Consider the following 282,256-nt stretch of genomic DNA (forward strand, 5'->3'; position numbering starts at 1 on the left):
AATGGTGCAATATAATGTGTTTCTCTCTAATTAAATGTGGAAGGCAATGCATTGGAGGGTCTTTTTGGGGGAGTGTAGGGGGACATCCTTATTAAAAAGACCTGACTAATGTATCCGCTCCCTGCTTTTATTTATACACTACCTACTAAGACCAACATTACATATAATATTATTTGATGGTATTATGAAACTCGAGCAAGAACTTGAACATCATTCGTTGGAAGGAATAAATTAATGTTTAGGGTTTTTTTCTTTGTTTGTTTTGGGAATTTTGTATATGTTTTTTTTATGTTTCGGGCACACCCGAACATGCCGGGTACCCCATTTATTTACAGATGTTTACACATTCAGCATGCATTAAGCTAATTGCTTCATCAATTAACCAGGTCTCATTGAATAAATAAAAAAATGTAATATATACAGATAATAAAAAAACATTTTGGAAACGTGTATTATATAAAAGTAATGATAATTGTATATAGCCAGTTAATTTAAACATGTTCATTTTACAATAATATTTGTAATTCGAAAGCATCCGTGCAAGTTGCAAGGATGTCTTCGTAGCATTCATTCATTTCAACTTATTTTCGTGCTTATATCCAATTAAGGTTCAAGCACGCTGTCCTGGGCACACACCTCAATTATCTGGTATGTCTGTCTAGGACAGTGGGTTAGTTGTTAGTTGGTTAGTTGTTAGTGAGAGAGAAGAGGGTGTAGTGGCCTTACACCTATCCATTGAGCCCTTAAGAACTTGCTCTGGGTTGGAGCCGGTACCGGGATTCGAACCCTGTACCTACCAGCCTGTAGTCCGATGGCTTAACCACTACGCCACCGAGGCCGGTTGTCTTCGTAGCACAAATATCTTAGGACCTTTTCTCTTCTGTGTGGCTGTTCCGTTTATTACTACGCTACTTAATAGTACGAACATTACATATAATATTATTTACTAGTATCATTCAATTTGAACACCATTCGTTGGAATGAATGGATGAACATTTAACGACACACAGTAAAACAAAAATACACATTGGATATTGGGTGTCAACGTCATTTGTTTTACCTTTGTTTGACACCCATTTGCCAATGTGTATGATTTTAATAAGTTGTATTTTTGTGCTGGGGTGTCATCAAACATTCATTCATTCATTCATTCATCCACCCATCCATCCATCCATTCATTATTCATTCATTCATTCATTCATTCATCCATCCATCCATCCATCCATCCATTCATTATTTATTCATTCATTCATTCATTCATTCATTCATTCATCCATCCATCCATCCATCCATCCATCCATTCATTCATTTATTTATTCATTCCATGGAGGCGGATTATCGGTTTCGTGGTCCCTAAACACTTCCATACCATCGTCTTTTAAAACGGCTTCTGTGATTAGAGACTTCATCGTTAGCCTTTTCGTTGTAGCATATAATTATTTTAATACATTTTGTAACTACCTCCTCGTCCAACGTTTGTACGTCTACGGCACTGTTCTTGGTGGACAAGTCGACTCCTTTGTTGGTATATATTCAGTGATGAGGTCTTTATTTGCTTATCCAATTATATTAGTTTGTTACATGTCATATAATTGTGTTGCCAACAACGGACATGGTTATAATTGTGTACTGACGTAATTACTTAGAAAAGATGGTGGTTGCTCTATTTTCATAAAATGATTTCGCTAGATAGTTGGTTCTGTAATTTAGGAGAGAATTATTAAATAAATTATTGTCCATTATTATAGATTAGCAAAAGCCCCGGGGGCTTTATTTGCGTGTTAATAAGGAAAAAACTATTTTGTCGCAGATGGCGGAAATGGGACATTCTATGTTATCTGTTTGACAGTCTAATGGAGGCTTCAAACAGGCAGGAAGTCAATGTCGGAAGCCAGACATGCGCACAGCGACGCCTCGGGGTAAAAAGATGGCGCGACATTGTTCAATGTGGGATGCTAATATCAAACGTCTGATCGGCATTTTTCTTTCTCATTTATTATTTCTGGAGAGATTTATTATTATCAATTCAACAATGGTGTTGTATTAAACAAAATGGTTGAAAATTTGATAATAAATGTTTCGAACAATTGATTTTATAAACATACATTAAACATATATTGTTTTGATAACAGAAGAAAAAGATTGATTTCAAACTTTCCCTACAACATGTGTTGTTTAAAATCTGTTGAGATCCACACTACAAGTTATCTTCCTTTCTGGTTAAGCATCTAAAAAGTTTGTTTTGTTTAACGTCACCACTATAGCACATTAATTTATTAATCATCGGCTATTGGATATTAAACATTTGGTAATTTTTTACTTGTAGTCTTAAAAGAAACCAGATACCTGTTTTCCATTAGCAGCAAGGAGTCTTTTATATTTACTTTTCTGCAGATAGGACGACACATATACCAGTCGTGGTGCACTGACTGGAACGAGAAATAGCCCAATAGGCCCACCGACGGGGATCAATCCTAGACCGACCGCGCATCAGGCGAGCGCTTCACTACTGAACTACGCCCCGCCCCCCCCCCCCCCCCCCCCCCCCTCCATATAAACACTACTTGTCAGAACTACCAACTGTGTGACATCCAGTGTGTTCTAGTAGTGTCGTTAAACAAAACAAACCTTTTTCAACTATCCTCCTATACCATTAACACGAATTTTCTACAGATGTCTTAACTTAAAGACTGACGTCTTTTTTAATTTAAAATGTGTCATGCTTAGCTAGATGTTGCAGCTAGTAGGGCGATGAGAATAGAATGTTCTACGAAAGGTAATCAATTTAAGATCCATGATGAATTGGTGTTTTCCGGCTTCTTCCAGCCATTTAGATGCCACTAACATTTGCCTCCAATAAGGCGGGTGTTTGTAAGCACATTTCGTGGTAAGTGTTGAGAGAGGCTGTGTTATGTACATCTTCCCAGTGGGGAGGACATGTGCTTTTGGTGAAGTGCGACTCGAGGAATGCTGATCACGGAATCCTGGAAGAAAGGGGGATTAGCGCAAAGTGGTAAATTAGGACGGGTCTGTCTAAAAACGCATCATCCGTCTTTGCAGGTGCCGTCATCATCATGCCAATTCAGCAAGACTTGAATGGATGTATGGTCTACCTGTCGGCGGATCCAGGCTGGTGAGAGAGCAGATGCTTATGGTCATCCTCATTCAGTTACACCGCCCCCCCCCCTCCACCCCCCCAAAAAAACAACAACAACAAAACACTAACAACAAAACAAAAAACCCCAAAAAAAAAACCAAATACGAGAAAGATCAATGAAATATAAATGCATATAAACAGAGACATTTATACAGACAGAAAAAAAACCCACATAATCAAATACATGGACCGAACCAACAAGCTACAGGTGTCGGTACAAAACAATACAATGTTTATTGCAACCTTTGTATGTTAAGGGGACATTTTTCAAATTATTTGTTTTTACTATATGGCGATTTCTACATAATTTTATTCTCATACTTTTAGTTGGAGTGATACTAATAAAAGCACGCCACTAAATGTCCTTCTAATATGAAAACCAATCTCGAGAATCGCACCAATAAATGGCCTAATGCATGAGACAAAATTCCTCTGACGTTTATAAATGTTTTAGAACGTTGGCTTTTGAGTACATCCGAACGTTATTAATGTATCAGTAACCTTTTGGTACCTTCTATATATTTAAATTTGTCATATTTAAAAATACATCGTATACTACAGTCTGCCAGAACTAATTTAAATTTCACACACATTAGTATATTAAATATTTCTCCTCTAACATTTAATTTTTTCTCTTGTATTTAAAATATGTTTTCTGTTTTTATATTCAATTTGTTTCCTAAAATTAAACTTTTTCTTCTGTACTTTAAATTTTCCATTTATATTTGCGTCCTACGTTTTACAGCTGGCTTCCTATTCTTTAAACCTTCCTCTTCAACTTTTGGTAACTGGACTTCGGTCATGTCCTAATGAGAGAACCAATTTGCATAATACGCCAGACCTTCCATTTACATTGCAACAGATCAAACTCTCATTTACTGATAAAATTCTACTGATCTCATAATCCCTTTGTGCATGTACCCGACGTCGGGGATACTCCCTTTACGACTTACGTCCACCCATTTGAATAACTGACAGCCGGCGCCGACCCCCTGCCACGATTCAAACGCGCTGGTGCGTCCTATTCGTATGATTTTATAAAGATTAAATTCAGGTTTCCCGACTGGAAAATTGCCGGCTTGAAAAGACAGGCGTCACAAACGCCTCCTGAATTAGTAATTGGTTTCGAGTATACATAATTGGGATTTCAAAGAATTCGAGGGCCGTCGCGAGAATATTGGTCTTCTTTAAATTTGCAGATAAAAAGTCTCGATAACGAAAGAGTCTATTAATTTCTCCCGGAAACCTAATTTCAAGGTTGTAACTCACAAAAACGTGTCGTCCAATCGCCGTCAAGCTCACGTCACCGCCGCGTATCAAACTACCAGACAGGAGATCGCAATCTTTCCGTCACACGGATATGGAATGACGTCACATGTCGAACCCTGAGAACGGCTTGTTTTTGGCGTTTGTCGAGGATGGAGAATAGTTCCATTTTACAAACAAATTCAGTTACAAGTGCTATTTGTGCAATACTTGATGATATAATTTATTAACTTCGTCTTCTACTGAACTGAAAAGTGACAAAATATTTGGCCGGTCAGAGAGATAGAAGTCGTGAATAGAACAAATTCATTATGTATAATGTCATAAAGATTTGTACAGCCTACCAGAAATGATTATAATATATGGACATTTTTTAAGCTTTATCTTTCCTAGAAATTTTAGGTATTATTAGTACTGAAATAATTTTTTCTCCCCAGTGACATGTTTCGGTATGTGCGAAAGAGCCCCTTCAGCAACGTTACCAAATATAGGCCAATTTGTCTCTCTTTTTTTCTTCTTTTTTTTAATTTGACATCCAATGGCTAATGATTAATTAATCAATGTGCTCCAGTGATGTCGTTAAACAAAACAAACTTTTTCTCTCTTTTTTTGCGGTTCATTGTTGTGATTTTTAAAAATAATGTTTTATCCATAAACTTTGCTAATTCATTACAAAAGTGAATTGTTTAAAAAAATGTCTTGTGATACCCATGCTTATAATCATTTCTGCAATAGCCTTTTCTGGGTCACCCCTTCCCGCTGCTTTATAACTTTTTAAGTAACTCGTAAACGTAACTAGTGATGAAGAGTCCTTCACACAGTGTTAAATTATAACAACTATCTTCTATCGTCTGCTGTACAAAGGATACGACACTGACATTCAGACAGACCGGCACACATGTCTTTGATTCTGAGGCGTCCTAGCTGCAATTTCTCGTGGATAATTTTACCGCTTCGCCGGAATCGATCGGGCTTGAGACCTTCATAATGTATCGGTTTGGGTTGACCCTGCGTGCCCCGGGGAATAGAAGGGCAGGGGGCTGCCATGTCGGGGAATCAATGACTCGGAAATATTGACGGAGTGAGCCATTGGCGAGGGCGCCCAGCGGAAAATGACACAAGCCAGTGGTCCACCTGGGGCCATCGCGGGCAGATTAGACTGGTGGCCACAGTATTAGTTCCGCTGTATCGTGATCATCAAGAATACATAAATAAAACATGAGCACTGCCTCTGGTCAGGGAGATACGTATCATAGACGCAGACGACCTCACCGAGATTCTGCGTTTCAAGATCATTTCCATTTTAAATCATATCATTTCTATTTGTTTTCTTTCCCTGTTTTTCCCTCTTTTTTTTCTTTTTTTTGGTTGTAATTTTTTTTTTTTTTTTTTTTTTTGACATGGAAGATTATCTGTCTTTTTTCCGTATGAAATACAAATAAAAATACATTGTGCATCTTTATTACATATTTCTCGTTCCAACCAGTGCTCCACAACTGGAATTCTACGTCGCGGGACTTGTTGATGTGTACTAATTAGGATCTATCTACGTCCCGGCACTCGTTAATTGCCCTTTTACCTGGTTGTCGGTGTGTGCAGTCAAAAGGTAACAACGAACTAATTCTGTACCACAGTGCAGTTATTAGCACTAAGAATTCGTGTCATTGGTTATGTTGTAGGTATTACAAATAAATAAAATAAAATAAATTTTAAAATGATACACAATAATATAGACTCCAACCTAAGTTTTAACGGCTCTGGTGTAAATATGTCTGTCTGTGTCTGTCTCTCTGTATCTATGTCTGTCTCAGACATTGTCTATTTGTTAATTTTTAATTGTTAATACAACAAACTATCCAATTCAAAAGTAGCATAACATTTGTATTCAAACTTCAGTAATACATTAATTGTTTCTATAATTCAGTTCCACGATTCATTTTGAGAGACCGAATTCTGGCATAGATAGTGCGGTATTTTCGTTTTCGTGCCGGAGCTCGCCAGTGACCATCTAACTGCTGTAGTTTAACTTCCACTGTAGACTGCTCACGTTTCAATGGACCTACCACCTCAAATATGTTCGGATGACTTCTGGGCGATTTGATTTATTGTATAGTGCCATCCTTTCAAATGGTTATTTGTCCGGTGGCTGTCATTGCCAAAGTGGTCCCACATTTCTGGACCCATATTCACACAATATCGTAAGCCTAGTTTTACACGTAAACGTAAATCTACGACTGAAGAGCTATTCACGAAACAACGAAAACGTAAGTTACGTGTAAAGTTGGACGTAAATATAAGAGTGCCTCAGGTTCCAACTACCGCTGCACGTAAGTTGTGTACATATAATAAATCAAGCACGATCGCCGTTATTTACTATTATTTACGGAAACTAGCAGTATTTCCAATAAATTAAGCAGTTTGCGATGGCGAACGCCCACGGATTGAACATATTTTTGTTCGTGATCGAACGGATGTTTCGACACGGCCAATTTCTCCTGAGTTATCTTTTCCTTTTTAAGAAATGTCCTCAAGTTCGTACCAAAACGCGGATCCCTACCAATACCAAAATGCCATGGTTCACTGTTCGCTATGTTATTGTTAGCAGACGACAAACAAAATTGCGTTTTGCGCATTTGTTATTTACCCGGTAGCCATCGTTTCTAATGTGTTTTTATTAATTACTCCAGTGAGAATGTTAAATCGTAGATTTACGTCCAACTAAGTTACGTTTACATTTACGACCATCTTTGAGAATAAGGTGCTTCTTGCACGTAAACGTAAATCTACGGCACACGTAAGTGCTAGTCGTAGACGTAAATTTACACTTTTTGTGAATATGGGTCCAGGAGTCCATGGCCCTTCTATCCAGGTGTTAGTGACGTAGTCCATCAGCAATGTTACCTATTCATTCTGGGGACTGTCAGCAATTGTGTCAGCCCAAACGTCCTCAACTTTGTCCAGCGGAACCATCGGAAGGGCTGAAGCACACCTTACAACCTTTTGTACATCATCGTGTTCAATATATTATGATGCTAGTCGTACTTTTTGCGCGTACAACGCCAAATACACTGAGTTTAATGGGGGGGGGGGGGGGGGGACAAAAAAAACAGTCTCACAATCGTGTGGTGGGGAATACAGTGCGTACAGCGTTGTCAGCAGATATAAAATACTACCCAGGCTCCATATTCATAAACATACTTAAGTCAATGTATGATACTTATCTATGTACTTTAAGTATGTATTTAGGTATCATACATTGACTTAAGTACGTTTATGAATACGGAGCCAGGACAGTAATTCTTTAACAGTAGAGACCAATACGAGCAAAATAAAACAAAACTGAGGAGAAAAAGAAGAAATAACAATAAAAAAGAAAAGAAAACACACACAAGCGCCTGCTCAATTGCTACCCTGAACAGTAATGCTAGACTATAAACGCTTCTCGTTTCGTTGGTAAAGAAAACACTGCTCACACTGCAAAGCAGAACATGTAAAACAATTAGTTCCTTCTACTTCCCGGGACATTCATAATTCGGCAAACCGGTACTACACAAAATAGGATTTTCTACGTCCCGGGCCGACACCATAAAAGATCCCTTGCTGCTAATCGAAAAGAGTAGCCTATGAAGTGGCGACAGCGAGTTTCCTATCTCAATATATATGTGGTCCTTAACCATATGTCCGACGCCATATAACCGTAAATAAATTATGTTGAGTGTGTCGTTAAAAACCTATTTCCTTCCTTCCTTTATTACATGTTACAAAAGGGAAGGGGCTAAACACCTTGTTCTTTACAGAATCAAAAGGACAACACGACAGCATTCAAAATTATATTTTTATACACGTCAGAATATAATAGATATATTCGATGGTGTAGTGGTTAAGCAATCGACTTTAAAACTGGTAGGTACTGAGTTCGCTCCCTGGTAACGGCTGTTAGCAATAGGGAATTTCAACGACTCAAAAGTGTAAGGCCACTACACTGACTTGTCTCTCATTAAAACCTATCTTAGACTTACAGTCCAGATATATGAAGTTTGTGTCCAGGGTAGCGTACTTGAAATTAATTTAATATAAACACGAAAATCAAATTAATAAAAATGAAATGCACAGATATATTCTTAAATGTGCCTTTATGAACGTTTTCACTTTTTTAATTTGCTTCATTGTTATTACAGAACTCTAAACGATTCTATGTACAAAAGCAAATAATATATTAAGAAATTAAGTTGCAAACGTGTCCTTTGGTTCTGTGGTGCTATATCTTCAAAGATATGTTTTATTCATTAAAAATATTTTAATTTAGAGCAGCAGCATCATGATTACAACAAAAAAACCCACCTCAGACCATTTTGCTTTGTTAATCCAAAACGCAATAGTTTGCTACTAATTTATGTTTGTATCTAGACCCATCTTTATCCGTTCTACGTTCTGACATAAGCACTTGCTTATCGAGACTATTTTGACGATAGACCGGGCGATCTTGCGAGTGGTAATTGATTAGTGTGGTACCAGTTTATGCAAATAAAGCGCGTGATTAATGGCGTCCGATGACTGGAGACAGATAACCATACACTGGCTATTACTCCAGTAATCTCCGAGTAAGTCCGATCTGTAACCCCGTAACCACGCGTAACAGGACAAATGGATCCTTGTGATGATTTAATGTTTACATACAACATATATGTAATTAGATAACAGTGGCCATTAGCAAAACCACGTGTGCAAATTACGGATGTTGCCATTATGGATTTCCGTACCGTATGATGTTTAGCGGCTTTACACATTTAACGTAATTTTAAAGTAATTTGGAGTAATTTTGTAAGTTTTTAAAATGTTATGGTTTGAAGAATTCGGTTTAAAATAGAGATATTTTATTTGCGAAATAGATCATGTAATTTAGTATATTCTATGTTTAAATAATACTCCTAAATTTATCGTAAATATGTGTCTGTGTATTTCAGTAATAGTAATAATCATGGTAATATTAATATTCATAACATTCAGAAAAACAAACGAAATGTCGTGATAAAGAATTGTTTTTATTTATTAGTCATTTGGCAAAGTAAAATAATTTTTAAAATTAATCTTGACATTATTATTGAAACTGCGGATTAAATAAAAATATTTTTAGTGGCATTTGTTTTATAAAGTTCATGGTCAAGTAATTACCGGCCTCGGTGGCGTCGTGGCAGGCCGTCGGTCTACAGGCTGGTAGGTACTGGGTTCGGATCCCAGTCGAGGCATGGGATTTTTAAACCAGATACCGACTCCAAACCCTGAGTGAGTGCTCCGCAAGGCTCAGTGGGTAGGTGTAAACCACTTGCACCGACCAGTGATCCATAACTGGTTCAACAAAGGCCATGGTTTGTGCTATCCTGCCTGTGTGAAGCGCAAATAAAAGATCCCTTGCTGCTAATCGGAAGAGTAGCCCATGTAGTGGCGACAGCGGGTTTCCTCTCAAAATCTGCGTGGTCCTTAACCATATGTCTGACGCCATATAACCGTAAACAAAATGTGTTGAGTGCGTCGTTAAATAAAACATTTCTTTCTTTGGTCAAGTAATTGTTTTGCAAAAGTTCTCAATTCACCGAATAAATCTATCATGGTGTGTTATCGATCTTGATTGTTGTTCTTGTCCCTTGTTTGTTTGTTTGTTGGTGTGTGTGGGGGGGGGGGGGGGGGGGGGGGGGGGGGTAAAAAATAGGAAATATATATAATATAATAAATATACTATTTTCATGGTGTGTTTTTTCTTTCTTTCTTTCTTTCTTTCTTTCTTTTTCTATTCAATACGATTTTTATGTCAATTCGTTGACATAAAAAATGTATTCGAGAGAAAAACATAAAATGGCCTCTATATCATCATTAACTGTACAACCAAATCATATGCGTGGTGATGCTGTTGATTATGGTAATATTGATAAGATAGTAAATCGGTCTTACAATAAATCAATCAAGTAAATTCATGACAAAACAAAATCATTTGGATGAAAGACGTATTAAGAAGACAATACTAGAAAGAGAAAGCTATGTAGCGTAGGGGGGGGGGGGGTAGGTGGGTCTGCAGTTTTACGTTAAATATCCATCTCTCATACCCTTCTCGCTATTGGCTTTCAGGGTGTATACTACCAAATCAAATCCCATAGACGACAATAGTAACATATGCGGCTAAAACTCCTACCTGCAACGTATCAACCGACATAAACGCCACGGATATAAATACTACCACCCCTTACACTTAAAGTGAATCAGAAAAAAATGGGGGTCAAGCTGCTCGTTTCTGAGATAACGGGTAGCGTCTATGACTACCCTAGTTTTGCACAAAATTTGAGTACTTTTTTTTACAGGTACTCCATACATGTTTCAAGCACAAGGCTACTTGACACATTGGTACTAGATGAAATAAAATTGCACATTTATTTTACCCAGATGAAACTATTATTTTTTACAACCAACACACTCACATTTATAACCAATCACAGGACTTGTGGTGTTCACTTCTCTATCAAAAGTTCGGTGCACCTCGAACTTTGACCCAGCCCGAAGTTATTTGGTATAGTACTACCTATACCGATAACATACATTTTTCCAAAAGTGTCCAGCTATGTGTCTTTATGACAACCAGGATCTGGTGTATTCTGACATAAACTGACAACCTCACTGAAAGTGTTGTTTCTACAGTGCAACCTAATATAATGTACACCTCAAAAAGCATATATATTGCATATAGTTTTGTACAAATGCAATATGTCATATTAAACAACAAAATGTTTTAAAATAAAACTCCTGATGATATTTACTTTCAGTTGGGTGTGTGTACTCGGGTATATATGTAGAGACAACAAAGATAGTCAGAGTACCTCTACCCCTTTAAAGAATGCCATTAAAACACATGCACTTGATTGACCCCTAGATTATGAAGACCTTAACAGGCACATCAAAGAAATATCAGTATTAAAAAAATACACTGTCTGAGGAAGGAAACACAAACATGACTGTACCTGTATGAAGTAATGACTTAATGTCCTGAACATTAGTGTTGGGAGGAAATCCTGTATGCTGGGTGTGGGTGTCTTCAAGTTACCAGGTGTGGGAATTTCAAATCCATCGGCCATGCTGATTTCATAATGAACCATCAAAACCATTGGCAGCCACCAATATTCCTGACTATATTTTATTTATAGCCTACTGTAGTTGGAGGTTTTAATAGTTGTGATATCTGGAATAATCATGCAGCTTTAACACATTTATTTTTGATTAATAGCCTACTGAAAAAAAACTATTTTTAAATGACAAAATTACCCGAACATCTATTTTCTTGCATTATTTTCTAATCCGGATGAATACAATATGTACATTAGATGTATTCCTACAATCTGTAATCCAGCATTTTATTTAGCTAGTAACATTAGGTAATACAGCTTTAACAATAAAATAAATTATCAACTTAATCCAAGGCAGATAATCAAATCTGAAAAAATTGGTTCTGAATCTAGTATAAACTCAAAATGCTTTTCATGAGAGCTGACTAAGTGATTATTAAGAAACAAAAATGATCTGGAGATCTAAGTATATGTTTAACAACCTTATTGTTATGTACAAATAAGAACAGAAGGCACAATAGTGACAACAAATTTAATTATGTTTTTGGTAAAGTTTTTCTTCAAATTTACTTTAAATTTGCATAAAACTACAAAATTTGTCTAAAATATAACTTAGCACCCTATAAATATGTCAAAATGACAATAAAAATCAACTTCTTTACAAATTTGAGTTTTTAGAATTTCATACATAAAAAATTAACAATGTTAATGGAAACTAAAGACTTAACCCACTATTGGCACATGCTATTTTTAATATAAAAATAAATTGCTATTAAAATCTTAGTTCAGGTTGCCTATATATAATACCGTATTTAAGAGCAGTTGTATATGGCAAGTCAAATACCATGTAAAAAGAAATTATTGAAATCTTTACAGTATGAATTATAGGCCAAAACCAACTTTTCTTCAGTGCTAACTTTGATTCAAACTCCATTCAGAGCCATGTACAGAGATTATTGTCAAGGTCAAGGTCATTGTGAACTTGCATGATCGAGTGATGGCTAATTAATCAACCAGTATAGTTTAATTAAATAAATGACAAAATCATAATATTTTTATTATGCACGAATATGTGCTATAGGGTGTATACTACCAAATCAAATCCCATAGACGACAATAGTAACATATGCGGCTAAAACTCCTACCTGCAACGTATCAACCGACATAAACGCCACGGATATAAATACTACCACCCCTTACACTTAAAGTGAATCAGAAAAAAAATGGGGGGTCAAGCTGCTCGTTTCTGAGATAACGGGTAGCGTCTATGACTACCCTAGTTTTGCACAAAATTTGAGTACTTTTTTTTACAGGTACTCCATACATGTTTCAAGCACAAGGCTACTTGACACATTGGTACTAGATGAAATAAAATTGCACATTTATTTTACCCAGATGAAACTATTATTTTTTACAACCAACACACTCACATTTATAACCAATCACAGGACTTGTGGTGTTCACTTCTCTATCAAAAGTTCGGTGCACCTCGAACTTTGACCCAGCCCGAAGTTATTTGGTATAGTACTACCTTCAACTTTGACTTACAATACGCTTTTGCTAGATTTGGACGATGTCATATAGGTTAATAAACAGTCATTTTATTTATGCCGTGGGGGTGTGAGGGAGCATGCCTGAATCTTAATTAAATAGGGCCATGTAAATACAGTACCTTCCACTTGAATAATACAAATACATGTATATGCATTGTGTATGATCTCGTGTGTGTATGGCCATTATTTTAGGGCTGCCAGTAATCACTGATCATTACTAGCTCCTGCCATGGACACACAGACCTTCAAGTAGCTGAAGCGTGTGACTAGGATACGATGCTCGATCCTAAATTGCTTATAACTACGAAACTATATTATCTCTCGAAGTTATGGTCGTAAAAGTCGATAGCGTTAAAGTGGCCCAGTGGCTTCACTAATCCGAGGGATGTTCCACGTGTCTAATAATTGCTTTTTGCTATGCATTTTGTTTTCCCACAAGTGTCTTTTAACGGTGAGCAGGGAATATTTTACCTTAATCCTAATTGACGGACACGGGCACGGTGATCTATTAGATGTACAAAGACACGCCACCTGGATTTGCTTAGTGACGTAACCGTACAAGCACATTTACGTGCCTCGCGGGAAACTTAATGCTCAAGAGCCGCGCGTGCCAAACGGGTCAGCGAAAATTGGCGCCAGACGCTTTACCACCGAGGAATGGCTGTCACATGGGAAGTCTACAGGGGGAATTTCCTGCTCCGAGTATTTTGATAAATCGTAGTATTGGCATTGTAGGCATTGTCCTCGTTCTCTGGAACTATTGTGAATGATCTTCTCTAAAAGAAGCTGTCTACTTCCATTCTCTAACAGAACTCCGCCGACGTGTTGACATGACGTGATGACACGATGTGCCGTCGTCCATAACATACCAGCGACCTGTATTGGATACGGTAGTACGAAGGTGACTACGTCGGTTATGTCTCATGATGGAAAATACTGTACTCGTGCTTGACTTAGACTATGAACTAGGATTTGTTTTGTATTGCAGTCGATGGCACAAAGGTCGTTGATACTGGATGCGTATCCCAGAGAGAGAGAGAGAGAGAGAGAGAGACAGAGAGAGACAGAGAGGGAGGAGAGAGACAGAGAGAATGAGATGCATGTATGGGAATGAAGAGAGGAGAGATTAAGGGACGGGTGACTGACAGACAGACATTTAGACCGATGAATAAGATTGACAGAGAAAGTGTTAACAGTTGAGTTTATTATTTAATAATACATTTAATAAATGTATTTATTGTGTGGCATACAAGGCATATTATGTAGAACAACATTGCATCGTAAGTCAAATTATATACATGTAATAATTAACAAACAAACAGAGAGAAGGGATGGGAGGGAGAATAAGAATGATGGAGAGGAGAGAAGAGGGATCGAAAGAATGGAGAAGAAACGAGGAGGATTGAAAATAAAGAAGAAACAATAGCTAAAGGATTTGATTTGTAACACAGTCGGTGGCCCTTAAATACTTATCCGTGTAATAAAGTTACTTCCAAAACCTTAAAAAGTACAGGGGATCTGAAAAGCACTTGCAATGTTGCTTCCTAGGCAGGCGATGTTTTTTTTTTAATATGACTTGTTTATTGTGTCTCTTAAGTTGTTTATGTAATGTATTTGGGGGTTTTACAAATTCTACATAAAAATATTGATTGAGTGTTAATAACTACTAGTCTTATAAGTGTGCAGTGTATTTAAAAGACTGAAAACACCATCTGAACAAGACAGATAATTTGCGTTGTTATTCGAGGTTTTAATGAAATCTTTGTTTTCTTTCATTATCAGTGTCTTCGTTTGTAGCCCGTGTGTATATCTGTTTCCTAGCACTAGATTATGACGGTTTCGGTTCACTCAGCGACAACAATCGCCTGGTATATATGGGGTCAGAGACGCACCACGAACCCCGCCTATACGTGACCCGTGGTTCAGACTTGATGAAATATTGTGTTGTGGAGCACAGAGTTGGTGTGACTGATAGTGTCGAGTCTGTAGATGTCAGTTGCATTGTACCACAGAAGAAAGCTCGAGGTGCTTCGTGAAATATTTACGTAGTAAAATAAGCTGAAACTCTGATTGGTAGTAATATCTGACATAGATAATTTGTGCACATACTGTTATTAGTTACCAATAGATAAATACACTTTTAGATATTGTACAATATATACAAGACGTTGAAACCAGTGCAAGGTATCCCCAAAAATGGAACTACGATTTTCAGCAAAAATGAGGTTTGGTTATAAAAACATTCCTCAAATCTCTGAAATGGTAAGTGACCCCTTCATTTCCTTGCAATGAATGAATGAATGAATGTTTGTTTAACGACACCCCAGCACAAAAATACATATCGGCTATTGGGTGTCACAAATGTTAAGTCATTTCCTTGCAGGTAAATTAAATGTGAGGTGCCAAGCTGTTTATTGGTGTACTGCCTGGATGTGCTGATACGCTGCTTATATCCATTTTTAGTGACCGTTAACATTATCTCAACAATAGGAATTGATTTGGTACAGTACTGGAACCTAGATGTAGAACTAGCGGCGGCGAAATTAAACTAAATCTACCATGGCATTAGTTACTGATGTGTAAAAAAAACCCCACAATTCTAAATAAAATAAAATTTATTTTGTTTAACGACACTACTAGAGCACATTGATCTATTAATTACCGGATATTGGATGTCAAACATTTGGTAATTTTTGACATATAGTCTTAGAGAGGAAACACGCTACATTTTCCCATTTGTAGCAAGGAATCTTTTATATGCACCATCTCACAGACAAGATAGCGCATACCAGACCTTTGGTATACTAGTCGTGGTGCACTGGCTAGAATAAAAATTCGTAGTAAATAATTTACGTAAATTACAGTTTGTCTCTTGTCTGGGAGGGGTCGAGATGTAGCTCAGTGGTGAAGCACTCGCCTGAGGTGTGGTGGGTCGCAGGATCGATCGCCGTTGGTCTCCATTAGGATCTTAGGACTCGTATATGAAAGACACTGGCATGTACTTTTATGTTTATCGGAAAGTGAATGAATGGATGGATGAATGAATGAATGTTTAACGACACCCCAGCACGAAAAATACATCGGCTATTGGGTGTCAAACTATGGTAATGCAAACAAATAAAGTGATGAGCAACATCAATATAAAAATTCAAGATTTAAACAAAAACACAGTGCAAAAATACAAATATCACAGACATATATTGACATTTACTCAAAATTTCAATTTTGTGCTGTATTGGCCATTCTCAAAGAGAATGTTACACCCCTGCACCACGGTGAGGTTACAGCATCGGAAAGTGAATACTAATACTATTATAAACGGTCCAGTGGTGTTGTTTTTTTCGGTAGGAGTAGGCGGTGTAAGCCATTTTCATAAAACATCGTAAGTTTACGTCCATAAGTGTACCAGGCAGGAGGCAGGGGGCAGTAGCCCCGTCTCCCACCCCCCACCCCCATTCCCATGGCTGGAGCAAATTCTTAAATTTGGGCAAAGAAGACGGAGATAGTCGGGCCGAATTAGCTTGTCTGAAACCTATTCATTCATGAATTCTACCCACAACATTAGTTGTAATCCATGTAAAAATGCGTAGTGATTCGTTTGCAATCCTATATAGCTGCTTGGCAGTAACGCTAATTGGAATAAATGTTGTTATCGAGATTTGGGCATTTTCGTTTAATTCGGGCAAAAATCACTTTGCAAAATTACAAAATTGAGAGCCCGTTCGCCTATGTTTAAGTCTACGACTAGCAGTTATACCGTGTTTGGCATCTATTTTATGAAGGAAAAAAAAACATCATTGCGGAAGATGGAGCATTTTAAGTATACAAGAAAGGGAAATATGTGTACTTTAAACTATATTTGTTATACTGTTAATAGTAATAAGAATTGTGTTTTAGTCGTAGATTTACATTTACGTGCAAAATTAGTTTAGGAGGACCTCCACTCTCCTAGAAGAACCGTAACAGGATGTGTCATCCCTCTTGTACCACCTGTACGAGGCCTGTCACTCCCAAGACTAGCTTGGAAAACTCAAACTTGCACAGGATAGCTATAGAGCTCGATGGAACAGTGGTACTAAAAATGTGCTGAGGTGTCGTTAAATGGGAAGTGCATATAAACGACCCTCTGCAAACCTTTTAGCAGTCCTGTCCTGGACGGAGAAGCCGGCCGAGGCTGGCACCTGTGCCCAGGACAGGCGTGCGCTACAACAGCTTGTTCTGATGTGTACATTAAACACTCTGACCTGACCTGACCTGACCTGACCTTATAGCAGGTGGAGCCTATGTGATGGTAGCGAGTTTCCTCGATAATTCTTAAAATTAAGTGTCGAAATATGTTAAACACTAACTTTAAAATAGGAATAGAAAATAGTATTTGCAAAAATAAATGATGTCACATATTTCTACCAATCAGAGCAGTAGTAGCTTTGATATTAAAATGATGCACATAAAACTACGACACGGAAATAAATGATTTGGTACAGTGGAAGCTTAAGTGGAACTCATAGAGCCAGATTCATAACCAATGGGCTTATTTTTCAATAATAATCTTTATAAAGTGTAAAAATTCGTCCTATTACGGTAAAGTTGCGATGTAAACTTTGACTGGCGTGGGAGAGGGGTTAGTACAAATTATTAATAATACTTTAATGGCGGAGAGCGCTAAAATATAATGTCCACAAATATTTGTACTTTCGCCATTTTAAATAAATGATAAAATTAGAAAATATTTTAAATTCCACAGATTTTTTAAAATCAGGATGTATTTTTCCTTCAGACTCTTAAGTGTTACTTCAACTGGAAACTTTATCTGTATTCGTATAGAATATATTACTTATCTTTCAAAACTCTTCTTAATCATATAACTCATCTGCCATGGGAAGCTTTGACATATCTGATGATATCTAAAATACTCGCACAATTAACTCGGAGCGCGCTAGTCTAGCGGTTATTGAGGTTTGATCGTTTCCCACAAAGGACATTATGTGTGGGTTTATCTCCTTCAAAAACCCCAGATCATCATGAGAAATTGCACTATCTTAGAGCGGGGTCTAAAATGACATCTCGGCTCGCCGGAATTACAGAGCAGACGTAGCGGGATACGTTATATATTATGGTTGAGGATTTGAAAGGTGCAGAGTTTAAACGCTATAATGGCTAGTGTGTGTCGTGTGCACAATGCGTGGACAATCAACAAACATTCGATATGAAAGATCCGCGATAACACGTGTGCTCACCGTAATAAAACGTTTCGCTGTCTGTTGTTGGGGTTTTTTGGGGGTTTTATTTTTTGTTTGTTTATTGTTGTTGGTTTTTTTGTTGGGGGGGGGGGGGGGGGGGTGTATTTATTTAATACTCGTGTGTGTGTGTGTGTGTGGGTGTGGGTGTGTGTGTTTGTGTGTGTGTGTGTATGTGTGTGACAAAGAGAGACACGAAGACACATATATAGAAACACGGAGAGAGACAGACAGACAGAGAGAGAGAGAGGGAGAGAGAGAGAGTTTTGTTTAACGACACCACTAGAGCACATTGATTTACAAATCATTGGCTATTGGAATTCAAACATTTGGTAATTATGACATATAGTCTAAAACAAGAAACATGCTACATTTTTTCATTAGTAGCAAGAGATATTTTATATGCACCTTTATGACAGCACATACCATGGCCTTTCATTATTTTTTTTTAGTTATGGTGCACTGGTTGGGACGGTATAAAATGCACTGAAGACAGAGAATGTGAAATAATCTTACAGTGAAAAAAAGCTATGATCATGAGTATCTGTGGCATTCCAAATATTACATAATTTACTTATAATAAACAAAAACATAATATTTTTGAAATCGTATAACTGGTCTGTCAGTTTCTGTCCGTCTGTCAGTCTGAATGTTTGTTTGTTTTGTTTAACGATACCATTATGATTAGAGCGCATTGATTTATTAATAATCGGTTAATGGACGTCACACATTTGATCATTCTGACTCTTGGTCCTATATTTAAAAAAAAAACCTACCACATTTTTCATTAGCAGTAAGGGATCTCTAATATACAGACTATGTAATATATTCCCACCGACAGGACAGTATATACCACGGATTTTTATATACATGTACCAGTCTTGTGGAACTGCTTGGAACAGACAAAATCCAATCAGAATATGGGTCCACCGAGGGGTTTCTATCCTACAAGCCAAGTACCCCAGGTAAGCGTTCTACTGATTGAGCGATATAGACACCACTTGTCTGTCCGCCTTTGTGTTTGCCCCTGTCTGCCAAAAGCGGACAGTAGATCTGTAGTATAAACTGTTTTATTAATACTTCCATCCTCACCGGAATGTCATGTCATGTCATAGGGTTTTACGTGCACATTCAGAACAAGCTGTTGTAGCTCACGCCTGTCGTGGGCGCAAGAGCCGGCCTTGGCCGGCTCCTCCGTCCATGACAGGAACGGTGGGGGGAGGGGAGAGGAGGGACCGCCTGCACTGGTAGGTGCAAGGGAACACCAGCAGCCCGATCAAATCGGTAGCAGGCGGGTGGGGGTGGTGGTAGTGCTATGGAATTTGAATGGAGCAGTTAAATGCCAAAGAGAAAAGGGTGCGCAATTTTGATTGAGGGAATTTGGCGCAATTTTGAACGGTCGGTCGAAAGGTAAAATGGCCGAGCTAATATAGGTTTTGATATTAGTGAATCGAGAGTAGCTCGTTAATTTTAGACCTTTACGATGCTGTGGTGTCTCCCTAGGTTGCCCATAGGGCCCTTATAAGGGCCTGACCGCTTCTGGTCGAGGCATCACCAAGTACCAAGTTATTACCAGCAGCAAGTATTGGGGGCTTGGGTGGGGGAGGCCGATATTCTTTTGTTCAGCTTGCCCCGGGTGCATTGCAATTGTGTACTCGGAACGGTATTCTTTTGTCCGGTTCCTTATTAGAGTACGTGCTGGGCCATTAAATGGTGGCGGGTGCATTGTTATCATTAGTCAATGCACCGTGTGTACTGATGCAGTGAGCGTGTAGTCTGTGTGTGAATCCTAATTTTGTGTTACGGTTGTACCTATTGTCTTAAGTCCCTATTCTAGTGAGTTCAACGGTCATTCATGACCACCCATCCCCCTCCGTCCTTGTATAGCATTGAATACAATGACGGAGGTGGAGTTAAACTAGCTTAGCTATCTAATTTGAAGGGTTAAACCCTTATAGTGTAGGTATTGGTGTAAAAGCCTAGTGCTTGTCATACTTAACTTTATTACCAATGCAATAAAACGAAACTAACGGTGGCAAGTAGCAATTGTATACATATATGCACCAATCTAGGTACTTAGTTTGAAGAATTTTGATTCCCGCGCCCTAAATATAGGATTTTAGTAGGCTTACTTGGTTTGTCTTCAGGCTATCTGGATAGTTGGGTATCGGTTTTCCTGCATGTCTTTGCTTCTGGAACCCTAGTTGACTTACCTTAGTTAGCTAGGATGGAATGCATCAGTAATAAGAAATAAAAAAAAACATGGTGCGGGTGCAAAGACAAATTCGTGCAGTTTATTTACAGTTAGGTGTAGTGGAGTTCTTGATCCGTGATTGGCTGGATTGGACCAATGAGAGTGCTGCAAAAATAGGCGATAATTAGTGGTGTCCTATCTTGGTTGATTATCTAACGATGTTGATTGGCTGGTTAATTAGCCAATTGGGTTACTGCGACTTCGATCCTGTCTTAGTGAGAAAGAAAGGAAAAATAAAATAATAATAATAATAATAATAATAAAAAAATAAAAAATAAAAAAAATAAAATAATAATAATAAAAAACGAAGAAAACGAAAAAAACACACAAAAAAACAACAACAACAACAACAACAAAAACACACACACACACACAACTAATGTGTCGTTAGCGGGTGGTGTATGTCAGTTGTCAATCACGAGCTTCAGAACATGAACATATTTACAGTAGAATAATATATTTATCATGGTTAGGTCTGGATGGCATTGGCATATCTAGTGGTTATTAATCACTCGCTACCGTCTCGCCGTTAATCCCCAGGTTGGAGTGCCTGGTCGAGTGCTTAAGGTCGCTCTTCCATCCAAGGGATGTACAGGCGGGTAGTTTTGAATAATTGTTAATTCACCGGAACAGAACAGAATACTTTAATACTGGAACACAATAGTGTGAGGGCCAGGACGTAGCCCAGTAGTAAAGCGCACACTTGATGCGCGGTCGGTCTAGGATCAATCCCCGTCGGTGGGCCCATTGGTCTGTTTTTCGTTCCAGCCAGTGCTCCACAACTGATGTATCAAAGGTTGTGGTATGTAGTTATTCTATCTGTCGGATGCTGCATATAAAAATCCCTTGCTGCTCATTGGCGAAAACGGATTTTGTGTCTCATTATATGTGTGGTCCTTAACCCTATGTCCGATGTCATATAATATAACTGTAACTGAAATGTGTTGAGAGCGTCATCAAACAGAAAGAATGAATGAATGTTTAACGACACCACTGAACAAAAACAAACCTCGGCTATTGGGTGTCAGAGGTAAGTACATGAATAGGATTGCTTCATTAAATAGGCTTTCCAAAGTGGCCAGACTAAGCCCACAGCTAAAAGCTGACGGGGGATGACAGGGATAGCCACAAGAGACAAGCACCTGTCGCGGTTGGTGAGACAAGGACTGGGATGTGGACGTGGACAGCGAACGAAGTTGAAAGATAGGCCCACAGCTAAAAGCTGATCGGTTGGAGAGACAAGGACTGGGATGTGGAGATGGACAGCGAACGAAGTTGAAAGATAGGAGTTGCCAGATCTGGAAGAAATGAGATGGAATTAAAAGAAGTAAAAGGAAAGGGGGCAGTGGCAGTTAAAAACTGTTTTAATAAAGTACACGAATAGCATTGCGTCATTAAATAAGACTGTCACGGTACATGCTCTTAAATTTGTTTCGCCTGTGGCGATTTTAATTGTGTTAGAGGGCCGTGTGCAGTTTATTGCCCGTAGCCCAGATGGGCAACTTGTTACGTAAGACTTCTGCGCGACCGTCCTCGATCGGACATTCCAATATGCACTTAGTCCAGCTGCGGAGGCCATGTGGCGAGTAGTTACGTAATACCTCTGCGAGTGCGGGTTTTACAACCGTGATTTTGGCGACGATGGCGTCAGTAAGTCTGACGATCAGAGAGAAATATACCGACGCTAGTAGATGATGATGGGGGAGGTACCGCCTTGTACCCCCAGGCCAATTCTGAATTTATAATAAATAGCTAGAATTTAGAGATATCTACGAGAACGAATTAGGAAGCTTCCTGGGAACGTAGTCCGTTAGGACTTGGTAAATATCATTTCTGCTCTGTGTATAACCTTGATGTGACTGATGTGACTTTAATTATTTTAATACTGTATTATACCAATATTCTTTAGACAGTGTCTTCGGTCATCTGACGAAGTAAATCGTAGACTTATTGTTCTAACATTATATGAGTATTTGGTAATATAAAGCTTAGCCAGTCATCCTAGCCGACCTAGGTACACTGTAGGTTATTGTCTTTATTGTGATAAGTATTAATTCTGTGTTACAAGGTTACTGAACGAGTAGTAAGGGTTAATTAAAAATTAACCAGTTAGGAATGGTGTTGTAATTCCTTTATTAATTAACTTCTCCTGTAAGCGTTTCTCAATTATCACACGTGTGGGTGTGGTGTAACGGTGAAGTGATTCGCATATAGTGTAACTAGACACCCAGAGATTAACTAATTAAGTGATCAGTTCTGGGTTGTTATTATTGCTGTTATTAATTTACTACTACGGCTGTACATTTGTCAGCGTAGATTAATACAGATTCCAAAGTGTATTGTGTTTTTGTTGTGTTTCTAGAGAACTAACGTGCTATATTAATATATACTTTATATAAGATCGTATCTCTGATCATACCTAGAGACGAGCCATACTAGGGTTTAACAGCCTGTTACAGAGAGATCTAATAGATATACAGTTAGGAGAGATATTTTGATAATCGTGTTTTATTCAGTTAGAGGAATTATAGAATCCCCGTGACAAAGACTTTACTTACAACAGTGTAACGTGGTACAAATAACAGAGAACTCTGTGAACTGAAAAGTGACATTGTATTACTACTGTACTAGCATCTTCAGACTGTTATAATTATAAATAACGCTGCCTTGTGTGATTCAATACAGCCAAAAAGTGTTTAAAAATAACAAGTAAAAAACCCACTTAATAAACGGAAAACAATTGTAAATTGGAGTTCTTTTATGATGCAACTTTAAAATCGGTGAAATGACCACACCATGTGGTTTTGTGTGTGTGGGGGGGGGGGGGGGGATTTTAAAATATAACCATAACCACAGTCATTTTATGTCCATTGTCCTTTGTTCTACAAAAGATCACCGCCCTAAAAACTATTAAAAGAAATCTGAATCAATTAAATATTTCTGTGCCTGATTCTGTTTCCAGATTTGGCGTCGTATGACGAAACAATACCTATTGCCTGATACGACCGACTCGTCAATACAAAAGGTGTACGGTGGTAGCATGGACACCCGAGACTCGTAACATCAGACGCATCGATTTCATTTTACTTCTCGCTGTGTGTTTGTAGCTGGGCTGTAATTCCTCCCAACAAAGTCGCGGATTAGCACAAATCCAACAAGTACCACGGTCGCTTGAAATGACCTTAGAATAAAAACCAATAAAGCTTTTCGTGTGTAACCTTAAAACGAAAAATAACTGTCATCTGGGATGCCTATCTATACAAGATAAAGCATTAATCAAATCTGCCTGGCGACACAAAAGTTACTATTTTTGTCAAGGAAGAGTTGAATAACATCTAGAGTATTTGGGTTGAATGGTTGCAGGAATGAGCAGCAATAAACTCGGAATGTATAGCTTGCAAATATTTATTGCGAAAAAGAGAGAGAGAGAGAGAGAGAGAGAGAGAGAGAGAGAGAGAGAGAGAGAGAGAGAGAGAGAGAGAGAATGACAACATGTGGATAGAGAGAGAGAGATAGAGACAGAGGGAGAGAGAAAGAGAGAATGACAACATGTGAATAGAGAGAGAGGGGGGGAGAAGAGGAGTGAAAGAAGACAGAAGAAACGAGGAGGGTTGGAAGTAAAGAAAAAACTGTAACACGGAGTGATAAGATTTTTTAAAATTATTGATTTCAATGTTAATACTAATAAGGTAGATTTTTTTTAATGACATACTTAGAATATACATGATTAAAAATGGGTCTTTCGAGAAGTTATACTTCGTTCAGGGCATTTATGAAATGTTTTGTATGGAATGCTTACAAAGGGCATTTAAGAAGTCTTCTGCCCGACCTATATAGAATATTTGACCTTGAAATCCCCAAACGTCATCAGTGGTTGCTATTTCGTCATCGTTAAGGATCATATGTTTTTCCACGTAACTCGATTTTCAGTTTGGAAATAGAGATGGAAGTCTGAGGGTGCAAGGTCAGCTGAATAAGGCGAGGAAGCAACTTGATGTCACCTTTAGTTCCTGCAGAAACACAATCTTGCCCTGTGTGGGCTCCCATGTTGTCAAGCAGGAGTATGATGAATATCTGCAGCATGTCTCAAACGTTTCAGCTCATCTGCACATTAAGGCCAGTCTACCATGGTGTCATTCTGAAGATAACCGGTCACCACAATTAATTCAGAATCTTAGAAGATTGAATCGCTACCCTATCCCGTAGAAGAAATCCTTGTCAGTTGTTTCAAGGGCGAACTAGTTTGCTTCCATTGCATTTTTTGTTGTTGTTGTTGGTGGTGGTGATGGTGGTAGTAGCGGTGTTGTTTGGGGGGGGGGGGGGGGGGGCTGTTGAGGCGGTGGATGTGTATCAAAATGATAAACTAAGTTTTATCTTGTTTAACGATTTATCTTATAAATTGTTCTGGGTTTTCCTAACATTGCATCTAAACAGAAATTGAATTACTGTTGATTTTTATATCAACAATGGAAATTCCAGTACCGTCGTGTAGACAGTGTTTCATACTTAAAACGGTAAAATCAGCTGAATGCACTGTGTCCTCGTTTCACGCTGAACTTCCTTTTATTTGTAATGTGCTCAACAGTAATGTGCTTGGGATTTTACATCATTTGATGCCGTTTTGGACGTCCCGACAGTCATCTTCAATACTTTTTCTACCGCTTTTAAACTCTGCAACCAGTTGTTTACCATAGCTATGAGGATCCATCCTGTTACATATGCATTGATTAATGGTACTATCAGTTCATCACATATATTATTGTTTGAGGGTTTTTTTTTTACATGAACCATTATTAGGCTATGAACTGTTTGAATGCTCATCGTCGTTCATTATGCTAATGAATGGATGTTCATCCCTCCCTCTTTGGACTCCGTTGATCAAACCCCAAATCCAATCCAGGAATGTTTTTGTTTGTATTGGTACATGACCTCTAAAGAGCACCTTTGTACATAGCAAATGACGTAGGCTCGCGGATCCCTCTCTTAATACTGTCTTAACTTCGTTCCACAATTGATATTCTAGGACATTCAGGATTTAATCAGTAATAACACTAAAAAAAACTATTTGCAAAAGTGTGAATGTATTTTAAATGTAACATACCATGACTTATCGCATACCAGTCGTGGAACACTGATATAATCAGATAGTAGCTTCGTGTTTCTATTGAAGATGATCGATTATGTGACTTATTGCACGTGACATAGATGTTCTACCAAGTGTTAAGAAAGTCATGCTTCTACACTATGTATTATATTATAGCTTGGCTGTTTCGGGTGACGTTCTTTTGTAAACAGGAAGGAAGGAAATGTTTTATTTAACGACGCACTCAACACATTTTATTTACGGCTATATGGCGTCAGTCTTATGGTTAAGGACCACACATATATTAAGAGAGGAAACCCGATGTCGCCACTTCATAGCCTACTCTATTCGATTAGCAGCAAGGGGTCTTTTATATGCACCATCCCACAGACAGGACAGTACATGCCACGGCCTTTGTTAAACCAGTTGTGGACCACTGGCTGGAACGATAAAGCAAACTAGGAGAGTTGACATACTATGTGTTTAAATATATTTGACGGTAGATTCATCGAACTAACTACATATGCAATCTACAATCTAAACTATGGCCTATAAATATAAATGCTATAGCAGTGAAGAAAGTGGCACATGTTATGAGATATTATAGATATAACAGGATATTTGTTACAACTACCCCTAGTTCCGCACAAATTCACAAGTGCTAAGTTTTACAGATACCCCTTATATTATTCACACAGACGTTTACTTGGCACAGCTCTGCTGGGTAAAATAAATATTATATGCATTATCTGCCCAGACAAAACAATATTTTACGACAACAGACTACGTCACATTTTAGCAGTAGCGGCTGGACTGACAGTATTAATTGCTATATTAAATGTCCGGGTCACTTCCAACTTTAACCCAACAGACGTTGTAGTTTGGTACAGACTAGCTGTGTCTTGGTTTGGGTGTAAAAACTAAACACATTCTTAAGCTCCACTAGATTCTTACAATCGATTATTTGGTAGTAGCAACATCAGCAACAAGCAACAAAGCTCTTGGCATTCTTTTGTAAAAGGTCCGGTTCGGTCGGTGTCTGTAAGAACACGAATAAACACGGTGATTGGAGGCGACATGCGGCCATTGCAATGTCAAACACGCAGTCCGATTGGCTTTGTGACCAGACACGGAGCATTCCGATGGTAAAGACGTCACTTGTAATATAATTCGTAGTGTGCGATTTTAATACCTACAGACATCTTAATATTTACAGAGAATCCGGCTTGAGGTTTTTGGCGCCACATTTATAGACACTGTTTCGCATCTGTTAGTATATAATTAAAAAGAAAACTTCTAGTTTGATTGTTCTATTTAATATATATATATATATATATATTGGTCTACATATATTATCTGCTACATTTTGCTCACTTCATTAACTATCGTTCAAAGATAAAATTATTTTTGTTTAATATAATATAAATTGCATCAATAATAAATGTAAAACAGTTTGATTAATATGACATAATTGTTTTTGTTAGTTAGGAATATTTCGTTACAATAATGATTCTGAGGTTTTGAAACACATAAATTATTCAATAGATGTCTACTGGATTCGGGAACATTTTCCCTAGTAAAATGTTTTGTAGACAGTAAAATTTATTAGAACTTTTTAAATTGCAAATTTAAACTATTTTAATGATTATTTTGCATGGTATACTATTATAACCTAATATTTTTTAAAACATATTTTTATTTATATGATTTGAAACCTATCGGCGTGAGGGAGTTATTTTAATCAGATATCCTGAAACGCGATTCTCTGACATGTGAATTTTCAAAATGAGCCATTTTCAAAAAGTAATTTAAAGGGCTAGTTTTGGTGGATTTTTATAAAAGAATAATTATTATTAGATAAGATGAAAGATGATTTTCTTATATCTGAATCACAAAATCCACTATTTTCTAGTGCATTATCAAAACAGGGTTTGTTGTTGTTGTCGCTCGGTGAGCGGTCGGTCTGGGATCGATCCCCGTCGGTTGGCACATTGGGCTATTTCTCGTTATAGCCAGTGCACCACAACTAGTATATCAAAGGTCGTGGTATGTACTACCCTGTCTGTGGGACGGTGCATATAAAAGATCCCTTGCTGCTAATCGAAAAGAGTAGCCCATGAAGTGGCGACAGCGGGTTTCCTCTCTCATTATCTGTGTGGTCCTTAACCATATGTTTGACGCCATATAACCCTAAATAAAATGTGTTGAGTGCGTCATTAAATAAAACATTTCCTTCTTTTTGTTGTTGTTGTTGTTTAGCTGTACAATTCATAGCAAAGCCAGCACTTGGGTGTGTCAGATCTTGGACCGTTTTTTAAGAATCCGCTATCATTACAGCTAAATGAATTTACTGCGACAAAAGTGTTTCAATCTGAAGTAAACAGTGGCAGTATGATGTCATGAATTCAGTTTCCAAATTTAGTAACAATTTAAATGTTTTTTTCTGAAACAACATGCATGTGCATTGAACATGCACAAACATAATATAGATGACAATTTTGCTAAGACCACCAAAGAATAGATTTCGTTTTTAAAAATTCGAGTGCTGTTTTTGTCGATAAAGAATTGAATTGGAAAATTCTTCATTGTCTGTCGACTCTGTATCCCAAGATCTTTGTTTTTCATCAAGCCAGGAAGGATTTTATGGATCCAGGTGGCGATATGTGTGGTTAATAAGTGTTATGCAATTTTAGAGGTGTTTAGTCTAGCCTTTTATGGCAGTAAGTGTGTTACAAATGGCTGATTAAAGAGTGTTACATATTCTTTAAGTTTCAAAGTACATTGGCAAAAAATATAGCAACAAAACACACAAAACAAACAACAACAATAGTTTGTTTCTCAGTGTGAAATATTATTTCAAAACTAAAATGTCTTAGATGTGACACCCTGGCCGTGATTGAATTGCAAGAATGTCCAAGGTGAATAATAACGTCATAAAATCACCTAGTTTCAGCTTGGTTCCATTTGAAAATACATTATTATATATTAGGCTTGTTTGTGGATTATACATTTGTGGTAATTCGACGATTTCTAATATTAATGATTCGTGTTTAGGCAGAAAACATGTCGTTTGGGGTGCGAATCGAGAAAGTCACGCAATGGTGCTTCTGGGAACACATAATTATCCATATTTCAAATATCGATCGTCTTGTAATTGGTACTTCCGTCCCTTGGAGATAGCGCACCACGCACGCAACTTGCACATAACTTGTAATTTGGATGGCAGACCGCTTTGCTACTGCATTCTAAATACATGAATTTACACAGTGATTCCCAAATGTCTAATCAAGTGTATTATTTCTATTTATTTATTTCGTTTCGATCACGCATTTGTCAAATAGAAGGTAATATTAAACTATTTAAATATAAATGCTTAAATCAATCATCTCTTATTTTAAATAAAAAGTGTGTAGCAAATTATCAATACGCGTATTGTTCCATTAGTTCCAGCATTAGGAATCTGATTAGAAAATGCATTACTGAAGTAAATATATTTCACGCTGAAAGGCGAGTTTCAATCCGACTAGTATGACTATTTATTTATTTATTTATTTATTTATTATTTATTTAAATCAGAATACTGTTAACGTGTATAATTATATTCAAGTTAAGTGAGTAAGTCTGGAACAGATACGTTTGAGGGTAGATTAATTCAAAATATAATTTTATAACACAAAACAAACAAAAAACATTATGTCTGGAAGTATTTATTTGTTTGCAAATAATGCCATAACAGTCACGTTGTACGCTTCATTTCAAATTATTTAATTTTACCTTTAAAAAATATCTCTTAATACATATACGGAATGAAATAAATTTATTTAAGTATTTAAAATTCAGTCAACTACATTACACCACGACCATGCATACCAAATATATATCTAGAATATCTAATATATATATATATATATATATATATATATATATATATATATATATATTAATTTCACAGGTTTAGCTCGTATCAAATATGTCTTAACATTACTATAGTATTATACATACAAGAAATGAAATGAAGGATATTTAAGTATCGCTGAAAACTCAGACAGACAGCCAGCTACATTATACCACGACGAGGCATACCAAATATCCATCTAGACTATCAAATGATGATCACGCAATAAGGTTACATGTGTTTAACGTCGGCTAACGTCGACACAATAATCGCGCGCTCACCACATGATGCGCTCCACCACCCAGGTAGCTGGAACAGTCAAGAGACGTATCCCACTGAGAGCCAGTCGAGTTTGCCGCGTGCCAGCTCACCCGTGTTAACCTATCGTCGTGTCCGACACGGCGGCGTTCAGTCGCGTCACTCATGTATTGCTTAATATTGAAGAAGCAAAGTAAACAGCTATTCTTTAAAATTGGGTCCAAAATAAATACTTTTTGTGTCGGATTCAGCACGCTGGCGCTATCATGTCGTAGTATAAAATTGCAGCGACGTGGCTCCAGGCAAAACCTTATTGTACACGTTAGCGCACCAACAGTGATGGTTGTTCTTTAACCAGGAGCGAACCTAGCTTAAAATAACTAGGGGAGGGGAGTGGGGTGTGTGAAAAAAGATCATGACACCATAATATTGGGTTTTCTCAAGATGGATAAAACTGAAAATGGCATCTAACTTTCATGTTTTTCTGGGAGTGTTTGCAAAGGGACGGTGAGGGGGGGGGGGGGGGGGGTCGGGATCGAACCTACCCCTGATCCAAGAGAATTTCATTTTCTTTTTAATACATATTTTTCGAGCGAGCCTGACACGAGCACTTCTAGAAACCTCTATCGCCACAGTCTAGACCCCTGCTGCACATTGTCCTTCACACGCGCATTAGAAGGCTAAATTACCCCAGTTCTCGTCCTGGAAGCATGTTTCTGTTATGTTAGTGAGGATAAGAAACTCGACGTGTACTGCTAAGCGTGCTCGTTCTGCCTCAGTGAGGGAAATGTTTGGTGTGAAGGTGTATGGTCACTACATCGACTCTCCCTCGCTAACCATCAAAATTAAATTAAATTAAATTAAATTAAAAGTAAAAAGTCAAGTAAAAAAAAAGGAAAAAAAGAAGCAATATTTGTAGCTGGGATATTGTCAAAAATTCTTGAATATTAGGTCCGCATCTTGATTTGAGTACATCTACACCATTTGTAAAACTGGATATAGACAATTTTAAATGCTTTTATTTTCAACATGTCATGTCAAAATGTTGCATGAATATCTAGTCAAACTATTTTTTTTAGAAGTTAAGCCACTTTTGTAACTAATTAATTAAATTGTTTCTTTTGATTAAAACCATTTCGATATTTCTATCCGTAAACGGCAAAATCCATATGATGTACTCTGGTATCTGGTAAAATTTTATACATGTATTTGCAGTTTGATACACATATGTATTAGTATAATTATTTGTAAATAGTATTGGTAATAATATTTTCATTAAATAATAATAATAATAATAATAATAATAATGGATACAAATTAAAACACATTTCAATAAATACGAAGGGTGTCCCAAAGGTTTCCGTCCTGACTATGAAACGCAGCTCGCACCAAATCTTTTATTCTATAATTTGTCTACATAGTCTCCCTTGAGTTCAGGATATTTTGTCAAGCGTTTCTCCAGGATTGTTAACCCGTCTAAAAAAAAAACAGGCTTTGTCTTGCACCCCTAAAAACTACACTACAGCACTTATGACCTCTTCATCCGTCTCAAAATTACAACCCCTGAGCTCAGATTTAAGCCTAGGAAACAAGTAAAAGTCTGAGAGAGCGAGATCTGGAGAATAAGCAGGGTGGGGAAGAATTTGGAAGCCACAGTCAGTGGCAGCGCCAACGCAACTAGCGAGGAATCAGCTGCAGCATTGTCCTGAAGCAGCCACACACCTCTTCGCAGCCCTCCGCGACGTTTTTTCTTAATTTCTCCTCGTAGTTAGCGAAGCTCATTTGTATAATATACACCAGTGATTTTTTAACCTTTCTGTAGGTAGTCAATCATTATATCACCGTCGCTATCCTAGAATACGGAAGCCATGACTTTGCCACTGGAAGCAGTTGTCTTGAACTCCTTGAGAACGGGTAATTCAGGATGTTTCCATGGCATGTTTTGACTTTTTGTTTCGGAGTCAAAATGAGGAACCCAGGTTTCATCATGAGTCACAATATGCGCAAGAAATGTTTCTGGGTCAGTGCGGTATTCCTCTAGAAGTTGACGAGATATGTGCATCCTGGCCCGTTTCTGGTCTGCTGTTAACAATCTTGGCACCCACCGTGCAGACACTTTATTCATGTGTAGATGTTCATGCAGAATTCGTTCCACCTATGTTTTACTAATGTTATGGATACAGGCTGTGACGGTACATGCTCTTAATTTCTTTTCGCCTGTGGCGATATTAATTGTTTTAGAGGGCCGTGTGCAGTTCCAAATGCACTTATCACAGGTGGGCACCTTGTTACGTAATACCTTCGCGCGACCGTGCATTCCAATATGCACTTAGTCTAGGTGTGGAGGCCAGGTGGCCGCTAGTTTACGTAATACCTCCGCGAGTGCGGTTTTTACAACCGTGATTTGGCGACTAGGCGTCATTAAGTCTGACGATCAGAGAAAGATATGCCGTCTTGGTCGCTGTGGAAATTCACTTGATACGTGAGGTACCGCCTTGTACCCCCAGGCGATATTCGGCTTTTTAAAATAAATAGCTAGGGTTTTAGAGATATCGGGGAGAAACATATTGGAAGGCGTCCAGGGGGAACGTTAGTCCGTCCGGACTGGTAATTATATATTTTCTGCTCTGTGTATAACCTTGATGTGATTGATGCGAATTTAAATATTTTAATACTGTATTATACAAATATTATTTAGACGGTGCTGCCGGTCATCTGACGCAGTAATCTGTAGGCTCACTGTCCTAAATAATTATAAAAAGCTGAACCAGTCATCCTAGAGGACCTAGGTAAACTGTAGGTTATTGTCTTTATTGTGATAGGTACCAGTATTAATTCTGTGTTACAAGGTTATTGAATGAGTAGTTAAGGGTTAATTAAAAATTAACCAGTTAGGAATAGAGTTGTAATTCCTTTATTAATTAAGTTCTCCTGGAAGCGTTTCTCAATTATCACACATTACTGAATGAGTAGTAAGAGTTAATTAAAAATTAACCAGTTAGGAATAGAGTTGTAATTCCTTTATTAATTAAGTTCTCCTGGAAGCGTTTCTCAATTATCACACGTGTGGGTGTTGTGTCACTGTGAAGTGATTAGCAGATTGTGTAAACTAGACACCTAGAGATTAACTAATTAAGTGCTCAGTTCTGGGTTGTTATTATTTGTTGTTGTTAATTAACTACTGCGGCAGTACATTTGTCAGCGTAGGTTAATACAGATTCCAAAGTGTATTGTGTTTTTGTTGTGTTTTCTAGTGAACTAAACGTGCTATAATAATATATACTTTATATAAGATCTTATCTCTGATCATACCTAGACGAGCCAGCGGGTATAACTGCCTGTTACAGAGAGATCTAATAGATATACAGTTAGGAGAGATATTTGGACAATCGTGTTTCATTCAGTTACGGGTATTATAGGATCCCCGTGACAGAGGCTAACTGTCTGATGTTGGTTCGCCTGTCCTGCATGATTGTGTCTAGGACACCGTTAACATTTTTGTCCCGTTTGAAATCAGCATACCACTGCTTTATGGTAATGTATGAAGGAGCATCACCCCTAATGTTTCGGACATATCCTCGTGAATTTGCTTAGCGTCATTTTCTTTAAATGCAAATACTTAATTACTGCACTACAGTCAGTTTTATCTATTTTCATTGAAATTCAGAGAGGTACCTAAAAACAAAGTATTGCTCTGATAAGTTGTACACAATGGAATCATTTAACATCGACCATTCATCACTTCAGATATGGTTGTACTTCATTTAAAATTTTGGAATCATTGTGACACCTCTTTCATAGTCAGGCCGGAAACTTTTGGGACACCCTTCGTATATAGCTGACTTAAAAAACCGTTATTAATATGGTAGGAAAAAAAACAATAACTTTCAGATTTTTTCTGAAAGGTTGTTTCAAAATGGGTAAAACAATACTTTACTGGTTCATTAAATACAGCGTTGCCCCCATTCCTCTGATTTGGGATCGATTCAGAGTTCTGCGTCTGCCATTGATATTATTATGAAAATTAAACAACTGTACGACAAAGTTGACTTATTCTGAAACACAAGACTCAAAATTAATTTTGGTGAGTAGGAAGCGATATTTTACTCAAATTTTAAACTGGAAGCAAAAGTTAGAAAGTGAGAAGCATTTCTTGAATCTTTCTAAAAATTAGACTCCTAATTAGATTTGTAGCGTTACTGTTTTTTAACAGCAATGCGAAAGACTTGAGACAAACGTGGATAATGTTTATGATTTATATTACTGCTCTTGAAATGTGGAATTCTCAACATATCTGGAATACTGTCAAAAATAAGATGGAAAGCAAATGAAGCTTGTAAAAGCATATTTGGCATTTTGAGCTGCATTTGATTCCTTCTCTGCTATCCTGTCTGTGGGATGCTGCATATAAAATATGCGTGAATTTCAATTCAACATTAATCCTCATGTGGAAACAGCAGCAGCAGCATCAGCAGGAAAAATGTAGCGGGTTTTCTCTGATGACTAAGAGTCATAATTACCAAATGTTTGACATCCAATAGCCGATGAATCAATGTGTTTTAGTGTTGTCGTTAAATAAAACTAAGTTTAACATTTGATTCCTTCTGGCTGTTAATTTCTAGCTTTGCAAGTATTTACTAGTATTTACTTCAGAGGGTTATTCCTAACATCATTCTTAGCTGTGAGCCTGCAACGCAAAACTATCACGAGGTTTGTTCCACAATTTATCACATGTATGGGAATGGGAGGCAATGTAATTGTATGCCTGTTTACATCCTTTCCAATTTACATTGTTTAAATAAAGTTTAAGTTCGTGTTTGTATCCTCGAAATGTTTAAGCGTGCTGTCCTTGACACACAACATACAACATAAGTTGATGTGTTACTGGTACAGAAATCCCACTGTCGCCATACAGGCAACTTTAAAGGATTAGATACCAGTAAGCAGCAAGGGCATTTTAATAGGTAGGCTTTCCCACAGACAGTACAGTACAAACCACGGAAAGTTTGTACCAGTTTTGATATCTACATCTTTGTATCATCCACATCATCCATACCTCCCGTCCCTGTACTGGCCACTAGCTCAGAGCTCGGACCTGGGATGTGCGTGCCTGAACCTTTTGGATATGGGCACGTTAATAACAGTTCCTGCTTCCCACATATATTTATATACTGTTGTTTTAACGTGGGGAAGACGCCGTAGCTACAAAAAGCAAAACTCTGTTCAAAGTTAGCCATAGTTTATGGTCGAGTGCTGCACCTCAAATGAGCGTCTTGCAACAAAGGGCAGTTTTTCACAAAAAGGCGCGAGCGATTTTGCGACGGGTGAATAGACAAATTACACGCACGAGCAAATCATCCGCAAAATGACATCCAGGGGCGCCACCTACCCGTGAAGAAGAACAATAACTCGCACGTCAAGAGCGCGCAGACATAATAATTTTCGCATCACTCGATGAAAGGAAAATAGCTGTAAAATTGTGTCTCAATTTTCATACCGAGAAGACGGAACATTTTCGTCTTCAGAGGGTTGTCACCCGAGCGGTTATTACCGGAACGTCAACGGGCAGACTTGGTAAATTAATAAGCGTCAGGCTATATAAATGGCGGAAAACCCTCTAATTTGACATCGATTCAAGGCTTGTATCACAGTTGGGCGAATTCACAAACTACCGAAACCCAAAACCAAATTAGCTTGTAGCGATACGCGAAGTAGATAGGTGTTCTTTTTTATTATATACTTTTTTACTGCTAGATAAACATTTTGAAAGTGGACACCCATTGGGTTTATTTGATGTGATCCACCCAGTGTATTTAGCTGGCGCCTGGACAATGCTGCATAGCAATATCATGTTGCCTTGACGACAGTTTCTGTCTTAAAGGAGAAATATATTTGTTTAGCGACACCAGTCTCGATAGCTCTTATGTTTGAATTATCAGGGTTTTAAAAGATGAGTGCTGCCTTCCTATTTCGACAGTTTGTATCCCAGCATTGGCATTTTGTATTTTAGCAGTAGCAACATCCACAACAATAACAAAAGCCACAATATAATAGCAGTAAATAAATATATAATAACAGCAGCAGCACTAGCAGCAACAGAAGCAGCAGCAATATTATAGTCTAGCTGGTTTGTGAGAGAGTCCAGTGAGATCAAACCCTGGAAAAAAAACATTTGGACATCTGAGTTTCCATCCAGACTGCTACAACTGATACATCAATGAATACGTCAAAGGCCGTGATGTTCGTGAGGAAAATGCACATAAAGGGATCCTTGATGGTTCTGTTTAGTCCATCTGATGGAATTGTTATCTTTTTGTGACAAATATGTTTTACTACTGCTTCTGCTGATGCTGCTGTTTCCACATGGGGATTAAGGTTGAAATGAACTTCAATCAGATTTAAATTGGCTGCGATGAAGGCTGGTAGATACTACGTTCTTCCAATACCATCTTTAACCCATACTAGAGTGCATAGCCTGGCTCGTACATACATAACGACCGATAATTTATAAGGTATATATAAAACATAGTGGTTTGTACTGTCTATAAAACCCCATATGCTGCTAATATATAATAAGAATCATCATACTTTGCGTGTAAATTCATCCCACATTAATCCATTGGCATCTGTTCTTGGAAGTCAGTACCTGCAACAAGTCGATGTGCCCTTGACATTGTACTTGAACCTACATTGTATATAAACGACTGAGCTACTTTCATAGTCACTCTCGTTTTAAATACATTATGGTCTCCAAGACAGTTCTAAGTAAAGTTCTATAACGCAGGGTTTTATTTATATTGCACAACCATTATTTATTAATAAAACAAACAAATGATAACTGTTTTCAAAACACATCTCAGTTTAAAATTATTCAAAGTGTTTATTTTAGCAGTTTTAATATATCATTATCCCCCCAAGAGAGATCTGCTTTATTTAAAGTCCTGTAACACAATTTGCAGCATTGCACAAGAGACTGTTCAGAGGATCTAAATAACGTTATCCCGACCGGTCACACGGAACAAGTGAAGAGCAAGCGTGGAACAAAATCCCATCCATAAATCGTCTGCGGTAAATTCACTTTGACTGATTTGTTAGAGCAGATATAACCACAGAGCTACGACCGTTACACACGGAGAGAACATTGTTGTTTAGGATAATAAAATAAATTGTCTATGCTTGGCGGGTTTTGACTTCCGAATGATGGCCGTGTCCAAATTAATATGAGAAGAGGCAATCAGTGTAATCTAATATCGAAAAGAAGCACTTAAATTTATGTCCAAGCTTCGATGGGTCCAGATTAATTTTGATAGTTGAGGGATTTTTCGTTTCGGTTTTGGCTATTTTACGAAACTGTCATAGTTGGCAGTTGAAGAAGTGACGTCTGGGGCAGAATGGGTCGTCGCAGTTTGGTAGACAGTATTACACGAACAGTCAAACTTGATATAATATAAAATTATGGAGCTTGAGAAATGGATTCAGGATTGTTCAGAAGGGGAAGGCCTGTTTCAAACACGACTCTAGGATACAATAACTAAATAGTGTTAGAACCACAATATTGTTTGAATGGAATGTTTAGTTTTCTAGGATCTGAGCAATATAGCATTTGCATTTTATGCATTCTGAGAACACTGTTCACCAAAATTGGACTAAATGTTTCAAGTGATGAAATACGTTAGTAAAAATCTAACTTTTATATGGGATACTGGGTCTCTCTAGATTGGTGTTTTAACTTATTATTTTTAATCTTAAGGGAAATTATTGGCATCAATTTCTTTTTACAAATTTATACATTTTAATTTATACTTTTGTGAAAGAAAGAAATATAAAATAGCGTTTGAGAAACCCCAGTAAATTGTTAAATAAACGGCTAATAAGAAATTGCAACATTTGTCTAGAAATGTAGGTAGCTTTTATTGACGGAGGGATATTATTTTCCTTTGATATAGAATATTATTGCGGGAGGGTCTAGGCCTATCCTGTGCGTAAACTTGTATGTGTTTATTTTATTACTACCTAGTAAAACTGACCAATTTACTTTTTATTTATCTCAATTTGTAAAACAAACAAATTAATTATAATCAGATATTGTTTCAGAAGGGCACTACAAACAGTATATGTGTATAAGGAAATGTAAGTTTCTATATACATTATAATATAACAACGTACACTTTTCTATTGTTAATTCTTTTCAGACATATATAGCCAGGGTGACGTTATTCTAGGTTTGTTACTAAATTTTAACGCCTTATGTCAAAAATGACAATTGCGGGATCAAACAGACAATAACACCCGCAAATCTAAACACTCCATATGGTTATATCCCAATTAAATAACATATATCTCCAATATTGGAATTGCTATTATGAGCATACAATATGTTTTATTATTGATTATGTATTTTATTTCTTTACTTTTAATTTACTTTAATTATTTTATTTTGAATGAATTCCGAATCTTTGGATCTCCACAATTCTGCTATTTCTCTGTGTGCAACCGCGTGTATTTGTGGTGAAAAATTACACTATATAATCATTATTAATGCATTCGTGTCCTAATAAACTGTAAACTATTTTGTTTGCAGTGTTTTGGTATATCATATATAAGAAAGAAATTAATTTAGCAAATTGTAATTCAAACCAGATTCATTATTCGTTTATGTATTGACTGGAAGTCTACTCTTCTTGATTAAAACATTACTACTTAAAGAGGCTCAGCGTGTCCGTGCTTATATATTCTGCTTTCCATTTCCCCGCCCCTTAACCTCTGTGATGACTACTGGTAGCCTGCTATTTGAAACATCACAATGTACATGCATTTACCATTTACAAATATACAAGAAAAGTAGCCATATGAAACAGTTCATCAACTAGCGTGAAGTCTATAACATATTTCAAAGACTGGAACTGTAATCGATCCCAAAAATGACGAACGCTTTCCATTTCACAGAGCATTTTATTCGCAACCCTGATAGTAACTGACGTTTGTTTCCTGCCGGTGAGGCATCTGTCAAGTGTATTTCTGTGTCTATTTCTCACCCGAAAGCCAGGCGCTCCGTCTGAATAATGCGCATTATGCCTGAACAAGACAATTATCTATGATGCAGCAAAAGAGCTTCCTTTCTTGTCGGATGTTGGGCTAATGCCAGTCTCTTTACCCAGTTCAAGGCTGCTGCTATCGGTGTGGTCATATCGGCTAATATACCTGTGATATAATTAAAACCTAACACCTGACAGCATCAGGTGTTTCGCCTAGTAGCACAGGAGATGAGGTTGTTCTGCCGTCAAAATGTATTTGATAAATTCAGTTGCTGGCAGATAATAAAGACCACGCAAGACTTCTGTGATGGCTAGATTTTTATTTGTAGGTAGATCTTTTTTAGACACGAGTTGACGTACATGTATAACTATTATGGTAAATATAAGATTGGATATATATTAAGTGTCATTGGTAGTTAGGCGTTTCTTTAGGAAGCTGCCGTTTGCTCTACTGTATACAAAAACATAACAATAAGAAGAAGAAGAAGAAGAAGAAGAAAGAACAAGAAGAAAAAAAAAATACAACAACAAGAAAAAGAAGAACAAACAACAATAAGAGGGAGATGATGTATGACAAGAAGAAAAAGAAGAAAAGCAGAACAAAGAAGAACACAAAAAGACGTATACATTGCTTTGTAATTGCACGTATTTACATAAAATCACATTGGGCATAAATATACGAGTAACAGGGGGTGTATACCGGGGGTATCCTGGGAAATTATTTAGATGGGTTGTGTCTTTCTTCAATACCAAATTTCGGGAGGTTACATCATATGGATTTATTGGAGATACTCCCATTCCAATATAAAGTCTTAACTCCTTCAGCGGACATAAAGCTGCTGCCACAGGATATATATTTTTTCACAAACCCGTTAGAGAGGACTCTACGCTTGTATGTGAAATTGGGTCAGGACGTAGCCCAGTGGTAAAGTTCACGCCTGATGTGCGGTCGGTCTAGGATCGATCCCATTGGGCTATTTCTTCGTTCCAGCCAGTACACCACGACTGATATATCAAATGCCGTGGTATGTGCTACTATGTCTGTGGGATGGTGCATATAAAGGATTCCTTGCTACTAATGAAAAAAATGTAGCGGGTTTCCTCTCTATGACTGTGTCAAAATGTCCATATATTTGACATACAATAGCCGATGATTTAGTGGTGTCGTTAAACAAAACAAAACTTTAAGTTTTTAACTATGTGAGATTGGTGTAACTACAAGATGATATTCCACATATGTTGGTGATCGATTTAAAGATATCTGACTGTCTACTCCATGGTGATGGCCTAATAGTTCCGGTGGGGTTTTCTTCTTATTTGTGTGCGTGTGAGGGGAGGGGGGAGGGGTCTATGTTTGTTGTTGGGGTTTTGGAGGGTTTATTGTTGTGTCGAATACAGCATTCGCGTTTGTTAAATAACATTTATCTTAGAACTCGTTGTTTAAACATGTAGGCTTACTAGCTCGCTTTTGTTCGTCAAATATAGTTTGAAACAACTCACTAAGATAAATGGTATTTAACGGCCGTTCATGTTGTATTCCCTATGTACGGTATACAAATACGGTAAGTTTCTATTGTTGAGGACATTTGCTACCAAAAATAGCACACACATGATTATCTCTGTAATTATTAGGCTCCACGTCTGTGGTCGATTCCTTTGAAGGACAATATGGCGCGGGTTTGTTGTCTTTTTATCTCGGTCGCACTCGTCTTGCCATTGTTCAAAAGCACCAGCAAATTTGTTTAATAGTCTTTTGCATTGTCTTACGTGCCACTGTGTCCATTTAATTAGCACGTGTCTGTACAGCCGGAGCGCCGCTGTATCTAGTCATGAAGCGTTGGTAAGAAGACAGTATTCCGGCGTCATCATATCTCGCCGAGTCTCGCGCGATGACGTTTGAGGGTAAGAGGCTATCGCTTACGTCCCTCTGTTCCAACTGGTCGTTCAAACAATAGCATTTATAGGAAGCGATTGCTCTTTTACGTGAATGTTTTCAGATAAACTGCTTATAAAATCCGATAAAATGTCGCAGTTACAAAAAATTATGCGATTTTGTCTCACGTAATTCAAATATTTGCCAGTAGTTTTTTGTCTGCAGCCCGCCGATGAGACGAGACTGGGTTGTACGGCTGCTTTATAATTGCTCCTATAATAGTGTGAACTGTTTTAATCACACGTACATTTAAGATGCTGTCTTCATAAACAATGCAAGGTACATGGTTTAATGCCATCAAACAAGAGAACAACATGTAACTCCTGGCAAACTGATAAACTGGATTTAACAGGCGGTATGATATATAGCGACATAATATTAATGCAGAGAAAACGACTGGCTTCTTATTTCGTTTATGATACAGAAAAAAACTTGGTATTTCTAGATCTGGTGCTATAAAACCATCAGCCTGTTTTAAGTCCATGTTTAAATGTATGTGAATATCAGAGTCAATCTTAAATCCTGAAATTAATGGAGGCGATACCCGACGAGACTAGAAAGTTAAAGGGAATTATTCTGCTTGTCTGTATGTATGTATGTATGTATGTATGTATGTATGTTATGTATATTACTTTCCTCTCTAAGAGTCTAACACACAAGCACGCACTATCAGTCCTTAAGACAAAAACCTGATAAAAACATTCCCACATCAAATATGTTGCATGCAAAATTATATTTTCTCCTCAACTGCCATATACTGAAAATACACGAGGATACCTTCCTTTTGATTTCAGATATACATGCTTAAATATCCATCTTTATTTTGTAAGTTAAAAAAGCCGGATGCGACGTTTATGACAAGTTTTGATGGCACTCTATCATCGCGGCCCGTGAGTAGTCATTGTGCCACCAGTGACAACACACAGCCATAATTGATAGTGACAGCTGCCATTATCAATCTCATTTACTCACGACCACATCACGCACGCAACTTTTTCGTGTGTATCGATGTCTGCCTGAACCTTTTTTATTTATGTTTTAGCCAGCGTGTGTCCCAGTTCGATGGGTCGCAAAATCACCTCGTTCATCCCTACATCAGTAGACGTGATCGGTTGATTGTTCTTGTGGTCAGTGTTTCACGTATTGGGCACTCGCAGTCCTCGAAATTCACATGATCCTACGACGGCTATTTAATACAAGATAGTGAAAAAGGATGATGATAGAAATGCCATTACAGCTACATTTTTAAACAGCGTTTTTGCACTGCTGATTGCCGTCGCATGTTTCATAAATGACGGTTTGATTTAAATATTAATAATAAAACAATATTAAAAATACCCCCAGAACATTATCTTTTACCTAGCTTCTGAGGGGCGGGACGTAGCCCATGGTAATGCGTTCGACTGATGTGCGGTCGGTCTAGGATCGATCCCCGTCGGTGGCCCCATTGGGCTATTTCTCGTTCGAACCAGTGCACCACGACTGGTGTATCAAAGGCTGTAGTATGTGCTAGCCTGTCTGTGGGATGGTGCATATAAAAGATCCCTTGCTATTAATGAAAACAAAAAGGTAGCGGGTTTCCTCTTTAAGACTATATCAAAATTAGCAAATGTTTGACATCCAATAGCCGATGATAAATAAATAAATAAATAAATGTGCTCTAGTTGAGTCGTTAAACAAAACAAACCTTTTAACTAGCTTCTGGAGCTAGCTGTCCATCATATGGTTAGTCATATACCGAGCAGAATGAGAAAAGCAAATTCGCCCTAAGCAGGTTGCTTATTAAGATGAATTTAATTATTTCATAATAAGTTGGTGCTTTTATCCAGTTTGGGTTCAAGCTCGCTGTCATGGCACATATAGCAGCTATCTGAACGTTTTTGTTCACGACAGGTCCCTACTGAACCTTACGACCGATAGCTTAACCACTATACTACCGAGGCTGGTCGTAGTTTAATTGATACCACCACGTTTTGTATGTATGTTTCCGATAGATGTACCGGCCTCGGTGGCGTCGTGGTTAGGCCATCGGTCTACAGGCTGGTAGGTACTGGGTTCGAATCCCAGTCGAGGCATGGGATTTTTAATCCAGATATCGACTCCAAACCCTGAGTGAGTGTTCCGCAAGGCTCAATGAGTAGGTGTAAACCACATGCACCGACCAGTGATCCATAACTGGTTCAACAAAGGCCATGGTTTGTGCTATCCTGCCTGTGGGAAGCGCAAATAAAAGATCCCTTGCTGCTAATCGGCAAGAGTAGCCCATGTAGTGGCGACAGCGGGTTTCCTCTCAAAATCTGTGTGGTCCTTAACCATGTGTCTGACGCCATATAACCGTAAATAAAATGTGTTGAGTGCGTCGTTAAATAAAACATTTCTTTCTTTCTTTCCGATAGATGTGTCAAACATATGGTTAAGGACCACACAGATAATGAGGGAGAAAACCCGCTGTCGCCATTTCATGGGCTACTCTTTTCGATTAGTAGCAAGGGATCTTTTATATGCACCATCCCACAGACAGGGTAGTACATACCACGGCCTTTTATATACCAGTCGTGGTGCACTGGCTGGAACGAGAAATAGCCCAATGGGCCCACCGACGGGGATCGATCCCAGACAGACCGCACAGCGAGCGAGCGCTGTACCATTGGGCTACGTCCCGCCACTCAACAGCCTTTGATTGATATAGGGGGCGGGATTTAGCTCAGTCAGTTGAGTGCTCGTCTGAGGTGTTTGCGTCGCAGGATTGAACCACTTCGATGGATCCATTCAACTGATTGGGGTTTTTTTTCACTCGTTCCAACCAGCGCACAACAACTGGTCCAAGGCCGTGGTATGTGCTTTTTTGTCTGTGGGAAAGTGCATATAAAAGATCCCTTGCTACTAATGCAGCTCTAGTTGGAACTTTCGCAAGGAGTGAGATTTTGTCTGGTCGGAGTCCGACATCGTGAATCCGAATAAACCGGCGCGGGAAATAAGCGCGCTGACAATTGGTCACGGTTCGAGATTCTGACCAATAAACAACATGGAAAAAAGAAAGAAATGTTTTATTTAACGACGCACTCAACACATTTTATTTACGGTTATATGGCGTCAGACATATGGTTAAGGACCACACAGATTTTGAGAGGAAACCCGCTGTCGCCACTACATGGGCTACTCTTCCGATTGGCAGCAAGGGATCTTTTATTTGCGCTTCCCACAGGCAGGATAGCACAAACCATGGCCTTTGTTGAACCAGTTATGGATCAATGGTCGGTGCAAGTGGTTTACACCTACCCATTGAGCCTTGCGGAGCACTCACTCAGGGTTTGGAGTCGGTATCTGGATTAAAAATCCCATGCCTCGACTGGGATCCGAACCCAGTACCTACCAGCCTGTAGACCGATGGCCTACCACGACGCCACCGAGGCCGGTGTAAACAACGTGGACACCTATTATATGATTTTATTGCCTTACGATGCTTAATCGAGCCGGCCGCCAGTCGCAGGCTTGTTTGTCGGTCGTCGAGATCGAATGAACAACAATATATATATATATATATATATATATATATATATATATATATATATATATATATATATATATTTTTTTTTTTTTTTTTTTTTTTTTTTTCTGTAATGTTTAAAATGTGTGAGAAAATCATGTACCGGCATGAGAGCGTGACACGACGTTCAAATGCGCGAGTCTCGCGCCGAATGCGTGAGACTTGACAGCACTCCTAATGGAAAAAATAGCGGGTTTCCTGTGATGACTACGTGCCAGCATTACTAAATGTGCTCTAGTAATGTCGTTAAACCAAAAAAAACCTTTAAACTTTGATTGATATAAAGCAATCGAGAAAACACTACCTCGAGCGAGCGTTTTAAATGAAGTGTCTTGTGTTTACCGTCATTGTAGAATGTCCCACTAATAAATCCCTTTTATACGACCCCAAAGAAATCGAAATTAAACGTATTTTCTTGTTCAGAATATCAGTGTCTGTGTACCCAGTGTTTCTAGTTGCTCTAATGTTTGTTGTAACTCAGGAGTCGTTTTACTTCCCTGTATATATTTGTTTCGTACTGGAGCATAAAATCCAGTTTGTGCTACAACAAACATTAGACGACCAGAAATACACCGGATACACAATATGTAAGCTTAGTCGTTCAAAAAGTATCTGTTTGCCAAAAAAGTAAAAAATACACCAAACTCAGGATAGTCTCTTCAACAAATTCATAAATAGTTAAAAGTTTTTGTTTAAGCCCATTAATGATCATCGGCTATTGGATGTCAAACATTTGGTAATTATGACACGTAGTCATCAGAGAAAAAACAGCTACATTTTTCCTAATGCAGAAAGGGCTCTGTTATATGCACTTTTCCACAGGCAGGAAAGCACATACCACGGCCGTAGACCAGTTGTGGTGCACTGGTTGGGACGAGAAAAGCCCAATCAATTGAATGGATCCATCAAGGTGGTTCGATCCTGCGACGCAAGCACCTCTAGCGGGCACTCAACCGACAGCTGAATCCCGCTCTTCATAGAGTACTGTCGTGATGTGTATGTATTATGGAGAAGGCCTAATAAGTTGAAAAACGTGGTCCTAATCCATATGTTTTTCAAAAGCGATCAGCTACTTTGTGGGATGCCGCTTCTGACATTCGTTGGTAAGGAATGGAAAGGCATATTTGTTTAACGACACATGGTTACTTCAACACTTAGTCAAGAGAAAAGAAATCCGCTGCCGTTAACAACAGCAAAGGATATTTTATATGCGTTTTCCTCACATGTCATGGTCTTTGACGTATATGTCACGGGATACTGGTCCATCGATCCTACCACCCATCGCACCTCAGGCGAGCGCTTTACCACAAAGCTACATTCCATCCCTTACATTCGCTGGACTAGCACCGGGGATGCAGTAATTCACGGTAATACGAAAATAAACTTTCTGCAATATATTAACTTAATTGGCGGCAGGGATGATATTGTTGGCGATGGTACAGTACTTGTTTTTACACCAAGGATTGACAAATGAATGGGCGTAAGGGATAACGGGCGTGCAAAGCGAGACAGCGGGTTTCTTATGTGTTTATTCGCCCAGCAGTACTCAACACACGCCACGATAACACATACCGACGACACACACGGACTGCTACAGTTAAATATTTACTCCCTACTGACAGATCTCGCTTTTAAAGCGCTCTCTTGAAAGACCCACTCTGGAACCGGCACTCCTCTGATAAAGCAATATTTCACCCGAGAAGCACATGCGGAGACATTCTTGGCGTACAAATATTTTTCTAAATATATGATCTTGATGAAAAATCGTGAAGTGCAGATTGTGCATCTGTCCGTAATATTTGGCGGGAAAACTTATCGCATGCTCACGTGGTTTTGTGAATTGCTTCCCATCTACTCGAATAACGAGTCGGAGACCGATACAGCCTGTTATCGAGATAAAGTGAGTTTCTCCTTTATATTTGACTAATTAAAACGACTTTAAAATACGGCCTCTCTGCAGGTCCTGACAGGAAGTGATAAATGTAATGGCTGTAGTAGCAGGTCCAAAATGTCGTCAGGGGTGGTCCAAATTGCCTCCACTAAATGGTGGTGGAATGAAGAGGAAAGACATTTTCGGCTAATAACTCCAATTGTGGAGATTCAGGGGACAGTTTCTTTCAGTATTTTCGGTAATGGTTAAGAATGCACTATTTTAAGCTCAATAAAAACAACAATAAAAACTTATTTAAAAATCCTTACATATCCACACAAAAATGCTACAAAATTGGGTTTAATTCCGATTAAGAGTGAGAGAGAAGATCTGAAATCGCAAAATGGCAGTTCTTATTATTGATTACTGGATGAGAGAACATATTCCATGCTTGTTTTGATTAGCACTAAGACATTTTTATATGATTTTATATCCAAAAACACGATAGCACATGCTACGGCCTTTGGTATATATAGCAATTGTGCAGCACTGCCCGTTCATCTGGAATCTAACACAGTCTCTAATTTAACATTCAAAACAGAATGATATCTTGCTGTTCTAAAGGTGCAAGTTCTTCTGAGGGTCCTACCCCTTTGATATTTAAATCTCAGTTACTGATTCAAAGGGTACTAGATCTCTCTAGATCCGTGCCTGTTCTAGAAGCAGAAACAGCTATGCTGAAGCCTATATAGGACCATCTAGATATATCTTCACCTTCGCCCATCACGATTTACAACTATAAGCTTCTCCCATCTTCTTCTTTCCTACCCCTGTGATATTTAGATCTTTTGGTGGATTAAGAGGAGATAGGAATCCTTTAGATCAACAAGACAAGATATTAGATCAACAGCTGGTCTGGAAGCAGAAAGAGTTTTTTTAAAATCTGCATAGCTGCATCAGGCTTATTGGGATGTTCCTTCCCCTCCATATATCACGGGTTTTAACGCACCTTCCCCCTTCCCCCTCCCACCCCCCGCCTTGATCCTCTCCTGTGGTGAGAGTAGAAAGACTTATGATTCTAGCGTTCTCGTAAAGCAACATCAGGTTTGTGAGGATATTCCTGCCCCTCCATCCATCACGGGCCTATCACTTCTATCTCCCAAACCGAGTTGGAAGGCGCATGCTCGGGCTGCCTGTCATTCTACAAGTCTCGCGATCTCTCGTTAGGCGCTGACAGCAGGTTGTGGATTAAGCAGATTAAATGTCAGGTAGAACAGGTGAAACTGGCCGAGGAATGGCCAAGTTTTCTTTTGCCGAAATGACACGCGCGATTATCATTATGATAGTGTCAGTAAATTTTTATCACGATAATAATTCGAAGACATTTTAACCAAGTGTTCGCGTTCCTCAGTTCGCGTTCTTTAATATTATATATGATGATGAATTGATTCAAGATTGCCTCTTTTGTTATTTGCGTGTTTGTTTGTTTTAGCTCTTTTTAATTAATTATTTATTGATTTTTTAAAAATGTTTTTAATTTTTTTTTTTTTTTTGTTATTTAATTAATTATCCTTTTTTTTTTTTTTTTTTTTTTGGGGGGGGGGGGGGTGGTGGTTTACTTGTTAATCTTTATTTCTATGGGAAGAGGCCTATAAAAAAAACAGTAGTAGCTGCAACAGCAACAGCAGCAGTACTCCTTCTCCTCCTCCTCCCCTCCTCCTCTTACTACTACTACTACTACTACTACTACTACTACTACTACTACTACTACTACTACTACGTCTCCTATTCTTCCTACTACTATCAGCAGTAGTTGTGGTTGCAGCAGCAACCGTGATAAAACAACCGCGGCATGTTAGTTCTAATTGGCTTTACGGTGTTAAAAAATTACTTTTATCACTAGGTTTTGGAGATGTTTGGTATAATCAGCATGTCAATAGTACTGAGATATTTTTAAAAAGTGTACAAATACGTTTAACTGATATCTTTATTCAATCTATCTATGGTAGAAAACTTTCCTAAATATAATGTATATAAGAATTTAATAGATACGTTTTGCTTGCAGTACTACCTTAGAATATCATTGCCAAATTGTTGCACTACTTTTATAACAAAATTTCGTGTTTCTTCTCACCAGTTGTTTGTTGAACAAGGTAGATATTATAGTATTGAAAGGTCGCAACGGAAATGTCAGATATGTAATCAGACTGATATAGAGGATGAATATCACTTTATTTTGAAATGTCCATTGTACATGCAATTACGTTCAATATATATTAAGAAATACTACTGGCGCAAAGCATCTGTGTTTAAAATTATGCAATTATTGTCTGTTCAAAACAGAAAAGAATGATGTAATATTGGTAAATATCTTAAAAATACATTATGTTTACGTTTTCAGCACATGTAATTGTCCATTCTCCAATTATGCATCACTTGTCAAATGTTATTGATTTGTATATAAAATGTAATGCCTATGAGCTGGAATAAACTATACTATACTTTAAAGAAAGACAAATATAATTGTTGAAGAATTCAGTTTAAAATGTTAATGAACAACTATTAGTCATGTTGAACTAATCAACCTGGTGGTTTACCGTCGACATAGTGATAATCATCAATCACGTATTGCCGTATGTCAGAACACACACTTTAATGACTGCATGTATGTATATTAATTATATTTCTTCATGCGTTGGCATCTCTTGAATTTAAGGAAGCGGGATTATGTCTGTGGGAAAAAGCATATATAAAAGATCCCTCACTGCGAATGGAAAAATAACAACCCATAGCGTGTTTTTATTATGCGTCAGAATTATTAAATGTTTCACACCTGATAGGCGATAATTACTTAATTAATCAATGTGCTCTAGTGGTGTCGTTAATTAAAACAAACCTTTTAAGGAAGCGACAGGTAGCTTACTGCATGATCTTATCTGTGGGAACGTGTATATAAAAGATCCCTTACTACCAATGTAGCTGATTTCTTCTGAAGTCTAACTAAATAAATAAATAAAATAAAATAAGTAATATAATTCATAACTAAATTTTGAATTCCAACATTAGCACTCAATATCTTTGATTCAATAATAACAATAATAATAATAATAATAATAATAATAATAATAATAATAATAATAATAATGATGATGATAATAATAATGATAACCATCATCATCATTATCTTCTTCACAATCATAATCATAATAATCAAAAACAACAACAACAACAACAATAATAATAATAATAATAATAATAATAATAATAATAATAATAATAATAATACATAATACATAATACATAATTTAATAATAATTAATTCCTTTCTTTTTAATTGGGACAAGGTAACATATTGGTATAAAACATCTTGTTTTATATACACAATAGTGTTAACATTATTATTCTAATTATACATACTGTATTATTTAACTATAGGGGCATTCTTTGTCAAATCAATCACGTTTAGGAGGCACCTATGAAATTTGGTACACTTATAGTAATCAATGAGAAAACCTCTGAATCAAACCTTTAGGCATTAATCATCTAGTTAGAAGTCGTTCAACTTTAACCCCGTTAAGGGTACCACCCATTTTCAAAAGGCTGTAGCTTTTTTATTAACAGAGGTAGAGAAATGTTTTTAGTGAGATTTTTAAAGATCTTGAACAGACAAATAAATTCATTCATTTGTACTTATTTTTGTGCTACTATCCCATTAAAGTTCAAGCACGCTGTCATTTGCACACACGTTAGCTATCTAGGTTGTTTGTAGCTCTAGGCCAATGGGTTAGTGGTTAGTTGTTTGTGATTACTGAAAGAGAAGTCTGTGTTGTGGTCTTAAACCTACCCATTGCATCGTTACCACCTGCTTTGTGTGGGAGCCGGTACAGGGACGTGAACCTAATACCTACTAGCCTTAAGTACACGACTAGCATCTTGTGCTGTCTTTATATGAACAAGGCCAGATGTAGCTCAACGATAGAACACTTGCCTGAGGTGTGATGGGACGCAAAATCGATCAACTCAGGTTTTTTACCCTTCCAATCAAGTGCCCCATGACTGAAATTCAAAAGGCTGCGGTATGTACTATCCTGTTTATGGGAAAGAACATATAAAAGATCACATGCTGCTTTACCGGCAAGAGTAGCACATACGGTGACCCATAAAAGGTGTTCAGTATTGCACACATGTAAAATTTCTTCAACAGAAAATGATGTTTGTTCTTTAAAATATTATAAATGTATAATGGAACATCCATTTTTATATGGCTGGTAATCAACTGTTTGCCAGTAGTCTATATATATATATATATATATATATATATATATAGTGCGAGTGCGAATAATTTTTACATGCTCATATACCACTAGAGTTTCGAGCATGTCCTTCCCGGGGCCTGTCTCTGAATAGCATTAAGGGTCAGTAGATATTTTTCGGGGAAAAACAGCAAACAAAATGGCAAATATTATTACGAACCAACGTGTAACGAAGAGAGAAAGAGAGAGAGAGAGAGAGAGAGAGAGAGAGAGAGAGAGAGAGAGAGAGAGAGAGAGAGAGAGAGAGAGAGAGAGAGATTTTTTATGTCAACGAGTGATGTGTGAAAACCATATTTTCACGAATTGCGAAGCAATGAGTGAAAATATGGTTTTCGCACATCACGACGTATATATATATATATATATATATTTTTTTATATATATATATATATATATATATATATATATATATATATATATATATATATATATATATATATGTATGTATGTATGTATGTATGTATGTATGTATGTATGTATATATATATATATATATATATATATATATATATATATATATATATATATATACACACACACATACAACCGTACCCGGTGTATTCGGCGCACTTGGTATTTTACTTATGTATGCTTAGGAAGTTGTCATGTTGTCGGTGTTTTTAACGAATTAAAGTTCAGTTCCTTTTTCAATGGTTAATCAAGTATCAACATATTTATTGTTAAGGATGCAATTAAAAATTATTAGCATTATCAATAATTATATCATAATTTCAAAATAAATCATTCTCCTGCTTTCGTGTATATAAACGCGAAGTAGGTCTGCCTTATTGATATTAAGAATGTTAAAACCAGTCTAAAAATACCTTTCCCTGCATTTTTAAAATTATAGTAAACGGTATATTTTTATTTAAACTGAAAAGGAAAACACAGACAAATGCAAACAAAACGAAAGTGTCATACCTTAATTGACTATCATTCCAGTTCACAATTGTCACATTGTTACAACAACAACAACAAAATAATAATAATAATAAAAGCGAAATAAGATCCACGTGTGTGCACAATCTACCGGAGAAAACAAATTCACGTAGGCATCTTAGCCATACATGACAATGAACATGTAGCCTATTATCGTTCAATTCCATAGTAATATTTTTAACAAGACAAAACAAAAATGTACTAAAATAATCCTGGGACAATAGTGTAGTGTTTCTGGGCTACAAAGTGAGGTCATGGGCGGTTCATAAATAGCGGGGTCACCGATCCACATTTAATACGCCGAATCACCGGACATGTAAATTGTTTTGGATACAAGGGGGGTGTCTACATTTATGGACAATTTTAAAATGTTTATTTTCTACAGACATAAAATAATGTGTGGTGTATCTCAGATTATGCACTGCAACATTGGTGAGAGACACATTTTATTAAGCGTTTCACAGTGTTCACATAGAAAATGGTCTTTCAATGCTTAGGTGCGCCGATATACCGGGCAGCACTGTGTGTGTGTATATATATATATATATATATATATATATATATATATATATATCATTAATTAAGGGCCAGTAGATATTTTTCGGGGGAAAATAGCAAACAAAATGCCAAAAATTATTACGAACCAACGTGTAACGAATAGATCTACTAGCCGCATTTCGGTAGTTTTCATCATTTAAAACTGAGCACGAAAACCTCATCCTGTGCTAGATTTTGCGTATAGGCCTATCACGGTTCAAATATTTTTAAAACAATCTCAAGAAGTCTGTGACCACATTTTGCTAAAATAATATTGTACTGCGGTCGACAACAGTCATTCTTCGCACCCTCGTGTTCTGGCTTCGTACACAATAAAAATAGCAAAGAATTTCCAAAACGTTTACGGGGCCGTTAATTAATTTCGTTGAGTAGGCCCTATGCTTACCATATCTTGTTTGTGTACATTAGCATAGCCTGTATATATTACACTGTGCGCATGTCTATCGTATCTATAAACTATATCTGAGTGAGTTTATGTTTTTGGTAAATAAATAATTATTGCAAGCTCAGTCGAGTAGTGGCTATTCGCAAAAACAGTACTATCGGATTTATCTCCCTTCCTTAAAATAGTGTTCTCTCATCTGGCAAAATTCATTACTATTAATAGTCAGTTTTCTATTAATCTCGTGCCACGTTCTTAGTAATAAAAGTATAATTTATTAAGGCCATAAACACTAGCAGGCGTCACATCAGTTTTACAATACGTGAGCTCTTCAGCTTTAGAAACACGAACATTAAAAGATAAAACGCGCCAATTTTTGACGTCTGCGTCGAATGTCGTCTGCTACCATATGCACCTGGACCGCGTCGCGATTGCAGACGAAACAGACGACAATGGAACAGGATACACAAAATCTGTTGTACAAAATTGGTTTTGCTCGTGAATGATTTCTCTGGCCCCGGGCCGCTGCGTAGAGTCCGGTATTAAGGTATATCTAATGTGGACAATTATACCTGGTGACATCCTGCCCCGAGGGGAAGCAAACTTTATTGTGACAGAACTTCGCTTATTAAAACCATACGCCAATCCTGGGAAGCCCGAGGCTATCATATAAACGCGAATTTGTCAACGAATATTTATGATTTAGCTCGTTACACCTGAAAACAACCTCATTTGTCACACCGTGTTGACAGGTAGGCTATACTATAAGGGCGGAGAAAAAAAACACCTAGTGAAACAGAAAGGGGCGGGAAATATGGAATAGTGCTGTCCAGAAGTTGACTTTAGTGTTCAGGCTACAGATTTTCGAAGATATCTTAGACCTACGATATCGTAAAATCGTCGTAAGCTATGACGTCACTACGAAACTCGCCATAGCCTAAGACGGTTTTACGACGATATATTAGAGCTAAGATAGCATCGAAAGTATAGGCCTAATAGGTGTATATGTCCAATATAGGAGTACGTTTAGTTCTAAATAGGTTTATATGTCCAATATAGGAGTACGTTTAGTTCTAAATAGTAGCCTATACATATTATGTAAGGCTAATATAGCAGAACAACTTTTAAATGAGGGGACAGGCCTAGCCGTAAGTATTTAATATAAATTTAAAAATGCATTTATTAAAAAATAAAAATAAAATAATGTCCAGCCTATCCTATTTATTATCTATTTTTTTACCCTTTAACTCAATTTTTTTTGTTTTTTTTTGTTGGTTTTTATTAAAAAAAAATTTGGGGGGGGGGGGTTGAGGGGTAGGCTTTTTTGTTCTATGTGTTACTTGTTCTTTCTTTCTTTCTTTCTTTATATATATATTTATTTATTTATTTGAGTTATTTTTTTGTTTATTTATTTTGGTTGATGGATATATCCCTACACTAAAAAAACTCCACCGATCTTGTGCAATGTTTCTTTTTCTTTTTTCTTTCTTTCTTTCTTTCTTCTTTTTTTTTTTTTTTTTTTTTTTTTGGTGGGTGTGAGGTGGGTTTTTTTGTGTTTGTTGTTTTTTTGTTTTTTTGTTTGTTTTTTGTTTTGTTGGGTGTTTTTTGGGTTATTTTTAGACTTTTAAGGGGAGGCTTTTCTTTGTTTAATTTAGTGTTATTAAAATTAGATGTGTTTGTATTTCTCATTACTAAATCATATTAATGGTGTTATAATACCATCTAGAGACCGCTCTCACTAACCACTAACCAGTGCAGGATTTAGCTCAGTCGGTTGAATGCTCGCTTGAGGTGCTTGCGTCCCCGTATCGAACCACCTCTGATTGGGTTTTTTCTCGTTCCAACCAGTGCACCACAACTGGTCAAATGCCGTGGTATGTGCTTTCTTCTCTGTGGAAAACTGCATATAAAAGATCCCTGGCTACATTAGGAAAAATCTACTGGGTTTCCTCTGATGACTACGAGTCAGCATTACCAAATATTTGACATCCAATAGCCGAAGATTAATTAATCAATGTGCTCTAGTGGTGTCGTTAAACAAAACAAACTTTAACTAACCATTAACAACTAGCTTTTACTCCAGACGAATAGCCCAGGACAGCGTGTTTAATCCTTAATGGATGTAAGTACGAAAATCAAACTTATAATGAAAATGATATTGAAGAATGGCGTATCACAGAGCGAAGTATAATCATGATAATGTCGTTTATTCTAAAGTAGTAGTAGTAGTAGCAGCAGCAGCAGTAGTAGTAGCAGCAGCAGCAGCAGTAGTAGTAGCAGCAGCAGCAGCAGAAGCAGTAGTAGTAGCAGCAGCAGCAGTAGTAGAAGCAGCAGCAGCAGCAGAAGCAGCGGCAGCGGCAGCGACAGGGGCAGTGGCAGCGACAGGGGCAGTGGCAGTGGCAGCGGTAGTAGTAGCAGTAGCAGTAGTAGGAGGAGGAGAAGCAGCAGCAGCATCAGCAACAATAACAACAACAGCAGCAGCAGAAACAACAACAACCACAACAGCAGCAGCAATAGTAGCAGTACCGGTAATCGTTAACTACATGTAAAAAAATTTGTTTAGAAAAGAAAGCCCCAAAACAACAAAAGCGAACACACGACAGCAGATTTCCTAATGCCGCGATTACTCCGAGTCCTTGACGTGTCCAGTGTTAATGTAAATAACTGACAGGTACAGCTAGTACACCGTCAAGAGCAAATGGGGGAACCAACGCCCATGTTTATTTTTATACGTTTTATTTTATACTTTTAAAAAGAAAACTGAATCATAAATAAAGAAAAGTTTCGAATAAACTAAAAAAAAAAATGAAAAAAAAAAAAATAAAAAAAAAATACTAATAATAATAAAACAAAACATTTGTACAAATGTTGAATTGATTTTTTGATATGCTTTCCAATATTAATAGTAGTATTAGCAGAAGCAGCAGCAAAACCAGCAGCAAAACTAGCGGCAGCAGTAGTAGTAGTAGGGGCGGTACGTAGCCCAGTGGTAAAGCGTTCGCTTGATGCGCGGTCGGTCTGGGATCAATCCCCGTCGGTGGAGCCATTGAGCTATTTCTCGTTCCAGCCAGTACTCCACAACTAAGAAAGGCCGTGGTATGTACTATCATGTCTGGGGGATGGTGCATATAAAAGATCCCTTGCTGCTAATCGAAAAAGAGTACCGTAGCCCATGAAGTGGCGACAGCAGGTTTCCTATCTATATATCTGTGTGGTCCTTAACCATGTCTGACCCCATATAACCTTAAATAAAATGTGTTGAGTGCGTCGTTAAATAAAACATTTCCTTCCTTCCTTCTAGTAGCAGTAGTAGTGCATAAGCCCTAAACGCATGCACAAAATTTACTCGTGTGAATTTGCAATAAAAATAAAATTGCTCTTGCGCTCACATATTAATAAAAGGTGCGTATTTTATTAATTATACACAAAAGACTTCTATTTTTTATTCTTTATTTGTGTAAAACCATAACATTGAAGGTTGCTATACCAAAGTAAAATAAACCAAATGAAGTTTGTGCTGTACTTGGACAACCCAAGAAAAGAATGTATATAGGCAAAATATAGGTATTCAAGATGGTCGATTATCGTTAGAATGGTTTCATAATTTCTGAATACAGAGGGATTTGTTTTAGTCTGTTGTAAGATGTCTGTTGTTCTTCAACCAAAGAAAAACACGGGTTCCTTGCTACTTAACTGAGTGGACATCGATAAGTGTACATGCCAGTGTACATGCCAGTGAAGTGATGGCTTTCCCCAAGGATGATAAACTAAAGTAAATCATAAATTAATTTTAAAACAAATGTCATTTTCCTCTTTGTACAGAAGACATTGATGGAAGCCATATACTCGTCAATGGATCACAAAATTCCCATGAAGATTATTTGCATAGGAAAAGGTTATACTCTCTGAAAGTTTTGAAGTGTGTATGTCTGTGTGTGTGCGTGAGTGAGTGAGTGAGTGAGTGAGTGAGTGAGTGAGTGAGTGAGTGAGTGAGTGAGTGAGAGAGACAGACAGACAGACAGACAGACAGAGACAGACAGAGAGACAGACAAATGCATTTGAAGCAAATTTGCACGAGTAAAACATACTTTTGTACGACCTCATGACTAAGTGCAATTTACTTATGTGAATAAATTCGTACTTGAAAGGACGTGATATGTACTGCCCAGTCTATGGGAAAGTTCATATGAAAGATTCCTGACTGCCGTTTGTAAACAGTAGCCTACCTGGCGGTAGTAGGGTTCATTTCTCTTTTTCTTGACGAAAATAACCATGTTAGACATAAACTTGCCGTAGTTTAAAATGTGTGACGTTACATAAGTATTCCTTTTCCTTCCGCATTCGCGTCCAAAGAAAGTACTTTCTTGCAAGTAATACGGGGTTTTGAATTCTATGGGTTCATGCATGGTATGTTAAAAAAAACCCAAAAAAAACAAAGACATATACAAGTAATGAAATATTTTGCCATAATTTTCGTTATTTAATACACAAAACATAATTCTGAAACCTTTAGGGCCTTGCATTGTTAAAATAGTTTGCTACTTTAATTTTGTGTTGTATTTTGTTGATCCATGCATATTGTATGCATATTATCTGAAGGGTCCATGGAAATAACCTATGATGTTACATTATATATATATATATATATATATATATATATATATATATATATATATATATATACTCTTCAAAAGAAGAAACGCAAAACCACATTGTCGTAACATTTGGAGAATTGATTTAATTATTGAATGGTGAGTCCGATAATTACCAAATGTTGCAGGATTGTTCACAATTCACTCTAGTCCATTGTGAGTAAGTGATAGGACACACCGCCAAGGTCAAGGTCATCTGGAGTCAATACCGGGTGTGGCCTCCGCGTGTGTTGACAACTGCCTAGCACCGCCTGCCCATTGAAGCAACCAGAGTACGGATGACGTCCCGGGGGAATGGTGGCCCACTCGGCCTGCAAGGCTGCTGCCAGCTCGGGCAGGGTCTGGGGCTGTGGTTGTCGCTGTCGGAGGCGTCGGTCCAACTCGTCCCATAGATGCTCAATTGGGTTCAAATCCGGTGATATCGATGGCCAAGGAAGGACATTAATGTTGTTGTTCTGTAGGAAAGCCGTTGTGAGACGTGCTGTGTGAGGCCTGGCGTTGTCATGTTGGAACACTGCGTTGGCGTTGGCCATAACTGGAACGATGTGTGGCCGGAGGATCTGGTCAATGTAGCCCTGTGCATTCAGGTTGCCCTGCACGTGGACCAGGTCAGTTTTGCCAGTGTGTGAGATGGCTGCCCACACCATGACACTACCCCCGCCGAATCTGTCCACTTCCTGCACGCAGTTTGCCGCATAACGTTCACCACGACGCCTATACACGCGACAACTTCCATCATGACGTCGGAGCAGAAATCGGGACTCGTCACTGAACCACACCTGTCTCCATCGCAGTTGAGGCCATTGTCGATGAATCTGGCACCACTGCAGTCGGAGTCGACGGTGTTGTGGTGTTAAGATGACACCTCGAACTGGACGTCTGGCACGAATTCCTACCTCACGTAGGCGGTTCCGTACGGTCTGGTCGGATATCCTGCGCAAACCTGGTATTGCTGCGGATGTGGAGGTGGCAGTAGTCAATCGTTCCCGAAGGTGGCGTACCCGGATGTAGCGGTCCTGCCCGGGGGTAGTGACCCGTGGTCGACCGGATCTAGGGAGGTCACGTGTTGATCCATGTTGCTGGTAACGGTCCCACAGTCTGGAGATGGTGCTTGGGGACACATGGAATGCCCTGGCAACGGCCGTTCTGGATTCGCCTGCGTCTAGTCGGCCGATGGCATTGTTTCTCTGCGGTTCACTGAGACGTGGCATGTCCAGGATTGTCAACTGTCGGCCAGATACAGAGGCCAGGCAAGCGAACACCCTGCACTTTTATACTGTCGGTGTTCATGTTGCACGTGCAGACAACGCACGTGCAGTGGTGACATGGTTTGCACGTGGCTGCGTTTTTGCGAATATTCACATTTTGGAACTTTATTGTACAGTAGCTGCGTTTTATCGAATGTAACCGTGGGAATGTGTTTGGGACATGCAATGACCTTATATTTACAAAGCATGAACCGGTAGGAAACATAAAATCGGAGTTATAACCCATTTGTACCCTTTTGCGTTTCTTTTTTTGAAGAGTATATATATAAACGTTTACAACTCTGCAATCGTGGAATATTTTTGCCTACGAAAGCATAATTTACCAAATACTCTTAATGGCCTACCATAATTATAGGTTTTAAGTTAGTGTCTCATTGTTACCTTGACATACACGACCGTTATACTACTGGCCATCTGTTTGGACATCATAGGTTATTCTCGTATACCCTTCATCTGGATTTTAAGAAACATCTGTGCTTGGATACGGTATTCTATGGATATTTTAAACAATATGCACACACCCAATTTGATAATTTCTAAAACAGAATATAACCTAACATACTCCAGTATTTTAAAACACACATAAAAAGCTCATATGCAGTATAAACATCAACATAAAAACAATTTAAACATATTTGTTGTGGTCTTATCATAGCCTGTGTTTATTTTTTGTTTACGTGTATATCTCAGTCATCTATTAATCTTCCTTATCTCCCTCCGTTCTCATCGTGCCACACACCCAGCTGTACACAGATGTAGAACAAGTTCAGTGTCATTGCGAGAAAACCGCCATCCATCAAACAGACTCGCCCCTACAGACGGATGTACAGTAGAGAAAACAGTCCATACTCTTTACAAACGCCAGAGGGAATCTATCACTGGAACATGGATGCCAGGTGCAACATACGTCCTAGTCATACTGTGTATATTAAAGCATACATCTGAATGATGAACAGGGCGATGATGGTTATCATTGTCATTGTGGTGACATCATTATCATCATCATAATCATCATTAGCCAGAGTACTCTCACTGGAAGAGAGCTAGATGGACATTTGGACGGTCCGTCAGTGGTTCCATTGGAAAGAATTGGTCATATGATCTATTGCTTCTATTGTTATTATGTCACCGACATCATGTTGGATTGTTTATTCTCAAAATCATACCTCTCCATAATAACAAAACAGATTTTCAACGTACAATTCTTAAAAATACCTCTCCGACAAGAGCCCGTGTCCATCTCGTGCGTGTGTATGTATGTGTTCCTGGAGATAAAGTAAAGTTTGTTTTGTTTAATGACATCACTAGAGCACATTGATTTATTAATAATTAGCTATTGGATGTAAAACATTTAAGAGATGTAACCCACTACATTTTTCCATTAATAGCAAGGGATCTTTTATATGCACCATCTCACACAGGACAGCACAAACCATGAACTTTGAACCAGTCGTGGTGCACTGAAATAGCCCAATGGGCTCACTAATGCGGATCGATCCTAGACTGACTGCACATCAGGCAAATGCTTTACCACTGGGCTACATCCTGACCTGGAAGGAGATAAGGGCAGAGTTGACTTGGGGAAAAAACCTATGAAGCAAGTGACAACAACATTTAATGTTGCATACAGTAGTACACTGACAAAAAAAACAAAAAAACTACACAACTCGTTTAATGATATAATAGTAATTTATTATGGTTAATGGCTTTCAAAGAGTAAATTAATCATGATCTCTCAACAAGATGACCTCGACATGCATACAGCCCACATGGTAGCTGGATCGCGAGGCTCACTCCCAGATCACACCCACTCACAGGCATTTATCTACAGCAAGGTCAGTTCTCAAAAACACACTAATCAACATGTAAACCAAATACAACAACAATCCACCAAGTCGTCTCATGGAATGCTTTCTAACAACAGCAAAAAACCCAGAAAAGTCACCAATAATGTATCTTACCAAAAAGCTGCTTAAATGTCTTAAACTAGAATATAATAAAATGTATGATTGTTAAAGTCTAGTATTTCATTCACAGGAACAGTAACAGTATATACAGAAGAAAAAGGAATGCATTGAAAATAAATTGGTAAAGATCACTTTGAAATGTTCTCTTTAAAATGGTAGTTTAGACCACCTTTCTTTTTTACCCAAATAGAGTATCAAATACTAGCCTTGGCTTGCGAACAGAACACTAAAATGAATAACCTTTTTTCTTCTTTTTTTTGATGTAAATATAGTGGCTAAGCACCGGTTCCAATCTAAGAGTTTTAATGATGAAGGTGTAAAGCCAACACACAGACTCATTACATTGACTTTTCTCTCTCATTAAACACAGCCCTGGACACATAGTTAAACTGTGTGTTCAGGACAGCATGTTTGAGCTATACATGGTTGTGTTGGTCCAAATGATATGATGTGACCTAAACAAAATGACCTTTAGAACTCCATGAACATCAGTTTTGTACTACTTTCATCAATATATCATTTCAGCTGTTTTCTTTATTGTCAAAAATTATGAAAATAATTGTTTACGTCATAAGTTAATGTTAGATCAGTAATTTGTTTACTAACATGGCATGCAATTTGTTTAAATTTAATTATTTGTCTTAATATATAAGAATGTGGGAGCTAACAAAGCTATACAGTTCATAGTGTGTAAAGTGGTTTATACCTCCATGGACATCAGTAATGATCACAATCAATTATTAAATAACTATCTTGTATAGATGACTTTGTTTCACAACCATTTCCCTTCAATAAAGAATTAAATGTGAAAAAAAGAATTGTGTCAAAATCTTTCATTCTCCCATGGAGCAATGGGAATTTAAGTAATGTCAAATATCTCCATGCTCATAATTCTGTTTAAGATGCAAGTATAACCATAACGCAGATATTACTCAGAAACATTTGTTCAGAGAAAAGTTCCCTCGACAAAATAATAGATGCATGAATAATTCAAAAAGTATAAAACCGCTCTACCACACGCAATGACATGATAACTGCCTGACTTATTATTTATTAAACTAGGCTGACAGGCTTCTTAACTGTGTCAAATAAAGGTATAAACATTTTACTTCCGCAATTAGGAATCACATGACAGTTGCAGTGGTGATATAATGGGTATTCTGAAAGGTAATATATTGTGAAGTATACATTAGTAAAACCAGGCGTTAGTTCCTTTATAACCCTTCTGTACACAAATGTATCTCTTACCTCTAAATAAATAATACCTGTTTATACATAAAGGCTATATCTGTCAGCATTTTTGTTAACTGTTTCACTGTTCGACTGTAGTCAACATGCCACATAAAACAGCATTAGTAAGTTGCAAGCCAAGTTAAGAATACTTTATAAATAATAAAACATTAAATTATTACAAACCAAATAATTTGTGTGAAATAATGGCTAACAGCAAGAAAACACACAATTTATAAATATATTTCAACAAATATTTATAAACTATTGCTAATTAGTTTTATAACATTAATGCACCAAGAACAGCAAACATTATTGTTACCAACAAATTGATGACTATTTTTTAAAATTCACCATCACTCTCCATTATTAAAGATTAAATGATTATAACAGTGTTGAGTATCTGCTACATTATTAATATATGGCTGGTACATTTTACATGTTTGGTAGTGCTCTCACTGTTATCACACTGAAAGTTTCAAATGATAAAGAGAAACAAATATTACATAAAACAGGACTTTTTTTTAATACACTGACAACATTTTGGCGCACAAACTGATCAACCAATTTTGCACAAATTAAACCTATAGTATAAACAAATAAAACTATATCTATATTCTGGTTATATATATATATATATATATATTACTGGATGTTGTTACATATAAACAATTTCTGGTAATAAATACTATTAACAACATCAAAGAGTAACAAATTTCATTGAAAACTGCTAAATTTATCAAAGAACGGTTTTGTAACAACAAACTAACAGTGATTTCAAATTAGTATCGAAAACATATTATTAATAATAATAACAATACACGTTAGTTTCTGATGGAATGTTAGAAAAGTGAAAAAATAAAGCAGAGTGTGATCAATAAACACATCACATTTCGGACTTCAGTAAAAATTGCTTAAATTCCATGGTAAGTAATATATATCCCAAGATCATGAATTATTATTGGGGAAGCAGACACAAAATAATAAAATTTAAGAAATGAAACTGGTCACGTAGATTGCATTTTGAAACATGTTTAAAATATAGATCGGGTTTTATACAAACGGCAGATCACACACATTTATCCTACTATAACTTCTTTGAAATAATACAATAATAATGAATTATATTTAAAAAATAAAAATATGCACACAAACTTATAAATACCTATTCACAATCTCTTTAGGTGTAAATATAAGAATTAATAATAATAAGCATAATGTATACCAGACAAAATAACTAAACATAATACTAGTATACAGCATAACTAGAAAATTTCAACCCATTTCATTAACTCGGTAAATGTACAGAGAAGAGCAGGTAGTAATTTGAAAGGAATGTGTGGTAATTATATATTATCATAACTGTATAAAGTCAAATACTAAGATAATGTTAATAACAGAACAAATCAAACAAAACAAATTAGAAAAACATACTAACACCAGCAACACAACATAATACCAAAATAGCACACAACATATTTAATAGCAAAAACGTTTTCACGATATAATTAGTGATAAATAGCAAATATTTACGAACAGAAAAAACCTTCCAAAACAAAACAACAGCAAACACTTGTGCATTATTGCTATATTTGATTAATATTTTATGATACCATTCCCACTTATAAACAAGAATTTGTGTATGGACTATATTTGTTACATAAACATTTCTTCCTTTTTTTCTTTATATTAACATACAATTTGCATGTAAAAAGTGAAAACAAACACAAATGTATTTTGTGTTGGTTTAACTTTCCAAAATTAAAAGGCAGGAAAAGTTGCTTTTAGTCTTACGATTATACCGGCAGTTTCAGTGGAGAAGTGTGTTACCCAAACATAAAATGGAAAACCATGCAAAAAGTCATTTTTAACTCATTAGTTTTTGTTGTTAGTCTATTATGATCACAACCATGAAATAGTTTGCCTCTATGTACATGTTTTAACACGACTAATACATCCTCACACATGTACTCATAATAACATATCTGTTTTCATCTTGGTTGGCTTTTAATATGTTATATAAATAACAACATTTAACACACTTGAAATGAAACTCACAGATTGCATATGGTACTTTACAAGTTTTATTTGAAACATTCAAAAACAACCTTATTTACATCTACTAGCGAAGATCAAATGATCTAGCTATGTTACTCTGCATCTTACACTATTAAGAACTATAATGAAATAATAATAATACACAGACTCTTTAGCGGCATCTGGTAATGTATTAGGAAAGATATTAAAACTATGACAATGATGTATTAGACCTTGTCGTTTAAGGGGAGCTATCACTCTCACTCACCATCACTCACCTGAGACTAGTTCAAGAAGAGCAATCATTAGCTTACCGAAGCATGTTAATTTATATGGTATCAATATGGCAATATCTTAAATGACTTCCCATGATTTAAGTTAGGTGAAAAAGTAATCACTCCCCTCAATTTTCTTCATGGTGAGGTGTGCTGTATTAGCGGTATACACAAGCAACAGTAACTATCGAACATAGCTTTTAGATTTTAGGTCTTACTTAGATAAATTGATAGCAAAATATTGAGAATATCAACTAAAAGATATCGCCATTTTACCAAGGTATTATATATAATCTTTTGTTTGGTGGGACTGTGGTCCTGTGATATTTTGTGATGTCTATCAGTTGGTATACTAACTATAACAGTTTTCACCTGATGTAACACAATTTTAATCATACTAATTACACCATCATTATGAAATGAACAATACACAATGATTTTGTAGTAATATTTCTCACAGTATAAATACTGGGAGAAAAACTATTAGACATTTAAACTTTTTTTATATTTCTAATGATAACTATGCAATAAAAGGGCTTTATTGTGGTCCTAATTATCCATACACAGTATAAATGTTGGGAAAGAAATGTATTATACATTTTTAAAAACATTTTTATTGATAAGCTTGTAATAAAATAGCTTTTTTATTGTCCTAATTATTCATACACTGTCTGATGGTCTTTTGTTTGGAAATAATTCAAGATGACAAGCTAATTTTTATCTCTAGTAAATTTGTAAATTAAAACAAAAAAAGCTTACCTAAATAATATAATTCAATGAAATATGTCACTTTGCTAATTAAAATGATAATATCAAACAAAGATACTAAATTAACACATGTAACTAACATGTTATAAATTAACACATGAAAAACAGAAGAAGAAAAAAAGAAGAGATAACATTACATGACAGTTATAAAGACATATATAACAGTAAAGATTCTCAGTACACGTACATCTAACATATTACTGATCTACTGTGGACTAAAACAGGTATATATACCAGGTCCAATGCTTTTCAAGTGGACTCTGGATTACTCTTTCATGTTAACTAGAGTCAACACCGTGAACATTATAAGTACGTACTCTGGTACAAATTCTCATCATGGAACTGATGGACGGATTTTCATCAAACTTGATATGTAAAAAGTTTCATTTATCAATTTCTCACAACATGTATTTGGTGACATTTAACAAAAAACCCAAAACATTATAATAATATCTCTTTGTGAATGATGATTTAATTAATAATACTAAACAGGCCAGGTAGTTGGCACAAAGTTTAACTCCGAAAGTAAAAATAGTGAACATGAAACACTATAAATAACAAATAGTTGCTATCTTTTTACACAAACTATTCATAGTTGCTACAACATGAAACAACTAAGAAAACAAAAACATTTAAAAAAAAAAGAAATAAAAAAAAGATAATCTCTTGAAAAACTTAACCAAAGTCCAATTTACAGAAAACTAGCCACAAATCAGAGATTTCGTATTACAATTTACGGATAATTTTATTGAATAGGAGTTAAAAGGTAGAGTTTAAAACAGAGGCATGCAGAGAGTTCGTATTACAATTTATGGATAATTTTATTGAATAGGAGTCAAAAGGTAGTTTAAAACAGAGGCATGCAGTGTCAATTGAATTTCTTGTGGGATAATTTTATTGAATAGGAGTCAAAAGGTACAGTTTAAAACAGAGGCATGCAGTGTAAACTGAATTTCTTGTGGGATAATTTTATTGAATAGGAGTCAAAAGGTAGTTTAAAACAGAGGCATGCAGTGTAAACTGAATTTCTTGTGGTAAGATGAAGATAATTTACTTATAATTAATACCGTGGTCTAAATAAACTTTTATTCAAACCAGCTAACATTTTAATTTAGCCAATGCCAACACTTCAAAATTTCAATAAGATTGTATAATGCTTTCATTTGTTATGACATTTATTGCCTGGTTTTAAACAAATGTGCTTGAAACACAGTGCAGAATTAAACCTCTTCTAAACCATTAACATGTTTAGTGGAAGTTGATTGGCCAATACAAATCACCATGGCTCCCTTTTATCCCTCTGTAAATTAAATCATCATATAGATGGGATTTATTGATCTAATATTCAAAACTAATCTAGTTTTATTTAATAAATAAAAAAAATTAATAAAAAATGTTTGTGTTTTTTGGGGGAGGGATGGGGCAGTTGACAAGGTTCCAGATGGAACATCCACACGTATACTACTACTGAATTAATCTGGGACTTATTGTTTGTAAGAAATGGAGCTAAATGCAAGAACCTAACATGAAGCCAAACACATCTGATTCAGTCCTTTATTTTGTCCTGTCTGTGGAAAAATTCTAATCAGGCCATCTTGCTAACAACCAGGGGCCGAATTCACAAAGGTCTCTTAGGCTCTGCTAGACAACAAAGCATCCTCTTTGCAAGTCTTTTAGCATTGCACTGTGAGATCGCAAAGTTGCGAGAGTTTAGTGAATTAGGCCCCAGAATTCTAAACATATGAATATCAGCTTTCTCAATCAAAACGTATTCAATTGTGAATATAGACCTGGACCCAGTTTTACTAATCGATCTTAGCACTAAGATAGCCTAAAGTACATAACTACCTTATGCACTTAAGGTGATTTTAGCACTAAGATCGCTTAATAAAACAGGCCCCTGTACTTGAAGTAAAATAACATTTCTTTAAACACAATTTATATTTATGTGTACTTATTAAGTAAAAACAGAGCTCTAATCTATAAGCATATGCAGATCATTCCACACGTGTTTTGAAACTGTTACAACTTCAGCTTTATATCTCTAACCTAAGAATTTTACCACCAACTTCTGTACATATTATTACTTCCAATCTAAGTCTTTAACAATAGACAGTAACACTCATATCCAGCAGGACTAGAAAACCAGTTTTACTGAATGTCGTCAGTGGTTACAACTGATCCTTGTCCACCAGATAATATCCTATCTTTAAAACAAAAAATATCACACGGTGATGCAGTAGCTGGCCGAGTCTCAGAAAGATGTTGTCTCTTGGTGATGTAGTAGTTATCAGTCAACAGATTGATGACAGTAATACCCTGTGGTGACTGTGCAGTGAATGGCCGAGTAGACTGGCGCTGTGGGCGACTAGCTGGAATGTTTGTACCGGTCCTGATATTCATGGTGCCACTTGTTGAAGTCTATGTTAAACACTAACAAACAGCCTGTGGCCAGTCCTGCAATTAGGAACCTTGAAGAAGAAAAAAAAGGAAATGGAGAAATATACACTTGCAAAAAGAACTATTATGTTAAGTGTTATTACAGTAATACTGTTAGATGTTTTAAAGTAATAAACTGGCCTCAGTAGCGCTGTGGTTAAGCCATCAGACTACATGCTGGTAGGTACAGGGTTCGCAGCCCGGTACTGGTTCCAACCCAGAGCGAGTTCTTAAGGGCTCAGTGGGTCGGTGTAAGGCCACTACACCCTCTTCTTTCTTACTAACCACTAACCAACTAACAACTAACCCACTGTCCTGGACAGACAGCCCAGATAGTTGAGGTGTGTGCCCAGGACACTGTGCTTGAACCTTAATTGGATATAAGCACAAAAATAAGTTGAAATGAAATAAAAGTAATAAGCAAGTCAAAGTTACCACAGTTTCAAAACACTTTTAACATTGACACAGAAATGTCTCATGTTTTAGCACTATTTTTATATTCTGTTCTGCACCTTCATTAGAGATTTATTTGTGAGAAGACATTAGCTAAAATATAAAATCATTTCTTTTCATTTCAACTTATTTTCATGCTTATATTCAATTATGTCCTGGGCACACACCTCAGCTATCTGGGCTGTCTGTCTAGTGGGTTAGTTGTTAGTGGTTAGTGAGAGAGAAGAGGGTATAGTGGTCTTACACCTATCCACTGAGTCGTTAAAACTCGCTCTGGGTGGGAGCCATTACCGGTCTGTGAACCCAGTACCTACCACCATCAATAAGAATGATTTATCTACTGATAGACGTGCAAAACAGCTTATTATTACCCATATGTTTAAAAATATCTTGGTACATATCAAAGTGTTACATCTCACTAGAACGCCAAGTGAGACGTAACACCTCAACGTCATATGATTGGCACACTACGACCTTATCGAAATGTTAATATAAATATAAATTGATATCGATTGATGGCTAATAAGATATTAAACTCACTACCATTTCGTATCATGTTTATGTTCCTTGTGAAATAATTTTCAGTGTAGCTCGTTAAAGCTCATGACAACTGAAAACGATTCCACTCAGGACATAAACATGATATGAAATGGAAGTTTGTTTAATATCCTATAATTATGTTTAAAGCCCGTTGTACAACATACAGACAGATCTGGACTTACTTGTGATCGTGAGTGAGAGCCAGGGTTCGGATGCTGCTGTCACAGGTTGGGTATGTGTACAGGAGAGTGAAGTCATGAGTTCGCCACACCTCCACAATGCCTGGGTCTCCACCCAACATCAAGTACTGTCCGTCTCGACTCATTATCATAGCCTGAAATTAATGAAATGTAGAGCAACTAAAGCATACATATATACATTTACTGAACAAGTTTTACTTAATTCTGGCTTCTTAGCATTGCGTAGTTCGCTTTCACGCTATGAGGTAATTTAACGTCCAAACAAAATAAGCTACGACACCTCAGGCTTAATTAATATAGATGCATTTTCAAATCATGTTACCGAGATATTCAAATGTGTCTTTCAATGCACTGATTCATCCTAATTTATTTCAGCTGGCTGTTGGAATAACTCACCAGGCCCAAAGTTTGCTAGAGGCCAGGGCCCTGTTTTACTAAGGAAAAGAATTCAGCTATGTTAAAAACAAAACAAACAAAAAACTCACGAAAAGCTAACAGGACTTTTCAAATTTGCAGCCATTTAAGATTTTTCTAACTGCATCTTTTAAGCAACTAAAACTAAGTATTAAATAACTGCCACAAATATTAGCATAGGACCACAAATACATTGGATATAAATATATATATATGTCTGTATATATATATATCCAATGTATTTGTGGTCCTATGCTAATATTTGTGGCAGTTATTTTTAATTTTCATTTGTAATATGTACATTTTTAGTATGTATGAAATTATTGAGAGGTAAAATCTGGTTTGGGCTACTATAAATATTAGGACGACAACAAACACCTATTTATACAGACACTGATATTTTAAACAAAACAATTTATGTAATATGCAATTTTCGACATCAAAGGGCTCTGTTCGTCAGACACATCTTAAAATGGAAGCAAACTCAGGATTGTCTCTTTAAAACATGAATGTTGCTGTTATTGAGAAGAACAAGTCAAACTATCTCCTCACCTGAATGTTGTCTTTGTGGTCCATGAACCGGAGCAGTTTGCCGTTGACGCTGAAATTGCACACACGAGTCTGGTCATAGAGGACTATTATGAACGCCTCCCGACAGATGAGGATGGTACACGGGGTGCAGCACGAGTCGGGGGGCTCCAGGGATCGCAGGAGATCTCCACCCAGGGTGTGCACAAGACACGGACCGTCTGGAGATAATATCATAGACATTAATGTAGAAAAGGAGAGAAATAATGTGATGCATTCATAAGAGAAAGTCATTATTCCAAAGTGAACAAGCATTCTGAGAGTACTGCAAAAGCAATACATGTCCCTTTTCTCGTGTGAAAAATCGCCATGAAAGTCAAATTTGATCTGTAACAGTACATGATAAAGCTAAATACAAAATTCTATCTCAGTATCTTCAGGCATTACAACAACAACAAAAAAGTCCAGAAAACAAAGTCACATCTCCTAAGTTCAAAGGCCATAACTGTGAATTTTTTTTAAACTGCCATGAAAGTATGTAACAGAACATGATAAAGTTCCACACAAAATTTCAGCTCAATATCTCAAGGCATTGTGAAAGAAACATCTGAAAAACAGACAGACAGACAGAGATGAAACCTATAGTCTCCTCTTAAAATGAATGAAGTAAAAAAGATAGTTTGTTTTTGTTTAACGACACCACTAGACAACATTGATTTATTAATCATCAGCTATTGGATGTCAAACATTTGGTAATTTTTTACTTAGAGAAGAAACCAGCTACATTTTTCCATTAGTAGCAAAGGATCTTTTATATGCACTATCCCACAGACAAGATAGCACATACCACAGCCTTTAATATACCCGTCGTGGTGCACTGGCTGGAATAAAAAATAGCCCAATGGGCTGAATGAATGAATGCAATTAATATTTAAATACATTTATTAAGCCCTCACCAAGTTATTATTAGCAGAATATAAATACTGACAAAGCTTCATGGACAAGGCTTGTTACCTTTAGATCCACTAAGAACAAGTCCTAGTTCTGCAAGGACAGCAACACAGGTGACCTCCGTCTGATGACCAGTCAGGTTGGACTTAGGGGTGGGGTTGTCTACACCTACAAGAACATCAGAACAAATACTAAACAAATCTCATAACTCGTGAAAAGTATTATCACAATAACACAAAAAAAAGAAGAAGGATTTCCTAAAGAAAATACTGATGAAATCTAGATGCATTTTCATTGTGTTTCAACAGTAGAATCTCAAAGGCTTAAATGTGTAAGAGTTGATTCTGAACAAATTTGGTTTTATTGGTTTATAAATATATTTGAGTTTGTATTAATTTAAAACAAAATGTTTATTATTTTCTTATCAGCAACATCTAATCATAAGCCAGTACTAAGCCACAAATACATTCAGGATTTCATTAAGACATGGTTTAAACTAAACACAAGATGACCATATGATACATGATACACCCATCAAAAGTAGGTCATGGTGACCTAGTTATGGTACGCAGCTGCAGAGCCATCCCAAGTTATACTTTATACACCGTTTGGTGATCCTATATGAACTGATTAGAAAGAAATGGCCCTGACAAGGATTTCCTTTAATGTGCAGTAATGTGTGAAACGTAAATAAAATGTGTTGAGTGCATCGTTAAATAAAACATTTCCTTTCCTTTCCTTTAATGCGTGAAAAGTAGGTCGTGTTGACCTAATTATGGTATATGGCACACCACCATCCCAAGTTATTCTTGCATGCAAGGTTCGATAATCCTATATAAACTGATAAGAAAGATATCCTCAAGAACAAAACGTTTACGGATGGATGGAGATACAACATCAAACCATCATACTACCCATCAAAGAAGGGCTTATAATAAGTCAAAGAATAAGGTATGCCTTGATGCTATAAATTCATTGTAATTTGCTCCACTTAAAACCTGAATAACAAATAAAACCAGCTTACTTCCATTGTCGCCAATGACTGCCTGCATTTTAGAGTTGAACATCCACACCATGACCGTGCAGTCCTTGGCTCCAGTCACAACGTAACAGTCTTGGTTAACATTGGATTCAGACCGCGCTATGCATGTGACAACATCAAAATGGCCAAATACCACCTGAAGAATCTTTGCTATACAATAAAAAATAAATAAAATCATCAAACAATACAATAAAAACAAGATTAATTTCTTTTTCAATATCACATACTCATTTATCAGGACTGTCAAAATAGCCTGCAACCAGTGAATTTCACTGGCTTAATTGCAACTTTTCGTCCAGCTAATTTTTACAGTCCAATATTCTGACAACATTACAGATTAATTACATTGTTTGGTAAGGTATATAACACAGCCACCTACTTTGAATAAACCACCTTCAACATAGAAAAATAACAAACACGCTGATTTAAACTTACTATACTATTAACTCTATTAATGAATCAGATTTAATTTATATATTTAAGAGATCACCTTGGGTTGTTTTTGGTTTTGGGGGATGTTTTTTTAAAGGTGGCACCATCTATGAAAGTGAAAACTGAATGTACCTTTTACCAATACTGGGCATAAGACCCTGCTGACTACAATTAGTAATTGGCCTACACATATTATGTGCTAGTATTATATATACTAGAAATTACTATTAATACAGGAATAATGTTTTCCTTCCATTCAGCACATCCATGATAATTGTATATTATATTACACACCAGAATCAGCAAGAAACAAGCGAAAGCTTTTGTCCCAGAATCCACAGGCAAAGATGAACTTGTTGTCTGTTGTTACAACAAAGCTGGAATGTGAAACCGTGAGCCGCTGGTCGAAGTTATCTCCCAGAGATCGGCGCTGCAGGCCAGTGTTCATCACTGAAAACAGGGGAGAAGAATATCAGTTGGTAGTCATAGGTAACAGTATAATTACAGTACAGCAGATAGTATCTTCAAGTCGTTAACTGATGTTAATTATTAATAACACAAATTCAAAAAGAAGCAAACACAAAATTCAATTACATTTTAAAATGATTCATTGGTGTTTTACAATGTTTACAAACCCATCAAGTTTAGTATAGAAATCATAAGAATAATGATGAATCATGCCTTTTCAATGACATTAACCCCTCTTAGTGGGAGGAGTGTGGTGGCGTGTTGTTAATTCTAGTGCACTATAATTGGCTTTATTAAACAAAACTCGTATGGGATTAACAAAAGATTTTTTGGTTGCGTAAGTAAAAACATCAATGTATCTTACAAAAGCAAACAAATTTTTTGTTTTGTCTACAGGGCTCAATGCATATGTTATTTTACTTGCTGCTGGCTAGTAAATGACAAATATTCACTAGCCAAATCTTTTTGTTCCCTCGCCAGAGTTTTACCCAATATATTATTTTGTAAAATAAATGTATGGCAATGCCCTCAGTATTCGACCACTTGAAAAACAGAAATAGATCAAAGATTTGTTTATTCATTATACTCTGGTTAGAGCCTGATTTGAGTGTCGCAATGAACAGTATACAATAATTGACCAGACGACCCAGTATTCAATCACTTCCTAATTAACCAAGATAAAACACAACTCTGAAGTTATGAACATTTATTTACATTTATAATCTGCTACATGTATATAGTGCTTTCGGAAGAAAGATTGTTTACCCTAGGCCTACTGTGATTGTTTAAAATACTTTGAAAAAATCTATGTACTGCTTAGTTGAAAGGAGTATAAAAATACACTGGTTGAATACTGATGCCGTTGCTCCAATATTTGTTGTTATACACAATAGGAAGTCTAAGGAATACTAAGGAATATGTTCAACTTTTTTTTTTTTTGCTTACTAGGCCCAATATTTGGACTCGCCAGTTGGCTACTACTTTTTAATAAACAGTCATCTGTTAACAAAAGTTACTCACAAATGTGAGTGTTTTACTTGCCATGTCTACTCAATCCAAGACAGGAATATAGTCGTATGAAATAAGGTTTTGTTTACACAGTGTTCAAGCTCATTTATGCCAAGAAGTATGTGTGGTCTTGATTAATTTTTAATTGTCTATAACAAATAAATGTAAAAATAGCAAAATATGGCACTTGTAACTATGATATAGTACCTTTAATATAAAGGAACGACCTGTTGATAAAATCAGAAAAGAAACTCACCTAGCAACTGATCCATGGCTAGTGGCAACTGAGGTTGGTTTTGTGGGTCTTGTTTTTCAGATGAAAAACTTGTACTGCCACTCTGTGCTGTAAAATCAAAATGGGTTGTTAAATATCAGATCCTTTTAGCATAAACACTGAAATGAGTAAGAATCACCAATGACATATATGAAGCATAAAATAGACTTAAAAGGTGAATCTTTTAGTGATATTAACTAGATCTACACAAAACTTTGCAAAGGATTTTGCTGGATTAATTACAAATAACATTACAATGGAATGAAATTATCAAAACCATTCAGCTTTTAACAGACAATAATAGAAGAAAAAAATATATATATACTGTAAGTCATGAAATGTTAGTGTGCATAAAATGTTAGCAAATTTAGCGGGGTCATAAAGAGACATACAACACTGTTCAAAAAAAACTTTTGTGATTGTTTTGTCTGTGATTAACTGAACTCGCAACAATGGTTACATGCTATTGATTAAACCAAAAGGATAGCAAACAAGAATAGTTAGTTAGCATGCACATAATTACTGCAATTGTCTCCTAAATTTAGGTTTTTGTGTGCTGCTTAACATAAAGATTCGTCAAAAAACATTATTTCAGCTGATCCTACAACTTAACCTTCTGAGTACTGCAGGCGAGATATCTCGCCCGACGTCACGTCAGTCAATATACTATACACTGTATACAGTGCATTCCCCAATTCACACGCCGGAAACGGAAATATAATTAAAGAAAAAAGATTTTTTTTCAAAATGGTGGCTTTTGTTTTGATTTTTTCAATTGAAAATACCTTGAAATTTTGAGTTCAAAAAGTGGTTTTCGGCAAGTATTTTCGCTTGACAACAATGGCGGCACGTCGCGGTCATTTTCAGGGATTGATAGCCGATTGTCACAGCTAATTTGATAATAAATTTGATTGTTTTACCAACAACGAAAATTACCAAATATTGCAATATGAATCGTAGTTCGGGTTTTAAAAAATATTCTGGTCAGAAAACCACTGTTATCGGGAATAATGGACATAAATACTGGACAGCTGGCCACAAATGCCCGTAAGTAAACGCAACTTTTTCGATTTTTTGCCCAATTTTAATCACCATTAGCCGATCTAAAATAATAAAAATTACAAAAAAAAGACACGAAAATAATACTTACCGATTCATATATGAACTTTATTTCATGTATTTATAAAACATTTAAGTGAATATATGTGAGTAAAAATTATAAACTTGTACCCACTCAACGTGGTTTTTGTTAAAAATTAATCCAGTAGTCTAAAGGTTAAGCTTGTTCTTTTTTAATTTTCTGATATGACGACCTCACTAAAATTCTGTGTCGATAATATGCCACTTACTTACATTTCACTAAATTTTAAGATCCCTGATATTTTATGGTTTACAGTGTGTATATAAATCACCAAGTTATTTGTCCCAAATTTTCACACAAAACATATTACATCTTGAAAACCATTCAAACATATCAAACGTGATGCATGTACTGACGCTGGTAGTTGTTGTTCCAGCGGTTGATGGCGAAGTTGTGATTGCAGGTGATGGTGATGACGGCGGGTAGCGTGGACGCAGGGTGAGTGTTGGCGCTCACGTGAGTCACAGGTGAGTTGGACAGAAACTTCATTATCATGCACACATCGTCTTGCACTTGCGAGAACATCATTGGACTCTGAAATTACACAGACACATTAACTTAACAACAGAATGAACCGTTAAAATTATACTAATATTTTAACTTCATGTACAATATATACCATATAACAAAGGAGAGGTATATTTGCTTTGCAACACTTCATAACATTTTTAAAGAACTATGGCTCTACAGTATCTATCTCATATGATTATGTTTATACTTAGTCTAGCTGGATGAGAGAAACCCCACTGCCGCCACATCAAATAGCAGCAAGGGATATTTTATAAGTAGCAGCAAGGGATCTTTCACATCCAAGGCTGTTGATGTACCAGGTGTGAGTACTGGTTGAACAGGACCCCCCCCCCCCCCCCCCCCCCCAATGGCTTCACCAAAGGCGATCAATCCTACGACCCATTATACCTCTGGTGTGCACTCTACCAATGAGCTACATCCCAACAGAACAGCTATGATACATTTTTGTTATTTATATAATAATACACTGCAAAAGTAATGGTTTTATTAATTATTATTACTGTAGTCATTATACACACACAGGCAACATTTTGTTTTCAAAATCTTGATTACATCGGTAGCAATATTTCTAGTCAATTGAAAATGAAAGGTTTTAAAATTGTGTAGCGATCTCTGAAACTTGTGTAGCGAATTGCAAATCGATACTGAACAAAATGTTCCCCGACACATTAAGCATACAGCCATTTAATTCATCAAGCCACAGCAAAATGTTTGTATTAATTTCTTAATAAAGGCAATAATAACAACAAAAGTCCACTATCACAATACTAGTAACTTTCTATGTCTATTGAATTCTGGCACTAGTTACAGATTTAAAACAGAACTAAATACAAATAAACAGATATACTGTTACTATATAATACCACACTTCAAGCTGTGTACTAGAGTACTTAGATCAGCCCAGTGCACAACTAACATTTTCTCATTGCTGATGTTACAAAATGCTATTTGTACTGTATTAATTTTGTTCATAACCTCATAAATGTAACAGAAATAACAATTCTTAGACAAATATATCAGTCAGTGTAAATATTTTTAAAACAAAAAGAGCTTAAAAAGTAAAATGGTCATGATAAACCATTTGAAATGAGTTGGGACCTGAATGATCCAATGTTAATGTGCCACATCATTTATATAGTGTCAATATGTGTGTGCAGTGCTTCTGTATTTTATCATCACATGAACCCCAAATCATTACAATTAAAGTTCTCCATTTTCACTTTTTGAAACTTTTAATCTCAGACAAGTTGGTACTAAATAGATTTAATTTAATCAAAATATTGGTAACAAAACCTGTATTCTTAGATTAACATTATTTTACAATCTATGTGTTAACACTAAGGTACTAATACTCACCACTAAACCATGAGCACTAATCTACTAATTAATCTAATAGAGGTTCCATTATTTTTTCTTTCTTTTCTAAAGTTAATATGTCATGGAGTGAATGGATAAAAAGTTCTGGTATATTTTGATTAAAAGCATGTATACATGTAGTACAGTAAAATATATTTTCAAAGCTTATCCATTATATATTATCTAAACATGGTAAAATATATTAAACATGGCAAAATATATTAAGCATGGAACATAAACGGGATAGAAAATAATAGTAATAAATAATCTTACAGTATGAATTTATTTTTAAATATATATATATACCTACATCAATAATAGTAATTATAATTGTATTTACTTGCTTAGTATAAATTTAATGAAACAAATACAGAGCTATAGCTGTAAAAAATGAAAGAAATCGTTGTTAATTGTTTTTCCCACCAACCAAACTAAAATCTAAGGACAGAATTAACCACCACCAACGTAGGTATTAACTGCAGTGACTCCAGGTGTCTAAGCAGTTCAGTTTATCTACACACACAATTAAAAACAAAAAAGTAAACTTCTGATAGAGTGAGTTGCAACACTGAAACCCAACACAACAGAAAAGAAACCTTTCCCAACAGAAAATGTATTTTTTCAACCAATAAAATAAAATAAGTCTGAGAGACTACATATTAAAACCACAGAATATTTCTTTAAACTAATGTTAAAACTAATATATTTTATTATTATTATTATTATTCCACAATTTGCTTTTAATTCACAAATCTGCATACAAAAACAAAAATATTTAAAAACATTTTCAATATTTTTCAATATACAGTAGTCTCACATAAAAATAAATGAAACAGTTTAAGAAAAGAAATGCAATCCTTTGGGAAACCTTTTTAAGTATACTTCTATTCTTACGATCCTGAATCTTTTCTGTTAGCTGCAAGAAAATCAGTAAAGCAATGCATGTTAATTGTCTGGTGTTGGGCTGTACTCACCACTGATTTCAAATCTAGTTTCTAAATAAATTAAACACAACATAGACTTAATACCATCAACTTTTTTCACTTACAAAAATTTAATTTTATAATATATGTACCAAAACATTTTGTTTTGTAAAATTGTTTTCTGTATATATGTTTTCTGTCCACAAAATAGTTCTAAATTACAATTGTTTAATATATTATATTATTATATACATTTAATGTTTATTATATATAGCAGGAGGCAAGTAAAATGTACAGTTACAATTAACTTAGTTTAAAATTATTTTAATATATACAATATGATATGAATATCGGTAGGTATTTTGAATTAAAAGTTGAACAATTTTGATGAATACCATTATAGTTACTGCAGTAATGCTTATATTAGTATAAAATTATACATAAAAGTAGAGAATGAGCTGTTATAAATTAAGTGTATACTCATACTACTCACTACAGTCAAAAAGAGTACTCAGTGCTAAGTAAATATTTATTTAGTAAATATAAAAGTTAAAATGTCACTTTCACATTTCTGTTGAATTCAAAGTACTTCAATAAAAATGGTAACTGCAATATATGTTGCACCATTCCAATCAACAACAAAAAATGTGACGATTGCTTCTATAGCCACCAACTGGCTGGTATTAAAAAGATGAGATTTGTTTAATTGTTGTCTATGGTCAGAACCTTTTTTTAACATTCGTTCATTTATTATTTTTATTATAATCTACAAAATGTTACAATATAACTGAAAGGTACAATGATTTTCATTGTAAAACTTAACCACAAAATAATTTATGAGATTATTCTTCTACAAGGACTAAGTAATGTGTACTCTGTACATCAGTAGTTAGATACACATATGGATATCTAATATAATGGCTGATGGAATTGCTTCAAAATGCAGACAAATTTGTATTTCTAAAAACTGTTAAAACTGAATGGGGAATAACTACAATAACCAAATTGCTATGAGGAACTATGAATTATCTGTCCCTTATGAATTAATATGGTACACCTAAATCAAAGGCTCTGGTAATTCACAACATTTCATAGCTCATTAGTCATTCTCTAAATAGTGAAATAAAATAACTAATAAACTAAACTGCAAATAAAGTAGTAAGCTACAATATTCAAAAATATTAAGAGAAATTTAACTATAAAAAGTGTCTATGGAACCAGGGGATAGAACCCAAGCTTATGAAACTTTAAATGCAGGGTTAAATAATAGTTGATTTTTGTTTCCAAGTATTTCACGCAGAGAGTAAAAAAAAAAAAAATTAAAAGGACAGTGTTGCTCTTCAAAACTTTTTTAGATATTTAGTCAAGTTAACAAATCAGCATACTACTTCTAACAACAAACTTGTGAACACACACAGACATCAACAAAAAGCATGAGGTTACATGTTTAGGAGGCTTTACAATGACACTGTGAAGTTACAGGATTTAGTCCAAGCAATAACATAATCAAAATTGCTCAACAAAATAGCTCACTTAACAACATAAGATACACCATACATTATTAAAGATTCTAATTCAACACATTTTTAACAATTAATCCAACCTAGATTTGCTCAAATTTGGAGCAGAAAAAAAGTTTTCAAACTGTGAATTTTCGGAAGTCGAGATCTATCCAAACATAAAAAAACTAGGGTAGTGTTTTGTAACATTGGCATCACGAAGACAGTTTTACAAGCAGACATATTGCTTATCGAGTTGGTTTAAAGCTAATTGAGCATACAGCATTCTTAGTTAAGAGTACTGTAATGGTTCTTCTTACTAAAAATCAAACAATGTTTAAAAACAGCTGAAATTAACAAAAGGAATCCTAACTTGTGTTTTGTCATTTGCCAATAAATATCATTGGTTTAACAGTTCCGAGGTTTTCATTTTGCTTACTGCTAATAGGTCACCAATATAACTATATCTTCAACAATAGTAGTGCAATCCCATAAGTGATGCAATCTCTAACCACTAGAATGCCAAGCAAGCCATTCTGATTTTCTGATCTTCTATGCCAATCTAGTGCCTACTACAATTCACACCATGACAAATCGTTTAGGATCATCTCAGTTTACAAAACATTTTGGTGCCTCAAAAATCTAAAAAGCTGGATTTAACATATATTCAGACATACCTATTTAGTTCCAAAACATATGTGTATGCAAACAATTCAGAGTAACATATTTAATAACAGACAAAAGTCAACCTTCCAACTAATGCAGTGTAATTTCCTTAATAATGTATAAAACCAAAAATAAATTTCCTGCAAAACCTACATTGTAAATGCATAAAACAGGCTTTCATATGGCACTCAGAATTAATTAGCGTTTAATTTTAACTCTCAGAAATGGTCTTGATTTGATAAGACATGCTTTTGAATGCATTATGTTGTAGCTAAAAGAAATCTATCAAATGAAGACTACAGGATGCTCCACCAATAGTGCACATGGAGATGATATTTAGCAATTTGTCATGGAATGAGCTGAACAGCTGGCTGTAACTAACTTCAGTACAACCCTAACTTACAAGGTGCATCACAGAGCTGCGGGGTGGGTGTGGTTCGGTCAACAGTTGTGTCGGTGTTTGACCAAAACTGCATATCTGGCTCTTAATGGCCTGTAAAATCAAAGAAAACATCTTACATACTAGATTTAAAAGAATCGACAAAAACAATTTAATTTAAATAATCTTGTTAAAACAACAATACTAATCAATTATTGTTTTCAAAATCTGCTTTTCTGATAAATTATTTTAATTTTAGTATTAAATCTTCATGACACGGAAATGGCACTTGTTTATCAATTAAATGCTACCTTCATCAAATCATAATAGTAAAAGATAATTTTTTTTTTTTTTTTTTTAAGTTTTCAAAACAAAAACAACTGTTTGTAATATACAACTCCTTCCTCTGGTATTATAAAATTACATGTCAACATCTAGTTAAAACTAACAACAAAAACAGATACCAAAGAAAAATCAAAAGGTGGCAATTATTTTCAAACCTTAACCAATCTTATTATATACGAGTGAAAGGCATATACAACATAGAATATTGCATATTTAAATCAACATTCGTCGTAGCACATCCCATGTTTATTGTGTAGTCACACACATTAAAATGAACACAATATACCTCTGCCATGACTGGGTCTGACATTGCCTCCAGGTTGACGCTGCCCTCGTAAGTCAGATAGTAAAACACATTAGTCGCTCGCACTGCTTCGGGACCTATACAAAACAATGAAAACACATTTAACATTGTCATTTATCACATTTACTATCACAATAATGTGAACTTACTGATTAACAGCTTTAGCATGGATTAATAAAAAGTGCAGAAAGCTATTTTAATATTTTAAAGATGTTTTTTTCCCCTGGACCCCGATTAACTGACAATTGGATGTTGTACCCGACACAAAATCCAGTTTCATGAAATTAAAAAAATGAAAAATTCATAAACTATTATATAATAAAATCTGCAATATGATATGAACTAACATACATGTGTAATGAACATGCTCTGTTATTTAACAGGGACTGATATTAATGGTGAAATCATACAAGCAACTGGTAAATTAAGTGTGGCATTTTGTTCAAATTAAGACTGAGAAAAAAATGTAACCATCTAAATGTAGTATTTTTAGCTATTTCTTTTACTATATGAAAAAATATATGAGGCTTAAAACTACCTCTCTGTTTGTATCCAAAAATCAGGTCAATCCAGTGGTGTAGCTGACATGACACAAACTCTGACTCCAAAGCCTGGACAAAAGGAATGATAATCATCACAATGGAAATTCGGTTAAAAATAACAATATCTCAAATTAATCAGAAATATTTTAGCTGCAAACAAGAGATAATTTATAGAAAAATGTATAGGAAAATACAACCTGAATCTCTGTATGATTAATTTAAAATAATAAAATTGAAAAAAAAAAACCCCACCAACCCCCACCCCAAAACATATCAATTCATTCATTATGAAAAGTTTTTTTTTCAATTTTATTATAACCAAGGGGTTGCTTATTGAAGTTTTCCAATATAGCAGATGACAGGACACCACAAACTAGCCTTTGACAACTGAATCCTGGAGCACTGGTTGGAATGGGAAATAATTCCCTTGTCCCACCGAAGACCAATCCTATGACCCATCACGCTCCAACGACTGTCCTACTCTGACACTACATCCTACTCCACTATCAAACAAGCATTCATTTCAGAAGTACAAAATCTCAGTGTAGTTACATAATACATGTACTAGGCTCACCATTCTGAGTATTCTAACAAAATCTTCCGGTGACTTGGCCCATGGTGGCAACTGGACATCATCCACAACGTAACCATCTTCCTGCTTGCCAAACGTGTAGCTGTTGCTGTTAGACAACATCTCAGGTAGTGTGTAAAATTCAGGGATCAACTCCTGAAAAATAAAGTTTAATGTTTCGTAATTTTAAATAATGAATCAGCATTGGTCTCCCATCTTCACAGCAACTTAACTATATTTTTACTCATCAACAAGCATTCTGAGAGTATTGCTAAGGCAATACATGTCCTCTATCTGGTCCAACAAATTTTTGTATCTCCTAAGTTCAAGGGCCATAATTCTTTCAAAAATGGATAAATTGCCAAGTAAGTCAAATATGATCTTTAACAGTGCATTAATAATACTACATCTGCATAAAAGTTTTGTTTCTTAAGAATTAATTACTTTGCTTCAAATTAATATTTAAGTCTGCCTTTCAAATTGGAAAATTAGACAAGTGTACTGCCAGGAACAAATTCACAATAAGCAGATGTATGGAAAGAGGAACCAACCTTGACATCAGATGTGTCTCGCTGACAGTTCTTCCATGATTGCCCAATCGATGAGAATATCCGGTTGGGATGATCAAACTTTCCTTCTTGCATATTCAGAAACATTGTTGTAAATGGCTCCTGAAATAACAACAACAGTATAGTTATGTTATGGGCAGTTAATTTTAGAGATTGTGCTATTTCAAAGGCTGTTCCACAATTACATTGATGGGTAGTGAGGGAGCTTTTTTTTTCATGCATGCTCAACATTTTTATTAATTGTTTTGGGGATTTTTTCTTTTATCTGCTTTAATTTTGAACTATTTGTTATTCAACCAGTGGAGGGCAATATAAAATATTACCTCCTACCTAATCTGTATGCTTGGTTATGTAAAAACAATAGTGGTGAAATACCTTCAATGCTTGTGTATATTGGGATGTATCCTAGTAGCAATTGCAACTTAAGAGTGAGTGCTTAGCTCAATGAGAAGGAACATGGCTCCTACACCAATCTATCTTTCAAAGTGCTAAAATCATTATGGATATGAAAAGAATAATAAAACAAATATGAATTACAATTTGTTTCATATTCTCTTACCACTCGTATAAGCCAGTTGAGTGTGAAGGCTGCGGTTGAGTAATGAGTTCCGTAGTGGAAAGGAGGAATCTGTTCATGTTCCCAGGTGTTGTACCGCTCTTCAAAATAGGATTTTCTCGTTTCGTTCAGTGCTCCAATCGGCTGCAAAGAGTTCAAATTTAAAAAACATAAAAACAAAATGTTTCACACAAAAACATTCTTAAGCTTTATTTTACTGAGACATAAAAATATGCATAACAATTATCATGATTACTGGAATTTTTTATGAAGGAAACTGACCTTTGATCACTCACTATTGAATCACTTTTGATAAACAATAAAAGGATTGAAAATGAAGATAAAAAAGTCATAATAATTTTTTAAATGATTGAATACAGAAAGATCCAGGCAATAATATTTTTGTAAGATGACTGGGCCGACTGACCTTGGAGAGATCTCTGTAGTTTGTGGCCATGCTGAGGTCAAGCTCCTCAGAGTCGTAGTTGACAAGCACCCACGGAAACACTGGGTACTGGTTCAGGTCATTGTACGTTCGTCCTGCAATATATGTTTTGTTTGTTACTTATGAACTCATTAATTTATTATCTTTACTCATCTGTAAATTTAAGTAAGAATCTATAATTAATAAAAAATATCAGAAAATGAAACTATCAAAAATATAAAAATGAAAAAAAAAAACTTTTGGACAAACTGATGGATAAACCCAATACCTTAAGAATATGTCTATAACAGTAGAGACAGACAAGTGTAATACCATGGATTGACACAATTAAGTGGTTGAGAGACAGAGAGAGAGAAGCAAGAGAGACAGAGAGAGAGAAGCAAGAGAGACAGAGAGAGAAGCAAGAGAGACAGAGAGAGAGAAGCAAGAGAGACAGCGAGAGAAGCAAGAGAGGCACAGAGAGAGAAGCAAGAGAGAGACAAGGAAGAGAGATTGTGTTACATACATTTATATCTATACATTGATAAGTATTTTGTTGAAACTTCCAACCTACCAGCTATGGTGTTCAGATACATTATGTAGTCAAAGTTGGATATGTCTCTCCTCTGCCACTTCTGTGTCATGTTAGACAACTTGTACAGCTGTTTTCCAGAAGCTTGTGACATCCGTCTATTCAATAAAACAAAATCATAATTAAGTAAACAATGATTAATGTTACAAATGTTTTACAAATAAGCAGTTTTACACATTTGTACTGGTGCTTTTGTCATAAATTTAGTTGAAAATTAGAAGGGACGGATCACATTTGCTATAATTATGTAATATATTATCTTGTTATCGTACACCACACATATTAATTTAAGTTGGATATGTGTATCTGGAGACAGTTTTTATATTTTTTATTATACTTTCTCTATTACAAACAGCAAATAATGAGGGGCACAAACAAGGCACTGTTAGTTTATTTAGGCAACAGCAGAAACAGCAGAACTGACCTAGCCTGTTGCATTCCATATTTAATTCCAACTCCAACTCGCGGTAAAGAATTTATCACTTTCTTTACGGCTGCATGGTCAGGAAAGGCAAACATCACAGCAGCTATTCAAAATAAAGCAAGCTAATCATTTAGTTCTTAACATGACATCTAGTTATACTAAAAGAAACTACTTTACAACTTCTGAGAAACAACACTAAATATAGGACTAAATATAAGTTGACGACATCATTACCAAAAAGAAAAGGTAATACCTACACTAGTCTCATCTTAAAGAATTTTTGGCACTTGGGAGACAACAGAGAGATAAAAAAAAGAACGTCTGAACCATAAGACGCGAAGGAAAAAGAAGTTACAGTCACGTGACCGGAACAGGAAGGGGTGCACAGCAGAAGAATTCAGGCCATCCCATTTGGCTGTTGGGATGTTTGGACCAGTCTACTAATCGTAGGGAATATGCACTAGTTTTGAGGGCAGGTGATGTTAAAAAGAAATTATAATATTTTAATTTAGCCAAATGTTTCCTATTTTACTTGATTTTCAAAAAACTAGTACATTATATCAAGTATATTATACAGTTTCTAAAATGTTAATATGTTATAAAACAATCACTTACTTCTATTGGACATGAAAATTTCTATGGCAACATTTTGTAGTAAGTATCTACGGGAGAAGATGGCCCGTATCTCACTGAAGTTCCACTTGCCATGAAGGTATTCCACATAAGCCAACACCTGCAGTGAAAAAAAGAGAGAAGAGTATTTCAAGGCATGATAAAATTTAGTGACCTATTTTATTATGATGAAATTATGTGTGTGTTTTTCAAGTCTCATTAAACATATCTATTCACATATAAAGACAAGGACAGGATAGCATAAAACACAGCCTTAATATTTAAGTTGTGTCTGTTCAATGTGGTGGAGGCCCCTAAATATAATTTTATGGGTAATGCATCAGCAGGACAATTTGTTAATACAAAGAATGGCAAATAATTGTATGTTAAGGATGCAGGGGCACTCTCCGCTTCTTGTCCTTTATCTCCGTCATGTCATCGTTTGTACAGCACATCATAATGCGATAATAATACCTTTTGGCAAATTTTCTTGTTTTCTGGTTCATCTTCATCCATCTCGAAGTACAGCTCTGACTTGGTGATGGACATAATTCCATTGACTGCGACTCCCGGAGCTATCAGCTTACAGGGAGTGGACAAGGCAACTGGACCTACGTACAAGGAAGGAATCATTGTTAACATCTCAGATGAGTTTCAGTTGTGTACCCATTTTGGTGAGTGGATTTGAAGATCTGTGACATCGTCAACTTTTGGAAAAGTAACAAATTGTTTTTAACAACCTAATAACTTATATTAGGAAATAAAATAGCTTGGATATTTCAAACAAGAAAATGTATTGAAGGTAACGATAGTAATTAAAATGGAAATGTTAGAAACATCTTGACAGCCCTCTACAGTAAATTTTTCATCTAGGATCTAGACAATGCCTACTTCCATTTTTTTTTTATATAGACAGTATAAAATGTTTTAGTCGCCAAATGAAAAAAAAGAAGGTCACATGTATATAATGTAGACGGCCGCTTAATGAAAAAATGGCAAATTCAGGACAGTCTCTTTAATACAGCTGACAGGTAGGCCACCTTTAATGTATGTTAAATTAATTTACACTGTCACCCACCTGAGAACTCCTGATCAAACTCTTTCTCCTCCATGAGGAGTTCATCATCAGTGTAGTCGGTGATTTCCTTCTGTGATCTCTTGATGGACGCCAGGTGAGCATGGACGGCATCGCGGGCCTGGTTAATGGCATCTTCTGTAGCTCCTTTAAAATAAAGTAACATGGAAGATAATTCAACTGGTAAGTCTAATCAAGGACTATGCATATTTAGAGCGCCAGGTCGAAGCAGTATGGTACTTCATAATTGCCAGTATTGTTAGTAAAGATTCTGGCATATGCTGCAAAGAAGTCCCGTTGTAATTTCAATCACTTTAATTTATAAAAACTTCCAAAGGCTGGAAATCTTTTGCTTCTGTTCTAATTGCAGGTATTACTGATCCAACCTTTTACTAACACATCTTTCCAGACTCCTGGGCCTCTGCTTATAAAACATTAAGTCTAGATTCAAATGTTTAAGGTTGTCACATGCATGCAATTTGTATGGTGTTGCCATGACATTAGTCTCAAGACTTTGTAGAGTTGAGGTGTGGGAGTTAGATCAGTCAGTTGAGTGCTCGATTGAGGTGCTTGTGTCGCAGGATCAAACCACCTCAGTGGATCCATTCAGCTGATTGGGTTTTTTTGTTCTCGTTCCAACCAATGCACCACAACTGGACAAAGACCATGATATGTACTTTCCTGTCTGTGGGAAAGTGCATATATTAGAAAAAATGTAGCAGGTTTTCTCTAATGACTATGAGTCAAAATTACCAAATGTTTGACTCCAAATGTTTGTCAATGTGCTCCAGTGGTGTCGTTAAACAAAAGAAACTTTACTTTATGGTCAACTTTATAGAGTCTAGACAGGGTCCGATATTGTATGCTACTAGATATACAGTATCCAGAGTTTAATTAAAGTAAACTAACACAACTGTGGGTTAAACAGTCAGGTCTTACCGTGTTCTAGTGCTGCTTTCAGAGTGGCCTCTGGATGAGCCGAACCCAGCGCATTTCTCACCATCCTTCGTCTTCTCCTCGAATCATCCTCCCACACATCCAGTTTCCAGAATTCACGTCTCCTGTACAATAAAATAACACAAAATAATTTTTGTACGTTTCTGTACAATTACTAAAAAAAACGAGGATTGAAATTATAATGTTTTCAAGTACTCCACTTTCCATTCTTGTATCCATCCTGGCATTAGTTTTAAAAATAATGTCTAACATTTACAAAGAAACCAACACTAGGACTGAACACATTCTAGGAATGAAAGTAGCAAAAATATAAAACAATGTCAAACACTGTGGTGATGACTTGTTATGGTTTCACTCCTGTACATAATATATATGATTTTCACAAAAATTAACAATAATGTTGCATATGATCAGTGTATAACAGTATATCAACTGCATCAATTACTGGACTCGTATGTCTATATGTAAGGAATATATTTACATTTGATTGACATCGCCCCAAGCTCCATGGCGATTGGTCAAGATGTTGATAATTTTGTCTCTTAGCTTAACAGCCAGTGAATGGTCACGACGTTTGGCAGATGTTATCAGATGATCACAAATCTTTTCTTCTTCCTTTTGGTCCACATGGGTCTGAGCACATATAGACTAGAACAAAAATAAAAAATTACTAAGTGGAATTTACGAAATAACAAAATACATTGTTATATGGAAGTCTCATCATTTTCACTGTGTTGGACCCAGTGAAAGTATATATCAATTACATTTTTTTGAAGTTTACAGTAACGCCTTCAAGTTTAAAATACAGAACTTACTCAAATATTTTATTTGTTAACTGACAAGAAAGAAATGGCGTAACTACTTGGTGACAGTTAAGCACTGTTTATCTGGAGGCTGTTACGGGTCAAACAAATAATAATTATATTAATTCTACAAAAATACATAAAATCAGAATGTTCCAATGTACTATTGTATGTATCAAAGCCATCACTTATAAAAAGCACAAAAAAACCAACCTCAAATTCTGCATGTTTCTGAACATCTTCAGCCCTCATCCTATTGAGAATAAACTCTGCTTCGTTGGCCACTCTCACAATGTGATCCCGAGTCGCATGAGCCAGTAATCTACACCGAGAATAAATAAACAATGTAGCTTTAACTGCATCTGTAGCATCACACTGTTAAGTTCTAGAGATGAAAACAGAATAAGAGTACTTTGAAATACATAAACTTGAAAAGTACATCGCACTCAAAAGATCTGAGAACAATATCTAGTAAACCAAGCTTTATTTGACAGATTTAAAAAGTGAAAAGAAACAAGATTAATTCATTAATACTAGATATATTATTTAGAAAACAAAACCAATGTTTGAATGAAACACTAGCAAAATTGTTTATATATGATAACCATATTTATTACTTTGTTTTTTTAATTTAAGTATTATTTAACAACAACTCTATCAGTTAATGGGATCTTTTATATGGACTTACCCAGTCAGACAGCACATACCATAATCTTAGATGGCCAGTCATGAGGCACTGGTTTTACAACATATGCCTGTCATGTCAGACTATTTTATTTGTCTATGCACTTTCCCAAAAGACAAAACATTACCTAGCATAACATTTGATGTACCAGTTCTAGTACTAGTTGAAAATAGAACAAGCCCAACATATCATCAAGCTGGTGGCAGGGATTGATCCTGTGACCTGTAAAAGTGTATACTAGTGTAAATACAATGTGTTCTCACCGGCCCTCGTTGACGAGTTCAATGAACGCGAGTCCAGCATGTTTCTGTAGGGAGTTCTGCCACTCCTGTGAACACAGCAACATGACCAGCTCCACCACTGACGTGCTTTGTTTCAGGGTAACAAGGCCTAAAAGAAAAACATATAGCGAGAATAACTTACTTTGTTTCAGGGTAACAAGGCCTACAAGAAAAACATATTGAGAGAATAACTTACTTTGTTTCAGTTTAACAAGGCCTAAAACAAAACAAAAGCATTAACACAGAATGACTCTCTTTTTTGAGTTTAACAAGTCATCAAACAAAATAAAAACATATAGAGAATAACTCACTAATCAGCTTTATTCTATAACATTATACCTGTTTTTTGCTTATGACACATACATCCCTTTAATGGAAACCTGAAAACTGATTTAGCATTATTTTAATCTAGTGGTAGTGTGTCATTATCTTCCTGAAGTAATAAACAAAATTTAGTTGGGTATAATTAAGAGTTAATATTTTAATTTCAAATGTTTTATGCTTAACTGTCAATACATCAACACACTTTTTGCTCTTTTTTGGAGGAGAGTATTCTGTGTCCCCCACAATGATTACATTTATGTTAAGAAATTAATTTAGGTAACTGTATCACATACTGAATGACCAACTAACTGTTAATGTGTTTGAAATCAAGAACGTCAATATTAATATTTTTAATATGATTTACCACCAGTTAAAAACTGCTGTTTACAAAATGCAAAAATTGGTTATTTAGAATTAGTTACCCAGTTCCTATGGAACTAAAATTAAGATTATTACCAATTTAATACAACTTACCACCTATTAACAGTTCTTGTCCGTGTGAACCAATCAAGGTTTTGGACAAGAATGGTGCAAAATCCACAAAGACCTCTCTCAGCAATGGTGACACCGACCCTAAGGCTCTCTCCAACCGCTCAGTCAGTGATCCCCCATCTCCTCCAGGGAGGGGCATCAGGTTCAGGGGACTGGGGATCTTGTGGTTCAGCTCCAGGTCTTGAGTTGTGGAGACATGGTCTCCGTGGGGACCAGGATTGGCGACACTGATGGACGAGATGGGCAGACTGCTGCTGCCGATGTCTATATGCTCTCCGTTACTCATGGGGTCTGCACGCTGCTCGGGAACAACACCCACCTTGCCTTCCGCTACTGGGGAGTTCAGGTCCACTTCCTGGAGTTTGGACTCTTCCAGCTTAACCTGATCTGTGGAAACCTCTCCTGCTGTGGTATCTTCCTTGATGTTGACGTCAACTTTGTTTTCACTGGAATCGGCAGAAGATTTCGTACTGTCCTCTGTCTTTGCTTCCTGTGAGGCAGATTCTTTGTTTTCCTCTTCTTCCTTCTCCTTCAACTTCACTTCTTCCTCAGTGCTGACATCCTGGTCTTCTTTGATGTGATTGGTTGCCTCCGAGGCTTGCTCGTCTGGTTTACTTTCATCTGACGTTTCAACACTGTCATTCGCAGTTTCCTCACTTACTTCTCCAGACTTCTCACTGCTCTCGTCAGCCTGCGATTCCTCTTGGGAACCAGATTCTGGTTGAAACAATATTTATTACCATCATTATTAAACAGTTAGGATCAGGCATAGTTTTTATCAAGACAGTTTCACTATGTGTTACAACTAAAATATACATTTTATCAACATGGTCAATTCAGTGAGAGGTATTTAAAAAAAAAAAACATGTCAAAAAACATTAGAATGTAGAGGAATGTTGTTTATAATATTAATGAAAATACAGAAAAAGAAATAGTTAGTGACCTACTATGTCTTAATTGAAAATAAATAAATCAGTAGTGAAGACAGAAGTAAGAAGCAGAAGAAAAGAAACAGAAGCAAGAACCAGAAGAAAAGAAAAAAAAGTAGAAACTGTTTTTGTCTATGAAACAACCGCTTTAACAACAGTAAGCTTAACATATCTTCTGCAATATTAGACTAAACAGTCTATTTCTCACTGCTGCTTCTCGTCATACTAATTATAATGATCTATAATCCCATTACTAAATAACGTTACCTTCTTTAGCTTGCCCTACTGAGGGACTGTGAACCTCGGCCTCCACTTCCACCTCATCAGCAACCGCTTCATCACTGCTGCTGTCAACTGCAGCATCATTGCCGTTCCCTACAGCTGCAGCACTCCTTACATTCTTAACAGGTTCCTCACTTAGTTCTGTTGACGATTCATCTGTTGCAAAATTAATTGCACAAATCAATGATAACATTTAATATAAAGTCTCACAACATGCCAAAGTTATAAATTATTTTTGGCTTATTAATAAAGTTATTAGTTAAATCTTCTGAAGCTATTATATAAATATTTTTCTAAGAAAGTTGTAAATCTATAGTTGTTATTTTCACATATTATCATCCAAAATTAAACCAATAAGTCCAGGGCTAGCTCTGGGTGATCAGAAAATTTCGCCAAATCAACATTTTAAACTTTAAAAATGGCAAAACCCCAGTTATTTTCTAATAAAATAACATTTATTACATGAAATTTATTCGCCAAATTAAAATAAAATTTGCCACTTGTTTTTAAAATTCGCAATTGCCGAACTTGGTGAGTGCCAGAGCTAGCCCTGCAATACTGTTACGTGTTCATATTCCTAATCTGATTTAGCCCTTTTTCAAAACTGGTTCTTTTTGTCTATTATAATAATCTCCTAGAGTTATCTTTCTATTCATCTCACACAGACCGGTCAAGCCATTGCTTCAGACCAGACGAATGGTTAGGAACATTTTATTAATAGAGAGAATAAATAGATACAATCCATCTAGATGCATATGCTAATCAAAGGAAAGAGATGCTGAATTTAATGACACACTTGACACTGTTCGATCAGTAGCTATTAGATAACTAAGACTGTTTCATACAGCTGAACAATGATCTTGACTTATCATTCTTAACTCAAAGCTGAATGGATCTTTATGACAATCAAAGGGAATTTGCCAAAAATATTTAATTGTAAGTCATCAAATGGATACATTTTCCAGTAAAAAAAAGAAGAGAAAAAAAAGAAAGAAACGATTCTACTTATTAGTGTTGTGTGAATATAAATTAACTGTACATTTTCATTTGAGGTATTTTGTTGAACTGTCGTCAGATGTAAAACTAACATTAAGACTAATCATGGTCATTATCACTATCTCTTCTTCTTAAACAATATAATGTATACACTAATAAATCTTTAAATATTTCATTTGATAAACTTGTGAAGGCAGAAATCCCAACCAGGCGACATTTTGTAGCACATGGGTGACATGCATTCATTCTAACATTACTGTCAGTGGAGCTAAGGGATGTGAAATATTGCTCTTTAGGGTGCAGAAACAGGGCTTAAGCTGTTGATGACAAATATCAACTGATATTCTGTTCAGCCAGTCTTTTACCAGCCTTGGTGATGTAGTGGTTAAACCACTGGACTCGTAGGTACTGGATTTGCATGCCAGTACTTGCTCCCACCCAGACCGAGATTAACAATTTATTGGTAGGTGTAACACCACTTCACCAACTTCTCTCTCACTAACCACTAACCCACTGTCCTGGACAGCCAGCCCAGATAGCAGAGGTGTGTGCCCAGGACAGCGTGCCTGAATCTTAATTGGATATAAGCATGGAAACAACTACAGTGAAACCTCTCAAAACCGGACCCTCAGTAAACCAGAATTCTCTCAAAACCGGACCCTTAGTAAACCAGAATTCCCTCAAAACCGAACCACCAGTAAACCAGAATTCCCTCAAAACCGGACATTTTTCATGGTCCCTTTTAAAAAATATCTGTGCAGAAGAGAACCTCTCTAAACCAGATACCTCTTAAAACCAGACTTTTTACTTGGTCTCGAGGGTGTCCGGTTTAGAGGAGTTTCACTGTATATGTATAATAACAATTAATAATTGGTCAGGTACCGAATAAGCAGGTTTACTCAGCCTATACAATGTTTCATTTTTAAGAATAGTATTTCACTATAAATTTTTAAAGAAAATATTCATGAAATCACTAAGATTTATTTATCAACGGTGATTGGATGTCAAACATTTGGTCATTTTGACATATAGTCTTAGAGAGGAAACACCCTACATTTTTCCATTAGTAGCAAGGGATACCACTAACAGATACAGCTTAAACCCTGATATATTAAGTATGATAATCAACAAATATACAAACAATACACTTTACATGTCATATTAACTAAACGAGTATGTAATGTGCTGAATAATGTAGATACACATATCATCAGCCTAACTCATACCTAACTAATTTTTAGAGCTTTTGAGAGAAAAAAAAAACAAAAACAAAAAAATGATTTTAATATTAAAAATTATTTGAACAAGAATAAATTAAACAAACTTTGTTCTTGACAATTTTGTTCAAATAACCTTTAAAGAATTCATTTCTGTTTGTATAATAATCAGGGTGTTTTTTGTTGTGGGGTTTTTTTTGGGGGGTGGGGGGTCTCAAAGACTCTAAAAATTAGTTAGGCAATTATGCGAAGAGGCTGGCAATATTTAATTCAATTAAAATATTTAATAAAAATTCTCAATAAAATGTACCTTTAGAATAAACAACTTAGACTTTGGTGCTAATAACCACATTTTGCAGCAAGGTTTTAGACTTTGGTGCTAATAACCACATTTTGCAGCAAGGTTTTACTAACTATTTTATACTAATAATTCATTATCTAAAAAACATCTTTTCATTTTGAATATTATAATTAATAATTAGAAAAAAACAAAAACTTTACAACAGAGTATCTAAAACATATTCTATGAAATTCACATCTATTTCAAAAATATTATGCAATATGCAAAGACAATCAAAAGTTATAAACAATTTTTATATTCATCTTGGCTGTAATGGAACATGCTTGAAATAAATCATTTTAAATTTATTGACATGTACAAAATGTTATTCAGACTTAATTGCAATTTTAAGAATATATTCGGTGGTAAAAATGGTAACACACTGCCTAATTAAAAATACCATTTGGGTTGTTAAGAAACAATTCATAGGCAGTACTTTCTACGGAGTGTTTGAATTAAGCTGGTAAATCAAACAGTCACTATTATATCTTTTGTAGATTTCCAGTAAATATGTTCATAAAATAATTATATTGAAAATAAAAAAGTAATAAGATCATTATTTACTTGTTAAACAGAAAGTAATTAAGTTGGTAACAGTTTAATATATAATTTAACATTTACAGTTTCATAATAATTTCATATACTTAACATAAATAACACATACAATGTATATATATAATACATACATTGAGAAACACAGTTTCAGATTTGTATTTCAGACGAGACAACAAACAAGCACACTGTGACACACAACATGTTAAGACGCATAACAAAGCTAGTGAACAAATGACTAGGATTCCCAAACTCAGGATAATTAAAAATTAATTTAATGTCTTTCTTCAAAGAGTACCTGTACCATAGTATAGTAATCAGAGATCACAAGCATGAAAACGTTTTTTTCAAAACTCAACTTATTCCAACTGGTCAATTGCTCTTAATTCAAACACATCTGCTACAAAATATTAGGTTTGACTAATAAAACTGTGGTCAAAATGGACGTTTCCCTCTATATGTTTTTAATAAAATACTTAAATATTTCTTTTAAACTGGATAAAGTAAGATCTTTAAAATATAGAGCGTTTGTCTTTGGATGGGAATCTTAAAAGTAAATTAGATAATGAGAGATCCATTATTTGTAGGGGTTTTTAAAAATTATTTTTTGTTTTATATAATAATCCTCTATTTGTACAATAACCAAACAGGACATATTAATGTTAATAAAGTATGAACTTTATAAACCCAAACCTTTTGGATTTCGAAATTTTAAAAATCCTAAAAATTTACAAATAATTTGTTTTAATCTTTTAAATTCCTCTCCTCTGTGGGAATCCTGAAGTGAGTAACACGTAACACAGAGTCCTTCTATTAAACATGAAACAACTGAGTGTGTGCATCAGGAAAACAAATGGTAAATGTTCCACATGCTAAGAGTCTTCCTACAACAAAAACGGCTACACATTCAAATACAAATTATAACATATGAGTTAACAACATTCATCTGTGCATCACAAGGACTGGACAATAGCGAGAGGCAAGCCTGGTGGATGAGTGAACCTTCAGGTGGAAACGAAAGGTCATGGGGACCAAGTGGATCAGACAGGTTGCCACAAGCCATGTGCACCAAAATACTGTCCTCAGAGTCAGTATGGACGACCGGGATCTCACCAGCATTTGCCTCTTTCTTAGTTTTGTGTTCCTCGTCATCACTTTTGTGCTCTCTGTCATCACTTTTGTGCTCTCTGTCATCAGTTTTGTGCTCCACATCATCAGTTTTGCGCTCCTCCTCATCAGTTTTGTGAACCTTGTCATCAATTTTGTGATCTTTGTCATCAGTTTGGTGCTCCTTGTCATCAGTTGTATGCTTGTCTTCATTTTTGTTATCAGTGACTTCATTTTTGTGCTCTTTGTCATCATTTTTGTTCTCATTCTTGAACTCTTTGTCTTTATTGTTATCTTTGTTGTTTTTATTATCACTGTTATCCCCTGTGTCATCAGTTTTGTTCTCCTTGTCGTCACTTTTGACGTTGTCATTCTTTATTTTTTATCAACAGTTTTCTGCACCATGTCATCGTTTTTCTTTTCTTTATCATCAGTTTTGCTCTCTTTGTTATCAGTTTTGCCCTCTTTGTTATCAGTTTTGCTCTCTCTGTCATCAGTTTTGCTCCCTTTGTCATCAGTTTTGCTCTCTTTGTTATCTTTTCCATTAATTTTTACAAAATTGCTGTGTTCAGTCTTTGACGATTTTCGGATGGAGTTCACAGGAATTTCACTGGTTTTGATTTTGGTTGTTTTGGACACATCTTGAAGAAATGGGATTTGGGGAGGCTGAAGCTTTTGCCAAAATTGGGATCCTGAGGTTTTGCATTAAAAGTGGGAAAGAAAAACTGTTATTTTTTTTAAATAACACAATTATAAATCTAGAATTGGTCAGTACATAAAATAAAAAAATATTCTTAACTTACATTAGTAACTTAGTTTGGGGAAATATAAGATGAAAACAATGTTTTTTAAAGAATAAAAATGTAACAATGCTTATTCACAAGTAAAATCTAGTTAACAAGTGAGACAAAGGACTCCTTTTATGTACAACCAATACCGTATATATGCAAAAATGTTTGCGCATAAAATATACCACGAAAATCGCGAACATGTTGACAGCACCATGAATTTAATTACGTGCAAACTTATTTCCGATTTGGTATAATTTTCATGGATACAAAGGACAAGCAGTCAAAGGTATCTGTTAAATTTATACCGAGTTTCGTATGCACTTTGTCTTTACCGTCAAATTATCCACAAGGTCACATGGTTCTGTAAACCTGCATGGTAACATGTATTTGATCGAAGTGACACACATTTAGATGTAAGTCTTTGTTACGTAATCTCAGTTTTGTTTGTTTTCTTTGAAACCTTGAATGGAAGTTTGTGGGTACCATCAATAATTATAAGTTATTTCTTCTGATATTTGTGTTTTTCAATTTTCTGTATCACATGTGTGTGTTCCATCGAAAACATGTCTTATCAGACATACATACAACACTGACGTCTCACTGACAGCATGGTAACATGTCCAAGTGTGTGCGTGAAATCGTCATTGAAAAGAGTTTGGCAAATGAAATATGGGTAATTTTGATTTTATTATCAGGGGACAGTCACGAAAATGTAAAATGGAAGCCCAATCGCAAATTATTTTAGCTGCGAAAGTATTTGCGTATACGGTAAATTATTCAGTGCCTCATAATTTGACTTTTACTGGTACAAAGCCAGATGTTAACCATCAAGCTAATGCTGTCAAATAAGTCAACAAGCTTACTACAATAGCTTGTGTAATTCAAATTTTTTAACATCTGAACATCCAAATGGCCAGAAAAAAAAGGAAGTTGATTTTTATTGAAATGGCAGATTTTAGTTTTTAGTGAGAAAATAGCTGGTATTTTTATTTAAAAACACAATTACCCTGTGAAATGTTTATAAAGGCAAAATGTCTCAGTAATTTTGAAGCATTGCTAGATGACTCTGACAACTAATTTGATCATTAAAAAAGTATTATAAACATATATAATGGTCAGTAAAACATAGTGAATGAGAATGGTTAAAACTGGACTTTTGACCACAAGTGCACAAAAGTAAGACCACTTAATTTGTGCGTGACTGTGATTTTTAACAACAATAACTGATTTAAAATACCTTCATAGTTGTTCACTATTGGAAAAAGAAAAAAAAACATGATAATAATACTTACATTTATATATGAAAATAATTGTATCAATTTACACACTGTAACTCAAAATATTTCACTAAAAGTAATAAACATCTCTTTTGTCAGAAGTAAGTCAAAAGTCTAAAGGCCAGCCAATAAAACATGACAGCAAAACTTAGTGCACTTAGTCACAAGCGTCTTCTTTTACCATAGCACATTTGTGTATGATATTTGCTGAGTTTTGCTTACAGTTTCTAACAAATAGAACTTAAACACAAAAGTTTCACTTGGACCTAAATATAACGGTGGACGTAACTGCCAAAATAGGAAAAATAAAAACTGAAATCTTGTTTTCTGTGACACTGAGACACAGTGAAACACACACTCACCAGATTGGTCCTGGTCTGACGGCGAGTTGATGACGGACCGGGTGGGCGTGGCAGCAGGACTCGGAGGCTCGAGAATGTCACGGTACTTGGAAACCATCAACACAGAGGCAAAGTAAACAATGGCCAAAGCTAGGAACTGAGCTTGTTTCGTTTCCTCCTTCAAGATAAAAAAAAATAATAATAATCAAAGATATAAATTAGTAGATTACCTACCACTACATTTTTAGAAAAAACAAATTATCAAAATCCTTTTGAAATATGTATATTATCTAATACACCAAAGAAAGAAGAAAATACATTACAAATTTTGTAAAACATCTACAACCAACAATGCAAATCCTTTTTTGTTTTCAAATCAGTTGTCAAACAATTAATTAATATGTAGTATCTGTGGTGCAAGTCTGGTCTATATCAATCCACTTTTCTTGTGGACAAACAGTAGTCTAGTGACATTGACCTCTAATACACAAAAATGTTTTCAAATATATGTACTATCTGTAATATCCATTAGTTTTGAGATTCTCAGAATAATGCACATTCCAAATCAATAAGTTATGACTTGTTTTGGTATAAAAGCTAGTAAGAATAAAATAAAATTAAAAAAAACATGAATTATTAGTCTTTGTAGATCAATGAACAGACAGCATTTTGCAATTACCGTATTTGACCGGAAATTAGCCCATGTCTTTGAATAAGCCCCCCTCCGTTTTGATAGCATTTAAGAAATTAGGCCCTCATTCGTAAATAAGCCCACCCCCAACTTCGTCACCTTATAAATAACATGAAACTGCAAGTTTGCTCAAAGCTCATTTAAAAGGTCATACCTCCTGCAGATAATTAAACACAAATGTAACACAATATTTTACCACCAGTGAGATTTAGCAGTCTAACAGTAACAGTGTATAACATTGTTTCCAATTGCATGCCTGCAGTATTTCTTTGAAGTACACAAGCCCAAGTCTGAACCAAAACCAATGTCTATTTTTACCACCACACTGGGTCCGCAGTTAATGCTAATTAGGCAAATACCTTATTCTGATTGGCTAAGAACAATGACCTAGATTGACAATTCTTTGTAGTGTAAGCTGGCTGCCTGTGTCACAAACGTGTGTATACGCTATTGAGTTTGTTAATTGCTGTTGTTTTAAGTCTTCTCAGCATTAAATTTTGGATGTAAATAAACAGAACTGGTAAGTAATTGTAACATGGAAGGTGTGTTTCTGATAATTAGATACTAGTAAAAAAACAACAATTTAATTAATAAACAATTATTATTTATTAATAACAAATGGAACACTAATTAATAGGTGCTACTGAACGTTTTTTGTTTTTTTCCTAGTTCATTTAATTATTATTATTTATTTTATTTTATTATTATTTTATTTTTTTCTCAACAAAACTGGCCCCTTGTCTGGGAATAAGCCCACCCCATGCTAAGCTCACAATGAGTTGTCTTGGCCCCCTGGGCTTATTTCCGGTCAAATAGGTAACAGAATGAAAGCTTTGTGAAAGTACAGTAGGTAGACTATATAAAACTGTAGTTAAGCTGTTTAAACATTCAGGTTATAGCAAAAACAATGCCTACCACATCTCGATAAACAACCGCTCTCAGACGATTCACATCCATTTCCTGCAACAGTTTCTCCGGATCTTTGATGGGTGACACTTGGCCAGAAAGATTTTCAACAATGTTCTAAAATGAAAAATTAATTAACTATAACCATTTGTTTTAGGTTTTTTCCTTTTTCAATACTGTAATGTACAGAGGACAATATTTCAAAATCTTAGGTAACCGGAAGTCAGTTCACGTGAGTTTTACTTAGGTAACTGATGGTTTGGTTATGTGAATATAGTTCTCATAACCAATGAGTTAGGCCTAACTAATCCTAAAACATTTCAACTACAGTTCTGTGCTACACTGATAGTTCAAATATATTTAAAAATATAAACCGATTTTTACTTTCATTACTGATATATGGTACTTTTAATGTTAGAATGTAATTGTTCACCACGTAACCGATTGGCAGTTCTCGTGATTTTAAAGTTGCGTAACCAAGACGCAAACAGAACAACAGTTCTCATGAAATATTGTGCCCTGAATGTATTTAATTTATAATCCTGTCCAAAAACGTAATTTTTAATGTTCTGGTAAGCCTGATAAATTGAAATAATAGGTTACTGAAAACAAATACAAAATGTGATGTTCTGTTTGCCAAGTTTAGTGGCTAGAGAAATGCACTAGGGTGAGTGGCCAGGTTAACGTATGGAAACAAATGTATAAATGTCCTACCTTAGCTGATGGGTGTGATCCACCTATTAGAGATTGAATGGGGTCTACACCATTGATGCTGCTTCCTGATGTTCCTGGAGTCAACTCTGTCGGAGTGCGTGGAGCATATCTGTGTCTGCATTCCAAGCAGTTCCGCACAGCTGATGTACAAACTATAAAAAACCCAATGGTTGGTTGGTTGGATAAATGGTCGTATGGTTATATGGTTCTTTGGATGGGTGGATGGGTGGATGGGTGGATGGATGGTGGATGGATGGATTTTGGGTGGATGGACGGATGGATGGGTGATGGATTTTGATGGTGGATGGACGGATGGATAGATTGATGGGTGATGGATAGATTGATGGATGGAGTGGATCGATGGTGTGGATGGGAGATGGAGTGGAGAGAGGAGGAGTGGAGGGTGGAGTGGAGTGGAGTGGAGTGGAGTGGAGTGGAGTGGAGTGGAGTTGGTGAGTGGGTGTGGTTGGTGCTTGTATGGATGGATGGAATGGATGGAATGGATGGATGGATGTTCACAGACATCTTAGCACATTTTAGAAAATTTTGAGTAACAGCAACACTCTGGTTTAGAGAATGAAATGAAACCCACTGCCATTACATAGGCTACTTTACCAATTATCAGTATAGGATCATGTATATGCAATTTCTTACAATTAGAATAGCTGGTACTAAATTAATAATGGAGCACTGGTTAGAATAAGGAAAAAACAGACAGCACAAAATTACTGGTTATGTTAACTATTTTCTCATTTACTGGTGGTAAAACAGAATATGTTAATAACTGCTGGTTAACAAAACAGATCTAAAACCTATTATGCCCATTGTTTAAAAAAAACCTTATATGTTTATACCAAGTCTCAGACATTGTCGGAGAATTCCTCCTGCTGGCATGTTCTTCTCGGTCTCCAACTCGGCAAAATTAGTCGAGCTGGCAAATACGAGGATGTCCGTCATGAACATGATGCGCTGCAGGATAGAAACAGCCTGCTCGATACTCAGGCCTTGGTTCGGCTCCAGAATCTCAATTTCACCCTATAAACAAAGTGAGAGCATGAAACAACAATCTCCATGACTTGAGTTTTTAAGCAAGAACAGCTTACTCATCATTAATCAAGATCTACAGTAACATAATTATTATGAGTTAACGATGTATGCCCATACATGGGGGAAAGGGTAATGATCAAATGCACAAACGGTGTCTATGGTTTGTGTATACTTTATGGATTGCCCTTATTTGTCAACTCGTATACTAGATGATATATAAATAATAAGAGGATTTACTGTAGTTTTGGCTTCACTGTAAGTAAGCAATTGGAGAAAACTTGGGAGTGTTTTCTCTTTTATAGATACATCACCTGTCCTCAAGGGTTTATACCCTCTCAGGCCTCCCCGCTTCCAGTTCTCCGTGAGATTCGCTCAGGGAAAAGAAGGAAGTTACAGTCATGTGACCGGAACAGGAAGGGGTGCGCAGTAGAAGAATCTTAGGCCACTGGCTACTGGGATGTTCGAACCAGACTACTAGTTTGAATACAGGTGATGTTGAAAAGAAATAAAACTGTATTCTTGCTTGAAAACTCAAGCATAGAAATGGTTGTTGATGTAGATACAGAAACCATATTAAAATGGAGAAAAACAGAAAGAGTAGTGAAAGTGACAACAGCAATGTCAGCAAATGTGTGTAATTCTCATTAAACTTCTTGTTTTACACTAAAAAGTACACTGTATACAATTAAGAGCTCGGTGTGTGTGTGTATATGTATATGTCAATGAACAACCTCCTTCCCATACTCTCTTCCTACTTAATGCCGAAAACCCCCTCCCCATCTTCTCACGTTGTACATACTTTATGAATGGCCCTTAATGGTTACTGACGACTACATACGTTTGGCGACGTTGCGGCAGCGAGGAGCGGCAGGAGACCCCCACACGACATGATGAGGTTGTCAGCCAGCTGAGAGATCATGTGAGTGACATTCACCACATACACGTGGTTCTCAGCAGCATTCACAAAGTCTATCACATTCTTCGTGCTGTGACTAAAAAACAACAAACACAGTGAAAACTAACTCCTAATAGAGACACTCCCACAAACATCAGCAATTGGGGATTGATATTTGAACAAATGAAAAACAATCTTTAAAAATATTGGAAAATATTCACCAAGCTGTTATATAATTGTTCATGAACGTTTTTAAAATTTATAATGGTAGTTACCGTATATCTTCGCCTATAAATCGAAAAATTTTCACAGAAAAATTAGTTTATAACTTGGGGGGTCGACTTATAAAAGGGTTAAAAAAGTTCACCAAAAAATATTATTGTTTTGGGGATTATTTTACAAGTTTTATTGTTGAAGTATGCCATGTATTTATACTCAAATATGTTAATTTGACACATTTATTTTTTATAACCTATTTTTTTTGGCATTAGAACGGTTTTGGTTATGCGAAAAGGCATAAGATCTCTCATATGCCAAGACAACAGTCCACTTAGTTAAATTAACAGTCATCACTAATAGTAAAAATGTAAACAATACTAACTACCTGTTGCCTGAGTTTATTTTGAAATCTGGTCACTGGCATTAATGGTTGTTCAAACAATGTTTTGGCGGTGATTAACTTCATGAATATTACTGAGCTTTCCCTTAAAATAGACTGATCTCTGCAGTTCACTATCTAGAGCAATAGGGACACACATCATTTGGTACAAAAACCAGTGTACTTTCCAGAGTTATCCTCCTTACATGTATTAATATGGCAGCAAAACGTGATACTTTCAGTTTTATCGTAGTGATCTGTTGTCAGTGTTTATAAATAAAGTTGTGCACAAAACCATCTGTACAGTACCATACAGTAACAGTCAAACAGCTTTCACTCTCTACTAAGGGAATATTTCGTTTTGATGTTATGTAATAATGATAGTTTGATTGGAATAGTCTGATTATATTGCGATGTAAAAAACGTGAAAACCGAAGTTTGTAAAATAATTTTTCTTTTCTTCAAATATTGTATATTATTGTTCTCATGTGCTGAAAATAAGAAATATTTCAATATTTATAAGTTGTTTTTCATGGGTCGACTTATAAACGGGTCAATAAAAAAAATACGTTTTCAGGGCTTGAAATTAGGGACTCGACTTATAGCCGAGATCGACTTACAGGCGAAGATATACGGTAATCAGTTTTAAAGAAAACTAGACATTCAGTAAACAAAATACCCACAGGCTTCAAAACTTTTAGAATCATAGGTACCACAAGTGTTATTAAACTTTTGTATATTAGTCTTCCTAGAATAAAGACAAGTCAATTTTACAGTGTTGATTTTTTAATCATTTATTTATCAATAGTTAATAGCTATTCATTTTTGCAACCTCTTAAACCTAACAATTACTTTAACAATAGACAGACAAGTTCATCAGGAATCAAAAAATACTTTTGTTCATCTGTAACTAAAAAGGTTCATCATAAATGCAGTGACTAAGTTACCTTTTCCACACTTGTATATCAGTTTCCACAGCAAACAACAGATCTGACAACAACCTCTGATGTAGATACGACCAGCGGAACTCTGGGATTCTGAACGGTGGAGCCCTAGGACCAGGGCTGAATATTGTACGACCTTTTCGGTTTTCTTCGCCTGGCTTGCCGCCACCCGATGCAGATTTAGTGGAGTTCAACGGATGACTTTTGTCAGCGTGTGACCCACCGACTGTCCCAGCATTGGCTGACGGAGTAGGCGGTGCTTCTTGAGCCTTTTTCTCCTGGTCCGTACTAGATGCTTCTTCGGAGTTGTGTGTCTTTTGAGCAGGTTGTTCATGTTCCGCACCATCGTCATTTGACATGGCGGATTCTACACTGTCTACTACCTCATCCAGAATGTCTCGCAACACATCCACGACCTCTCCTGGATACTGCTCTCGTAACTTGTCCATTACAGAACTCACATTTCCGTTATCACATACTTGCTTCTCTGCATCAGTCTTATCCCCATTTTCTACGTGATCTGGCTTTTCGGCATCACCTTCACCACCTCCTTTATCTTCTTTGTCTATTGTTTTCTTCAAATCAGAACTCTTGGTTTCCGAATCCTCTGAGTGAGTGCTGTTAGTTGTGTTGGTTTCAGCCTTGGTTATTTCTGATATCTGTACGGTTGACTTTGGCACTGATTTTTTATCGATCTGTGAGTCGGATATACCAGAAATGGTGCTGATGGGTAGTTGTCGTCTTTCGTGGGGGTCGGTAACATCATCAGCCCGCTGTTGTTCGTACTGTTTGTACATCCTCGACATATGCAGCTTGAAGTCTTCGTAGGCAACCTGAATCGAAGAATACAAAAGCTGATTACAGTCATAACAAAATACAATATGTAGATAAACTGTTGTTTAAAAATATAACTTATCTACATGTATTGCTAAAATAAAGAAATGCATTACAACATTTTAATTATTGTTACTTTGGCACTTGGTTTAAATGAGAAAAACCAACAAAAACACATTGCTGTCATATTGCCTATTTTTAGCAAATAGCAGCTATGAATCATTTACATGACATTTCCAACAGAGAGCACACTACATATCAAGATCTTTGAATTACCTGATGTGGGGAACTTGTTGGAACAGAAAAAAAAGCCTGATCTCTAAAAGGTACAAATACAATTTGGAAGGCAAAATTCAAGCACTTTTTAAGCACTTTTCGTTGTAAAATTAGTTTTCAATGGCTTTTGTATTCACTGATTCAAATTAGTAACACTTGGTCTCATATATTTTTGTCAGTTTCTTCATAGCGATCCAATAATTTTTGCTATTTGTGATAAAATTACACAGACTAGTAAAAACTGTTAATAATACCAGCTGACAAATTTTATCTGAGAAAAATATGCAATTCAAGCACTTATAACCAAATTCAATAATCTTTCATGGGTTTTGACAAATTCAAGGGCTTTTCATTACTCTTATTCTTAAATTCAAGCACTTTTCAAGTTTGTATGAAACCCTGTCCACTGACAGCAACCAATCCTATAGTCCATCAGACTTTAAGCAAGTACTCTATCATTGACCTACTCACCTGCCTATCCTAAAATAGGATCCAATAATAAATAAGGAAGAAAAGTTTGTTTTGTTGATTTATTAATCACAAGCTATTGGATGTCAAACATTTAGTAATTTTGACATATAGTCGTACAGAGGAAACCCACTGCATTTCTTCACTAGTAGTAAGGGATCTTTTATATGCATCATCCCACAGACAGGACAGAACATACCACGGCTTTTAATATGCCAACCATGGTGCACTGGATGGAACGAGAAATAGCCCAATGACCCCACCGATAGCAATTGATCCTAGACCAACTATGCATTTTGTGGGTGCTTTACCACTGAACTACATCCCACCCCTATAGTCTTAGAGAGGAAACCTGCTAAATGTTTCAATTAGTAGCAAAAGATCTTTTATAAACACCATCCCAGAGACAGGATAGCACATAACACAGCCTTTGATATGTACCAGTCGTGGTGCACTGGCTGGAAGGAGCAATAGCCCAATGGGTCCATCGATGGGGATTTATCCCAAACTAACTGTGCATCAGGGGAATGCTTTACCACTACTAAACTACGTTCCTCCACTAAATATGTACCACTGTACCTTGGAATGCAGAATGGCCAGTGTGTTGATCCAGACCCACCAGCCCATGCTAAAACGTTATCAAATAGTCAAACTGTAACACTGTACCTTGGAATGTAGAATGGCCAGTGTGTCGATCCAGACCCGCCAGCCGCCGTACTCAAACTTGATGGCGTGGTGCAGCAACATGCGGAACAACGCCATCACCATCTCGGTGATCTTCTCTTCCTCCCCGTTCTTCGGGTAGATGTAGGCGAGAGAAAACAGCCAGTCCTGCCACACGGACATCTGGAGCACAGTTCTGAAATTCCATGTTATACCGATTAAATATTGTAATTAAAAATATATTGATGGTATAAACATCCAAATATTTGATAAACAGCTCTGAAAAAAACAAAATGTACATAGAGTAAATATAGTAAAACAGCCAGTCCTCACACACACAAAACACACACACACACAAACACACACACACACAAACACACACATATATATACACAGTTAAAGGTTTGTTATGTTTAACATCACTAGAGAACACTGATTTATTAATCATCGGCTATTGGATGTCAAACATTTAGTAGTTTGACATATAGTCTTAGAGAGGAAACCTGCTACATATTTCCATTAGCAAAGAATCTTTTATATGCACCATCCCACAGACAGGATAGTACATACCATGGTCTTTGTGATATACCAGTCATGGTGCACTGGCTGCAATGAGAAATAGCCCAAAGAGTCCACCAAAAGGGATCGATCCTAGACCGATTGTACATCAGGCAAGCGCTTTACCACCTGACTACATACATACATACATACATACATATATATATACAATTCTGAAATACTATCTACACTAATTAAATAACAAAAGAGTACTGTTTTGTAGTGTTACACATGACAGATGGCCAAAGATTAATGAACAGACATACTCAAGAACACAGAGATTGCCACTGATATATCATTCTCACACAGACAGACAAAATTATACCGATGGAAAAAGTCATAAGGATGTGAATGGAATTGTAGACCAAATTTAATTTACTACTAGACAAGACAAGACAAGACAAGACAAGACATTTATTCAGTTATTGAGGCCACATGACCAACATAACTACTTTTAAAAACAAATTAATTGTGCGCTACGTGTGTACAAATTACAATACATGTATAATCAATTTAAACTAGCAGATTTCTTTTTAAAAACAAGGCTATTCCTTTAATACACTTTATATTTTGGGTAGAAATCAATAGATTAAATTTTTCTCTTGAAGGATTTACTATAAAGTATTCTGATATGAAATATTTCCTGCTCAAAGCATAATATGGACATACTAAAAGAAAATGATATTCATCTTCCACTTGATTAAGATTACACTTTAAACAGATAGTTTCATTTCTTTCTATTACTGGATTATATCTGCTTTTCTGTACTTTTAATTTATGTGACAAACACCTAAATTTAGAAACAATTCTCAAGAGATCTTTGTATTGTGACAAATATAATATATACTTTTCTGTTTCTAAAAGAGATTTATAAGAAGAATATGTCTTTAAAAAATGAGAAGAGTTAATTTTATCATGCCAGTGTTGAAAATGAATGTCTTTACATCTCTGTACAAAACTAGACATAAAATAACTTGATTTTTTCCACATTCTTGAGCAATCCAAACATAAGAAAACCCTGTTTGAAACAACAATGTTCTTACGTGTGATACCCAATTAATTTTACCAGTTTCATCATGACATTTCAACATCATAACAAGCTTTGGGATATCTGGATGAATCCATATATAACAATTTACACCAATATTTTATACAACGGCTAACGTATTTCACACACAAATGATCTCTACCTATTTCCCCAAGTACAGCATTTGATGATACTCTTTTTGAAACTCCTAAAAACCTTTAAAAAAAAATTACTTTGTACTTTAGATTCTCGGTAAGTAAAGCCCCATATTTCAGAGCCATATAATAAAATAGGAGCTATTTTAGTATCAAATATATTCTGGACAATACTATATGATATTGTAGGGTATTTCTTGAATAAAGTAAAAATAGGAAAACAGGCTTTTCTCACTTGAATAGATAAAGTCTCGCAAGCCTTAGACCATTTCAAACGAGAAGAGAATATTATACCAAGATACTTATAATATGACACAGTTGTTAATTGACTGCCCTTATAAAACCATTTTTCATTACGTCTGAAGTACCCACCATTTCTAAATACAGTTATATTAGATTTATCAACATTAACTTCTAATCCCCATTTTACACAAATCTTATTTAATACATCAAGCTTTTTTTGCAAACCTATTACTGTATCATCAATAAGTACACCGTCATCAGCAAAGAGAAGCATTAGTATATCATTAATTTAATATTTTCATTCACAAAAGTTCCGTTAAGATTACTATTATTCATCTAATTTATAAATTCATTAATAAAAATTATAAACAAAACTGGGCTTAACATACACCCTTGACGGACACCACTAGATGTTGTAATTTACTACTAGGCTAGGTGTAGTAATGTCTGTATTTCATATAAAGTTATAATGTGGGAATGAATGTCAGTAGTGTCAAACTGACTGCCACTAACATGGTTAACTTATGACGCTATCAACTGACTCTTTTTTTTTTCCATCAGAAGATAATGAATAAAAGTATTTACTCAAACTATATATAAAATAATATGCTTCTATGAAGTCGATTTAAATATATATTCCAGTTAACTAGACTAACTCAAGTACCTTCTGTTGTCCTTGTTATTATTGCAAAGAATGGTGAGATCCGACAGGAATATTCTCTTCACATCCTTAACTTCCTGAGTCTGCTTTGACTGACGTATCATTGTTGCCACAACTTTCAGGACAGCTTTAAAACAATTTTTAATACAATACTTCCACAAGCACTAACAAATATTGAATTTTAAAAAAAAAATCATGTAGATCAAATGGGAAGCTTGGTAAAAAAAATAAAAATGTAATCAATCCGTCAGTGTCACTCTACATAATAGAAGTTGGTTTTGACAAAAATAAAGTTTTCCCATCACTCTTTTCCTCACATTACGACCAAGATCCAGGAAAAATTCAAATATTCACTACTCATGAGGTTGACATCAAGAGCTCCATCTTTATCCAACAAACATCTTAAAGTTTGTATTGGCCTTTATATTTATTAGGCAGAACATTAATATAAAAAAAAACATAAAAATGTTTTAATTGGTTGTCACAAGGTAATATTTTTAACATGCCACCAATCTCAGTTAAAATTAAAACCCACTATGTATATTTATACCATAGGTAGAACATTGGTATCACCCACAAAATAGTTGTTATGTTATATTCTCACCTGAATTTTCAATTTTGTAATGTGATTCCGGCTCCGCTCGTTTTTTCCTCAAAATATCCATTGAAAGCCTTTCCGTTAACAGCTTTAACAAAATAAGCAATAAAATAAAACAATTTATCAAAATTATCAATTAAATGAATTTACTCTCTAGAATTTTGTGTAATTAATTCAATAATTTTCTGTAATTTTATTTTTTTCCATTTCGAATCCAGATTCTATACTTAAGACTATTATTAGGAAATTTTAGACTTTGGGCTCAAGGCTCACAATTCATATATAATTATATATAATAAAATTAAATAGATTCATACAATTTCAAATCTGTGGTGTTATGATTTTATGGTTCAGATTTTTAAGTTTGGTTTTAAACTACATGTAATCTGGAGACTAGACTCATCAATTATGTCCCATCTTAAGTGGCATACCTCAAAGAGAACATTGTATGTGGCCATTGTAATATGGTTTGTATTTAACATCAGCCTTTCTCCAAGCAGTGTGAAAAGGTTATGCGGTGCCACTGCATCTTGTTTTCGTCTGGAAAAAGAACAAAAGATCAATTTTTTATAGTATGTGATAGGATTTGATTTGCAACATGTTAACTTGGAAATCTAAAACCATGCTTATGACTAAGTTTTAAAAAAAAAAAGGTGGTCTGGATAACAATATTAATCTTCATTTTAGGATTTTTCTCGTGTATTATCTGAAGAGACTAACAACCAAAAGGGCACACTCCATGCACAGTAGACATGTGTTTAAAGTTTCACTGACATCTGCTAACAACACTTATAAATATACTACTCAAAAGAATTTAAGGGTCAAAAATTTATAACCAAATAAGTTTCGGAGTGTATTAGATTGATGATGTAAACTACACCAAATTTTTTATTTATTGTTCCATATTTACAAAAAACCACAAATAAACGTCACTGTATACAAGAAAGTCACATGACATGCTGTCAAAGTTGAAGGTTGTCAAACATGGATTTTACACATTAGAACATTCGTTTAATAGTGTGTGAATCCACCCCTGGCGCGAATACACTCGACACATCGTTGCCTCATGCTGTTGATCAGACGTCTGAAGAACTCTTGGGGAATGGCCTGCCACTCTGCCATAAGAAGTTGACCCAGATCATGAAGGTTGGCCGGAGGGGCATGGTTATCCCGAACTCTCCTGCCTAATTTATCCCAGGTGTTCTCTATTGGGGCCAAGTCAGGCGAATATGCTGGCCAATCCATCCTGGCGATACCTTGTTGTCTGAGAAAGTCCGTTACCACCCTGGTGCGGTGGGGTCTGGCATTGTCATCCTGCAGAACTGCCCCGCCGCCAATCTGCTGAAGGCCATGGAGAACCAACGGCCGGATAATCTCATTCAGATAGCGGATTCCATTCAGATTGCCATCCACCACATAGAGGGGGGTCCTGTGGTGGATAGAGATGCCGCCCCACACCATGACGCTGCCACCACCGAACCGGTGACGTTGTCTAACGTTAATGTCAGCGAAGCGCTCCCCAGGACGTCTGTAGACACGAACCCGACTGTCGTTGAACTGGAGACTAAACCTGGACTCATCAGTGAACATCACTCGACCCCACTGAACACGTTGCCACCGCAGATGAAGCGTGCACCAGTGACGTCTGGCTGTTCTGTGACGGGGTAGGAGTGGTGGTCGAACAGCCTGGTGACGGCAGCGTAGATTATTGGCTCTCAGACGATTGCGTATGGTTTGATCAGACACTTGAGTTCCAGTCGCAGTCCGCAGATTGTCACGTAATCGGCGTGCAGTGGTTGTGCGTCGACATAGAGCCATATTGGTGATGTAGCGGTCCTCTCTATTTGTAGTGCTTCGGGGTCTTCCCGAACATGGACGATTTCGAACAGAATTCGTTGCTTGGTACCGTTGCCACAGTCGGCCAACGACACTCTGACTGACACCAAGTCTCAGAGCAACATTTCTTTGCGTATTGCCATCCTGAAGCCAAGCAATAGCCCTTCCTCGATCTTCGATAGTCAGTTGAAGTCGTACCATTGTCGCATTTGGAGTGTGCACCATACACGAACGCAAGCTCCAATTATACAGAAATTCAGCATTGGGAACATGGAATACACGTGCAAAGCGTGCAAATGATGCGCTTTGTGAAAAAGCAAGTTATGGGCACTTAGCAGACCTTTCGCTTTCGCCCTAATTTACGTGCAAATGTAAGCATGTTTTCGCCATTAGAACTAGTCGACACTGTCAATGACAGTGGATTTTAATTCATTTATGGGTTGCTTAGACCCACTTTCGTCAAAATGGAACAATACTATGTGTGACATTATGGTCTAGCTAATATAATTGACATTCAGAAAATAATGTCGAAAATATCGTCTGACCCTTAAATTCTTTGAGTAGTATAGAATCAAAACCAAATAATCAGATACCCTAGTTATAAATGCACTATCCTTTGTAAATTTAATTTTTCATTAACAAAGCTGTGCTATATCTGTCCATGGCAATGGGACAACACATATAAAAAGTCAATTGCTGGTAATTATTAAGGACAGTCTATTTACCATAACATATTTCCTCTAAGAGTGATACATAAAGGCAAATTAGTTGCCAAATTGCAGTAGTCATGAACAATGGCATGAAGACAGAAACAAAAGAAAAGTTTTATAACTTACTTGTGCGTGCTTCTCATAAGAAAGTAGCCCATCAGCTTCAAAGTATGCAATCTCAGATCCTCATTTGCCGACGCCAACAACTTGAAGACAGTTCTGAAAATATTTGTAACATGTAAAATTAATGGTGCTACTATTATGATGGAAATCCACCAAGTCAAGTCAAATCACGTCATGAATAAATGTTAATGACTGCCCAGGCTACACAAATAGCATAAAAGAAAAGTGCATCACATAGTCTACTAAATTCCTCAAAGTTAACATTTTTTAGAGCATTAATATTTTTCATTACTCTTGAAGAAGCAGGAGAAAAAAAATGGTGTAATTGATAAGCCAAAGAGGTAAAGTCTGATAGATGCTGGTACAAATAAGAGTGCAAACTCCAACACAGATTCGATCGCCTTCAGTGGGCCCATTGGGCTATTTCTCATTCCAACCAGTGCACCACGACTGATATATCAGTCTATATATATATGTCTGTGGGATGGTGCATATAAAAGATCCCTTGCTGCTAACCAAAAAGAGTAGCCAATGAAGTGACGACAGTGGGTTTTCTCTCTCAATATCTGTGTGGTCCTTAACTATATGTCCCACACTATATAACCGTAAATAAAATGTGTTGAGTGCATCATTAAATAAACCATTTCATTCCTTCTTCCAACCCAGATTGATAGAATGAGTTTTAATAGGTCAATCGTGAGATTTACGGTCACTATGTAACACTAAATGCTAATAACTATCCTCTAACCCATCCTGCATCAACAGTCTATTTTGTTCAAGCATGTGTCTAAAATACATGTTGTAACCTTTAATAGGATATAAGAAGAAAAGTTAAAAATGAAGGGACTAAATGTGTTGAATGATACACTGCTGATACCTGATGCCTTGCTTCTTGTCAAACGAAGGTACCATGGAGGCCGGGTGTTCTGCCATCAGGTGGACCAGCAGCTCCAGCACGTCAATCGTGTTATCATCCTGCAAAACACATTTACAATTAAAGTCATTTTGTTCACAATAAAACATGCAACATGGATTTCGCATATCGAAGTCATATGATTCAGGATCTATCAAAACTTGGTTTAAACAGTAATTTTATATTATCACAAGGCAGATATCTGACAGAAGAAAACAAATACATAAGTGAAAGATACATCAGTTGGAGACAGTCTGAAATGTTATTTTTGAAAGGACTGAAATACTGTGTACTCCACAATTGATATTTATATATATATATATATCTATAGCAAGATTTGTTTTTAATTTGGTAATAATATCTCAAAATAAACTTTGGCAAGATGTCCCTTATATGTTTCTGATCAACTGTTTGTATACAAAAGTTTGTTTTGTTAACAACACCAAGAAAGCATGTTGATTAATTAATCATTGGTTATTGGATGTCAAATATTTGGTAATTCTGACATGCAGTCATCTAATGTAGCAAGTGATCTTTTACATGCACCTTCCCACATACAGGAAAGCACATACTATGGCCTTTGACCAGCTGTGATGCACTGGGTGGAACGAGAATGTTTGTGTACAATGTCAATGATACAACATGCACTAACATTAAGTGCAGTGTGCAGTATCAATGATATAACATGCACCAACAGTAAGTTAAAGGTTACCTCATGCAGTGTGCAGTATCAATGACATAACGTGCACCGACAGTAAGTTAAAGGTTACCTCATGCAGTGTGCAGTATCAATGACATAACGTGCACCGACAGTAAGTTAAAGGTTACCTCATGCAGTGTGCAGTATCAATGATATAACGTGCACCGACAGTAAGTTAAAGGTTACCTCATGCAGTGTGCAGTATCAATGATATAACGTGCACCGACAGTAAGTTAAAGGTTACCTCATGCAGTGTGCAGTATCAATGATACAACGTGCACCGACATTAAGTTAAAGGTTACCTCATGCAGTGTGCAGTATCAATGATAGAACGTGCAGACAGTAAGTTAAAGGTTATCTCATGCAGTGTGCAATACCAATGATATAACGAGCACCAACAGTAAGTTAAAGGTTACCTCATGAAGTGTGGTGAGATAGTTGAGCATGCTCTGTAGCTCGTCATCCAGGATTCCCTGCCCTTTGATGATGAGCTCCTTCACATACAACAACATGAACGACCTCAGTTTGACAATCTCATCGCGAGTGGGACGTGGACCATCTGAAAGATAAAAAGAAACAGAATCATAAACATATCCAATAAAAGTGTACAATGCACTTTTTTTAATCTAAACATCTGTCAGAAAAAAACATAAAAAAACATAAGAAGTTATAATAATAAATTATGCACACAGATGTACACATGTACAGGCTGTTAGAGAAAAGCAGGGTGCTATATCTATTGAATGCAGTGCCTAGACAAATTCACCAAGCATGAAAAAGTAGGAGGCAGTAATCATCTAAAATTACTGCCAAACGCACACTCTGCATGTGTCGATTTGTCAAGACTTTCTGAAACAATTTACTTCTTATCCGTTTTAACATTCTCTTTTCTTTAAACATTTAAACAAATATTTTAAACTATTATGAATAAAGGGTGAAAATGTAAGTTAATATGAACATTTCAACTGACTATTTCCTCTGTTTCTGTTGACCGTACCTTTGCCCTTTGGGGTGATCCCACTTCTATTCTGAGGGTCGACCACCCAGTAGTAGAATTTCAGAGAGTGCATCGTCTGTAAGACAGCGCTGACGCGCCGAATGTTGTTGTAGATCTGAGCATCATTGATGAACTCAGTGGCCAGGTAGCAGTACAGTTTCGTCTGGACCTGCAACAAAGTAGTAATATATTAAAAAAATTATTTTACAAAAATATTTTTTAAAATATGAATCTCATTAAAACCAAAACAGTTATTGTAAAATGGCTCAGTAAATGTTAAATTAATGAGTAACAAAATACAAAATTCTTAATACAAATAATAATTCAGCGGACATAAATACTTCAAAATGATGTGTAAAATCTTTTAGACATCAGATAGCTTAGAAAATATGTAAAGCTGTGATCAGTGATGGCCAAATTCTTAGATCAATAAAAATATGCATCTGAATGCTGTGTTACAGTGGCCACTCTGTAACTAGCTGTATTTATTATTTATTCTGTGCTAATTTAAAATATATATATATATATATATTTCAGGGAGAGCAAAAATTAACGTCAAGCTTGATTAATCAGTGATTCTACCACTGTAAACAATGTTAAAAAATAAGAAAAGAATTCACAAACAGCTAATGCCTATAGAATGAGTTATACGAGGTTTACCTCGACGGACGTGTGAACCCACAGCCCTGGGTTGAAGAGTATGTAGTCAAACAGGTGCTTGAGAAGAGCTCCACCCGTAGGCAGCTGAACCAGGTACTTAGTCAGCTTGAGAAATGCTTCCAGAACCGATGGGGTGATGTGGTCTTTGTTGGACTGTCAGAAAAAAAAAACGATGACACATTTGACAGTCACAACTATCAGAAGGTAGCATGGCCACCTAGTAAACTATATGTTATCAAGGTTGACACACAGACCACAAAGTCATAATAAGATTACAATTCACAAGAATGCTATTCTAAGTATTAGTAAGTAAGCAGTTGCCCCCAAAATGGCCTCCTGTCAAATATTATTGAATACAATGTATTTCTTTTAGAAATAAAAAGACTAATGGCCAGAGGTATTCTGAAACTTTGTAAACTGTTAAATAATGAACAAAGCTATGAATTCTTAACAGAAAATGTTATCTGGGAAATGTGCCTCAGTACAGTACGATTTTGTCAAATGATGACATCTATCATTTGTTTTATTGTGGTTGTTGAAAATAACCATTTTGTCAGGCACACAAAATCTTCAAACCATTTGGGATTAAAGAAGTTTATTTTGTTTAACGACACCACTGGAGCACATTGATTAATTAATCATTGGCTATTGGATGTCAAACATTTGGTAATTGTGACATGTAGATAACAGAGAAAACCTGCTACATTTTTCATAATGTAGCAAGGAATCTTTTATATGTGCTATCCCACAGACAGGATAGCACATACCACGGTATTTGATATACCAGTTGTGGTGCACTGGCTAGAACGAGAAATAGCTTGGTATTAAACTACAGATGACAACACAATTCAGCGGCTTGACACAGACCAGTGATAAAGTGCTCGCTTGATGTGCAGTCAGTTTGGGGTCGATCTCCTCTTAGAACATCAGTGTCTATATCCAATATTGGGGCGGGACATAGCCCAGTGGTAAAGTGCTCGCTTGATGTGCAGTCAGTTTGGGATCGATCTCTGCTTAGAACATCAGTGTCTATATCCAATATTGGGGCGGGACGTAGCCCAGTGGTAAAGTGCTCGCTTGATGTGCAGTCAGTTTGGGGTCGATCGCCTCTTAGAACATCAGTGTCTATATCCAATATTGGGGCAGGACGTAGCCCAGTGGTAAAGTGCTCGCTTGATGTGCAGTCAGTTTGGGATCGATCTCCACTTAGAACATCAGTGTCTATATCCAATATTGGGGCGGGACGTAGCCCAGTGATAAAGTGCTCGCTTGATGTGCAGTCGGTTTGGGATCGATCTCCGCTTAGAACATCAGTGTCTATATCCAATATTGGGGCGGGACGTAGCCCAGTGATAAAGTGCTCGCTTGATGTGCAGTCAGTTTGGGATCAATCTCCACTTAGAACATCAGTGTCTATATCCAATATTGGGGCGGGACGTAGCCCAGTGATAAAGTGCTCGCTTGATGTGCAGTCGGTTTGGGATTGATCTCCGCTTAGAACATCAGTGTCTATATCCAATATTGGGGCGGGACGTAGCCCAGTGATAAAGTGCTCGCTTGATGTGCAGTCGGTTTGGGATCGATCTCCACTTAGAACATCAGTGTCTATATCCAATATTGGGGCGGGACGTAGCCCAGTGATAAAGTGCTCGCTTGATGTGCAGTCGGTTTGGGATCCATCTCCACTTAGAACATCAGTGTCTATATCCAATATTGGGGCGGGACGTAGCCCAGTGATAAAGTGCTCGCTTGATGTGCAGTCGGTTTGGGATCGATCTCCACTTAGAACATCAGTGTCTATATCCAATATTGGGGCGGGACGTAGCCCAGTGATAAAGTGCTCGCTTGATGTGCAGTCGGTTTGGGATCCATCTCCACTTAGAACATCAGTGTCTATATCCAATATTGGGGCGGGACGTAGCCCAGTGATAAAGTGCTCGCTTGATGTGCAGTCGGTTTGGGATCCATCTCCACTTAGAACATCAGTGTCTATATCCAATATTGGGGCGGGACGTAGCCCAGTGATAAAGTGCTCGCTTGATGTGCAGTCGGTTTGGGATCGATCTCCACTTAGAACATCAGTGTCTATATCCAATATTGGGGCGGGACGTAGCCCAGTGATAAAGTGCTCGCTTGATGTGCAGTCGGTTTGGGATCGATCTCCACTTAGAACATCAGTGTCTATATCCAATATTGGGGCGGGACGTAGCCCAGTGATAAAGTGCTCGCTTGATGTGCAGTCGGTTTGGGATCGATCTCCACTTAGAACATCAGTGTCTATATCCAATATTGGGGCGGGACGTAGCCCAGTGATAAAGTGCTCGCTTGATGTGCAGTCGGTTTGGGATCGATCTCACTTAGAACATCAGTGTCTATATCCAATATTGGGGCGGGACGTAGCCCAGTGATAAAGTGCTCGCTTGATGTGCAGTCGGTTTGGGATCGATCTCCGCTTAGAACATCAGTGTCTATATCCAATATTGGGGCGGGACGTAGCCCAGTGATAAAGTGCTCGCTTGATGTGCAGTCGGTTTGGGATCGATCTCCACTTAGAACATCAGTGTCTATATCCAATATTGGGGCGGGACGTAGCCCAGTGATAAAGTGCTCGCTTGATGTGCAGTCGGTTTGGGATCCATCTCCACTTAGAACATCAGTGTCTATATCCAATATTGGGGCGGGACGTAGCCCAGTGATAAAGTGCTCGCTTGATGTGCAGTCGGTTTGGGATCCATCTCCACTTAGAACATCAGTGTCTATATCCAATATTGGGGCGGGACGTAGCCCAGTGATAAAGTGCTCGCTTGATGTGCAGTCGGTTTGGGATCGATCTCCGCTTAGAACATCAGTGTCTATATCCAATATTGGGGCGGGACGTAGCCCAGTGATAAAGTGCTCGCTTGATGTGCAGTCGGTTTGGGATCGATCTCCACTTAGAACATCAGTGTCTATATCCAATATTGGGGTGGGACGTAGCCCAGTGATAAAGTGCTCGCTTGATGTGCAGTCGGTTTGGGATCCATCTCCACTTAGAACATCAGTGTCTATATCCAATATTGGGGCGGGACGTAGCCCAGTGATAAAGTGCTCGCTTGATGTGCAGTCGGTTTGGGATCGATCTCCACTTAGAACATCAGTGTCTATATCCAATATTGGGGTCGATCTCCACTTAGAACATCAGTGTCTATATCCAATATTGGGGCGGGAATTAGCCCAGTGGTAAAGTGCTCGCTTGATGTGCAGTCGGTTTGGGATCAATCTCCGCTCAGAACATCAGTGTCTATATCCAATATTGGGGTGGATCTCCACTTAGAACATCAGTGTCTATATCCAATATTGGGGTCGATCTTCACTTAGAACATCAGTGTCTATATCCAATATTGGGGCGGGACGTAGCCCAGTGATAAAGTGCTCGCTTGATGTGCAGTCGGTTTGGGATCCATCTCCACTTAGAACATCAGTGTCTATATCCAATATTGGGGCGGGACGTAGCCCAGTGATAAAGTGCTCGCTTGATGTGCAGTCGGTTTGGGATCGATCTCTGCTTAGAACATCAGTGTCTATATCCAATATTGGGGCGGGACGTAGCCCAGTGATAAAGTGCTCGCTTGATGTGCAGTCGGTTTGGGATCGATCTCCACTTAGAACATCAGTGTCTATATCCAATATTGGGGCGGGACGTAGCCCAGTGATAAAGTGCTCGCTTGATGTGCAGTCGGTTTGGGATCCATCTCCACTTAGAACATCAGTGTCTATATCCAATATTGGGGCGGGACGTAGCCCAGTGATAAAGTGCTCGCTTGATGTGCAGTCGGTTTGGGATCGATCTCCACTTAGAACATCAGTGTCTATATCCAATATTGGGGTCGATCTCCACTTAGAACATCAGTGTCTATATCCAATATTGGGGCGGGAATTAGCCCAGTGGTAAAGTGCTCGCTTGATGTGCAGTCGGTTTGGGATCAATCTCCGCTTAGAACATCAGTGTCTATATCCAATATTGGGGTGGATCTCCACTTAGAACATCAGTGTCTATATCCAATATTGGGGTCGATCTCCACTTAGAACATCAGTGTCTATATCCAATATTGGGGCGGGATGTAGCCCAGTGATAAAGTGCTCGCTTGATGTGCAGTCGGTTTGGGATCAATCTCCGCTTAGAACATCAGTGTCTATATCCAATATTGGGGTCAATCTCCACTTAGAACATCAGTGTCTATATCCAATATTGGGGCAGGACGTAGCCCAGTGGTAAAGTGCTCGCTTGATGTGCAGTCGGTTTGGGATCAATCTCCGCTTAGAACATCAGTGTCTATATCCAATATTGGGGTTGATCTCCACTTAGAACATCAGTGTCTATATCCAATATTGGGGTCGATCTCCACTTAGAACATCAGTGTCTATATCCAATATTGGGGTCGATCTCCACTTAGAACATCAGTGTCTATATCCAATATTGGGGTCGATCTCTCCTTAGAACATCAGTGTCTCTATCCAATATTGGGGTCGATCTCCACTTAGAACATCAGTGTCTATATCCAATATTGGGGCGGGACGTAGCCCAGTGGTAAAGCACTCGCCTGATGCACGGTCAGTCTAGGATCGATCTCTGTCGGTGGGCCTATTGGGCTATTTCTCATTCCAGCCAAGGCACCATGACTGGCATATCAAAGACTGTGGTATGTGCTATCCTCCTCTATGGGATGGTGCATATAAAAGGTCTTTTGCTACTAATGAAAAAACAGCAAGTGTCCTCTCTAAGACTATGTCAAAACTACCAAATGTTTGACATCCAATAGCTGATGATTAATTAATCAATGTGTTGTTAAACAAAACAAACTTTTAACTTTACAAAATGCAATTCAAATGAGCTAGCATTACCTTTTCCAAGAGGTAACTAATGACAAGAAAACCCTTGTTCTGCAGTAACTGTTGTTGTATGGTCACAGAACTTTCTATCAGATCACACAAAAGTCCCATCAGTGACGAACTGGATAAAATAAGAAACAAAAATGTTGAAGTCACAGACAAAGAAATAAAAATGAAAATAAAAATGAATGTTACAATTACAATATAATATTTCAAAGAATCACAAAAACCATTCACATTAAATAATACCATTTTATACCTTAGCAGCCTTCATTTTCGGGATTTAGATTTTTTGTGATTTTTTGGTGATGATTTTTTTTTTTTTTTTGTCAATTTGACTTGACTTAAAAATAAAAGGAAAACTGTTTTGAAAACAACAAAAATGTTACATTATGATATACAATTTGTAAAAAAATTGGCTAATCTGACAGCAACATTTGATAGGTTGTGTAAGCCGAACATTTTACTGATTACTGACCAAGTCGTATAATCCACAGCACTCTCTTCATTTGGCCCTTTCTGCACTGGTAAATCAAGCTGACCAAACAACGGGAATAAAATCTACAACACACAAATTAAATATATTAATTTTAAAGATAATTAAAAGATATATTATATATAGCTAAAAAATAAATCTAAATAAAACAAAATTACATAAACATTTTGGCAATGTATTTGAGAGAAGAGCTGTAAAGAAAAGCTGAAATTGTGTAGGTCCTCTATTGAGAGAAGAAAGTCTTTATTTTATAGATCTGAAATATTTCATAAAAGTTTTATCTGAATAATAAATATCATACCAACTACTAAAGGAACATTCCTGTTTAGCAGACATTACAATAAGTTTTTTTTGTTTTTTTTTTGTTTTTTTTAATTTTATTTGTCCCCAGAATATAAAAGGGCAGTGTCAGGGTCGGGGTGCCCTGAGCTCACTGTCTCACAATATTTTTTAAATTTCATATGATATACACAGTTTTATATACATACATATAAATGGCAAAATATATACACACGAATAGATAAAATCCATGTATATTGTTGTTGTTGATATTTTGTTTGTTTGGTTTTTTTATTAAAAAGATTTTAAATTATTATTTTATGGGTCCAAGAAGGAAAAAAAGAAGAAAAAGGAGATGTTATGTACGGAATTAGTATTGATACAAGAAAGTATTATAAAAAGATGTGTGAAGGAGTATAAAGTGGGAAGAAGGTATTTTAGAAATAAATATATCTCAATATTTTATAGATTTAACAAATTTTTATGTTTGAAATAAATTATACCACTGCTCCCATACTGTCTTGAAATCTTCATAATTACCATTTTTATATAAGATACATTTTTCAGTTTCCAACTTTTCTTTAATTATAGTTTTTAAGGCAGAGAAGTTTAATTTTTGTTTTTGTATTTACATGGAATAAATATATTTTATGTTAATAATTAACCAATTTATTGCATATGTATTTGTTTTTTTAAGCAGACCCAAAATGGCAATATGTTTATCTATAATTATGCACTCTTCTATAGTATTGAATATCCAGTTTGTAATATCTTTCCAAAATTCTTTAACATAGCAACACTCATGAAATAAATGTTCAATTGTCTCTGGCATACGATTACAAAAAGTACATTTATTTGAATTAATATAATGTATTGTATATAGAAATGTGTTAGTAGCGAGAAAACTGTGTAGAATTTTATATTAAAACCAACGTAAAGTTGTATCTCTAATGCATTTAAATGGTATATTGTAAAATATATTCCATTCTGCTGGTGAATAACAAAAACCTTTATTTTTATATTTTAATTGAGACTTTGGAATGGTTTTTGTGTAGCATAACAATTTATATATTTCTCTACATCCCGTAATAAGTTTTTGGTATAACAGTTTTTCTAAGAATTAAAATTACATATTCTTGCTTACAATATCAATGCTTTCATGTATCTGCATGTGATTCTAGTATTCTTAATGTTTGTAAAATCGCAAATGGTATTTTACCCCATAATATATGTTGTAAAAATATATGATATAATTATTTTTATGTAAAATGCAGGATGAGCTACTACATGCATTAGGACAACCAGAATCATACTGGATATAGAAGTTTGTTTTGTTTAACGACACCACTAGAGCACATTGATTTAGTAATCATCGGCTATTGCATGTTAAACATATGGTCATTTGGACGCAGTCATAGAGAGGTAACCCGTTACATTTTTCCATTAGTAGCAAGGGATCTTTTATACGCACCATCCCACAGACAGGATAACACATACCAGGGCCTTTCATATACCAGTCGTGGTGCACTGGCTGGAACGTGAAATAGCCTAATCGATCGATCCTAGACTGACCGTGCATCAGGCGTGTGCTTTACCACTGGGCTACGTCCCGTCCCAATATTGGATGTAGAGACACTTGATATTCTAAGCAAGTAAATATAATTACAGTGAAACCTGTCTAAACCGGAACATGCTAGGGGACCTAACATTTATCCAATTTAGACAGGACCCGGTGTTTAGAGGGACATGTTACAGAATTTAGAAAATTCAGTACCATAAAACTTGGGCGGTTTTGACAAGATTCCAGTTTGTTCAGGATCCAACTTAGACCATTTTACTGTACTGTGTAATTGTGATGATCCTAAGATGAGGCTTACCTGGATACCACCGAGTGAATGCAGAACACTATGAATGGAATGTGTAATCACTGCCTTGACATCCTGCAAATAAACACCAAAATATCATCTCACAAATCTACATAATATACAAAACAACAAAAGATACAAATATTATGAAGCAAAAAGACAAAAAAAAAGAAAAAGTCACAAAATAAAACAAAACAAAACAATGAATGAAAGATAGAACAAAAGGCAGAATTATTGTAGTACACATTATACTGAAATATTTTTAATGTTAATTCTATGTGAACAACCCTACTTTAAAAAAAAAAAAATATATATATACAGTCAAACCCACTTATTTGCATACCCTCGGTGCTGCTCGATTTTGTGCAATTAACCGGGTTAGTCGATTAACCGATAGAGTACCGACTTTCACTTTGTAACAGCCATCCAACTACAAAGTGGCATGGGAGACAGTCTAGCATAATGCGGTACTTCATACCGGAACTATTACAGTTAACACATGTCACATGCAGTTGGATATATATAAATGTAAAAATATATATCTATTGATATACATATAATTAGCATGACGTTTTTGTTTTAATCCAGAAATCATTTTAAAAAAACAAAAAACCAACAACGTCCGTTTTCTAAAAACACAAACTTTGTGCATTAAAAAAAAAAAACTGACCATCCACTAGTGTAAACAAAGTGTATTAGCCATTTAGTTAATGAGATAAACTTGAAACAACAGAACCATCAAAAAGTTCACGTTTCATCGGTGCACGTGTTTACAAAATGACGTCAGTTTCCGGAATTACCGGGCTGTTGATTGACCGAATGCGCCGTACCATAGAATTACGTGAACTTGTATGAATTTACTGGTATGGTGTTCTTTCCATCCCAAAAGATATGGCAAGCTTTGGTATTATTTGTGATCCCCAAATAATGACTTTGCTATTGTTAAGTAATTAAAGTTAACCTCGGCTAGTGAGTCGTTATCAGTTCCAGCAGCCTGCATTGCATGCATGACCAGTCTAACACAATTGACTGACCTTCATCGTGCGGTCCGACTGATTGGTGTCTAACAATTAATATACCAGAAACTTAGGGACGATCCATAAATAACGGTCTTTGTTATGTTTGTTTTTTGACGACGACCCCCACCAGTCTTTTTTTTTCCGCTACATTTTCCGGGAAGCAAGTGATAAATCGTTTCTTTTGCGTTTAACCGATATATAGCGTACACTGCATCTAATGAATAAGTGAAAAACAACCCTTTCTCGGTCACATTTATTAAAAACATAACCGCCTAGGACGATTGATCTGTAATCTTTTAATTACTAACAAGGCTTCTCAACATAACGTAATTGATACAGAACAATGATTGCCCTGAACACGTCAATCGAATAGGGCCTCAATAGTTGAGTGCGCATGCGTACAAGCGCACAGGCGGTACTTCTAAAAATAATAGTCAGAGAGTTACCTGTTATTGAGATGGCCTCTGATTAACAGCAATATATTGCAAACAAAACATTAGGTCTTAGGTTTATTCAACTTAATTATGTCATTCTTAAATCTTGTAGTCAGGTATTGTGATTCACCAGTAGTAACATGCACACCATCTCATTTGCATGCCACACGTCGACTCTGTAAACAGCGATTACAGTCGGCTTGCCACACAGTGAGCTCAAACAAAACAGATTAATCGGTGATTTATTTGAGTTTTTTTGCCAAAGTTTGATAGACTTTCTCAGTTATTTGTGACATTAATTTAGCAAAAAAAAAAAAAAAATCGTTATTTATATGTGCAAATAACCGATATATAGCCTGTAGTCTGTGCAATTAACCGGATGTTTTGTAGTGTTATAAGGGCAAATGGTTCAGTGTTGGGTGAAAATAGTCGATTAACCGAATTATGCTATAAACCGATGTGCAAATAAGTGGAGTTGACTGTATATATATAAAAATAATATGAAACAAGCATTCTGAAAGACCAAAAGACCCATCCAATTTTAATATCTCCTAAATTCAAGGGCCATCACTCTGTAAAAAATAGGTGTAATGCCAAGAAAGTTACATTTGATTTGTAACTGTATATGATAAAGCTATATACAGGATTTTATCTCAATATTTTCAAGTACTGCCAGAAAAAAGTTCCTGAAAACAAATTTTGGTATCTCATAAGTTTAAGGGCCATAACTCTATAACAAATGGGTAAATCGCCATTAAACGTAAATCTGATCTGTAACAGTAAATTATACAGCTATACGCAAAGTTTTAGATCACTATCTCTAGGCATTGTGAAAAACATATACGGAATGGACGGAATGGACAGACAAGACAGACAGACAGACAGACAGGGTACAGATGAAAACCTAGTCCCCTCCGGATGAACTGGTAGGGAACAAATACTACATAATTATTTAAAGGCAGTTTATCATGCTTTGTCATTATTTCATGTTTTCCATTTTACTTTGCTGATATCTTGTAGCTGGTTCAGGTGGGTGGTTATTCACAATCAGTTCAGTGTACATATTGAATAGAATGAAAGTGTTTGGTGACCTCAATATAGTCGACACACAATCATCTTGAAGCAACCCATGCTGTGTAGTAATAAAGAAAATAACTTATGACACATGAAAAGATAAAAAAGATCCTCGGGGATTCACATATCCCCACAGACTGTCTGCTATTGGTGTTAATCAACACAACACATCCCAGGGCAGGAATACGATTTCATGTGTCAGTGTCAGTTTCCAAATTCAGTTATAAGCAGTAGAGTACACACTAAATTATTTGCACTTAACTAATAAGTACACACTAAATTATTTGCACTTAACTAAATAAAAAAAAGGAATGCTTTAAAAACATCCTCAGCACACTGTTTAGACAAGATGCTGTTAAGTACAGCATTTCCTTATCTGTGTTATCAAAAAAGTTAGTTTTGTTTAATGACACCACTAGACCAAATTGATTGATTAATCATTGGCTATTGGATGTCAAACATTTGGTAATTTTGACATGTCATCAGATGAAACCCGCAACATTTGTTTTAATGCAGCAAGGGATCTTTTATCTGCACTTTCCCACAGACAGGATAGCACACACCACAACCTTTAATATACCAGTTGTGGAGCACAGGCTGGAAAGAGAAATAGCCTAATGGACCCACCGACAGGGATCGCTGTGTTATCAGGGCATGTGGGAATGTAGAAAATGCTTAAACAGGGGTTCTAGAATATTTTTAAAATTCACTTGCCATAGGGCCAGTGGATTTGAAAATTCACTGGCCATGGTGAAAAATTCACTTGCCCAATTTTAACTGTTGATAAAACAAACAAAAACCCAGTAAATTAAAATAATTAACTTTTTAATGTCCATTTTTCATACCGAGATCATGTTTAATCAATTTGTCAATTTACACAACAGATAGGCTCATTGGGCATGCATTATGGTTTGTTTAGAAAAATATGCAAATAATTTTCATCAGTTTAGAATAAAGTTACCGTACCTATTAAAATTTAAAAATAATTGTTTCCACTAAAACCACCAAGATATTACAAAAAAAAAAGAAGTAAAGTTTGTTTTATTTAACGACGCCGCTAGAGCACATTGATTTTTTATCTTATCATCGGCTATTGGACGTCAAAGATATGGTCATTCTAACACTGTTTTCAGAGGAAACCCGCTGTTGCCACATAGGCTACTCTTTTTACGACAGGCAGCAAGGGATCTTTTATTTGCACTTCCCACAGGCAGGATAGCACAAACCATGGCCTTTGTTGAACCAGTTATGGATCACTGGTCGGTGCAAGTGGTTTACACCTACCCATTGAGCCTTGCGGAGCACTCACTCAGGGTTTGGAGTCGGTATCTGGATTAAATATTACAACAATTAACAGCATTATTTATTTACTTATGAATGGGAACTTACCCCCACCCACCCCTCAAAAAACAAAAAGAGAAAAGAAACAATTAAGAACCTTTATTAGCATAAAGTGTACATGTATTGCAGTTTAAGGCTTACCACACACACACCCCCCACCCCATTCCTCTCCAACACACACACACCATATTAGAAATTTTGCAATTTGGGTTCTTTGTTAAATTTATCTATTTCATGATACTGTGTTTATAATCTTTAAAAAAAAACTTTTTTGCAATTTATGTCATATTTTATAAATTAAATTAATAATTTACACATTTAAAGTATTTGTAAATAGTGACGTGCAACCTTTAAAACTAATAAAAAGACTGGTTACCGTTTTGCATATTATTAGTATTAGAGTAACAAATCTTTGGATTTCAGTGTAAAAAACAAAATGGCGGCAAAACAATGAACTTTTGTTTTTCCAATGTTTACACTTTATAACTTTAATAAAGTTATATCAGTAGGTATATTGATGTCATGGATGAGTCAGAGATTGCTGGTGGCCAACTATTTGTTAGTGAAATATTGCATGTGATAGCAAATCGAAAGAAGTGACTTATAGATGTTTCTTTTGTTTTTGTATGATCGTAGGATGTAGGGTTGTAGAATTATTTATTTTTTATTTTTTTAACCACTTGCCATCGGGATTGCACAAAGTAACTTTTACTGGCCCGAATCCAAAAAACACTGGCCTCGGGCATCGGGCCACCGTATTCTAGAAGGCCTGCTTAAACATTAAACATTTAGGTTTTCAATTTTAATTTGAAGTATTATGAACAACAAATATACAAAATAGACTTACCTGTGTCATCAGGGCATGGGGGGAATGTAGAAAATAGGACGTGTTTCCTTTTGGTGACGACTCGAGACACAGCTGGCTGTCACAGGCGATCGGGTTGTACATAAACACGATGGAGTTGGTCAACTTGCCATCGTACAGCACCTGCTAGGAAACAACTACATTATATAAGACACAGGTTTGAAATACAACTGGTCACATTTCTAAGTATAATATAAAAATTAACATCGTTATAGAATTTGCAGTTTTTAAAAATCTATGTTCAGCTAGAATAGTTCATTAATATAATGGATTTCTGTATCATGTCTGAAATCTAAATCAAACATGCATGTACTATGACCAGATTCCATACTTTTTTCTCTTTTATTTCTACATTTTAATTTTTGTCAAAAAGTAAGCAGTTTAGTCAACTAAACTGTAGCATTATACTTAAACCTGATGAAAATATGATATCATGTACATATACATATAGGAAATACAAAATATTAACTTGCTTTAGTTACGTTTTTGTTAGTTTTACAAGCACAACACAAAACATGCAAGATTATGTTGTAAGTACATTAATTTAGCTTTGTAGCAAACTAGCTTACTAAACATGTTTTAAAAATTGTATTGTCTATCCACAATGTTTATTATTGTTGTCACATGTACATGATCAATATTTTTTGTCAGATACATTGTAGCCAATACAAAACATTAATATAAAAAATATCTGCGAATATATACATGTATAGAATTGTTTTGATGATGGAAATAATTGACAGTTAATTTACAGATAGACCACAAAGTTGCCAGTCTGTGTCTTTTGGGCATTCGCTGTTATTTTTCTATCTAACAAGGAAAATATATTGATTTTTTCCTAATCAAGGCACCAACGCCAAATCCTAACACAGTGTGTGTTCTTTGGAACACAATGGTCAACATAAATTGAATGTATTTATGCATCCACTGAAGATTTGGTCAGTGTAACACTTCTAGAATTGCTTTGGAAAAATCAGTGGCTATTATAATGAAGAATTTGGAGAAAAAAAAAGGACAGTCCAATTGTTGTATTTGTATTGTTTAATTATCAGCTACTAGGCATCAATTGTAATATTCGTTCCAGTATATATATATATATATATATATATATATATATATATATATACACATATATATATACATACATACATACATACATACATATATATATATACATATACATATATATATATATATATAAGGAGTAAATAACTGTTACAGCACCCCTGCCAGGCGCGGATGCAGGATTTCTGAAAGGTAGGGTGTGTGTGTGTGTGTGTGATGACTGATCTCTCCCTTTACACAGAACAGTTAATATAATCACATTTCCTCTTAAAGGTTATGGTCGGTTTTCAAAAAGGGGGGGTCCAGACCCCCACCCCCCCCCCCTACCCCCTCCATCCACTACTGCCTGCACATTGTTCGGTCAGAACATATTAGGTGGCATATAAAATATCAACTGTGACACTATATAAAAAAAAAAAAATTAATCTGCCATAATGGATTCTCCTTTCAAGTAGTAGTAAAAAATCTTTGATAATGTTGGGGGGAGGGTGGGTGGTGGGACATTGCCCAGTTGTAACGTGCTTGCTTGATGCACAGTCGGTCTGGGATTGATAGTTCATATAAAAGATCCCTTGCTACTAATGTAAAAATGTAGCAGGTTTCCTCTCTAAGACTATATGTCAAAATTTACCAAATGTTTGACATCCAATAGCTGGTGATTAGTAAATTAATGTGCTAGTAGTGTTGTTAAACAATAAACAAACTTTAAACATAACTCAATAATGTTGATCCCTATTAAAAGAACATCACCTATCATGCGCTTTGATATAAAAAAAACTTGTTGGAACTGGACAGAACGCAAAGGTCAGAGTATAAAAAAATTAGTCCATAGACAACACAGATTATCTATTACAATAAATACCAAGCAGTCGTTTAGAGACAAGAACAAAAATACTAGTCTTTGAAACACTAGTAATAAAACAAAAAGATAAAACAATGATTGTTACGACCAATAATAGAATTATCAAACAATAACTAGGGGTAGGGACCACATTCTTTTATTTTCTAGAACTCTCAGATATTAAATATGTTATAGCTATTGTTGATTAATGCACTAAGACGTTTGACTGACATTATAAATAAAATATGAGGTTAAAAACAATCACCAGTGTAAGTACTACCAGTAAAATATTTTGTATTAAATAATGTAAACACTGTTATGAACAGTAAGCAAGGAATGGAAGTGCGTAAATAAAGCATGAGCATGGGTAAACAAATCCAGTGAGAAGAAAGAGATGTGAAAATATAGATATGATATCAAAGATTATTATTACCATGCAACATTCTGTAGAAAAAGTGAAAGTTTGCAAAGAAAATACATAGAGCTAAGATTACAATAAAGTAATTAACATGACTGACAAAAATAGCATAGTTAAAGTTGCTACATGTACAATTACAATCAACTGACAATAGTTTGATGTAACAAGCTGACACATTAGATAAAGCATTCTATGCATATCCCACATGTTCATGTAAAATAAACTGAAATCTATAGAACTGCATTAAACACTGGGACCGACCTCGGTGGCCATCGGTCTACAGGCTGGTAGGTACTGGGTTCGGATCCCAGTCGAGGCATGGGATTTTTAATCCAGATACCGACTCCAAACCCTGAGTGAGTGCTCCGCAAGGCTCAATGGGTAGGTGTAAACCACTTGCACCGACCAGTGATCCATAACTGGTTCAACAAAGGCCATGGTTTGTGCTATCCTGCCTGTGGGAAGCACAAATAAAAGATCCCTTGCTGCCAATCGGAAGAGTAGCCCATGTAATGGCGACAGCGGGTTTCCTCTCAAAATCTGTGTGGTCCTTAACCATATGTCTGACGCCATATAACCGTAAATAAAATGTGTTGAGTGCGTCATTAAATAAAACATTTCTTTCTTTCTTTTTCTTTCTAAACACTGGGTTAAACCAAAAGATGTACTAGAAAGAAGCATAGTTTATACGAGATTATCAAACCAAATGAAGAACTACATATACGACTAGTGGACATTGTTCTGCTGTTTAAAAATTTTCATTGTAGACAAGTTTAAAAAAGCAAACATTACATATTTGTACGCTCTCTTTCGATATTAATTTTGATTTTAAAATACGTAAAACCTGTTAGATATTATACATCAAATAAAGAAAAAGATCAACTGACCACCTGTTAAGATTTAAGAATAAAATGTTTCAAACACTTCTTAGAAACATGATTGCTCTTCTACATAATTATGTTTTAATATATTTTATGGTTGTATATATTGTACATACATGTATGGGTTTGTTAGTTGTTTTTTTAAATAATTAATATGATTATTATTATTATTATTGTTATAATTAGTAAGAAGGCCTCAGGGGAGAACTAACTGAGCTACCTTCTATAAATAAAGATTTTATTATTATTATTATTATTATTATTATTACTGTTAGTCAACTCATGACCTTTCAGTTAAATAAGTATATGAACAAATAAATATGTTGGATGCTTGAGTTATTTTAACAAAGGTTTTGCAATATACATGCAATGAAACAATTATTTTTCTCAATTAATGCATTCAATTGTTGTTTAAGAGTATACAGTACAGTATGTATGTATATAAATAAATAATGACACAAAATTATCACACTTTATTTTTATTGTAATTAAGCACAATGAAATAATTTAATCAACTTTCACTTCTTAACTGATGCACAGATGTATACAAGGATAAACGGACATAAAGAGTCAGTGACTTTTTATTCAATTATTTACTCAAAGTCTTGGAAATATTTCATGTTTGATCCAACAATGCAGAAGATATGCTAAAAATATCTGCATTAACTGTTATATTTTGTATAATTACTTTAATAGCAAAGGAAATGCGTTAACCAGGGTTTCTGCCAGAGGGTAAAACAGGTATGATGCCATACCCAAAAATGTTTGCAATTGTTTTGTTTTTTAAGTTAACCCTTTGACAAAATTAATTACTCTTATCATTACTGTATGATTTTCTTAATAAAACCCTAAACGTAACCTATTTTCTTTCCGGGGGAGGCCCCCAATGCCCCCTGTTAACTGTGGTTGTATTCAATTCCATAGCATCATACCCAAACATTTCTTTCTGGCAGAAACACTGACTTCTGTATGTTAAATAACTGAAATATGCCTTCATTTTTTATATAAAGATATTCAGATTGCTATATGGAGTTAACTGTCCAAAACAAAAATTCCAGCTCATTTCCAAAGCATTCTGCAAATGTAAGATCAAAGCAACTACATCAGCTAAACTACAAGCTATTACGACTACAATCACAGTTACTACAACTTCAAGCACTAGTGACTACAACTACTAGTACTACAAGCATTACTACAGCTACACCAACTGTGTTACCCAACAGACACTACAACTACAGACATGAGCCAAGAAACAGCCTTCAGCCGTGTGCTTCGTACCCGTTTGTTGGCATCCGACATTGAGGTGACGTTTTCGTTCTCAAACCTGAACTGGCTCTGTGGGATAAAACATGCAATAATAAAAGCTAACAGGCCACAACGAGCTGCAGCTCAGACAGTGCTCAACTTACATAGAGACAAACTTTGCTTTATTGATATATCATTATAATTAAGGAGTTCTCACCCTGTCATTGACAAAATTAACCAACTGCCAATTTTTATACAAAGTGGCTACATTATTTAGTATTTGGCTAATAAAACTTTGTTTAAAGTAGCCATTTTCTAATCATTCATAAGGAAATACTCTACATTATCTGAAAATTGGCTAAAACTAAAAATATCCCAGCTAGTGTAAATCCTGATTTAGGACTGAAAACTCAGAAACACGATTGATCATCACTATCAAGAGGTCATCTAATGGAGAAGTTAATCTGCCATTGATGACCTTTGGAAGGACTGGCCCCGTGCTTATAAACCTTAAAGTCCAGACTTTAACGTCATGGCAACGCCATTCAAATAGCATTACATCTAGACTTTAATGTTTATAAGCACAGACCCAGATCAATGTTTTAAGAGATTTGACAAATAGGAAATCTCTATGTATGGTGTGAACAAAAATATCATCAAAATATTTTAATATTGTTATTTTTGATAGAACTTTTGAGGAGCTAAGAACCCAACATCACTGTTCTTGTACTGTATGAACTCAAATTAAACGATGTTTTTCAAATACATCATAGGTCGCACAAAAGGAAAAACATTTGTGAATTAAACACACATATACTAAGAGATTTGTCTTTTATTATTTAGTTTGTTTGCATCAGTTTTCATAAGTTTTAATTTCAAAGTGTCTTTTATTAATTTTAATATTAGGTTTATATTTTTGTTACATATTATCTTGTCACATTATTTGAATTTTCATTTCCTAAAACTGGATTACCGTGACCAATTTCAAGTCTGGTATAAAGTCACCACTGATCTTAGTATCAAGTATTATCTTCAAAACGCACATAATGTGCAGCCAAATTATTGTAAAATTAATAAATGTGAACTTTTTTCATTTCCTTAGAAACTGTATCTTGGTCTCAAACTGAATAATGTGCAGGCAAAAGTCAAACATCATTGACAACAATAGAACATAACATGCAGGAACTCAAAGTAAGTAGCATTTAATCACTTTACTTATGAATAGATATATATATACAATGGTTAGAAATCATGAAAGAGGACAGAAAGAAAATTACAGTAAGATTTCTGTTACCAAGTATGTTAAACTGATTCACATAAATAAAGCAAAACTAAACAAATCACACATACTTTTTAGGTTCAATCTTTTTCTATTCAAATATTATGTAATAACTCATGGGTTGACTTAAAGGGGTGAAAAAAACCCATACACATTTATGCCCAAAATATTAATCATGAATTATGTCCCATTGTTATATTCCAACATATTACTTTTACCATAATTTCATTTTTTCATTAGTACCTTATGCTATGGTACTAATTAATACATTATCAACTTAAAATGTTTTACAATGCTACCACCAGCATGAACAAAAACAAATAATCAGGATTTACCTAATTAATACTGGCTTTTATTTTCAATAATGAGTTTCTGATATGGCAAAATATAAGTTCACTAAAGTTCACTTGAAAGGTATAAAATGGTTTCCTCTTTTTTGTTTCTTTTACAAAAAAAAATAAAAAAAAATAAAAATACATTACTGATATGGAGCGCTTAACAACCTGACCAATAATATTCTAGTGCTCCCAAAATAATGGACGTAGTGTTGGTAAAGAAGAGGTGTTTTCTTAAGACTGAAATGTTCATTTGGTTATAGTAGAAAGAAGTAAATATACATGCACACTCACACACACATAAATATACACATCACATCTTATCTACAATAATACCTGTTAATAAAGGACATCTAAAAATCTACTTAAGTGATAAGATACTAAACAAACTACCATTTTCCAAAAGAAATTACAGTCGTTTGTCACAACTTTCATCAAGTGACAACTGAACATTATTTGATAAACCTGATCAGAAATCGAAGCAAGTTTAATTTTTATTTTTTTATTTTTTTATTATCGAATGTAAACAACATATGGCTGTATGAAATTATTACAAGAAAGAACAAAGTGTACCAGTGAGGTACATAATACGCCCGCCAGGATTTATTGAAAAAACATCAATATTAACGAATATGTTACAGGTATATTCAATTCTAATTATGTGAATATAGACAAATTATTTTATTAATTTGTATCACAGTGACCTAGCAATTGTATGTGACATACAACCATCCACAAGTTGTCCCTACATGTGAGGTTTGATGGTCCTGTATGCATCTGTATGCAAGATATGATCCGGACAAGGATTTACTGTTATGTGCAGTAGACTGTGAAAAGTAGGTCACAGTGACCTAGTAATAGTACGCGACACACCACCATCCCAGGTTGTTCCTATATGTGAGGTTTGATGCTCCTGTATGCATCAGTATGCAAGATGTGGTTCGAACAAGAAAAGTTAAAAGACGGATGTACGGACGGAAGGACATACATACGTATGGACGGACAACGACATATTATAATACGACCCATCGTAGATGGGCGTATAAAAATGGATAATGTTCATATTCATATTTGGACATCAAGAACAGCTATGATGAGAGTTATCACTGTTTTGAACCAAGATTGTTTTAACTGCATGAGTAATACAAGATTTCACAGAATTAAATTTCTCTCCCATCATAAACTAATTCAGTAAATAAAGAAAATTAAAAAATAATAAACATTAATTTTTTTAATTAAAAACATTTTTTTTTTTTTTAAAGTATGCATTTAAATGAATATCACAGATAAACAAGGAACTTATAGTTTGTGAGAAATGGAACTAAATGCAAAAGTTGATGCCTTTGGCACCACCAACAGAAAAGTACCGTATTTGATCGGAAATTAACCCATGTCTTTGAATAAGCCCCCCTCCGTTTTGATAGCATTTAAGAAATTAGGCCCTCATTCGTAAATAAGCCCACCCCCAAATTCGTCACCTTATAAATAACATGAAACTGCAAGTTTGCTCAAAGTTCATTTAAAAGATCATACTTCCTGCAGATAATTAAACATAAATGTAACACAATATTTCACCACCAGTGAGATTTAGCAGTCTAACAGTGACAGTGTGTAACATTGTTTTCAATTTCATGCCTGCAGTATTTCTTTGAAGTATCCAAGCTAAGTCTGAACCAAAACCAATGTCTATTTTACCACAACACTGGATCTGCAGTTAATGCTAATTAGGCAAACACCTTATTCTGATTGGCTAAGAACAATGACCTAGATTGACAACTCTTTGTAGTGTAAAAGCTGGCTGCCTGTGTCACAAACATGTGTATACCCTATTGAGTTTGTTGTTAATTGCTGTTGTTTTAAGTCTTCTCAGCATTAAATTTTGGATGTAAATAAACAGCACTGGTAAGTAATTGTAACATAGGTGTGTTTCTGATAATTAGATACTAGTAAAAAAAAAACTATTTAATTAATAAACAATTATTATTTATTACTAACAAATGGAACACTAATTAAAAGATGTGCTACTGAACGTTTTTTGTTTTCTTCCTAGTTCATTTAATATTTTTTTTTTTTTTTTTTTAAATCTTCTCTTTTTTTCAACAAAACTGGCCCCTTGTCTGGGAACAAGCTCACCCCATGCTAAGCTCACAATGAGTTATCTTGGCCCCCTGGGCTTATTTCCTGGTAATACTTATTTCTGGCATTTTAACTTCATCATGGCAGACAGAAACTAGTATAGATTAACTTACAATGTGTGTGTGTATGCATTTAGTAATGTTTGTATAAACTGCTTTTACTGGCAGTAGCTACTTGGAAGTAAGTAAGTCCCTTTAAGTCGGTACAGCACTGAACTCTCATACAGAGGGTCCATAGTTGAAACCTGTTCAGTGGAGGTTGATTTATTTATTACATATATACCTGAAGTACCATTTATACAGGTGGTTGTGATATAAGATGTCCTTTATAGCAGGTTCAATCATATAAAAGAATGTTGAGTCTAAGAATAACTGCAGGAATCACAAAATAACTTAGCAAGGATAAAAATCAAACACAAAACAAACTGTGAAATGCAATTAAGCAGGACTGTTTTCTTGGTGCTGAGGTATGGACAAGGAAGGAAACACATTACAGGTTCATTTTAATTAATGATTAATGTTTGTACCATAAATTATTACAATATAATTGTATTAAAATATTATAAATGATCTGGCATCTCAGGTCCTGGCAATCCCCACAGAATAAAAAAAACTGTTAAGTTTTGTGAAAATATTAAGTTTTAACATGATCCAAAATTCGTTCTGAAGACAAAATTAATAATCTGATCGATTTATTCATGATTTGGATTTACCTTTTCCAGCACCTTTTCCAGCTGTTACTTCTATTTCTTCTCCATTCATTCAATATTTTATAAAAAACATGAACTGAATAACAAGATCTACTGAATACCACTAAACCAAACACTTCTTAAGGTTTGTCAAAGCTCTCCATACTTCCCTACCTGCCAAGCTCTACTACTATATACATACTGACAGCTCTATGAGTACATGCCTTGTATCCAGGTCCGAGCTGGTGCATGGCGGCCACCTGGTGTGGCAGGAGAGCCTCACTAAACAGGTACACTGTGGACATCTGACCACAGAACATGTGATCCACATCACCGTCCGTGCTCGAACCCAGGTAACACTTGTCAAATGGCTGAAACACAAGATACAGAAAAAACATTATTCATTCTAAGCATTAAAAAAATAATTAAAAAATAAAATAAAACAGCACCATAAAAAAATTAAAAACCCTGTTGTTTCCTTACCACTTACTGAATATGAGACCTGGGTCCATGCTTACAAAACTTTAGTTTCATGCTAGTATGAAACGCAAAACCGATTTACACACTGTATGTAAAGCTCTTTGAAATAAAAAGTGAATTCTATATTTTCCAACTATTTACTATTTTATAAACACGAAATTCATACTCAACATTAGCGGAATCTCTAGGGTGGTTCGGCTTTTTCCGTCAATAGCCGAATTAGAGAATGACAATGTTACAATCATTAATACAATTCATATTAATTTTTTGCATTAAATGTCAATACCAACTAGAAACAGTCTGAATTCACTATAAACATATAACGTAAATAATTTCAATAACTTTTAACCTGTAATTTATGTCTGAAGCGACCTACTTTGTATGGTATAATTATATGTCAAGCGGTTGGTGTATGAATATTTAACTACGAACAGTGTATGGGCGCCATTTTTTTTATTACTGTCCAGATTAACCAATTACAACGTTGAAATTACAGTTATAAAATTTTTAGTGCGTGAAAATTCCATGTGTTGATAGATTTGACATGGAGAAAGTGGTTTCAATGTTTCCGGAAATGGATGAAACAGGTGTGTCGCGAGTTTCTGTGTTTACTGGCCTTGTAATTGTGGACGTGGCGACAACACAGGATGGTTTTGGCGTTGTGTGTGACTTCAAGTGGTGCGACACAAAGTATTCGTGAGATTTAACGTATTTAAATTAAAATCGCCAAAAAATTGTATAGGAACATCTGACATGTTACGATGTCTAACGCTGACACTTGGAAGTTTGACAGCAGAAGATTACTGTTTGATGTCTAAAAATAGAATCTCAATGAAATTCCTCGGGGATTCCTTTGTTGACATAATTCATAAAGTAGTTCCGGCTATAAGCCAAAAATAGCGCTAAACTGAGATTCATGGTGCTATGAATGTCAATTTGTATCATCACATGATAGGAAGTTGACCAATCCAAGGGTTTATAACAAAGGCATTTGTAGAGATTGGAATTATTCCTTAATGCAGCCCTCTACGTTAACTTTGCCATCTAGGAGCCAGGTGGTACCTACTTGTATTTTTAGTCGCCAAATAAAACAAATTGTCACATATGCGGCTAAATCGGTCGCAATGTAGAGGGCTGTAATGACACACTCATGTAATTTGTATGGCCCTGCCATAATATTAAAAGTTTCAGACTGCTAAAGTCTTGAGTCTAGATTCTAAAACTTTTAAGCATTGGGCCTGATGTTATTTATCTAGTTGTTATGCTGCATTTATTTGTAGCCTTCTTCGAGTTATGTTAATAAATACAATTGACAATTGATATTTTTTCATATAGCTACACAATTAAATTATTTTTAAGTTACACTATAGAGATACACTTTTATTTCAGGCACAATCTAGACCACTGTTAATATTTTTTAAACTGATCAAAGATCAATCCTTGGTTCACTGCCTGCACATCCTAACTTTATGTTTTAAAGACTCTTAACCACTATAACATTCCAGTGAAAAATACTCACATCACTGGTACTGACGAGCCAGGACATGTCAGTGGATGACGTCAGCTGGCCATCAACAAACACACGAACCTCAGACCTGCTCCATCGGTTGTAGACATGGCTTATTGTAATCATGTACCACTGCAAACAAAAAACAAGCATGAAAAACATACCCTGTTCATATGGACATTAACTTTAATAGCAATACGGGTATGGGTTTTTTGGGTGTTTATGGTTGTTTCTCTGTTTGTTTGTTTTTTCTGTTGTTTTGGGGGTGGGGGTTTTGTTGTTGTTTTCTTTCTTTCTAGTTTTTGTTTAATATTTTGGTAAACAAATCCAGTTAGTCATTCCTTTATTCCAACAAAACCATATGACAATTTGTTATCTGGATGCTTCGTATAGATTTTGAGATGAAACACCTCATATGATGCAAAATGAATCTATTTAACAGATTTCAAATTAACAAATGCCCACGTTCTTATTTTGCTATCTAAAAAAACAAATTGTTCAAGAATGTTAAATTCAACTTATTTGTGTGCTTATAGCCAATTAAGGTTCAAGCACGCTGTCTTTGGCACACACCTCGGTTATCTGGGTTGTCTGTCCAGGACAGTGGGTTAGTTGTTAATTGTTAGTGTTTATTGCAGTGGCCTCACACCTACCTATTGAGACGTTAAAACTTGCTCTGGGTGGGAGCCGGTACCGGGCTGAGAACCCTGTACCTACCAGCCTTATATTCGCTGGCTTAACCACAACGCCACCGAGGCCGATTAACAATGAAACACAATGGTCGGACAGTGACTTGTCTAAATTACCCTTCTGGGCTGAAACTCGTAGGTGACACAGTTTTGAAAGCCTTTCCCCTTGACCTTCATGGAGGTGATGACCAGAGCTTCTCCAACGAAGTGAGCGGAGTAACCAACACCCTTGCTCGTTCGGAAGCTGAAATGTTAAAACACATACCATAAAAGTGACTTATGTAATATAGCAACAAAATTGATACATGTACATTCGACCATATGATCATGTCTTTAGATGGGAATTGAAATGAAATAAATCACAAAACACACAAGGCAACAAAATATTTTTAAAATTATTATAGACACAAAGTAGCACAAACACCATGCATGCTTTCTGGATTAACTAAAAAAAAAATTGTTTAATGACACCACAAGTGCTCACTGATTTATTAATCATCAGCTAATGGATCTCAAACTTTTATTTTTTGTGTGATAATTCTGACATAATCTTAAAGGAAACCCCAACATTTTGTTTATTAGTTGCAAGGAATCTTTTATGTGCCCTCTCTCACAGACAAAACAGCACAAACCATGGCCTTTGATATACCAGTCGTACGGCGCTGGTAGGGCTGGAGGAAAACCCAGACAATGGGTCCACCGAAGTGGGTTCATTCTGTGACCAAAGCACTTCAGGCGAGTGCTTTAATGAGTTAGACCTTATCCTTCGGATTAACTGAGAACATAGTTGATAATAGGACGCAAATATGTTGCCAATACAAAATTGGACGTGGTGACCAATGAGGCTTCAAACACATTAATGTTTTACAACTATTTTCTATTGATTGATAACACCTGAAGATCATCATATCACAATTAGCATCGCTGTTACTATAATTAGAACCTTGAAGGAAATTTGCTTCAAGTTTAAGACTGGCTGGTACCTAGTTTGTATCTCGGTACTCATACAGGGCTAGCTCTGCCACTTACCAAATTCGCCAATTGCAAATTTTGATAGGAATTGGCGAATTTTATTTTAATTTGACGAAACAATATTGTGTTGTAACTTATATTTTGTTGGAAAATAGCTCTAGGTTTTGCATTTTTAAAATATAATTTAGAGAAATTTTCTGATCACCCAGAGCTAGCCCTGCTCATACCAATCTACAGTGAACCAATAACCTCAATGGGGAGTGAGGAATATTAGACACAAACGTATACCAACCAGTGGTCTCCGATTGGTATACTGAAAGCAATAATAATTATGTGCTATCCTGTCTGTGTAGAAAGTGTCTCTTGCTACCAATAATCCTGATTGCACCAGCATTCATTTTGTCTCACATTAATATCAGTCCTGGACAGGTGGCCCAGACAACTCGCTACATGCTCAGTACGGCAAATTTAACCTTAGATGTATTAAAGCATGAAATTAAATGGTATGTCGAAGAGTTATTCATTCCTGTAGGCTGACTTACCAGTATAAATATGGCTTCTCTCTCTCCACAGTGACTCCGGTGACGGGGTCAAGTCGGATCCAACATGAAAACGTCCAGCCATTCTGATACGGCCAGTTCTTGATTGGTGGCAGAGAGATGTGCTGGTAACAAATTAAAAAACAAAGCATTTTCAAATATAAAGAGAAGAAAAACCTATGAAATATATTAGCATGCAGACTCTTCTTAGACTGGATTTTTAAAGCTAATTTTTATAAATTCACAGCATTTATGTTTTAAAACAATGAAAAATGGTGATACATGTAAAAAGCCTTTTTGCTATTAAATACTTACTTGTTTTGCTAAATTTTATACCAATTAGTAATGGACTAAATCTTTATCAAATGTACACTTCAGTTTATGTCTTGGTAAATATTGCTATTCCTTTAATAGAAAACAAAAATGAGTAGTACTTACAGATCCCTTTTTCCCAGGAAAACTGAAGAATTCATCAGGCCCATGTCTCTGGGGCATCTGTCTGAGAACAGACAACAGCTTCACAGAATGGCGTTGCTGAAACCATAAAAACAAGCAACTATCATTAATAGGAATATACATCATTATTTTTACATGACATACAATAATCAGAACTTTTCAAGAATAGCTGAATTTACACCATGATTACATACTGTAAATTACCATGTAATAATAATAATTAATGTTAAATAATATCATTAACAGATGTCAGACTAAACATTAAAAAAATTAATGATTTAAAAACACATTTTTATAGCCCTTTTACCTAATGAAATTTATCAATCCATTCATATAATCCATTCATGCATCAATCCAATTACTTAAACCACAACTTTTAGGTGTCTAACAATGGTGACAACAGCAACTGCAATATTTGTTCAAAGACCCTCTCACTGACAGGAGTATTACATGCCATGGCATTTGACATAACAGCTGTGTAACACCACCTAAAACTGGGGAAAAACCCAATTAATCTAACAAAGAGCATCAATTTTACGACCCATCGGACATTAGGCCAGTATTGTGCTAACTTGTAAATCTCACTTTATGCATTATTATTTCTTATAAACTCTTACCCATTTTCCATCTTTTGCTTTGAGGAATCCAAACAGCAATTTTAGTTCTTTTACTGAAATGCTGTAACTAACAAGTGCTCCAAGCATTTCAATCAGAAGATCTACAAATAAGTCACAAAACAAAAGTTATGACTCTGAACATCAAACAAGCAAATCATTATAACACACTACTTTTTTGTATAATTATACCATCACCATTTTAGGTCAATGCATGTAAAACCATTTATACCCCATTGATGAAATGTAACACCAAAATCAGTAACCAGTCTTTTTATTGGGTGGTTATTTAATATTTTGATTATTAACCTGTGCTTTAGTCTGTATCAAATATATAATATGAACCCAAACACCAACACGTATGTCCAACATAAACCTGATTTACTTCTAACATTAGAGTGCTAAACTGACTAATGTCATGATGACCAAAACGTTATTCTGAGGCACAGTTCAGTCAATCGGTTCTGTAGCTGACTGAATCAATAGGAATATAATTAAACAAGAAATCAAATAAAGTTATTTTGTGTAATGACATGCATGTACATGTACATGAATATCAAACCATAATCTGCTTCTAAATATCATAAACTGTGGGACACAGTACATATAATATCAGGTTCAGCAGCCGTCTAGAGCCAAAAGCCACATTTATGTACTTGTTATCTTGTAATGAAGGTGAAAACAAATGTAAAATTTACCACTAAAATGCTGTTATTGTAAATAATTAATCTACAAAGTACTTGTCTAACAATCATCACTATCATGTGACATCAGTAGTTACCATTAGCAATAAAAATGTCTTACATGTAATGTAATATATGAACAATATACCTTTGAATTATCAATGTAATAAAAATCAATCAAATTAAATAGAAATGGTATTACCCCAGACACTGATGTTCATTATATTATATTTTTAGAACTAAAGTAAGATTCAGTCAATGAGTTAAGCTGTTACATTTGTACACTTGGTGTGAATTATGTGGGAGAAACATGGACAACACATAAACCAAGCTAACCTAGGTAATATACTCAACTGTTCAACAATATATTCAATGTATTAAAACATGTATCTGGAAATTGGACTGTTGACAATCTGGACACTAAAACACATCACAACTGGGAAAATCTGACATAGTAAAACACAACAATGGGGAAAACATCTGAACTTATGAATGTCTTTCTTACGGTCACTGAAGTATAAACCTTGGCCTTTGATACACCACTTATAGAACACTAGTTGTAATGAAAAACATGCCAATGGGTCCATTAAGATAGATTCAGATCCCATACATGTGTTCGTGAATATGTATGAAATTGCATACATCTTTACAGATACATGTACATGTAGATTGAAGGTCTGCCACTAAATTATAAGCCAGCATTCACTTTAATAAAACATTTTGCCAAATGATCTATTAATCTTCAAAAATTGCAGAAACCCTGTTATTTTCAATAAAATATCAGCTTTAATTTTTTTTATAATTAAATGGCGAATTTGACGAGTGGCAAACATTGCCCTGCTTCTTTAATGCAAAATAGCACGCACACACTGACACAGACATATGCAATCGATTCAGTATTATGTATATGGAATCAATTGAAAATGCTGTCATGAACATGTTACAGATTACCATTCTTTGACATGTTAATGAAAGTGAAAGCTGATTACAATTCTCATGATTCATAAATGACACATGTCTTGAAGACTACCAGTCATATAACTTGTTTTTTTCCAAGTCATTTTTGTTAAATGAACAGCCATGTAAAGCATTATAAACTATGGATTGGCTGGTTTTAAGGACACAATGGTTAATCCCCCTCTCCACCAAGACTCAATACTATTGACAGGAGACAGGAAGCAGATGTCTTTTAAAATGAGCATATGCCTTCTAATACCAGCACCATTTGCTTTTTATCTTATTTCGGACAATATTTTAGGTATAACCATAATTCCTAATTTTCAGTAGTGATAATATAAATCATAAACATTAACTGGCGTTTTCTTAACTTTTCAACACTGTTGTTGAAAAAGTCACATTTACATTTAAGTCTATTAAGCTGTCTAATTTCTAGACTACTTTCTAGAAGTGTGTTTCAATTTCTAACATTTGCTTGCAAATTAAAATCTGAGAAGCAACAAGAGCTTCCCACTTCACAAAATTAATTTCAAGTCTTGCCAATCCTGAGTACACATCTTAATCGGAAAGGGTAAAGTCTCTACACTGACGTTTTTCTCACCAGCCACTAACAACCAAACATTAACCTCAGTGGACATACAGCCAACATCGCCAAGGTGTGTGTCCAAGACACTCTTTCAAAAACCCTCATTAATATGACAGAATAAAGACCAAACTTCAAAGAACCAATAATCTTTCGCTGTAACCCAACTCTGCTAAAATGGTATGATAGATTGTAGCATGTAACCCAATTAATTAATAAAACAGAATGAAGACCAAACTTCACAAACCAATAATCTTTTAATTCACTGTGACCCAACTCTGTTAAAATGATATGATAGATTGAAGCACACAACATAATTAATTAATAAGACACAATGAAGTCCAAACTTCAAAAACTAATAATCTTTCAGAGTAACCAGACTCTGCTAAAATGGTATGATAGATCGCAGCATGTAAGTAACCTAACTGCTTTAATGGTATGATAGATTGTAGCATGTAGCCCGATGCCATTAAAATTATGGGTTGAATAACAGTGTGTAATTTCAGATAATCTGCACGTAAATAAATGTATATTTAATGAAGGCAGCAACAGATGACTAGAAATCAATGCCTCCTGGTTGATGTTTCCTGAAATACATCTTTAATGACTTAATACTGTCAACATGAACGGAGTCAAGACCACATCCACTGTTTGAGCGAGGCTCTTTTGTCCAGCAAGATTAATTATTTAAAACAATTTCCACTCAGTGCCAGGCATGATCCCAATCAATTGACTGTTTGACTGTTTCAGCGGTGTGGAGCTATCGATATGAATTATATACACGTCTACAAGATGACCAAATGCCCCTGAAACTGAGTGAAGAAATTTGTGCAGCTAAATGAACCATACATTAGTAGCACATTTATCACTACCGAGCCCGTTGATCAATATATTGAATTATACACAATGATACTGAACCACTCTTTGTTTTTATCACTGGTGCAGCTAAGCAGTCGTCAGGGGTGAAGACTTTTTAAAAATACAAATCAATAGTATCTACCTTAACAAATCTGTACAATATTCTTGTCAAAAAAAATATGTTGAATATATCCATTGGTATATACTGTAAACATGAAATTAATTAGCAGAAAACATTAATGCAATAAAATGTGATACAGTAACAGAACATTAATTCCATAGTGCATTTATGTTTGTCAAAAATAACATAAAGGAAAATTAAGGACATGACCCAGTGAATGGTTAAAGTCAAGTCGGTATGGTCAGTTTTGCAAAGAATGGGTTCTAACTTCTATTGTTCCTTCGAAGACTGGCTTTCAAACGAACTCATTTCACATGGTCCTTGTCTTTACATTAAAATATGGTTTCCAGTCCACTATCCACCATACCTGAATGGAAAAGCAACTAATGCTCATGTTGACAGGAACATCCACTATTGTTCTACAAATGTTTCGCAACTTACATCTCATTCCAGTTATTTTAGCATGGTTTTATAATCATCATCACTGACTAATCCATTTGCTCGAGCCCTTATGGAAAGAACTACATGAACATGCACCTTAAAGCATGTAACAGTTGAGTAACTCCCATATTTGTAAGCTACAAACACTCCATAGATGGTAACTGACTTTGTTTCATTTGATTCTTAATGAGGAAATGTTTGATTTTTAGCTGTTGTCTTGAGTGCACTGTTAACTATATTTATAACACTAACAAAAACAATGTGTTGGTTAAGTATTCATATTGATTAATATACACATTTCTAAATAGGTTTTGCTCGCGCATTATTATATAGTCACATTAATTTCATGTTTTACAATTTAGTTTTGTACGATATACCTGAGAAAAATATATTATCACCACCCATTTTGACAAATAAATATAATCTTGTACTTAATAGTATAATACATGTAAACGGTAAATATTTACTTCAGAAGAACACTGAAAAAAAATATTGTCTTATGATATATATATATATATATATATATATATATATATATATATATATATATATATATATATATATATACACACACAAGTACATTTATACCTTAAATATATGCAACTAGTGCAACTGAAAGGAAATTCATAAATGTGGTTATCATGTTTCCTATTAGTATTTAAGATGTACACTTTATACAAAGAGTTTACAAAGAAAAGAATTGTTTAATTAATGACATCCAAGCACTTTTTTTTAATCAAAAGACTAAAGGCACTGCCACACAATAAGAGAGCCTCGTAGGAGAATAGCTATAATAAAAGCTGGTTGCATAGCAATTGATGAAATCGTAATGTTTGTCTTGTCAATTGGATATTCTTGTTGCTATTCTCGTTCGAGGCACTGTATCGTATGGCATCACCGTAAGAGTCATTGGAACGCTATGACTAAAAGAAATCGTTGATGTCACATACATGTAGGTTGCCATATATAGCATCAAGGGATATTTTTAACATAAATGCACACGTGTGTAATGAATCCTAGACGTGGAAGCACATGTCCACTCAAGGCCTTGGTTGAAATGACAAATGAACTAGGTGCACCAAGGGCAAGGGGATCAATTCTAGAGCGCTCTACTTCAGTCTCTGCCAGGAAAGTCGAGAGAACACTCCCACTCCCTTCCACTTGTCTGACACATTTTAGGTGAGTTGGCAAATTGAACACCTTACAGTAAATATTTTAATACATTTTGTTCGACACTTCATGTGATTGCTCACCTAGCACTATTTCAGGAGAGTGATCTACAGCTCACCTTCTTTTCGCTCATGGTGAAGATTGCTACTTTGAGGAGTTGTATGTTTAATTAATGTTTACTTTGTTGTATTTTGCTTACTTGTAGTTAAAAAACAGTCAAAGGTACTGGCTACATACATGTACAAATTTTGTTACCAAAAGTTTGCAAAAAAAAATGTTTAAAAAAAAAAAAAAAAAAAAAAAAATCTGTTCAGCTTAAACAACATAAATAAGATCAAATGCAGCCAACAAAATAAGCAGTGTCTGTACCTCAAAATACAGATTGAGTAACTTATGTCATCATCAATTTATCAAGTTTACTATTTCCATTATTTCCCCCCATATAATCCTTTCACAGATAAATACATGTATACTGATACATGACAATGAGTATCAATGTCCCTGTTATCTTCATTATTCATTCATATCACTGTTTTATTGTATCGACCAGAACTGGTTATGTCCAGCAAAATTAATAAAATTAAAAATAAAACTTGTTAAGGAGTGGACATAACCAGTCCTGGTTGATACTTGTATTGTTATTTACCCAACAGATCTACATCTACATTTAATAAGTGCCTGTAAATGTTCAAGTATATACAATATTGAACAGTAAATTAAGATAAATTACTTGACTGCAGGATAATCAGCAAGCCGACACTGTCAGTCACATATAATGCTAACTATGACAGTTTACAACAAACTGCACATGCTATTATCATGTATAACATGCATAACATCATGAACATGCATGTACGTTACGTACTACATGTTCTGGGTAATAGGAATTATTGGAAAAGGTTACTGATTTTGAGCTTTTTATACATAGAGGTTTGGGCTTATGCCATCACATTAACTTAAACTACCCAATTAGCAGCAGCACAAATATATTTGGCCCAATTTATTTCATAATAAATTCAGCAAACAGCTAGTATGTACAAGCCTTTTTCTTATATTGCATTTAGTTTGGCTTACCAAAACTGAATTTATTTAAATATTTGAAAAAAATAATTTTTGGACAATTTCTTTTGTTCAGTTTAAATAGAGAACAAACCTTGCTGACACCTAATAACCGATGTGTATTTTTGTGTTGGGGCATTCATTCATTCAAATAGAGAACAATGAATAAATGTGGTAGTGTATCTTTGGGGCCTAATTCACTAAACTCTCGCAACTTTGCCATCTCGCAGTGCAATGCTAAAAGACTTACAAAGAGGATGTTTTGTTGTCTAGCAGAGCCTAAGAGACCTTTGTGAATTAGGCCCCTGGTTTATACAACTGCATCATCCTATTATGTTTAAACAATGGTGTTTTTTGTTTTTTTTAAATCACACATTTTGATTTACATAGCTACAGGTATGGATCCGATAGTAATGTGTTAGGAAATAACACATCTATTTTAGGTTACATCAATGCATGTGAATAATGAAATATAATGTATCAACATCAACGTAAACTAAATACACATAATAATACATGTTGCAAAACCATAATACATACATGTATATACATCTATACATGTGTATATATATATATATATGCAGTCATCTTTATTGGTATACAATCTGAACAATACACAGGGTTTATAGACACAATTTTATCAAAACTGGGAATCATGCTTATAAAATACCAGACTACAGACACAAGCTCAATCAATAATAGAAAAAAAAAAAAAAAAAAAAAAGCATCGGTCCTTATTTACAAGTTTTATAATCCTGACTAGTAGTAGTAGTCCGATTTTGACTACTTCAGGCTTAGTTTCTGACATTGATTGCATCTGTAGATCAATACTATCTGAAACCATCTCTATACATGTACATGTAGCTGGACAGGGCATTTGTTATTTCAAAGCAGGGCCATATTGTTGTGAGTAATAAGGTAAGGGCGAATAAATTATTTAGTTTTATCTGGGCTTTACAAATCAAGTTTAGTCATAATTAGTAGTTTAATTAACTTCAACAGGAGATACAGAGTGTACATATATATATATATATATATATATGTATATATTTCACTATCTGAGCTACATTATTAGTGGAAAGTTATACTAAATTACTACGGCTGCTCATGCAGGGTTCAAGTGTACAGTTAAAAGTATTTTGGATTGTTAACTTGTTATAATTACATATATAGAAGGTTATTACATGCTGCATTATTTTGATGGATTGCTGATGGATTGCTGATGAGCCACCAACACACCATAAGCTGGTACAGTAATGACCGAGTCAGTAACAAGAAACTAGTACTGTAATTCATTAGACAGATATTAAAATCTATTCTGAGTCGGAGAGACCAGAGACGTTCTTCATGTAGGTGGACCTGGGATCTGGAAATCACGTCTAACCATCCGACAGTGCCACAGACATGTCTCGTTATTTATACCCTGGCTGAGTAGGTCCATTAATTACCGGGGGGGGGGGGGGGGGGGGGGGGAGGAGTGCATTAGCCTGGAAGACAGTGTGGGTAATTATAGATACTTTATGTAGGCTGCTATTTGTTAATATCTGATACTGTACATGTTTAGTGTCGTAAATTGTTCGGCATAATGGATTTTCATGCATGACAAAGATATAGTGCATGTTGCTAATATTCAGGCTTTTTTTTTTGTTAAGTCATAATCTACTTTAATGTATTATAATATTGTGTTCATTACGTTTCAAAGTAAAAATTTTGCTTACGTGTAGGTACTTATGTTTAATGAATTTCAGTGTTCTCACAAAAATTATGCAATTTATCTGTAACAAATTCGAAAAACTGAGTTACATGAATGAAAAAGATGACGAAATGCACAAATTCATAGTACATTTTGACAAAACTAGTAATTAAAGTAGGCATAACACACACGAATAAACATTTCTTTACAGGTTCAAGACAATGTCTGTTCTGTGGGACATATCACCAGGGTTGGCATACATGGTAACACTAACATATATTGGTTTTTGTTGTTGTTGCTGTAGTTTTCTGTATCTTCTGGGGAGTGAGGAAAGATACTTTTAATTTAAAATGAATGCTAGTTATAAATACAAGTAGACACTAAATATATTGTATACTTTATATTAGTGCTTAAGCTAGGGTTCACCTAGTCTATTGCCAAATTAACCATTTACTAATTTTCATACAAAGTGGCAACAACCTTTAGTATTTCGCTAATTTTTTTTTTTTTAATTAGTCACTTACGAATAATTCTTGTTAAGCTAGAAGAAACTACATTTACGGTAGTCTAAACAGCTGGGTGAAGAGTAGCAGCACTCTACATTAACTTTTCCATAAAGAAGCCAGATGACATCTACTTCTATTTTTTATGTGGATATGTATGAAATGTTTTAGTCGCCAGATGAATTTTTTTCCCCCGCATATGCAACCAAATCAGTATAATGACTATAGTCTGATTAAAAGGTCATAGTGTGGGTGGAGAAAGAGTGGTGGGTTTTTGCTTTGATATATTTAAACCGGTTCTAGGTTGTTTCCTTCCAGAAACACATATCTTGGTACAAGTACATGTATCTTGATCATCTCCTGGAAAGTCAATAAAATGCCACTCAAGATTCCAGACAATGATACAAATATATTTTCATAATTAAAGCCATCACCAAGATTCTCACAATATGTATCTTTCATAACCAAAAACAGAATGTAGCATGCAGTCACTGATAAAATTCTGTCTTCAAAGTTGTACTAAGATATATACATTATCACATACACCAACTGTTCAACTTCATTGACACTAATTTGACCCACGGACCGCCCCACCCCCTCCCAAACTTTTTTTAAAATATAAAAATATAAAAATCTGAAACTGACTGAGGCCTTAATTTGTTGAATTCACTTCACCTATAGGGCGAGTTGAAATAAGTGAAAATGTTCAGTGGAAACGTAGGGCAGACCTCATAGCAACTGTCATTATTAACTGTACAGGGGAGGGTATCACAAAATAAGTATACAGGTACAATAGTTGTCAGTTAATCTGTGTTTCATCTAATAGCATTATATAAAATTAATATATCAAACTAAATAATGTCATTCAACAGTAGCATGCCCACAACCTCACTTACCACTGACGCCTGGATGCGAGAAATTAAAATAACAAGATATTTTGGTTTAATTTACTGAAGTAATAAATGCCTTAATACCACATATAATGTCATTAAGCCATCCTTAAATATTTCTGGTTTGTTGAAATACTGACTACAATTTTAGCTGTAGTTTTTTTGTTTTCTTTATTTGTTTTGTTTGTGGGGGGTTGGGGGTTGGGGGGGGGGGGATTTTTTATTTAGTTTTTTAGATTGCTTTTGCTCTATATTAAATGGACTATCCTGAGTTCACAGCCATTTAACAGCATTAAAACAAACATTGGAGTAATCTATTCCCAGGAACTACATTTGGGTAATAGAATATCTAATATCAAAGTTGTGATACAAAACATCATATTAATAAATAAATTTGAGATCCTGTTAATGGAATTATTTCAAATTTTGTTTGGTGGATGAAAAAACACCACTAAATTGACACTAAAAATCAATATTGGCTACAACAAAGATTAGGATAACCAGAAATACTTGTATTCCATGCAATAAATTTTAATAATTGCAAAAGGTTTTATTGGCCAAAAACATGTTACAATGGCTACAAACTCAGGACAGTCCCAGTAAATGTTTATAAATGACTCACATTTTTGTTCCTGTATTTTATTTCAATCAAAAAACCTTGCTTCTTGTTTTTTTTATTGTGTTTAACAACAACGACGAATAAATGTCATTCTTTGGCAAATACTGAATACTTGTTACATATCTAGGAAGTAATTACCTATATTAGGTAATACACAAATGCTGATAAATACCAGGCTTATAGGTGTTATTTACCCATGAAAAACAGACACCAACAATATACACACATACTATAGCTAATGTAATGAATCCCGCCAGATTCCATTAATTGATGTTTGTGATATACAGCAGTATCTGGAACAAAAATTGCCCAACTATGTACAAGAGGGATAAGGAGGGTTGGTGTTGAGGTGGCAGTATTTCTCTGAACGAAGTGTATCTTCACATATTATAAAGAATACTGCCCACACAATACATACAGTTCAGTGAAGGCAGCTGCCACCTAGACCCACCCCAAGCCACCCCAATCTCATAATAGTATGTTCAGGCATCAAAGATGGTTTAACAATACATATTGCTGCTCATGTCTGCATGCATATGTACATGTACATGTATGTGTATATTACACCAAAAACATTTTGGACTTTTTTGGACCATCTGTAATGCAGAACTTGTATGTATACACATGGTGTGTGTGTGTGTGTGTGTGTGTGTGTGTGTGTGTGTGTGTGTGTGTGTGTGTGTGTGTGTATGTGTGTGTGTCTATATATATATATATATATATATATATATATATATATATATATATATATATATATATTAATGGAAACCAGAAATATTTTAAAGATAACCAACCATAAACCACTGCAAAACAGCATGCTTGGGTGTAATTTCTTTTTAAAAACCAACTTAGTCAACCATTTCATTCCTCTCGGACATGCACTATTTCTCTGAGTGAAAACAGATCATTTAATACATTTACATTTGACTTAGACATGATGATTTAAACAATAACTTTGCTATCTAGTGCTATAATTATTAAAATTTTAAAATTCAGAGAAATATTACATGTATTTGTCATGTTATAATATACCCAAAGCTGAAAGTTTTAAAAACAAAGCGTAATAAATGTGCATGCACTAGAATTATTTACCCTTTTTACCATAACAATAGGAGTAAGTATAAAATCACTATTTGGAAATTGGAAGGCAAATCTCAAGAAAATTTTAAGCACTGTATAATTACAGTTTACAAGGCTTTTGCATTCACCATATTCATTTTTGGTTATATTCTCTTATATTTGTATTTGTGATAAATTAACAGACTTATAGTAAAAACTGTCAATGATAACAGCTGACAAATGTTTGAAATTTTATGAGAAAATAAACTTGAGGAAGGCAAATTTTAATGTTTATTTAGCAAAAATATGCAATTCAAGCACTTTTCATGGTCTTTTCATTACAATTACTCAAATTCGTGGACTTTTAAAATCTGTATGAACCTTGAATCAATTTTAATGTGCCTGTAAGCAATTTTGTTCAAAAACAAATTACAAAGAGCATCCAATTACATTTTGTTCCCAGAGACTACTTGATGAATTTAAGAACAGCTGTAGCTGGATGACTCACCTGCACTCATGTCATCGCAGTCATGTAGCAAGTCCAGAGTCCGTCCAATAAGTCCGGTTTCGGTGCACGCGTGTAGATTGCGCCGACTCTTCTTCAGCATCGCAGTGAAAACACTCCATATTTCAGCCTAAACAAAACAAAAACATGGACGCATGGTAACTTGTTCAATAACCCAGCTTACATGTACATGTATGATAGAGCATAATGCATTTTTAATGTTCCAATTTCCAATTTCAAGCACATGTACTTCATTTCTACATGCATATACCGGTAACATTTATTGAAACCTAACATGACGTAACACAATACATGACAACACAAACACAAACACAAATAACACAAGACAAATGGTACTTTTTTCGTTCACTCATCTTTTTTAACTTAACTTAATATTTTGTATACAGTTATGAAAAATAAAAAAACAATTATCTGCTCAATATGGAACTCAGAACTATTTTGACAGGGTTAAGAGAACCTTTTTTTTCAATATGGTGAAGCATAATAATAGTAATATACATCTGATTCAGTAATCAAATAGTGTAATTTTTGCATCGCTCTGTAATAACAATACATTACATGCATATAAGTGCATTTCATTTCTGTTTTCAAAATGCTGGAACATTTTCAAAGCAAAATTGCTATTGAAAATGTTTGGTACAAAGATTGCTAATGTATTTTACAGCACTTGTACAAATTTAATGTACATATAATTAAAACAATTGTGCCATTTATGAAATATGGCCATGAACTGTAATTGCAGTAAGGTGCATGTATGTTATATTTATTGTGTATGAAGCCAAAATGATGGTGCGCCAAGTATCTGTCGTTGACCATAAACACTTGTTAGTTACTTCTCCATTTCTATCTGCTGCTCTTTCAATCGCCTTATCTCATCAATCTGATTTATACAGCTCACCCTTTGCTCTCAATAAAACAACACATTTTTCATCATCCAATAACGATTACGAATGTTATATTGTATATATATATATATTTGTTTTTAATTATTATTTAACGATGCACTCAACACATTTTATTTACGGTTATATGGCGTCAGACATATGGTTAAGGACCACACAGATATTGAGAGAGGAAACCCGCTGTTGCCACTTCATGGGCTACTCTTTTCGATTAGCAGCAAGGGATCTTTTATATGCACCATCCTGCAGACAGGAGAGCACATAACACGCCTTTTGATATACCAGTCATGGTGCACTGGCTGGCCCACCGTCAGTGGGCCCATTGGGCTATTTCTCATTCCAGCCAGTGTACCACGACTGGTATATCAAATGCTGTGGTATGTACTACCCTGTCTGTGGGATGGTGCATATAAAAGATCCCTTGCTGCTAATCGAAAATAGTCCATGAAGTGGCAACAGCGGGTTTCCTCTTTCAATATCTGTGTGTTCCTTTACCATATGTCTGACGCCATATAACCGTAAATAAAATGTGTTGAGTGCGTCGTTAAATAAAACATTTCTTTCTTTCTTTTTTCTTCCCTGTATAGTACATTCATGATGTGGAAGTAGAACCTAAAACAGGCCCGTTCTACTACACATGCATGTACTACATGAAATAAATTTATGTGACTTTCAGAAAATCATTGTGACTCTGCCACATCAGGTAGTACTAAACCAAATAACTTCCAGCTGGGTCAAAGTTCGAGGTGCACCCAACTTTTGATAGAGAAGTGAACACCACAAGTCCTGTGATTGGTTATAAATGTGAGTGTGTTGGTTGTAAAAAAAATTACGTTTCATGTGGGCTAAAAATGTATGCAATTTTATTTCATCTAGTACCACTGTGTCAAGTAGCCTTGTGCTTGGAACATGTATCGGGTACCCGTAAAAAAAAAGTACTCACATTTTGTGCGGAACTAGGGTAGTCATAGACGCTACCCGTTATCTCAGAAATGAGCAGCTTGACACCCACTTTTTTGTGATTCACTTTAAGGGTGAGGGGTGGTAGTATTTATATCCATGGTGTCTGTGTCGATTGATACGTTGCATGTAGGAGTTTTAGCCACATATGTTACTATTGTCGTCTATGGGATTTGATTTGGTAGTATACACCCTATAGCACATATTCAGTGCATAATAAAAAATATTATGATTTTGTGATTTTATTTAATTAAACTATACTGGTTGATTAATTAGCCGTCACTGGACCACACAAGTTCACAATGACCTTGACCTTGACACTAATCACTGTATATGGCTCTGAATGGAGTCTGAATCAAAGTTAGCACTGAGCAAAAGTTGGTTTTGGCCTATAATTCATACTGTAAATATTTCAATAATTTCTTTTTACATGGTATTTGACTTGCCATATACAACTGCTTTTAAATATGGTGTTATATATAGGCAACCTGAATTAAGAGTTTAATACCAATTTATTTTTATATTAAAAATAACATGTGTCAATAGTGGGTTAATGTCTTTAGTTTCCATTAACATAGTTAATTTTTCATGTATGAAATTCTGAAAACTCAAATTTGTAAAGAACTTGATTTTTATTGTCATTTTGACATATTTATAGGGTGCTAAGTTATATTTTAGACAAATTTGTAGTTTTATGCAAAATTTAAAATAAATTTAAAGAAAAAATTCACCAAAGACATAATTAAATTTGTTGTCACTATTGTGCCTTCTGTTCTTAGTTATACATAACAATAAGCTTGTTAAGCATACCTTTAGATCTCCAGATCAAATATTTTTTTAAATAATCACTTAGTTTGCTCTCATGAAGACCATTTTAGGTTTATACTGGATTCAGAACCAATTGTTTTTAGATTTGATTATCTGCCTTGGAGTAAGTTGATAATTTATTTTATTGTTAAAGCTGTATTACCCAATGTTACTAGCTAAATATAATGCTGGATTACTGATTGTAGGAATACATCCAATATACATATTGTACTGATCTGGATTAGAAAATAATGCAATAAAATAGATGTTAGGGTAATTATGTCATTTAAAAAAAGTTTTTTTCAGTAATTAATCAAAAATAAATGTGTGAAAGCTGGATGATAATTCCAGATGTCACAAATATTAAAAGCTCCAACTACAGTAGGCTACAAATAAAATATAGTCAGGAATATGGGTGGCTCCCAATGGTTTTGATGGTTCATTATGAAAATCAGCATGGCCGATGGATTTGAAATTCCCACACCTGGTAACTTGAAGACGGCCACACCCTGCATACAGGATTTCCTCCCAACACTAATGTCCAGGACATTAAGTTATTACTTCATACAGGTACAGTCATGTTTGTGTTTCTTTCCTCAGACAGTGTATTTTTTTAATACTGATATTTCTTTGATGTACCTGTTCAGGTCTCCTAATCTAGGGGTCAGTCAAGTGCATATGTTTTAATGGAATACTTTAAAGGAGTAGAGGTACTCTGACTATCTTTGTTGTCTCTACATATATACCTGAGTACACACACCCAACTGACAGTAAATATTTTCAGGAGTTTTATTTTAAAACATTTTGTTGTTTAATATGACATATTGCATTTGTACAAAACTGTATACAATATATATGCCTTATGAGGTGTACATTATATTGGGTTGCACTGTAGAAACAACAGTTTCAGTGAGGCTGTCACTTTATGTCTGAATACACCAGATTCTGGTTGTCATAAAAACACATAGCTGGACACTTTTTGAAAAATGTATGTTATCAGTATAGGTAGTACTAAACCAAATAACTTCCGGCTGGGTCAAAGTTCGAGGTTCACCCAACTTTTGATAGAGAAGTGAATACCACAAGTCCTGTGATTGGTTATAAATGTGAGTGTATTGGTTGTAAAAAAAATTAGTTTCATGTGGGCTAAAAATGTATGCAATTTTATTTCATCTAGTACCACTGTGTCAAGTAGCCTTGTGCTTGGAACATGTATGGGGTACCCGTGAAAAAAAGTACTCAAATTTTGTGCGGAACTAGGGTAGTCATAGACGCTACCCGTTATCTCAGAAATGAGCAGCTTGACACCCACTTTTTTGTGATTCACTTTAAGGGTGAGGGGTGGTAGTATTTATATCCATGGCGTCTGTGTCGATTGATACGTTGCATGTAGGAGTTTTAGCCACATATGTTACTATTGTCGTCTATGGGATTTGATTTGGTAGTATACACCCATCAAGCACAAGCATGTACATGTTTAACTCGGTGACCTACATAGATTTGTGTACAAGTATCTGACTATACTCTATAACCAGTTAAATACACTGCATTCACTTTTAACGTCCTATCTCAGTTTGTTCACTGCAGCTTCACACATCAACAGTTTCACATTAAACATAAATCAGATTATTCCACACTAGACTTTTGGCGGACCGTTCAAAACTGCACCTAATTTCCTTCTCAAAAATGCATACCCATTCTCTTTGGCTTAATCCTAAGGGACTTTCCAAATTCCATAGCATCATACCACCCTCCGCCTGTTACCGGCCCCAGTCAGACTGTGGGTGCTCCCTTGCATCTGCCAGTACAGGTGGTACCCCATCCAACCTACCCCACCCCTTTCCTATCCTGGAAAGATGAGCTAACCAAGGTCGGCATCTGTGCCCAGGACAGGCGTGCGCTACAACAAATTGCTCTGAATGTGCACGTTAAACACTCTGACCTGACCCAACACTGGACCATTTTATGTAGTGATGATGCACGGTAAACATGAGAAAGGCTCAAGAAAGGAAGGAAAGAAAGAAAGAAGAAGAGGAAGGATAGTTTAGTGTTTGCCACTGAAGGAACAAAGAATCTTAATGGTGGAACTATTACCAAAAGCAAAAGTTGTTGCCATAATCAGAAAAGTAATATCATCTCAATTTCTGACTTTACAAATCACAGCAAAAAAAAAAAAAAAAAAAAAAAAAAAAATTAAAAGCAATCTACCACAGGTACAACTTGCTATACTGCAATACCTCTAGCCCAATGCTTATAAAATGGTAGGCTAGACTCAAAGTTTTAATAAAGTCTCAGTAACTCACATAGCGTGTACATGTACATAGTTAAATGCATGAAGACTAATAAGTCTCGAGACTGGACTTTGAAGTTTTATAGGCATGGGGCCCCGGACAAATCAGATTTATGCTGAATTAATCCAACGTGTTTGTGGTGAGTGATGGAATCAGCAGATTTTATTAAATAAGTGTTTAGATCAACTTGAGACTGGAAATACAATATTACCTGACAGATGCCTGACTAGATGGATTTTACTCTGCATTAATTTCATTACCAGCCTTTGAAGATTTGGAAACGTGGAGCGGACTGCAGCAATATTTCATTTGCTAGGAAATTTTTTGTCTGCAGGAATCTTTTTAGTAGGGAATTTTTTTTATGTGGAATTACGTTCTGTTCTACCAACTGTGTTGGGATAAAAAGTGTAGTTAATATGAAAAATGTATGGTTAATTATGTTATATATATTTTTAATAACATTTTTAAATGTGTAAACTTAAGAAAATCTCCTTTTTTTTCTTCTTTTTTTTTTTTACATGTAATTATAACCCAAGTTTTATTGATTCTGGATAGAGCTAAATGCTAAACATTAATGTAAAATAGTTTTAAAAATGCATTGAGCTGAAAATCCACAAAATCTGAGAGAAAAAAACATATTGTGGCAGATGATCTAAAAGTTAAATGTTTGGGGGTTTTAATGACACTACTAGAACACACTGATTTATTAATCATCCAGGGTTTCTGCCAGAGGGTACGATGGTTAAAATTACGTACCATAAAATCTTGAAAATTAATGGATACATTTTTTTTTTTTTTAGAAAGAGTATAGTAAGTTGAATATCCAATTTGACGAGATTTTAAACCCATAGCCACCTACAATGTAGTAGCTGCACTTATGATCTGTTGCATTTTTATTACGTACCCTAGCAGTAAGCCTGTCATCGGCTATTGGATGTCAAACATTGGGTAATTCTGAAATATAGAGTAAACCCGCAATATTTTTCCATTAATAGCATTAATAATATGTAGCAAGGGATCTATGTAGACCATCCCAAAGACAGTATAGCACATATCACAGCCAGTTGTGGTGCACAGGCTGGAATCAAAAATAGCCCCATGCATGGGCCCACCAACAGGGATCAATCCTGGACCAACGCATCAGGCTAGTGCAGATAATCTAAGTAGTAGCTTACCTGCAGTGTTGGAGAACAGTTGGGGAGAAGATTGAGCATGTGCACAATGTTCTGCGGATCTTGAATAATGAAATTGTTCTCAATGTCAAACTCGCCATCAACAAGCTGAAAAACAAAAAACAGAAAATACTTTAATATTATGCAATCATTGTGTAGCATAACATTTTGAATACTAAAAAGTATTTTAAGGTTCTATTGTCATGTGCCTGTATTTCATTTATTTATATATGCACGTCAAATAAATATATCACTCAGTGAATATATATATTCTAATTTGCGGAAACAGGGGGTGGGGGCAGGCACCTCCAGGGTTTCTGCCAGAGGGTAAAATGGGCATGGCGCCATACCCAAATTTTTATTTTTTAAGTTGACCTTTTGACAAAATTAATGACTCTTTATCATCAGTGTATGATTTTCTTAATCCTAACCCTAAACCTAACCCATTTTCTTTATGGGGGAGGTCCCCCATACCCACTATTCATTCAGCACACACATTATAAATATTCAATTTCATAGCGCCATACCCAAAAATTTCTTTCTGGCAGAAACACTGACCTCTGATATAAATATATAGCGAGATTACAATGTTTACTTACAAATGATTTTCAAAACTGGCTGTTTACAGAATAATTCTACATTCAAACAGAATAGCTACAATATGTATAAGCATGTATATATGTAACTAGTGCAGTTACTTTTCTATTTGTTCATGGCTAAAATCGGTCATATAGCATGATTACGCCATCTGGTTTAATGTTGGTACAGTGTTGGGTCTGCATGTTGAAGTTATATAAGGCCACTACATACACCGACTTCTCTGTTATTACCCTTGAATCTCTTTCCTTGACAGAACGCCCACATAGCTACTGCAGCATGCTTAAACCGTAATTGAATATAAATATCCAAATAAACTAATAATACAAAGTCACCAACCACATGTAACATTCCATTCTATTTACATGCAGCATAAATATAAAATATATCACCATATACAAAGGTTATAATGTGCACGTATGTAACAGCTGTGTGTCAATCTTAATCATTAATTAAATAGACCAAAAATAACTGGCCAATTCAGTGCTAAAATGGTGGATCACATACTTTACAGAGTCAAATAATGTAAACACACAAAGTGTATGATACTCAGTCATGTAGTCTTATTATGTAAATTCTTAAATTTTCTCAAAATAATCACACTACTAGTACCAATTAGTACTACATTGTACTAAGGATGGTTTTCCACAATCACAGAAAAACAGACAAAGTCATTGAACGTATAAAATTTATTAACTGAAACATAATTTGTGATTTCTGCTAAAAACATTTTTCTGACAATGTAATTTATATTCATAATTAGAACTCATCAGAATTAAATGTCTTTTTATGTGGTGCATGGTAAGTGAACTCTTTTCTTTCTTTGTGCATGGCAACACATTTACTGCCCCACATTGATGCTATTCAAACACTTTAAAAAAAACTATAAAACAGAGGATTTATCAAAACAGGAAACAGAAAAACTATCCCTCTGAACCAACAGAAAAACTATCCTTCTGAACCAACACATTGCACTGTTCTGACTTTGTTATTTATGAAGTAGGACGTAGCTCCATGATAAAAGTACTCGCTTGTCATTCACAGGTTCGATTATCCTTGATGGTAGCTACTATTCTGTGTTAGATGGTGCATATAAAAGATCCCTTGCTACTGATGGAAAAATGTAACGGGTTTCCTCTCTAAGACTATATGTCAGAATTACCATTCAATAGCCAATTATGAATAACTTATTGTGCTCTAGTGGTGTCGTTAAACAAATCAAACTAACTTTAACGGGCTGCGGTTTTTGACATACCAACCTGAACCAGTGCTCCATGACTGGTACATCGCTATGCTTATAATAATACTATTAATGGAAAAATGTATATAAAAGATCCTTTGCTGCTATATCAGTAGAAGTAGCTTATGTGGTTGTAGAGCCCTTCCTGTTTTTTCACTAGCTATTAAACATAAAATGTACCGGTAATGTAGCCGTAGTTGAAAATGTGCTGGGGCGTTGTTAATCTCATTAAACGAACATTCCTTTCCTTTCACTATTTAATTACATTATTTTGGGAGGTGTTTAACACCATGTGTGAATCTCAAAACAATCTCAAAAAGATTTTGAGAAAAAAAAAAAGATATAAAGAATGTAAGCTATGAATCATGATACATGTATGTATTATAACACACCTAAACCTGTACAATAAGTGAACTGACCAAATGTAAAATGTCCCGTGGATTTTGTTTATGACCACGGTGGCATATGTATAATGTATTACCCGTATGTTTATGTAAAGGACTATTATCAGCAGATGAACCGATAAGTGAAAATGGGAATTAATGCGGCCCAGCTGTTTTATAAATAGAAGATCACAATAATCACATCATCTATCCAACAGGGAGTGCATTAGTGATGGTTCTGGGATTGTAACACAATTTACTGTCAGTCATTTACAGGGCACCATTATTTGGTTTTCCTTAAGTGTAGGCACTGTTGGAGGTACCATCAGGCACTGCTGGAGGCACCATCAATTCATATGTACATATATGTACATGTAATTTACATGTGTAGGATATGCATATCGATCCTAGATACATGTACATATACAATATACATGTAGAAAATATAGAAATTTATCTATTCAAAATATCTTGACAACGTATATGTATATGTCAAGGACATAGGATATCAGCTTTATCCTGTGAAGATAAGAATGGGAAATTTCCCATTCGGCCCTAAACAGGATAAAGCCAATATCCTATGTCATTAACTAGTTATTATTTTTATCCTGCAGTCCATCAAACATTCAGGTGAAAAACTATTATTTCTGTTATTTTATTTACATTGTACAATGACCTAGAGGTAAAGTGAATGAGTTTGTAATATTTCTATGCATGTGACATCCAGCCATAATCTGCAAGTATACCTTTATGACTTTGCTTTAATCAGTCATCATAATCGGCCAATAGAAACAGTGGTTGCAGGATAAATAATGTAAACACCAGTGTATCCATACCAGTGTTTCTGCTAGAAAGACATTTTTGGGTATGGCGCTATGGATTTGAATGCAACCACAGGCCTCCCCCAGAAAGAAAATGGGTTAAGATTAGGGTTAAGGTTAAGAAAATCATACAGTAATGATAAAATTAATTTTGTCAAAAAGTTAACTTGAACTTTTTTAAATCTGCCATAAAATTTGGATATGGTGCTATATACCTGTTTTACCCTCTGGCAGAAACCCTGCATACAAATATCAATGTTATTGTACTGTAATATTATTATTTTTCATAATATTATGTACCGGGTACTTAATAGTACATACATGTATTGTAATAATATTTGTTGCATCATAGATTTGAAGGATTCTGTAAATTTGAAATTTAATTTATTTGGACTTTTTAAATAAAAAAATTGTGTTATTAATATTTACCGAACATTTTGGGAGTAAGTTAGCAAGTTTCCCTATAAAACCTGTTTGTACAGGAAGAAAAGTTATGCACTTTTGTTAACATTATAATGCTATCAGACTGTTGTGCTAGACTTGATCCTGTAGGGGGTTGGTTCTTTAACTGTTTACTTAGAAGTTTGGTTTTACTGTCCAGGGAGCATGGTTTCACTATCCAGGGTGTTTGCAGTTAATCTATTCTTTGGAATCTAGTGGTATAGGACTGTTATTCCTCAATCTGCTTTTATTTGTAACTGCGACAGTTTTACCTTCCAGGGAGTCTGGTTATTGCTATGCAGGGAGTTTGCTTTTACTGTGCAACCCAATCTAATTAAAATTAGCTCCACAATTACATGTGGATCTAAAGACAGCCAGTTGGAGCTCATGTCCACCAATCAAAACCTTACTTGCAGAATCCTGCCAGTGATTTAAAAATAATTTGAAAACATTCCGAATTATCCTGAGGTATACGACATGTTTCGTGTGAATTACGAATGCCTTAAAACATGTTTTATTTTATAAAATAAATAATTTGTAATGTAAAACTGAAGACTGATTTAGGTTTTTTTAATTTTATAAATAAATAAATAATTTTTAATGTAAAATTGAAGACTGATAACCCACCCTGAACGTATTGGTATGGTTCGCTGTGCTGCAGCCACTAAAATAGACTTGCCCAATATTATTAGAATTTGTATGCTCCCAAATAACGTTATAAAAGGCAAAGTGTGATTGGTCAATATTTAAATTATTATTTACAGACGAAATGTTACCTGGACATTGGGGACTACGCAGTGTTGTTAGTTTTAAATCACTTGCAGGATTCTGCAAGTAAGGTTTTGATTGGTGGACATGAGCTCCAACTGGCTGTCTTTAGATCCACATGTAATAGTGGAGCTAATTTTAATTAGATTGTGTGCAACCAGTCTACTTCTATTATTATGTATGCTACATGTGCATGTATTATTCAGAATGTCCATGTTTACTACATGTATACAAGGAAACTACTTTTAGTCTGTCTTTAAAAATCAAGGATTATATTCTTATCATTCAGAGAGCCTACTTTCAGTGTTCGAAATAAGCACTTGTCAGTTTGTCCCGACAAGTGAAAATCTATTCGGACAAGCAAAATGTGCCTTGGTGGTTGTCCAGTGGACAAGTAAAAAATTTCAGTGTAGTTTCATTTTGAGTAATCGCAAACATCATCCTAGTACTAGAATAAATCAATCTATTTATTTGGACAAGTGAAAATATTGGCAGACAAAGAGATTTCTAGATGTATTTGCCCAGTTGACTAATAACATTTTCTGCTTATTTCTATCACTGACGTTTTACAATCTAGGGAGTCTGTTTTTATTCTCCAGAAAGTCCAAGTTACTAACCAGGGCATCTTGCTCTCCTTCTCAGGGAGTCTACTTTTATGTTCCTGGAACAATGAGGGCATCCATTAAAGACCCAAATTTATGTATGTCGGCTAATCAATCTATATTTCAATTAAGCACATGACAATCTGATTTTGAGAACTCTTTCCTGTAGGAACGAGACTCCAGCCTAACAATCTGATAGCATTAACTCTAACACTATACCAGGATCAATATTCGCATGTATCGTCTGGTACCAGTAATCAGCACAAGATGTCAGAATAACTTGGGCTTTATTCCTGTCTATAACAATTAGCTAGCCATACAGAACCATGTTCTTTGCCAGCTCAAAGTAATTATGAAGAAATAGCTTTTTTCTTTCCTTTTTAGTCCAAAGATAGAACTGTATAACGCTAAAAGCGTGAGCCTGCTTGTTAGATCTCAATTTTATCTCTGGGTCCATTCCACTTAACCATACTGTAGGAAGAGCTAGTTATTTAGTTAGTCAATTTCTTGTTGCCCCATGCTGCCATTCCTGGAAGATGGCATGGTCAATGGAATTGGATCAATGGATATTTAATGACACCTCTGCACACTGTAAATGAAATAGAAGAACCTAGGCATCACATAAGAGAACATTTACATGACACTGACAAGCTTATTGTGTGTACAAGTGTCCAGTATCCCAAAGGGAATATAAAGAATGTACAATGGTTATTAATTAATTGATAACTAGAATATTCATCAGAAAAGAATACACATGAAATAAAGATACAAGTAATGTCAAGGAAAGGAAATATGTTTAATGACACTTAAAAGTTTGTTTTGTTCAGTGGCACCACTAAAGCACACTGATTAATTAATCATCAGCTAATGGATTTCAAACATTTGGTAATTATAATTAAACCTGCTACATTTTTCCATTAGCAGCAAGGGATCTTTTAAAAGCACTTTTCTACAGATGGGAAAGCACATATCAAGGCCTTTGACCAGTTGGGGTGCACTGGTTGGAACTAGAAGAAAACAATTGGTTGAATCGATCCACCGAGGTGGTATGATCCTGCCACGCAAGTACCTCAGGTGAGTGCTCAACCGACAGCTAAATCATGCACTTCTACACATTTTGAACATAGTTGTTCAATGTATTGAGAGTGAGAATAAACCCACTTCTGCCAATTATTCTGCTGACTATAGCAGCAAACAATCTACAGGTATGTTTAAAACACAACACTCAAACTGGCACAAAGCATTTATTGCTTTAACTAGCACTACATTTGAACACTAACAACATCAAGAAAAATTAACAACAATTCATTTGACAACAATTGTTTTGACAAGTCCTTTCCTCTAAAACTTCCAGCAATGTACATGTGTATTATCTAGTCCATTCAAGTCCTTTCCTCTAAAACTTCCAGCAATGTACATGTGTATTATCTAGTCCATTCAAGTCCTTTCCTCTAAAACTTCCAGCAATGTACATGTGTATTATCTAGTCCATTCAAGTCCTTTCCTCTAAAACTTCCAGCAATGTACATGTGTATTATCTAGTCCATTCAAGTCCTTTCCTCTAAAACTTCCAGCAATGTATATGTGTATTATCTAGTCCATTCAAGTCCTTTCCTCTAAAACTTCCAGCAATGAACATGTGTATTATCTAGTCCATTCAAGTCCTTTCTTTTAAAACTTCCAGCAATGAACATGTGTATTATCTAGTCAATTCAAGGCCTTTCTGGCAACAATATATAAACACATTCCATTACCAATATATATATATTTTTTCCCCATTTCTTTTTAAAAAGGAGGGAGCCAATATTTCAATCGTACTTTGAGTATCTCAGTACAACATGCGATTTGAAAAGCAAGACAACATTACGTGAAAGCATGTGCATAAATATCTGAAGTGGACAGAACAAAGGCTTAAGCAACAATATAAGTTCCTACCATATGCACTGACCAATAAACACAAGCAGGAAACATTTTGTTCAGTATTGCATTGCGATTCACTATGCATGTTTTAGAGATCGCTATACAATTTTAAAACATTTAACAGTAGTTGCTAATTAATTTTCAACCGACTAGAAATATCGCTAATCAAGATTTTGAAAACAAAATGTTCCCTGACAAGGAACGAAGAGCACTTGCAAGAAATCTCTGTAACAAGCAGCCCGTGTGTGTAATTTAAACCTGGCATTATCTATGAAAAGCCATCACTTAACACACAACACACATCTGTGCACAAAGTATTCCATGGACAGTAAAGGAAACCCCATTACATGTATAGATGTGCACTATAGCCTATAATGTATCAGTCATCTAGGGCAATGGTAGGTAAAAAAGAAACATAAAGAGTCCACCAAAGGCACCGATCCTACAGTATAACCCATGTCACCGTAAGAAAGCACTCTCCCTAGAAGCTACTTGTCATGTTGCTTGTAACCTGATGAATTAGACTCATCAGATATACTTTTTTTTTTTTTTTTTTTTTTTTTTTAAATAAAAGACAGACAAGCCAATCTCTCTTTTTATAATAACAGAAATCACTGTACTGGGTTAGCAGTACTGTTGTTTGTAAAGACAGCCTTATTTCACTTGACATAAATGCTGAATAAATTATTTCTGCCCTATTGCCCAACCTATCTACCATAGCTATTGGTCGGACAGTAAGGCTACACTAATTAATTTGATGAAAGCAAACCTGTATTTATTATACATGCCGACTTGGACCTGTACATCACCAGTACATACAGGTACATGCTTAGCCATTGACAGATTTGTTTCTGAAGTATTTTTCCCCAATACAGATGCAATAGGTTGACATTTATTAGCAGACAAAAGAAAGCACTATAGTTAAGATGCTTTCCTCAGATTACGGTGTGCTCCGAGAATTGGGAGTGTCTACAGACTGAACAGAACAGTCAAAATCAATCCATAAGACGATATTCATTCACTACTGTATTGATTTTATACCAAACATCCAAAACAAATATCACAAAACAAAAATGTCTTCACCGCATGTTCGTTATCTTTTCTTCAAGCATATTGTTTAAAATATGAAGAAAAAATCAAAACTATCACAATCATTCCAACCCTGTGGCAGAAATTGTGTGCAATAAATCTTGAAATATTCCAGCGAAGCTTTCGCTCAGAGCGTTAACGACAAATGTCAGTTTCATTATTGGTGTAGATGAAGCTTCACTTAAATGAAGAGATGGCGATTCCTCGGGGCAGTTACAGCACCCTTCAACACACTTAATCAATTTCCAATTTATTTCCCATTAGCTTATACATACACTTCCTGAATTCATAACACACCGTCTCATGTGGTACATATGAAGAACTTTTTTTGGTACTGAGTTAAGCACTACAGAGCTTATCAAACAGATAAAAAAAAAATTATCCAGCCTATTGAATATGTCAAAGTCAGAAAAAAATACTCAGAATCTAAGTTACACTAATGAACCAGATACAGGGCTATAAAGAAAGAAAATTTATAAGGACAAAAATCTAATACAGGGAGTATGAAATGGTTTTGCTCATGTCAAATACACTAATGGTGACTTCCAAGGCAGAGTTGACAATTCCATCGTTACTGTGTTGTATTAAGTGTTTTCAGACATAATTTGTTTTCTTATTATTGTGTCCATTTATGCGTCTTCCTTCCATTTCCTAAAGCCAATTACAGTCTGCTTTCAGTACGTTATCTTCTTGATACATATTTTTCCAATCTGATAAAACATTGGGTGTAACTTAAAAGACTCATTCCTCCTCAATAATATATTCTGTTTTAGTCGGTCTAGAATATTTAACACTTAAGTCCTAACAATATCCCTTTCAACATTAGCCACATTTGTGACATAAAAAAAAAAGGAGAAAAAAAGTCTGTAATTTAATCCCAAAATAATATTTTTTTATTTGTTTTTTTAACTGTAATTCCTGTAACTGTAACTATAACTGGATTTTTTCAACTATACTACAAACATCCTAAGACAGTCAGTATTTAGATTTTTTCAACTATACTACAGACATCCTAAGACGGTCAGTATATAGATATTTAAAACTATACTACAGACATCCTAAGACGGTCAGTATATAGATATTTAAAACTATACTACAGACATCCTAAGACGGTCAGTATATAGATTTTTAAAATCATACTACAGACATCCTAAGACGGTCAGTATATAGATTTTTTCAACTATACTACAGACATCCTAAGACATCTATCAACACTTATTCTCTTAATTTTGGGGTGAAATGTAGCTCAGTAGTAGAGCCAGAGTTTATAAAAAGTTAAAAGTTTGTTTTGTTTAACAACACCACTAGAGCACATTTATTAATTAATCATTGGTTATTGGATGTCCAACATTTTGTAATTCTGACTCGTAGTCATCAGAAGAAACCTGATACATTTTTCCATTAGCAGCAAGGGATCTTTTATATGCACTTTCCCATACAGGAAAGCAATACCACGGTCTTTGACCAGTTGTGGTACACTGATTGGAATGAGAGAAAAAAAACCAGTTGAATGGATCCACCAAGGTGGTTCAATCCTGCGATATAACCACCTCAGGCGAGCACTTAACCATCTGAGCTAAATCCCCCCCCCCCCCCCCACCCCCCCCCACCCCCCCCCCCCCCCCCCGAGTTTATAATTAGCCGGACAACTTTTAACAAATGACAACGAAGGAACGAATGTATTTTTTTTAACTATGCACCAGAACATTTTAATTATGGTGTCAGACATGTACATGGTTACGGATCATACAGATAATGAGAGAAAATCCCATGCTGCCATGCAATGGGCTACACTTTCAAATTAGTAGCAAGGGATTTTTTTATATGCAGCATCCCACAGACAGGATAGTACACAAAACAGCATTTGCTACATCAGTTGTGGGCCAATGACTGGAATGAAAGATAGCCCAAGTGCCACTCATACAATAACACACACCAGTGTTTGGCAATTATGATGCACCAGTTAGAATGAGAAAACACTTGCAAGTAGATCCCACAATAGGTGCCAATGCCACATCCTACAGATTCATAATGTATAAGCAAGTACAATTGTTGATAATATTGGGAACCAGTCGGAATGTCTTAATTGATCATTGGTTATAATCGATTTGTATCAAGAGATTAATTTTCGATTATGTTAGAATTATGAGAACTTAAGAAGTATTTGAATTATTAAGACCATGCCAGATATCAAATTTAACAGTGGCCATATGGCAAACTGTCATAACTAATGCAACCCCTGCAATTAAGAAAATGTCCACGGGAAAAAAGTACCATGGAGAATGCTAATGCCCCAGTTAAATGCCCTAATGCCCTGAAATTTAAACAGAGCTTCACTGCCAACTGGCCATGCCTTAGTTTGTAGGTTACCAATTGGTGACGATACTTGAACACCACTTCAAACATGCTGTTTTATTATGAATCACAGTGTCCTCATTGGCTGTTTTACAGCAGTGCTGCACCCCTAACACCTCTTGTTTCACATTTTCCTACACCCATTTGTCTTCTGGACCTCACTGGCAAAAGGGCATCAACCATTCCACACTTCAATAGCTGCTTACCGTTATATAATTTAACCAGTATATTTAACAGCCCTTATTATGCCCCATACCAGTATCCATTTGTCTTTTTAATACACATATAATAAAAGTTATATATTTTATTTGGGCAATGGAAACATATTCATTTTATTTCTGTCGTGTTGGCCATCTCCGGCTGAAACCACTTATTTTGCGCCAGATTTGTCATGTGATCAGCATCGTCATTAGTGTCCACTGACTGTCATTTGATATTTTTTCCTCAGTTGCAGCTTTAATTTGTCATAACTGATGATTAATCATTTATACCTATTGTAATTTGTTTATTTTGCAATTCCTAAAAAATATTATAAACTTTTCATTTTGTTAGGGATATTATCACTTATAAAAACAAAGGAAATGGTATATATAGTTTAAAAAAAAAATACACACACAAAAACACCACAATGATATCCCACATTAGGGGATCATCTACAAAAATTTTGTTATTTTTCAGGTATCTTAAAATCTTTAAATATTAAAATATATTATCTGTACCACTTTGATTGATTCACCAAATCGAATAGTGCTGCAACGATAAACCGGTATACCGGTATACCGCGATAATTGATCAGCTCGATACGAACCGCGGTACAGTTTTGCGTACCGCGATTTTTTTTCCTTGTAACTTATTTGATTTGAAATAGGCAAACAAACAAACAAAAACCACATCATTTTATTAATTGGTGATGACAGGAAATGTAACAATCACGTCAAGCATAGTCGGCTTACTTGTTGGCATACGAAGTGATAGGTCGGTTATACTTGGTTCTAACTTCTAAACAAAACGTGTCAAAAGTCCAGTGAAAATAACCAGTTAACGATAATTACAAATAAATGTTTTGTTACTTACACATTATCATTCGTTGTTCATTTACGTTGGAATACGGCTACGGCTACGGCTACGGCTACGGCTATCATCTTCAAAGAAATAAACCAACAAATGAGAATCACACTTCGCTGTTTTTCACTGAACTCGGAATACTTCGGCCGATCGTTCAAAATACCTCGGCTAATAACCTCGGCTCTGGTTCGGTCGATCTGGCGAAACATTGTGACTCAATACGTACATTTCCGTGTTAAGCGAGCAGCAACGGAAAAGCCAGATAGTAAGGATTTCCGAATGTGACAATTTATGAATAGTTTGACCATTCACAGTCTGGAGCTCCACGCAGTAAGACGTGTTTGTTTCGCTTGTGCACACTGCACGTGCTTTCGTGTGCTCGACTTGGGGGGTCCCTCATTTCGTTGTTTTTGTCAGCGAAATGAAGTTTTCTACTGGAATGTATGCGGCCATTGGAACTGATTGAACGCTGGAACGCTTCTCATTTCGACAGCCTGCACCACCAGGTTGGATTCTTTTTTAGCGAGATTCCTTGCTTCCACGTCATTTCTCCGTCTGACTGTCGACAGGGTTTTTTCGTGACTCGTATGACGGCCATTCTGCAGAACGCCACGGTTGTTCGCGTTTAGTCTCTACATGTCCGAGCCTGTCCTAGCAGTACTGGAAGATTGACCGCCCCACTCTAAGAAGAAATAGGAAGCGGGGTCGGCCCCTACTACTCTTTTTCTAGACTTTACCTTGCTTTATAGTGATACCATCTCGTATCCTCTGGAGTCGGGCCCGTCCGCACCACTATACCAACCCATGACGACTGGACTATACCCTAGTCTGATACTCTCTCTCGTTCAGACAGATCCGGCTTCTCAAGATCTGTATTTCAGCACAGCAGTACACCTTCAACGTCTATCGACTGTCAATCTAGGGGTTTTCTTGACGGGATGCAACCTATCTCGTCCCTTTAAGCTGTGCACCCAAACGGCCTTAACGAGGCCACTCGCGTGGACATATCGATCGGACTTTAAACTTTTAGATCTGCGTTCAAAATTTTATGTCGAAATTACTTCTTTTTTTTTTTAAATATTATTAAATAGTCCAATCCTCTCTTCTTTAATTTTGGACTTTCCTTCTAAAATGCTCCAAATTATATAAATATTTGGCCGAGCAGTCAATTCTTTTTTATTTTTGGATTGTAACCTTCTTTTTTTTCTTTTTTTATTCTATTAACTTTTTTACTAATTGCTATTTTCAAAATTCTGCCCATTTTCATCCCCCCCCCCCCCCCCCTCCATCCCGAGTCAGGCCACCGATCTTATCGGAGGTCGGACTCGGGATGGGCGTGTTTGAAACCCTAGTGGTATATGGACACATTAAATTAGTTATCATCATCATCATCAATAGTTTGACACCGTCACGCCAGTGTTCTAGTAGACTAGTATTGTGTTAAAAAATAAAAATATGGCCTAAAACATTTAGCCTGACAGCTGAAACTAATAAAGATCATTAAAAAGTTATGCCTTCTATTTTCATTAAAAAAAAACCAACCCATAAATAATATCAATTATATTGCAATACATATTGCAATACAGTTTCTTATATCGCAATATACGCAATACGGTTTTGAACGTATCGTTGCACCCCTAAAATCGAATACCCGACAGAATGACAGATTGACATCTTGATAGCTCGGTTCAATTTGAAATCTGTGGGTGTTTTTGGGGGGTAGGGGTCCAGCGAGAAAATAAATTTATTTTGGACTAAATTAAAGATCTTAGCACTACTATCGTCATAAATACCAACCATTGCAAAAACTAAAGGGCTTGTGGGTTATTTTTCAAGAATTGACAGTTAACCGTGTATTCTCCAATTTAATCCATTATTCATTTTTAAAATTATGTGACTGCTAAATTAACTTCTATTTGACTTTTTTAATGAAAATATTGGTTAAAATGGCAAAGAATATTTACAAAACTAATAACTCAAAATGGTAGGATCCTTTCAGACCAAACCTGAATGATTCGGTCAAGAAAACTCCAGCAGTGGATAGCTGACATTAAGCGTGATGCATGTGATAAACGTGTAACCTGTGATTTCCAATTTAGTTTCTGACAATCTTCGTTGTGTTCCACCAGAATACATTACTATCAGTAATATCAGGTTTATAAGGCTTAAATTACATGTTCATTTGATGATGCAGATGGGCTAATGCATTGTACTTGTTTACAATATACAAGTTCTGTCGGTAATGGGTTCGAATCTGTCTCAAACTCATAAAAAGTTCAAATTGCATTGTTTCACATGTGTTGATTCTTGAAAAATAATCTACACCTTGAACAATAGTGTGAAGTCATAGATATGGATTAACTATAGGTACCTTTTTCCTTCGATCGTCAGCCCATTCCAAAGAACTAAAATGGGGACATGGTTATAAAATCTATTGCTCCAAATAGGTAGGAGTGCACTAGCTTTAGTGGGCAAGCGGCAAGATGGGTACATTTTGTAGACCAATGAAAATCAATGTCTGTTTAAAGCCCCTACCTCACTTGAGGACAAAATGCATGGTTGTTGGTTTTTTGTCTTACTCTATTTAAACAAAGATACAAATATGACTAGTACTGACAGACTAGTGTCTCCCACTAGATACTGTGATGACCATTAAAGATTATTCCCCCACCCTTTCCAGATATCGGACCTAGTTTAACAACACCTCATGCAGAATTAAAATATGGCTATTTGATGTCTAACATATAAGTATGATTATTTCAACAACTGGTCATGAGAGAGAAAGAACCCTCTGCTGCTAATGAATGAATGAATGAATGAATGAATGAATGTTTAACGACACCCCAGCACGAAAAATATATCAGCTATTGGGTGTCAAACCTGCTGCTAAGATGATCTGTTCCAAAAGTAGCAAGGGATCTTTGATATATGCAACATAGACAAAGTGGTACATATATAATACTAATAATAATATGAACCAAGTTAGTATCTGACTTTCGTTCGGTCAGCTACCATGGAAGTCCACGAGATCCATAAAAATAATATTTAGCAAAAACGAGTATAGTATTTTATTTATTACCCACCTTCAAATAATGTAAAATATGACAATTATTTCCAACTTAATGAGACATGTGAATGCACATATAGGACTCAAACTTAAGAATTTGTCACCCACAGCAATTTTTAAAAGAATTGACATGGGTGCAATAGCCTACCGATGGCAATTTTGAGCTTGCTTATGGCAATTTGCAGCAAATAAACATGGCTGAAAGGTTATTTTGCTGTACGAATGGAACGAAGGAAATGGTTTATTTAATGACGCACTCAACACATTTTATTTATGGTTATATGGCGTCAGACCACACAGATATTGAGGGAGGAAACCTGTTGTCGCCACTTCATGGGCTACTCTTTTTGATTAGCAGAAACTGAAAGGGATCTTTTATATGCATCATTCCATAGACAGGATAGCACATACCACAGCCTTTGATGTACTATTCGTGGTGCATTGGCTGGAGCGAGAAATAGCCCAATGGGCTCACTGACCGGGATCGATCCCAAACTGACTGTGCATCAAGCAAGCGCTTTACCACTGGCACTGGGCTATGTCTCGCCCATTTGCTGTATGAAGACATATTTTTAATTGTGCAAATGTTAAATATGGGCAGATAAGGTATACTAAGTGTATACATTTTGCGATTGTTGAGGAGTTTCACCGACGGTACAAAAGAATACCCTAAAAATAACGTCAGATATTTTATAGTAACATTATATAATAAAGCGTAACGGTAGGACATTTCCGATTGAACAGATTTTAAAAATCTTCTCCAAAAATAAGTATCATATTTAACAACAAAAAGTTACACAATACTGTAATCGTAAATGATTATATTTTAATTAAAAAATAGTATTTATATAATAAACTTACAAGTATTTGTTCAACATAAGTTTAAAGTTGATTTACAATTCCTAAATGATTCGTTTAACATTTTCCCGTTTTTTACAAGGCTGACAACTCTCTTTAATTATTTTCGTGTATTTTCCTCCTTATCATGAATGAATGCTAATAAATGTAAATTGTACGAATGCTCATTTTGTAGCCAAAACTGACGGGAACAAAAACGTCTGGGACAAACATGCAAGTTAATATTTTAAGTAATTTCAATAAATATTCTTGAATACATGTCTGTCATTTGTTCTTAATAAAATAAACTTAGGTTTATGCTCATGAGGAAGGTGTGAAATACACAAGAATAATGCTGAAAGAGTTACGCGCCCTTCATTTCTAGACGCTACGTGTTCATAAGTAGTACATTCAGGAAACTTCAAATATATATATATATATATATATATATATATATATATATATATATATATATATATATATATATATATATATTATGAACAATGCATAGTAATTAAAAAGTAGAGGAAATTAACTAAAATAATATTAATAATTTGTATGCATTAAATTAATTAAACTAATGTACAACTGATAAACAGGGGGGAAATAAAATTAAAACATGTATTTCTGCATAAGACCGACATGAAAAGTTTTTCAAGGTTATAGCAGCATGAATCAATGAAATACTGTTGTGTTTCATATATAGGAAGACTGCCACTGAATCTTTAGATTAGGCATTACAGTAAAGTTGTTTCATCTGGATTATTTAAATCAAGACCTTCTGAAGGCTTTCATAAAGCATCAGGGGCGTCGGGAGTCGGAAGCGGTACGGTCAGTACGGCCATGGTCATACCACTTTTGGGACCAGGAACGTTGTTTTCTCTTCCTATGGCCCTCGCATAGTATAGATCTCATCATATACATTGCTTTCATGGCTGTACCAACTTTGAATTACTTCCGACGATCCTGAAGCATTATAATAAGAGTCCACAAGACACTTAGAACCTACTTCAAATTCAATCCTGATTTATAATACACAACAAACAATTATAGCTATAGTAGTGTCGGAAATAGAATAAAAACTGATTTTCGTCAATTATTTCTTTAATATTAAACTGACAGGTAAATATTTTGTAAATATCTATTTAACGATACTCTACCTAATTTAGCATTTACTTGTTTGGGCTCTCGCTGATGTACAGTGTGGTGTTTACTCTTGAAATTAAAAGAAGGTTGTCAGTAAATAGGTGATTTATGTACTTTATTGGAATAGACTATAATACATTTTGATCTACATGTGTCAATTTCATTTACCCATAAACAAACTTTTTATTTAAAACTGCAAGTTAACTGAGTATTTTGAATTGCAGCAGAAATTATTAATTATGATCAGCAAATTTAGTGAATATAAATTCAATATAAGTACATTAGAAATTTACACAATCTTGCAACCACTTAAAGGTGCTATATCATAGTTATATATCAGCATCAGTTTGTAATAAAGATTCTAAAATAAACATGTATTTTCTATTAGAAGATAAAATTATTTTGTTAGAATCATTTATGGGCATATAGTTGAAGGTGTAGTCTTTAAATTTTAAAGCAAATTTTTTTTGCAATAGCTGATTATGCAACTTGGAGATAGCACCTTTAATACCGGTATAATAGATCACACACTCAGAATGGTTCTTGATAGTTGCAAAAGTTACTTAGAAATGTCTACAAATATTTAGTTTTGGAGAAGGATAGGAGTAAACCATCACCAGAGACAGTCCCTGACATATTGCAACAGCAATGAAATTGACACAATGTCATGTCGATAAACATTTGTTATAGTCTGTTCCAATAAAGTGCACAAATCACCTGTTTTAATGACATTTTCCTTTTAATTCTAAGAGTAAACACCACCTTGTATATCAATTAGAGCCCAAACAAGTAAATGCTAAATTAGGTAGAGTATCGTTAAATAGATATTTACCCGTCAGGTTAATATGAAAGAAATAATCAACAAAAATCAGTTTTATTCTATTTCCGACACTACTTTAGTTTCACGTGCTAGTCAGTCAGTAAGTACATATTGCACAGTTATATTTCTCTGGTACATATCATGCTTTTCAAGGTACTTTACTATTTGCACCAATGGTTTACACATACACACACATATTCACGATATATATATACTGCCAAATTCTACTAATTTTTATCACTGGAAAGTAACATTTGATTTGTAATAGTACATAATAAAACTATGAACCATATTTCAGCTCAATATCTCAAGACATTCTGAAAAAAACACATCTGATAGATAGATAACTACTTTAACATGCTCATATACCACTAGGGTTTCGAACACGCCCATCCAGAGTCCGACCTCCAATAAGGTCGCCTGATAAGGATGGGGGAAAACATCTGAAAAACTATATTGTGGGACAGAGGGGCAGACGAACAGGCAGATGGACGGAGGAAGATAAAACTTAAAGTTCCCTCTGTTTGAACCAGTAGGGGACTAAAAATGAGACAAGCACTCCCTACCTACAACATTACATTTTGTAATGCAGCCCGTGACTTTCCCTCTTCTCCCACTCCCAGCATTACAGGCATCGAAATAAGTCGAGAACGGTCGTTCAGGTTACCGGGAGGTTACCACATGTTAGAGAAGTCGAGAACGGTGTTTCATTCTCGACAAAAATTTCAACGAACGGTAGTTTCGTTTCCAAACGTAAACCAGGCAATGCATTCAGGACTTCTACATTTCATTATCTCGTCAGGAATTGCATCGATGTTCGCGCACAAGTCACTCCGCGTTTAAGCAGCGTCCACTAGATGAATTTATGTCCGCGTTTTGTTTTCTGGTACAAAATTGCACCGATGTTCGTGCGCACTTGTGCAATTGCAAAGCAAATTTTGGCAATCCGCGTTTAAGCAGCGCCCACTAGATAAATTTACTTCCGGATTTAGTTTCTCGTACCGATGTTCGCGCGCACCGTTACAATTTCAGAACGACCGCGTAGTAGTAACAGGAATTCAATTCTAACTTTCATATTGTTGTGGAAACCTATAGGTTACCAGGTTATATTTTGTGGTAACCTGTAAATGGGTTACCAGACACAATGCTTATTTCGATGCCTGCATTACACTATCATTGAATGGTTGCCTTCAGGGTCCAGTCTGTTTTTAATTCTCAAATTAGTTCCATGATTTCAAAATGGACATTTTACCAAACTGCAATGGCAGCCGTAACAGGCACTTTGTATTCAATGCTTTAATTATGAATTGTGCTATGTTTGGTTACTCTGTAATCATAACATTTTGCCATCTTCAGAAAGTGAGATTGGTTGAAAACATTTATTGTTAGAACTGCAGGGATGCAGAAATGGAAAATATTTCACTAGCTCGCCGGACCAGAACAAACTAAAATTTACTAGCCCGCCAGCCTATAGAACAATATATTAATTATTATTTTTCAACAATATCTTTATAATAGCATGTCCCCAACCCCTCCCTTAGCATTTTTGCCCACTTTGGAAAATGAATGAAATCAAACCCATAAGCTAGTAGTCAAGACTAGGTTTTTCACATCACTTTCATATAGATTTACAAAATTCAAGTGACACCACGCAAGCATTTAACAGAAGAATCTATTCAAAACATATTGGTAACATATTTTCAAAGTAAACAAATCATTTGTAGGAACTATTGACCTTTGACTGGCTCAGTTTCCAAGGAATAAAGCTAAATCGAAATTCAATCTAATTAAAATTAGCTCCACTATTACATGTGGATCTAACACCAGCCAGTTGGAGCTCATGTCCACCAATCAAAACCTTACTTGCAGAATCCTGCCAGTGATTTAAAAATAATTTGAAAACATTCCGAATTATCCTGAGGTATACGACATGTTTCGTATGAATTACGAATGCCTTATTTAGAGACTAAAATAGACTCACCTGATAATTTTAGAATTTGTATGCTCCCAAATAACGTTATAAAAGGCGAAGTGTGATTGGTCAATATTTAAATTATTATTTAAAGACAAAATGTTACCTGGACATTGGGGACTACGCAGTGTTATTAGCAATCCGATTAAAATTAGTTCTACTGGTCTAAATAAGGCATTAGTAATTCATACGAAACATGTCGTATACCCTCAGGATAATTCCATCTTCATAAATCAAGGCTAATATTCGTTCCTCGTATTCAGCCTTGATACATGTCGTCAAGAAATCGTGCCACAAAATGCTTAAATTTCATTGGATGCGATGAGATCTGATTGCAACGAATCGCAATGCTCCTTATAGATTCCCTTGTTATTGTAAACAAAGATGGCAGCGTCAGCGTCCGTGGAAACGTGTCGTGTTTGTCACGATGTTAAAAAAAAAGGTTTCGGCGGTTAATTTTTGATATTGCTTTCAAGATTGTCACATGTTACCGATGCTGTGATTGGTCAGCGATGTCATCGTGTAAGGGACATAATCGGTGTTACAAATTTTCTTCCAATAGAGGGCGCTAGTAGTGGATATCAGTAATCTTGACTACATGTATCAAGGCTGAATATGAGGAATGAATATTAGCCTTGATTTATGAAGATGGATAATTCGGAATGTTTTCAAATTATTTTTAAATCGAAATTACTATCAAAAGGGAACTATTTTCGTGTTGGTTTTTTGTTTGTTTTTGTGGGAGGTTTTGTTGTTGGGGTTTTTTTTGGGGGGGGGGGTCATGTGTTTCTTTTTGTGTTGGGGTTTTTGTTGTTTTTAGCTATAACAGCATTTCAATTAGAGAAAACGGTGTTGGGGTGTTAAAACTGAAAATGTTTGGTCCAAATATTCATTATTAAATGTTGAATAATATAAACAACACATGTTTGTAATGCCATTTTGGCCATACATTTAATTTTGTGCTTCCGTTTAAGCCATACAGCCATAGATTTTAGTGCCATTTGAGCCAATGCTAGGTTTCATTTTGTCCAATTTGGCTTCATTTTCATTTGGGGTCATTTTGGCACGGTTCTATTTTCGCTATAACCTGTTTCTGGAATATCGTGCTTGCGCAGTTTGGAACTCTGAAGTAGTCTACTGGCAATACGGTATATGTATCATTTTGACATCATTCTGAAGTTCGTTTGAATAGTTTTGGAATTCTGGCATGGCTGACGGATTCAATGAAAAATAAAATAATAATAACAAAATAAATAAATAAAATTTTGTCAGAAAAAACCCAGATCACCCTCTGGACTGGTAGTTGCATTTTTGTATTCGCATTTGGCAAGCTGGCAACTACTTTCTGCACCCTTGGAACTGTAGCATTTTTTAAGTGTAATTTAATTAATTTACATCATATCAAATCAATCGTGCCAGATGCTTCGTGAACGTTAGTTTGTTCATTTTCGGAAATGGACGAATTATTCAAATTTTTACTGGTATTAAAAGCACAGCAAACAACAAAGCTGCTGTGTTCTGGCAAACATTTAGCCAGTCATTTGTAGCTAACATTTGTGTCACTTCGAGAACCAGTCAAAATAGTTCACAAATGTTTCGAAAAAAAAAAGCTGGCTGAACTCAGTCCTGATAAATGGAAACTATTTTTAGACATGGGGAAAATTGATTTTTACGTGAGGCTTTTGTGATGAAAATATTATTGTTACAAAGAAAGAAAGAAATGTTTTATTTAACGACGCACAACACATTTTATTTACGGTTATATGGCGTCAGACATATGGTTAAGGACCACACAGATTTTGAGAGGAAACCCGCTGTCGCCACTATATGGGCTATTCTTCCGATTGGCAGCAAGGGATCTTTTATTTGCGCTTCCCACAGGCAGGATAGCACAAACCATGGCCTTTGTTGAACCAGTTATGGATCACTGGTCGGTGCAAGTGGTTTACACCTACCCATTGAGCCTTGCGGAGCACTCACTCAGGGTTTGGAGTCGGTATCTGGATTAAAAATCCCATGCCTCGACTGGGATCCGAACCCAGTACCTACCAGCCTGTAGACCGATGGCCTGCCACGACGCCACCGAGGCCGGTATATTGTTACAAAGATTTAGTGAGAGAAAAATTTACATTCTTTTGTGCATCCCAAGGGATGCAAATGATGTTTCAATGCATCAAATAAGCAGGTTTTGTGCATCTGATAAACCCCTGTAATACCTCCTATAATTATACAGTAAAATAAAAAATATATATATAAAATTCTTTGTTTTATGACATGACACGTATGTCAAAATATAACATCTTAATAAAAAAAAAATATTATTTGGCCAACTGAAACTGGATCTGGCTATTAATTTTCTGACAAAAGTAGCCAAATTGCTAATACATTTTGGGGTCTTGCTTCAATCCTGGTATCTGGAACTGGTAAAGTCTTGTCAGAGTACAGAATATGAATATTATGCTAGCTTTCTTGAACAAAATCTCCTTCCAGCCAGTCCTCCACAACTGGTGTAACAAAGGCTGTGGCACTATTCTGTCTGTAGGACGCTGCATACAAAAGATCCCTTGCCACTAATCGGAAAGACTTGCCTACTGCATGGTGGCAGCAGATTTCCTCTCTATATCTGTGTGGTCCTTAGCCTTATGTTCGATGCCATATAACTATAATTAAAATATGTTGAGTGTGTTGTTAAAACAATTCTTCCTTATTAATAAATATTTAGTAATAAGTTATTTTAGATCATTATAAATTAAAATTTAACGATACCACTAGAGCACAGTGATTTATTAATCATCGGCTATTCAATATCAACCATTTGGTAATTTTGATATATAGTTTTTGAGGAAACATGCTACAATTTTCCAATAGTAGCAAGAGATATTTTATATGAAGGGATCTTTTATATGCACCATCCCAGACAGTATAGCACATTCCACGGCCTTTGATATACCTGTCATGACACTGGTTAGAACAAAAAATAGCCCAATAGGGATCAATCCTAGACCAACAGTGCATCAAACAAATGCTTTATTACTGGAATACGTCCCGCCCTTTTTTTTAGATTATTATATTCATAAACAATCCTTGATTGAAAGGAAAGCTTATAACAATGGGGTTCAATCCAGAAAAAAAGATTCCAGATAAAAACATCTTTCTTCTGGCTACATCTGTTGTTTATAAGTGTAAAATACTAAAAATATGAATGAATCAATAATGTTAATTAAAGCATGCATTCCTGAACTATTCAAGAAAAAAATCAACAAGAAAAAACATGCAAACAAAGTGGTGAGCATCTAAGAATGACATACGACTAATATTAAAACTCTTACCAGATATAAGACAGTGTCAACGACATCCTTATTCGACACCTGATTCACTTTGAGAAGGCCGATCAACAGACCGAACTTGAGTTCACTTTCTCCAGGTGACAGGAGGATGTCTTTTACAGTTTTCACCTCTGATCCCCCTTCCTCGTTCTGGCTGGACATGTTATCAGTCAAATGTCAACAATGCGAAGGTGAAATGGGCTAATATAAGCAAAAGTCTTTTAGAAACATATATGCACTACTAAAATTACATTTTTCTCTTTTTTTTTTTTTTTCCATCAACGCCGACCAGCGCAGCGAAGTCGTGGAAGCTTCCGCATTGATGATGTGAAAAATACCTACTATTTCATTGGCTAAAATTATATCGCAAATTGTTATTAAAATGATATTTATATTACATTGTATGATTGCTGCAATTTGAATAATAAGTAATATAGCAATTGTTTAAGTATTTTAATATAATGAAAATATTTATATAATTAATTGACATTTGAACTACTGCCACTTCCTGTATGTCTACTTCCTTTTTGAAAAACGGCTAGACGTTTCGTAAATAACCGAAATGATAAACAAAGAACCAAAAAATACCGAAATGAATCAGTAAAATTTATTTTTAAAACAGTGAATAATGCAAACGCTCGAGTGGTCTGAATAGTAAGCTCTTTAGCAAATTAATCATATTAAAGATAATGTCATTATTTTTCATTCGATGCATTATATTTACTTTATTTTTTATATTTTTATTATTATTATTATTATTATTATTATTATTATTATTATACATTATTGTTATTATTATTAATAGTAGTAGTAGTATATAGTATTGTTCAGTAAATCTGAATGATAAAACTGTATTCCGTGATCAAAATCGTATCTCTGCACAAAGCAAAGTCAAAAGGAAGTTTTAGGTAGTCGCGATTGCTTCCATGAACTACTATCAGGACGGCTACTCCCCTGGGAGCTCAGTAATAGGATGTTCACTTCATAGGAGGACTGCCATTTCCAAGACTAGCTTATAAAAAGTATCTAAAACTTGCTCGGGATAGAGCTCAGTAGAATATCATGGTAGCACGTACTCATGTATCACGTACTGTAAAAACTGTTAATATCTGGGCTGCGTTCAGCCAGACCGAGCGGGAAAAACGTCCGCTAGACCGGTTTATGCACTTCACGTTAAACCAAATAGCCACGTCGGGAACCAGTCAAATAGTGTGCTGGCTGAACTTGGGATAGGTGTTCGCGAAAGATGAGCATATTCTGCCCAAACGGTGCCATCAAGTCCATAGGTAAAATATACAATAATTTCACAAAATATATAGTCATGTCCATGGTCAAAATATAGGGTAGGCCTATTGCATCAAACAGATTTTAGTCAATGATGCGTCATATCGTGAAATGGCCTCTGAGTTTCTACAATATCGCAGATTTATAGTTTTAATATAGTAGAAACGTTTGATTGCATTATATCACCGTCGATCCAGTCAGTAGTATAGGCCTGAAGGAACAATATCTGAAGTGAGAAGCACAATCTCGTGTGTGTGTGTGTGTGGGGGGGGGGGGGGGGGGGGGGGGGGGGGGGGGGTAACAAGCCAGATTGTGATCTTTATTTGTATACATAGTAAATAGGGCCTCCACGAGTCAAACTCAACCAGGACCCAAGTACCAGTGACTAGATGATAATGAGACTAAGAAATAAAACATTATGCATCTTAATTCTAGCGCTGAACACGGATGCCAAATCATGCCATTATATTGCATTCCCCACATTCAACTTTTGTTTGCCCCCCCCCCCCCCCCATGTCTTATAGCCATATAATATAGGGTAAATGGCGGCAAGCATACGGCAAAATAACGTTAAAAATATAATTAAATGAGAGTTCGCTTCCTTGCACGGGTAATCGAGTCTTGTGAACGGACTCTAGTCTGCTAGACTCGGCCCGTGCCCCGAGTACTCGTGGAGACCCCAATAGTAAGACAAAATAACGTAGGGCCTACATGTATATTTTTTCCTCATTTTCCCCCGACCCCCGGTTCCAGGGTTGTTGTCTAGCTGTGAGCCAATTAGGGGCCTAACATACACCAAGTCGACGTTGCAGTCTAGTGGGTGTAAATTTGCAGATTGGGCGTTTTTTACCCAGCTGATGTCTTTACCCATCTGAGTTGGCGATCTTCGGGGGTGCGCTGAGCATAAATGGGTTTTGAGGTTCAGAGCGTAAATATAGCGAACATCGAATTTGCACGGGACCAAAATTGCCATAGAAACTAGAAATAGAAGTATCAAGGGATGGGGGAAGCATGATCTGTTCTGAAGGTTTATTTTAAATATTTTAATTGTAGAACAAATAGGGTCTCCACGAGTACTCGAGTACTCGAGCACGGTCCGAGTCTAGCAAGACTCGAGGCCGTTCACAAGAGTCGAATACCCGTGCAAAGCGTATGATATAATAGGATAAGACATTAATCTGCTTATATCCAATTACGGTTCAAGCACTGTGCAAGGAAGAGCTTTCTCATTTAATTATATTTTACGTCATTTTGCCATATGCTTGCCGCTGGTTACATCACAGCTAGGGCTATGAGAATGTGTGCAATGCAATACAATTGCATGTTTTGGCATCCATGTTCAGCGCTGGAATTAAGATGCATAATGCTATTTTACTTTATTGCTTAGTCTCATCATCATCTAGTGTAAGTGTCGGGTACTCGGGTCCGGGTCGAGTTTGACCTTCAAGTACTCAATTCTAATATTTTGGACTCGTGGAGGCCCTAATTACAAATTTATGTTCTAGAATTCATTCTGTAAAGGGGAAGTCTCAAAGTTACATAATGACCAAACATGTTTAGGCCCTATTCCTATTTCTTGTGAAATGCAAAGATTATACCTTGAATTACATGCCCACAAAAAATACACTCAAATAATGTCATCATGTTATATTATTACAAATATACATTTATATTATTACAAATTAACCCAATATGCCCAGGAAGTTTCGTTAAACAAACAAACTTTACTGAACTTTATGTGTAACATTTTTCTTTCGTATACCAGTTTAAGTTCTGTAGGGTCTGCTCTGCATTCTTTATGTAACACGTCATCACTTTCTTCTAAAATGCACATAAATAATTTAGACATAATGGTTTGTCCAATAAAACGGTTGATAAGTAACAGAAAATTATATTTTAAAATTGCACAGTGAAAATAATACGCCTTCATTGATTTTAAAGTGTTGTTCATTGGACGAGAGTGATATGTTTGTTTGTTATTACCTGTTATAAGTCCACAACTGCTTCTTGGGTAGGTGTAAACCACTTGCACCGACCAGTGATCCATAACTGGTTTAACAAAGGCCAAGGTTTGTGCTATCCTGCCTGTGGGAAGCGCAAATAAAAGATCCCTTGCTTCTAATCGGAAAGAGTAGCCCATGTAGTGGCGACAGCGGGTTTCCTCTCAAAATCTGTGTGTTCCTTAACCATATGTCTGACGCCATATAACCGTAAATAAAATGTGTTGAGTGCGTCGTTAAATAAAACATTTCTTTCTTTCGTTTAGCCAGTAATGTCAGGTTCATTATCTTCAATATGTTAGTATTTTTTGTGCCTACAACACGAGTTGGTCTAATTAAAATACTTAAAGTTCCAAATAAAACGGTGGCATGATAGCAGTTATTATAATTCTGCTGTTTATATGGTTTTCTTCAAATGATATGCTTTACTTAAAAACCGATATTGAGGACATGCATTTAAAATACCGGTTGGTCGTTACAAATCAAAGATCCTTTGCGTCACAATTATAAAATGTATAGATCTAATGCTACATTTAAATTGAAAATGAAACGATCATCAGGCGCGGATTTAGTGGGGGCCCAAGGGGCCCCCCCCCCCCCCCCCCTATTTTTGGGGTCAAGTTATTTTTATTTTTTTAACTATAGCATACACTAGAGTGGAATTACACAAAAATGCACTTATTTCCCAAGAGTCTTTAAATTATATTTTGTTCGTCTTAAAGGGACATTCTTGAGTTTGCTGCAATTTTTAAGATGGTATCGACCAACAGAGACTTTTTAATGATTGTAATTACATAACAAATATATGTTTCTGCATACACATTGGCCCAGTTGTTCAAAGCAATGTATATTACTGAAACAACTGTTTCGATATTTCTTCCCATTTACCGGCAGCCGCAGTCAACGGAAAACCAGCCTAATATGGGAAGGAGAGATGACCACTTTAACTTTAAAAAAAAGAAGAGACCAGAGTTTATGAAATTTTGAAGATAACAAAAACAGTATGACAATACCAAAAACATACGTTAATATAGCTATTTTGTTACTCAGATGCGAGGAAATTGCGTTTCAGACCACTTAAATTTCAAAATTTCCCTATTTAAAAATCCTGGATCCGTGCCTGATCATCTTCGTATACATGTATAAACCTGTGCAAAATATAAACATTAGTTAAATGTTAATGTTCAGTAGTTTACAATGTATTTTAGTATAACGTTAAAAATAATTTTGTGCAACGACACCACAAGAGCACATTGATAAATTATTGATCATCGGCTATTGGATGTCAGATATTTGTATAAATAACATATATTGTTGCGCAGTAAAAATGTATTGTAAACCATACAAGCGACCAGGATGCACCAAAGACATCTGTTTGTTCTAGGTGAATGGCGGTTGCTCAACAAAAATATTTGTCATAAACGCCCCCCACCCCAACCCCTACACACATACTTTTCTTCAGCAAATGACGTTCATTATGTTTTTATCATTAGCTTTACTATTGCTGGGTCACCATAGTGTATTTATATGTATAATTATATGTATACACCATATGTAAACATGAAAATAAAGTATTTTGTATTATATTGTATTATTATTTAAAAAAAAAAAAAAAACGTTTTGCTTTCTTTTCGGGATTTAGTCCGACCGTTAATAGAATCTCAAGAATTTGTGTTCAAGGAAAATGACTTCAGTAGACGTACGCCCCAGGGTAGGTTTAAATGCTAATATAGATTCACAAAATATATGATTGAAGTTTTTTACTTAAAGATAATGCTCGATCATACAAATATTTAGTATTTTCTCTATTTGTTGCGTGCCACGCCATGACGTTCTCGACTACAGTTCTCTACATCGCAACTTCGTTCCTTCTCCATTATTTTGTCTTGTTTTTTCCCCTTTTTTATCTTCAAAAATAATAATTTAAAATTCTGTTTTATTGTTAGGTTTAAAAATGTCCTATTAATTAAAATGCTTATATAGGACTACAGTTGGTTTACATTCGTTTTATGATGAATTTTCATACTTCTGTCACCCCAACTTGCCCAAGCATGAATGATGAAGCAAACGACACATTTAAATGCCATAAATAGACTGCCCTGAGTTTGTAGCCAAATGTTTAAGTACTAAGATGTTTCTAAAGAGTGTTTTTAGAGACTAAATTGAAACTGCTAATATAACACATTGTTTATTTTGTTTACAAATGTTAAGAGTTATTATCCCTCAAAGAAGCATTCATTTCATTTCAACTTATTTTTGTGCTTACATCATATTAAAGTTCAAGCACGCTATTATGGGCACACACCTCAGCTATCTGGTCTGTCTGTCCAGGACAGTGGGTTAGTGGTTAATGAGAGAAAAAGAGGGCATAGTGTCTTTAACCTACCAATTTAGTCGTCAAAACTTGTTCTGGGTGGGAACCCTATACCTACCAGCCTTATGGCCGATGGCTTAACCACAACACCACTGAGGCCGGTCACAGAAGCATTGGTTCAATGGTTGCTCCCAAGTCAGATGGCCTCCAGGTCACTTCTCCCCATACCATTTCGCCCCCAACAAATATGTCAGTTTGCCTCAACTTGAGGTTTGGTGTGTCTGTTTTGGAATATCAATAAAAAAAAAACTAAAAAATTATGAAATGGGACTATGTTTATAGGTAAAATAAGTTATATTAATTATTATAATAATTCTATATGATATATATATGAAGAGCTCTTTTCCAAAACGCTATATATCCATTTTCATTGTTTTGAGGAAAATGACAATTTGTGCCCGGAGAGAATAAAGTTAACAAACTTCTTTTTTCTGTTATAATGTTTTACTTTGGAACTAATAAAACTTGTCTAATAATAACATTCAAATGTAACAGATGATTTTGGATTTTTAAAATTGTTATAATTTTTTAATTTTTTCAGATCGCTATATATCCAAAAAAAAATCTCTTCAAAATGCTATAACTCAGAAAATGCAATCGATTGTAAAGAAACATTTTAAATGAACACACAACAAGTCTGTCCCACTTCTGAAATATATAGATCTAAATGTCGGACTCATTCTTCACCACTACTCTCTGTTTTATCCTCATTTATGTGGGACAATGCGCCATCATAAAATGCATAGACTTCATCAGATGCACCTATTTCTTTAAGAAGTGCCAGGACATCTCGTTTCTTGGCTGCCGTAACTGTTGACTCCATCGGAAGTGAGGCCGGTTTGAAGTCTGCCCATTTTTTACCCCTTTTCAGTACGCTGTGATAGCAGTACTCACCACTATATGATGGTTTGAAACCAACTTTGTCGTTGTTTAGTTGGAGCATGCGGGCCTCACTTATTTTGAAAGTTTTTTGCACTTTCAAGCATGCTTGAGTAGCAGAGCGGTAATCAAAAGACTGCCAGTCTTCTCCATAAACATAGACATTCCCAAATTTCTTCAGGATACAGTAATACTGATCTGGTAGTAAGATAGTATCTAATTTGCGAACTCTGTGTTCGATTCTCCCAAAGACACGGTCCGCAGGCAAGAAGCTGTGCCCCCTGATGGGGAATGTGAATTCAATGTTTAGACCAGGAAAAGCTATTCGAAGTGCCAAGAGCATGGACACTACATTCATGTTTTTATTTTATCCAAAACAAGAATCGCTAAAAAGGCGAAGTTGCTTCCGTGTATTAAGTGTTTCACGTATTGGACCATTGAGTTGGTGTCGAAAACAGTGGTTCAGGGCAGATGCTATCATATTACTATCCTTTTTATTCTGATGTTCTAACCAAACATAAAGATGAACATCATCTTTATTCTGTCTACTATTCTTTCCATGGTGCACAACAACTCCGAATAGGTATAGGTAGAGTTGCCTGGAGTAGTAGGCCTGTCCTATTGGTGTTTTGGGCAATACTAGATTTTGCATCATGTCAAAACAAACTGTTACTGTGCCTTCGTCAACTCTCCCTAGTAGGTCATAAAATACATGAGCTCGTCGCCGGTGCAAAATGAAAGCAGCCGTCTCATTCTGCTTTTCAATTTCAGTCATGTTGGGATCTGTAATCTTCATTTTGTACTTGGTACATATTGAACAGGCATCCGTGGCTGGATGTCCAAAACCCAGATTGAATTTGGCAGAGAAGATAGAGTAATAAAGTGAATAACTAACTTGGGCATAGTTTTGAGCCTCAAAGAGTTGATGCATTTTATTCACACTTAAGTCACTCGGTAGATATTTCTGCCCAGGGGCTCCCCTGCGTCCATAATGGCTGGCTCTGCATGTAAAAGTTCTTATATGCTGAACTATTAGTTCCCTCCTCCTGTCATTTTCTGCTACATTTCGGGCACCACCTCTTCTCTCGGGACGTGCATCAGCTGTCCTAGCATAGTAACGAGCCACTCGTGAAACTCGGTCCTTGCTGATTCCTGAAATGACAAGAACCATAAAGGGTCAGGATCTTGTTCATTGGTTAAAGCGTCCAGCCAGAGGTGCGTGGGGTTGTAGGATCTGTGCTTTTTAGTGGACCTGCTAGAACTGTTAGGCCTTTTCAGTTCCAACCAGTGGTCCACGACTGGTACACCAAAGGCTGTGGTATGTGCTATCCTGTTTGCATATAAACGATCCCTTACTGCTAATCGAAAAACAGTAGCCTGTATGGCGGACCATGTGTCGAAATAACCAGATGTTTGACATTCAATAGCCGACGATTAATTAATCGATGTGTTTCAGTGGTGTCGTTAAACAAATCAACTTTAATAAAATGTTTACACCTTAATTATAATTTGAGTCAGCCATTACTCGATATTAAAATGACGCAAGAATAGGCGACGTGGGATATTTCTGGATGAAAATGACGTCATATTTCAACGACGTCATTTGCGATGCCTATACACTACATGACACTAGTTCTAACGCGTTTATTTTCAGAATGTTGAACAACTTACAATCTAAAATTGCTATTGAAATGTTTTTGTTTTATAACTATGAATGCATCCGTAAATTCTAGAACGTTGCTGATAGAATTAAACGGGCGTGTTTATTTCTTTACCACTACGTTTTGTTGTGTCAATAATCATAGGCTGTTATGTGATAAATTATGATCACCATCTAACAGTGGCGTAACTGAGTCTTTATTTTTTGCCAAAGGGGGGGGGGGGGGGGGGGGGGGCTGCTATATGCTACTGCAGTTTTTCCGTCATATTTATTGTGTACAATCAAATGTCAAATGGGGGTGGCCAATGGGGGGCCATGGTGTGAGGGGGGCACTGGCCCACCCAGCCCCCCCCCCCCCCCTCCATAGTTACGCCACTGCATTCTAACAAACTAATGTTACTTGGGGTCATGAAAAATGTAACGCGGGAAAGTTACGTGTGATAGGAATGTGACCATTAGAGATTAAACGAGGGTTGTGCAAGGGTTGAAGGAAAATAGTTTTGAAATAAAGACAATAATACTCACCTAGTACTTTGATAAAAGTATCTTTACAAACAGGCAGTTTCTCTGGGTGGCTCTCAGTCAGCAGACTATATTTTACTGTGACATTCCGGTCTTTTCAGCGGTCTTCCGCATCGACCTTTTTGCGTCTCCGTTTCGCCTTGGTTATTGTCATCAATTGCACCAACGTCCTGTCCTGATCAGTTTTGTTTGGTGTTTCGTAAAATTTGTTAAAGTTCAACGCAAGATTGCTGTTTGTTAGCTTATTAGCATGGCAAAAGTGAGAGTTCAGTTCAGCAGTGTGTTTATACTCAAAATTAGGGAACGTTCCCCCACCAGAATGTCGCATTTTCTTCTTTTTCTCACGAAAATGTCCATCCTTATTTAACTTACGGTTTTCTACCTCCCGCAGAAACCATCACAGATTCGTCTGAACCATCAAAATTGTTCATTTTTGGTGAACAATGATTAGCGAAATAACGCTAACACGCTAAATCATGGGCGCGGCCATGTCGAATAAATTACCGGCGCCGATTGGTCAAGATGATATATCGCGTTTTGCTATAAACGTTTTGTGGCGTTTATCGCATTTTGGAACGAAGGTACATATTCCACTGCACATATTAATGGGATATATCGTGATTTGCCAAGAAATGTATAATGTAATGTTGAAAGGTCATATTCACGAACTTTTGCACTGGAGAACTCGATTTTTCCCAATTTGGCGTTTATCGCGTTTTGGAAAAGAGCTCTTCATATATATATATATATATAGACACACACACACACACACACACACACACACACACACACAGAGTAAAACCCCACTATTAAGACCACCCATTGGACAATAAATATGGTCTAAATAGCGAGGTGGTCTTATTAGTGGGTTACTATCTTTTTACGTTGATTCCAAATTATATAAAAAATAGATTGCAAATAACATTTATTTGAATTATTTACAGTGAGCACTAAAATAGAATTAAGAACTAATGTCAGTATGAATTTATAAATACTAAATATTAGTCCGATTATATGAAAAACATGTCTATTGTTGAATTTGACATTTCTAATAACGATGTTGCGTATGTGTGCAGGCTTTTGGGTCACTTGACTGACTGCAGTATGAAAACAACCAATCAGCGTGTTACATCACTTATTAGTAGTAATTAGGTGACAATGTTTTCCAGAAACTAAAAGTTCTGGTATTCTTTTTATGCTCCACAGATTAAACTAACATAATTACTCTTTGACTGTATTACCTATCATTTGTTAACAGTCAGTATGAACAAAGAAACCATTAGATGCATGACTTTTCAACACTTGTGTAAATGAAAAATGCAGAAAATTTGCAATCATGCAAAAATTATTGCTTTGTCGTAGTGGAAATGCACTAAAAACTACCATTGGGACTGACTTTACTGGTTGTAATCCGCAATAGCGGGGTGGTTTTAATACTGGGATAGTTTTACCTATAAAACGATAAGGAAATATTCCGGTCTTTAAAAAAGTGGTCTTAATAGCGGTGTGGTCTTAATACTTAATATATATATCTATATATAGATATATATAGATATAGATGTAGATGTAGATATATCTAGTAAATGGTTATTTTTATTTTAAAACTCAGGAATTATCTTTACTGTTACTGAATTATTTTATTCGGTCCTAATACACTCGGATGTCCACTGGTAAACTCGGAACTCTCCACTCGAGACATTTGGAAGCAGCTGGTTAAAATCGATCAATGCCAACATGATCTACTATAATGCTTTTAATTAAAGACTGTATTTATTACCGACGAAACAAACACAAAGCACCAATACCAATACACACACAGACACAAAATAAAAAAATATTTTCCCTCCTGAACAGGCCTCATCTGTAATCGGAATATTACGGCATATATACATACATACATACATACATACATACATATACAGTCAAACTTCGATAACTCCACCTTCGATCTCTCGAAAATTTCAATCTCTCGACTTGAAGTGACGGTCCCGAGCGAATGGCTATGCAAACTAGTAATAACGACTTTCGAAAAGCTCAAACTTCGAACACTCGATAAACTTGATCTCTCAAACTAATTCTTTGGTCCCAGCATAAAGATTTAATAAACAAATGAATTGTCAATCAGAAGAAGTGTGCCTGTCTCGGGTGGTCTGGGCTGTCGAGGATTAAGGTAATAATTACAGAATAAGAGATCGCTGACTGAGCGGAACGCACTGATCCTGTGTTTCGTTGGTGTTGGCGGAGAACCTTGTTACGTTATACATAATTACAGACTCAGTCTGGTTAACTTCAAAGAACACTTGTAATAATTGTTAACTGTTTCTTTTTTATAATTAATGCTTTTCAGGGCACAATATTTCATGCGAACCGCAAATTGGTTACGTCATGACCTGTAAACGTTCAGAAATTAAATCTTGCAAACTTCACGATTACAGGAAATTTATTCACGTGGACATACTACTAGTATTCCGACAAATCTTTTTGGCTGAATGTTAGATACTTGATGCTCAGCAAACCAGTAGACGTTATATTGCAACAGAACTTGTAACTTGCGACCAGTTTAAACTTTTAAAAACAGTTTTGAAGACATGTTCTCGGACCTCTAGGGACGGCTAAATTATCTGGTGCTATTTTATCTCTAAAGGAATATATGTAGACATAATATTGGATTGCCTATAATTTTACATATAAGTTAAAAACAGTTTTAACGTAAACAGGAATCCAAAAGTGTCACAAAAATTGAAAAATACTAACATCGCATAATGAGCTTTAAAAAACAAACATTTGGAACGATAGAAGTACCATCGATAAAGTAAAAATAGCGTAACCAGAACAAAACGAAAAAAGGAATCCCTTCAAATGATTATGTATCTCTTTCAAAGGCGTAGCGCCCATTATGCACAGTACGCATGTGCGTAATGCAAAAACATAATCCGGTAATAGGTCGAGGCTCTATGTAATTGTTCTATAATATATCCTTTTAAAATTGACTCGAAAAAAGATAGAAAAAAAATTACTCCGAAAAGGCTCAGAATGCATCTACAGCGGTCCTGAGTTTCAAGATTTTCACAGAGGGAGGTCTCTCGAATCCCCCGGCTCGGGCACGCTTTTGGCTAAAAAAAAATGTCTGGTTACGCCCCTGTATTTTGTTTCAGTACTGGGGCTGATATTCAGTTCTTTTATAATATTAACTTTAGCAAGCATTAAAGGTAGGGTCAACTCAAACAAAAGCCTTATGTGTTGGAAAGATGCATACCCAGACCACCAACACATACTGACACTTTAGCAAATGAAAAACGCGTAATTTTAGAGTTAATAAAAAAACATGATTATTCCTGCTAACTGGGGGCAGCCATTTTGTTTTGTTTTTGTGACGTCCGGTGGGATAGCTTGGGGCGAAGTGACGTCAGCTCCTGACCATCTCCTGTATGTACAGTGTAAACAAAAGCAGTAATTTTCGACAAGGCGCTTCTCTTTGATCTACCTGACTTGTAAAACAGCATAAATGACGTAGTAATATAATAAACTATTTAACTAAATATATTTCAAGTTGCATTAATGGAACAAAATGGGGTTATAGTATTTTTCTCTGTTAAATAATCCAAAGGAAAAATATACACTATTAGGCCTATTGATATGCTACGTTGGAGCAAAAATGACAACCCACGATACCCAAGTGATAATCTTTTTTTCTTTGGGACTATGTAATTGGTCAGTTCTGTGGTTTTAGATGGAAAAGTCTACTTAATCATAGCTTTACAGAACTATTTACAGTAATAAACCATGTCCATTACCATTTTAGGGGCGAAAGGTAATATTCCACAATACCGGTATGTCTAGACAGCGTCAATTAATTGGCTCGTCTGGTTACCAGTCAAATACACACCTGCCAATCAGGAATCACAGGTAGAAGCAACTAACGGCAGACCAATTAACTAAGAAAACACTCTGAGTATCATTTCAGTACGTGGGTTAATGCATGGGCAAAACATTGTTAATTGTTTCAACTTGTTGTGTAGCCACTTTGGCAATGGTATTTTATTTTGTATTGAAAAATAATATATATATAGTGCTGGATATACTTATTGCTGGCTTACTGGGATGTGTATTATTACAGAACATTGCAATGTATGACAATTTACCATCCCGCAAAAAATAGGTAGATTGTGTTTCTCTAGTTCTAAGGCTTATTCCTGACGTTATGCGTTAAGTATTACGTAACCACCAGCTCGCCAGAGGGCGTACTCACTGAGATGGTACAAAATGGCTGCGCCTGTTATATATAATAGCCATCACATTTAACCGTTTTATTAATTAACTATACAATTATACTTGTTGATATTAAGCAATAATGTGCATTATATATCGTTGAATATGCATACCAGGCTAAATGCCTTAATTGTCCCTTCCTTTAAAGACTTTTTTTTTTTTTTTTTTTTTGTTAAATGTTTTCTTTTGCATTTGTTTTAACATTATGTTTGAGCTAAAAACTATGTATTTAAAATATAATTTCAAAGTAATTTTGAGGTAACCGATCAGATAACCCACAGGTTACACAAATATAATTCACGTAATCGAACAATTGGTTACCTAGGTAAAAACCACATGAACCGACTTCCGGTTACCTCAGATTTCGAAATATTGTCCCCTGCTTTTTAATTCTTTTTCTTATTTAAAATAATTAAAATACTTGAATTTTTTTTGTGAAAAACAAATGTGTTGGGTGTTATTCGGCATTCAGTGTTTTATTTGTTAGGTACGTTGTATCATATTTTAAATAAATCAACGTTCATTATATCATTTACTTCCTTCATCTGGGTTATCTCTTTTGTTTTGTTATATACATACTTTTATAATATATGCAAAATGAATGTATCACAGGCGTTGGAAGATGCCAACGAAAGGGGTGGGGTGACAGTTGTATATTAATTCGCCATTCAACTGGGCATGCATAGTTTTCAATTTAGAGGTAGGCATGGAAGCGCTGCTTCTTACAATATTTTGTGAAATCTTCCAGCTGCAATGCAGTTTCAAATTTTAACTCTCATATATTAATTTCAAAAACTCGAACTCCCTGAAAGTCGAACTTATTTCCTCGTCCCCTTCAAGATTGAGTTATCGAAGTTTGACTATACCAGTATTATTCATTTATTCATCTAAAGAGGCAAATCTTTTGGATGGGAAGTAAAAAAAATATTTAAACGCGCTCTGTCACGGATGGTTGACCTAATTATTGACCCAACAAAGTATTATATGACAATATATACATTTGATTTGTACCTAAAAGTACTTTATTGAACCATCTACATAACCACCATATCATACTTATTGATATTTTATAAAAGTAATTGAATTATGGGTACGGTCCATAATTCTGAGAAAAATAACGGCTATTTGGATAGCAGAGGTGTGACATGTTATTTCGAGTCACGTGACGGGCATTCTCCGAATAACCGCAGTGCCAAAACAATTTACCAAGCTCGTGTAACAAGAACACTTGACCGGCCTCTGCGACGTAGGGTAAATAGAAAAGAAAAAAGAAAGAAAATAAGTTATTAAAAATTAATAAAAACATGTACTGAATGATATTAAGCTTATACATTAATTTATTTTAGTAACAGAAGCATGTTAAATGTCGGCAATCCAGACTAGTTAGGCCTTAGCATCTATAGGTAATTTTATCGTTAGTCGTACGCAAAAAACTCTAAACATCTGGATCACAAACACCGTCATTTTCCACAGTGTCAAATTCATTATTATACAAAATATGCCATAACAGCTGACTTGGGATAGGAATTGTTACGTTTTTAAAGAATACTCTGAACTAGATGGTGTTTATATACGATGTGACTATATATATATAGATATAGATATATTCACAGCAAAAATGTATATAGGCGGTAAATAAGTACATGTATTTGATTGATCCACCTCTGCACGTGCTGTAACCACACCATGGTGCAGGAGTGTAACATTCTCTTTGAGAATGGCTAATACAGCACAAATTGAAAGTACTGTACGAACAGTGCATTTTCTGAACTGGGCACGGGGTGGGTGAGTATATGAATTTAGCGGACCCTTTTGTGTACATTTTCCATAAATATATGAATAGCGTCATATAGTCCCTACAGTACTAACAAAAAAATTAATTATAATAAATAAATAATAAATAATAATAATAACAATGATGATGAATAAATAAATAAATAAAAAATAACAATTACAAAGTATCAGCGGCTGAGGTAGATTAACTGAAAGAGAAACTAACTACGGACAGTACACAGACTAACAACAGGATTTGAACTTAATAATTTTTCACTGATTGCAATTTTGAGGCTGCTTACATAAATTTTGTAAAAAAGTTAATTTTACCGTAAATAAATATGACTAAAAGGTTATTTTGCTGTATTTAGTCACATTTCAAATGCTCAAAATTGCAAGGGCCAATAAAACTCAAAATACATTTTTTTTTATAGGCTACTAGTAAAGCTTAGACCACTCCCGGGTCCCCCTCTAAATTTATGTAATGTTTCTGTAACAACCGCCCCCACCCACCCCACCCCACCGCAACGTGATTTTATCAACATTATAATACATGTAATAATAATAATAATACACAATTATTATTACTATTACTAATACTACTACTACTACTAATATTACTATTATTAATATTAGCCTAATACTACCTTTTTGGGGTGGAGGGGTGGTGTTTTATCTGGAGGAATTTTGGCTATAAAAATGCAAGATTAACGTGCGTGCACACATGCACAAACGGCAGGCTGAACTTGTCCCTGCACGTAGAACTGAATTCAACTGGGTTAAGTAATAATTAGCCAACCTTTGGACGACAAAACATGCAACAGTACATTAAAACCAAAATACCACTTTGCGAACCAGTCAGAATAATTTGCACACGCGCCTAATAATAATAATAATAATAATAAATGGTGAGTTCATGTTCCGACTGTTTATTATTTATTTCAGCGTATTCGCAGTTATTTTCGTCATGAAATATTTATTTTTTTTATTTGCCATGTATATAGCCACAAATATATAAAATCCATAAATACATTATACGGTTGTCGTATATATAGCCTCATCACTATGAGTCTGTTTTTCCGTATTTTTATGACTTTTTACAAGAAGACTTCCAAATTTTAAAAATGAAGCGTGTCGTGGAATTCCCTCGATCGTAGTTCAATTAAAATGTTTTGGATCATACAGTAACTAGGTTTGGTATTCCAAATGAATGTAATTTCCATTTATAATGCATATTTAGAGAAACAAGGCCCACTAAATCCGTCATTGACCTCCTTTAAAGGCAAGTAAGAATGCAAATCACATTTGTGGTGTGAAAAATTAGAACTGAGATGTATTTTAGAACATTATGGAATTAAAATAACATAATCACAAGTTTAATAACAGATGATATAATCATTTAAAAAAATGACCTGCTGGGTTTTTTTGGTCGATTTTCTGGGGTGCATATCTGTAAAACCAGCTAGGTCACAAGATCAGAATGGCCATTTCATCTTTTGTGGTAGCAGTATACAGTTAGCTCCCTTGTGTACCTCGGTGCGCAAAGAGTTCGCTTGTTGGTTTTGCACAGATCCATGTTTGAAGGCTAATTATTTGGAATAGGAAATAAATTCTTAAGCTTAGTTATAGCCAAGGAGTTATTTTTAAAAATGACAGTTGGTTTGTCACCAGCAGTGCAAATGGTTTAGCTGTAATGAGGCTTAGTATTCATACACCAGATTTTCCTTGTGACAAAAGTGGGGCACGGTCATTTTGGGTAATTGTTAAACAAGCTGATTTTCTGAAAAATTGAATAGCTAAACCTTAATTCAAATGAGGGTTTTTGTAAGGTTTGATGAGCAAAGTTTACATGGCTTCTAGATTATGGTAACCCCACTCCCATGGCTCGTGATATTCAATGTTGGGCTAGTAAATACCTACTATTGCCATGCCCGATGGCTAGTGAATTTTTTGTGTCAAATGTTGCAGTTAAGTCTATTTTGTAAATATAAATATCCTGACCCCACCCCCAACCCCCACCCCCAATGTTAGTATTATTAAGAACTATCTCCCTCTAGGTGACATATCAGATTATTACTATTGTTTAGTAAAATTGTTTTAACTTAAAAGTAAAGTAGGGCTAGTGGAATTTTAATCGTGGCTTGTAAATTTTTTAAATCACTGATCCCATGGCTAGTGGATTAAAAATTTTTTCTAGAAGCACTGGTTTGTGTGAACTCCCGCTTGAGTGTGGTTTGTATGGGTGTGAACTTTGTCAAAAGTGCACCCAAAATCATGAAAACTATTGCTTACCCATGGTTCATTCGCTGATGTTAATATTAATATGTTCTGAATCTTGATTTATTAAATACATGTAGTTCTGCTCAAGTTAAACAATTTGTTAAATTTTTATAACAGTAAAAGTGTGCTATGGTAATGTACATAAAAACTTTATTTTAAAATGAGACACACTGGCTTCTGTGATTTAGTTGTTAGTCTATTGCACTAAGCCACTTGAGTGTGGTTTGTACTGGGTTCACCACCTGGTACTGGCAAGTTTGATGGTTGAGTAGGAAGGAATAACTTTAAGCCAATTATACTGACCTCTAACGAGTATTCTAATACAACTTTCATATAAGCCTTTTTTCCATTGGTTAATTTTCGTGATAAATTGGACGGTACATGTATGCTGTCATGGGCAACCAGGATTTATCATGATGACAAAATTCTGAGAACTCGTCCACTTAGCCTAGCCTTGTGTGTCGTGTTTTTGTTAGTATATTAATTCCACATCTTACATTATATTTAAACGTCGGTATAAATAATTACTAACTTCAGATGAAAATGATGTTCTTGTTACTATTTTGTTATTATTTCATGCCATTGTAAATTTTAACACTTCGTTAGCAGCAATAAACGTGCACCCACCGATCCCACCAACATGTGTCTTGTGGACTGCTCTTCTAGTTTGTGTTCTCAAAAGGGTTCTCAAAAGGGTGTAAGTAGGTTCATCAAAAATAATTATATCACAATCTGAAGTACCTTATTTTTGTTTATAACATACTTTTTGTGACAATAAAATTTATAAAGAAGACAAGATGGAAATGACTTGATTTTTTAAACGCAATTTTAAACAACATTAACTGCTTTAAAATATCGAACAATTCTGAAAAACTTTTGAAAATAATACTTGCCCTTTAGTAAATGCATATTATTTTATGTATTTGTATTTAAACTGTAAGTAAAAATATGTTAGCAAGTTATAAACTTGTAGACCTACCCCATCAATGTGGTTTTTGTACAAAATTAAACCAGGCGAATACCTCGAAATAATTCAATATGAGGTTGAAACACCGCTCACAAATGTAAAAGCTGATAAATTTGTCATTTGGTTCACTCCCAAATCAGTGACGTCATGTGAAGAGAACGAAAAAAATATTACGTCATAATTTTACTTACTACAAGCGTTTTTATTGAATATGTAAGTAAGGAGAATAGATAATTAATTTTGTTTATATTTGTGGGATTTCTTTTATAAAAACACAATAAAATGTCTTACTGATACTCCTAATAGGTGTAGTATTAGAATAGGAATAATATCACTGGGTTTCATTGTTAACTATAAGGATTTATCACAAAAAAATTGGATTTAGGGACTCGACTCCGTCTTGTCCCTAAATCCAAATTTTGTGATAAATCCTTATAGTTAACAACGAAACACAATGATATTATCCCCTAATTACCCACAGTCCTGGACCTGACCGTCCAGGTAGGTGAAGTACCTACATCCAAGACAGTGTCCTTGTACCTTAATAAGTTAAGCATGAAAAAAATTAAAAATTGACTTGAATTAAACGAGACACAATAAAAATAGAACCATCCACCTAAAAATGTTTTAATAAAATTCCATAATTAAATACCTGGAACTGGCATTGTTCCTGCAACATTGTTTATTAATATTATTTTATATAAACAGTATTAAATTTAAAAGGTTGTTTTATATGCACTAATCTATATACTTGTAGTATATACCACATAATATATACATATACTTTGATAAAGTTCTTTTCTGAAAATAGTTGTGGAAACAGACTGCTTTCATGAGAATCCACATGGATTTTTGTGAAAATATCCTAATTCTTAGTTTTTTGCATTCTTTAACAAAGTATATTTTGTTCATTGTAGCCTTCGCAGCTTACTCGCAATACTGAACAGCCCAACCTTGGCCGTGAGCAGCTCCTTTCTGGAGTACGTAGCCTGCCTTTGAACGGTCATGTCGGATTTGACAGTCTTCCGGACCAGCTGGTCAACAAGGCGATGGCTAAAGGATTTTCCTTTAACATTATGTGTCTTGGTAAGAAAAAAACCAATATAGGGGTAGCCCAATCAGTTTGAAAAATTACTTTCAGATGATTATTTTTGTCATAATTTCCTAGAGCTTCTTTTTTGTGTGTGTTTGGGGTGTGTGGTTTTTTTCTGGTAAACATATAAACTCATTTCTTTTGTTTTGTATTGTTCAGTTATTAAGTTTAAGTATCCAGGGTAAGTTAGATTACATCATATTTTGTTCATATCATCTTTACATGCAACAGATTCCCCAATTTGTGACAAACAGAAATGTGTCATGTAATTGTGTAATATTGGGTTACATCAATGATCAAATCGGATTATTTTAAACTAATAATGCTTTGCTATTCTAGTTTTGCCTAATATCATCCTTAGATTGTGGCTTGTGTCCTATTTATTATTTGTTTACATTTAAAAAATATTTGTTTGCTTTGTTTAGGTGAGACAGGTATTGGTAAATCAACCATGATGGATACCCTCTTCAACACGACCTTTGAAGGAAAACCCAGCAGTCATGACTTGCCCAATGTGGATCTTAAAGCCAATACTTACCGTAGGTCAAATATGTATAACACACGTAGTCAAACCTACCCAAATTAACATTATAATAAAATTATGAACTGTGAATTACACAGTTTAAATCTATTTTACTATATAACTTTAGAGTAGGACCAAACTTACATTTTCAACCTCAAGTGAGGGAACACAGAGCATCCTCTCCACCACCCCCACCCCCCACCCCCACCCCCCAGCCCCAGTTCCTATGGGACTGATCAGACCAATGACAAGTGGTTTATGTAGTGACAACCTTTTGGTCACTGTTTTATTGGAATGTGATGTGATAATCCAGGTAAGTATATTTTTAAAACGGAAGATATCCAGGCAACCCAATTTTCTGAGAGGCAACTGTAATGTGAGCACCAACTTGCCTTCTGGACAACCAACCCTAATACTTAAATTTGACCACTGCTAGTTCTGTCAAAATTGTTCACATGCACATACAATGTGGGTATCAGGAAAGTTAATCGTAACCCACTATCCTCCATACCAATATACATCAGAATACAAACGGGCAGAAACTAAAGCATTTTCATAGGTGAACCTCGAATGTAGTGAGAATAAACCATCCATAACTTTTACATCAATGGTATTTGAACACAGAACTGGACACACTTCAAGGTCCCTATTTAGATATCAGTACTAAACAGAACCTCTCTAAACCAGATACCTCCTACGACTGGACATTTTACTTAGTCCCATGGTTGTCCTGTTTAGATTGCTCAGAGCTTCTAGAATTTTTTTTAATCCACTAGCCATGGGATCAATGATTTAAAAACATTACTAGCCACGATTAAAAATTCACTAGCCCTACTTTACTTAAGTTAATACAGTTTTACTAAATAATAGTAATAATTAGATATGTCACCTAAAGAGGGAGATAGAGCTTAAAAACACTAGGATTGGGGTGGGGTCAGGATATTTATATTTACAAAATAGACTTAACTGCAACATTTGACCAAAAAAAAATTCACTTGCTGTCAGGCATGGCAATAGTAGTTATTTACTAGCCCAACATTGAATATTACTAGCCATGGGAGTGGGGCTACCATAATCTAGAAGCCCTGGATTGCTTCACTGTATATTATATATTTTTGGTGCACAATCAACTTTTTTTAATTTTCAAAACTGGAGGGTACTAACGGTATGTTACATGTTTGCGAAACAAGATTCTGACCAATTTATTTCCCTGCTACTTGCATGTATATGCATATCATCCAGTGATGGCAACTGTCAAATGTTTTTGAGACAGTTTTATTGCAGGATAAAAAATGTTTTTATCTGGTATTGGGGCGGGACGTAGCCCAGTGGTAAAGAGTTCGCTTAATGCGCGGTCTGTCTAGGATCGATCCCCATTGGTGGGCCCATTGGGCTATTTCTCGTTCCAGCCAGTGCTCCACAACTGGTGTAACAAAGGCTGTGGTATCTAGTGTCCTGTCTGTGGGATGGTGCATATAAAAGATCCCTTGCTGCTAATTGAAAAGAGTACCCATGAAGTGGCGACAGCAGGTTTCCTCTCTCAATATCTGTGTGGTCCTTAACCATTTGTCTGACGCCATATAACCATAAGGCCAAAAAAAAGAAGAAGTTTGTTTCAGGTAACATGGCCAAAAAAAGTAGGGTAGGTAGGTAGGATTTTTTAAAATTTTATTTTATTTTTTTTAGTTCAAAGGTTACCCTACCTTAAATGTGTTTGCCAGAGAAAAACTCAGTCTCAAGACGAAAGACATGTCTGAAAAATCTTAGTTTACTCTTTGCAGCCAGAGAGAAATAAAAACAATTTCACTGTCAATGTCAGTTTTAAGTTTCACATGCCATTTTCAAAAAACAGGAAAACAAAAAAAGTTCAAACTATTCCTTTCACCAATAAAAGTCAGTAGATGACTGCACAGAAACTTCACAGCTTTGTCCAGTTTTGTCAGAGGATGACTGCACAAATTTGTCCAAGTTGGTCAATAGATGTTTGCACAAAAAGTTCACAGATTTATCCAGTCAGTAGATGACTGCACAAAAACTTCACAGATTTGTCCAACTTGTATTGGAAATAACAAAACAATACTAATTTTGTGTGCAATTTACAAATCAATCAGCTTAGAAATGAATAACTTGTAGTAAATTTCATAGTAATAAAAAAGACGTTCCTAGCTCGAGTACTCTGTAAGATAGCTAGACGGACATTTGGACATAAATAATGAGAGCGTCCGTCTAGCTCTCTTACAGTCAGAGTACTCGGGCTAAGGCGTTGCCTGTGGGACAATAGTTTTAATGTTTATTAGCCTATTGAACGGACCCATGCTAAAATCACCCAAATTAATTTATTCCCAATTAACTGAAACACTGAAATAAATGTGAAATGTTTAATGTTTGTGGTTTTCTTGAATATAATTTCTAAGAATTTAATTATTACCCATGCTCAGCAGTTGATAGGCCTATCTACATCACTGGTGTAGGAAGTGGGGAAGGGGGTACTTTGTAGCAGCATCGATGGTTTATATATTAATTTTATACGTGTGTGTACCCACCCACCCCACTTTTTGGTATCTTCCTACAGGCTACACCCGTGTATATTAACAAATTCTGGGTACTAGGCCTAAGCAGTAGCCAACAACGAAAATTGTACCACGTCTTCTTCAAATGACCTTCACCTTTGCATGCGGAAAAAACCGCGATGACTTGTAGTTTGTGCATGTGGTATCGAGAAATCCTTGATTGTTTTGTTGAGATCGCACGTTGTTGTTTTTGGAAAATAAATCTACAATGTATGAGATGACTGGAGTTACGATAATACGATATATTTTCCTCTATAGGCCTACAGTATTTAGCAGTTTGTAATAAAAGCTGTTTAATCGCCACACACGTTACCGTACTGTCATGCGATCTCGTGTGTCACCAATTACCGTGGTACCTAATAAGAGCACGTGCTATTAACTGTTCTACACTCGGTTTTATAACTTACTCTTCTTTGGCTAGTGGACAAACAAAATTTACTAGCCAAACTTAAAATGTTACTCGCCACAGTGCGACACTACTCATTTTGTATCATTTATGAATGTGTTGTAAGTATCTGGATTGTTTTCGCCAAATTACTAAAATCAATGATGAGTTCCGAATTGTACCGACAATTAATACGGAATTCACAGTGATCAATCGGACAACTTCGTAAATAGTGAAATGTTCCGACTGCACAATGATGTCAACAAATTTTATTTGTTTTCGCTGCTAGGACTCTGAACGCACATGGCAAATAATTTAATACTTAGACGTTTTTGGAGTCAGTCGCCAGATGGCGACGATAATAAATTCAGTCAGTCGCCATGCCAACATTTTGGTCGCAAAGTAGAACACTGGTTAATGATTCCAATTTCAAACAAATTAGTTATGCTCATATTCATTCAACGTCCAGGCATGTCTAGTCTGGGTCTAGTTTCTAACAACACCAGTGATTGGGTCCAGGGCACGGCGTAAGAAGTGCCAAAAAGTGGGGTGGGGGTGTATAAAAACCATCGCTGCTGCCCCCCACTCACACACACCCCTCAACCTCCATTTAACACACACACTGACGTGTAAGAGTTATCCTACTTGAGTACTTCTGTCGTCTGCTTTGTCGATCCGCGACCACAACTTCTCTGTGCGCTTCCCCCCACCCCACCCCACCCCAGCAGAAAAAAAAAAGTTCAGGGTCGGTGGCAAAATTTAGGGTCGGTCAGGTGACCGGAAACAAACAATTTTATTTTTTTGGCCTAAATAAAATGTGTTGAGTGCGTCGTTAAATAAAACATTTTCTTCCTTCCTTATCTGGTGTTGATCATTTTATTGTTGCATTTCTATGCTAATGTTTTGCTGACGTTTGCTTAACTCCAGTAGGGGTTATGCCGTTAAAACATTAAGGGGTAATTAACTGCTTCCTTAACTTAGATTACATGGAGATATTACCATATTGAGCACGGGGAGCCAAAGTGATAGCAGGGTGCAATTTGTTTTAAAAATTTTGATTAGCAGTTTTTCCTACTGGATGGAGAATTGATTAGCAACTATTGGAATTTGATTAGCACTTTAATAAAATGAGTAAACATGAATGAAACACATTCTTTTCAATAAAATTGCATATTTCTTATACATGTATCTGTATTGTGGGCTGCTTACCCCAAAATAAAACAATTACAGAACAGTACATGTGAAGGGTCATCACTGTCACTTGTTTACAAGGCCGTATCCTCCGGAGGTCAAGGGGGGGCAGTTGCCTCCCCCCTCCCCCTCCACACACACACCCAGAGAATCTCACTTTGGTTTTTTTTGGCTATATAGTAAATAGCATAGAAATGTCAGGGTTTAATTTTTATAGTACAACATATTTCTGAATAATATTTGTCAGTGGTTATGCTAAGCAGCTTGGTCATCTAATTTGTTCAAAGTGATTTTTTAGTCTTTCCTGAGTTGATTTGTATGTCTGATCCAAAGTGCGATTGAAGCCCGAGAAAAATTCCTCATTTGGCTGATCATTCCAACGTATTCGGTGTTCATTTTTGTTATGAAAATTGACAATTCTTAACCGATATATATATACGTATTTTACCGGAACATTATTTGCCGAGGCAATTCAAAATTAAAAACGCCAAGCTGTTAATTAGTCGATATTACTGTATGTATACGCAAACATTTTCGCGGCTAAAATAATTCGCGATCAAGCTTTCATTTTACATTTTCACTATAGTTTTTGCCAATAATAAAATAAAAACAACCAGTATCAACTGAACTCCTTTCAATGACAGTTTTACGTACGATATAATTATACTCGAGACATTCTCGCCATGCAGTCCGCGTGCCGTTAGTCTTATCCGCATGTATGTCTGATAATACATGATGCAGAAAACTTCAAAAATCACAAACTAGACCAAATACTATTTATTAGTAGTATTCATAGATTGCATTCAGGTTTACAAATAACGAAAGCATGTATCGAATATAAGAATAATCAGTGTAAAAACAACAAACTGAAATCTCATAGTCACGAGATACCAGACGTGAGTTCAGCCAGCCGTTTGTCGCTAATGTTTGCCAGACTGTTTTTTACGTAACAAGTTAAACCGAACGACCACTTCGACAACCATTCAAAATAATTATCAGACATTTTGCCTACTGGCTATCGCTGAATGCAGATCATGCATAGCACCGAGTGTCACTTGTAGTATAAAACCACATGGCAGGTAATTTGACGATAAAAATAAAGTGCTTTCGATGCGCTATGTGTTTTGTATCTATAGGCATTATTCAAAGCTAAATCGGAAATAAGTTAACGTGTAATTAAATTCGCGGAGCTATCAGCATGTTCGCAATTTTCGCGGTATATTTAATTCGTGAACATAATATATTTGCGTGCACGGTAGGCTACAAATTCAGTGTACAAGGTCATAGCTGCTTGCAAATTAGGTTACCACGATGACGTAGCAACTAGTACGTTACGTCACTGTTCTTGTTAAAACGTCAGACATCCTCCGCGTATTCCGACAGTATTTTCTATTGAAATACTAACACACGCGAGAAGGTTGTACACTGAGATAAATTTTTAAAATGTTTATCATTGGCGAATCGGTTACCTTGGCTGCGATCACAGAAAATCGACACCCCTAAGTGCGTTCTTCTCCCGCGATCTCAATTCAAAGATCAATTTGGTTACAAAAAACATGCATCGCAAACTGCTAGTCATTGTTACAATATTGCATCGCGATCGCAAGATTTTGCATCGCTTTTTGCGATGCGAACCCGGTCACTTTGCAGCCTGTAGCTTCTCTTAAACATCATGGTCTTGTTAAACATTATTAGTAGTGTGATCTTCATTTCAGATTTAATTGAAAGTGGTGTTAGACTGACCCTAACCATTGTTGACTCAGTTGGCTACGGTGACCAAATTAACAAAGAAGAAAGGTGAGGATTTTTGTGTAAACCAATTGCAGGGAACAATTTGCCTGAATTTAAAGTGGTATAACTAACATAAACAGAACAATGGTTCACGTGAAATATTGTTCCCTGCAATTACTAACAAAGTAGCAACAAAGGTTGACAAATTTCTATTCTATTTTTTTTCTGCACACAATGTAAATTGAGAAAGTTCCCTTGCTAAATAATTATGAAAATTAAGGTGGGGGGGGGGGGGGGGGGGTTCGATTCTTTCTTTTTTTTCTTTTTTTGGGGGGGGGGGGGGTTGAATACTGTATAATACTTTATTTTCACATGGAATTTATTTTCGCGCGTGAATGAAATTCGTGAAAATATATTCCATGCGAAAATAAACTTTTTATAAAGACCGACAAAAAAAATTAAAAATATGTAGTCTAGTTCAACTATACCACATTAGTTTCTGATGTACGAGGCTAGTAGTAACAAAGCGGTGCTCCCTCCTGTCACGGAACAAAGCACAAAACACAAAAGCTGTTTAAAACTTTAAATCAAGAACACAATTGTAAGTACATATATGATAATAAAACAATACTAACACTAAAAGGATTTATGCTGTTTTCCTTTGCATGTGCTAGCGATCATTTCATCGGACAGAGTCTACACGTGTTCAACGACGGAAGTAAACCTGCATTATCACAGTATATTAAAAATGTGGAAGTGAAAAAATCAGGACTGGGCTATGTTCAGATGTTTCCCAATTTTATTTTTATTTATGGCCTGTTAGCCAATCACGAACTGCTTTGAACTAGTATTTTGATGTCAATAAATATTGTTTCAATCAAACTTAAGTTACTGAGTACTAGTAGCTTGTGCCTTCAAATTTCATTTCGTTTGTTTTCGGTTTTTGTTTTTATAACATTTATAAGGATTAAGAAAAACTGCACACGGTAAGCACCTTCTGCAAGCTTATTAACTTGTAAACAATAAAGTCTTGATTGGTTAAATCAGGAAAACTATTGTTTTATGTGTATAGCACTCGTGTGTACATGTAGGATTAGTTCTACAGATTAGCGTAACAACCGGCAAAACTAAGTTCCGTTTTTAAAACAAAATTTGACCCATTTTCATAAAATCGCGAAAATTTGATCCCGCAAAAATAAAGTATTCTACAGTAATATCAGTGTCACAGTTTTTGATATTGATATATATTTTTTTTCAGTTGGAAGGCAATTGTGGATTTTATTGACAGCAAATTTGAGTCCCATCTACAAGAAGAATTAAAGATTAAGCGTTCTCTGCATGACCATCATGACTGTAGGATCCATGTCTGTCTTTACTTCATTGCTCCAACAGGCCATTCGTAAGTGCAGATAGAATATTTGTTTACAACATTTTGAATATTAACTAATTGTTTTGTTATTATTGATTCTTTTTATATTTCAGTATAAGAATTCATTTTATCCTATAACTTACCCATGATATCCATGTCATAAACCCATGTGATAATTTAGTGTATTAACCCGGTTAATAATGGTGTACAAATTTATAAGGTCTCTAGGTAATGTGTTGCTGTGGATGGGTCATTTGTTTACAAGCCATCAAGACATGTTTACCTGAGCGTAACGTTTTCAAAGATTTAGTTAGAATGCTTGACATCAAACTAATTTCAGGGGTGCACAAATGTGAAATTGTGATAGTTGCCCGGTGGGCAACCAGTAGCTGAAGTTTGGTTGCCCAACATCATCTCTTGGTTGCCCACATAGAGTATTTCATAAAAAGTTTTATGAATATAAAATGAAACTGAAATTTAAAATGTTTTTATTATCATTACTTATCAGTTTAGTTTTATTTCTTTTGTAACATTATTTAACTACAGCTCATCTTCGCTTAGGCTCGCTTGGGTTGTCACAGTCATAATACTTTGTTGAACTCGGGGCTCATCCAGGATTAAAAATACTTGTAGCCAAAAAAATTGCCAGATGGGATTTTTATTTGCCATAATGAAAATGTTTTAGCCAAAATTGTTTTGTGTAGTACTGTATAGAGTATTTATATATGAATATGCTAATTATGTACAAACTGGAATACATCTGAATAACAAAATTACCCCCTGATCAAAATCAGACAGCAATTGGGGTAGGGGCAGTTAATATATTAGCCTACTTTGATTTTTCAGTGGGTGAGGGGAGATATGCAGTTGGAAGACAATGCCCTCTGCAAACACCCCCCAAATTCTATGGCCTATGGCATTAATAAAAATCTGAGAGCCAATACTCTTCTTTTTTTAAACAGTGCTCATTATTTCTGTAAAATATCAATCTTTATTTTGGTTTGAACTGCTTTTAATTGTGTGTTAAAGTAACCCATCTATTCCACACCCCAACAATTTCGTAATTTGCGCCATTTTGTTGATTTCCGCGTCGTGTTATATGCTTGTTGTTGATTTCAGCTTGTAAAATACGTAGCCTAAGAATGCTGACTTCACGTTATGACTACAATCCCTTTACGTCAAAAGGTTTTGATTAAAAAGATAATGAATTCAAATTTTACGGTCTTTTTAAAATCTAGCTAACTTTTGAGATGTCACCTCAAGTCAACAAATTTATAAAAAAAAATTATCTAACAAATATCATGATTGTTTTTAACTAATTGTATTCAGTGTACGTTTAACCGCAATTTGTATAAATACTGCATGTTCCTTTCCCGCGATCGCGAAATGTATGAGTGCGAAATTAACAAAGACAACGGAAATAAACAAATGAAACAACAATTAAGTATTCATTGATACGAACAACTATTTGGTGGTGAGGTTTTTTCTCACAAATTCACCTCAAGATTTACTTGTGTGTAATCGTATTGTTTAATGTCTGCAATAGTCTCGGCTGACTGTCAAGCGTGACTTATATGCACACTAAGAACAGCCAACGAACGTTTTCCAAACGTTTGCGAACTATGTGATTGGTTTCCGACGTGGACATTGGGTTTAACGTGAAACACATAAACCAGTTTAGTGGACGTTTTTGTTTTGCTCGGTCTAGCTGAACTCGGTTCTAGCCTACTCGTCTTTGGCCCTGAACTAGCATTTGTATTGAAACTGACACGCAATTTTGGTCCGTTTTTATTTCCTTGGCTCAAAGACTTTACAGAGTTAAAATAACACGCTACAGATTTTTCAGACTTTTCTTGCATACATGTTGTCGTTAAAATTAATAACTGTGATTATTAAAATAAGCAAACACTGTTATGCTGAATTCTTGATGACACCGCTTCTCATTACCAGTCGCGAGATCCCTGTTAATATTTGGTATTATTATTATATGTTAGGTGTCGGATAGAATATGTAACCGATTGTTCACATCGGAAGATAGAATATGTAACCGATTATTCACATCGGAAGATAGAAAATGGCTTAGCAAAATTCTTTGCTCAGAACTGGATGGTTGTTGGTGTAGTCTGTGGCCTTTCATATGTCTTGTGCCCTTTGCTAATAACCACCATTCTGAAACGTATCTGTCTGCATTGCACTCGTCAAAATCATGCACGGTGGACGCTGAGTGGATGGCTGCGTTAGGGTGGATATTTATATCGCCTGTCAGTCAAGTTATCAGTTTCGATACTTTTGAATTGCCCGTGACTGTCCGAGTGTCGTGAAGTTTTGTTCTTCATTTTACTTGTTTTATGATTTTCTTGGTTACCCATCTGGGCAACTGTTTGACAAAGAATGGTTGCCCGCAACATATTTGTGCACCCCTGAATTTGTACTAATCATGATGACGTCATATTACCGATGGTGGTGACTTTAGTACTGAGATTTACTAAAAATTGAATTAAAACGTTATTTTAGAAGTTATAGGATAAATAGAATTAGCTACTCATGTTTTTTAATATGTAAAATATCAACCGTGTCTAGTTAATCGGTATTTGTCTTGGCAGAGCCTTGACAAATATCGATTAACAAAAAATACTTGTGACGAATTCTCTATATATGATACTTTTGATAATCTTGCAAAGTAAATATATCTATTAGCCCAACAGACACTCTTAAAAGTTGACTTTATAATAAAATTATGAGCTATATTTTTAAAATCTTTTTTACTGTATACTTTGTATTCTCACAAATTTGTAGAAAGTGTCATTCCTAATTTTGCTTTCGCGTAAGCGCTGCAAAGCATTTTACAAAATACCTAGGCTAAACGTTCCAGTTTTTGCCAGGAAAGACAAGTGATCACTCTGCTCCTCTCCATACTCGCCTGGAAAGCTTTACTGGAGTGGAAAATTGATCACGGGGTGAGGGAAAGGATTTGGAATTGTGTGTAAAAAAAAATATGGCCTCTGACACATTTTAGGTAATTATGGAATTATAATACAACAGAATTACGAGCTAAATAGCTAATGAAATAATCATACATACATTTATCTCTTGATAAATGGACTGGGATTTTTTGGGGTGGTCTTATCAGGTGAATTTCTATTTCATCTGGTAGGTCTAAAAAAACACATTTAAATGTCTTTGACTGTTTTTCACCTTTTTTCGGCCCTTGTACCTATACAAAATAATAGGCGTGAGAGAGAGAAATATTGCTAAGATAAATAAAATAACAAACCCAGGACATAAATTTGATAATAACTTAAAACTAATTTATTATCCTCTGTATATTTTTCCAAATTGTTATGATCAATTCTATTTATATATTTTATTGCAGACTAAAATCTTTGGATCTTGTTACAATGAAGAAAATTGATTCCAGAGTAAACATCGTACCAGTAATTGCCAAAGCTGATACTATTACCAAGAGTGAACTGTCCAAATTTAAGACTAAGGTTGGTCAGCCTTGATTTTGTCCAGTGTTATAATTTCAGCGTTTCTTTTGTATAACAAAACATTACAATCATCGAGAAATTATAATATGTTCACATGGTTTACAGAGAATGGGATCTTTCTTCTTTTTTTTAAAAGAAATTTATTTATGGTTTTACAAATTATGTTTTGATTATTATTATTTTAATACAGCACACAAACACATTGTCAACATAAAGTAGAATGTTGGAGATTGGTATAAAAGTATTTTGAGAGTTTATCGGCAATGCAGATGAAAGGAGAGGTGATCAGAATGATCGGAAAGTGTTAAAACGGCCTTGCATATTATATTATCTATACTGACAGGAAATTACAGGCAGTGCTAAATATTGTAGAAGTTCCAGTGTATTTTTTACACCCCTGGATTATGCAGTATTCATATTGTGACAGCTTACACAGTGTTTACATTACCTCTTGTTCTTTTGTACAGAATAGTGACTGTGGATCCTGCCATAATCGTTGTTCTAAGTTTTTTATATCAATTACAACATAGTCTTATATGCTTCCAGATCATGTCTGAACTGACAGCCAATGGTGTGCGAGTTTACAAGTTCCCTCTAGATGATGAATCTGTTGCTGAGGCGAATAGTACTATGAATGTATGTATTGGTCTAGATTAACACTGAATTTAAATACGTTTTTAGATTTTTTCTTTTTTTATAAAGTTTGTATCGCGGCTGAAAACTGCCATATATTGTTATAATTTTTTTTAAATGTGACATAAATAATAACACATCTGCCATATTGAGATCTATATACAATTTACATAGTTTTTATTTGTATGTGATCAATTACCCAGAAAGCATAAAATTTTAAATCTTAATTAAAATGTTTTTAAGGAAAGCATCTCCCAAAACCTCCATAGTGGCCTAGTGCTTTAGCACTTGATTTTGTGCTTTAAAAATGTTGTATTTACAGTTTATCAGTCACATGTTAATACGTCAAAGAATGTGGTTAGAACTGTGATAAAAATATAAAAGGTTGTTTGCTACTGTTCAAGAGTAGCCTGCATAGTGTTATTAATTTCTGTGGCCAACATTTCAGACCATGTGTTTGACACCAATAGCTGCTCGTTGTACAGTGTCCTGAGGTGCTCATAAGCTTTCCATTCCTGTCTAATTTTCTGTCTTCTTTTTCAGGATCTTCTCCCTTTTGCTATAGTGGGAAGCAATGAGGAAGTGAAAATAGCAAACAAGATGGTCAAGGCTAGACAGTATCCGTGGGGAACTGTTCAAGGTGGGTCTTTGCCATGATCTGCTAACTATCATTAATACAGTCGACAGTGGGATGTTCTTTCACCTCAGTTTTCATTCCTTTTACCTCTACCATGTGTGGGAATATCTCATTTTATGCTAGTACATCCAACTGCTTAAAAATGTGTTTTCTTAGACTTGTATATCTATGCGTAAATACTCTGAAAGAATAGAAATGAAGATTTGTAGATTTATGCTAGATCCTCAGTACAGTTTCGGTGTTAGGATGTCTTTGTGGTAAAGCATTTACCTGAGGTGCAGTGGATTGATTGCCTTTCATGGCTTTGTGGTTCCCCTCCCCCCTCCCCCATCTGAACCTGTGCTCCATAACTGGTACATTAAAAGCCATGGTATGTGGTATCCTGTTTTTGTTTTTTTTCATCATCTTTCAGTGAATTTTATTACATACCTATTCATTCTTACTATAGTTATAAAGACCTTTTAAAACCTTGCAATAAATTTATTCTGTATCGCACATATGTGCAATCTAGACCGGAACTTTTAAACGGGGAATCCCCTTTTTCTTTTTACTGCAGTTAGTGCCTTTTATTTACTTGCATCATATATGATTTACAAATGACGTCATATATTTGAAACATTGCACAAGGCTGCTGCAGAGTATGATTCTTAACGTTAAATGAATCCATGAAAGGAGTTTTGATCATAGATTTAACAAAGTGTTGTTATGACGTTAAATTAAAAACCGTTTTTGTAAAAAATGAAAGAAAGTATGTAATAAATACAGAACTTCACATACGTTGTTTTTGCTTCCTATTTATTGCACGAGTTTATTTTGCGGAAGAATATATACCACGAGAACGCATAGCGGTCGAGTGGTATGTTCTTTCGCAAAATAAACGATTCTGTATATGTATTATATATTTTATTTTTTAGTGGAAAATGATAATCACTGTGACTTTGTCCGTATGCGTGAAATGATTCTCCGAATCAACATGGAGGACCTCAGGGAATCTACTCACATGATTCATTATGAACTCTATAGACGAAACAAACTAACAGAAATGGGCTTCTCTGACTCCGGCTCAAAAAGGTGAGTTCTGAGTTTTTTCTCTTTGTTTTTGCAGACTTTAGGTCATGTTAATTTCATTTCATTCATCCTTAACTAATTACGTTCGTCAAAGGTAGGTATTAGATGTTGCGATTAATAAATTTTATTGTTTTTATCAAGCAGTGCTCGTTTGGACCATTTAACTTATTAAGAATATGTTGTGATCATGTAAAACCAATTAAAATACTAAGTTACTTTTCTTCTAGTTTACATTTGTGGCAGATATATATTGATTTATTACATACCCATTTAATCTTAATATTTTGTTGAACATATGTGTGATACAAAATCTTGCATATGTGATATACGATTGAAAACATACTCGTAATATAAACGGTCTCATACGGGAATTTATTTAGTATTCTCTGTGTAATAAAAAACTAATGAGTCTTTTGACACATACTATTTAATTACTATTTTAACTATTTTTTTTAATTTTAATGTTTTTTTTTGGGTTTTTTTGCTGATTCACACAGTTTGCAGATTTTAGTTTTTATGTTCATACCCCGATGAACGTAAAAAAAATAACAGAATCCTTAAATCAGTTTTCATTATGTACACATGAAAAAACTCCAAAGCCCAGTATTCAAATGCATCATTCAAACTAGGAACAATTACAAATGATTATGGATTGTATTAATCAGTCATCACATTGGTAGAGCCCAAACAATCCGTTTTCGATTATAATCAATCACTGGAACATCACTAATTCCTATCATTATTAATAACTGTACTTTGCTACCTGACAAATATGTTATTAGTGTCTTCAACATTTTGTAATGTACTAGATATTACATTTTTTGTTTAGTTTGAGTTCCTTACCAGTCCAACTGGAAGGGACTATCAGTTTCATCTCCATTCTCCTGTCTATCATTGTTACAGATTAAGCTTCATGGCGATTTACCCATTTTTGACAGATTTATGGCCCTTAAACTTGGGAGATGCAAAAATGTGTTTTTCTGATGAGGGTTTTCACAATGTCACAAGATATTGATATGAAATTAGGAGATATGAAAAATGTTTGGGGCCCGGTGTTGGACATGTATTGCTTTAGCAGTATTCAGAATGCTTGTTAATTTAAATGTACCTACAAGTAACTGCAAAAAGACTACATGTTTGCTAACATTTTTGTTCCCTCTTTTGTAAAAAATGTTTTGTTCCCCTTTTTGTAAATTAATCAGATTGGTGAAGAGAAATTGTGTTAAATAATGTTTGTCTTAGTGGTAGAAAGTGCTAAGTGTTTTCCTTGTTGTTAGTTTGTCTGAGACGTATGAGCTGAAGCGCCAAGAGCACATTGCCGAACTGCAGCAGAAGGAGGAGGAGATGAGACAGACGTTTGTCATCCGGGTCAAGGAGAAAGAGGCCGAGCTCAAGGACGCTGAAAGAGAGGTATTTTTAGTCACTAAAGTCTGAACCACATAGTTAATAGCTACAATAAATTATTCTTCTAATTACAGATAAATTTTACCCACATTTTATCCAGACATAAATTGTGAAAAAACCATTACAATGATACAAATTTGACATAATAGATGATAAACATGTCACCTATATTGACTTTGCTTGCAACGTTTTGCCATTTTACTTTTTATGGACTAATCTTCAAGAGGGGGTGGAAGTTTCCGAAGTATGTGACAAAATTAATATGACGAAATCACGTTTGCATTTGTATCATAACACATTATGACGTTGTTAGATTACCTCATATTCTTTCACCCCTCTTTGGGGCGGGACGTAGCCCAGTAGTACAGCGCTCGCTCGATGCGCGGTCGATCTGGGATCGATCTCCGTCGGTGGGCCCATTGTGCGCTATTTCTCGCTCCAACTGGTATATCAAAGGCCGTGGGATGTACTACCCTGTCTGTGCTGCTAATCGAGAAGAATAGCCCATGAAGTGGCGACAGCGGGTTTCCTCTCAATATCTGTGTGGTCCTTAATCATATGTCTCACACCATATAACCGTAAATAAAATGTGTTGAGTGCATCATTAAATAAAACATTTCTTTCTTTCCTTTCACCCCTCAGGCTCTTGAAGAGTATTCCATAAAAATGCAAAAGGGCATAATAAATGCATTAATGCATTTTGCCCTATGCGATCTCAGCGAAGTTAATATAGGTGACATAGTTATCATCCAGTATGTGGAATCTGTCATTGTAATGGGGTGTTTTTTTTCAAGATTTCTGTCTGGACAAAATGTGAGGGGAAATCTAATGGTAAATAAAGGTACACGAGTAATTTATTGTAGTTGTTAACAATGTGGTTCTGACTTTAGTCACATGTCGCAGTAGATGAACCTTCTTTCCCCCAATTACCTATGAATAGCACCCCCTTTCATTGAAGAATAAGATTCTATATGCCAGTATTTTATGTTACAGAGCATCAGTCATGTTACAGTAACTACAGCATTAAAGCAGTGAAATACAGTGAAACCTGTCTAAACCAGACTCTTAACAAACCGGAATCCTGTTAAACCCGGTCAAGTTTCATGGTGTAGAATTTTCTAAATTGTTAAGCGCTACCCTTTAAACACCGGATCCTGTCTAAATGGAATACATATTAGGTTCCCAGCATGATCCGGTTTAGACAGGTTGCAGTGTACAATTATGAAAATCAGGTGATCTGTCGTTATCACTTCTTTAAAAGAAACATTATATTGCTCAGTTACATTGCTTAGTTTCCTCGAGGGAAATAATTGGAGTTCCCTTCCACCACCATCCCCATGAAAATGTTTAATTGTTAAATGTTCAGTATGGTATGTGTGAATGCCTTATAGTATCAACATCAAGTCTGAATTTGTTTTACTATATATCTTAATTATTTCCAGTTGCATATGAGATTTGACCAGCTGAAAAAGCAGCACACTGATGAGAAGAAGAAAATGGAGGACAGCAGAAAGCGGTTAGACGACGAGTACAATCTCTTCCAGCAGAAGAAGGCTCAGCAACAGCAGAGTGCCACGATGGGAAAGAAGAAGAAATAGATGGTCGTCGTGTTGATTGACAGGACTGTCAAATGGAGGGGCCAGTTCATGTGTCTTCCTAGGTCATTGATATGTCGGGACTTACAATTGCTAAGTGTTTCCCTAGGATGTTGACACTTAATGATTACTATCATTGCCATACCAGACTTCATTCTTACAGTTAAAATGATGCTAAAAGTGTTTAATTTTAGTATTTACCCTAAAATAATCCACAAAAAAATAAACGTTTACTGAATTAATGTTGTATTATCTTGAATTAATTTTCAGTTCAGGTTTGCTATTGCATTTGGCTCTGTCTAATCTTAACAAGTTGTAAACTGGGTTTGATTCTATATATATTCATGCTGGGGTGTCATGCATATATTCATTAATATACTTATGTTAACAGAGCTTCTGTTATCTTATTCAGTGGTATTAGAATAATTTTGTTGATGTTTTATTTCAAAAGTACTTTGGATAATTGAAACTGAAGTTACATATTTGGTATATAAAATCTAGAAAGAACATGTTAGTACACAGTAATATATTTTTTAAAATACAGATGAGTCCAGACAGTTTGGACAATATTCCTTAGACAAATTCCAGTGTCAAATACTCAAGTAAATGAGGTGGTAAAATAATTTCATCCCACTGACTAAATGTTCTTTAATTTAAGTACAGCCATATAGAGGTTAACTTCTCTCTTACATGTTTTTCCAGTCCCTGTTTGTAGGTATCTGTATCTTTCGTACATTAATTTCTTAAATCTTAAATCTTATTTATTTTGTGCGTGGCTTACTTGGTTAGATGTTGTCCATATGTTTGTATTATTGCCCCTCTCTTATTTTAAATATTGTTTTTGTCAATTATAAATATTTTAAATGCATGCTTCATGTTAGTGATGTTGCTTATATCCTGTTGTATTTATTTATTCATTGATTAGTTTGTTTCTTCTTCTCCATCTTCTTCATTATATGTGTGATTTATTTTGCATAGATACTTCATTTACATGTACTAACATTTATTTCTTAAAAACAAATTCTTTAAATTAATGTTGACATGACCCATGAAAACACCTAGTGCATGAGTCAAAATTTAATTATTTTTGGCTGCATAATTTAGGAAGTTCAGAAGTAGAAAGATTAAGAACTCGTCTGTGGTAAAAGTATGATCATTTCCAATGTTCCTTTTAGTTTGAAAATTTACAGTGATTTTTCTTTACACTTTTCAACTGAAATTGAAATATCTTTAAAATATGGTGCCTTGTTTCTTAGTTATATTTCTGCATATATTCATCTACCGAGATGTTCAGGAACTAGTCACATGATAATAGGGGAGAATTGTTTTTCTTCTTTTAAAAAAAAAAAATAGAATGTACAATGTTTTGAAAAAGGAAGAGGAAAACAAAACAAGCATCCACTTAATTTTTTTAGAAATTATTTAAAAAAGAAGTTTGAATTTCTATTTCCATCAAGAATATAAATTTTAAAAACAACAAAAAGAAAAAACCCAACTTTAATAATAAGAATTAAGCATATGTATATAAAAAAAGAACTGATATGCAAATCTTCAACAACAACAAAATAACAATATTATTGCCCCTCTTATGACCTTGATGGCTAGTTTAAGTAGCTTTTAGTTTCATCAATTACTCCATGACTAATATTGCTGTGGTACATGCTGTCCAGTATCTTTGGAAATGCAGATAAAAGATGCCTTGTTATTGATCAACAGGAGTAGTCTGTATTTGATTGGCATCTTAACTTTCAACAGTGCTAAACATTGTACTGATGTGTCAAAAAGACAACATTTACATTTGTTTTTCTCCACTTCATCATGTCAACAGAACCCTTTGTGCAATATTTCATTGACATTTCTGGAATGTACTCAAGAACATTATTTGTTGTGGTCAAACATCACACTAAAATAGTTGTTTTAAACCAAAACTTTCAGAACTGTTTTAATTCATGATCAAATGGATAGCTTTTAGTGATTCATTAGTGAAATGTCATTCCAATGGCAGATAATTTAAGCTGCTACTACATTTGCATAATATATTATTTGGTGAAAAACAAATATTTCACTAATTTTACCTGATTGCTATAAGCATTTGCGGTTTTTTTACTTTGTTTTTGTTTGATTTGCTTATCCAAATAACATCGAACCATACAAAAATATATCCTTTGAAAATCCATTTATATGTCCACAAAAGTTTGTTTGTTTTGAGCACATTGATTTATTTATCATCAATTGGATGTCAAACATTTGGTAATTCTGACATAGAGGAAACCTGCTACTTTAGTCTATTCGTAGCAAGGGATCTTTTATATGCACCATCCCATGGACAGGATAGCACATACCATGGCCTTTGATATACAAGTTGTGCACTGTCTGGAACGAGAAATAGCAGGTATTGGTACAAGACTAACTGTGTATCCGATGAGTGCTTTACCACTGGGCTACTTTCCACCCCTATATGCAGAGAATAGATTAAAAAAGATTATCTCAAAAGCACTCGCCATCAAATAGTGAAATCTAACCAGACCTGTAAAGTGGAATTTCTTTAAACCTGACATTGTTCATGTTCCCCTATTAACTATCAGTACATAACAGAACCTCTCTAAACCGGACAGAACCTCTCTAAACTGGACACCCCTTAAAACCTTTTTACTTGGTTCCATGATCGGTTTACAGAAGTTTTACTGTAATGTGTTTTTTAATTTGTGGGGTGGGGTTTTTTTTATGGAGAGTGAATTTCAGGAAATTTAAAACAGTTGGCATATCATAACTAAAGTATATTTTTCATTCTCATCTAATGTATCTAAGCTACATATTCATTGTTATTCATTTTTCATTATATTTCTCGAGCAAACTAGTCAGCAGGAGCAGATTTGCAATTATTTTACGATTTGCCCAATTTTGATTATTATTTGTTATTTTGTCACCTTTACAAGCTGGTGCCTTTGTCCGATGTATTCAGTCCATTTGCCTTTGAATGGGAAATTAATCAGTAATTATATCTCAAGTTTTAAGTGGATCAAGGGTTACGTTGGGTGCCTGTTTTGAATAGACACTTAATAATTATGTGTGAATTTGAGCCCTTGATGGGCAGTTTAACAACTTACACCAGTTAGCTCATAGTTTAATTTACCCTGACCTTGCATTGGCATCAACACACCCATCTTTTGATGTGAAATAAATATTACATTGTAACTACTGATTGGTTTAATTCATTGTTGAATGGATATGCATAATACATAGATTCATTACAGTAAATTTACAGAGTAAAGCTGCTAGCTTGTAAAGATGACTTGTTGTGTACTTACTCTTAGGCTTAATGTTTACAGAAAATCTGGTGCTGCATTTAACTGACAATTTTTTAGCATGGCTTAAGTTAAGCATATTTCAATAAAAAATTCAGACAGAAAAATAAATATAAATTAAAGCATTGAACATCAGTGACAGGTTCAGACGTACCAGGGGCTTTTTCCACCCATCTACCATTAAAAAGTCCCATTCAAAAAAAAAAAAAAAACCCCAACCCAAAGCCTAATATATTTACAATTTTCTCATTCTAAAATGTGCCAATTAAAAAAAGAAAGAACAGAAATGTTTAAATAAATAAATAAATGACTAGTTTGGGCCCCACCCCTCTTCCAGACAATTTTGGATCCAGTATTTAAATTTACAAACTTCATTATCATTTAACATTTTTAAACCAAATTTTGTTATTGAAAGACCCTGCTGTTATGACAGTTGTACCATTAAAAACAATCCAAGTTGTATTAATTTTAATTCAGTGATATACACTTGTTCATATCCCCTTACAATTGATTTTCATTGTTTAAAACATGCATAGGCATTGTATCAGTTAGTGGCATTACAGAGTTATTTGTTTATCATTGTTATTTTTGCATCTTAAATGGGCAAGTTCATAGTTTGGTAAAGATTTTGTCAGACACTTTATCACAAGGTGCTTCTGTTCCTGGTAGCTGTGCCCCTGTGAATTAGATGTATGTACTAAACATACTGACATTACCAAGTACTTGAGAAACCTATCAATATTACAGCAACCATACAAGTATTTATTTTATGCATGTTTTTTACAATTTGTAATAAATGTCTTGAACTACAAGAAATTGCTATTGTTGTTTTCTTCTATTTTAATAACCAGTTACTTCAAGCCTTAACTTTGCGACTAAATAGGAAGGAAGGAAATGGTTTATTTAACGATGCACTGAACACATTTTATTTACGGTTATATGGCGTCGGACATATGTTTACGGACCACACAGATATTGAGAGGAAACCAACTTCACCACTTCATGGGCTACTCTTTTTGATTAGCAGCAAGGGATCTTTTATATGCACCATATCATAGACAGGATTGTGACTAAATAGTCGCAAAATGAAACCATAATTTGATGTTTGCGCCCAAATAACTTAATCGCATTGTGAGACCTGAACTTTGGCCATTTTTGTATTATGATATATTCAGCCAAAAGCACTTCGTAAGTAACAGGTAACACAGGTATTTTACTAATACATGGTCTTGTTCTGTCTAGTATTACTCCATGAAAACTATATGTAATCATGTTTATCAAAAAGGATGAAGTTCGGTTGATTACAATACATAAATCTTTTTTAGATTTGATGCAAGTGATATATCAAAATACTGGTAATTTTAATTCAATAATGCACATCAAAAACCTGATAACTGGATTTAAAACACAGTGTGATATACACATGTAACAGTATTGCATAACTTAAAATACTTTTAAAAAGTAAATATTTAAACAGGTGCTTACAATGTTAAATGTTCAGTGGTGTCATAAATTACTACTGCTTTTACATTTTTATTAATCAGACTTTAGCTCCAAAGATATTTATTTGACTCCAATTTTTCACACTGTGCACCTAGCCTAAAATGTTTAACTCGAGCCAGGAGTTATTTTTTACATTATATGTAAGATCACCAAATCATGTATTTTTATTTGAAATACATAAAATTATTTTGTTATCCTCATATGTTTTTTTAGAGTAACCAGCTAACAAGGACAACTGTCTATAAAGGGCATTTTGTATATTGTAAACATTTACCAATCGAAGAGGGCAGTCTTCATTTGTTTTCCTTTACACCAGCTGTACAAAATGCTAGATTTGGAGTGGCCATTGGAAAATACAAAATCATACCAAGAATTCTGAATATTTGCCATGTTTTCAAGAGGGCACGATGTAGCCCAGTGGTAAAGTGTTCACATGGTGTGCAGTGGGTCTAGGATTGAACCCTGTTGATAGGGCCCATTGGGTCATTTCTCGTTTCAGCCAGTGCACCATTAGTGGTATATTAAAGGCCATGGTGTGTGCTATCCTGTGTTGGATGGTGCAAGTGAAAGATGCCTTGGTAATAATGTACAAATGTACCATATTTTCTCCAAAACTATATGTCAGAATTGCCAAATGTTTGACATCCAATAACCGATGATTAATAAATCATGTACTCAAATGGGGACGTTGAACAAAACAACTTCATTTTTTCTTTTTTCAAAATTAATAATATTGTGAAATTGAAATGGATCCTTGTAACTTGTTTGTTGGAGTCTTTGAAAATGGAATGCCCAAGCCTGACCGTAAAATGTCTTTTGTTGTCGGTGTGGCCGTTTTTAGTCGTTTTTCAACATTTAGCAAAATTATTTGATCCAGACCTGCATTTTTTGGACGTTTACTTGTCAATAGTGCATTAGCTTTACATTTATTGGGGGGGGGGGGGGGGGGGGGGGGGGGGGGGGTAAGCAGACGCAGGCAGGGAGAGAGAGAGGGGTAGGCAGACGGGCAGCGAGAGAGACGGTAGGCAGACAGAAAGGCAGGGAGAGAGAGAGGGGGTAGGCAGACAGGCAGGGAGAGAGAAACCGAGAGAGAGAGAGAGCACTTGTCATGATTTGGAGTGGGAAGTAGCTCGATTACCGTCGGTGGGCACATAGGCATATTTCTTGTTCCAGCCAGTGCTTCACAGTTGGTTTTACAAAGGCTGTGGTATGTATTATCCTGTCTGTGGGATGGTGCATATAAAAGATCCTTTGCTGCTAATCGAAAAAGAGTGGCGACAGCGGGTTTCCTCTGTCAACATCTGTGTTGTCCTCAACCATATGTCCGACGCCATATAACCGTAAATAAAATGTGTTGAGTGCGTCGTTAAATAAAACATTTCCTTCCTTGTCATGATTTATTGTACAGTATTTTATATTCAGCATATACACGTGTACAAATGTTATACGTCGTGAAAGATGCGTTTATAAAGTTACATTTCAGAACATCGAGTTCTCAAAAGTTTCCAAGGAGAGCATGTCACAGAACTACCTTCACCCCCTAAAACCTAAACGCCTCTCCATTGTTCACCAGTTTGTTCCGCCATGCCTGTGTATCCCTGACAATGCTGACACGTCTTGCCCTCCGTGGAAAATTGTAGCAAGTCTAGAAAACTATAAATACATGTCTATTGTCTGTCCCATCCTCCTACAAAAATGGTTTGTTTTGTTTTTTAAAAAAAAAATTGGTGTAAATCATTTCAGTTTGGTTTGACGTAAGAAGAAAAGTAAAAGTGTTTTGGAAATAACACCCCCCCCCCCCAAAAAAAAAACCCCAACAACAACAACAACAAAAAAACAAAAAAAAACAAAATAAATAAATAAAAAGATTGTGTGCAATTTAGAAATCAATCGGATCAGAAATAAATAATTTGTAGTAAATTCCATTGTATGAAAAATAGACGTTCCATGTGTAAAGGACTAGGTTCAACAAAGATGACCGTCGAGCATTTATATAACTTACATACGTACGTGCGTACATACATATTTACACACACAAAAAAGGAAAAGTAATAATAAGATTCGAAATGTGTTTATAAAATATATCATAATACTGTTGATTTATTCAATAGCTGTCCCGAATAAAATCATTGCCATATTCTTGTAATGAAAAGGTGTTTTTATGCACACAAATAAACCCATGTTTCTGGTGCGAATTTCGCCTATTGTACGACACGATAGCCGAGTTCTAATTCCTGTTCATTTTGTACGTCGATTCACGACGGTCTACACCGACCATGTTCGCGTCATTCTGGTAACACTGTGTACACTCGAACCTACGCTTTGTACACACAATCAGAATCGAGGTATAAAAGTCCCCGCTCGATTGGCACATATGAAATAATCTGCCATAACATAGATGTTATCAATAACCACATACAACGGACCAGCAGTCAGTGGATTACCACTTGAATGGGGATCTACATGTTTATTAATCACAAACTGAAAATGAAATAAGTCTCTTATAGAGTGTGAAATCGATATAGATAATATTGGGCGACCCGGCACCAACAGAAACTCGGGTGTAATATGTGGAATATTTTCTAAATAATTATTCCTACACAAATGGGTATGGTAATAGTAATACGTGTGGGTTTCTGTATAAATAGATACCAGTAAATAAGGCAGTATAAAACTAATGAGTGGTGCGAGTGGTAGGATTTTTCTAGTGAGGGACGCATATTAAAAAGGGGATTGGGGGGGGGGGGGGGGGGGGGGGGGGGGGGCACCCGCAGCATTCTAAAGTACTTTTAAACAGTAACGTGTGAAGGAATTTTAGCGTAGAATGGGTGGGGTTGTCTAGTCTATGGTGAGCGAAGTTTATGGGCGGTGCTGGTCATGCTATTCTGAAAAATATATTGGAAAACAAATCTTCAGCTAGGAGTTCCACCCCCACCCCCCAAAAAACAACAACAAATAAACAAACAAACAAACCTTCCCCTGCAAAAGTATTATAGGGTAATATTACTCCCAACACACCCAGCTGAGCAACATTATATCTCTCACACACCCCTCTAAAAACTAAGGATCCGTGCCTGTGAAATGTGTTTAGAATCTGTAACACTTATAATTTACTATAGGGTTGGCAATTCCAAGGTACTCAACCACCATGGTAGCGACATTTAGCCAACGTTTTATTTACCTAATACTGTACCTCATCTCAAGCAATTATTCGACATTCTTTTTCTTCTTGGGTTTATAAAAGATCCCTTGCTACTAATGGAACAATGTAGCGGGTTTCCTCTCTAAGACAAAATGTCAAACTTACCAAATGTTTGTCATCCAGCCGATGATTAATAAATCAATGTGTTCTAGTGGTGTCGTTAAACAAAGCAAACTTTAACTTTTTATTCTGGTGTTCTTCATGTAAGTATTTCTCTCGACCGTATCGACGTAAGATTACGAAGAGTGTTCTTTTGCATTGTTCTACTCTAGTAATAACGTGTATTCTTATTTAACAAGTGACAAATTACTGAATGTACAATACCTCATCTGTGATTAATGTGTAATGATTGGTAAAACGTAACATGCTATCATATCTCACCACGCAATTCATACTTTAATCATGTAACGTATTTTATTAGTTTAATAAATAATACATTTTATTATCTTCTTTTTAGATCTGTAATTAAAATATCGAAATAAAATTTCTGAGAAATAAATTTATCGATTTTAAAAATCGAGTAGTCCAAATTTCTCGGGCCTTGCCCATTTATTAAGACCTAATGGTTACTATTTTAAGATATCGGCTTTATCCTGCGAAGGTTATAATGCCGTGAGGCTCTGCCGAGCGACATTCGTCATTCGACCTTCGCAGGATAAAGCCGATATTTTAATACAGTAATCAGTTATTTTATTTATCCTACAATCCACATAAAATGAAAAATTAATTAAATGAACTATTTTAATTCACAACTTCACCGTTTACCAGAGTAGTATATCCACACTGGTTGAATGCCTTGTCGCCAACAATATATATACACCAAAACAAAATAGTTCTTAAATAACAACAATTAAATTTACTTCTTATTCGAAAAGTAAAAATTGTCTTCAAAACGTTTTTTTCTTTCTTAAATCAAAACAGTCATCTGGGGAAAAAATAAAAAAGTAACTGTAAGCAATACAACTTTCTTTTGCTGATCATAACTAGTGTAAACGTAGTCAGTGACCGAAAATACAGAAATTTATCTAGTCATCATATCTTGACAATATATATAGTGATTGCAGGATAAATATATGCATTGTTATAATTTTAAACATAGCGAGCTGAAGATAATATAAAAAATAAAAATGTTCTACCTAACATTTATATATTGAAATACATGTAACAGGACTACGCTGTACCTAAAATAACTTGGAAAGGAGAGAGGCGGACACGGTTGACATTTAAAAAGAACAAAAAGAAAAGAAACAAAAAGACGAATAAGGTCATAGCTTTTTCTGCGTTCAATTTCTTAATGTTAAAACTTAAATCGGTACTTGTACAGCCTTCATGAACTCTAACCAGTGCACCACGACTGGTATATCAAAGGCCGTGATATCTGTTGTTCTGTCTGTGGCAAAATACATATAAAAGATCCCTTGCTGCTAATAAAAAAATATAGCGGGTTTGACATCCAATAGCCGACGATTAATAAATCAATGTGCTCTAGTGTTGTTGTTAAACAAAACAAACTTTAACCGTATTCCAGCGATTGTTTCTTGTGCCTTGTAGGAGCTACATGGAGCTGGTAAATATTTTGACACTGACCCTCGAAACGTTTGTTAACTTCTACAAACAAGTTTCTATTAATTCTGGCATTAAGAAGTTAATATAGTATTTAATTTTCATTTGCTGTAACAAATCGATATTGATACGACGTCAAGCAGTCGCCGTCTTTTACACACACACACAGCACGTGTAACTACTGGCGACAAGTACACGAATAACATAAACAAAGTTGGACAAAACACACCTAGTGAAATTTGTATAACCATTCGAGTTTTGATTTATTGAACATGTTCAAACAATTCAACATTGAAGATACATATTGTTCAAGGTATAAATTTAACGATTGTATGGACGAATGCATTGATGAATCGATGAGTGGATGGATAAATTGAAATAAATAAATAATTAATGACAAAATGATTAATGACTTCGTATTAATAAATATATTACATGACGTAATGTGTGAAATATCGGTGTATAAACTGATATGATCAATGATTAAATTGCACAAAAAGCATAATTGATTGACAATAATTACGTGTTAACAAGTAATCATTAATGACCATAATCGTTATTGATATAGGAGGTTACACCATGCCCGTAAGAACGATACGTGAAGACCGGCCTCGATGGTGTCGTAAAGCCATCGGACATAAGGCTGATTGGTAGGTATTGAGTTTGCAGCCCGGTATCGGCTCCCACCTAGAGCAAGTTTTAACGACTCAATGGGTAGGTGTAAGACCACTACACCCTCTTTTCTCTCACTAAACCAACTATCCTGAACAGACAGCCCATATAGCTGAGGCGTGTACCCAGGACAGCGTGCTTGAACCTTAATTGAATATAAGCACGAAAATAAGTTAAACTGAACGATATATGAAGTGGGGGAGGGGGAGTGGGAGGAGAGGGGACACAAACTGAACAAACAATATCTGGGTTTACATGCATTATACACACGTGTGCGCGTGCATGCACGCATACACATACATACATACATACATACATACATACATTAATACATAAAAGTATGTACATAGTAGGACAAAGAAGTAAATGTTTTGTGCCTTAAGTTATTATTAATGTTTTTTTTTTTTTTTTTTTAGGCTAGTCATAATTACAATCATCACCTTTTAACGAGACCTGTGGAACCAGTGCACAGCGATTCTTAAATAAGTGTTTATGCTGTGGAGTCAAAACTTCGTTTCGAAGCGTCAAACAATTGCGTAACGTCATTTGTCATTGTAAGATAATGACAATATCGAACTTTAGTGGGGGAGTGGGGCACAGTCCTCTAACATCACCACCTCCACACCAGTTCTTACGAGCCTGTAAACTGTATTAGTATGGTACTGTGATTAAGTACGTGTAATATAAAATAAACTAGCCGTCTAAATTACTTCATTCCGAAGATGTGTCACAATAGTATGACTAGCTATAGAACGGAGTTTTTCAATACCCATGTGTTTGTGTTTATATATTTCTGGAAAAAAATACATTTAGTATTTGAATAACCATGTGTTTGTGTTTATATATTTCTGGAAAAAAAATACATTTAGTATTTGAATAACCATGTGCTTGTGTTTATATATTTCTGATTTTTTTTTTTTTTTTTTAAATATTTGGATATATTGTGGACTATATTATATAGCCGTGTGCACTTATTAAGAAATGAAAGATCAGTCGAGTTTTCAGAACAGTTCCAAACATGTTTTTTTCTAAGTTCAATGTCATTGTAACATGTATCGGATCATAGAACCTTTTTGACTAAACTTAAAACCAAAGTCTTAAAATCTTAAAACGTATACTACAGACTTCTTTGAGAATATTAAGATTTAATGACGACTAAAATTACATATTAAATACATTTTTGTTTTGTATAGGACATTAGTTTGTATATATTAAATGTGTTTATCGTCGTCCTAATATTTGTAGTAATTCAAGCTGAATTTTACCTCCAAATAATTTCGTGAATTTTTTTTTTTTTTTTTAAATATAGTAAGAATAACAATATTATGCCTCGTGGATTTAAGTTTGCCTCTCATTTTACCCCAAATAAAAGCAGGTTAAAATGTGGCGAGTTGTGGTTAAACATCTACCCTGCAATAGCAAATGGCAGTAAATGGTGAATTAGCGATTTGAGAAAATCACTTTTGTATCTATTATTTATTTGGTAAAATTCTGTATTAAATACATGTGTAGTTGAATGATTTTGTTTCTGAATGCTGATGTTTCAGGAAACTATTTCTGTGGTAATTATTTTGATGGGTTTTTTTTTTTTTTTTTTTTAAATAATTTTTTTTATACATTTACTCATTTTGTACTGGATCATCACTTACTGCAGTTTGCTTTTTCTATAACTGTATTATGGTATGATGTCGTCATACAATCATGTACAACAAATAGTCAATTATTCTACGTAACAAGCTTTTGGTTTTCTGTGTAATACAACCACAGTCACCTCAAGGGTGATTATCACCTCATAAAATAACATGATTAACAGCGATCACACAAATTGTTGGATGTAAAACAAACAAACCGCGGGGCATGACGTCAATTGGTCGTTGTTCGTAACGTTGTTCCGTTGTGTATGACACATATCAGTGATATTACACAGAGATGACAAACATATCGGCCACATAATCACGATTAAACGTTTTCAGAATGCTCGTATCGGATTATCGCACTCTACACCTCTGCCAATTCCCGTGTGCGGTTTATCCAGAGTTGTCCACGTGCCAGCACATGGACAAAAGTCTCCGACAGTTCTATCTTTTTATCCACCGCGAAGGCGATGACCAACGTGGAATGGATCAGGTGTTAAAGCAGACAGGGAGCCAACAGCAAAGTCAAAATATATATGAATTGTTGATCCATGGGACACGCAAAACAAATGATGTGTTTGTAAGAAGGGTGGGAACGGGCACCAGCCAAGCACTTGGGTAGTCGTGGGGTGGCATTGTTAGAATACAAACTGTTTGATTAAAACTTAACTGGAATGGAAATTGGGGGGGGGGCAGGCCCTGTGGCAGTAGAGATCAACCAATGCATTCAGTCAATCCGAACTGTAATTTTAAAAAGTTTTTTTCACCTTGGAACACCGTGGAACGTGTTACTTTTAGCATTTACGGATATATATATAAAACAGTGTTTTATATACGTAGTAACATCCGTAGACACCAAAGAAACATGTATTACTTCTAGCATTCAGAAATATTTCCTTTAAAAATTGACCGTATCGCACTAACGAGTTCGTTGTATATACATGTAGAAACGTCCAGTTTTCTTTCTGAAAATCTGCTTAATTATTCACCACTGACAGCAAGTACGTTTTATGCCATGTTCATCATTATTTTCTCGATCTCTCAGCATATCCCCTTGGTGAAGTATTATGCGGCATAGAAAAGATATTGAACTTTTACCATAGTCTATCCATGTAAAATGAGTCATGAATTTAAGTTATTTTGTATGAAAACACTTCACAATGGCGACGATGCTTCATCGCTGATTTGGTTACAAACTGTACACTTACTGAATGACATCATCAAGTGCGATGCTGTTGAAGTTATGACTGTGTAGCCGGTGTTTCAGATGGTGTTGACGTCGCTATCTCAGATGGTGTTTTTGCCGGTGTCCTCTTTCATTAAGATCAATCTTGAATCAATTGTTTTTGGACTTCAGTAAGTGATTTACAGTTCTGTTAAGCTGGAACCATTTACATGGCGGGACTTTTTTTCTTTCTTTTTCTATATTCTGTTTGTGGGTGAACTCAAATTCTGTTTGAATGGATTTTGCGCCATCCTTTCGAAAACGTGGAATATAATTTGTAACCATTTTCATAAAATTCTGTCACAAATGTTGGACTTCCCGTTCGTTTTGTTGAAACTATTCTGTAGTCGAAAGTGATCTGATACCACATACATATTTGTTTACTGTTAATACGTTTTGAGTAAGCAAACCGACTTCATTAAGAAACTCAGTCAACCCATATCACATAAACTGCAACATCAGGACTTGTTCATACCCATCTTATAAATGAATCAAGTAATATTTTCCTGTCTTCTCACAATACCGTTTCTTTTATTTTTCAATTGTGCAGCTGTATTGTGTGCGGTATTTTACACACAAAACGTTCTGAGAAACCAATTTTAATACTGGCTGGTTTCAGATAGGAAGCTTAAGTTAGCCCACACCACAGTGACAGCATCACCAGGAACTGGTTAATACACAAATTATACGTGTATTAAGTATGTATATCACCCGAGAACTGTTTTATATCAGTGCTAGTGTACTGATGTCAGTCTACCCTGTAAGAAGATCCAGAGTAAGCAATTTTAACACTGGCTGGTTTCAGTGTGAAGCTTAACGTTACTATCTCATATCATCTTATACTATCTCAGCAATTCCAACATCTGGAACCTGTTAATATAATATATCTCATGACATAAATGCATTCGCTTCATCACTGTACACCTTTGTCAAGTCTCGTCCTCCTCGTATTCAATCCGCTGAATCACAATATCCATTCCGGAAAATTTCTCAGGCAAACAATCCATCCACCTCATGCACTTTTCGGCGGTTAGTCGCTTCTCGATGTCGCACGGCCTTTCCACGACAGTCGGGGGTGACTCCTCTGATGACGTCGTTGTGTAGGTCGATGTCGTGCTGTCCGAGATGTCGGACTTCCGGGCCGTGGAGCACGTGGTGTTACGTCTGGGTGCGCCGTCAATTCTGGCTGTTGATGGACGCAGCAGTCTGTCATGGCGTTGTTTCTCTTGTCGTCGCCGTCGCGAGCTGGGAGAACAGAAATCACTTTTCGTCATCTCCCGGAGTCGCAGTCTCTCAGGATGCGATGTCGCCATCTTGTTTTTTCTGTCAGCTGAACTGTACGTAGTTTTTGAAACCTATGAAATCCTTGATATCTTGAACTTAAAAATGAGTCTTAGTGTCAATGTTTAAACTTCCCTTTGTTCGACCAATATAGGACATTCAGTCTTCAGGTGGATTTTATTTTTTACCGATTTTCATCAAAACCATATTCAGTCTTTTGTCTGATTCAGGATGCTTCTAATTTTTAAAAACAACAACAAGCCACACTCAGGCTTCTATCGGATTCAAGTTGATTTAGACATTCGTCTAACAATACAATTAGTCTTTTTGTTGATTCTAGTTGTTTATGTATTCGCACCAAACCACATTAAATCTTTTGGTTGATTCTTATCAAAAACCACACTGAGCTTTTTTATGGATTGTCAATAACGTTGATACTCCCCGACTATGAAGTTTTTAAGAATTAAAAGCACATCTAATTCTTCTACCTCTAATAGAGTGTTGTCCTTCGGTCATAAAATGAAAACTAGAACTAAATATGTAATAACATATTTTAGTATTTGTTGATCAAAGCAACATATAAATACTATGCTGGTCATATATACTGAACTATTTCGTGGATTAAGACACACCTTTATCCTGTTGGTCGTCTGCGGAGAGCGTGCTATTTGTCAATTTCTGAGTAATCCCAGTTTGCCTTTTTGAATGACTCGTTTTTTTTTTACAAAGTACGGAGAAAGCGATTGGCTAATGCTTATTTATCATAGTACGAGACACGGTAATCCATAACGCACACAACCTGAACGCGGATCTCTAAGACGCATGACGTTCACGTAGTCAGTCAGTGTCGGTTTCTGATTGTTGGCAATTTTATCGCACCCGTTAACTCGAATTTAAAATACTCCAATTCGTCGTTTTTATGACCGGCAGGCGAAGGGCCGCGGATCTTTTGCTTAGAGCGTGACGTTTTCAGGTTAACGTGGAATTTCAAGATTTGGGAGTTTGCCAATAGAGTCATTATATGTTTGACGGGTATGTTGCGGGTAGCTCACTTGATAGTGGTTGCCAGCCAAATGTGTTTTAAAAAGACGTGTCACTTTTCTTTTTCCTTTTCTTTTCTTATGAGTAATTGCCATATGGAGAACGCGATATCTAGAGAGAATTAACTTGAAATATAAATGAATATATTTTAAAATATAGCGAAAGTCGGCGATCAGTTTTCCAATGTGCTTTGAAATAGTGATACTCAAGTTTAGATCTACGTTTAAATAAGGTGTTAATTTTAAAAGTAATAATAAGTAGAAGATACACGAACAGGCAATGCCGCGTTAAGCAGCCATCTAAGAGAGTATGAAAAAGTAATACCTTAAGTTAAAAAATGTGTTTGTTTAACGACACCACTAAAGCACATTGATTTATTAATCATCGGTTATTATATTGGATGTCAAACATTTGGTAACTTTGACATACTAGTCTTTAGACTCTAAAGCTAGATTCATACTTCACCGCCGAATCTTGTCGGCGAGTAGTTGACTCGCCCAGTCCTGCTTCTGTTCAAACCTAATCCTAATTTTTCAGTGTAGGTTTAACACAGTTCATATTAAATTTTGTTGCAACGCTTTTTAGTGTACCTAATAAAACTAATTTTCAGCTTCGCATGAGGTCGACAATCAAAGTGTGAATTGACCTTTACAGTTTACATTATCAATTGTGACAAATTCAAATGTGTTTCTGGTCAACCTGGTGTATATAGTAGCTCAAAATGCAGTTTATACGAAACTGTAACGGCTTATAAATATACTATAGGTGGATTTATTTCTATATTTTAAACCACTTAGGAGAATAGTAAAGTCAAAGGTGGATGGTGTGTGTGTGTGTGTGTGTGTGCTAAATTTTGCGACAGTTATAATTTTATTTTTCATTGTTTTACGATCCCCCTCCAAACCTCCTCAAAAGTTCCTTTGGCATTCCTCCTCATGTTAATGGGAGCCCCCTAAATAGATTTTCTGGATCCGCCACTGAAAGTGGCTTATGTAGATAGGAGACTGCTCCTGAACGTTGACAGTACACTGCACGTACATTAGTATCTCTTATTTCAACTATCGGTATTAAACAGTAGTTTATTGCATTCTTGATATCATAACTACGGTAATTAGGCCTACAACTGACTGTTAATAAATGAATTGACCTGCCAAAACGTCAAATGTAAATATATTTGTTTTTAAATGTGTGTGTGTGTGTGTGTGTGTGTGTGTGTGTGTGTGTGTGTGTGTGCGTGTGTGTGTGTGTGTTTGTTTGTGTATGTACACCTATGGGCTAAATCAATTTTGAGAAAATATTTGGTATTGGAATATTTTAAATTAAATATATACACATATATTCTTTTCGGTTTCCTTTTTATTTTAATTTTAATTTCCTTCTTTTTCTTTCTTTTCATTTATATTAATTGTGGGTCCTAGTTTGAAGTTGCTAGTTTTGTTATTGAACGTGACGGTATTCGACCGATGGCGTGCACACGTTGACTGTCCAGGGGGCAAGGTAGATGTAGCTAAAGGCTTGTATAGACTGGATGCTGATAACTAGTTTAACGTGCCCATATACCACTAGGGTTTCGAACACGCCCATCCCGAGTCCGACCTCCGATAAGATCGGTGGTCTGACTCGGGATGGAGGGGGGGGGGGGGTAGAGTTGAAAATGGGCAGAATTTTAAAAATAGCAATTAGTAAAAACGTTAATAGAATAAAAAATTTTTGTAAAAAGTTACAAGCCAAAAATAAAAAGAATTGACTGCTCGGCCGAATATTTATGTAATTTGGAGCATTTTAGAAGGACAGTCCAAAATTAAAGAAGAGAAAGAAGAGAGGATTGGACTATTTAATAATATTAAAAAAGAAAAGAAGTAATTTCGACATAAAATTTTGAACGCAGATCTAAAATTTTAAAGTCCGATCAATATGTCCACGTGAGTGGCCTCGTTAAGGCCGTTTGGGTGTACAGCTTATAGGGACGGGATAGGTTACATCCCGTCAAGAAAACCCCTAGATTGACAGTCGATAGACGTTGAAGGTGTAGTGCTGGTCTGATATACAGATCTTGAGAAGCCGGATCCGTCTGAACGAGAGAGAGTATCAGACTTGGGTATAGTCCAGTCGTCATGGGTTGGTATAGTGGTGCGGACGGGCCAGACTCCGGAGGATACGAGATGGTATCACTATAAAGCAAGGTAAAGTCTAGAAAAAGAGTAGTAGGGGCCGACCCCGCTTCCTATTTCTTTTTAGAGTGGGGCGGTCAATCTTCCAGTGCTGCTAGGACAGGCTTGGACATGTAGAGACTAAACGCGAACAACCGTGGCGTTCTGCAGAATGGCCGTCATACGAGTCATGAAAAAAAAAAGTCGACAGTCAGACGGAGAAATGACGTGGAGGCAAGGAATCTCGCTAAAAAAGAATCCAACCTGGTGGTGCAGACAGTCGAAACGAGAAGCGTTCCAGCGTTCAATCAGTTCCAATGGCCGCATACATCCCAGTAGAAAACTTCATTTCGCTGACAAAAACAACGAAATGAAGGATCCCCAAGTCGAGCACACGAAAGTACGTGTGCACAAGCGAAACAAACACATCTTACCGCGTGGAGCTCCAGACTGGGAATGAGACTGGATGCGGCGCATGCATGCGGTTCGGATAAAACATTAATAAAATCTAAAAGCATTAGTTTGAATGAGAGCGTCTAGACTGGGTGCGCACGATGCTTGCGTCTGCAGAACGCATGCGGCCAGCTGCATTGGAATAATCCTATGTGGTGTATATATACACAAAACGCAAGTCTCAGACGCATCAGACGCAACAGTCGGACCGCACGCACATGCCACACCCAGTCTATATTAGCCTTAAGTCGGTAGAGCACACGGTTGAGGTACTTTGGTCGTAGAATTAAATCCCCTCATTGGATTCATTTTAATATGTTTCCCCGTTCCAGCCCATGCCCTGACGACTGGTAAATCAAAGGCTGTGGTATGCCGTTATGTCTATTTGAAAGAGTATATATAAAAGATCCCTTGCTGCTAATGGACAAATGCAGATTTTCCCCTCTAAAACAATGTCTGTTATACAATTTTTGACATCCAATAGCCGATGAAAAGTAAATTAATGTGCTCTAGTGGTGTCGTTAAACAAAACAAATGTTAACTTTAAGTTGATTTTCCAAGTGAAAGCGCCATAAATATCTTGGTTAGAACATATGTTTGTTTGTTTGTTTGTTTATTTATTTTAAGAAGCAGAATACTACACTATTTATCTTACAACTCGTTATTTTGAGAAGAACAAAAATCATTGATAAGTATTGAAATACACGTGCTATCTTATGGCCACTTATGTAGTATTCTCTTTCTTTATGTTTTCCTTCACAATAGTGGGGGCGGATCACCGACGCTATTTACTTGAAAATAAAACGAAAAATCACTCGACTATCTCTGTTTAATCAAGGCAAAATATGTCAACTATGTTTGCACTGCTAGACAACAGGTTTTCGTTCTGTCGAAATTCTGATATGATCGACTATTAATCTCACGCCTACACTGTCACAGGTAGTAGATTTTATTTTATTTGATTTCGCTCGTTCGTTTGTTCGTTGATATAATTTTATTAATTTAATTTAATTTGTTCCTAAACTTTATTTATTCGTTCTGAATTCATTCATTCATTCGTTATTTTGTTCGTTGGTTCATTCATTCATTCGTTTTATTTATTTATTTATTTATTTATTTAATATTTAATATTTATTTTATTTAAAATTGATAGACACATTAGCGATGTTCCCAAACTTTGTTATAGTTGGGTTTTATCTTATAATTGATATTTTTCTTTTTCAATTCATTATATCGGTAACGTTTACAAAACTAGACAAGTAAACCTACTACACGCGTTATGATGTATGACTAAGTGCTTGTATATGGGAGATAATGTCGACATCAATGATTCTAAGTGAGTCATTTAGGTAACATAATATATTATACCAATTGACGTGATAAACAGCACGTGTTTTGCAACAATAACTTTCTTAATGCTTTCCATAGTGTTACTGAATTGTCAATAAATTGTAATAATAAAAACACATGGACTGAAATCAGTCGTGCTACATACAATGGAACAGTTTATAAAATGAAATAAAACATGGAATGTTGTTATAAATTTTAGGAGAATCAATGGCAACATGCAATATTTTATAGACAAAAAGTAAAAAACAACCACCCTTCCCCCAAAAACCGCCAACCCCCCCCCCTAAAAAAAAGAGAAGAAAACTAGTGCAGCAACAAACCCTTACCCCCACTCCCCACTCCCCCCCCAAAAAAAAAAGAGGAAAAAAAGAAAAAGAAAATAAACACAAAAGTACACACAAAAACACCACAATATAATAACCCAACACACACACACACACACACACACACACACACACACACACACACCAAATCCCCCCCCCCCCCAACAAAAAAAACCCCCATGTCACGGGGATTCTATAATTCCCGTAACCGAATAAAACACGATTATCAAAATGTCCCTCCTACTTGTATATCTATTAGATCTCTCTGTAACAGGCTGTTAAACCCTAGTATGGCTCGTCTAGGTATGATCAGAGATACGATCTTATATAAAGTATATATTATTATAGCACGTTAGTTCTCCAGAAAACACAACAAAAACACAATACACTTTGGAATCTGTATTAATCTACGCTGACAAATGTACAGCCGTAGTAGTAAATTAATAACAGCAATAATAACAACCCAGAACTGATCACTTAATTAGTTAATCTCTAGGTGTCTAGTTACACAATATGCGAATCACTTCACCGTTACACCACACCTACACGTGTGATAATTGAGAACGCTTACAGGAGAAGTTAATTAATAAAGGAATTACAACACCATTCCTAACTGGTTAATTTTTAATTAACCCTTACTACTCGTTCAGTAACGTGTGATAATTTAGGAACGCTTCTTGGGGAACTTAATTAATAAAGGAATTACAGCTCTATTCCTAACGGGTTAATTTTTAATTAACCCTTAACTACTCTTTCAGTAATCTGTAACACAAAATTAATACTGGTACCTATCACAATAAAGACAATAACCTACAGTTTACCTAGGGTCTTCTAGGATGACTGGCTAAGCTTTATATTACCAAATACTCATATAATGTTAGAACAAGAAGTCTACGATTTACTTCGTCAGATGACCGAAGACACTGTCTAAAGAATATTGGTATAACACAGTACTAAAATATTTAAAGTCACATCAATCACATCAAGGTTATACACAGAGCAGAAATGATATTTACCAAGTCCTAACGGACTACGTTCGTGATCCCCTCGAGCCGTCCTAATTCGTTCTCCTAGATATCTCTAAATCCTAGCTATTTATTCCAAAATCAGAATTGGCCTGGGGGAACAAGGCGGTACCTCACGTATCATCTCATATTCTACATTTACTAGAGTCGGTATATTTCTCTCTGATCGTCCGTCTGGCTGTCGCCAGTCGTCGCCATCACGGTTGTAAAAACCGTACTCGCAGAGGTATTACGTAACTACTCGCCACATGGCCTCCGCTGCTGGACTAAGTGCATATTGGAATGTCCGATCGAGGACGGTCGCGCAGAAGTCTTACGTAACAAGTTGCCCATCTGGGCTACGGGCAATAAACTGCACACGGCCCTCTAACACAATTAAAATCGCCACAGGCGAAACAAATTTAAGAGCATGTACCGTGACACCCCAAAAAAAACAACAACAAAAAAACCCCACCAAACAAACAAAAAAACACCACCACCAAACAAGCAAACAAACAAAAAAACACCGAAAAGAAAAAGAAGAAAGAAAAACAAATAATTAAAGGCATACTGTCACGGATTTAAGGACCTTATTTGTCTAAAAATGGATAATAAATAAAAATTACATTAATTGTTGAAAATCAAATCTAGCTATCTCATCACCTTAACTGAACTATGATGGAGTGAAATCCATGTTATCCCTCTCGGCAATTCTAGTTTTTGAATTATGGACCATTGCCATAATTCATTTATTTTTACAAAAGGTCATTTAAAAATGGAATATGGTGGTTATGAAGATGATTCAATAAAGTACATTTAGGAACAAATCAAATTATTTTTGTTCATGTAATACTTTGTTACACCATTAAATAGGTCAGTGGTCTGTGACAATATGCCTTTAAAACAAAAATAAATAGAATCAACCTGTTTTTGACATATTTTTCTTCAAAATTTAATTTATGTGTAGGCCTGTGTTAAAAAAACAAAACAAAACAGTATAAGATACCCATAACATTAATGTTGTTATTTAATTAAAAAACATGACGTTTTTGTGTCGTATCCAATTAAAAATGTTAAGTGCTAGTTCATCCAACCATGTGTACATGATAATAGTTGCGCGCGCGCAAACGAACGTTTCTTTCAATGCCGGAAACGAATGAATGAATGAATGAATGTTTAACGACACCCCAGCACGAAAAATACATCGGCTATTGGGTGTCAAACCATGGTAAATGTAACTTAAATGTAAACACAATGTGTCGGAAACAAGTATCATGATTCACAGTTCATTTTGCTTTATTAATTCCTGTGGTGAGCTTTACAAATATTAAATTTCAAGCACGCCTTATATTAATGAAGATTCAAACACAGTTGTCCTGGTTACCCTCTTTACCTGTCATTTGTAACGATTAAAATACGTTTTGTGAAATAAAAATAATGAACTTCAAAAGTGGATGGGAATAGGGGTTGTGATTGCAAGTTGCAAGACAACGGGGGTTGAAATTACAATGGGGCTTTTAAAAGTTTGTTTTGTTTAACGATACCACTAGAGCACATTGATTTATTAATCATCGGCAATTGGATGTCAAACCTATAATCAGTTTGACAGTCTTAAAGAGGAAACCCGCTACATTTTTCCATTAGTAGCAAGGGATCTTGTTTTATGCATCATCCTCCAGACAGGATAGCACATACAACGGCCTTCGATATATCAGTCGTGGTGCACTGGCTAGAACGAGAAATAGTCCAATGGGCTCATCAACGGCGATCGATCCTAGACAGAAAATTAATGGTTAGTGAATGAGAAGTCAACATGATATCTTCCAAAACTCAAATCAGGGCCGTAGCTAGCGGAGGTGGGGGTGGGGGCAAGAAAAAAAAAGTATTATAGAAACTAAAAGAAAATTCTCTTCTTAACCGTTTAAGGAGTTTTAGACTATTAACTACTCAGCCCCCCCCCCCCCCCCCCCCCAACAAAAAATCCTAGCTACGGCCCTGCAAATAGCTAGGTTTCGCCATCGCATGGAATTAATTATCTTCTGAGTAAAACTCAAGGCTCCTGTCTTGGCTAGAACTCTCTGTCGAAGTCAGATTTTTGTACCCACGACAGGCGTGTTTGAACAGTTCTCGGATGGAAACACGCCACAAATGTATCATGATCAGCCCTAGGCCTGCTCCTGGAGGGTTGTGAACAGAGCGATCTGATTTGTGGCTAGACAAATACTGAATTAGCTCCAGCGTCTTACATTAGTCACTTGACTGTTTTCATTCCTGCTCGGGGTATGTTGTTGTTGAAAGTTGTTTTTGTCCACTCATTGCTATTTGAGCTGTATTCGACTCGGTTACTCCTCGAGCGGAATAACTCTGTTTTGTGCTCGACAGTAAATAACAAAACTAAACAGTAGGGATTTCCACATCTTAAGCCGCTAAAGATATGAGATTAATATATATAAGTGCGTTTTGGAAAACGCGATGAAAATAATACAATTACTTCTTTTTATTGGTCAACAGAGATCAAATCAAGTTACTGGCTTTTGGGGGCTTTCAGGTGGGTTAAGAGGAGGTAAATACAGGTACAATGTATGTGTGGCAGGGAGTTTTGACAGATGTGTGTGGTTTTAAGTTGAAATTTTGGCTTAAAGTTTGGTTTGTTTAAAGATACCACTAGAGCACATTGATTTATTAATCATCGGCTATTAGATGTCAAACTTTTGGTAATTCTGACATATAGTCTTAAAAAGGAAACCCGCTACATTTTTTCATTAGTAGCAAATGATCTTTTATATGCACCATCCCATAGACAGGATAGCACATACCAAGGCTTTTTGGTATACCAGTCATGGTGCAATAGCTAGAGCGAGAAATATCCCAACGGGCCTACCGACGGGGTTTCACGTTGAAAAATGTTGGTATAGTTATTGTTATTGTTCTTCGTCTTGTTACTCGGGGAAAAATCGGGGATCTCATTTTGTATTTGTTAGTTTATTATCATTGTCATAATAGTTTATTATTAGTATTATTATTATCATCATCATCATCATCATCATCATCATCATTATTATTATTATTATTATTAGTATTATTATGCTTTTATATTTTGCTTTATATTTACTTTATAATAGTGTAAAAGTGTGTTTATATAAAAATATTGGCACCTTCCTACGCCTCTGCTACATGATGGCTAACAAGGACCCTATTAGTCTCGAATATCCAGTTATTAGACCCAAACCGGTTCATCTGGAGGGGACGAAAGGTTTCATCTCCATATGTCTGACTGTCTGCCTGTCTGTCCGTCCATCTGTCCCATATACAGTTTTCCGTATGTTTTTTTTTTTTCATTCAATGCTTCAAGATATTGAGCTGAAATTTTGTGTAAAGCTTTATCATGTTCTGTTACAGATCAAGTTTGACTTTCATGATAATTTACCTTGTTTATTTTACAGAGTTATAGCCCTTGAACTATAATATGTGTTTGTTTCGCTTGTGCATACTGCACGTGCTTTCGTGTGCTCGACTTTGGAATCCTCCATTTTGTTCTTGTTTTTGTCAGAGAAATGGAGTTTTTTTTACTTGGATGTATGCGGCCATTGGAACTGATTGAACGCTGGAACGCTTCACGTTTCGACAGCCTGTTCGGATTGGTTGGATTCTTTTTTTAGCGTGATTCCTTGCCTCCACGTCATTTTTCTGTCGGACTATGTTGACTTGTTTTTTTCATGACTCGTATGACGGCCATTCTGCAGAACGCCACGGTTGTTCGTGTTTAGTCTCTACATGTCCTAGCCTGTCCTAGCAGCACTAGAAGATTGACCGCCCCACTCTGAGAAGAAATAGGAAGCGGGGTCGTCCCCTACTACTCTTTTCTAGACTTTACTTTGTTTTATACTGATACCATCTCGTATCCTCCGGTCTCGGGGCCGTCCGCACCACTATACCAACCCATGACGACTGGACTATACCCTAGTCTGATACTCTCTCTCGTTCAGACGGATCCGGCTTCTCAAGATCTGCATTTCAGCACAGCACTACACCTTCAACGTCTAATGACTGTCAGTCTAGGGGTTTTCTTGACGGGATGCAACCCATCTCGTCCCTACAAGCTGTGCAACCTAACGGCCTTAACGAGGCCACTCACGTGGACATATAGATCGGACTTTAAACTTTTAGACCTTCGTTCAAAACTTTGTCGAAACTTCTTCCTTTTTTAAAAATATTATTAAATAGTCCGATCCTCTCTTCTATCTCTTATTTATGTTTGGACTGTCCTTCTAAAATGCTTCAAATTATATAAATATTCGGCCGAGCAGTCTGTTTGCTTTTATTTTTGGCTTGTAACTCTTTTTTTTTTTTTAAATTATATTAACTTTTTTTCTAATTGCTATTTTCAAAATTCTGCTCATTTTCAACTCTTACCCCCCCATCCCGAGTCAGGCCACCGATCTTATCGGAGGTCGGACTCAGGATGGGCGTGTTCGAAATCCTAGTGGTATATGGGCACGTTAAACTAGTTATCTATCTATCTACCCTCACAATTAATTGTAATCTAAGTAAAAATGCGTAGGGATGCGTTTGCAACTCTATATAGCTGTTTAGTAGTGATGAAAATATGAATAAATGTTGTTATTCAGATTCAGGTATTTTTGTTTAATTCGGGCAAAAGCCAGCTTCTCCCCCCCCCCCCCCCCCCTACAAAAATGGGAGCCCAAGTTTTCAGTTGTGTGTTGTTGTTTTGTAGTTTTTTCATGTTTATTTTTATTTTATCTTACATTCACATAGTTATTAAATACATATACTACACACATTACAACATATATGTGAGAATTAGTTTTTATACATACACAAATATCACAGGATATACTCATTTTATGACTGTATTTGCCTTAACTTTAAGAGATACAAAAATTTGTTGTGCTCAGTAGGGGACATGTATTGCTTTAGCAGTACTCTCAGAATGCTTATAAGGTTGCTTTAAAAGAAAGAAAGAAAAAAACAACAACAACCCAGAACAGAAAAAGAACATCGCCATGTACTTGCTTGTTAAAACAAGTTGAAGCTTGGTGCACTATTAATATACCCCAATAAGCAATACACTATGATTAAGAACTCGCACAGTTGAACGTCATTATATTTAGTGACAAGAGGTATTGTCAGACAAACAGATCATATTAAAACCAAACGCTTCACTGATTCCTCTTCTCATCAACAGAGAAGGTATAGAAAAATATTTATTATACACTTCACCTTGTTATTAAGAGTTTAACAATGACAGCCCGTTGCAGGTGCAGAAATACCGGATTGGCGCGGAAACGCACCATTAACGCCATATGTTTTTGCCATCAAGTACAGGTACACACCCTGCATAATCATTTTCACAAAGTGTAAGATTAAATCGGTGTCATTAATATAATGTAAAGTAATTTCAGGTAGCCTAATGTAGATTTGCTTGCCTTGCTAGATATTATTTCAGTGGCGAGTTGTTTACCTCCCTTGAAGGAGATCGATTTAATATAACTTTATTCTATGTCGGGTCAGGTCATAGGGTTTTACGTGCACATTCAGAACAAGCTGTTGTAGCGCACGCCTGTCGTGGGCACAAGAGCCGTCCTTGGCCGGCTCCTCCGTCCATGACAGGAAAGGTGGGGGAGGGGAGAGGAGGGACCGCCTGCACTGGCAGGTGCAAGGGAGCACCAGTCATTATTCTATATAAAACAGTAATCACTAAGGCTTTGCTTCACCCCCAAAGACCCGGATGATCGGTAACTAGGCCGTGTGACGTCACGCCGGTTCCGAAAATACAGTGTGAAAACCCGGAAATACTTAATCGTAGCCAGCAGGATGTAACATCTTGCGAGTTGCGATTTTAAGCTACACCCTTTTTCATAAGCCACACCCCATGTCACAAACGAGTCTGATGTTTCCGCGGGAAATAAACATAAATATGAACGAGTAGGCCTAATTCCCTAGTAAATTATGCCAAATATAGATGTGTTATTGTAACGAGCATTTAATAAAATATTAATTAAGTAATACAAATCAGTTTTATAACTGTTTTCTGGGCGTTTTTCAATGGTTTTTTTTTTTTTCTGATCTGTATTTCCGATGTTTTGACGTACCAACGTAGTCCGATACACCTACCGTCAACTCAGCAACTGAGTTTATAACAGATGTATCGGACTACAAACAACGCTGCATAGTTAATCGTTTGTAAACGTGACACAATATTAATAATACGTGAATAATATAATATATTGCATAGGTTTTTTTTAGGGGGGTTTTATCGCCTGTATCAGATATGTAAACATGAATATATATACAGGTAAGGTGAGGGAATGGGGTTAAATGACCTAACAATGTGGTACATGATATTTGGCTAATGTCAGGGCTTTAGATTGCACCAAAGCTGCACAAGTACTATATATGCTGGGGGTAGTTTTTGCAAAAATGATAAACTTCAGATTTCAGTATTATCAGGGTGGATTTTCCATTTTATATGTAATGTTAATTTCAGCTAAATAAATGCCTTCTTATGCAGACACTGAAAATTAAATATGAATATGATGGATTAATCCATTATCTAAATGATCAGGGTATATTTACAATTTGTTATTTGTAATTTTCATTTTCTATTTTTGTAAAAGTGGGGCGGGATATAGCCCAGTGGATTAAGCATTCACTTGATGTGAGGTTGGTCTGGGATCAATCCCTGTCGGTGGACCCATTGGGCTATTTCTCCTTTCAGCCAGTGCTCCACAACTGGTGTAACAAAGGCCGTGGTATGTATTATCCTGTCTGTGGGATGGTGCATATAAAAGATCCCTTCCTGCTAATCGAAAAGAGTAGCCCATCGGGTTTCCTTTCTCTATATCTGTGTGGTCCTTAACCATATGTCGGACGCCATATAGCCAGAAATAAAAATGTGTTGAGTGCATCATTAAATAAAACATTTCCTTTCTTCCTTTATTTTTGTAAAAATATACCAGGTATGTGAATAACCTTACTATATGTTTCCTATCCATGCTAGGAATAGTTGTAGGAAAATGAGACACTTAAGGATTTAATAGGCTGGATTTTAGAGTACCCTTTTTTTTTTTTTCTTTTTTCTTTTTTAAATATTTATTTTCCCGAGTCCATTCTGACCATGTCAAGGTTGGGGAGCCTTGAATTCATGGCCTTACATCAAAGTAATATAATTTATATACAAGTACATATATCTAATTTGTTGTATAATAATGCTATATAATCATATATAACAATTTGATACATAAATGCACTTGTAATGTTTCTGTATAAATTAAAGATTGGTAAAAAACAAAACAAATTGCTATGACGCATATAATGGAAAGGACTGGGAAATATAGAAGAAGAAAGAAGATATAATGGTTAAAACACATAATAATAAATTGATAAATAAATAAATAAATAAATAAGCAAACAAACAAAACAAAATAAATAAACAAATAAAATAAATAAATAAATAAAAATAAATAATGGGGGGGGGGGGGGGGGGGGGGGGGGGTGGGGGGGGGGGGGGGGGGGGGGGGGGGGGGGGCGAAACGAAAAAAAGACCTGGAATTCGAAACAAGCTATTGTTAAGAAATACGTTTCAGTCAAAGAGATTAAGCCATGGTGTCCATTGTTGATTAAAAATTTCGTAATTGCAATTCTTATATAAAATAAATCTTTCTATTTCAAACTTGTTTCGCAAAATGTTTTTAACTCCATTGATATTTAATATTTTTTTTATGTACTTTCATACAGTGGATATAATATTTAATGTTGATAATCAACCAATTTACAAAGTTACTATTTTCGTTATTGATCATACCAAACATAACAATATCTTGACTAAAAAATAATGTCAATTCCTGTTTCAGTCAATATCCATTCTCGTATTGATTCCCAAATGTGGTTAACCTTGTTACATTCAAAGAAAAGATGTTGTAACGTTTCACATGAAGCTTTGCAGAAGTCGCAAGCATTAGAATCCACGTAATGTATCATATACAAAAATGTATTACCGTAGTAGTTAAGATTCTGTGTACTATTCTATACTGAAACCATGATAATGTTGTGTCTTTTACACATCGAAAAGGAATAACATAATACTTTCTCCATTTCTTTGTATCATACATGTATCCTTCATTTGCATGTTTCAATTGTGCTTTTGGAATGAGAGTTTGTGAATTTAACATATCATACATATGTTTACAACCGCTTTTGTCTTTTAATAAATGTTTGATCTTAAACGGGAAAACAGGATTTTTAAGACTTGTGAAAGTGTCATCGTTTATGTTTTCTAATTTGTTTATAAATGATTTAACAGCATTTGTTATTGACGCATATTCCAAGAAATTTGTATTTATATGATATTTTGTTATAAACTGTTCGTATGTTAAAACATCACCTTGTTCGTTTAATAAATCATTAATAAATGTGATACCATTATTGATATAATGTTTGTATATAAATGGTTTGTTACCTATACATATTTTTCTGTTATTCCAGATATTAATACTTAATATATCATCCACACTTTGTGGGTTTTGAACTTTTTGTATATCTATCCAGCTGGACAGTGTTTCTCTCCAAAACTTATTGCGAATATGTTCTATTTTGCGCGTTAGGAAATAATCACCTTGTTTAATCATGTCTGTTAACGATATGTTTGTAATTGACTTAAACAAAGTGATCCACTTTGAGTTATTTAAAAACATTCTTCGAATCTATGTACATTTCAATGCTGTTATAAAATTATAAACTGTTATCATTTTAATACCACCCCTTTCATAATCTTGCATTATTAAATTTCGTGTCAATTTTTCAGTTTTACTCTGCCAGATAAATTAAAAAAATAATGTATTTATATGTTTTATCAGAATTTCATTTGGATTCGGTAAAGCTATTAATAGGTGAGTTAACTTTGGCATTATTAACGTTTTCAATACTGTTATTCTTCCTAAAACCGTCAATCTTCTGCAAGACCATACTCTCATCAATTTTTGTACTTCTGATATTTTTGAATCATAATTCAGTTCGATTATATGTTCCATGTTCACTGAAAAGTTGATACCAAGCAGGTTAAAATGAGTTTGACCCCATTCTAACTTCCATCTCGTATGATGGAATACATCCTTAGAAAACTTTTTTGTTCCTATCCAAATAGCTTTAGATTTGGAAAAGTTTATTTTTAGGCCTGATATATATGCATAGTAGTAGTATATGCACCGAAAGTGTATTGTACAGGGACTCGGAAGAACCGTCAAGAATGAAACTTGTATCATTTGCATATTGTGAAATTAAATATTGTTCACCATCTATACTGATACCATTGATATTACTCGAGTTTCTTATTATAACTGCAAGTATTTCAGCACATAAAATAAATATATACGGTGATAAAGGATCACCTTGTCTACAACCTCTTTCTAATTTAAAAGATTCAGATAAAAATCCATTTTGTATGACACTAGAGAGGGAGTTATTGTAAATCGTTTTTATCCAGTTTTTAATAGATGATTTGAAATTAAATATATCTAACACTTTATATATAAAGGACCAAGATAAAGAATCGAAGGCTTTTTCAAAGTCGATTAATAACAGCAATCCAGGAATATCATGTTGTTCAGTGTATGACATGATGTCATAAATTAATCTAATATTTTCTCCAATATATCTTCCTTTTATGAAACCAGTTTGGTATTTATCTATCAATTTGTCCAAAACACTTTTAATTCTGTTTGCAATACACCCTGATGCCATTTTATAAGTACAGTTTAAAAGAGTTAAAGGTCGCCAATTATGTAAGAATTCTTTTGGTTTATTTGGTTTTGGGATACCTTTTAGAGTAGTACACCTTAACCACCGACGGTACAAGATCATCCACTGGTGGTACTTTTTCCTTAATATGGCATATTAATTTATGTATTTGTTAGCTATTGTATATTTCAGCTAAGTAAACACCTTAAGTAGACACTAATAATTAAATATTTATATCCATTATCTAACTAATAAGGGTAGATGAAATTATTATTTTCTTCTATTTTTCTTATTATTTTTTAATATTTGTGAATAACCGTACTTTATGTTTACTATCAGTACTAGGGATAGTTCTAGGAAAATGAGACACTTAAGATTTCAATAGGGTGGATTTTATGGTACTGAACTACCGAGGGTACAAGATCATCCACCGAGAATACTCTTCCCAAAATATGGTATATTAATTTACTGATTTGTTAGCTGATATATATTTCAGCTAAGTAAACACCTTCTTATATAGACACTAACAACTAAATAAGTATATGATGGATTAATGCATTATCTAAATGATCAGGGTAGATTTCCATATTATAAGAAATTTTTTATTTTTTTTATTATTATTATTATAATTAAAAGAAAAAAAATAGATGTGAATAGCCAAATGCCAATTTGGGTTCAAAGTGTGCACAATTTGGTGCACATCAATAATCTATCGGGTGCCACCCGGGCACCCTTGAAGAAAAATCCAAGATGGCAGACAAAATGGTGGCCAAATTAGGGAAATGGCTATAGCTTGCTTATAAATTGACAGATAAACAACAATTATTGCATTTACCCTGGCACTGGTGCTATCAAAATTCAGATTTAAGTAAATGGGCCATGTAATATGGTGGTCCAAATTGATAAAATGACAATAACTTCCTTATTATTCGGTACTAAAATGTAATTCTTGCATCTAACCCATGATTTTAGGGGTCATGGAATATGATGAAAGTAGCTCAATTCTTCTATACAAGTTAATTTTAATTAATTCAAGATGCTAACCAATACAGGCAATGTACCTAAGGAGATGGAACTGTTAAAAATAAAGTGTCACTGTATATTTGTAAAATGATTAACACAGTCATTAAAAAAAACCTTGTGGGTTTAAGATAATCAATTAACAATAATAAAATAATTTGACAGATGTAAACAAGAAGTTTTTTTGTTTAACGACACCACTAGAGCACATCGATTAATTAATCATAGGCTACTGAATGTAAAAAAATTGGTAATTCTGACTCGTATAGTCATCAAAGGAAACCCGCTACATTTTTCTTAATGCAGCAAGGGATATTTTATATGCACTTTCCCACAGACAGGAAAGCACATACCATGGACTTTGACCAGTTGTGGTGCACTGGTTGAAACGAGAAAGAACCCAAATCATTATTTTACAGTGACCTTTTCTTGGCCAATAGAATGTAAGATCTTTGGTAGTGTTGTGCGTGGTGTAGTATGCATGATGTAATTTTGTTAATTTGCAATGTAATATTATTTTAGGTGACCTAGTACTTGCTTTTTATTCCCAGTATTAAATACCATTATTGTAAAAAAAATAAAAAAAAATAGACCAGCTAAAACTGAATTCCATTGCAAACTGGCAAAACTCTATCATGCTCACTAAACAGCACACACAGTACCCGGGAGAAAAAAAACCCCCATATAAAGGGTCACTTTAATATAGTGTTTCATTGCTACATGTAGGTCATCCTCTTTAAAGTAACAAGTCTTTTGTGTGACTGTTACTTTTAATAGTTCCATCTTCCTCAGTTCATTACTTATATTGGTGGCCATATTGAATAAATTAAAATTAACAGGTATAGAAGAAATGAACTACTTTCATTGCATTCATTGATCACTAAAACCATGGGTTAAGTGCAAAAATTACTTTTCTGTATCAAACAATAAGCAATTTATAGCAATTTTCTCCATTTGAACCACCATATTGGCAACCATCTTGTATTCAGGTGACCCATTTATGAAATCTGAATTATGAACGAAGGAAATGTTTTATTTAATGACACACTCAACACATTTTATTTACAGTTATATGGCGTAAGACATATGGTTAAGGACCACACAGATACTGAGAGAAGAAACCCGCTGTCGCTACTTCATGGGCTACTGTTTTTGATTAGCAGCAAGGGATCTTTTATGTTCACCATACCACAGACAGGATAGTACATACCATGACCTTTGTTACACCAGTTGTGGAGCACTGGCTGGAACGAGAAATAGCCCGATGGGTCCACCGATGGAGGTCGATCCTAGACCGACCGCATATCTAGCAAACGCATTACCCACCCTCCTGAATTATGATGGTACCAATTATGATGGCACCAGTGTCTTTGCTGGCTCCTAAAACCATGGGGTAGATATAAAAATTGTTGTTCTTTGTTCTCTGATTTTGCCACCATCTTGGCCGCCATCTTGGATTTTTCAAATTTCTCAAGGATGGTACCCAGTGGATTATTGATGTGTCAGAATTCATAGATAACAACTATCTGTCAAATTTTGCACACCCAAGTGGTAATTCTTCGAGACTATCATAAAGACAATGACAATGACCTTTATTCTCATAAACTGTAGCCTTACAGTGTAGAGAAGAATGAAACACACACACACACACACACACACACACACACACACACACATATGTATATATAGATGCTATGATAGGTACTATATAAAATTAGTGGGCAACGGGTGGAGTGGTGCCATATTTTTCAAAATGACCACAAGAAAATTTAGAAATACATATCTTTGGACATAAATCCAAATCTAATCGACATGTTCTGTTGTATTTGTTATTGGAAACTCAGACAGTATTTACGTACTTAAAAGTTGGTATCCTGACATTAAAAGACGCAAACTCAATGTGCTCAGTCAGAATAAAATGTGTTCAGTTATGTTTGTTAATGGTTTGACAATGTAAATTCTAATTTTCTGTCAAAGTGTTGCTTAAACATTTCACTACCTGTAATTCTGGGTTTTTTTTTATATTTATACCTACCATCTCCTATTAATGAGCCATAAATTTGCAAGTGCATTTGAAGAAATCAGTCAGCTCTCATAGTGAAACCATTGATGCCTCTGGGTGCCACTCATGTTTCGTTAGCTTTCCCCATTCCCCACTGTTTGTAAGTGTCCACTGTCAGTTGCGCTATATAAAATACTGAGCTGTCCAACACTACCTTTGTGACAAGATCTTTACCATCACCTAAACTTCCAGTCTCCTTACAGAAAATCCCATTAATTCTGCCTGCACACCTGCTGACTTGTTAGTGGTATGGTCCACACTGCTTGCCACTCATTTAAGACTTTTGATTTCAGATGTCATGTCATGTCATAGGGTTTTACGTGCAAATTCAGAACAAGCTGTTGTAGCGCACGCCTGTCGTGGGCACAAGAGCCGGCCTTGGCCGGCTCCTCCGCCCATGACAGGAAAGGTGGGGGAGGGGAGAGGAGGGACCGCCTGCACTGGCAGGTACAAGGGAGAACCAGCAGCCCGATCAAATCGGTTGCAGGCGGGTGAGGGTGGTGGTGGTGCTATGGAATTTGAATGGAGCAGTTAAATGCCAAAGAGAAAAGGGTGCGCAATTTTGAATGAGGGAATTTGGCGTAATTTTGAACGGTCGGTCGAAAGGTAAATGGCCGATCTAATATAGGTTTTGATACTAGTGAATCGAGAGTAGCTCGTTAATTTTAGACCTTTACAATGCTGTGGTGTCTCCCTAGGTTGCCCATAGGGACCTTATAAAGGGCCTGACCGCTTCTGGTCGAGGCATCACCAAGTACCAAGTTATTACCAGCAGCCTGTCTTTATAACAGAATAGGATGACCGCTATTATTGCAAGATTTGTCATTCCGATGTATGATCGCACAAGTACCTATAGTGATAATAGCCGATGATTAATGTTATTATAGGTGTTAAAACTGTATTGCTATATTTTATATTTTACGAGATATTGAGAAAAATAGCTTGTGGATGGTGGACATCTTGGATTTCAAGATTACAGCCATATATTCGATGTCGCCATTGGATTCTTAGACCCCTGAAATGTTAGTCTAGGTGTTAAATTTGTATTGATATCTTTACTACTAAATGAGATATTAAGCAAAACAGCATGAGGACAGCGACCATCTTGGATTTCAAGATGGCAGCCACAATTTGCAAACACTTCTGTCATCACTGGATTCCTAGTCCCCTAAAATGTAGGTATAGGCATTTCAACTCTCTCAATATATGTATTAGTTAAGGAGATATTAAAAAAACAGGTCCACAATAGTGGCCATCTTGGATTTCAACATGGCAGCCATACAGGGTGCAAGTTCCAGTGGGCCCTGGACAAAATATCCTTATATTGGGTTACTGTAACCATTTGTCAATGTTCATGCTTTAACAGAAAAGTGTACAATTGATCAGCTAAGTCGCTCCACTACTAGCATGGATAGTAAACATACCGTAAGGTTATTCACATATATTTGATTACAAAATAAAAACATTACATACAATTTAGACATCTACACTGATCATTTAGATAATGGATTAATCTATCACATATAGTGTCTACATAAGATGGTGTTTACTTAGCTGAAATATACATTAGCCAACATATATGTAATGTAATATACCATGTTAAAGGAAAGGTACCCTCAGTGGATGATATTCATGTACCCTCTGTAGTTAGGTACCATACTGTCAAATCCACCCTTCTGAAATGTTAAGGATCTCCTTTTCTGAAAACTAACCCTGGCATGGATAGTAAATATGCAGTAAGGTTATTCATATCTTTTTTTTCTTTTTTTTTAATTAAATTTTTCATATGAAAATAAAATCTACCCAGATCAGTTAGATAATGGATTAAGCCATCATATTCATATTGAATTGTAATGTTATTCATATCTATTTATTTTAAAAAAAACCCCAAAAAACCCTGTTAAACATTTTACATATGAAAAGATAATCTACCCTGATCAGTTAGATAATCGATTAAGCCATCATATTCATATTGAATGGTCATGTCTACATTAGAAGATGTTTACACAGCTCAAATATACATTAGCCAACATACATGTAATGTAATATACAATGTTAAAGGAAAAGTACACTCAGTGGATGATATATATGTACCTTCGGTAGTTAGGTACAGTAAAATCCACCCTTTTGAAATTTCAAGTGTCTCATTTTCTGAAAACTACCCCTGACATCTACTTAAAAAATAATAATATAATTTTAATTGTACATATGTAATAAAATGGAAATCTACCATGATCAGTTAGATAGTTGATGAATAATTCATATTCATATTTAATTTTCAGTGTCCACATAAATTGGAGGGGCCGGACGTAGCCCAGTGGTAAAGCATGGTCGGTCTAGGATCAATCCATTTTGATTGGACCATTGTGCTATTTCTTATCACAGACAGTGCACCACCACTGGTACATGTATATCAAAAGCCGTGGCATGGTGCATATAAAAAGATTACCTCCTACTAATGAAAAAATATAGTGGGTTTCCTCTCTAAGACTATATGTCAGAATTACCAAATGTTTGACATCCAATAAATGAATGTGCTCTAGTGGTGTCATTAAAAAAAAAAAAAAAAAGTGTTTACTTATACATATGTATTTTCACACACGCACACATTTATTTCAACTTATTTCTGTGCTTATATTCAATTAAGGTTCAAGCACGCTGTCCTGGGCACACACCTCAGCTATCTGGGCTGTCTGTTCAGGACAGTGGGTTAGTTGTTAGTTGGTTAGTGGTTAGGGAGAGAGAAGAGGGTGTAGTGGCCTTACACCTATGCATTGAGTCCTTAAGAACTTGCTATGGGCTGGAGCCGGTATGGGGCTGCAAACCCTGTACCTACCAGACTGTAGTCTGATGGCTTAACCACTGCGCCACCGATGCCGGTTACACACACACACACACACACACACACACACACACACACACACACATACAGACACACACACACACACACACACGTATGTATGTATATGTATATTGCAGTATGTATGTATGTATGTATGTATATGTATATTAAAGGTAAATGAACCCTCAGTGGTACTTTATTCAAATCTATTTAATAAAAATTATACTTTAAAAAATAAAGAAATAGAAATCTACTCTGATCACTTAGATAATTGATTAATTTTGTGTCTACAAAAGTAGATTTTTACTTTGAGGAAATAGACATTAGCCAAGAAGTGTGTAATTTGTTAACAACTACATCAGTGGATGACTTCATGTGTACTTGGTAGTGAGATGATGTATTTATAATCCAACCCATTGAAATCTTAAATTTATCATTTTCCAAAAAACTACCGTAACTACTATTGTGTTGTTGTTATTATTTTTATTTAGGACAATTGTTATTACAAATAATTATAATTAAAAGTAGTGGACAACATTTTTCTAATCGGTTTGACCTTTACTCATTTATACAGTCATTATTCTAAATTATATATTTTGTAGTTGTTCGATGATTTTTGTTGTTGTTTATTTGTTTTGTTTATGAAATTAATTACAATTTTGACGTTTAGATAACCGTAATCACTGGCATAAAATTCATCAAAATATCGGCGGGATTATCCCACAGAAGAAGAGAGTAGGAAAACAACAAACAACGACATTGTAATGTACGCTACGTAACATTCAATTACACAATTTATTAACCACTCTGTATATTATTACGCCGTTAGCTTTAATATCTACAGTTCTCTCTCTTTTTTCTATCTGGGCTGTTTCTCTGTCTCTGTCTGTCTCTAAAGAGTCTCTCTGGGACCTCTCTCTGAACTATCTCTCATTCTATCTCTCTCTCTCAATGTTTTTCTCTGTCAATCTCTCTCTCTGTCTCTCTATCAGGGCGGGGACCTACAGCTGGTGACGCGTTCGCTTGATAATCGGTCGGTCTAGGATCGATCCCCGTGGTGGGCCCATAGAAATATTTCTCGCTCTAGCCAGTGCATAATCAAAAGCCCGTTTTATGTGATACATTTCTAAAGTAAACTAGTGTTTTTTATAAAAAATAGGAAACTGCTAATCGTAAAGAGTTTTCTATTAAAGTGGCGACAGCGGGTTTCCTCTCTCAGATGATTTTTTGGTCCTTAATCATATATCTAAACACCATATAACCGTAAACAAAATGTGTTGAATGCGTCGTTAAATTGAATGTCTATAACTGAATTATTTCTGTTTCTCTACACACACACACCAAAAAATTAACCTCCACTGTGATTGTTTTGAGTATTAGCAGAGAGTCTACTCTTTCAACAGTTAATAGTGAAAATCGCGTTATCTATTTAGTAGAAGCACATTTTTTTTAACCGAACTACATTTCAGTCTCCTAAACTGGGACAGCTCCTAATTTTTAAAAACTACTAATTATAATTGTCACTATTAGAGCCGTTCCTGATCACTGAATCAAACATGTAACGGTTTTATTGACTAGAGTATCCATTTCCGTAAAACCGAAGTGTTTCTGGTCATCCTGTTGTTTCAAATATCACAAAATGCATTTTTCATATTTTTAAAAACGCACGTGCATCTGAGAAGTAGCAGTTATTGATTCGAATTCTAGTCTATTTTAACGTTACACTCTTCTGTCACTCTGTTGTAACTGTATCCAAATGGTTTGTACATTAACTAAACTTAGTCTCCATTTTTACAAATTATAGTTATAAATTTTGTATTATTGAGTTATAAAATGCACACTGTTCCTACACTGGCTCCAAATGCAACATATTTAAATCAGATATCTGCATACAATTATAACCCACAGCTGAATGTAGCCCTGTCTGTGGTAAAGCGCTCATTTGATCATGTCGATGCGCGGTCGGTCTAGACTTGATGTCTGTCTGTGAGCCCATTGGGCTATTTCTCGTCCTAGCCAGTGCACCACGACTGGTATATTAAACTTGAAAGGTCGTGGTATGTGCTATCCTGTCTGTGGGATGATGCATATAAAAGATCCCGTGTTACTAATGGAAACTTGTAGCAGGTTTCCTCTCTAAGACCATATGTCAAAAATGACCAAAGGTTTGACACCCATTAGCCCATGATTAATAAACCAATGTGCTCTAGTGGTATTGTTAAACAAAACAAACAAAAACAATTATAACCCAGTCAGGACATGTAGCTTCACTTGTAGGAGAAGTATTTATAGATGGTATTTTACCTTGAGACACAGTGGCCAGGAAGGCTTCAATGATCGCAACATTATGATTAACTTGGTGGTGTCTCTAATACTTGGGCTCCGTTCCACAAAGCAATCTTAGCGCTAAGATCACCTTAAGTGCATATGTTAGCTGTGCAGTTACGGTGATCTTAGGGCTAAGATCGCTTCATGGAACGGGGCGCTGGACATCATATTTCTAATGAATATCACGGGAAAATGCAAACACACAAACACACACACACACACACACAAACACACGTACAGACACAAACACACATACAGACACACACACACACACACACACACACACACACACACACACACACACTTCCCCGCTCTCCAGGCCTATTTGTAGGACATTGTGTGTGTGTGTGTGGTCTAGACTATTGCGAACGATAATTTTAGGTGGGTCAAAATAACCATATGTTAGACATGACATTAGCTATAGTTTAAAATAGTACACTGAGGTGATATCAAACATTTAATCTTCCTCCTTTTTCTTGTACTTCACACTTCACGTTCTGGTATAGCCCGAGTACTCTGACCGTAAGAGAGCAAGACGGACATTTCGACAGTTAAGACGTTCTCATACAGAAACGATGGAGCGGGGGTGGGGGTGGGGGTGGGGGGCAGATATGAAATTTACTTGCAGAATGCAGGAAATTGCTTTTGAGGACATCTAGTTTTCAAGATTTTAGGGGGAGGGCCATACCCCTGGAAACTTTACTTTGCGCCCTCGATCTCAGACAGCCCCCCTCCCCCCAAGTTGACTTGCTTCCGTTATGCCTGCTGTCCAAACGTCCGTCTTGCATTGTGGTCAGAGTACTCGGACTAGGTCCAGGTTTGAGTTGCTCGTTGCTGGCGACATGCCATACAAACTTTTATCCTCCTTTTCGAATTACGACAGAGCTGGGTGTTTCGCAGAACTTTAAAAGACTTTGGAGGACATTTCTGTCTACAGCATGAAATAGTAATTAGCACCTACTTCACATTTAGGCATGTGCAATTTATTTCTCAGTGTATAATTACCTGTAAATTCGTCCAGCACTCTACAACAAAATGTTCTAACATTTATGTTCATTTGAAGTCTTCGGTAGAATATACTTCAAAAAGTAATTAACAAAAAGTGTTAACTGTGCCAATCTGTTTAGTGAAGACAGTGGCTTGAGTTTCCATAGACATTAGGATAACCAGTAAAATACCATGGACAAAATATTAAGAACTTTGTCATGACACACCCGTGGAGAAACATCATCACTGAGACAGGCGATCAATGACAATTTACGCAAGAGGGGAGGCTACTCCGTATGCTTTATTCACACAATCGGCCATAAAAAAAAAAAAAACCAAACAAAAACCCCCACAAAAAAGGAGTTAATTTTAGTTTACGCTATAATATGTTTGTCTATATCGTTAGTGGCTATACTACTTTTATTAATATCAGTAGGTCCGTGGATTACTTTTGTTTATATGCACCTTTGCCTGACTGGAGACAACTATCATGGATTTAAGGACAATCCCTGTTGTTCAACCCTTTCTCCCAGTATATTAGTTTAAACAAATACATCCACTAAACCTGGTCGGTTTGTTTGTTTGTTTTGTTTAACGACACCACTAGAGCACATTGATTAATTAAACATCGGCTATTGGATGTCAAACATCAGGCCCGTAGCCAATGGAGGGGGGAGGGTCGGTCGAACCCACTCTACCGGTGGCTTTTTTTTTCAATATGCCCCCGGACCCCCCTAAGCAACTCGGGCGCTTCGGCCTAAAAGACTTCCCCTCTCAAAATCCTGGCTACGGGCCTCAGCATTTGGTAATATATATTTCCTAATGCAGCAAGGTATCTTTTATATGCACTTTCCCACAGGCAGGAAAGCACATACCACGGCCTTTGACCAGTTGTGGTGCACTGGTTGGAACGAGAAAAAACAATCAGATGAATGGATCCACTGAGGTGGTTCGATCCTGCGAGGCAAGCACCTCAAGCGAGCACTCAACCGATTGAAAACCTGGTCGGAGTACACTCATTTTACACTAAAATAATACATTTGCAAGGATTGGAATTACCACAAATAAGTCTTCAATGTTGACAAGTTACACGTTTGAAATATTACATGTTTTCCCCTATCAACCTCAGTCTAATAAGTGTCACTACAAAACTATCAAACATAAATAATCAGTCAAACAGCAGACTACTTGCGCGGATATGGCGCACATTCAGTGAACCACACACTTTCTACGTCGGACTAGTGCGGATATATATCCGAATTTTCGCCATATTATATAGAGAATAATACGAGTTGTTTTAAAATGTATCTAACGAGCGAAAGCGAGTTTAGTACGTTTTTAAACAACGTCTCCTGAGATGAATGGTATCTAACGGACACGAATGTATTATTATATTTCTTACATATCCTCAAAAACCAGGTTTTAAGCAAATTTTAACATCTTTTTTTTTGACTAAAAGTTATTTACAGCCATTACACATGATTGTCAGGTTAACTATACGTCACAGTCTAATCGATTTCCATCACGCTGGGTTTTTATTGGACGTATGGCATTAGTGACCTGGTCATCACCTAGGAGCAGCCAGTCGTATGTCTTGAAATTGTTAAAGGTAGGGTCAACTCAAACAAGAGCCGTATGTGTTGGAAAGATGCATACCCGGACCACCAACACATACTGACACTTTAACAAATGAAAAACGCGTAGTTTTAGAGTTGATAAAAAACCATGATTATTCCTGCTAACTGGGGGCAGCCATTTTGTTTCGTTTTTGTGACATCCGGTGGGATAGCTCGGGGCAAAGTAACGTCAGCTCCTGACCATCTCCTGTATGTACAGTGTAAACAAAAGCAGTAATTTTCGTCTAGGCGCTTCTCTTTGATCAACCTGACTTGTAAAACAGCATAAATGACATAATAATATAATAAACTATTTAACTAAATATATTTCAAGTTGCAATAACGGAACAAAATGGGGTTATAGTATTTTTCTCTGTTTAATAATCCAAAGGAAAAATGTACACTATTAGGCCTATTGATATGCTACGTTGGAGCAAAAACGACAACCCACGATACCCAAGTGATACTTTTCTTTTCTTTGGGACTACGTAATTGGTCAGTTCTGTGGTTTTAGATGGAAAAGTCTACTTAATCAATAGTTTTACAGAACTATTTACAGTAATAAACCATGTCCATTACAATTTTAGGGGCGACAGGTAATATTCCACAATACCGGTATGTATTTTTGTGTCTAGACAGCGTCAATTAATTGGCTCGTCTGGTTACCAATCAAATGCACACCTGCCAGTCACGAATCACAGGTAGAAGCAACTAACAGCATAGACCAATTAACTAAGAAAACACTCTGTGTATCATTTCAGTACATAGGTTAATGCATGTGCAAAACATTGTTAATTGTTTCGACTTGTTGTGTAGCCACTTTGACAATGGGGGTGAGTGAGTAAAAGTTTTACACGTGCGTATATACCACGAAGGTTTCACGCACGCCTGTCACGGGCTTAATCTCTGACTTTCGCCAGTGACTAAGTCCGGGCCAGGAGGGGGGAGGGGTACGTTTGAGGTGGGCGGAATTTGGAATAAAAAATTTAGTGGTCGGTCAAAGACCTAAGTCCTAAAATCCTAACGACATTCTACACTTCTACACATGTCCGGACTAAGAATTTAAAACCAAACGTTTTTGACTGCTCGGCCTAAAAGGTTTTAAGGTGATTTGAGCAATTGATCGGGCACCCAAGTAAAGTGCGTTGGACTATTTATAAAAAAATAAACATAAAAATTTTGAGCCGCGGCCGAAATTTTTTAAAGTCCAATTAAGCCCAAAAAAAGAAAAAGGAGGTTGGCGTCTACTTTGGCGAGCCTGAAGATTCCCGGAGTAGTAGAGGCAGGAGATGTTGGCGTCGTAGCAAAGTACGCACTACAGCACCGTAGTCGGGGCCACAGACCGCCCGGATCATCTTGTGGATGTTCTTGTTGTCCAACTTGGCCGGAAGTATGACTTGGCGGTAGGTCTTGTCCCTCTGGTGCGTCACGACTACGGTGTCATGAGTTCCAAACATCTTGTTGTGGAGTTCGTATTTGCTGCCGTCCTCCAGGGATCTCCAGTCTGTGTTGAGGTGGCTGCCTCGTAGCTGCGTCGGGTTAGTCGTGTCCCCCTGCATGTACTGGTGAAGTTGTTTTATTCAGTCCGTTCACCGCGACGGTCCATTCGGACTCTTCAGGGGGAGCGACTACCGGGGCTGGGTCTCTCGCCTTGGCTGGCCGGTCGGTCGGTGATGTTGCCTTCCTTTTTTCTCCAACGGTGGTCGATCGGGCCGATGGCAAGGCGACTGGCTGTACCGGAGATACCGGCCAGTTCTTCCTGGGCCACGTGACGGTCGGTGATGGAGGGTCGTTGGGCGTCTCACACACCGCAGTGTTGAGCTCGTCCAGTTCGGTGGCCGACGGTTCCCTTGGGGCTGGTCGCGTCGTCTCAGGTTGGACTGGGGGCGGCGTCGCAGAAGGGACCGCCACTGGTGGTTGAGCCGCCAGCTTAGATCCCCCCCGTGCCGCTCCTGGCGCAGGTTTCCTCTTCCTCCACTTCCGATTCCTTGTCGGTGAGATCGCGTCCCCGTACACCAAGGTCACGGAAGCCCGTGACCCGGTGTGCGTGACGCGATACTCACTCAGCTTTCCAAAACTGGCGAGCAGTCCCCCCAGGTGGGGGGGGGGGGGGGTAAGTCAAGAGCGCAGCTAACCACGTCTACTCTCATCGCGAGTTGAGTTGAAAAGCCCTTGACAATGGTATTTTATTTTGTATTGAACAATAATATATATAATGCTGGATATACTTATTGCTGGCTTACTGTGATGTGTATTATTACAGAACATTGCAATGTATGACTATTTATCATCCCGCAAAAACCAGGTAGATTGTGTTTCTCTAGTTCTAAGGCTCATTCCTGACGTGACGCGTTAAGTATTACGTAACCACCAGCTCGCCAGAGGGCGTACTCACTGAGATGGTACAAAATGGCTGCGCCCGTTATACATAACAGCCGTCACATTTAACCGTTTTATTAATTAACTATACGATTATACTTGTTGATATTAAGCAATAATGTGCATTATATATCGTTGAATATGCATACCAGGCCAAATGCCTTAATTGTCCTCTCCTTTAACACATGTACATGTGTTAACAAGTATGTGTAATCATAAATAACACATGATGTTCTCACCAACGGGTGTGTAAGAAACATGTACACATAACAGTCGGAAGATGCCAGCAATTGGATGGACCAGAAACATATTCATTCGACTCCAACGGAGGAGGGGTGAGGTATTATTTTCAAAGTTAATATAATTATATGAAAGACCATGGTATGTGCTGTCCTGTCTATGGGAAAGTGCATATAAAGATTCCTTGCTGCTAATGGGAAAATGTAACGTGTCACGGTTACCGTATGTTTGACATCCATTAGCCGGTGATTAAATAAGCAATGTGCTCTAGTGATGTCGTTAAACAAAACATAACTTAAAGAGACTATCAAGAGTTTTGCAGCTATAAAAATGTTTCAGACTATCAGTCTTTTTGACGATTAAAATGATACATTAAATACATTTTCTTGTTTAGAATATCAGTGTTTGTACATCCAATGCCTTGAATGCGTCTGCGGTCGTGTGCTAATGTCTGTAGGCTAGTAATAAATATTTTCTCGTACGTACGAAATTATTGGAAGATACAATTATGTTTTGGCACTACAAAAATTAGGACGACAAACACCTTGTTTATACAGATAGTGATATTCTAAAGAAGACAATATCTTCATTGTGTAATTTTGGTCATCAAAACGGCTCCTTTTTTTTGTAAACATGTTACAATGGCAACGGACTCGGGATCTAGTCCCTATAATTTGTTTGAAAGAAATGGTGTATTTAAATAACAGAAAAATGACACTTGTTCCAAGTGTTTATGGAATGGCTGTATTGTATCAAATAATATATACAATATAGTTACTGTAGTGTAGCATTTATGTTAACACCCTAAGGACATATAATTTAATTACTGAATATTAAGGACAAAAATATAAATACAAAAACATGTAGATTAAATAATTTATATCAAAATATATTTTATAAATAGAAGTAAAATAAAAGAACATGCATCAACTGTTGACAGTTTTCAAATAAAAAAACACGCTTTAACGTAATACATCATTCTACAACACGTTACATATATTAAAGTGTATTAAAGACTTTAGTGTCTGACCTCATCCGAATAAGAATCCAACTGTAAAAGCCACTAAAACGTCATTCCATTTTTATACAAATCTGAAATACACTTGAAAGTGAATAGAAAAACCACATTTGTCTTTTGGAATAGATAGTCCTTGTCCAGCTTCCTAAATTAAACCAGGTGATATAGAGAGTTATAGAGTTATTTAGAGAAGTACATTTGGTTATCTATTTTCTTTTCCTCAGTGGCGGGGCCTTGGATCCACCATCAGATTATTTTCACACCGACTGAACACACACCGAAGACAGTTTTGGCTATGTCACTGTTCTTTCTCTCCACAATGTTTAAAATTCCAGTTTTGTAGTTTATGGTATTATACCATAAAGAATATTCTTCTTCCATACTGTTTTAAAAGTTTTAAAATTCACAAGTCATGAACAAAATTAAATTCTACATATAAACTTATTTTCTTCCATGTTGTTTTACATCTGAACATCTCATTGCATCACTCTTCAACAAAGGCCAGTTTAAGAAAAAAGGTGTGGTTTATTGTTGTTGTTAATTTCTAGTCTGTATCACGTTGGAAACATGGAAATTCACGAACCGTGAATAAAGTCAAATTCTCTGTAAAGAGGTTTATCATCAAGTTCTATAATTCTGCGTCCGCACATTCCACGCCATCGACCGAATGGGTAATGCCGGTGTCCAAATCCGTAATAGAACCCAGGGGGCATCTGTAGGGGTGCTTCCATCGGTACATCCGTCTGTCCGTCCACTGACACGCGTATTCGTGCGTATTCTTCTTGCGGTATACCGGGAGGTCCGAACTTTCCCCAGTGTTGACGCCACGAGTGTACTCTGTGACGGAATGTATGCTTCGCGCCACTTTCTTCTCCGTCTTTACCTACGGTTTCGTTATCGCCACAGTTTTCGTTTTCTTTGAAGTCTGTTCTGCACTTTCGCCAAAAATGACGATGTCTCCATTTCTCTCGTATTTTGTCATCACTCAAACTGTTCTGATCCACACTTCCCGTACTGTCGTTTGTAGGAGAATGCTCTGACATGGGACTTGCTTTGCTTTCTTCAGACATTTTCCCCCCTTCTTTTTTAAAGTATGTGACGATGTTGAAATTAACTTTCGTTTATGCCTTGATCAATCGGGTCTTCTCGAACATAAAATATATTATTCGTAAATACAAAATTAAATCAGTCGAATAGCTTCTCACTTACAGCTAAGTGTGTAGTCTCTGTTTAATATGGAAACAAGATGATGTAGTGCCATACGCAGTTGATTTCAGCTTTATATATATTATACCGTGCTACGAAATATGCAACAACCAAAATATATTGCAGCATCGCGCATCGTGAGTAAGAAGTACGAAGTAACCGTGACCTCGTTCTTTCCCGTTACTGGTCTTTTTCCCCCATTCATAACTGTCGCGTTGTTTACGAAAAATTGCTGTCAGCGCTGGGTAACTTTTATCAGCGGTCTACTACACTACAAAACCATTATATATCAATCTGATTAAAATTAGCTCCACTAGTTAATAACCCTAATTCTAAATGGTTAATAACTGGTAGACCAATAGAGTTAATTTTAATCAGATTGATTATATATCGAAGCAACCTAGCGGTGATCAGCACCAAGCTTATACAACGCGGACGACATTCCATTAATACGTAATTGGCCGAAGTGTTCCGAATGCTTTTCGATTCTTTCGAAACACCTCGGTTGATTACGGATTCTCTTAGTATCCAACTTCGGATAGAGTCACTTCCAAGCTAACTTGCGATGAGAACAGACGTCTCGCCATGTACTCTCGAGTTACCCCCCCACCCCCCTCAACCTGGGGGGACTCTTACTAAGTTACGGGAAGCTACTTGAATATCGCGTCACTTACACCGGGTGACGGGCTTCCGTGACTGGTGTACGGCGACGCGATCGTACAGAAGAAGAGGAGGAGATGGAGGAAGAGGAAAAGCGCGCCAGGAACGGCACGGGGGGGGGGGGGGGGGGGAGACCAAAACTGGCGGCTCAACCGCCAGCGGCGGTCCCTTCTGCGACGCCGCCCCCAGCCCAGCCTGAGTCGAGGAAACCTGCTACGCCGGAACCGTCGACCACCGAGAGGGACAGACTCAACACCGCGATGTAAAGGCCCTCCATCGCCGACCACTACGTGGCCCAGACAGAACTGGCTGGTATCCCCGGTACTGCCAGTCGTCAAGCCACCGGCCCGATCAGCCGCCGTTGGAAAGAGGAAGGCCGTCGCTCAGCCGAGCGACCAACCTGACAAGGCCCGGCCTCCACCTTCACAACCACCGCCCCCCCCTCCGACTCGGAAGCCGTCTGGAAAGTTCAGATCGGGAAAATCAGGTCCGGCTTCCTGAAGTTCGTGCAGGGGGACACCTCGGATCCGGCATCCCTGATGGGCAGACTAGTGAAACCAGAACTGAAACAACTGCCTGATGGAAGCGCTTACGAGCTACACACCATCAAATCAACAGCCGGCAAGACGGGGTTGGTACTAACTCAGCGCCGAGAAGGAGTCTACCGACAAGCGGTCCTGGTTAGAGAGATGGATAGCCACACCATCCACAGGATCGTCAAGGCCCTTTTCGGCAACGACTACCGGAGTGTCATAACCATCCTCGCCGACCAGAGATGGAAGCACTTCATCCCCGCCTTTGCCGGCTCTCCGCTCATCGGTTCGCCGTAGACCAACCTCCAACGGCCTTAACGAGGCCACTCACGTGGACATATATATCGGACTTTAAACATTTAGACTTTCGTTCAAAATTTTATGTCGAAATTACTTCTTTTTTTTTAAATATTATTAAATAGTCCGATCCTCTCTTCTTTCTCTTATTTATTTTTGGACTGTCCTTCTAAAATGCTCCAAATTATATAAATATTCGGCCGAGCAGTCAATTCTTTTTATTTTTGCTTGTAATTTATTTTTATTTTTATTCTATTAACTTTTTACTAATTGCTATTTTCAAAATTCTGCCCATTTTCAACACTACCCCCCCCCCCCCACCACCACCACCACACACACACACATCCCGAGTCCGGCCACCGATCTTATCGGAGGTCAGACTCGGGATGGGCGTGTTCGAAACCCTAGTGGTATATGGGCACGTTAAACTAGTTATCATCATCATCGGATAGAGTAATATTATTATGAGATTGCGTGGAAAGCTTAAATGTATGCTTTGCCGAAAAAAACAAACAAACAGTTTAACATGTTTTGAAAAATGGAATAGTAATAAAAATTATTTAATTTGTACATGGGGATACATTTATTTGATTTGTTTAAAATAATAGCAAATACAAAGACCAAAGAAATAAACTAAACAATATGAAAAAAAAATAAGAAAAAGAAAAAAAAATAGCGAAAGAAGACTATACCAAAATAGACAAAACAGTAAACTTACAAAATTATGCTCCGAAAATAAAACAACATATTGACAATATATTAATTTTAAAAAATAAAATCGTCAAAACCTCAAACAATAATTATACCGCCATTGAAAAAAACCTGCAGAAAACTTACTCACATGTTTTACAAGCTTTGAAGTTTTGTATGTAGACGATGCCTTATTCCGAGAAGCAATTCATTGATACATTAAAATTATTAAATATAATCGTTCAAGAAGCTGTTAAAATAGTAAAAAATTTAGCTCCAAATAAATCACTTCTTTTATCAATAAAACATTTTCTTCCTTCTTTTATCAATATTTCCTACTAAATGGAAAATTGCTCATGTAAAACCATTATTTCAAAAAGGTAACAAGAGCTGTCCTACAAATTATAGACCAATTTCATTAATTAGTTGTGTCGGAAAAGTATTTGAAAGAATTGTATTTAAGCACCGTTATAATTTTTATATCCAAATTTCAGTGTGCTTATATCAATTAATAGAATTGAACACCAAAATACGTTAATGTTAGTTTTCGAAAATAATACTACGTGAATTTTATACGGATTGTGCAGTTTCTGTAAATTTTCATTAAGATTAGATTCTATAATCTTTAGATTCCCAGTCTGGAGCTCCACGCGGAAAGACGTGTTTGTTTCGCTTGAGTACACTGCACGTACTTTCGTGTGCTCGACTTAGGGGTCCTTCATTTCGTTGTTTTTTGTCAGCGAAATGAAGTTTTCTACTGGGTGGCCAGAAAATCCAGAGCTCCGAAAAATATATAAAAAACTATGTAAAGATACACACTGGAAGTGAGCAGATTGCAGATTGCTTAAAACTCTATGAAACAGACTGCCGAGAAACAGAAAAGAGACATGTAAGTCAATAATGCGAAATATCAATTAATTATGACAATTAAATCTGTGAATCCGATACACGGTACACGGCTTACATTCGGAGCACAATTTTCAAGTTCGAAATTGCGTTGTTGGATAAGATGTCAGACTGTGATGCAGAATAGAAATTTATACTGTTTCTAAATTTACTAGAACATGAACTATAACTTCCAGATACAAATAAACTACCTGGTATAATATAAAAGAAGCGTTTGTAGCGAACTGTGAGAACTACTCACTAGAAAGAAACATGGCGACAAGCGATGAACTGTCTACAGTTCTCCATAACACACGAGAGGTGATATATGGAAGTAGCGCCAAGACTGAGACACTACCACTAGATCTGTTGATAGATTTAATGTCAAAAATGAACACCAGACTTTCTAACATTGAAACGTATGCGAAAAAAATTGAAGATGTCCAGTCGTCTATCTTGTCACTTGCTAACAAAGTTTATTCGTTGGAAGCTGACGTTAAGAACGTTATCACCGATAAACGAAACATGGAATCCAATTTCCAAGGTCTGAGTAATTTGTACGATTGTGTGAAGGAAACAGGTGACAAAAATAAAGCGGAAATAGAAGCGATAAAGCGGACAATTAAAAACACTGGTAATGACAACGCGGAATACAAAAAAGAAATAGAGTCGCTGAAAAAGGACAATTATGAAATGAGAGATTTGATAACCGATCTACAATGCCGATCTATGAAATGTAACCTCATCTTCACCGGTCTTGCCGAAAACCCTAACGAAATTACAGAGTACGTAATAAGAGAATTTCTTGGAAATGAACTTGGCTTGGATTACGATTTTGAGTTTGGTAATGTACATCGTTTTGGCAAAAGACGACTTGGTTCATCTCGCCCCATTGTTGCTCGCTTTCTGTACCACAAGGATATCGTACTGATAAAGTCGAACGCGTACCAGCTCAAGGGAAAACCTTACGGTATCAGTGAGCAGTTCCCCCCGGCGATCGAGGAACGCCGTAAGAAACTGTATCCCATAGCCAAACGCCTGAGACAAGCTGGACACAGGACGAAACTGTTACGGGACAAGTTATTTGTAGATGGGAAACCTTACGAGGAGGCAAATTACACCGATTATCGGTCGTTCCGAGATGTAGTACAAAACAAGCCACGCCAACAGCGACCAAGTCCTACACACGCGAGGGATACCAGACCGGCACAGAAACGACCGCGCGTTTGTTCATCGCCAACGGTAACAACCGACCCCCCTCACCTATCTGGCGCAGACCCCCATCACTTATCTGGCGCAGACCCCCCTCACGTATTCGCCGCAGACCCCAATCACCCATCCGCCGCAAACGGAGCGATGTCGGCTACATAGGACGGGCTGGAGGGTGAACATGTGATCAAAATTATGACATGGAATGTTCAAAGGAGACTAGCTTTTAAACTTTGCGACAGCGAATTTGTTAATATTATTTCAGGATGTGATTTGCTCTTTTTAAATGAATGTTGGATTGATAACACTGATGATCTCAATGTAAACGAATTTATCTTAGCCGCCCGCATAGTACGATCGAAGTGTAAGGGTGGTGGCTGTGTTTTGTATTACAAAAATTGGTTACATAAATATATATCTATTGTCAAGATATGTGCCGATACATACTGCTGGGTTAAACTTGACAAATCCCTGTTTGTAAATAAACTTCACGTATTTATTTTATGTGTGTACATACCTCCTGAAAATAATGTGTTTTATGTTAAATATGACTGTGACATTTTTGATATGATATACAATGACATTTTGATCTTTCAAACCCAGGGCGAGGTATTGTGTATAGGTGACTTTAACGCGCGCACTGGAGCGGAACCGGATTATATCCCACTGGATCGGCTTGATGATCAAGTGTTGCGTAACATCGGTGAACTGTTTGACTATGTCTCTGACGAGTGTTCAACGCCAAGAGTGTCTCAAGACAAAACTGTAAATAACTTGGGTCGTAACTTGTTACGCTTGTGTAAAGCTACTGGTATCCGTATTGTGAATGGCAGATCACCTGGTGATAATATTGGTCGTTTTACTTTTTATCATAGAAATGGATCAAGCTGTATTGACTACGCTATATGCTCCAACGACATACTTCATTTCGTTAGCGACTTTACAGTGTGCGATTTTAATATGTTTTCTGACCACGCGCCCTGTTTGATCGAGGTTGTTTGCTCATTGAAATTTTTTAACAAAGTTGTAGTTAATAAAGGTAATCCTTTATATATGACTTTAACTATCTGGAATGAGGAATGCAAGGTTGATATTTTAAACAGTTTAAGCGGAAAGTCCGAACAATTACAGATTCTCTTTCAAAATATTTGTCCCACCAAAGAAAGTATTGATAAATCAGTTACTGATTTAACTCATCTGATAAATGACTCGACCAAACAATACTGTTCCCACACTGTTAAATGTAAAACTGTTGGAGGACATTGTCTAAAATCAGTCCGTGACAAACCATGGTTTGATGATAAGTGCCGTGAGTTATATCGCAGTTACAAGGAGGCTCTATATTTGTTTAACAAGCATTCTTCATTCGAGAACAGGTATAATTTAGCTGTAAAAAAGAAAACATATAAACAGCATATAGGTAAAGCAAAACGAATGTATTTATATCAGGAAGGTAACCTGTTGCATTATTTGAAAAAACATAACCCAAAGCAATTCTTCAAGCGTTTTAAGAACAAACGTAAGCAAGTTAATACGTCATTAACAATCAACGATTTTTTTTTACACATTTTAAAAATTTAACAAACACCGATCATGTTGAACAGGTTAATATTACCCAAATGATAGATGAATTTGACGATACCTCAGTTAATACCCATAATGAAAGTGTTTTTGAAGAATTGGATAAAATAATAACACCTGCTGAGATTGAACATGTTATTTCAAATCTTAAACGAGACAAACCCCTGGCCATGATCTTCTGTTAACTGAATATTTCATAGAATTTAAAGACATTTTATTACCCGTTTTAAGCAAGCTATTCAATAGCATTATTGATTGTGGTTATTTCCCCAATTCTTGGTCAAACGGGATCATCCTACCCTTATACAAAAAGAACGACCCTAACGATGTAGGCAACTATAGAGGTATAACTTTATTAAGTGTTATATCCAAAATATTTACTTCTCTTATTAACAATAGACTTCTACAATGGAGCAGTAATCACAATATTATATCTGATGCCCAGTTCGGATTTAAGCCTGGCTATGGAACTTGTGATGCAATTTTTTTTCCATACATAGTCTGCTATCATCCACTTTAGCGCATAAAAAACGTTTATATTTGTTGTTTCATTGATTACAAAAAGGCCTTTGATAGTATTAATAGAAATAGTCTTTGGTATAAACTAATCGGATACGGTGTCACAGGAAAACTATTAACTATAATTAGATCAATGTATAATGATGTTAAATCATGTGTTAAACACCACGGGTCCTTCTCTGATTCTTTTTCAACTAGTGTGGGTTTAATGCAGGGAGACGCACTATCGCCTATGCTCTTTTCTCTTTTTGTCAACGATATTGAACTTGACCTGTTAAACCACTGCAATAACTCTTACGAATTGAAATATTTGAACTTATTATTGCTAATGTATGCTGATGACACAGTTATTTTTTCAGAAAGTATAGAAGGCTTGCAAGAAATGTTAAATTGTCTAAATATATATTGTTATAAGTGGAATTTATGTATTAATACCGATAAGACCAAGGTTCTTATATTTCGTAACGGAGGTATTATACGAGATAATGAAAAGTGGTATCTAGGGGATAACGAATTGGAAATAGTAAATGCATTCAATTATCTGGGATTGGTATTAAAATTCAATGGAAAGTTTGTTGAGACACAAAAATGCATTGCTAATCAAGGTCGCAAAGCTTTATTTGGTTTGCTGAGAAAATTTAATGATTGTAACCTTAATGTAGAAACTAAGTTATATTTGTTTGATACTTATGTTAGCAGCATATTAAGCTATTGCTGCGAGATTTGGGGATACCATAGCGCTACAGATATTGAAAAGGTACACATCGATTTCTGCAAAAGAATACTTGGTGTAAGTAAAAAATGTACTAATATGATGGTATTCGCAGAACTTGGTCGCTTTCCTTTAACCACTTCTCGAAAATTCAGAATTATTAAATATTGGCTGAAAATATTAAATACTAACAACTGTATTTTAAAGAGCTGCTACGAATTATTATTAGATGATATCAATCTCCCTAGATTTAATTGGGCAAATTCTGTGAAAAATATTCTACTAGAAGTAGGCCTTCCTCACATATGGGATAGCCAACAGGTCGAAAATAAAACTTCTTTCTTATTCACAGTTAAACAACGTTAGAGGATCACTTCATCCAGGATTGTAACAGAATAATTGATTCGTCATCTAAAGGATTCTTATATCAACATCTAAATCCTACTCATAATGTCAAGAACTATCTAAAAAAACGCCTTGAATTTGTATACAGCAAACTGATTACCAAAATACGATTATCTGACCATTGCCTTTGTATTGAAGTCGGGAGACGCCAAAATACCCCAAGAGAAAACAGATTATGTACACTATGTGATAATGAAACAATCGAAGACGAATTCCATTTTATTCTGAGTTGTCCTTTTTACCATGATCTAAGAATAAATTACATAAAGAAATACTTCTACGTCAGACCTTCCGTGTTTAAGTTAATCAAACTATTGAACTTGGAAAATATAAAAACTTTAAACAATCTTGGAAAATATTTATACAAGGCTTTTCTAAGAAAGGAAATGTTCATTAAAAATTAATATATTATGTTTACCCTCCTATTGACATTTTATATACTCTATTCATGTAATTTTGATTGTTAAATATCACACTATGTATATATGCACAACTGTTACTATGATAATAATATTGATGTTTATGTCGCGCCTATAGCCAGGATGGCTTTGGATAATAAAGAATCAGAACGCTACTGGGATGTATGCGGCCATTGGAACTGATTGAACGCTGGAACTTGTTTTTTTTCGTGACTTGTATGACGGCCATTCTGCAGAACGCCACGGTTGTTCGCGTTTAGTCTCTACATGTCCGAACCTGTCCTAGCAGCACTGGAAAACTGACCGCCCCACTCTAAGAAGAAATAGGAAGCGGGGTCGGCCCCTACTACTCTTTTTCTAGACTTTACCTTGCTTTATAGTGATACCATCTCGTATCCTCCGGAGTCGGGCCCGTCCGCACCACTATACCAACCTATGACGACTGGACTATACCCTAGTCTGATACTCTCTCTCTCGTTCAGACGGATCCGGCTTCTCAAGATCTGTATTTCAGCACAGCACTACACCTTCAACGTCTATCGACTGTCAATCTAGGGGTTTTCTTGACGGGATGCAACCCATCTCGTCCCTTTAGCTGTGCACCCCAATGGCCTTAACGAGGCCACTCGCGTGGACATATCGATCGGACTTTAAACTTTTAGATCTGCGTTCCAATTTTATGTCGAAATTACTTCTTTTTTTAAAATATTATTAAATAGTCCGACCCTCTCTTCTTTCTCTTATTTAATTTTGGACTGTCCTTCTAAAATGCTCCAAATTATATAAATATTCGGCCGAGCAGTCAATTCTTTTTATTTTTGGCTTGTAACCTTTTTATTCTATTAACTTTTTTACTAATTGCTATTTTCAAAATCTGCCCATTTTCACCCCCCCCCCCCCTCTCCTCCACCCCGAGTCAGGCCACCGATCTTATCGGACTCGAGATGGGCGTGTTCGAAACCCTAGTGGTATATGGGCACGTTAAACTGGTTATCATCATTATAATCTTTATATCATTTGATGATGGTGTTAAGCTAGTGTTATCTGCGAATAATTTAGTAACGTTGCACAGTTAAGTTCATCAGCAATATTATTGATGTATACTAAAAAGAGAAACGGGCAAGGTAGGCACTGAGCATTGGGGTATTCCGACCGTTAATGTACTTAGTTGGATAAGGAACCATTAAAGGGACATTCCCGAGTTTGCTGCATTGTAAGATGTTTCCCACTAATAAAATATTTCTACGATTAAAATTACATATTAATATTTTCTGGTTTAGAATATCAGTGTCTGTATATTCAGTGTGTTTCCGGTCGTCTTAATATTTGTAAGAAGCACAAACTGGATTTTGTCTTCAAATAATTGCGTACGTACGAAAATATTATATTTTAGGAAATAAAATTGAATTTAACGTATTACATATATTAGAACGATCAGAAACACGTTTAATATACAGCCACTAATACTTTATGCAGAACAATATATTTGGTGTGCAATTACAATAGTTAAAAAGTCTTTGATAGTCGATAACATCTTTAAAATTGCAGCAAACTCGGGAATGTCCCTTTAACCCACCTCAAGTAACCAATGAGTAGTTTGGTATAACTCTTATTAATATAACACAAACACACAAGTATTTAGGTTTAACTTTCACAAATGATGGACAAATCACATTCAAAATATGTAAGTCAGTTTCAGCTAAGATCTTTGCTCTAAGGAAATACAAATACTCTTTTGTATCGACAAATATTGATGTAAATATAAATATAAATCACTTTTATTCGTCCAGTACTTGAATATGCATCTGAAGTTTGGGATGGGTGTTAAGTAATATATTCTAAAAGTTTAGAAAAGGGTCAACTTGAAATAACATGAATAATAACCGGTTTTCCATTGTTTGCATCTAGAAACACTTTATATTTAGACACAGATGTGGCTACACTCTCTGAACGAATGAATGAATGAAAGTTTAACGACACCCCATCACAAAAATAGAGATAGGTTATTAGGTGCCAAGAGACCCCGGAATTATGTACTATGTTCAAAATAATGAATGGTATGGCTACAGACGTTTTAGTTAGTCAGCATCGTACCACCTAGGTGTGAACAACGTGTCCACTATAGTCTGAGGAACCAAACCAATATATCTTTTCCTATTGCTAGATCTAATGTGTTAAAATTGTTATTTATATATTCAACAATTGATCTTTGGAAAGGCTGTGTTATGTGATTTCCTGTCTGTGGGAAAGTGCATATATATAAAAGATCATTTGCTACTAATGGAAAACTGTTGCGGGTTTCCCATCTAAGACTGTCAGAGTTATCCAATGTTTGACATCCAATAGCCGATGATATATTAATCAATGTGCTCTAGTGGTGTCGTTAAACAAAACAGAACATTTTATCTTTGGAATTTCTGCAAGCGGAAATACAAAATTGTGAATGAATTTCATCTTATGATGATTACAAAGTGCCCTCATTCCGCTCATGCGAATATAATAGTTCTGACATAATTTTAGAGGAAACCCGCTATATGTTTTCCATTATCAGAAAGGGATCTTTTATATGCACTTTCCCACATACAAGACTGCACACACCACGGCCTTTGATATACCACTTGTGGGATCCTGGTTGGGACGGGAAAAACCTAGTGGTTCCGATGAGAAGGTTTGATCAAATGACCCAAGCACCTTAGACGAGTGCTCTACCGACTTAACTAGATCCCGCCCCTAAGTTGGGTCATACTAAGAAGAATTTTATTTTACTAGATTCGTATGAAGAGCTTATTTCTTCGGTGGAACGTAGCCCAGTGATAAAGCGCTCGCCTGGTGTGCGGTAGGTCTAGGATCGATCCCTGTCGATGGGTCCATTGGGCTGTTTCTCATTCCAGCCTGTGCACCACGACGGACTGGTATATCAAAGGTCGTGGTATGTGCTCTCCTGTCTGCGGGATGGTGCATATAAAAAATTCCTTGCTACATATGGGATTTTTTTTTTTTAGCGGGTTTCATCTTAAGAAGTACCAAACGTTTGACATCCAATAGCCGATGATTAATAAATCAATGTGCCCTAGTGGTGTCGTTAACAAAATAAACTTTAAAGTTGAGCTTATTACTAGAATCAGATATGAATGATGGTGATGGTGTGTAACCTTCTCGGGGATTGCAAGTGTTCCAATAATAAATCCCCAGTGTACAATAAATATATTTACCGAACAACAACAGAATAATAACTGTAAACAGTAAATGTATTTATTTCTTAATTGGCCAAATGGAAAGTATTTTCACAATAGAAAAGTATATTATGTAAATATATAGGCTTACATACATATATACATACATACATATACACATACATATATATACACATACATACATGGATGTCTTGATAGCTCAGAACGTATCGTGGCAAGCCTGCAAGTTGCGGGCCATTCGTTGCCGCAGGTTCGAGTTCCAGTAACGGCATGAGGAAATTTGTGAGGCCAGAAAGGAATTATCCAATGCAGCAGTACGTTAATATCAATTCATTTAATAGTCAAGCCCGACATACATACCATATATAGATATTCATACATCAGTGCATACATGCATAATGATTCTAAAACTTTAAAGGTCAGTGCATGCTTAATGATTGCGGATTCGTCCCTGATCTATGTTTTTATTATGCTGAAACAACAGACACAACAACAAAAAAGAAGCTAACAACAACATCCCCAACAAAATAACAATAAAAAGGAAAACCCCTCAATTTAATACTTATACAGCGTCAAAAACATTCCTGATATACACGTATACATGTACGTATACAGGTCAGAGTTGAACTTCGTTAACTCAAACACCAATCTCTCGAATATTTCGATTTTTCAAACTAATACGCCGATATAGGCCGAATTCTTAATCAAACTAGCATTAAAATAATCTCGAAAATTGAACCTGCTTAACTTTACTGTTTTGTCAGATTCAGTTTGTTCCACCTCCGTAAATCCTGTATTATAGCCACCGTTTCGTGCTTTAACGCCTGGGTAACCACTAGCTCTTCCATCTGATGACATCTTGTTACAAGATATAGCAAGGATTCGTCAATATCGGTCATCATGCAGTGACATACAAACTGTTTTAAAGTGTTTTCATAGCTGTTAGCTAGAGACGTCAGCAGCTGGTCATTACAACCAGAGTGTTTCAAGAAGGTAACTGATGTCAACGGTGTCCGCGGATTCAGAATGTCGGCCAGGTCTTCATCTCGTATTGGAGACATAATGACAACCTCCACCTGCAGTTGAGGACATGCTAGGACAAGGTGTACCCAGTCTCTGAAAGAAAGACGCTGCCTTTGAGTCGGCGAACTGACCAAAGGCCTGGAGCTGACAAACACTTGAAGGAGTTTCATCTTGGCTCGACCACACTCTGCAAGCTCACGCATGATGTCGCTGTCCAACATGACAGCCCGAACAGCGAGGTGAGTAAGCTGTTTGAAATTAGTCACCAAGCGAAGTGTGTATTCGAGGGAAGGCAACAGTGGATTCAACTCTGACCAATCTCTCTTGGTCCAAAACAAACTCAGAGATTCTAGGTTCTTAAGTTTTTCGTTTAACATCATGGCGTGAAAAATATTCAACTCAGGCTTGCCGAATATATCTGGATACATAGGCCAGGAGATGACACTGATTTTTTTCAACCTGGATGCTTTGTTAATGAGGGACACTATAGCCAGCAAGTCTTGTTCGTTTGGTTTCGTACCTCCGATGTGAAAACTGGAAACCATCTGACCGGCTTCTAGAGTCAAACTTTCCAGACAACAATGTTCAGCCAAATGTTCAAGAAGTGATCTTGAATCTGAATCCACACCTTTCACGTGACCCGATATTGTTATCGTAAGATCCCGGAACAGTGTTCCAAACCGTTCAATTGTTTTGAAACTCGTTTTCAGCATGAACGTTTTACACGGACCGAAGTTGTTTGTTCCTCCAAGAAGAAATATTTTTGCAGACTTCCAAAGAGATGGGTGTGAGAAAACAGAATGTAAAGTGTGGCATGTTAAAGACAACGAGTAGCGGTCACGGAAACCTAGATATGACATCACTTCCACCCAGACGACTTCCGGTAGTGAGCTGAAGTCGTACTCCATAGTTATATCTAAAATATAATAAAACTGAATTTATAAACATTTTAAGAACAGTATCACACCAAGATAATTTCGATAATAAAACAAATATATCAGTTACAAATACTTTTATTATTAACTTTTAGAAATGAATCCAATTAGTAATTTTTTCTTCAAATGTTTGTAGCATCCTTCTCAGATTTTCAAAAGAACACTTGATTTCGACTTATATTTCTTCCACTAGTAAATGCCACTAGCAAGACTAGATTATACCATAATCTATTGCGTACATTATTATTATTATTAAAAATAATCTATATATTAAATGTGCATTCACACCTGCCCAAGTGGTCACCTGTATTCAGCGGCCGCCCACCTACCCTAAGTGGCAACTTAAATTCCGTACGAACGAATTTCAGTGTTAAGTGACCTGTACTAAGCGACTACCTGTCTAACGCAGCCAACGGCTACCTAAATTGAAGCCTGACTTAATATACATCTCCCTGTCTTAAGTGGCCTTTAATAGTACATTTTCACTGTTCTATAAAAGAGTTATTTTAAACAACAGCGACATGGTGCTTGAAATGAGCAATCTTCACACCATAATGGATACTAGCTATATAATAGAACCCATTCATCCCGACATCTTCACTGTGTAACAGTCAAGAAATTAACCGTGGAATACATTGAATCCATGTAAACGAAGTTTAACTTAATTTTGTAGATTCATTAACTATATATATAGTTTATTGCAATAAGTATTTCAAACCACTTATAGCAAAGCATTAATACACCTCAATAATGGGTTGGCTGTGACATATGACATTACATCGCGTGAAGTAGTAATTACATGATTAGAGAAAATAAATAAACTGGTGAAGAAGAAGAAAATGTTTTATTTAACGACGTACATTTTATGTACGGTTATATGGCGTCGGACATATGGTTAAGGACCACACAGATACTGAGAGAGGAAACGCGCTGTCGCCACTTCATGGGCTACTCTTTTCGATTAGCAGCAAGGGATCTTTTATATGCACCATCCCACAGACAGGATAGTACATAACACGGCCTTTATTACACCAGTTGTGGAGCACTGGCTGGAACAAGAAATAGCCCAATGGGCCCACCAACGGGGATCGATCCTAGACAGTTTTTAAATACTGTCACAGTGGCAGTCTGTATTCGGCGGCCAATTGTCTTAAGCGGAGACTTTTAACTACTCCCTTATGTGGCCACTAAGAACAGGTTTGACTGCAGCCTACATCTACAATGTGTATGTGTACATACGTATATAGCATTACATAGGCGTTAGAAGAGGAAGTGAAGAAAGGCGGGAGAGCTATATATATTATTTCGCCTTTCAACTGTGGTAGATTCATAATCTCCAGAGATGGAGGTGGGGACACCCCCCCCCCCCCCCCCCCCCCAATAAGCTGTTTAGCCAGGACCGTCAGTGTTTCAGTTGAGACATCGATGTTTCCCAGATCTATAATTATGTGTGTCATCATATCGGAACGAACACTATAAGCGTTCGGAAAGTATCGGATATATTCGTACAGGTTTACGGACAGAAGAAATAAAACATAGGTTATATTTATGTATGCAGAAAACGAAGAGACCACACGAACAATGCATTAGGTAGGTGTAAATTGTTCTTAATCACATTAATTAGCCGTTATTAAAGATCGAGTTTAGGAAAACTGCAGACAAACCTCAATCTAATTAAAATTAGCTCCACTATTACATGTGGATCTAAAGACAGCCAGTTGGAGCTCATGTCCACCAATCAAAACCTTACTTGCAGAATCCTGCCAGTGATTTAAAAATAATTTGAAAACATTCCGAATTATCCTGAGGGTATACGACATGTTTCGTGTGAATTACGAATGCCTTAAAACATGTTTTATTTTATAAAATAAATAATTTGTAATGTAAAACTGAAGACTGATTTTTTTTTTTTTAAATTTTATAAATAAATAAATAATTTTTAATGTAAAATTGAAGACTGATAACCCACCCCGTACGTATTGGTATGGTTCGCTGTACTGCGGCCACTAAAATAGACTCGCCCGATATTTTTAGAATTTGTATGCTCCCAAATAACGTTATAAAAGGCGAAGTGTGATTGGTCAATATTTAAATTGTTATTTACAGACGAAATGTTACCTTGACATTGGGGACTACGCAGTGTTGTTAGTTTTAAATCACTGGCAGGATTCTGCAAGTAAGGTTTTGATTGGTGGACATGAGCTCCAACTGGCTGTCTTTAGATCCACATGTAATAGTGGAGCTAATTTTAATTAGATTGAGACAAACCTCTTCCGTGTTGAGGCCCACGCACTCACACGAGATCTCCCGAGTAGGTTACTGGCTGATCCACTGCAAGTAATGAGTATAATTTCCTTTACAAGTTCGTCTGCACTGTAGTGTAGCTGATAACACTGCTTCGGTATAAACTAGTGGTATGTAGTGACTCAGTAAGAGTCCCCCTAGGGGTGTGTGTGTGTGTGTGGGGGGGGGGGGTGTTAATTCGAGAGTACATGGCGAGACGTCTGTCCTCATCGCAAGTTAGCTTGGAAGAGACGACTGGGAATGCGAATGCGAGTGCGAATAATTTTTACATTCTGATTTACCACTAGAGTTTCGAGCATGTCCGTCCCGGGGCCGGTTTCTGGATAGCCAGGGGCTTGTCCCGGGACAGAAAAAAAAAATTAAGCGGACAATTTTGAAATTTACATCCAAAAATTAAATAGTTGGCCTTTAAAATTTTGATGCGTATCTCTAATTAATATAATTAATAAAGAAAATTCTACTCATTAAATTTGGTCGCTAGATTAGATCGGGTGGTCAAAAAGAAATTAGATAAGATCGGTGGCCTGACTCGGGATGAAGGGGTGGGGGGGGGGGAGGGGGGGGGGGTATAGTTGAAAATGGGCAGAATATTAAAAACAGCAATTAGTAAAAAAGTTAATAGATTTTTTAAAAAAGAAGAAAAAAGTTAATAGATTTTTTAAAAAAGAAGAAAAAAGTTGCAAGCCGAAAATAAAAAAAATTGACTGCTCGGTCGAATATTTATATAATTTGGAGCATTTTAGAAGAACAGTCCAAAAATAAATAAGAGAAAGAAGAGAGGATCGGACTATTTAATAATATTTTTAAAAAAGGAGAAGTAATTTCGACATAAACTTTTGAACGAAGGTCTAAAAGTTTAAAGTCCGATCTATATGTCCACGTGAGTGGCCTCGTTAAGGCCGTTACGGTGCACAGCTTGTAGGGACGAGATGGGTTGCATCCCGTCAAAAAAAAACCCCTAGATTGACAGTCAAGAGACGTTGAAGGTGTAGTGCTGTGCTGAAATATAGATCTTGAGAAGCCGGATCCGTCTGAACGAGAGAGAGAATCAGACTAGGGTATAGTCCAGGCGTCATGGGTTGGTATAGTGGTGTGGACGGGCCCGACTCCGGAGGATACGAGATGGTATCACAATAAAACAAAGTAAAGTCTAGAAAAGAGTAGTAGGGGCCGACCCCGCTTCCTATTTCTTCTTAGTGTGGGGCGGTCAATCTTCCAGTGCTGCTAGGACAGGCTTGGACATGTAGAGACTAAACGCGAACAACCGTGGCGTTCTGCAGAATGGCCGTCATACGAGTCACGAAGCGTTCCAGCGTTCAATCAGTTCCAATGGCCGCATACATCCCAGTAGAAAACTTTACTTCGCTGACAAAAACAACGAAGTAAAGGATCCCCAAGTCGAGCCGCGAAAGCACGTGCAGTGTGCACAAGCGAAACAAACAAGTCTTACCGCGTCGAGCTGCATACTGGGAATGACTGGGAATGCAGTGATTTGAAAAGAATTTGAAAACATTCGGGATTATGCCGAGGGTATACGAAATGATTCGGGTGAACTACGAAGTATGCCGGAAACTAATTTCAATGTAAAATTTTATATAAAATTCGTTTCAAGAAAAAAGGACTTCCAAGCTAACTTGCGATGAGGACAGACGTCTCGCCATGTACTCTCGAGTTCACCCCCCCCCCCCTCCCTTTGCCGGTTCTCCGCTCATCGGTTCGCCGTAGGCCAACCTCCAACGGCCTTAACGAGGCCACTCACGTGGACATAAATATCGGACTTTAAACATTTAGACCTTCGTTCAAAATTTTATGTCGAAATTATTATTATTATTATTATTATTTTATTTTTTTAAATATTATTAAATAGTCCGTTCCTCTCTTCTTTCTCTTATTTATTTTTGGACTGTCCTTCTAAAATGCTCCAAATTATATAAATAATCGGCCGAGCAGTCAATTCTTTTTATTTTTGGCTTGTAATTTTTTTTTTTTTTTTTTTTTTATTCTATTAACTTTTTACTAATTGCTATTTTCAAAATTGTGACGGAACATGCTCTTAATTTGTTTTCGCCTGTGGCGATATTAATTGTTTTAGAGGGCCGTGTGCAGTTCCAATATGCACTTAAGCCCAGATGGGCAACTTGTTACGTGATACCTTTGCGCGACGGTCGTCGAGCTTTTCTAATACACACCCAGCGCAGGTGTGCTTGCCATGTGGCCAGTAGTTACGTAATAACTCCGGTAGTGTTGTTTATGACCAGGGGATTGCTCGCGGAATGGCGACAGCCAGTCTGGGCGATCTAAGAAAAATATGCCGGCGTGGTGGCTGTGGAAAATTCACATGATACGTGAGGTGCCGCGATGTACCCCCAGGCGATATTCGGTTTTATGATAAATAGCTAGGGTTTAGAGATATCGGGGAGAAACATAGGAAGGCTGCAGGGGAAACGGACGTCGTCCACTGAACGAAATATATGAGTTCAGCCCGGACGTGGTAATTATATATTATTTCTGCTCTGTGTATAACCTTGATGTGATTGATGTGACTTTAAATATTTTAATACTGTATTATACCAATATTATTTAGACGGTGCTGCCGGTCATCTGACGCAGTAATACTGTAGGTTCACTGTTCTATATATATAAAGCTTAGCCAGTCATCCTAGAGGACCTAGGTAAACTAGGTTATTGTCTTTATTGTGATAGGTACCAGTATTAATTCTGTGTTACAAGGTTACTGAATGAGTAGTAAGGGTTAATTAAAAATTAACCAGTTAGAAATAGAGTTGTAATTCCTTTATTAATTAAATTCCCCTGGCAGCGTTTCTCAATTATCACACGTTACTGAATGAGTAGTTAAGGGTTAATTAAAAATTAACCAGTTAGGAACAGAGTTGTAATTCCTTTATTAATTAAGTTCTCCTGGAAGCGTTTCTCAATTATCACACGTGTGTGTGTTAGCGTTTCTCAATTATCACACGTGTGGGTGTTGTGTCACGGTGAAGTGATTAGCATATTGTGTAAACTAGACACCTAGAGATTAACTAATTAAGTGATCAGTTCTGGGTTGTTATTATTTGTTGTTGTTAATTAACTACTGCGGCAGTACATTTGTCAGCGTAGGTTAATACAGATTCCAAAGTGTATTGTGTTTTTGTTGTGTTTTCTAGTGAACTAAACGTGCTATAATAATATATACTTTATATAAGATCTTATCTCTGATCATACCTAGACGAGCCAGCGGGTATAACTGCCTGTTACAGAGAGATCTAATAGATATACAGTTAGGAGAGATATTTGGACAATCGTGTTTCATTCAGTTACGGGTATTGTAGGATCCCCGTGACAAAAATTCTGCCCATTTTCAACACTACACCCCCCCCCCCCCCCCCCACACACACACACACATCCCGAGTCCGGCCACCGATCTTATCGGAGGTCAGACTCGGGATGGGCGTGTTCGAAACCCTAGTGGTACATGGGAACGTTAAACTAGTTATCATCATCATCATCAAGACGAGAAAAAAAAAAAACCGTGATGGTATAGCCATAAAATCTGTTTATACTAGTATACAATCTAGAGTTTATTACTGCACTTTCCTCCCTGTTTTTTCAATGTTGAAATAGACCAACAAGTTCGCCTATTGTATAAATAGTCTCGCACGATATTTTTAGAATTTGTATGCTCCCGAATAACGCTATAAAAGGCGCGGTGTAATTGGTCAATATTTAAATTGTTATTTATAGATGAAATGTCACCTGGGCATGGGAGTCCACGCAATGCTGTTAGATCTACTGGTGAGACCAGTAGAGTTAATTTTAATCAGATTGTGAATAACACCAATGACCATTAGTAACACCAATGGCAATGTGTTTGAATAAGATGCCGTTTTCCTCGCTTTACATAATTTTGAAGATGATTTGAAAATTAAAGGGACTTGTGCAGCATAATAGTTGCATAATGACACTGGGTAAAATAAATGTTCTGCTGGAATGTAAAGAGTATATCTTCAACGTCCCTAACTGCTTTATGCTTGGTTCGCGCAGTTAACATCCGATTTGCTGTCGTCTGTTTGTCGTTCATTTGTGAGGTTTTTGTTCACAGTTAGTGAAGATTTCCATTAAAGGGACATTCCTGAGTTTGATCCAGTGTAAGATGTTTCCGACTAATAAAATATCTCCACAATTAAACTTAAATATTAAATATGTTTTCTTGTTTAGAATAGACCTATCAGTGTCTGTATATTCAATGTGTTTCTGGTCGTCTTAATATTTCTAAGAAGTCCAAACTGGATTTTGTGTCAAATAATACGAAAAAACTATATTTTAGGAAATAAAAGGAAATTTAACCTAGTACAAATATTAGAACGATCAGAATCACGTTTAATATATAGCCAGTAGCCTGATATTTTATGCAGAAAAATATATTTGATATGTAATTACAATCGTTAAAAGAAATATGTTAGTCGAAAT

General features: G+C 35.9%; 3 protein-coding genes across 7 annotated transcripts; 1 reads left to right on the top strand and 2 right to left on the bottom strand.

The window, feature by feature from the left end:
• Window positions 1–59,981: 59,981 nt before the first annotated feature.
• On the bottom strand, window positions 59,982–180,854 carry LOC121375173 (neurobeachin-like). 5 transcript variants are annotated; one of them, XM_041502454.1, is made up of 56 exons: window positions 180,566–180,854; window positions 158,117–158,221; window positions 151,964–152,090; window positions 140,823–140,923; window positions 140,188–140,283; window positions 139,753–139,874; window positions 138,356–138,482; window positions 137,562–137,681; window positions 135,787–135,933; window positions 131,158–131,214; window positions 126,657–126,797; window positions 121,954–122,016; window positions 119,780–119,862; window positions 119,314–119,422; window positions 114,433–114,585; window positions 113,773–113,941; window positions 113,192–113,334; window positions 112,040–112,137; window positions 111,166–111,258; window positions 108,925–109,033; window positions 108,500–108,581; window positions 107,899–108,022; window positions 105,255–105,447; window positions 103,014–103,843; window positions 101,412–101,565; window positions 100,381–100,561; window positions 99,527–99,678; window positions 98,822–98,929; window positions 97,237–97,393; window positions 90,580–90,750; window positions 89,366–90,100; window positions 88,550–88,676; window positions 87,815–87,923; window positions 87,280–87,446; window positions 86,781–86,902; window positions 85,845–85,988; window positions 85,241–85,377; window positions 84,770–84,887; window positions 84,155–84,257; window positions 83,713–83,828; window positions 83,142–83,254; window positions 82,718–82,858; window positions 82,141–82,260; window positions 81,593–81,745; window positions 81,015–81,087; window positions 80,459–80,553; window positions 79,852–79,941; window positions 77,229–77,276; window positions 74,830–75,007; window positions 73,315–73,401; window positions 71,877–72,032; window positions 71,133–71,300; window positions 70,172–70,276; window positions 69,182–69,378; window positions 68,198–68,349; window positions 59,982–67,054 (listed from the first exon to the last, which is right to left on the bottom strand). In XM_041502454.1, exons 1-56 carry the CDS (start codon window positions 180,722–180,724, stop codon window positions 66,952–66,954), a joined length of 8,331 nt encoding a protein of 2,776 aa, XP_041358388.1. In that variant the 5' UTR covers window positions 180,725–180,854; the 3' UTR covers window positions 59,982–66,951. The 5 variants fall into 5 exon arrangements, with proteins under 5 accessions (XP_041358388.1, XP_041358387.1, XP_041358389.1 ...); XM_041502453.1 differs by having other exon boundaries at window positions 126,657–126,800; XM_041502455.1 differs by lacking the exon at window positions 77,229–77,276 and adding an exon at window positions 77,335–77,355 and having other exon boundaries at window positions 126,657–126,800.
• A 4,614-nt stretch (window positions 180,855–185,468) lies between these two features.
• LOC121376139 (septin-6-like) lies at window positions 185,469–216,772 on the top strand. Its single transcript, XM_041503941.1, has 11 exons — window positions 185,469–185,557; window positions 199,488–199,656; window positions 200,089–200,202; window positions 206,048–206,129; window positions 207,322–207,462; window positions 210,806–210,923; window positions 211,470–211,559; window positions 212,100–212,196; window positions 213,108–213,264; window positions 214,539–214,671; window positions 216,108–216,772. The coding sequence occupies exons 1-11, from the start codon at window positions 185,531–185,533 to the stop codon at window positions 216,261–216,263; spliced, it is 1,284 nt and encodes a 427-aa protein (XP_041359875.1). The 5' UTR covers window positions 185,469–185,530; the 3' UTR covers window positions 216,264–216,772.
• A 56,796-nt stretch (window positions 216,773–273,568) lies between these two features.
• LOC121375843 lies at window positions 273,569–277,932 on the bottom strand. Its single transcript, XM_041503512.1, has 2 exons — window positions 277,751–277,932; window positions 273,569–275,463 (listed from the first exon to the last, which is right to left on the bottom strand). Exon 2 carries the CDS (start codon window positions 275,453–275,455, stop codon window positions 274,274–274,276), a length of 1,182 nt encoding a protein of 393 aa, XP_041359446.1. The 5' UTR covers window positions 275,456–275,463; window positions 277,751–277,932; the 3' UTR covers window positions 273,569–274,273.
• Window positions 277,933–282,256: the final 4,324 nt, after the last annotated feature.

Source organism: Gigantopelta aegis, chromosome 6 (assembly GCF_016097555.1).
Source record: "Gigantopelta aegis isolate Gae_Host chromosome 6, Gae_host_genome, whole genome shotgun sequence".
Taxonomy (NCBI): domain Eukaryota; kingdom Metazoa; phylum Mollusca; class Gastropoda; order Neomphalida; family Peltospiridae; genus Gigantopelta; species Gigantopelta aegis.

Excerpts from the sequence above, each read along its gene's own strand:
- LOC121375173 (XM_041502453.1), bottom strand. The coding sequence starts at position 180,724 with ATGTCCAGCCAGAACGAGGAAGGGGGATCAGAGGTGAAAACTGTAAAA. Across the intron at positions 108,023-108,499 it reads TTACAAAATTGAAAATTCAG|CTGTCCTGAAAGTTGTGGCA; the intron begins GTGAGAATATAA and ends ATTGTTTTAAAG. Across the intron at positions 87,447-87,814 it reads AGAAACATGCAGAATTTGAG|TCTATATGTGCTCAGACCCA; the intron begins GTTGGTTTTTTT and ends TTTTTGTTCTAG.
- LOC121376139 (XM_041503941.1), top strand. The coding sequence starts at position 185,531 with ATGACTTCAGTAGACGTACGCCCCAGG. Across the intron at positions 213,265-214,538 it reads TCTGACTCCGGCTCAAAAAG|TTTGTCTGAGACGTATGAGC; the intron begins GTGAGTTCTGAG and ends CCTTGTTGTTAG. Across the intron at positions 214,672-216,107 it reads TCAAGGACGCTGAAAGAGAG|TTGCATATGAGATTTGACCA; the intron begins GTATTTTTAGTC and ends AATTATTTCCAG.
- LOC121375843 (XM_041503512.1), bottom strand. The coding sequence starts at position 275,455 with ATGGAGTACGACTTCAGCTCACTACCGGAAGTCGTCTGGGTGGAAGTG.